The sequence below is a fragment of the Pyrus communis genome, chromosome 2, assembly GCF_963583255.1.
Source record: "Pyrus communis chromosome 2, drPyrComm1.1, whole genome shotgun sequence".
NCBI lineage: Eukaryota > Viridiplantae > Streptophyta > Magnoliopsida > Rosales > Rosaceae > Pyrus > Pyrus communis.
In genome coordinates, this window is record NC_084804.1 from 2,087,413 (window position 1) to 2,310,547 (window position 223,135).

The 223,135-nt window shown below is 37.5% G+C and overlaps 32 protein-coding genes, 3 non-coding genes and 3 pseudogenes across 43 annotated transcripts; 14 read left to right on the plus strand and 24 right to left on the minus strand.

Moving 5' to 3' along the window:
• Window positions 1-3,088: 3,088 nt before the first annotated feature.
• On the minus strand, window positions 3,089-7,113 carry LOC137726242 (G-type lectin S-receptor-like serine/threonine-protein kinase At1g61490; annotated as a pseudogene).
• A 4,254-nt stretch (window positions 7,114-11,367) lies between these two features.
• Window positions 11,368-15,453, minus strand: LOC137725132 (G-type lectin S-receptor-like serine/threonine-protein kinase B120). The gene is made up of 6 exons (XM_068463721.1): window positions 13,832-15,453; window positions 13,132-13,242; window positions 12,546-12,995; window positions 12,209-12,446; window positions 11,974-12,121; window positions 11,368-11,870 (listed from the first exon to the last, which is right to left on the minus strand). The coding sequence occupies exons 1-6, from the start codon at window positions 15,159-15,161 to the stop codon at window positions 11,550-11,552; spliced, it is 2,598 nt and encodes an 865-aa protein (XP_068319822.1). The 5' UTR covers window positions 15,162-15,453; the 3' UTR covers window positions 11,368-11,549.
• Window positions 15,454-19,241: 3,788 nt separating this feature from the next.
• LOC137725138 (calcium-binding protein KRP1-like) lies at window positions 19,242-19,841 on the plus strand. The gene has a single exon (XM_068463727.1). It carries the CDS (start codon window positions 19,317-19,319, stop codon window positions 19,653-19,655), a length of 339 nt encoding a protein of 112 aa, XP_068319828.1. The 5' UTR covers window positions 19,242-19,316; the 3' UTR covers window positions 19,656-19,841.
• Window positions 19,842-22,491: 2,650 nt separating this feature from the next.
• On the plus strand, window positions 22,492-29,837 carry LOC137721741 (calcium-binding protein KIC-like). The gene is made up of 2 exons (XM_068460766.1): window positions 22,492-22,636; window positions 29,533-29,837. Exons 1-2 carry the CDS (start codon window positions 22,492-22,494, stop codon window positions 29,835-29,837), a joined length of 450 nt encoding a protein of 149 aa, XP_068316867.1.
• A 2,268-nt stretch (window positions 29,838-32,105) lies between these two features.
• On the plus strand, window positions 32,106-32,769 carry LOC137725137 (B-box domain protein 31-like). Its single transcript, XM_068463726.1, has one exon. The coding sequence runs from the start codon at window positions 32,217-32,219 to the stop codon at window positions 32,640-32,642; it is 426 nt and encodes a 141-aa protein (XP_068319827.1). The 5' UTR covers window positions 32,106-32,216; the 3' UTR covers window positions 32,643-32,769.
• A 1,684-nt stretch (window positions 32,770-34,453) lies between these two features.
• Window positions 34,454-37,471, minus strand: LOC137725136 (universal stress protein PHOS32-like). The gene is made up of 2 exons (XM_068463725.1): window positions 36,660-37,471; window positions 34,454-34,715 (listed from the first exon to the last, which is right to left on the minus strand). Exons 1-2 carry the CDS (start codon window positions 37,345-37,347, stop codon window positions 34,696-34,698), a joined length of 708 nt encoding a protein of 235 aa, XP_068319826.1. The 5' UTR covers window positions 37,348-37,471; the 3' UTR covers window positions 34,454-34,695.
• A 793-nt stretch (window positions 37,472-38,264) lies between these two features.
• Window positions 38,265-40,875, plus strand: LOC137725134 (E3 ubiquitin-protein ligase CSU1-like). Its single transcript, XM_068463723.1, has 2 exons — window positions 38,265-38,672; window positions 39,993-40,875. The coding sequence occupies exons 1-2, from the start codon at window positions 38,434-38,436 to the stop codon at window positions 40,663-40,665; spliced, it is 912 nt and encodes a 303-aa protein (XP_068319824.1). The 5' UTR covers window positions 38,265-38,433; the 3' UTR covers window positions 40,666-40,875.
• Window positions 40,876-44,391: 3,516 nt separating this feature from the next.
• On the plus strand, window positions 44,392-46,763 carry LOC137725135 (protein PLANT CADMIUM RESISTANCE 12-like). The gene is made up of 5 exons (XM_068463724.1): window positions 44,392-44,868; window positions 45,177-45,240; window positions 45,422-45,586; window positions 45,993-46,058; window positions 46,186-46,763. The coding sequence occupies exons 1-5, from the start codon at window positions 44,576-44,578 to the stop codon at window positions 46,342-46,344; spliced, it is 747 nt and encodes a 248-aa protein (XP_068319825.1). The 5' UTR covers window positions 44,392-44,575; the 3' UTR covers window positions 46,345-46,763.
• Window positions 46,764-48,473: 1,710 nt separating this feature from the next.
• LOC137725133 (G-type lectin S-receptor-like serine/threonine-protein kinase RKS1) lies at window positions 48,474-51,850 on the minus strand. Its single transcript, XM_068463722.1, has 7 exons — window positions 50,530-51,850; window positions 50,281-50,418; window positions 49,932-50,059; window positions 49,599-49,809; window positions 49,246-49,483; window positions 49,001-49,151; window positions 48,474-48,918 (listed from the first exon to the last, which is right to left on the minus strand). Exons 1-7 carry the CDS (start codon window positions 51,767-51,769, stop codon window positions 48,613-48,615), a joined length of 2,412 nt encoding a protein of 803 aa, XP_068319823.1. The 5' UTR covers window positions 51,770-51,850; the 3' UTR covers window positions 48,474-48,612.
• Window positions 51,851-62,108: 10,258 nt separating this feature from the next.
• LOC137726608 (G-type lectin S-receptor-like serine/threonine-protein kinase RKS1) lies at window positions 62,109-65,943 on the minus strand. Its single transcript, XM_068465545.1, has 7 exons — window positions 64,176-65,943; window positions 63,927-64,064; window positions 63,578-63,705; window positions 63,245-63,455; window positions 62,900-63,137; window positions 62,655-62,805; window positions 62,109-62,572 (listed from the first exon to the last, which is right to left on the minus strand). The coding sequence occupies exons 1-7, from the start codon at window positions 65,407-65,409 to the stop codon at window positions 62,267-62,269; spliced, it is 2,406 nt and encodes an 801-aa protein (XP_068321646.1). The 5' UTR covers window positions 65,410-65,943; the 3' UTR covers window positions 62,109-62,266.
• A 158-nt stretch (window positions 65,944-66,101) lies between these two features.
• Window positions 66,102-71,595, minus strand: LOC137721751 (cysteine-rich receptor-like protein kinase 10; annotated as a pseudogene).
• A 2,163-nt stretch (window positions 71,596-73,758) lies between these two features.
• LOC137723286 (transcription factor MYB4-like) lies at window positions 73,759-74,945 on the plus strand. The gene is made up of 3 exons (XM_068462445.1): window positions 73,759-74,008; window positions 74,192-74,321; window positions 74,495-74,945. The coding sequence occupies exons 1-3, from the start codon at window positions 73,870-73,872 to the stop codon at window positions 74,943-74,945; spliced, it is 720 nt and encodes a 239-aa protein (XP_068318546.1). The 5' UTR covers window positions 73,759-73,869.
• Window positions 74,946-75,228: 283 nt separating this feature from the next.
• Window positions 75,229-75,302, minus strand: TRNAT-AGU (transfer RNA threonine (anticodon AGU)). Its single transcript has one exon. It is a non-coding gene; the product is annotated as a tRNA-Thr (tRNA).
• A 603-nt stretch (window positions 75,303-75,905) lies between these two features.
• TRNAT-AGU (transfer RNA threonine (anticodon AGU)) lies at window positions 75,906-75,979 on the minus strand. Its single transcript has one exon. It is a non-coding gene; the product is annotated as a tRNA-Thr (tRNA).
• A 131-nt stretch (window positions 75,980-76,110) lies between these two features.
• Window positions 76,111-80,259, plus strand: LOC137726909 (uncharacterized). The gene is made up of 2 exons (XM_068465859.1): window positions 76,111-77,026; window positions 77,678-80,259. The coding sequence occupies exon 2, from the start codon at window positions 77,749-77,751 to the stop codon at window positions 80,017-80,019; it is 2,271 nt and encodes a 756-aa protein (XP_068321960.1). The 5' UTR covers window positions 76,111-77,026; window positions 77,678-77,748; the 3' UTR covers window positions 80,020-80,259.
• A 796-nt stretch (window positions 80,260-81,055) lies between these two features.
• Window positions 81,056-82,940, minus strand: LOC137724369 (putative cyclin-D6-1). The gene is made up of 6 exons (XM_068463115.1): window positions 82,629-82,940; window positions 82,361-82,447; window positions 82,176-82,271; window positions 81,798-81,999; window positions 81,472-81,602; window positions 81,056-81,377 (listed from the first exon to the last, which is right to left on the minus strand). The coding sequence occupies exons 1-6, from the start codon at window positions 82,938-82,940 to the stop codon at window positions 81,096-81,098; spliced, it is 1,110 nt and encodes a 369-aa protein (XP_068319216.1). The 3' UTR covers window positions 81,056-81,095.
• Window positions 82,941-90,581: 7,641 nt separating this feature from the next.
• On the minus strand, window positions 90,582-92,548 carry LOC137726680 (RAF-like serine/threonine-protein kinase PRAF). Its single transcript, XM_068465620.1, has 2 exons — window positions 92,105-92,548; window positions 90,582-92,013 (listed from the first exon to the last, which is right to left on the minus strand). The coding sequence occupies exons 1-2, from the start codon at window positions 92,349-92,351 to the stop codon at window positions 90,932-90,934; spliced, it is 1,329 nt and encodes a 442-aa protein (XP_068321721.1). The 5' UTR covers window positions 92,352-92,548; the 3' UTR covers window positions 90,582-90,931.
• Window positions 92,549-100,164: 7,616 nt separating this feature from the next.
• On the plus strand, window positions 100,165-103,411 carry LOC137726769 (equilibrative nucleotide transporter 3-like). 2 transcript variants are annotated; one of them, XM_068465731.1, is made up of 11 exons: window positions 100,165-100,255; window positions 100,485-100,545; window positions 100,719-100,769; window positions 101,061-101,165; window positions 101,393-101,548; window positions 101,631-101,774; window positions 101,847-101,952; window positions 102,204-102,379; window positions 102,469-102,632; window positions 102,733-102,991; window positions 103,082-103,411. In XM_068465731.1, the coding sequence occupies exons 3-11, from the start codon at window positions 100,728-100,730 to the stop codon at window positions 103,190-103,192; spliced, it is 1,263 nt and encodes a 420-aa protein (XP_068321832.1). In that variant the 5' UTR covers window positions 100,165-100,255; window positions 100,485-100,545; window positions 100,719-100,727; the 3' UTR covers window positions 103,193-103,411. The 2 variants fall into 2 exon arrangements, with proteins under 2 accessions (XP_068321832.1, XP_068321833.1); XM_068465732.1 differs by lacking the exon at window positions 100,165-100,255 and having other exon boundaries at window positions 100,318-100,545.
• A 4,816-nt stretch (window positions 103,412-108,227) lies between these two features.
• Window positions 108,228-114,827, plus strand: LOC137725341 (lysine-specific demethylase JMJ28-like). Of its 3 annotated transcripts, XM_068463990.1 has the most exons (14): window positions 108,230-109,185; window positions 109,266-109,414; window positions 109,855-109,960; window positions 110,053-110,184; window positions 110,274-110,338; window positions 110,436-111,186; window positions 111,334-111,663; window positions 112,082-112,612; window positions 112,697-112,769; window positions 112,848-112,933; window positions 113,116-113,235; window positions 113,316-113,621; window positions 113,882-114,302; window positions 114,392-114,827. In XM_068463990.1, exons 1-12 carry the CDS (start codon window positions 108,511-108,513, stop codon window positions 113,385-113,387), a joined length of 3,090 nt encoding a protein of 1,029 aa, XP_068320091.1. In that variant the 5' UTR covers window positions 108,230-108,510; the 3' UTR covers window positions 113,388-113,621; window positions 113,882-114,302; window positions 114,392-114,827. The 3 variants fall into 3 exon arrangements, with proteins under 3 accessions (XP_068320092.1, XP_068320091.1, XP_068320090.1); XM_068463991.1 differs by lacking the exon at window positions 114,392-114,827 and having other exon boundaries at window positions 108,228-109,185; window positions 113,302-113,621; window positions 113,882-114,346; XM_068463989.1 differs by lacking the exon at window positions 114,392-114,827 and having other exon boundaries at window positions 113,882-114,346.
• Window positions 114,828-114,835: 8 nt separating this feature from the next.
• Window positions 114,836-118,732, minus strand: LOC137725342 (uncharacterized). Its single transcript, XM_068463993.1, has 5 exons — window positions 118,499-118,732; window positions 116,870-118,208; window positions 116,116-116,385; window positions 115,636-115,791; window positions 114,836-115,454 (listed from the first exon to the last, which is right to left on the minus strand). Exons 1-5 carry the CDS (start codon window positions 118,504-118,506, stop codon window positions 115,335-115,337), a joined length of 1,893 nt encoding a protein of 630 aa, XP_068320094.1. The 5' UTR covers window positions 118,507-118,732; the 3' UTR covers window positions 114,836-115,334.
• An 8,085-nt stretch (window positions 118,733-126,817) lies between these two features.
• On the minus strand, window positions 126,818-128,431 carry LOC137726511 (transcription factor MYB102-like). Its single transcript, XM_068465445.1, has 3 exons — window positions 128,191-128,431; window positions 127,927-128,056; window positions 126,818-127,753 (listed from the first exon to the last, which is right to left on the minus strand). Exons 1-3 carry the CDS (start codon window positions 128,321-128,323, stop codon window positions 126,958-126,960), a joined length of 1,059 nt encoding a protein of 352 aa, XP_068321546.1. The 5' UTR covers window positions 128,324-128,431; the 3' UTR covers window positions 126,818-126,957.
• Window positions 128,432-137,490: 9,059 nt separating this feature from the next.
• LOC137726632 (putative 3'(2'),5'-bisphosphate nucleotidase, mitochondrial) lies at window positions 137,491-140,990 on the minus strand. The gene is made up of 7 exons (XM_068465571.1): window positions 140,268-140,990; window positions 139,940-140,151; window positions 139,712-139,771; window positions 138,561-138,946; window positions 138,185-138,263; window positions 138,054-138,104; window positions 137,491-137,824 (listed from the first exon to the last, which is right to left on the minus strand). The coding sequence occupies exons 1-7, from the start codon at window positions 140,608-140,610 to the stop codon at window positions 137,669-137,671; spliced, it is 1,287 nt and encodes a 428-aa protein (XP_068321672.1). The 5' UTR covers window positions 140,611-140,990; the 3' UTR covers window positions 137,491-137,668.
• A 998-nt stretch (window positions 140,991-141,988) lies between these two features.
• Window positions 141,989-142,963, plus strand: LOC137726633 (uncharacterized). Its single transcript, XM_068465572.1, has 2 exons — window positions 141,989-142,580; window positions 142,727-142,963. Exons 1-2 carry the CDS (start codon window positions 142,311-142,313, stop codon window positions 142,889-142,891), a joined length of 435 nt encoding a protein of 144 aa, XP_068321673.1. The 5' UTR covers window positions 141,989-142,310; the 3' UTR covers window positions 142,892-142,963.
• Window positions 142,964-144,604: 1,641 nt separating this feature from the next.
• Window positions 144,605-146,856, plus strand: LOC137724554 (vesicle-associated protein 4-2-like). Its single transcript, XM_068463318.1, has 7 exons — window positions 144,605-145,001; window positions 145,424-145,494; window positions 145,644-145,725; window positions 145,951-146,069; window positions 146,174-146,251; window positions 146,378-146,497; window positions 146,593-146,856. Exons 1-7 carry the CDS (start codon window positions 144,740-144,742, stop codon window positions 146,650-146,652), a joined length of 792 nt encoding a protein of 263 aa, XP_068319419.1. The 5' UTR covers window positions 144,605-144,739; the 3' UTR covers window positions 146,653-146,856.
• Window positions 146,857-149,925: 3,069 nt separating this feature from the next.
• LOC137725352 (sugar carrier protein C) lies at window positions 149,926-152,951 on the minus strand. Its single transcript, XM_068464009.1, has 4 exons — window positions 152,684-152,951; window positions 152,264-152,586; window positions 150,760-151,389; window positions 149,926-150,532 (listed from the first exon to the last, which is right to left on the minus strand). The coding sequence occupies exons 1-4, from the start codon at window positions 152,814-152,816 to the stop codon at window positions 150,059-150,061; spliced, it is 1,560 nt and encodes a 519-aa protein (XP_068320110.1). The 5' UTR covers window positions 152,817-152,951; the 3' UTR covers window positions 149,926-150,058.
• An 8,504-nt stretch (window positions 152,952-161,455) lies between these two features.
• Window positions 161,456-163,644, minus strand: LOC137726278 (vacuolar protein 8-like). The gene has a single exon (XM_068465181.1). It carries the CDS (start codon window positions 163,483-163,485, stop codon window positions 161,728-161,730), a length of 1,758 nt encoding a protein of 585 aa, XP_068321282.1. The 5' UTR covers window positions 163,486-163,644; the 3' UTR covers window positions 161,456-161,727.
• Window positions 163,645-170,549: 6,905 nt separating this feature from the next.
• On the plus strand, window positions 170,550-171,696 carry LOC137726136 (dynein light chain 1, cytoplasmic-like). The gene is made up of 2 exons (XM_068465014.1): window positions 170,550-171,109; window positions 171,209-171,696. Exons 1-2 carry the CDS (start codon window positions 170,972-170,974, stop codon window positions 171,398-171,400), a joined length of 330 nt encoding a protein of 109 aa, XP_068321115.1. The 5' UTR covers window positions 170,550-170,971; the 3' UTR covers window positions 171,401-171,696.
• A 63-nt stretch (window positions 171,697-171,759) lies between these two features.
• Window positions 171,760-174,925, minus strand: LOC137726135 (protein TRANSPORT INHIBITOR RESPONSE 1-like). Its single transcript, XM_068465013.1, has 4 exons — window positions 174,307-174,925; window positions 173,393-173,888; window positions 172,324-173,130; window positions 171,760-172,177 (listed from the first exon to the last, which is right to left on the minus strand). Exons 1-3 carry the CDS (start codon window positions 174,756-174,758, stop codon window positions 172,372-172,374), a joined length of 1,707 nt encoding a protein of 568 aa, XP_068321114.1. The 5' UTR covers window positions 174,759-174,925; the 3' UTR covers window positions 171,760-172,177; window positions 172,324-172,371.
• An 817-nt stretch (window positions 174,926-175,742) lies between these two features.
• On the minus strand, window positions 175,743-179,889 carry LOC137726630 (external alternative NAD(P)H-ubiquinone oxidoreductase B2, mitochondrial-like). Its single transcript, XM_068465570.1, has 10 exons — window positions 179,660-179,889; window positions 178,515-178,797; window positions 178,223-178,429; window positions 177,836-178,086; window positions 177,486-177,708; window positions 177,309-177,413; window positions 176,890-177,159; window positions 176,661-176,782; window positions 176,379-176,498; window positions 175,743-176,211 (listed from the first exon to the last, which is right to left on the minus strand). The coding sequence occupies exons 1-10, from the start codon at window positions 179,746-179,748 to the stop codon at window positions 176,121-176,123; spliced, it is 1,761 nt and encodes a 586-aa protein (XP_068321671.1). The 5' UTR covers window positions 179,749-179,889; the 3' UTR covers window positions 175,743-176,120.
• A 4,758-nt stretch (window positions 179,890-184,647) lies between these two features.
• Window positions 184,648-185,853, minus strand: LOC137727014 (uncharacterized). The gene has a single exon (XM_068465965.1). It carries the CDS (start codon window positions 185,672-185,674, stop codon window positions 184,826-184,828), a length of 849 nt encoding a protein of 282 aa, XP_068322066.1. The 5' UTR covers window positions 185,675-185,853; the 3' UTR covers window positions 184,648-184,825.
• A 2,818-nt stretch (window positions 185,854-188,671) lies between these two features.
• On the minus strand, window positions 188,672-191,277 carry LOC137723963 (uncharacterized; annotated as a pseudogene).
• A 2,415-nt stretch (window positions 191,278-193,692) lies between these two features.
• Window positions 193,693-195,177, minus strand: LOC137726864 (F-box protein At1g61340-like). 2 transcript variants are annotated; one of them, XM_068465819.1, is made up of 4 exons: window positions 195,059-195,177; window positions 194,591-194,890; window positions 194,427-194,501; window positions 193,693-194,332 (listed from the first exon to the last, which is right to left on the minus strand). In XM_068465819.1, exons 2-4 carry the CDS (start codon window positions 194,864-194,866, stop codon window positions 194,057-194,059), a joined length of 627 nt encoding a protein of 208 aa, XP_068321920.1. In that variant the 5' UTR covers window positions 194,867-194,890; window positions 195,059-195,177; the 3' UTR covers window positions 193,693-194,056. The 2 variants fall into 2 exon arrangements, with proteins under 2 accessions (XP_068321920.1, XP_068321919.1); XM_068465818.1 differs by lacking the exon at window positions 195,059-195,177 and having other exon boundaries at window positions 194,591-195,006.
• A 1,479-nt stretch (window positions 195,178-196,656) lies between these two features.
• On the minus strand, window positions 196,657-200,117 carry LOC137726612 (uncharacterized). Its single transcript, XM_068465548.1, has 14 exons — window positions 199,848-200,117; window positions 199,693-199,755; window positions 199,443-199,495; window positions 199,161-199,241; window positions 198,931-199,004; window positions 198,718-198,800; window positions 198,517-198,623; window positions 198,283-198,425; window positions 198,160-198,207; window positions 197,914-197,966; window positions 197,726-197,810; window positions 197,537-197,603; window positions 197,325-197,435; window positions 196,657-196,958 (listed from the first exon to the last, which is right to left on the minus strand). Exons 1-14 carry the CDS (start codon window positions 200,051-200,053, stop codon window positions 196,846-196,848), a joined length of 1,287 nt encoding a protein of 428 aa, XP_068321649.1. The 5' UTR covers window positions 200,054-200,117; the 3' UTR covers window positions 196,657-196,845.
• A 1,754-nt stretch (window positions 200,118-201,871) lies between these two features.
• On the plus strand, window positions 201,872-201,943 carry TRNAD-GUC (transfer RNA aspartic acid (anticodon GUC)). Its single transcript has one exon. It is a non-coding gene; the product is annotated as a tRNA-Asp (tRNA).
• Window positions 201,944-203,123: 1,180 nt separating this feature from the next.
• LOC137726287 (calmodulin-binding protein 60 B-like) lies at window positions 203,124-207,603 on the minus strand. Of its 4 annotated transcripts, none has more exons than XM_068465195.1 (9): window positions 207,448-207,603; window positions 206,964-207,118; window positions 206,650-206,725; window positions 206,162-206,220; window positions 205,538-206,031; window positions 205,292-205,452; window positions 205,010-205,213; window positions 204,442-204,673; window positions 203,124-204,240 (listed from the first exon to the last, which is right to left on the minus strand). In XM_068465195.1, the coding sequence occupies exons 2-9, from the start codon at window positions 207,074-207,076 to the stop codon at window positions 203,666-203,668; spliced, it is 1,914 nt and encodes a 637-aa protein (XP_068321296.1). In that variant the 5' UTR covers window positions 207,077-207,118; window positions 207,448-207,603; the 3' UTR covers window positions 203,124-203,665. The 4 variants fall into 4 exon arrangements, with proteins under 4 accessions (XP_068321296.1, XP_068321293.1, XP_068321295.1 ...); XM_068465192.1 differs by having other exon boundaries at window positions 205,538-206,034; XM_068465194.1 differs by lacking the exon at window positions 207,448-207,603 and adding an exon at window positions 207,236-207,423 and having other exon boundaries at window positions 205,538-206,034.
• Window positions 207,604-209,179: 1,576 nt separating this feature from the next.
• LOC137721651 (uncharacterized) lies at window positions 209,180-210,714 on the minus strand. 2 transcript variants are annotated; one of them, XM_068460683.1, is made up of 3 exons: window positions 210,580-210,714; window positions 210,337-210,442; window positions 209,180-210,208 (listed from the first exon to the last, which is right to left on the minus strand). In XM_068460683.1, the coding sequence occupies exons 1-3, from the start codon at window positions 210,699-210,701 to the stop codon at window positions 210,017-210,019; spliced, it is 420 nt and encodes a 139-aa protein (XP_068316784.1). In that variant the 5' UTR covers window positions 210,702-210,714; the 3' UTR covers window positions 209,180-210,016. The 2 variants fall into 2 exon arrangements, with proteins under 2 accessions (XP_068316784.1, XP_068316778.1); XM_068460677.1 differs by having other exon boundaries at window positions 209,180-210,213.
• A 2,211-nt stretch (window positions 210,715-212,925) lies between these two features.
• LOC137721811 (uncharacterized) lies at window positions 212,926-213,942 on the minus strand. The gene is made up of 2 exons (XM_068460824.1): window positions 213,373-213,942; window positions 212,926-213,276 (listed from the first exon to the last, which is right to left on the minus strand). The coding sequence occupies exons 1-2, from the start codon at window positions 213,940-213,942 to the stop codon at window positions 212,926-212,928; spliced, it is 921 nt and encodes a 306-aa protein (XP_068316925.1).
• Window positions 213,943-215,215: 1,273 nt separating this feature from the next.
• LOC137725863 (sphingosine kinase 1-like) lies at window positions 215,216-218,889 on the plus strand. Its single transcript, XM_068464686.1, has 10 exons — window positions 215,216-215,606; window positions 215,907-216,029; window positions 216,159-216,259; window positions 216,759-216,831; window positions 217,011-217,097; window positions 217,223-217,300; window positions 217,455-217,525; window positions 217,662-217,964; window positions 218,076-218,198; window positions 218,324-218,889. The coding sequence occupies exons 1-10, from the start codon at window positions 215,270-215,272 to the stop codon at window positions 218,513-218,515; spliced, it is 1,488 nt and encodes a 495-aa protein (XP_068320787.1). The 5' UTR covers window positions 215,216-215,269; the 3' UTR covers window positions 218,516-218,889.
• The last annotated feature ends 4,246 nt before the right edge of the window (window positions 218,890-223,135 follow it).

Consider the following 223,135-nt stretch of genomic DNA (forward strand, 5'->3'; position numbering starts at 1 on the left):
AATAGTGGTATCAATAATAATATCTCACGGCCCACATGCCAGCTCCTAAATCTCTGCACCCGTAGCCAGAGATTATTTGTCCAGGACCCTTGCCAGCTCCATGTCCCTCAACTCGAAGCCAGGGATTATTTCTTCCAGCCCACATGCCAGCACCAGATCCTCACCTCTGGCGGAATAGTGACCACTAGATACGCACAAAAACATTGAACATAATTTGTCCAAAACATAGGTACATATATCTCAAAATCATCTTCATAGTATAAAATCATACATCATTTATATATACTATAAAGAAGTGTGAAAAAATGTTCTAAATAGTATATCGTCATCCATCAGATACCCTATAAGAACATAGGTTCGATAGAAAATATGGTATTCCAAAATAAGCTCAATATAGCATGATAATCAATTTCTCATAAAACATTCACAAAACGTATTCAGTAAATCATGTATGCATTTCTACTAATAAAACGTGCATTTTAGAAGGAGTCCACTCACAGATACTTTGCTGTCAAAAAGCTACGCAAGCTAGCAAAGACGAAAGCGCCACAATAAATGCACCTAAGCACATAAATGATCCAATTAATAAAACTATACTCAAATGATTGAGTTTGGGAAAACGGACATCAGAAACAGATTTAGAACATCGAAATTAGCCCATAAGGGGTTTCGGACGAAACCCAAAAAAATCAACCCGAAAAGTCAACATTGACGTTAACCGATCAAAGTCAAAGTCAACGTTGACCGTTGATCAAGTCAACGCTGACCGTTGACTAAGTCAACGGTCAGACCAGTTCAAAGTCAACGGGTCTTGGTCGAGTTAACTGGTTTGGGACAACCTGGTTAGGCTTGGGTGGGAATCAGATTAGGCTTAAAGGTTTGGGTCCAATAGGTTTTAGGGTTTTAAGTTAATCAGGCCGAAGGCCCTAGTTGGATGGCCCAAAGGCCTTAATCCAAAGGGTTTAGGTTTTGGGCTTAAGGCCCAACCCAAGGATTTGGGTTTAAGAAAATAAGTAAAATAAAAGGGTTTTGGGTCAAAGGTTCTCTGGGCTGGAGGTCCGTTTCACATGGTCCGAAGGTCTTGGTTTCTAAAGGGGTTATAGGTTGGGTTTGGTTTTTAACAGGTTGGGCTGCCCAAAAAGGTTTGGGCTTGGAGGTTTAGGCCCAAAGGCCCCAAGTTCTTTGTTCCTCGTCAGGGAAGGAGGCTGGAGCCTCCCGAGCTCCGATCGCTAGCCAAACAACACCTAAACTTAATATCTAGATACCAAAATGGACTTTACAATGAGGGGAAGAGATCTAGTACCTTCGATTAGTCGTGGGGTGGCCAGAGGTGGCCGGATTTTAGCTCGCAAGCCACGGCTCACCAGGAACTGGGTTTTTCTTCCCTAGTTATTTATGTGCTGATTCATCGATCCACAAGCATATTCTAGGTTAGAATTAGGCCACAAGGACGAAAATGAAGTGCTTTCAAGTGTCCCAAGGCTTACCCAAATCGAAGGGATGAGAAACCTCGTCGAAGTTCGTGAACCGTGGCCTCTACCATGGTTAAGTTCCAAAGTCCTTGTCCAGGGTTAATGGTGACAGGGTCCATGTGGTGGTGCTGCCGTCGTGGTCGCCGTGTGGGTGTGGGTATAGCTTGGGAAGAGGGAGAGCACCGAGAAAGAGAGCTCTGAGAGAGAGGGATTGTACTGTGAGATAGAGAAAGAGCTCTGAGAAAGGTGTAAGGTGCACATGAAAGGGAAGAAAGAGAGGGAGAGAGACTTGGGTCCCGGGGTACAAAACTAAAACACGTGGACCCCACGGGCACACACATTAAGACCCAAAACAATTTTTAAAAACGGGGGTGGGGTTTTACAGTGACTCTAGAGGTACTAAATCAGTTATAAGTGGATATTTTAAGGGGATACAATACTTCTTGTGGAAGTCAACAACATGTTACAAAAATCAAAAACTGCAGTGTCTTTAGAATTCTTATACGATTATTTACTTTTTCTCCATGCTATTGTTAACCAAAAAGTAGATGGAATATCAAGTAAACATGTAGAAAGATTACGTGTCACCTCCCGTCTAGCATTGTAATCGTAACGAAGTTTGACGATATCAAATCCTGTCCATCTATACTGAATTTTGTATCCACATATCTCATAATTGAACTAAATATAGGTTGCACTGGCACTAGAAGACTTGCAATTTCACTCACCAGCAATACGATCGAACATTGAAATACTGTTTTGGGCTAAAATTCAGATGAAAGAAATTTCTCAATAGTATGTGGATGATTCACGTTGCAAGCATATTAGACTACTCGGTAAACTACAATTAATGCTGTCAAAGTCATGCGGAAGACTTTGATATAGATTTTGGCTCCTTCTGGACACACTTAACGTTCATTCTGAGAATGCTACCACTAGTTTTTCGCTCACATGGCGAACTGAGAGCAGTTGGATCTCCTGCAGACCAAAAATATCATATATATATATATATATATATATATATATATAAACACATACGTATATATACATACATATATATAGGCCCTTTAACAAGAGGGATCTCTATCTTTTTTTTTTTAAATGAGGACATCCTCTTGACCGTTGAATTGACTTTAATGAAATTATGTGGTTGAGATTAAATCACAGATCACACAATATCATTAAAGTTAAATCCAATAGTTAAAAGGGCGTCCCCATTCTTTTAGAAATATGGGAATCCCTCTTGTTAAAGGATCCTTATATATATCCATGAACGGTGAACGGAACAAGATACATTAAGTAGATCATTAAGGGTGCTACAGTGTGTTTGTACTGCTTCTTAAACGTTGTTTTCTAAGAATTAAAGTGCTTTTGTTCGTGATTTTTTTTGGTAGTTTCGAATTTTACATCTTGACAATTTTATTTTACTAGCCGAGATAAGCATCCGCCTTGATCAAAATCGTTACAGAAACAAGTTGAACAATCTGCATTGCAGGCAGTGTCATCTCTTTGTTTGTCGATTCATATCATGCTTGCCATTGCCATGCAAGTGTGATTTCCACATGCATGATCCATTCGTATTTATAGTGAAAAATATATAAGGTTCAGAAGAAGAATTCCTTAAAATGTTTCGATTATCTTTCAACTCAGTCTACCACTGTACTAATTAAATAGCAGATTTGCGGTCTACAAGATGCAGAAATTTTATACGTGCAGTAACCTTACTTGTCTTTACACGTTCAATCACCAAAATCCATTGCATTGTGATGTAGCAACGTTCTATTGCTCACCGACCTTCGATCACGGTTATGGTATCTTCATTTGCAGAGAAAATATTGTCATATTGAGGTTGAGGATCATAGACTGCGTTTCGGAAATTAGAAAATATAGGCTGCTTAGGTAGTGGAAGATCCGTCTCACTACTTAACGTGAAAACTATGTCCGGCATGGTTGGCCTATCTTCAGACTTGTCCTGTACGCAAAGAAGTCCGATATGCATGCATCTCCTTACTTCTGATGACGAAAATGAATCCGCCAATACTTCATCCAGCAGGTCCAGTCCCCTGCCTTCATTCCATAAGTGCCAAACCTGACAAAATTCATATTGTGAATGTTGCCTACAATTGTTAGAATCTGCTATATTTAGCACCTTAAAAAACACAAATCCACATGAAGATTTTGAGTGATTTGCTTACATAAGCTAAAAATCCGTGCTGTTCTTCGTTGTAATAGAAGCTAGTATTCTTTTTGCCGGCGATAATCTCCAATAGCAAGACACCAAAGCTATAGACATCAGATTTTTCAGAAAATATCCCACCCATGGCGTACTCGGGAGACATATAGCCACTGCACCAGCAATTCATTTGTATTAATAACTGAAAAAAAATGTCTTCTTTGTTTCTGGTCTTAATAAAAGTGCCAATAATAGGAAAATAATGCGCTTACAATGTTCCCACAATCTTGTGAGTATTTGCTAGTCTCTGTGTCGCTTCAACGATTCGTGCCAATCCAAAATCTGAAATTTTTGAATTCATATTCTCATCCAAGAGAATGTTACTAACCTTCAAATCTCTATGGATTACCTTCAAACGGGAATCGTGGTGGAGATAAAGAAGCCCTCTAGCAACTCCCTGAATAATATTGAAGCGTCTAGCCCAATCAAGCTCTGCTCTGCGCTTTGGATCTAATCAATATATCCATAAAAAGTGTAACCAATTATAGTAACAAAATCATAAGTATTGGGGGTTTACAAAGAGCTAAAGAATTGCCAATTATGGTAACAAAAGAACAATATGTAACAAAGAGAAATTTCATCCAAACATAAAAAGTGGCAGTGAAACTAACCGAATAGAAGAGTATCCAAGCTTCTGTTAGGCATGAACTCATAAATCAGTAACTTTTCATCGTCTTTGACGCAGCAGCCCATGATTCTAACAAGATTTTTGTGTTGGAGTTTGGAGATCAACAGCATCTCATTCTTGAACTCCTCTATGCCTTGTCCCGAGCTACTGGATAGTCGTTTTACTGCTTATTTCCTTTCCTTCTTGTAGCTTACCCTACAAATTAAACATTCGATTTATGTCTGTGTCTTGTAATTTTAGGCTTCTAGCCGGTGTTTAATACACTATATTCTCCTTTTGGAATTGAAATAAATAAATAAATAGCCACCTTGTAAACAGGGCCGAAACCTCCTTCCCCGAGTTTGTTCATGGTGCTGAAATTGTTTGTGGCATTTAATATGCTGTCAAAATCGTAGATGAATAGCTCCGATGGATCATGTTTTCTTATGTATTCTTGAAGATTGTCCCTTGAATTATCACTTGAATGATTCGACTGCATTAACTTTGTTTTTTCTTTCATGTTCCCTGTTTCGAAAATATAACAATCACAACAACTTCATCACAACAAGGTTATCAAGTAATGGATATCAATCAGGAAATATGTTCTTGTGAAGTTATGCATGGAAGTTATTGTTGGATAGTGGCCAAATTAGGCTAGGAAACAAAACAATATTGATGAGGGAACATCATGATGAGAATTATGTTTCCTTGTTTTATGGCTTGTTTTGTGGCTTGTTTTGTGGCTTACTTTGCTCCTTGTTTTGTGGCTTTTTCAAAGCCATAATTATTTGGCTAGGTATTAAAAGGAATGGATGGAGGAAGGGAAATCATCCAAGGAAGAGATGTAAAGCATCCAAAGAGATGGTGAGAGCATTTGGCTCTACCATGGGTAAGGGTGAGAGAAATCAAGAGAGCTAGAGTGAAAGATCTCTTGTGAAAGAACTCTTGGGGTAGAGTGAGGCTCTTGGGAAAATTCTGTGAGTGGGTGTACAAGGGATATGGGATTGGGTTATGTCGATTTAACTCATGTGTAACTTGTACTGTTTTTTTCTCATAGTGAAGAGCAATATCTCTCCGAGGACGTAGGCAGGTTTTTGCCGAACCTCGTAAATTTCTCGGTGTCTTTATTTCTTGTATTTTATTTTGTTCAACTGTGTGTGATTTTGGTGAGGTTGTAATCTGAATCTCGGTTCCGCACTAACGAACGGGCCAAGGCACAACAGTTATATACTAATTTGAATAATGCATCAGCTGCTATAACTCTATGTTATTCTCTTACCTGTTTTTTTACGGCGCAGTCTCTGAAAGCCGAACGCTATGGCACTCAAGATACTGATAAAACCAACAGCAGTGACGCTGGCAATTAGCTTTACTGGCTTTCCTTCATCTGAAAAAAAAAATGAATTTATAAATTGCAATGAATAAAGTATGAAACAGAAAATAAAAGATACTTCTAATTATAATTCTGCAGGAAATAATTCTCATTTGTCTACCTAATTCTCCGTGTGCTAGGCGAACATAAAGATCCATCCCGCCAGAGGCAAACTCTTGAATATCAATAAGGTCACTGGACCAGACCAAACACCCTATATTATTAACTTGCGCAAAAGCCTGACAAGAACAATTATTTAGGCATCGTATCTTGCACTCGTCAGCCTCCAGTTTTTCGATAAGCTCATGAAAATCTGGTAGCTTTAATCCCACCATCTTCCGAAACCCATCTTCTTTTCCTCCTGAAGCAAATGACCTGCTTGTGTTACTCTGATCACAAAACAATTCGGTGGTCCTCTCACACCCTCCAGTCCTGTTTCCGTTGCTCCATTCCTCATTTGATTTTGGTATAAACCCTTTCAAACACTCACAAGTTGGATTTGGAGATTCAGAACCTTTGCAGACACCGTAAACTCCACATGTTCCATAAATGTCACATGGATTCACCGGTGCCTCCCAGTCAAGCCACCAGTTGCTGCCATCCAAAAGCTCAAGACTCAGTACTCCGTCTGAAGAGATGCCAATATATGACAGCGTATTGTCAATAAACTTGTAAGAAAACGATTTTGTTCCCTGGTTCACATCATCATTTAGATTGAATCCACTTAGATATTGATTATTCATATCCGGTACCCCGATGAACCTGGATTTATCCCATGCCCCACTTCTCCAGTAGGGTTTCAATTCATTAGTCCAAATGAACACTTGTGATGGAACGTCCAGTGAAAGTCCAACCAAGAACAAGCCAGCTGATGGATCACTCTCACTTTTCCAGGCTTTCAGTAAACTGCGCTTTCCGGATTTACTATCCAATCCCAGCACCATACTTGGAAGAAGTGTGTCACTAGGATAATCAAAACTCTGCCACAATGGATCAGCTCCGACATCATTATCTTTTACGACAAGATTACCGCTGTCCAATAGCACTGCAGCTGAACCATTAGAAATATTCGTTGACCAAAGAGAATTCTGCTTCCCATCTACAAGCTCCAGATTCCCATTGCTGCTAATTGTCAAATTAGCCAAGGTATCTGAAGCTGCAAGAGGATCTTCTCTGTTGGCCACCCATACAACTTTCCGCGGAGATATGTTTGTGTGCCATATCCCCACGTACTTGTTAACCGAATCATTAGGACTGAAGAACCCCAATTCGAAAATGCGGTTGGGGGAGACAAGGGTTTGCGTCTGTGAAAATGGTTGTGATGGAGTTATTTCATAAACTTCAGCACAATGATGCTGTGACAGAAGCAAGCTGAAAAAAATTAGGACGAACATGGTGGAATCGAAAATACTACCAATGGTTTCGTTTCCAAACCCCATTTGAATTCTAATGCGTTTTATAGAAAAGGAAAGGTGAAGAGTATCCGTAAATTTCGTTGGGAGAAAATGACTTTACAACTTTGTTATGAGGAAAAGTCTACCATTGCTCTCAGTCATAGGCAGAAAACTTTGAAACATCAGATATAGTTCGTTGTAGATGTTTGAAATTTGACTGAAAACGTAGTCCTCTTATCTTTGCATGTACAATAGTACGAGAATATGTGGGTGACTGAAAACATTCCAAAGTACCGTTCCAATGTTACAGCTATGGATTAGAGAAGTAAATAGCGTGCACTTAGCATTTGAAACTTCATGTGTGTACTTACAAATGCAATAAGGCTCAAGTGTTAATTTGATCGAAAGCTACTTGGTGTGAAAACTACGTCCGGCATGGTTGGCCAATCTTCAGACTTGTCCTGCACGCAAAGGAGTCCGATGTGCATGCATCTCATTACTTCTGAGGACGAAGATGAATCCACCAATACTTCATCTAGCAAGTCCGGTCCCCTGCCTTCATTCCATAAGTGCCAAACCTGACAAAAGTCATGTTGTGAATGTTGCCTACAATTGTTAGAATCTGCTATATTTAGCATCTTAAAAACACAAATCCAAATGAAGATTTTGAGAGATTAGCTTACATGAGCTAAGAATCCGTGCTGTTCCTCGTTGCAATACCAGCCAGTATTCTTTTTGTAGGCGATAATCTCCAATAGCAAGATGCCAAAGCTATAGACATAAGATTTTTCAGAAAAATGCCAATAATAGGAAAAGAATGACGCTGACAGTGTTCCCACAACCTTGTGAGTATTTGCTAGACTCTGTGTCACTTCAACAATTCGTGCCAATCCAAAATCTGAAATTTTTTAGTTCATATTATAATAACCCGTTCCAATTTGTAATGTAAATTACAGGTTTGCCATCGGGTGGGTTTTGTTATTTAGGCCCAAACAATTGGGCTGTTCTATCACTAGCCCAAAAACCCGGCCCACGCACTCTTTTATTCCTTGTTTTCTCTCACACGTGACCCATAACTCCCTCCCTCTCATCTCTCCCGTTGAAGCTCTCTGTAACTCACCCTCACTCTCTCTAATTTCCCGAGCATCACCACTCACAACCACCATCTCTTACGGCTTGGTTCAACACAAAATCACCAGAAATAGTTTATGGGTTGCCTGAGGATCTCTGCAGTGGCTCTGCATGGATCATCTGCGCATGGCAGAGTTTCGAACTCACTGAACCGTGAGCTTCGAGCCTTCCCCGTCGGTTCCAGGTGAAATAGCTGCCTCATTTAGTGTTTAATCCAAGGTTTATGAGTGATGTGGGGATAATTTCGAGCTGACAAATTGAAGGATTTACAGAATTTAATCTCTGTCTTTGCTTTTCTAGTTTTCCGCTGAACTCAAGGCGAAATTCGAAGGGAATCGTTGTCGATTTAGTTGGACTCAAACTTCTTCTGATCTCAGGTACAATATGGCGAGGAAGAAGGTGAGTGGTTGGCTACAGAAATAAAGGATGTTTGGTTGTGTTTGGGAGATTTAACTAAGGACAGGTGTCGTTGTTTTATTGAGCCACACAAGTGAATGTGTATATTGGGTACTCGTACTCAAGTATTATCATTTTTTTCTCTTCTGATCCCAACTGTTTTTGTGATTTATTAATCCATTTCTCCTCTTTTTTTTTTTTTTTAATTTTTTAATTTTCTTTTTTAAGACTCCTACCGTACTTATCTTAAATTTTCACATTATCTATAAATATTGTATTACTTTTTATAAATAATGTAAATATTGTTTAATGCTTATTTTACGGTAAGTTAAATCTATCTAGGCTCTTGTCTAGATCTCGTCTAGGTGCGGAGTTGCTAGATCCCGGTCCTCTGTTTGACTAGCACCTAATATTTTTTATGATCTAATTCTAACCAATTTAAGTTTTTTACATTGGTTTTAATATTATTGCTTACAATCGTTTTGGTAGAAAAACTATTTTCTGCTATGAATATTGACTCAAAACTTTACATTTTTCAATGTGAAAACAACTGCTTCGATTGAACCTTGCAATCTTTTGAATTTCACCCCTCCCATTGACAAATCCTGGCTTGGCCACTGTCCCCAGGCTGAAGAAACACAGTTCGAAACTTTTGTCGTCTGAGATGAGGGTATCTCCATCTTTTAAAGATTGACCCTGTGAAATTGAACTGGATGCAGAGCAAATCAGAGCAAGAGAGCAGAGAATGCAGAGGAATGATATAATGTAAAATTTGGAACCTGGGTTTTTGCTAATGATGCCCATTTCATGAACTTTGAGAATTGCTTGCATTCATTAGCAGAAAAGGAAAGATATCTACAAGTAGAAACAAGGTTGTTTTTATTTTTATTACAAAGCAATATTTATTTGTCAATTAGTACTATGATTTCGTGCTATTTATTTTTATTTGTAAGTGAGAGGTTTTATGTTCAATTATAGTCAAAGACGAATTTGAACCACATTATTGCTAGCCCATTGTGAGGTTTAGTCCATTCTTTCACCGTTAGTGTAGATAATATCATTTGTTTAAAAATATATATATGGGAAGTGTTATTGGCACTTCAAAAATCTCATTCTACACTCCTCACAATTGTTTTTTTTTTTTTTTTTCAAATATAGAAAGTTTGGAGTGTAGAATGAGATTTTTGAAATGTTAATAACAATTCCCAAAAATATTACTATTTTAAATCAGGCTAAGAAGATGGGAAAGAGTTTGAACTCAAAGCATTCTGAGCTGAAGACAAAATCTTTACTAACAAGACAATCCACCACTTAAAAAAGTAGAAGGGCTTTAGGTGTGTAAAGTATTAGATCAAGGTAATGCAAATAGGCTTCAATGGCGGCCTCATGCTACTGGCTTAATCGAATATGAAAAAATATTCATGCTCATAAGCTCTTTTGTTATAAGTGCTTTTATTATGAATACGTTGAACCTTTGTATAAAAACACATGTTTCTTTTTACCCAAAAAAAAAACACATGTTTCTTCAACCATAATTAGTTAGAAGCTCTCACAAAACACTTTTAGTCTTTTTATAAGCAGTCTTAAACAATAGACTGTAGGCGAGGATTCTTTTTTTGGGGATTCTAAAGATCATGCGATTGTAACCGTTTATCGTACATCATGCGATCAAAAATCATTTCAAATTTTAAAATTTAAAATTAAATATAAATAGTATTTAACGAAAAATTGATCGGGCAATGTACGATGAATGATTACGATCGTAGGATCTCTAGAAAAAAGATCTGGCGGGTATCCTTTTCGCTTGTATTGGTCGTCCCAACACTAGGAATGTTCACTCTGTTGTAACTTGTATCCATGTTTTGTTGTACTATGACAAGAGGTGCCAACTATCAAATTCTTAATATATTAGGTATTCCAAAACAAAGAAACAAAATTAATTAATAAATGAGCATGTTCCAACTCATAGACACCATTGATTGCAATGTTGTTACTTCTTACATTTTATTCAGAAGATACCTACCTGGAGCCTTCTGGTGATTTACTGTAGAAGTATGTTTGTTTCTTTGCGATTGCATAGATGCCTCCTATGATTGATTGTTTATGTTCCGGATATGACAAATGATTTTGGGGTTTAGAAGAGTGAACCGGCGCTCGACCGCCGGAACTGTTAATTTAGTTGAAGTTGATCTCTTGACATATGTTTTTAGTAAAATAACCTCCTGAAATATTTGAAATTAGCCAATTAACTCTCACCCTCAAATTCGATAAAATTTTATTTACTTTGTTGTTAACACTGGCAAGTGATCAACACGTGATTCACTCTTGAGAGTAAAGTCGTACTAGTATTTGACGACAAAGTGGATGAAATTTCATCGAATTTGGGGGATTAATTGACGAATTTTAAATAATTTAGGAGGTTAATTTATCTCAAAAAAATAGTTTAAAGGTCGATTTCAACTAGAATAATAGTTCAACATACGGCAATTTACCCATATTGGAATATAGTGGATGGAGTGATTTCCACTCTTTTTTTAACCCTAACACTTAATTTTTGTCTTTTGATTCTTGAAAGGCCTTTTGTTCTTCTGCTACAATTTGAGAATGCTACCATTAGTTTGCCTTCATGGGCGATTGAGAGCCGTTGCTTTCTATGTAGATATTTTTTTTTTTTAGGGGTGTTTAGGAATTGTAACAGGAAAATGTTAAGGGAATCTGCAACATTAGTTCTGTGATTTTCGCATACGATTCCGACTGCAAAGTGAAGAAAGATCGAGTATGATAGTCATTAAAATCCAAAATATCAATGTCTACTAGAACTATGGTGTCTGAGTATTTACTTTTCCGCTCACAATCGTTTAACGAAAATTACAGGCTATACAAATATTGCAAATAACCCTCATAGGAGATGGAACAGCATAGAAACATGGAGCAAGATTACCGATCATCTCCCTTCCACCATTGTCATCGTTACATCATTCGAGGGTGCTATATCCTGGCCTTCTGTACTAAATTTTGTATCCACAACCACATGTCTCTTAATTGAGGTAAATATAGGTTCTACTGGCAACTGAAGATTTGCAGCTTCACTTTCCAGCATTAACACCACGGCCGACATGGTTGGTCTACTAGCTGCATGGTCTTGCACACACAGTAACCCCACATGTATGCATCTCGATACTTCATTTTCGTTCTGGGAACATGTTTCTGCGATGGAAGGATCAACGAGGTCCATTGCCCGATTCTCGTTCCAAAGATGCCATGCCTAAAAAACATTTCAAAAAAACCATATTCCATTGTTGTAGTTATTGGTTGGTGAAGGAATAGCTAGCATTTAGAATTTAAAACACCATGTATGAATAACTTACATATCCAATAAGGCTTAAGTGTTCGGTTGATCGCAAGCTAGTGTTCCTTCGGCCACTCACAATCTCTAGCAGCAATACACCAAAGCTATAAACATCTGACTTTACAGAAAACAGACCTTCCATTGCATATTCAGGTGACATATAACCGCTGCATCATGAATATTATGATCAGATTGATAATTCTAACACGAGATAAATAAGTTATATTGCATTAGTGTCAACAAGTTCTTCTTACTATGTGCCAACAACTCGGGCTGTATTTTCTTCTTTTTCATTACCCCCGAATATTCTTGCCATGCCGAAGTCTGAAATTTTGGGGATCATATCTTCATCCAGCAAAATGTTGCTAGCTTTTAGGTCTCGATGAATAATTCTAAGTCTTGAATCTCGATGGAGATAAACGAGCCCTCGTGCAATCCCTTCAATAATCGTGAAGCGTTTTCTCCAATCTAGTAGTGATCGGTTGGCTGGATCTGTCATTTTACCAAAAAGGCAACTACTAAGTGAAACAAACTTCAAATATGTAATGTTATCAGAAAAAAGAACACTTAATCGGCTGAAAGAGAACATACGGAAAAGAAAGAAATCCAAGCTTTTGTTTGGCATGTATTCATAAACCAGTAGCTTTTCTTCTCCTTCAATGCAGCAGCCCAATAGCCTCACGAGATTCCTGTGTTGTAACTTAGCAATCAGACTAATCTCATTCTTGAACTCCTCCAACCCTTGAGTAGACCTTCTCGAAAGTCTTTTTACAGCTATTTGTGGTAGCCCTGGAAGGCTACCCTTGTAGACAGTACCAAATCCCCCCTTCCCAAGCTTGTTTTCTTCAGAAAAGTTGTTCGTAGCAGCTGCTACAGAACTGAAATTGAACAGCGGTAATTCGGATCCATTTATTTGATTCCCTTCTGCAAAAACGTTAACTGATCCTGAAGTATCTGTTGAGAATTCTCCACTCTTTCCAGCATCGAGCATTGGTGTATCACTGCCCCTTAACCATGAAATTGAAGAACTTATGGGCAACACTAGATAACAAAAAGGAAGAAAAATAAGTCAGAAACAAAATGGAAGGGAGAATATATCATGGAACAACCACCAGTTTCCTTAACTAAAAAAATTTCCCCTCTCATTCACCAGAAGGATGGAAAATGTGCATCCTACCTTTCAGTTTTGCTTTAAACCTCCACAAAAGCAATAGGATGATGACTACGAACACTGCTCCCGCTACCGAAATCACTGCTATCACAACGGTGGATAATTTTTTCTTGTTACCTATATATAAAAGGAGATCCAATAAAAGATATTAGTGCAGTCTTCTGTGTTGCAACATTTCATGCAGTTAATACTTCATAGAGCAGTTTCCTGGCGCTTTTCCGTGCTATGCTCTATATTTTCAGTACTTTGAATATACAGCACAGAAACCATGTCTTCGTTTTCGGATGGATGACAAAAAAACAGATCAAGCGCTGCTAAAAGAAAAAACGCTGCAGAAGAGCTGGGCAGATAAAAATACAATTCAAACGGAATGGCTAAGAAGTAAAGGAGTTTTAGATTATCTTTTACGGACTTGATGCCACGGTCTTGCCTCGAGGCGAATTTAGAATTCAATGATCGACAAAAGACAGAAGGTTTGCATTTCCTGTGAAAATGCATCAGTTTACATTTTCCTCACAGCAATTAAGTTGAACAAAATTTATGGAAAATTAAGTGACTCCGATTCACCCTTTGATTTTTCATGTATGGAAAGAAAAAGCCAAAACCATAAACCTCAACAATGACAAAGAAGCACAAATGGATTTTAGGAAAAGAAATGAATGCAATAACACCAACAAGAAGAAGGACAATTGGATTTGAACTTTACCTAAATCCGAATGCGCAACACGAATTTGCAACGTGTTTCCTCCCAATGTAAATTGTTCGACGTCAATCAAGTCCCCGGTCCATATCATACAACCAATCCCTTCAACAAAGGCATATGCAGTACAAGAACAATTCTCAAGACATTTCTCCTCACAACTCTCCCCTGGACCTGCGTTAACCAAGTCCGCGAAATCTGGCAACTTGGCACCTCTTATCCCTACAAATCCATCTTTTTCATCACTTGCCGCCGTTCCATTAGTACTATTTCTCTGACACTGCAATAAGGTTTTCCTCAAACACCCCTCCGACCAATTTCCCTTCATCCATTGATCCGAGTCCCTAGGTTGGAATCCATGCATACAACTGCAAATCGAACCCGAATCATCGGATGCACTACACACCCCAAACTTTCCACATTTGTTGTAAAACTCACACTGGTTGGTCTTGTTAGGCTGAGATTCTATCACTTCCCACTGGTTCTTCTCTTCCACCCATGTCAGCTGCTCCTCGTACCCGTCCCACCTCATCCGAAACCTCAACTTCATCGAAGTGCTTGATAGTTTGTAAGTAAAATATGAGCTCCCATTCGCATTCTCATCACTAAGCCTAAAACCAGATTCATAATTCGTTGGCATAGTCGGAATTCCGATGAATATCTGCTTGTTCCAATGCCCGCTTCGCCACCGCCGTTCTGATCCTTCCCATACCACAAACTGCGGCGATCCTCGAGGATCAACGCCCATTGAGTAACCTCCGGCCGAAGGGTCACTTTCCGACTTCCACGAAGTCAAAAACCGATTCTCTCCGATCGCATCATTCACCTCAACTTTCATCCCAGGCAAAAAAGTGTCCGCTGCATGAGCAAAGCTCTCCCAGTACACCTCGCCGCTGCCGGAAAGAACAAGACTTCCTTCGTCACTAAGTGTGGCGGTCGTGTTAGTGGCGGTCGACGTGTTAGTGGCGGTTGAAGCGTTAGTAGACCAAACTGCGGTGCCATTTCCATCCAAAACAACCAGATTTCCATCGCTTCCAATTTTAAAAACTCCAGATTCACCAGAAATTGGGTTTTCTCTGTTTGCAACCCAGACCACTGACGGGTCTGAAATGTTGTAATACCGAATTCCGACGTACCGGAACGATGAATTCCCCGGACTGAAGAAACCCAGTACGAATTTTTGCCCATCTGAGATCAGCGTTTCTCCATCTTGTATAGACTGGCCCTGCGAAATCGAACTCGACGCAGAGCAAAACAGAGGAAGATAACAGCAGAAAACGAACACGAATGAGAAAATACAAATTCTGGAACCTGGGTTTTTGCTACCGATTCCCATTTGATGAACTCAGAGAATTGCAGGCAATCACTAGCAGCGAACAAAAAATCTAGAAGTAGAATGGAAGAAGCTGGGGTGCGTGGGTAAAGGCGGTAAAGGCAGCAAATGGCGGCGTCCTGCTGCTCATGTCTGATTCGGACACGCTTTTCTGACACTTAGCGAAATTATGGGACCAACTTGTATTTGAAAATTATATATATTTTGTCGTTGAGCCTTTGGCATCTGGATGTCTGCAGGAAGATTGCAATTGTTTGGTCGGGGCAGAGGACTTTAAGACTTACCGATTGATCGAGGAAATATCTGTTAGTTGAGGTCCGTGAGGACACAATTCAATTTCACATTGAATTCACACGCTTTAAGAGAGAAATTTTTCAACACGTTAATAGTTTTAGGGTTAAGAACTTAATGGTGCCAAGCCAACTACCAAGTTCACATTGGATTGACAGGTTAAGTATTGGTGCCAAGCCAACTACCAATTTTTTCGAGAATTGTTAAAGAGATTTTCTCAAAAAATGGACTTTTGTAGGCTCCTTACCATTTTATGTTTTTGACACAATGTTTTATAATGTTCACATAAAAATTAATGTTAAACTGTGAGATGACATAATGTCCATAGAAAATTTTACTTTTAAGAAAGTCCCCGTAACATTTCTTATTTCTTAATATTAGTGTAGATCCTATGTAGATATGGATTAAGATCTTATAAATCTAGGTCATTCTCTTTGTAATCCTAGTGAAATTAAACACTTGCACGGTTACACTAGAGAGTCTTATCTTCATCCATGTTAGTCATGGTGAAAGTGTTGCGTATGCCTCTGTGTTATTCATGGTTAGTCTATTAAATTTGACTTATCAAGTTTGTGACGACGGAATGAAGTTGTCCTAAGTAAATTTTAGAGCTTGACTTCCTTTTATATGAGTTACTTATCTTAGAAAGGTGATGATCGAGTTGTTTGTAAGAAAGGATTAAGTATTTTGGAGTGTGAGCTTAGCCATGGAAAACTCTCTTAAATTCAAAGGCTAAAGGCAAATGATCACCGAAGATGTCCTTATCCTGGAATGGACTGGTGAGGCTTCAAAAGCCTAACTAGAAGTGAAAATAAGAAAACTTATCTTCATAAGTTCCTATTTCTAAAGGAATGAAAAGTGATCTATTTTATAGCATTAAAAGCAACCACTATGTGAGGAAATTGGGGAGGGGTGGCTTGGTCATCTTCAGAGTTTGATATATACTTAAAAATACGGAAAATTTGATTTTTTTTTTAAAAGATAAAAAATGCTGTTGATTAGGTCACTAACCATCTCTTACAATGAGTAATGTTTAAGATGTTGAAAGATTAGAGACTTTCCAATAAACACCTTAAATATGGGAGAGTTTACCTAGTGTTAGCAAATTACATGGTAATTAAGTCCTCATATATGTTTGGAGGACTTAACATTGAAAAACAATTACTCTCAAACGAAAATAATTTCCATGCATGAATGAGTTTTGTGGTGGACATATGGTACGATATGTCAACCAAGTGAATCCATTTTTAAAGGTTTGACTAGCGGAAACCTAACATAATTGACTGGAGATCCCAAAGTCTAGGTTCAAAAAGGACAATAAAATTATGACAACTTTGGGTTTCACTATACTCTATACCCATGTGTCCCATGATGATAACAGTGTTGTCTGCCATTGAGATTAGGTTAAGATTTGCTTTTAATGGTTCCTATAGCCTGGAATACTTAGAAGTCCAAGTGGGCTATTGTAGGATCTTAACGGGAAGCCACGTATGACCTATCTTGATTGTGAAATGGGGTGTTCTTATGAGAATTTTTCTAAAGGGCTTAATTAATAGGAAAACTAACGAAAAGTCCAAAAAAAAAAACTTTCCCTTTAATGAAAAGCCATTTTTAAAGGTATAGTGAATAGTACCAGGGAAAGGTATAAATGTGGTTTTTCGTTAAAAGTGAACAGTACCGGAAGTGTTTTGTTAAACCTCCCTTAATTAATTCTCTAGAGCACTCATGAGAAACCAAGAATTGTCAAAGCTGGAATGAACACAAACCAGCAACCATGAGGTGTTTGAAAATGTATTGTGTAATTACTATTGCCTTGGTTTACACAAACAGCTGAGCAGCTTAAGACATCATGTTCACTGAAATAGCCAAGTAAATTTGATAGTAATTCACTATGGAAGGTTCAAAGCCAAAAGCTACCTATCCTGATGCTTTAGTTTTCCTATTGAATCTTTATCTAGTGTATGCATTGTGCTTTCCATTCACGTGGGGATTGTTGAAATTTTAGTTATTATTATATATTAAATTTATCAATTGTACGAAAATTAGAAATGGTGCCTTTTGGTAGAAATATGTGTCTCTCTAAACATGAAATTTAAATGAAGTTTTGCAGTTTTTACTATTTATGAATAGTCACATGCTTTGAAAAGAGGCATCTTTACTTCTATAAATAGGCAAGTCTTCTTGTAGTCATTTATAACTTTCCATCATTCATATAGTCATACATATAGTGCACTAGAGAGTGTCTCATTGAGTCTTTATGAAAGAGTATTCAACACAATGTGGTTCATTGGAACTTTGTGATTTGGAGATCTATTATTATAAGGACGTAATCGTTGTATCTTGAGAGATGAGAGCCGATCAATCATAAGTACCATTGTGGGGTGTAAACTTATCTTAAAAACAAAATATCTAACATTTGCCTCGACCGATTTTTTAGATTTTTTAAATCCATTTTCACGGTATTTTGTTTTCCCTTACGAGCATGCATCAAATTTAGTATTTAATTACATGAATTATTTCTTATTTTTCTGTGTGACTAAAATATAGCAATTAAATGATATTTTTCCAACTACATAGACGATACACAATAGGTTGCTTTTGGTCATAAATCAACACCGGCAAACATAATCCAGTAACTTTGTAATCACGTTAATATCCCAATTGCTACCCTAGAAAATCCACTGCATTCACATTTGACCAAACATATAATTTCTGGCAGTTTCTAGATCAACTGCAAGCATTGATATACTTTTCAACTATTCATAAAATGAAATCCCACACACTTCAATGACCGACCTATCTTTCATAATTATGTTAAACAAGGATAGCATTTTGAACACAACCAGTTAATCCAATCCAACTCATCCGCTAAAATTAATATTTGGATGGTTATTTAACTGGTCAGTTTATTAACAATTAGACTCGTTAATCACCTGTTACATTACAATCCCTTCAACTCTTACAGATCCTTGAGTCACAAGAGACTAAAACATGCTATGCAGTGAGCAACTCCGTTAGCTTGGCGTTTGAAATGAGTACGCAAGACATCAGTGATCTCATTGGAAAAAGACTTGGCACGTGGCACCCCCACCAGCCTTCGGACTAATTTGTGTCCAACGAACAACTCCATACGTGTTCCAATTTGAAAAAGAACAACTCGCTCAGACGAAGCCGACTGAGTTAATAGCCACATTTGGTCAAGGCCCAATCCAACTACGAATTCAAATTAAGTGCCAAAATTTGAAGCTCCAGCTCCACATATCAACGGCCGAAGCACTTTTTCGAAACGTTAACATTTGAAAAAAATAAAAATAAAAAATTTGGTTTTGGTTACATTTTAAAAACAAGAATTATATCACCACTTATTACTACAGTCTAGTTGTATTTCTCTTCACTTATAAATGAGAGGTCTTAGATTTGATTCTCGTCAAAGACGAGTTTGAACTACATTATTGTTAGCCATTATAAAGCTAAGCTCATCTTATTTCCAGTAATGTAAATAATATCGTTTGTTTTAAAAATAAATTTAAAAACAAGATTTATATCAATCAAATGGGCTAATTGACTTGATTAGCTAACTCAACAAAAAAAAAAATTGGCATTTTCGTAATTAAATTGTCCTCCAATTCGAGACAAAAGTTGAGTTCAGCTTTTCATTCCAACAGTAGCACCGGTAGCTTTCCATGCAACTTCGAGGAAGGGCTAATGAACCTTCTTATATGTCAAAATCAAACACTAAAGGCTCTGATCAAATTATGGCATTAGTTCCATTCATCAAAAGCGACCCTTTTGGAATTTTCCATATATATGTTCTATAAATAGTAGGTTACTAACCTAGCCATCTAATAATTTCGATAATCACCAACAATGGCGTCACGAAGTAGCAATGGAGTTGTGTTTGAAGATTTCTTCCCGACCATGGTGCAGAGATTGGGAGCAGAAGGGTTCATGAAGGAGCTGTGTAACGGGTTCCGGTTGCTAATGGACGAAAAGAAAGGCGTGATCACTTTCGAGAGCTTGAAGAGGAACTCGGCATTGCTAGGGTTGCATGGGATGAGTGATGAGGAGTTAAGGTGCATGCTGAGAGAAGGTGACTTGGATGGAGATGGGTGTTTGAATGAGATGGAGTTTTCTACTCTCATGGTTAGGTTAAGTCCTGATTTGATGCAGACTTCTAGAGAACTAGTGGAGGAAGCTCTGTTGTAATAGTAATCTCAAATTGCTAGCAGTTTCAGTCGCATTTAGTTTCTCTGTTTCTATTCCATGGCAGCTGGTTGGACTAGCTAGCTATTCTGTACTCTCTCTCTCTCTCTTTGTAATTTTGTGATTGTCGACAAAATTGCTTTTCTTCACTGCGTTCCGTGAAAGCTTATTCAATTGTTTTTCTCTAGATCTTGGTACGTTAAATTAACAATGCAACTATGCAAATGAACATCATTAAGCAAGAAGAAATTTGTACATATATACCAATCTTTTTTTTTTTTTTTTTTGGTACAAGAAATAGGTTATAGAAAATAAAAATAACTTTTACCTTTTAACCAACCAAAACAGGTCACAAATTGCAAATTAGCATCAAACTTAGTATCCATACGAGTCAAACTTGCTATGACCAGTCTATGACCTCATCCAACCAAATGGAAATCGAGTTCCCATAAATCAACTGGTCATGTGCTATATGCCAATCAATTAATTATGTGCCATGTATGTGTGTACAGAAAAAAACCTGAGTGAATATTAACACATGACGAGACATTTGTGATATGGACAAATATTTGCACATTTTTTTTCTTTTTGGCACACATCAATGATTATTTATTTGTTTTGATTCTCAATTCGTTTAATTTATAGATCAGAAATAAACAAAAGTAAGCAAGAGAGAAAAAAGTGTATGTTGAAGTCATATATATCTTCATAAGGTGATGAAGGGAGAGTTTTTTTTTTTTTTTTTTTTTTTTTTTTTTTTTTTTTTTTTTTTTTTTAAGTACATCGATACTTTTACACTAAGGGGAGTGAGAGTTCGGCTAAGCCACACAATGAGCAGCTTAATTTGGTATTGAATTCACCTTCTACGAGATTCGAACCTAAGACTTCTCACTTTCAAGTGAAGAGAAATATGACAAGATCGCAGTACTAAGTGACGATTAAGAGAGAGTTGAGAAACGTCAATTAGCTAGTAGAACTGGATATTTACATCTTCCCAAACTATAAATGAGTTGTAACTTTTTTTCTTTCTTTTTATTTTATAGTATGGACATTTTGGTAAATTGCTGTCGACCAAATATGTCGTTTAGGTACTTCAAAAGGAAAATGCTTTGCCAGTTTCCCATGACCATACCAAATTGTTGCTACTTTCTCATGCAACTTCGAGGAAGAAGTAGATATAGAAGAAGTCATGAAAGCTAGAATATATACATGCAACGACCTTCGTAGACAATCCCTGATCATTACGTACAATTGTCATTAAAGCAGCCGACTCTTTCCTCCCAAGACCTTTCTTCTTCAATCCTTCACCCCCGCATGTATATAACACCCTCTCCCTAGGTCATCTTTCCATAAACACATTACAATCGATCGAAGAATACCATATATATTACATTTATAGCAATTAATTTATAAATTAAACAATTAATGGCTTTAGGTGGCGCGGTTGCGTTTCAGGATTTCTTTCCATGGTAGAGAGATTGGGAGCAGAAGGGTTCACGAAGGAGCTGTCCAACGGGTTTCGGTTGTTAAAGGATGGAGAGAAAGGCGTGATCACATTCGAGAGCTTGAAGAGAAACTCTGCATTGTTGGGGTTGCATGGGATGACGAGGAGTTAAGGTGCATGCTGAGAGAAGGTGATTTGGATGGTGATGGGAGTTTGAATGAGATGGGATTTTGTGCTCTCATGTTTAGGTTGAGTCCTGTTTTGATGGAAACTTCTAAAGACTTCTTGGAGGAAGCTCTTGACTGTGACCTGTAGTTAGGATCTCTTAGTTTGTTATGTTGTATTAGGGCGTGTATACTATATTTTCATGACTATTGATGAGTCCATATTATACTATATATTTTACCCTAATCTTAGTTATAATTTATTGGTTATTTTGGTAGAATTTTGGATACTTTGCTTTATATTTTCAATTTAGGACATTCGACTTCTTCTGTAGCAAAATAGAATCAAACGGATGAATTTTGGAGTGACGTTCGTGTGTCTCTCAACTTGTTCGTATCAAAGTTTCATAATTTTCTACCCAGTGGTTTATTTATGGCAATGAAATAAAGGAGCAGCGTGCAGTGCTGTTAAAGTTGTTAACTACATTGCAAAAGATAAAGAATTGGTACAAAGGAAGAGGAAGATGAAAGAGAGAAACAAGAGAGATTGTATTGATTGATTGGAGAAAATGTATACAACTAAACTTAAGGAAATGATAGCTATACAATCCCTTATATAGCCATATATCCCAAGTACAATAATACCCTTCTAAATATATTAACAAACTCAACCACTAGAATAATGCGATGTGGCATTTCTGTTATATCAATTATTACTCTCCCCTCAAACTAAACTTGGAGTATCCAAGTGAAGTTTGAACTAGCCAGGTATTTGAGACTGATCTGGAACTACTAGGCCAAGATGTCTGCAATGCTTCAAGAACATTAGACTGTGCAATCCTTTTGTAAATACATCTGCAATTATTGTTTTGAAGCTAAACACTGCAGGAAATCCCAAACCCCTGTTTTTTGCAGTTTAGAGCAGTGTATAATAGTCTGGAGTTGTTGACATTAATGAATAGGAAAACTGTATTGTATTTTGACAACCCCGATATCTCGAAAATATAAAGTGATCCACAATTGAATGTTCAGTCCCACATTTTTTATACAAGTTTCACTTTTGATGCTGACAGTAACCATTTCAAATAAAGTTGATGATCCAACATTATAGCACTTTTAACTACACCAACTTTGGATTAACCTGACAGTAAGCTTGCTAGAACAAATACAAGTAACTCTCTGCATTTTACTACTGTTTGAAGCTAAACCGTAGTCCCATAAGGTTGATAGTATGGTAAGAGCTGCTGCATTTGCTGCTGGGGCACATGTTGCTTTTTCTTCGGATGCTGCATCACTTCTCAAGGCTGCTCAGGTAAAGAATGCTGCCCATATCATGCCTACAGTTGGTTCTTCTACCCAATCGGTTAAACCTGATGGTATGTCTACCTACTCAGAACTTCTTCCTAATGTACATAATTGCTAACCAAAAGATTACTGAGAGTTTTTGCAGCTTCTTGAAGAGTTGAGACACAAACCAAACCTCTGCTCACTCCATTATCATCACACAAGACTACAACTTTAACCGTTGGTGAAGCCATGATGAAAGACACAAGTACAATCCAGAATTCAAAACAGATAAATTCTTCTAGGCAGCAAGAGAATGACACTATTGACACAAATGCTAAGGCAACAAGAGAATGACACTATTGACAAATTCTAAAGCAACAAGAAAATGACACTCTTGACACAAATGCTAAGGCAACAAGAGAATGACACTCTTGACAAATTCTAAAGCAACAAGAGAATGATACTCTTGACAAATTCTATGGAATCAAAGAAAGAATGACACTTTCTTGAAATCTTGTTATCTAACCAAATCACTGAATGAAACAGTAGTTTATCTTAGATAATTCATCCAAAAAACAACAAAACAACTTGACAAATGTGACATCCCACATCGCCTAGGGGAGTGATCCTTAAATGTATATTCCCATATCTACCTAGCACGAGGCCTTTTAGGAGCTCACTGGCTTCGGGTTCCGTAGGAACTCCGAAGTTAAGTGAGAAGGGGGCTAAAGCAATCCCATGATGGGTGACCCACTGGGAAGTTGCTCGTGAGTTCCCAAAAACAAAACCGTGAGGGAAAGGTAAGCCCAAAGCGGACAATATCGTGCTACGGTAGTCGAGTCGGGCCCGGGAAGTGGTCCTCCCGGGTCGGGATATGACAATTTGGTATCAGAGCCTAACCCTGGTCGCGTGTGTGCCGACGAGGACGTCGGGCCCTTAAGAGGGGTGGATTGTGACATCCCACATCGCCTAGGGGAGTGATCCTTAAATGTATATTCTCATCCCTACCTAGCACGAGGCCTTTTGGGAGCTCACTGGCTTCAGGTTCCGTAGGAACTCCGAAGTTAAGTAAGAAGGGGACTAGAGCAATCCCATGATGGGTGACCCACTGGGAAGTTGCTCGTGAGTTCCCAAAAACAAAACCGTGAGGGAATGGTAAGCCCAAAGCGGACAATATCGTGCTACGGTAGTGGAGTCGGGCCCGGGAAGTGGTCCCCCCTAGGCCGGGCTCCCCACTTCCCGGGCCCGCTCCAGCACCGTAGCACGATATTGTCCGTTTTGGGCCCCGACCACGCCCTCACGGTTTTATTTTTGGGAACTCACACGAGAACTTCCCGATGGGTCACCCATCCTGGGAATGCTCTCGCGCGCTACTCGCTTAACTTCGGAGTTCCCATGGAACCCGAAGCCAGTGAGCTCCCAAAAGGCCTCGTGCTAGGTAGGGATGGGAATATACATTTAAGGATCACTCCCCTAGGCAATGTGGGATGTCACAATCCACCCCTCTTAAGGGCCCGACGTCCTCGTTGGCACACACGCGACCAAGGTTAAGCTCTGATACCAAATTATCATATCCCAGCCCGGGGGGGACCACTTCCCGGGCTCGACTCCACTACCGTAGCACGATATTGTCCGCTTTGGGATTACCATTCCTTCACAGTTTTGTTTTTGCAAACTCACGAGCAACTTCCCAGTAGGTCACCCATCATGGGATTGCTCTAGCCCCCTTCTCGCTTAACTTCGGAGTTCCTACGGAACCCGAAGCCAGTGAGTTCCCAAAATGCCTCGTGCTAGGTAGGGATGGGAATATACATTTAAGGATCACTCCCCTAGGCGATGTGGGATGTCACAACAAATATGTGTCTTCACCAACTTCACAAAACAACTTGAGTTATGCGTTTCTTCAAACATGTGGACTGCACAAAGTTGAGAAATTTTCTCCACAACAGAGAACAAAACATGGATCAAAGTGGCAGATATAGAACCCAGAAAGTTGATATGCGAACAACACTAAGAAGAGACCATAATCTGAATAACCCTTTCGTAGGAAAAAAAAAAAATCAAACCCATTAAATGTGTGCATTTTAGGATTTGACAAACCTTTACATGAAACCCAGAAAACCTAGAAAAGATTCATTCTAATTGTTCAAGAATTCAGAGAACAATGACTGAAAACATAACCTTTACATGAAACTTTTGAGTTGGGCAGTTCGACAAACACCTGGACTGCACACATGTCTAATCTTTCTTCCATACCAAAGAACAGAGAGAGAATCAGAACCTGAAGAGCTCCCAAGATTTGCAATCTTGAACAAACATACACCACCAAAGAATTTAGAAAGTGATTTGAGCAAACCACCAAATTTTCCCGAAAAATGTCTGCACTTCTATCAGTCTCCGCTTTCAGCTCTCTTTGCGGCTTTCAGGACTAGAACCCATCTCAGAAGCTCGTTTTTCTTCTCTAAGTCGACGGGTTTCTTATGGATGGTTATCGATTGGGGAACCGCCAAAGCTTCAATGCAGCATTTAAGAAGCTTAGACATCGTTATACAAATTGGACAGAGCCTGTAGAAACCCTATTTCCCATAAATCCAAACAACCCACTTCCATTCTTCAAGATTTCATCTTTGTTGTCTCCAATGACGACTTCTTTGTCTTCTTCCTCCAACCAAGATAACCAACAAATGCGAAATACTCAAAAAACAACAAGCTGATTGCATACACATTTAAACACCGACTTCTTTTTGTGTCAAGCACCGACTTTAGTTCTGTATTCCTTATGGTTAGACACCGACACCTACTGCTTAGTACCCGTTGGACTCCGCCACGTACGAACCATGGCCAACGCTGGTCTCGAAACCAATAGATCATAGTTCTTTATCTGCACTGCCAATATCGAGTGGCTCGACAGCATGCCTGTCGTCAACAAGGCCACTACACAACTCCCCCAAGAACGATTAAACCAACAAGAACACTCAACCAGAATAATCGCAACAATCGCAGAAAAATCAACCCAAGAACAATCGCGGAAGCACCGAAAAACTAATGGAAATTGAAGAGAAACTAAACTAGGGAAAAAAAAAACGTAAACTACTACAAAGAGAAACCACCAGAATCCATTGCGTGAGCCTGGTGACTCTGATACCATGTTAACTACATTGCAAAAGAAAAAGAATTGGTACAGAGGAAGAGGAAGATGATAAAGAGAAACAAGAAATATTGTATTGATTGATTGGAGAAAATGTATACAACTGAACTTAAGGAAATGATAGCTATACAATCCCTTATATAGCCATATATCTCAATTACAATAATACCCTTCTAACTGTATTAACAAACGCAATCACTAGAACAGTGCCATGTGGCATTTTTGTTATATCAGTTATTAAAAGTGACATATTAGGCTTATTTGGGCTTTTTGGCGTCCAAAATGATGTCTTTTGGGTTCGAGACCTTCTACAATTATGTTCGGGACATCTCAAGCTTTAATTCTAGTCATTTTGGGCCTGTTTTGGAGCCCTGAATATCAAAAAACGTGGCTTTTTTGAGGCCTTTGTATTATTCTACAACTTGTTCTAGGTAGGGTTTTATTTTGTAGTAGTATAAATAAGGCTTTTTAGCCATTAGTGTTGAGAGAAAAAGGAGGAGAAAGCAAGCACTCCTCTCGAGAGCTTTTCAAGTTTATTTTTAAGGTGTTTTCTATCCATATTTTTAATAATATTTTATTTTATGGTTGTTCGTAACTAGTTTTGTTTGCTAGGGCGAGACCACGAGCCTTAGCAAGAACATGTAGTTTCTTTTCAAGAATATGTAGTTTCTTTTCAATTTACTTATGATATTATGCATGCAAGTTTTGAATTATTAATCACCGTGTTGAAACTATTTAATTGTCTTGATGATTGGCCACCATTAGGATATTTAGAAAAGTAATTTGATGCAATTTCGATGGAGGGCTGTCCCTGAAATTGGCGTTGGCTTCTTGTGATTACTGTGTATAATTTCTTAGGATGAACGACACGTCTTAAGGGTTATATAGTTTTTCAAAAGGATTTCACAAAACTTAATGAGTCTTGCATGTTCACATTCGATCTGGACGCCGCGAACAGGTTGCATGTTAGATATACGTTCTATGTTGGAGGTTCCAAGTAGGGCATACTTTAGGAAAACCTAACATTCAAATATGCATGGGTAATTCATAAGTAATTGGAAGAACTATGTATAATTGTTAAGGTGACGGTGGAAACCTAGTGCTCAAATTTATTTTCAAAACTATTTTCTTTTGTTCTCTTTACATTGCCAATTTATTTAATTGTTTTTAATTAAATTCGTTTTTAATATTCTAGGTCATAAAATCAACCTCTTCCAAACTTTGTTTTTCAAATAATTAATTAAAATTTGGTATTTACATAAATTATTCATTCAATTCCTGTGGAGAACGACCTTACTTGAGCTGCTATACTACAATTACCTTGTACTCTTGCAAGTATTTAAAGTGTTTTTATCCTTACTTTTGCAAGTGGTAAAAATCCTTATCAACTATTATCTGTCATTTTCTGTAGTTTTTGAGCTTATTATTAAAATTATTCTTCTTTTACTACATATTTTAAAATTTCATATAATAATACATATTTTACTACATATTTTAGTACGCCAAATTATTTATATACTCATGTAAAATTTATTGAGTGTCAATTCTCAATAAATGATAGCTCATCATTGGTTTGTTATTAGGTTGTTAAAAAAAATTAGTTAGTCTGTTAGAAGTGTAAGAATAAAGTTTTAAGCTAGATATATGTGTGTATAAAAGCTCTGTAATTGTGAGGATACAAATCATTAAGCCTAAAATACAATTCATACATTTTACTCTTTCTCTCTTTCTCTCTCTCAAGTTCTTCATTTTCCTGCATTCCTTATTGCTCTTTGATTCTTTTCATTGGTTAGTTGTTAGGTTGTTAAAAAGATTAGTTAGTTTGTTAGAAGTGTAAGAATACAATTTTAAGCTATATATATGTGTGTATACAAGTTCTGTAATTGTGAGAATCCAATTCATCAAGTCTAAAATACAATTCATACATTTTACTTTTTTTTTCTCTCTCAAATTCTTTATTTTTCTGCATTTCTTATTGCTCTTTTGATTCTTTCTCAATGTAGTTAATAAAATTTAATGGACTCATAGCTGTAAGGCTGTACTCAATTTTGCAAGTGCTGCCTCTTTCTCCCTTGGAACGTACGTAACGTCGCATATCAATTTTCAAAGCAAAATTGATAGGCAATTTTGGGGACGTACTACGTGGAATTTTGCATACTCATACTTTCTTTTTTCGGCAGGTGAAACTTCAAAGATGTTGACAAATCCCAAATTAACTACTGCTCATTAGGCATCGTCTTGTTGTTTACTTTGGTTAGGTGAATGCACATGCGTGGAATGCTTTGAACTTTCGTGGTTGGTCCTGTAAATTACTTTTCGTATACGTGCATGTTTATATATGGACCCAATCCACATACTCTTCTACCATTTCAATTTGGTTGTGGGAAAAGAATTAAAAAGGGGTGTGCTATCCACACATCTTATGTTACTTCTTACATATTCTTTGTTAATTTCTATCCGTTGATTTTCTTCAATTCATCTGATCCGACGGGCAAAAATTAGAAGGGTGTGTGAATCACACCCCAATTAAAAAAGGTATTACTTGCAAAGAAACTAAAGAAAAAGAAAAATGAACTTAACTCCACACAATTGTTACATGATCATACTTTTAGTAAAAGGAAAACTAACGAAAAATCCAAAAAAATTATAGTTTTAATGAAAAATGAAATAAAGCTACAGTGAATGGTACCAGAAAAAGGTAAAAATGTGGTTTTTTTTGTTAAAAGTGAATAGTACCAGCAGTGTTTTGTTAAAACTCCATTTAATAAAAGACGCTCTTACCACACGATGAGTGCTACTACACAATTCAAGAAATTATTTGGCGTCTTTACGAAACAATAAAAAATAATTAAATTATAATTGGTGTCACTATCAAACTATTGACACATGACGTTACAACTCACTTATGTGACAACATATACATGTATTTATTTATCATTGTTATACCATACGTCTGTAAAATATTAGTTTTATTGTCAACTCATATTATAATACTTGACATCGGAAGATTATCACTCCCAAAAATTTTCCCTACACGACATATGTATTATCTATTTTTCATTTTAGTTTTGGCTAGATTTTTATAATATGTTTTTATCGCAATCTAAAATATGTTTTTATAATATGAGCGAACTTTTGTTGATATTATACGTTATTCTCCTTGTACTGTCGAAGTTTTCTATTAAAAAAAAAAGGTTGATATTACATGCTAAAAGTGAGAACATCAACTTTATAATCATTTACGCATATTATAATGCATGAAGTAATTACACTATTGGTATGTGATTCTAATTACCACCTAAATTAATGATATTATGTGGCAAAATTCTGTCTGCTAGCTGTCAGATGCTGATTTGGAAAGAGCGCATGCATGCCAAGTTTCATCTTTTCAGGAAAATGCTATTTAATTGCTTGCCATGCATGACTACCTGACCCTCTTTACTTTCTGGACCTTCCCATGTAATTTCGAGGAAAGAGAAGCCTCTCAGAAATGAAACATCCCACCAACTATAACGCAGAGCAAATTTCGATCATGCCGGCGTGTTATCTGTACAATTTAATTTGTTGTCATCCACGGCAGTCCCTTTCCTCGACATCTTCCTCATTTTCTCCATTAATTCACTCAATTTCCCTGATAATATATAAACCCCACGCTAGCTCACTTTTCCACACATAAAATATTTGAAAACCGACGCACAAAAACCCTAACTTTATTTTCTCCGGGAAACTATAGGATAATCTACGCTGAATTAAGCCCTAGCCTTTATTCGTTTCATCAAATTTTCACCTTGGAAATTAAATCAATGGCTTTTCGAAATGGGGTTATTGTGTTTGAAGATTTCTTTCCAGCCATGGTTGAGAAATTGGGAGCAGAAGGGTTTATGGAGGAGCTGTCGAAAGGGTTTCGGTTGTTGACGGATGGAGAGAAGGGAATGATCACATTTGAGAGCTTGAAGAAGAACTCGGGATTGCTTGGATTGCAAGGCATGAGCGATGAGGAGATCATGTGCATGCTCAAGGAAGGTGATTTGGACGGTGATGGCGCCTTGGATGAGATGGAGTTTTGCACCCTCATGTTCAGATTGAGCCCTGCCATGATGCAAAGTTCTCAAGAATTACTGGTGGTAGCTTTAGATATGTAATAAATTATAAAATGTAGGATCTCTCTTATGTGGGAATTTCAGTTTCTTTCATTTCTTTGTTCTTCTTGCTCATCTTAGTTTTGTAATTTCGGGTAGCTTATAATCATAAAACAGGTTACTCCTCTCTTTTCTTACTGCTGTTTTAGTTTCACTCTTCAAATTAGTTGTTTGCATGATTTGCATCCCTTGACTTCTTTGTTATATGGTTGTCATCACCTGGTTTCTCAATTAATCAATGTGATTTAAGTCAAATTTATAGGGAAAGGAACATGGTGGTTGATGATTTGGCAAAGATTGAGTTTTTCTTTGTACTTGAATTGTATTATGTTGGATACCCTCCTTCTTCAATTGTTGGTTTACTTCCGGATGATATTTTCAAGATTACTAGAACTCAGGCTGTTTGTGTAAGCCCCTCAAGTTGATTTCTTTCTTTGTTTAGCGGCTTGAGCTTTGAGCCCTCTTTGTAACAGCCAAAAAAAGAGAGAGAATGCTTTAGAATTTAAATGGGGTGTCCTAGGCATATAGTGGACCACAATATGGGACTCTTCCGAAATCGGAATTAGGAGGTTACGGGGCCTGGATGGGATTAGCCCGGGCCACTAAGTCCAAAATCACAATGTTAATCATTTGTTCCGTCTTATAAGATATATATATATATATATATATATATATATATATATATATATATATTTTTTATTTGAAACTTCTAGACGTGTAGTTAGCTACCAATTAGTTTAGCTAATAGTTAAGTTCTTTCAAAGGCTTAAAACATGCATGAAAGAATGAGATCAAACTCAGTTTGCATCCATTTTTGAGTTTGGGAAATGGTGGAAATAATATTAGTTGCAAATCTTTTATTGAAATTATTGAAAGAGGAGATTGAACATAAGACTCACAGTCAAGACATTGCTTGTAATTACCTGAGTTACAAGTCTCATGTGATTCTCCATCCGCCAACAAATTCAGCAAGTTGTGTCCTCTACACATGCATATACAGGAAGCTAGTAGGTTCACCTAGCCATCCCACAGATTTCACAGAACTACTTGGTTTATTGGGATTGAAAGGAAAGGGATCCGGATTTCTTTCACCAAATCCTATCAATCAATAAATTCAAACTTTTAAAATTTGATCCAATGACTAAAGTTATTATAACTTTTAAAGATGCTTCCTATTTTTAGCCACTGAATCAAATTTCAAAGATCTGAATTTGTTAATTAGTAAGATTTGATAGAAATGATCTGAAGAAGATCCCTTTCCGAATTGAAAAACGAAAATAAGAAAAGCAATGTGTGTGACAGCAACCCTTTGAAATTTATCCACAAAATAACCCAGTTCACTGGAATTTAGACACCTGTAGTGTCTAAATAAATAAAACTGAGACTTGAGAGGCTCGATCTTATCTTGCATCAATTTTGTTGTCAAAATTCAGAGCGCACTGGGTTCATGCACGACCAACCACAGATTTCTCCAATTGGACCCAGTGGGTGGACCTCTCTATGGGACCCCGCCCCAATCTACATTGCATGGTTGGTGCCGTTTGATGCTGCAAAAATTTAGGTTTTAGGGTAAAAAGAGTGCTGATTGAGTGCACATAATTCCCTCATTCATCATTAAACTCTCATTAGAAGTGTTAGGATTAGTCACACACCTGCATGGGGAAATTTGTACTTCTTGTTTGTGTGTGGGAGCGATTTTACCATTTCTCAACTAATTAGAGGTCATGAAAATTTTCTTTCATGCTATGTTTGGACAAGTCACTTTAGAGTATTAAAACAAATTTAAAGCTGCTTGCTAAAATGCCTCAAAATGAAAATGAGAGATTTTTCAGTGTGATAGTAATGTGGTCCGGTACACTAAATATCATGATATAAATGGTTGGATACTTGAAAAAAGAAATTCAATCATTTGTATTATGACACTTGGTGTACTAAGCCGAGTTTTCAGCATACTAAAAAATTCCTCCAAAAGAAGAGTACCAATAAACTACTAAAGCGTTAATTATAAAGTCCTACCAAATCACTAAGAACGCACTTTTATCTATCATTCTTCCGAACGCAACGTCAATGTTCTTACTTTTTTACCAGTAAAATTTCCAATACTTTTTATCTAGTATTCTTTGGCAGTTTAGTCAATAAACTTGCCTCGTAAACTTAGGGAGTGAGGATGATCGGTGCATCCTTCCCAGCTCAGAAGAAAAGAAAATAATTCTTCCCTTTTCTTTTTATTTTTTATTTTTATTTTTTTAAAAGGAAAAACCAGAGCTGGTTTTTAATACAAATAGCTGCAACTTGCCCTGCATCATATGTTTTCAGCTTCTTCCCTTACATATATTTATATACACACACAGAGCCACCAGGGGCTTAACAACATAGAGAGAGATGAAGAAGTGCGATCTGTGTGACTCTGCAGCACAAGTGTACTGCGATTCCGATCAAGCAAGCCTCTGCTGGGACTGCGACGTCAAAGTTCACGGTGCAAACTTTCTGGTGGCCAAGCATTCAAGAACTCTGCTCTGCCATGTCTGCCAATCTCCGACCCCCTGGATCGGCTCCGGTCTCAAGCTCTGCCCTACTGTTTCTGTTTGCGAGAGTTGTGTCAATAATAATGAAGGAAATCATCACGAAGACGACGACGATGAAGAAGAAGGGCAGGACGGTGCGGAAGAAGATGAAGAAAACCAAGTTGTTCCATGGTCGTGTAAGCCTCCTCCGCCCGTGTCTTCAACTTCTTCGAGCAGTAGGGAAGAACGATTAAGTGAAAGCGTGAACATTTCCAGATCAACAGCCAGAAGGGAACCCAGGTGACCAGATTAATTGACTAACTTCATTTCCATCGGTGCACAATTTGATCTGTTTTGTGCATAAACTTCTGCAAGTAGCCAACTTCATTTCCATCGGTGCACACTGGGGAATGATTTCCGTTATTCTTACATTCCGTACTTCCATTTCAACTTTCAATACTCTCTTAAGATTTTAAGTTTATCATTGAGTTTTCTCTTAATTATTCAATTTAATGGCAGAAAAAATAACTTTCGTACATCGTATTAGGGAGAATAACTTCCGTGAGAACGATTTCATTTGTGAGTATCTTAGGCTAATTACGAAGTGTCACGTTAAAAAGTTAATTCTCATAATAGTATGCGATGAACTTAGAACAAAGTCACAATAACATCTCTGATCCAAGAAAGTTTTTGTACATACTTGGGGTAATTGTGGGCGTGCTTAGCGGTTTATTTGGTTGAGCCTTGAATAACTTTACATAATACTTGAAAAATACTACCGTATCATCCAAATATATCCATGTATAACGTAATGAGTGAGACGCTCAACTCTTAGATATAATATAAATTGCATGAACCACAAGTATTCTAATTTTGAAAACTCTGTCATAAATTTCCAGCATCCTGGAACAAGAAAAAGAAAAATATGATTTGACCTTACAAGTGGACCAGTGCTTAACTTTAGCACCCTTAACTCCAATCCAATTTTACTGATATATTTTTTAATTGGGAAGGTTTGATCTAAGCAGGTTGTTACTAGATGTGAGAGAGGCATACAAAATTGCTTCCTGTTGAGTAATTTACTACACATGGAAGATTCTCTTTTGCAATTATTTACGTTTTCAATGACGTTATTTCGACCTATCAATGTTTATGATGTATACATAAAGCGATAATATTGTCAAATAGAAGCTTCTTGCGTGATAAATTTTAACAATATAGTATCTGTAAACTTAATCACAGGAGGGCGATGGGGCCAAATCATGGAACATGACCACGTGCGTACCATAAATCATGATTTAGCAATATAGTATTTTAATTGCAAGTTGATTAGTGATTATTAAGAAAGCTAATAAACAAAAATTAAGATGTAATGAAAAGAAATAAGGGATCAAGAAAGGGGCAGAGAGCGTCCTTGGGGATTTGTTTTGTGGTGAAAATCGAAATTCTTTGCTTCTACTTGCAGAGGGAGACAATGTGGTTGTGTGGTGAATCCATTTCAAAAGTTGAACACCTCAAGATGTGTGATATTTAGGGTTTATGTTGGATCGTCTCTTTTACGATTATGAGTAATTTTTTTGGTGCGACTGTTTTATGTTGGGGATGTCCACCACTCATGTTATAATACTACTTTTATATTCTAAATTATGACACATCAAGTAGGTTGTATACTTAAATTACGGGATGTTCACTCCGAACTTCTTTGTTCGGAATCCGCAAAACGAAAGATCCAGAACGTTCAAGAGAAAGAGAAGGAAATTTGGGCCGTTCAAGTTCTTAGGTTCTTGTGAAGTCGACCAGTGAGATGAGGGCTGTAGAATTGAAATTAAGTGGTCCGAATCTCTCACTCTACAAGCTCCAAACACAGAAATCCAGAATGAATCTCAATCCCTTAAATTATAAGATTTCAATTAATTAACACCACACGTCTGTCTTGACTTTACTTACATCACCAAAGTATGGGCCTAAATTTGCATTTCACCTTATGAAGCCCGCAAAAGGCCCAACAATTAGATATGGGTGGCCAGCTTTTAGTTTTTTATTTTATTTTATTTTTAATCAAAACTCATGCAACAAGATGAAAGTGCAGGCTTTGTACATGCAGAATGCTGAAAGGAAGAAGAAAGACACTCATCCATTATTCATCATCCCGGAGCATCATAAACCATGCGAATGCAGTAAAAAGGTGGTTAAAACAACGATCAGTAGATTCAGTACCCGCCAGACCGGAATAAAAGAAAGCAAAAACAGAGACTCAGTAGTACCGCCACACTTTTTCCATACAATGTGATTACACATGAACCGGGAGTATTTGATCAACATCATCTGAAAGCTCGTCCAGCATCTCCATCTGTTGTTCAGCGCGCCTTATCGGCATCTGCAAGGCATTAATTCGATGTCAATTTCCAACTGAATCGTTGAGAGAGAGGTAAACCATATAAAACTTACGAAAAAAGCTCTAACAAGATGAATACAAGATGAACTTATATACATAGTTCAAAACCATTGGCTCGAGAATAATTGCCAACAAATAAAGGATGGATGTCCAGATTATCATTGAACTCCAGAGTTGACTTAATCCTTCTGCACAAGACTTATGTTTGGTACTGAGCATGAAGAAACATTTGACCAGATAATTCAATACCACATGGACATTAGTATTCTGAAGAAACAACCTACTACATGGACTCATCCAGCCGAGCGACACAAGTGTGGAGTGCACATTCAATCATGATGCCTAAAGACCCTACAGTGCAAACGACCTAGCTATCTTGGAAGGAACCTTACAAGTGTCAGCACTTACAAAACACTTATCGTTGACTATTCATAACTAATTCTAGGGTTAACAGGACTCAAATCAAAGTATCATGCAAATAGGATTGTCACAATGCAAAGCATATGGCATGCCGGGTAAGACTCAATCACTCATCAAACACCAACCTAAAACCATCATGAACCCCTTTTTGTTCAGCGTTCTTAAATCCTCAGTTTCCACTAGAAGAAACTTCTAGTAAAGCAGGTTTCAGATAATCCAATGTATATCACCGACATAGCAGCACAAACAATTGAAGGAATGGTAGTAAAGGATCCACATTGAAAACACTAGCAAGGATATAACACATACAAGCCTACACGTAACATGACAGCACAACTAGTAGTTACAATCTGCCATTTTATTTGCCTGAATATTTTTAAAGAATGGTAGTAGGGAATTAGGGATCCATATAGAAAACATGAAGCACTAGCAAGAACGCTCCTACAAAAACCACTGGTTCCTCCTATTAATCCATGTGTTTGTTTTCGAGTATTGATTATTAGGAATGTTGGTTGTAAAACATTAGTTTGTTTCAAAAGTATAAACGCCGTGAAAAATACTGTTCGTGCAACCGACATATACTAACATTTAAGATACCAACAAAAAGGGAAAACACTCGCTTATTTGATGCCATGAAACATCAATTATAACCTTATCCTAGAGACTTCTATTCCTTCTACCATTATAACTCTTTCCAATAAAGAGACTTCTATTACTATTCCTTACAAGAAACACAATCAAATGAAAACTTGAGAATCCAAATACCTAACTGTTATATTTTACTAGAAGTCAAATGCATGTACTAATTGAAGCCCTTAAAGGTGAAATTGGTGCTAAAATTACACAATGAAGGCTGAAACAGCGTTAAACTCGATGTCTCAAAATCTAAAAGGGAATGTTAATGATGAAGCCATTATTTGCAATTTACATTTAAGAAACATCAAAGGCGACAAGCAAGTGGATCATGCCCTCGCCTCACATCCACCCACCCAGGTGTTTAGCTACTTCAACTTATCGCTCTCAGAGAATAAACTGCCTCCTACTTACGTGTATTACGTGCTAAACAAATATGTTACTTCAGAGAGAATGACGAAAAAAAGGAAACCGTCTAAATAACCCAACGCAAAGTAGAAGGCTTTTATGGCGGCTCTCGTTCTTGAACGCAATGTTTTTGGCAAAAGAGATAAAACGTTACAAAGGAAACACACAACTTTGCCAACGTTTGGATTTGCACTGGCTTAGATAGAGAATTGGACCACTTGAGTAAAACAAAATTCGGAAAGCAAGAATTCAAAGCAGGATTAACAACTAATCAGACATTAATCCGAAGCTAATACCAAGGACAAACGTTTAATCATCTCCAAACACAGATTCCCAATCAAATGCACAATCGCAGTACTAATACTAACTATGGAATTTGATGGATTTAAAAGCAGGATTAACAACAAATGCATGGTAATAATCAAGAATTAAAGAAAAATGGCAGAGAAAGCTCAAAGTTCAAACCTTTATGCAAAGCGTCATGAAACTCCGGCTCCTCCTCAGGCACGACGGGGCAGTCAAAGTTACCTTGCTTTACGGCGTCGTTTTCATCATCCTTGTCATCGGAGAACCTCACGACGATGACAGGGCAAACGCAGTGTTGCACGCAGTAGTCACTGACACTGCCGAGCCTGGCCTTGGAGGTCCGCTTAGAAGCCCCGAATCCCCGGCTGCCCATCACGACGGCGCTGAGGCCAAGCCTCTCAACCTCCAAACACAACCGCTCCTTCATGTCGTGGTCCTTGACTATGTGGATCTTGTATGGCGTCTTGGCCTCCTCGAGCGGCTTGGCGAGGTCGTTGGCCTTGGTGACGGTGAAATTGTCGAAATCGTCCTCGAGCTTCTGCTGGGACTCCTGGTCCTCGGGGATGGAGACGTCGGTGGCGCCCCAGTCGGCGCCGTAGAGGACGCTGGTGGGACGGACGTGGAGGAGGATGACGGCGTCTCCGGGGCGGAGGTAGTTCTGGACGGCCCATTTAACAGCGAAGGCGCTCTCGTCGCTGAGATCGACGGCGATCCCGATCCGGCGCTGGGCTCCGGAGGTGGGGGTCCCGCTGGGAGGGTAGCGCGGGGACGACGGTTGGACTACGATTGCCGCAGCGGACTGGCGATCTCCGGGTTCCGATAACGGGCTCTTTCTGGGAGAAGCCATGGGGATATAATCGGAATATTTGAGAAGAACGATGGTAAAAGGATTCAACGAGTGTCTATTTTTTTTCAGTAGACAGAGTGTCGAGGTCGCAAATATTTTAAGTGAATTTTGGGCAATTTTTGGGTACGCTTTCTGGCAAATTGGGTCAGGGCTGCCTCAACTTTTATTCTAGCCTCTGAGAATAAAAATTAATAGGAGTGATCTTTAATTTGTCTTGTTGTTTCTTTTTCGTCCAATTTTAAACTATACAACATCTTATAGGCTTTTTTTTTTTTTTTGTAATTTTATACAATGACTTACGATGTTGTATTAATTTTGTGTAATCGTCAGAAAGTTGTTAGGTTGATCACCAAATTATGAGATGTCAGTTGTATTTAGGGCCAGTTATTGTTTAATGTTTTCTCAATTTATCAAAACATGTAGTTATGATTCCTCAACTAAAAATTCATTATTATTGGTTTTTCAACCTTAATTCAACTGGAGAAACGGCCCCTCAACTTTAACTCAATTGGAGTAATGTTTCCTCAATTTTAACCAAATTGTAGTAATGATCCTTCCAACATAATTCATTTTGACAAAATTCTGACGAAGTTGACGACAAAGATCATAGCTACACGTTTTGATGAGTTGAGGAACCCCAATTGTAGCAATGGTCATTCCAACATTACTTATTTTGACACAATTCTAACGAAGTTGACGAAAATGACTATAACTACACATTTTGATAAGTTGAGAGACCAATGGTAATGAATTTTTAGTTGAAGGACTGTTGCTTCAATTTGATTAAAGTTGAGAGATTATTACTATAATTTACTTTAATATAGATCATAAACTGTTAGAAACACGTTAAATGAATTTAAAATTGAACGAAAACCTGAGTTGACAAGATACGGTTTTCATATAAAATAGCAATTTAAGCTAACGTGCACGACATTCGTTAAAATGGCGTTGCTAATGAAATTCCGAAATCCAAATCAGATTAAAAAGTATTTAGGGCTAGGTCTCCATCCCCAAAATTCCCAAATCGAAAATCCGAAAAATTAAAATCCACGATCAGAAGAGTAGATTTTAATCCAATTCGAAAAGATGCCGCAGAGGCACTCGAAGAACAACAACGACCTCGCTTTCTTCACCTACGACGAGAAGAAGAAGCTCGGCTATGGAACCCAGAGGGAGCGGCTCGGCAGGGACTCCATCAAGCCCTTCGACGCCTGCTGCCTCTGCCTCAAGCCCTTCATCGACCCCATGTGCTGCCAGAAAGGCCACGTCTTTTGCAAGGAATGCATTCTCGAGTGCTTGCTTTCTCAGAAGAAGGACATCCACAGGTGTGTATGCCACTTTTCTTCCTTTCTCGAACTCTCCTTTTTGCATAATTTCGATAGTTATCATCCAATTTGGTGTCTTTTATTTCTGTGAATCTGGCTGTATTGGGTTTCTTAAGTTTTGTGTTTTAGTGGGAGTCCTGTGATAAAACGAATTTGTATGTGGGAGAGTGAGATTTGGGGAGTCAGTGAGAGCTTTTGAGCAGAAGATTTAGGTTTCAGTATGATATGAATGTCACCGTGTACTCGAGAGCTTCGAGCTGTGAGGCCCCAGACTGCACTGAATCGCAGATTCGAAAGTGGGATTTTGCTTGGTGGTCATAATTCAATGCCATTTACAATTGTTGTGTCATTGGTATTGAATCCCTTCATAAACCATGTAGCTTTATAAGACATAAGTTATATGACCGTTTTTGGAGGTTGCCATAGGAGTGTCTCATTTGAATTACATTCTGCCCTTCTGTGCGTTATGTCTCTGTACTAGGTATTTTTAGGTGAAGAAGGTTTGTCCAAATATGCCTGAGTCTGTTTTGTTGTCACATCAGCACTTGATGTTCTTGTTATTATTTATTACTACTTCAATGTGGGTTTCTTCTACGGGATCAAAGAGATTCGGAGAAATACATTCTATGTTAATTGAAATAGTGAAAATGAAGGATCTATAGTTTTAGTTCCTTGAGATCCCCTCTTGACTAACATAATCCTTAAATAGCTCTTCTTTATATGCTCGGTTAGTGGCATAGTTTTATGTTCTCATTACTAAATGACATTGCTTTTAACTGGGGAGTCTGGTTCATCGGTTTAGTGGGAATTCCCTGGAGTCTAGTGGTTCTAGGATTCCTTGGGGGACTTCAGTGGACTATCAACCCGGTTATTTTTATAAGGAGCCGATTTTGGGACTGAAACTAATTTTGAGCATGTAAGCTTGGTTGTATCAAGCTCAATGTTCTGCTGGTTGTGAGCTTTGTAGTTGGCTGTTCTTGATTGTATTTTGGTTTCCATGAGGCATTCTATGGAAGATGTGAGCTTGGCCGAGCTTGATGCCTTTTGGTTGTATTTCCTTTCAGTAACTCTGGAGTAAAATTTCACCGAGGTGTAATCAATAGGGGTGGCAATCTGGTACCCGTTAGGTACCCATTTATTTTGTACCACCACTAACAAGGTGGTAATGGTGGTGTTGGTACTGGTGGTGGTGAAATAAACCTTGTTGGTAATGGTACCTAAATAAACGGGTATGCAATGGGCCATTCGCCACCCCTAAATATATCTTCAAATTTTATCATTTATGTGGTTTGTGCTTAAGGTGTTTCTTCCACTTGCCAGAAAGCTAGCTGCACATACTGCTCAGCAGAAGCAAGAAAAGAATGAGGAAGATGATCGGTTAATGCAGCAGAAAGCTAGAGAGCTTGAGGCTTTTGATCAGCAAAACCACGGTGCAATTCCACAATACAATGATAGAAACCAGAGCCAAGATAAGACTGGTTTCCACGGGGCAAACAGTGTGAAGGTCACTTCTTATGAAGAGGAGGCTCTTCGGACAATGAAAGCCTTTTGGCTGCCTTCTGCTACACCGGCAGCTCCTGTTAAAGTAGATGCTCCCTCTATGAGCACAGTCTGTCCAGAAGGAAATGAGAAACTAAAGCTGAAGTCCCTATTCTCTGTGTATTACACAGAAGACACTAACGAGAAGAAAACTTCATCTCTGGATAAGACATTTATCTGTCCGAGCTGCAAGGTTACCTTGACCAACACGCTGTCACTCGTGGCCCTTAGTTCATGCGGGCATGTGTTTTGTAAGAAATGTGCTGATAAGTTCATGGCTGTAGATAAGGTTTGCCTTGTTTGCAGCAAGGGATGCAAAGAAAGGAACTTGGTGAACTTGGCAAAAGGAGGAACAGGCTTTGCAGGGCACGATGATAATCTTGAAGCAAGAGACTTCAAGCATTTGGGGAGTGGTTCCGGATTAGGGTTGGTGAGACCCGCCGCGAAGACTTAACCTCGAAAGGATTTGGGGAGTGGTTCCAGATTAAGTTCATCCTCAAGAAAAGAAAAGAGAAGTTGCACCAAAGGTTCTTCTCTTTTGTTGTGGCTTTGATGATTTTGTAGGCGGTATGTGTAAGTTGATTTGTGCCTATGCATTGCTTGATCATGTTTTATTCTGCGTCAAGCTATAGTTATTGAACAATTAAACATGGATTACCATAAACTAAATCCTAGATAATTGATAATTGCTAAAACAGTGGGACCGCCTCACAAATGATGGGCCCGCGACATAAACTTTCTTACACCATGCTATCACTGTGATAGTATTTCAAACGTTATTACGTGCAATTATTACAATAACATTTTCATTGCATGGAAGTTCTTTAATCTATTACATAGACCAACCCTTGTAATAGGATGCTGACATTTTACTGGTGAGCTTTTTGCATGTGGGGTGTTCTAAGAGAAATTCTCAGTGTGTCGGAAACGTAGTCTGGTATACTAAGTGTTATAATACAAGTGGTTATAATTTTTTTTATAAATATTTCAGTGTATCGGATTTTATTTTCAGCATATTGAAAAATCTCTCGTGTTTTAGAGGAATGGAGAGAACACTTTATTTTTTTATATATATATTTTTTTTTTTTGGAAGCTGGAGAGAACACTTTATTGGAAACTATGGAATGGATCAAAAGCTCGTGCTTATCTAAAACAAAATCCACACAGCAATGAGCCAGCTGTATCGGTCCCCACGCACGCGATACATATCGGATCATTTAAAATATAGTCCAATCCGTTTGACCTTTAATTAAAGAATCCATAAATTAACTAACCCAATTATTAAACAAATGTGATTAAGCCAAGTGGGATTTATGCATGAAACGTTGCAAATACAGCTCACGCCCCGGTGGGCGTTGTTGACGAGAAATTTTTCAATGTGATCCAAATATGAGATGATACATCACTTGTTACTGTATAAATAGTGGAAGATAAGTGTTAGTGACATTCCAAAAATCTTATTCTACACTCCTCACAAGTGTATTTTTCTTTCTAAATATAAAAAGTTTAGAGTGTAGAATGAGAAATTTGGAGTGCTAATAACAATTCTCATAGTGGAATATATGTGTTAAAAAAATTAAACTTTTCACTATTTATATAATAACATATGATATATCACTCTTATTCCTATCACAATAAAAAAATTTCTCTTTGTCAACAAGCACTTACGGGCACCTAAGGCCTAGCCGTATTAATTGTTTTCTCACCCACCATTATCGCTCATTAGACTTATTTTTTATTCATCGTTTCAATCTATATTAATTTTATAATTTTCTTTTTGATAGAGTAAGATTGATTCGTTAATCTTAGAATATTATCCCCACTAATGACTTAACCTAATATCTTGAACCATAATTTAGCCTCATCCCTTTGTTTTTTAAATAATGTCTACCTAATTAAACGGCAACCCAATTTTATTCGGCCACTGTCGTTTGGCGTTGCATGATTTTCTCTTTCTGTCGATCAATTAATACGTATTTTAGACCATCATAACAATATTATCGTAAAATAACCTCAAAATAATTGGAATCTTGGATATCAATATTGTCGCTGTATACATGGGCAATAGTCTGGAGTACGGTAGATTTTTCGTGTAATATGAGATGTAGGGACAAAGTCAATAGGAAGAAGAAAGGGAAATGAGTTGTTTGTTCGAATCAACTATCTCTTAATCAATCTAATTCATAGTTTTTCGAGTGTTACATTTTGGTGCTAATCATTTGTTTCAATTGGTTGGAGAGGAAAAGTGTCTAAAGAGATTGGTGAGGATAGAACCGCACCATAGTACATATGTCACATCTCAATCTCGACTCCGTTGTAGCACAATATTGTCCATTTTGGGCCCCGACCATGCCCTCACTGTTTTGTTTCTGGGAACTCACACGAGAACTTCTTAGTGGGTCACCCATCCTGGGAATGCTCTCCCCTGAACTCACTTAACTTCGGAGTTCTGATAGAACCCGAAACTAGTGAGCTCCCAAAATGCCTCATGCTATATGGAGGTGGGCATATACATATAAGGCACATCACCCCTCTTCATTGGTCGACGTGAGATGTTACAATCCACCCCCCTTAAGGGTCCAACGTCCTCGTCGGCACACGTGCACCGAACAACAGAGTGGCTCTGATACCATTCTGTCATATCCCGACCTGGGCTCGACTTTACCGTAGCACGATATTGTTCGCTTTGGGCCCCAACTACGCCCTTACAGTTTTGTTTCTGGGAACTCACACGAGAACTTCCTAGTGGGTCACCCATCATGAGATTGATCTCGTCCGAACTCACTTAACTTCGGAGTTTCGATAGAATCTGAAACCAGTGAATTCCCAAAAGGCTTCGTGCTGTATGAGGTGAGCATGTACATATAAGGTATCGATGATCCTCTCCCCTAGGTGATGTGAGTTCCCAAAAACAAAAACGTGAAAGTGTGGTCGGGGCCCAAAGTAGACAATATCGTGCTACGGCAGAGTCGAGCCCGGGTCGGGATGTGACAATTATTGTTATATCTCACATCGTCCAGGGGAGAGAATCCTATATGCCTTATATGTACATACCCACCTCTTATAGCAAGAGACATTTTGGGAACTCACGGACTTCGGATTCTATCGGAACTCTGAAGTTAAGGGAGTTCGGGCGAGAGCAATTCCATGATGGGTGCCATCCACTGAGAAATTCTCGAGTGAGTTCCCAGATCGAGATGTGACAACATAAACGTTCATTACTTTTTGCTATTGCACTAAAGCGTTATCTGCCGTAATGGCATCGTTTGTTTACGAAAAAATGCGATATTAAATGGGATGAGGGTGGATTACCAAACAAAGACCAGTAAACTTGGCAGAAAAAAGAAAACAGACAGAAACAAATTAAAGAATAAAGAAGGCCGTTAATTAGGTGAATTAAGCGACTGGTGGTTCCTAAATCTCCTCCTAATATCTCTGTTTAACATGAAAACCGCAAAAGGCCGTTCATCAACCAAAAGGGTGCGGGGTCCACATCAAAATTAAAAGAAAAGGGAAAATAATTATTAGACAAAATTCTAGTAATGCCCTCTTAATTTAGAGATTGTCTCTAAATGCCCTCGAAAACGCTAAAATTTGTTTTTGGCAACCAAAAATTATTTTGTGACAAAAATAGGCTTAGCAAATGTTAAGTGGCGTCTTTTGTTTCAAAGAAGGGTGACCTTTGTAGGTAGATGAGTTTGAATCAGAATAGTTGTTTAACACTCTGATCTCTGATGTAAATGTTTTATTTTGAATTTACTCAAAGCCTTTACCTATTTTGATTTGCTTGTTAGACTGTTAATCTGTTTTGTCTTTTTTCAAATATTTTAGAGCATGCCATTTGACTCCAATCTTAGCCATGTCCAAAATTTTCATTAAATTAAAGGTTATTTTAATCCTTATTCAATTGATAAATAATAGAATATGTGACCAAATTTGACGATTTTGGACAAATTGATATGTTTTAAAAGATTCAGGGGTCCACAATCGAATTAAAAATTTGGGGCTGAATTGAAAGAATGTGATAAGTGAGAGGGGCCGTTGGTAAATTGATGCCTAATTATTACCTTACGCGCCAACAAAATCCCCACCCGCCTCGCCAACAGACAATCGTCGCTATCATCCCCACCTCCCCAATTACTCATAAACAAATAAATAATCCCCAAAAAGAAAACTTGAATATTATTTGTTTTGCTATTTAAATAAATAATTTCAGTTCATTCCTTCTTCTGAGAATCACCTTCATTGAATGCCCAAAAGCGAAGACGCACAAGGAGGAGGAGGAGGAGAGAGAGAGAAAACGGAGGAGCAGCGAGGAAGAAGGAGACCCTAGAGCTTGAGCTTCTGGTTTTGGGGTTCGGAAAATGGGGGATTTGGAGAAGCAAGAGACGGTGCTGCTGAAGAAGGCGGAGGAAACGGCGGAAGGGGAAGAAAATGAGAGGCTTTTGGAGGGAAGTGGAATGGCGGTCGTGGATTTCGACCTGCTCTGCTCGACGGTGGCGTTGCAGACCCAGGGCAAGCTGGCGGCCAAGCTCCAGAGCTTCCCCAGAGGAGAGGAAGGCGGAGACGCAGGGGACTTGGGTGGCGTCTTCAGGATGTGGGAAGGTGAAGTCCTCGATTGCTTCGATGACCGTCGTGTTGCTCTCGAATCCCTCTGGTCCGTGTCCCTCTCCCCCTCTTTTCCTGTTTGGATTCCCGGAAAATTCCTTTTCCCGAGAGAAAGTTTTAATCTTTGTTGTAAAGATGATTTCTTTTGCTTTGGTTTCTATATACTTTTCGAATCATCTTCGTTTCGTATTTGGTTGCTGAAGATACATATTTTCTGCCTGTCATTGAATTATACAGAAGTAGTCAAAGAAATTGATTGGGTCAATGTGTCCTTTACTTTTTTTGTTGAAAATTTGAATTGCTTGTTTAGTTTGACTAATCTTTGACTAATTTTTGCCGTGTATTTTGATGCTGCAGTTGCCCGTGCTATAGATTTGGGAAGAACATGAGACGAGCTGGTTTGGGTCCTTGTTCGTTACAGGTTTGTGATTCTATCTTTTTTGTGATTGTTTTGGTAGCTGTGGAAGTGAGAATATGAGGATGTTTTAGGTGTAACTGTTGAACAGCCTGTGTGCTTTCAGCTCGTTTGGATTCGAAGATTTGGTTTTCGGTAAAAAGGGCTGGTTTAGGTAGATGCTGAATTTCGGTATGTGATTTTGCAGGGAGCTCTTCATTTGATCCTTGTTGTTCTTGTCCTTCTCAACGGCATTGCCTTCATTGTCACCAAGAAGCACTGCTTTCTATATTTGGCAGTTGCTTTCACCATTTCACTAGGAACGTATTTGGGGTACTTCCGAACACAGATAAAGAAGAAATTTAACATCAGGGTAAGCCTTCTCTCTTTGTCTATCGTGGTGTTCGGTTTCTTACCAACCGTTAATATATGCTGTTACCTGACTTGGTGTTTCTCTTTGTTATATTAGTATTTTCCTGGTAACTATCTCTTACTAATTCCAGTTAACTATGTTCAAGTCTTATAACTTAAATGGTTATTCAATGGAGAAAAGCGACATTAGGTATAGAAAAATACTGAAACTGTGGGTGTGCTAGGGTAGATGGTTTGCTTTTCCCTCCTCGTGGAGAGGGTGCTGTTACTGCTATATGATCAATCATTGCAATTGTAATGAATTGTTTCGTGAATCTATGGTTATTCTAATCCATGCCTTCTAATCGTTTTTGTGGTTATACACAAATTACCCCAACATCGTTGCGGGCAATGCCTGTTATTTTCAGGGTAGTGATAATTCCTTGGATGATTGCATCTACCATCTTATCTGCCCGTGCTGTGCATTATGTCAGGTGATTATCCTTCGAGAACCTATGCCTATAATATGATTGTCAAAAGTAAAAGTAGACAGATCTTTTAATTCTGATTAATTATCTAATTTTTTGAAACTTATGGATGCTATTCTTACAATATGAGCAGGAATCCAGAACAATGGAGATGAACAATGTCCAAGATGGCACCTGGCATGGTCGGGGTGATACGATATGCATAGGTAGCCTTGGAGAAGGCGCAAAATCGTTCTTTGAGCTACAACCGCCGCCTATTGTCTCGATCAAATCCCCTGACCCCTGCAGCTGATAGAAAAGTAAAGATTCATGTGAATATCCACGAGTTAAATAAGCCGGGCATTTGCCATTCCAGAAAGTGGCCATAGCTATGATTGGAAGTCGGACTTTCCATTTGATATCTTCCGCTAGAAGGATTGTTATGCCTTGCCATCGGGAAGGAAAACATTTTATGTTCGGGATTGCTGCGGTCGCCATCGGGAAGTAGAACTGCTTTAGATTCCTGCTCCACCTTGTAATTGCTGTGTTTTCAGCTGTGGAAGGTGTAAATTATGTGATGAAGAAGATTTCAATGCCCAGGTGTAAAATTGTAATTGTACATATGATGTGCTGCTGGGGTTTCTTAGATTGATCCCCATTCTCTAGATTTGCTTCTTGTAATGCTGTTTAGGTTTTGAAATGTTTAATACAAGCGATATTGAGAAGAGCAAATTGAACGGTGAATGGATGAATGCTCTTTATCAACGGAGTGATGCTTCTGCTCTTAAAGGAGAGTCACGGGATGTGCACATGATAAGAGTTAACGTTAATTTAGATAAAATCTATGGAAAACTAAAGGTAGGAGGGAAATCGAAAACTAAGTAAAAGTTCATGAGGAAATCGACAGTTTACTCCAAATTCATGTATGATTAATTAATTAATGACTTGGAGAAATCATAATAATACCAGCATGTGGTACACAACCTATTTTGTCCTTTACTAAATTCTCCCTTTTTTTTTTTTAACATTTTATTTAAAAAAAAAAAGAAAAGATTACTGGTGGTTTCGCGACTGTAATCCATACTTTCGTGATTGGGAAGACTCACAGAGGTATTTCAACATCTCCTTAGCCATCATTGTACGATTCATCATTGTACGATTCATTAGGCCAAAAATCTAAAGGTAGGAGGGAAATCGAAAACTAAGTAAAAGTTCATGAGGAAATCGACAGTTTACTCCAAATTCATGTATGATTAATTAATTAATGACTTGGAGAAATCATAATAATACCTAAAAATCTAATTCAGAAAATGCCATGTGAAATACGACCTATCCGTTGAAATTCTAAATTCAATCCAAATAAATTAGAAATTAGTCCTCTATCAATGGCCACTAAAGTCCTACTACAAAATTTCCAGAATCTAAAAGCTAAGCTACAAAAGTGCTTCTGGTTTGGACATGGACAGACACATCGTGGACCAAATCGAAATGTTTCCAGCAGCAGAATTTCTACAACTCCGGAACTGTCGTTGATGGGGTTGTCACCGCTTTGGTTTTCTTTGTGCCTTTCTTGGTGTTTGCCTTTTGATAGGCATTCTTGTATCTGTTGGCTTCTCTGCCTTGGAATGAAGTTCCTAGTTTCCCAAAAAAAAAAAAAATAGTAATTAATAAGATGGGACAATATCGGTATTGTTGGAGTTGAGATTTTGGCTTATCTTTATAATAATTTGACATGGTATTAGAGTACGCAAGCAGATCCGTATTGTCACGTGCTGAGTGAATTCCAACTAATACTGTGACATTTTGTAATAAAATCTCATACATGTCGGACTATGGTAACTAAATTAAAAACAATATCGGTGTTGTTTGAAGTGAGAATTTGATCCGGCTGATGTTTATGTTTTTCTGTTGGAATTTGTGCGGCTTGTTTGAAGAGTTTACCCGGCACCTGGCAAGCACGACTCAAACCAAGGAAACTTTGGATGTTGACAGTCAAATCAGTTTCATCAGGGAATAATCTGTTGGAGTTTTTGCCTCAATTGTCCCACATCGGGAACACAAGTTCTCAGATAGGTGTGATTTTAATTAGTATATTAACTGATTTTAGTTTAGGATTAAGTTTTTAATTAATATTAAAAACGTTTTGATTAGGAGACCACTGTTGGAAAGAGTTGTAGTATTAGATGAATAATGTTATTCATATCATATTTTTATACCATATTTCTATACCATCTTAGGTGACATCTGATGTAAACAGCCACATCATTTGAAAAATTTGCAAAACCCAAGGAAATGAAGGAAAAAGACTCCTCGTATACTACAATCATCATTTAATTAACTAGTTTTTTTTTAATTATTAGTTTATTAAATAATGAACTAAATTTAAAAATCTAATTAATTCAAATAATATGATTGTCCGCATCAAATACCACCTAAGGTAGTATGAAAATGTGATGAAAAACATATTATGAATAACATTTGAAAATGTATAAAATAGCCTATATAGCTGAAGTCTCATTTCAACGTATACGATCCAGTTCCCGAAGGACCATGTTTTATCACAAAGGACATCAGAATTTAGTTATCGACCTTCGAATTTAGTTATTGTCACGTCGTTGATAGAACACGATCCTTTGGAAACGGACGGAACAGCAGCTTCGCCGGATGAATTTTTTCTCAAGGAAAATGCAGGCTGCTGAGGAGATGGAGCAGATGCTTCGCCGCTCAACATAAAAACAACAGCTGACATGGATGGTCTGTTCTTCGACTCTTCTTCGACACATAAGAGCCCGACTTGAATGCATCTCATGGTTTCGTCGGGCGTGTATGACTCCAGTGACGAATCCACAATTTCTAAGGCTCTGTCTTCACTCCACAACTGCCAAACCTGTAGTTGACAGTTCATTTTAAACACGTAAGGGATAAGTAAAGAAAAAGGGTTGTTTGTTTGCACAATTTGTGTTACTCACATGTCCTATTAAGTTTACGAAGTGATCCTCTTGATGGAAACTGTTGTTTTTCTTGCCGCTTACAATCTCCAATAATATGACCCCAAAACTAAAAACATCCGATTTGGTTGAAAATCTCCCAAACACTACATACTCCGGTGGCATATAGCCACTGTATTATGTATATGAAGAAAATAACACGTTACAGCCAAAGAATAGTAAGAGATGAAAGAGCTAATGGAAGGTGAGTTCATAGCAATTCTTACTATGTTCCGACAACTCTGTTGGTCCTATCCTGGAGTTGGTCCCCATGGAAGATTCTTGCCATGCCGAAATCTGAGATTTTAGGGTTCATCTCGGCGTCTAGAAGGACATTGCTGGTTTTTAGATCCCTGTGAATAATCCTGAGTCTTGAGTCCTGGTGAAGATACAAAACCCCACGAGCAACCCCATTGATGATTTCGAATCGCTTTTGCCAATCCAGCAAGGACTTTTTTGTGTGATCTGCATCAAGATATTTGGCTTTAATTGTGCAGATAAATGCAACATATTCGATTAAGATATGCTTCATTGTTTGAGAAATGGCGTGAACAAATGAATCTTTCCTCTATAGACATACCGAAAAGAAAGTAGTCCAAGCTTTTGTTCGGCAAGTATTCCAGGACTAACATCCTTTCTTCTCCCTTTATGCAACAGCCTAAAAGTTTCACGAGATTCCTGTGTTGAAGTCTCGCTATCAGCGCAACTTCATTTTTGAATTCTTCAACTCCTTGTCCTGAAGTTCTGGATAATCTTTTTACAGCAATATTCTGATTATTTCGTAATACACCCTGAAGTTTTTATTCAGTTTTATCATTAAGCTTCCACATAATCATCACTTATTTTATCAAGCCATTATGTTGTGATTATTCTTTAATCATGAAATTTGAAACTCTTCGAAAGTGGGACTAACCTTATAAACAGTGCCAAAACCACCTTGGCCAAGTTTTTGGACGGGAGAGAAGTTGTTCGTAGCTGCAATTATCGTTCTCAGATGGAAAAATTGCAATTCGGGATGTCTCCTAGTTTCTTCAAGCTCAACTGCTAACAATAAAAGAAATCATTGTCTGCATTTTCTTCTCACTGTTCTATCTTCATTGACAAACGATATAGAAATATAAGTTCTACATCAAGCTCGCGCATATGAATTCTATCTAATTGCAGTGCTTTGATGTGATTTGCAAACTGCACAAGCATTACAAGTGGAGTGCTTTTATTTGATGAAATTGTTCGAGAATTCAAAATCGCTGACTACTTCTTACCTTTTGAATTCCTCTTTTTCTTAATCCTCCAACAGGCCAACGCAACGATCAGTACCAATGCTAGAAGAACAGACAACATCAGAATAGCCAGCATACCTCTCCTTTTAAAAAAACCTTTCGAGTTTCTGGAATTTTCAGCTACACATAAGAGTGGGATAAAGGATTAAACAATAACAAAACCAGTAGTACAGTAAGTTCCACAAATTCCAAAAATTTATAATGCAACTTTTCCATGGCAAGAAGTGGTACCTAATTCGATTTTGTCCACGCGTACATGTAGATCTCGCCCTGCCTGTGTGTACACTAAAATGTCCAGCAACTCACCATACCATGTCAAGCAATCACTGCGCCCTTCAGATTCTATGACCATATATGCAGTGCAAGAACAATTGCTTAAGCACACCTGCTCACACTCTTTGACACTAATACCTTTTTCCAGCCGTGCTGCCTTCGTTGTGTCAGGATCTTTAACTCGTGCCACTTTCATGAACCCTTCTCCGTTCCTACACTTTGATACCGCAACTCGTTTACTCACACACCCGTCCGAACCATCTCTCATATTCCAATCATTGACAGACTTGGGTTCATACCCTGGTAGACAATCACATTCAAACAAAATGATATTGTCAGGGCTACATTTGCTGTTGGCACCGCACTCTCCATACAGGTCACACCGATATTTTGGCCCTGACCATAGTTCCTTCCATTCTCTATCCGCATTGTTCCACCTGAGGTGTTGCACTAACCCAGAATCCTTCAACACCACCCTTGTTGAAGTGCTATCGTTTTTAAGAAAGAAATAGATTTCGTCCTGATTACTGACAAAAGTACCCGGGTCCACTGGAGCAGATCGCCAATGCGGAGTCAAACCTTTATAAAAAATAAAAAATTCGGGGGTGGCAGTCTGATTGGAATAGAGCCTATTGGTGTATTCCCCAGTTCCAGGGTCATCTTGTGACTTCCAAGATGTTAAGACCCATTCTATCCCCAATTTCCAATTCACGCCTAGTTTCATACCCGGAAGGAGAGTATCTGTGGGATAATCAAAACTCTGCCACATAAATTTTTTGCTTTTATTATCCCGAAAAAGAACTAAATTTCCAGAATCTAAAATTTGAGCCCTGCAACTAGTGCTCGCAGTTTGAACCGTTACATTTGTAGACCACACAGGAATGTTCTGCATATTGTTAGAATAAAGAAGCAGTCTCCCATACCTGTCTATAGTAAGGACACCGGAGGTATCATTGATGGGGTCGTTTCTGTTTGCTACCCAAACCACTGCCTTTTGATCTTTTTGATCTTTTTGAACATACCAAATTCCGACGTACCTGGAGCTGGAGTTTCTGGGGCTGAAGAACCCTAATGCGAAGATGTTTTCTTTGGACACCAGAAGATCACCATCCTTTACATGTTGGTCCATTTCTATGGTGTCAATGGATGTGCAAAATGGGAAGAGGAGGGACACAATAAGCAAAGCTTTCAGTAACATTCTCTTGGCAGATGCATGTATCAAACCCTTGGCACAATCACAGCAACAGCCAGCGAGGGCAATAGAGAATTAGACGATCAGAGGCCCAAGCCATCGGACTTGACCGCACTTGTTTTCTGTGTACATTAATGATAGTGTTGACAGCTCTCCTGCTTCTTTGAATTTTACCCAACATGTGCGACTTTTCGTCAATCGGTATTTGGAACACGAAAACCACATTTCTAGTCAGCATTCTGGGATCCACTCAAGTCTTGTTGAATTGTTTTGGATGATTACCCCGATGTCCCCATATATTATGATAGATATGTGTTGACCGACATCTAAGGGTGATGAAGCCATTTTAAACATGCATACAAGTTATAACATAGAACGAACGTAAATAAAATATGTAAATTTGAATATAATGAAGTGTGTAATTGCAAGAACGAGTTTAAAGCATACAACTAATCAAGAAAAGTACGAAATGAATATTTTAAAATAAATTAGATGTCCTACACCAAGAAGACTCGATGATAACGATAGAACGAACCGTTAATATATGCTGTTACCTGAATTGGTGTTTCTCTTTGTTATATTAGTATTTGCCTCGTTACTATCTCTTAGTAATTCCAATTAACAGTGTTCATGTAACAATCCGTCCCGGAATTTACGAAAGAAAAAGGGTATTTTTGTATTTTCACTAAATTTGGAGGATACTTTCCTTTTTAAAATTGTTTTTGAGTCTTAAATGGTGTACCCAAGGGGCCCACCCCCTGATTATGTCCCCCCGAGCCTCTCATCTCTTTCTTCTCTCTCGGTTCTCTCTTCTCTCCTTTCCCCCGACCTCTCTCCCTCCCTCCGAGCAGAACACACCCACACACACACACACCAACAAACCCTCATCTCCCTTATCATCAAACACCACAACAACAGCAACATCACCATCATCACCACGTTAGCTCTCTCTTCCTCTTCGGCTATGTGGAACACAGAGAAACTCCGGCGAGTTCCTCGTCCTTCCATTTTGGGTAAGCCTCAAAACACTCCAAATGCTTCTCTTTTCATCCCTATAGTTCTTTTCTAACCCCGTGGTTGTGTTTTGGACGTCAAACCACGAAGAAACCACCTCGAAGACATTTCCCAGTTTTCCGGCGAACAACGCCCTTTTCGAGGCAATTTCCGGCCAAACCACGGCGATTTGGCTGGCGTGCAAGGTATCAATCTCTTCGTCTCGCTGAGTACTACAACTTTTTTTTTTTGTTTTACCCAATTTCATTGAATATTGAAGAAGTTATACTTATTTGAATCTTACCCAGTTTCCGGCGGACACCCGTGGCTTCCAGGCTGTTTTCCGGCCAACTCCGGCCACAATGACAGGAACCAAGGGTATATTTCGATTCCTTACCTTCGGGGCTTCAATTTGGTATATTGAATGACATGTTTTGGTTGAGTTTTGAGCTCCATCGGAGCTTGGGAATTCTCCGGCCGAAATCCGACCTTCTCCTTCCTTGGAATCCGGTGAACCACCAAACCCAAGGCCTTTGGGCCTTTCCTGCCAAGCCCAAAACCCTGGGCATCCCAACCCAACCCTTTTATTATTTATTTTTGTTTTGTTAATTTAAAGGCCTTTGGGCCGTTCCCTTTAGGGCCTTCGGCCCGTTAACCCTAAACCCATTAGACCCAAACCCGGATCCAACCCAAGTCCAAACCCTTTAACTCAATCCGAATCCAAGCCCAGACCCGTTTGACCTGCTGACCTGGACCCGGTCTGATCGTTGATCTGGTCAACGGTCAGCGCTGATCTGGTCAACGGTCAGCGTTAACTTTGACTTTGACCGTTGACTTTTTGGGTTTTCGTGCGGGACCCCTCCTAGGCTAATTTCGACGTCCTGAACCCGTTTCCGATGTCCGTTTTCCCAAATTCAGTCGTTTGAGTAGAGTTTGACTAAATGTACCATTTATGTGCTTAGGGGCGATTATGTGTGGCGTTTCTTTCTTCGCTAGATGGCGTGGCTTTTCAATGGCGAAGTAGTGTGAGTGGACCCCTTCTAAAAATGCATGTTTTGATAGTATAAATGCATACATGAAAAGCATGATTTGATGATTATGTTTTATGAACGTTTTACGAGATAACATGCTTAGGGGTGGGCATAAAAACCGCCAAACCGCAAAACCGCATCGAACCGTAAGAAAAAAAATCGAAAAAAACCGTGTTGACCGGAAAAGTCAACTTTGAGTGAAAAACCGAACCGAACCGTCAAAACCGGTTCCGGTTCCGGTTTCGAATGACCAAGAACCGGCCGAACCGAACCGAACCGTTTTATTAATAATAAATAAATTATATATACACACACATGTCATGGTATAATAGGTTGAAAAATAGGTTGAAAAATTGTGTACAGGAGCTGCTGCTTCTTGCTTGCTCTCTTAAGTCTGAAAACTTGCAATTTGTTTCATCATTTTTTTGTTTGTTGACTGATTGACCAGTGCATATGTATTTTAGTTGTCTCTTTTTGTTGACTTGGTGCCACTACCAAAGACATTTGCATTAAAAAAGATGTGTTGTATGCAACTTTATGTAATCAGTTTTAGAAGATGTATTTGAATGCATAATGATTTGGTGTTCAAATAATTTATTATTAGGAACCGTAAACCGGCAAGAACCGAATCGGAACCGGTGTAGACCGAACCGTAAGGTTCTAGTCATAAATTTAAGTGAAACCGCACCGAATCGAACCGTTAATATATTTCGGTTCCGGTTCCAATTTAGGGGTGGAACCGCACCGAACCGCACCGTGCCCACCCTTAAACATGCTTACTGAGGCTAGTTTGAATTATTACTATTTTTCCTATAACCCATGTTCTTATAAAATATCTGATGGATGACGATATGATATTTAGAACATGTTTAGAACACCTCTTTATAGTATAGATGATGCATGACTTTATACTATGAAGTTGATTTTCAATATATGTATGTTCACTGGTTTTGTACTTACCTAGTGGTCATTTCCGCTACGGGACGTAGGGATAGATCCGGTCCATCCCGGGCAACGGTTTGGTGTTGGTATAGGGCCTGAAGTGTGTTTTCCTCTGACTGTCTGCTCAGAGACGGGGAGCCGGCATGGGGCCTGAAGTGTATTTTCCTCTGACTATCTGCTCAGAGACGGGAAGCCGGCATGGGGCCTGAAGAGTTATCGGACATTCACTAGTGTTTATTATTTATGCAAATTATGATTTGAGACATTGTACGACATGCTAGGTTTCGGAAAACCTATGTTTATTATTATATTTGTGTTTTCATAAAACCTGGAGGTTAGTACGTTGATAACTGTTTTATTATATATATATATATATATATATATATATATCAACTTGGTCCACTCATGTTTGTTTTGCGCCCCCTTCAGGACTTAGAATCGAGGCATACAATCCCGACGTCCAAGCACTTCCGCATCGGCATCTTCGAGTCATCTCGGTGTAGGACCCACTCCTTTGTTTCATTCAATTTTATATTATTTTCTTTTAGTGTTCTAGATTAGAGGTGTGCTCTGAACACGATCCTTATTTGAATATTAATTATTCTTTTATATTTATAAGCCTTATTTACTCCTTGTTTTCAGCATTTGTACTCAATAAATGGCTTTCGTCACCCTCGGGTGTCGGCCAGCACGTGCCTATCCTGGTATTCGGGGAATATCGGGGTCGGGACGTGTCAGTTCAAGTCTAATAACTTAAATTGGTTACTCAAGGAAGAAAAGCAACACTAGGTAGAAAAATTCGGAAATTGTGGGTGTGCTAGGGTAGATGGTTTGCTTTTCCCTCCTCGTGGAGAGGGTGCTGTTACGGCTATATGATCGATCATTGCAATTGTAATGAATTGTTTCATGAATCTATGGTTATTCTAATCCATGCCTTCTAATCGTTTTCGTGGTTATACACAAATTACCCTAACATTTTTGCGGGCAATGCCTGTTATTTTCAGGGTAGTGATAGTTCCTTGGATGATTGCATCTACCATCTCATCTGCCCGTGCTGTGCATTAGTCAGGGATAATCCTTCGAGAACCTATGCTTATGATATGATTGTCAAAAGTAAATGAAGACAGGAGCTAATTTTGATTGTTTATCTGATTTTTTGAAACTTATGGATGGTATTTTTACAATATGAGCAGGAATCCAGAACATTGGAGATGAATAATGTCCAAGATGGCACCTGGCATGGTCGGGGTGATACGATATGCATAGGTAGCCTTGGAGAAGGTGCAAAATCGTTCTTTGAGCTACAACCGCCACCTATTGTCTCGATCAAATCCCCTGACCCCTGCAACTTATAGAAAAGTAAAGATTCATGTGAGTATCCACGAGTTAAATAAGCCGAGCATTTGCCATTCCAGAAAGTGGCTATAGCTATGATTGGAAGTCGGTCTTTCCATGTGATATCTTCCGCTGGAAGGATTGTTATGCCTTGCCATCGGGAAGGAAAACATGTTACATTCATGATTGCTGTGGTTGCCATCGGGAAGTAGAACTGCTTTAGATTCCTGCTCAACCTTGTAATTGCTTTGTTTTCAGCTGTGGAAGGTGTAAATTATGTGATCAAGATTTCATTGCCCAGGTGTAAAATTGTAATTGTACATATGATGTGCTGCTGGGGTTTTTTAGATGATCCCCACTCTCTAGATTTGCTTATTGTAATGTTGTTTAGGTTTGGAAATGTTTGTTTAATACAAGTGATATTAAGAAGAGCAAATTGAACGGTGAATGGATGAATGCTTTTGATCAACAGAGTGACGCTTCTGCTCTTAAAGGAGAGTCACGTGGTATGCACGTGATAAGAGTTAATTATTCAATTAGATGTTAATGTAAATGAACCATAACTATGCAACCCTATTCCTAATAGATTAACCCCAAAATAGCATATCCAAATTATAAGAAAGCCCATTGAAGCCACAATTGCAGAATTTACACAACCCATGTCACGCCCCAATCCCGACATACGTCCAGAATTGACACGTGACGTCACTAAAAATCCGTATCTATCATATCCCACCTCCGTGATATGGGCAAGCACAACCCAAAAATCAAATCGCATAGTTATTTTTCGTATGTTTTATGGCTGCATCTAACCTCTCCGTTAGACTGCCTACGTACCCTAAACAGGGATCAAGTCATTCGTAGTTCGTCACGCACAATAATTGACATATAACACAGTCCGATTAAGTCGAAAGGTATAACATTTCTCAATCAATCAATAGAACTTGACAAGCATGAAAATACTAGACTCAGGGTTACATAACAAACCCATTTGAAAAACATGATTTCCCCTCCAACTATATATAAATCATTATGTCGCAACATGATACCGCAAATTCACAACATATATCACTTCAAAGAACCAACGAAGCACAATACCATTCTCTAGCCACATTTATCAACAAGTCTAATCATAACAATAACCATGATATCCAACATAACAATCCCACATGACGATTAACCTTTCCACTTCATCCATCACGTAATTCATCACGTTTTCCACATAAAATCTCATTTCATAGTGTGTAACATAGTTAAGAATTAACAAAGTACAAATGATTCTCTAGAAATATTAATCAACTAAAATCCTCATGATAACCACACTCATATCCAACGTCATTCCACAATCCCGTCAATTAATAATGTCAACCATCACATCATCAATAACACATACAACACGTCGAAACACGTGGGCTAGAGTGACACAGTTCGACCGAAGACTACATCTTTGAAAAAGGGAAATTTTGGACCACCCAACGAAATCAAGGCATCAAAGGGGATTCCGGACCATCACTCAACGGGATCCAAATCAAGATATGATTTCGGACCATCACTCAACGGAATCCAAGCCGAACTCAGTTCCGGACCACACAACAGAACTGAACAGAAGTCCAAGAAACATAACAACGGCTCGAAGGAACAAAACATGATTCAAGTTACTCAATTCCCAAAAAATCAATGAAACAATCTCGAGCAACAAATCCATATCACAATGGTTTATCGGTCCATTACTAGACCTCACATCTCGCAAGCAATTCAATATGCATTACAATCATGTGTCATAACCATTTCCAATACCCAAGTTAAATCACATTTCACTTCATCATACCAATCACTATGCTTCCAACATTATATTCCGATCCATAGTTTGTAACATATCAAGGAATTACGAAGCACAATATTAATATTTAATTACGTTAATCAATCAGTGAGATAACATATCATTTCACGAATTTAATTAAAGAACTCTACATAATTCCCAATTTGGGTTAAGAATAATAACATGGTAATTCTAATTTATTTTCACAATATCTATTGTGGGTAATTCCCATCTACTCGAATTTAGGATTCTAAGATCACCTTACGGAATGAACAAGAGCAAGGATTCCGGACCACTCAACGAAATCCAGCAACATTGGGTTCCGGACCACTCAACGGAACCAAAATATCAAGCGGTTTCTCATAATCTACCCAGACCTGTCATATGTAAAGTCAATGCCAAATATTATGGAATTGGTGCACTGGCAAATCAGGCACCCAGACAAGCTGAGAGGCTCGAGTGAGGGACAATAAAATAAGCATGTGATACAATAATAAAACTAGCCATCAATCATAATTTATAAACCTTGAATATAAATCTTTCATAAGAAATCAATACCCTACTTTTGAAAACTCTGAGGGAGTCACCCAGACATCCAAAAGTTCATTTCAAACAACCATAACATCTCACACCCATATTCACATACACACAATGAAAGTAGAATTAGGGCGACACTGTTCATCCAAAGCCTACACCTTTGCAACCATCTCAAACTAAACTCAATGAACTAAAGTGGATACAATCCCGGACCATCACTCAATGGGATCGCGGAGTAGGAGGGATTCCGGACCATCACTCAACGGAACCCAAACCAAGATACGATTCCTGACCATCACTCAACGGAATCGCAGAGTGGAGTAGGAAGGATTCCGGACCATCACTCAACGGAATCCAAACCAGGATACGATTCCGGACCATCACTCAACGGAATCGCGGAGTACATTGCATAACCACCAATTAATGAAACAACAAATGAATCAAGTTGCTCAAGTTATAAAGGCTCCACGAAACAAGAAAAGAAATAATGAAACGAGCATTGACACATGTTTCAAAGCAACAAACCCCATGACAATGGGTTAACGGTCCACCACTAGCCCTCACCATCATCAAATCAAGCCAATCAAACAAAATAAACCATATTTCCAATATGCACGTCAAATCTCACTTCATATAACAACATCATTGGCTAAATATGAAAATTAACAATTTATAGGAAAAATGATTATAAAACCATTTCATATTCACATATATTAAAGTCACTCACATTTCATCATAACATACCATCTATGTACATCAAACACCTTTCGAATATGCACGTCAATTCACATACCACGATCATCATCAGTACACAAGCCAAATCATGTTTGATAAACATAGGTCTATGGCTAAATATATACAAATATATATATAATCATATTTCAATAGAATCACATTATAAGACCAAGTCAAATTCACCGATGATACCAATATAAGAAATCAAGGTAATAACCATATCACATATGTTCAAGTCACTCTCTAACCAATGTAGGCCCATTAGATTTCACTTAAGTCTCCCATAGTACTAATTTTATTATTTAGAACATTCCGAGACATGTTGACCATAAATCAATTCTCGGTCAACGATAGGGTCCACAACAATCCGCAAATCAGATTTACGATCCATAACTTCCCAGAGTCCACATTATGCTTCGAGGATAACATACTAAAGTTTCATTTTGATCCAATGGTCGAATTGTTGACAATCACACAAACAAGTGGCGGTCCAAATTGATCACCACACCAAGCAATTGAATCTTTGGAAACCAAGCTAGACATAGGTTCACATGGTCACTAGAAGGTATTTGAAACCTAGATAACACTTGTGAATGATCCCACGCACCGCCACACGCGGTGGAAGTCAAGATGGAGGGTTTACAAACCCCGAATTTCAACATTAACTAGATGAGCTCAAATTTACTTGGTAGCTAGAGCTCAACAAGGGAAACACTTTTCACAACTAGGCCGACGCTAAATTCTAACCGGAAACCGTCCAATTTCACCGGAGAAAACCGGATTTCTAGGGTTCTAAACACCCAACTCTAAAATGAATACGAAAGCACAAACTAAGCATACCCACTTGAAGATTATAAAGAGTAGATGAAGTTTCATACCTCACTCGAAGAAAATCGTTGCCGGAATCGCCGGAAAAATGATAAAACCGCCGGAAAAGTCGTGGACTTTGCGACCTCGAACTGCAAAGAGGGAAAATAAATGGGAAAATCTAACATCACAGAGATGTAGGGCTCGTCAAGAGCTTTCCATGGACACCAAAATCATCCAAAACGGAGCTCGGATGAAAAAGATACAAGCGGGTCAAGTTTGGTGGGTTTATGGGTCAAATTTCCCCCTAAAACGGGTTAGTGCAGTTTCCATCTCCCATTTTCTGAAAACACCCCCCCCCCCTTTTTCTGGAGGTTTCCTCCCATTTATAGCATTTTGGTAATATTACCAAAATGCCACCAACTTTAAACGATTCTAACTTTTCCGTTCGGACTCAGAAATAAGATCTGTTTACGCCTACGCGCTCATGGAATCCAACTCTACCTAACCAATTCAAGAGTTGACCGAAAAGGTCGAGAAAATTGGAAATGACTAAAGTAACCCTCACTTCGTTTTTCTCAAATTTAGAGAGATAAAGAACTAGTCCCAATCAAATCTTCGAAATACGTCAAGAATAAAATAAAATCATAATTTTAGGGACGGGATACCACAACCCATTTCATGAATAAAATGTGACCAATTAACCAACCAACAAAACTACTTGTTACAAATAACATCTTGTTGTTGCATCGAAACATATAAATGTTGACTAATCTAACTAACATTGAACTTGGTAAAATGAAATGGTTGAATAATTGAAAAATGAGATTATTTAGGAATAATCATTGAATGCTAAGATAATTTAGATGGAATTTATGAAAAATTAAAGGTATGAGAGAAATCAAAAACTAAGTGAAAATTCAGAAGGAAATTTGGCAGTTTACTTCAAAACCATGTATGATTAATTAATTAATGACTTGGAGAAATCATAATAATACCAGCATGTGGTACACAACCCATTTTGTCCTTTACTAAATTCTACCTTTTTTAAATTTCACCAGGTCAAAAATTCGAATTCATTACGTGCCGTGTTGAATATAGCCTATTTTTACACCGTTGAAATTTTGAATTCAATCCAAATAAATTAGAACTTAGTCCTCTATCAATGGCCACTAAAGTCGTACTACAAAATTTCCAGAATCTATAAGCTGAGCTACAGAAGTGCTTCTGGTTTGGACATGGACAGACACATTCGTGGACCAAATGGAAATGTTCCCAGAAGCAAAATTTCTACAACTCCAGAACTATCGTTGATGGGGAGAAATTTTTAGTTGTAACGTGAATATAAGTGGTACACCATGTGTTTTAATAGGAATGGTGAGAAATTTTATTTTTTAAGTTATTAATCTTTTAGCATATATATCCTACTATTTGTATAATGACACGTGATGTACTATTTCGTGTACCGGTCACACTGAAAAATCTCTCAATGATGGGGTTTTCTCTGTTTGCCACGCCACTCAAACAACTTTTTTTTTCAGGGAGTTGTTGGGCCTGAAGAATCCCAATTAGTACTGAAGTTTTTTTTGGGATAAAATCTCACACTAGGCTGATTGTGCTGATGGTAATTAACAAGTTGGGGATAATATCGGTATTGTTGGAAGTGAGACTTTGGCTCATCTTTATGATAATTTGACATGATATCAGAGCCAACGAGCAGGCCAGTACAGTCACGTGCTGATTTGATTCCAACCAATACTGTGACATTTTGTAATAAAACTTCACACATATCGGACTGTGTGGATGGTAACTAAATTAAAAACAATATCGATGTTATTAGAAGTGAGACTTTGACCTGACTCTTTTATAATTTGGCAGAAGAATTGTCGCTGATGTTTATGTTTTTGTTGGAATTTCTGCTGCTTGTTTGAAGCGTTTACCCGGCACCTGGCAAGCACGATTCAAACCAAGGAGACTTTGGATGTTGACAGTCAAATCAGTATCGTCAAAGAATAATCTGTTGGAGTTTAATGCCTCAATTGTCCCACATCGGGAACACAAGTTCTCCGATAGGTGTGATTTTAATTAGTATATTAACTGATTTTAGTTTCAGATTAAGTTTTTAATTAATATTAAAAATGTTTTGATTAGGAGACAAGCAGCTGGAAAGAGTCGTATTATTAGTTACATCCAAGAGGTATTTGAAAATGTATGAAATAGCCTGTATATCTGAAGTCTCATTTTAACATATATGATTCAGTTCCCGAAGGACCATGTTTTATCAGAGACGGCAACAGAATTTAGTTATCGACCTTCGAATTTAGTTATTGTCACGTCGTTGATAGAACACGATCCTTTGGAAACTGATGGAACTGTAGCATCGCCGCATGAATTTCTTCTCAAGGCAAATGCAGGCTGCTGAGGAGATGGAGCAGATGCTTCACCGCTCAACATAAAAACAACAGCTGACATGGATGGTCTGTTCTTCGACTCTTCTTCGACACACAAGAGCCCGACTTGAATGCATCTCATGGCTTCGTCGGGCGTGTATGACTCCAGCGACAAATCCACAATTTCTAAGGCTCTGTCTTCACTCCACAACTGCCAAACCTGTAGTTGATAGTTCATTTTAAACACGTGAGGGATGAGTAAATAAAAAGGGTTGGTTGTTTGCACAATTTGTGTTACTCACATGTCCGATTAAGTTTAGGAAGTGATCCTCTTGATGGAAACTGTTGTTTTTCTTACCGCTTACAATCTCCAATAATATGACCCCAAAACTAAAAACATCCGATTTGGTTGAAAATCTCCCAAACACTACATACTCCGGTGACATATAGCCACTGTATTATGCATATGAAGAAAATAAAACGTTACAGCCAAAGAATAGTAAGAGATGAAAGAGCTAATGGAAGGTGAGTTTATAGCAATTCTTACTATGTTCCGACAACTCTGTTGGTCATAAACTGGAGTTGGTCCCCCTGGAAGATTCTTGCCATGCCGAAATCTGAGATTTTAGGGTTCATTTCAGCGTCTAGAAGGACATTGCTGGTTTTTAGATCCCTGTGAATAATCCTAAGTCTTGAGTCCTGGTGAAGATACAAAACCCCACGAGCAACCCCATTGATGATTTCGAATCGCTTTTGCCAATCCAGCAAGGACTTTTTTGTGTGATCTGCATCAAGATATTTGGCTTTAATTGTGCAGATAAATGCAACATATTCAATTAAGATATGCTTCATTGTTTGCGTGAACAATTGAATCTTTCCTCTATAGACATACCGAAAAGCAAGTAGTCCAAGCTTTTGTTCGGCAAGAATTCCAGGACTAACATCCTTTCTTCTCCCTTTATGCAACAGCCTAAAAGTTTCACGAGATTCCTGTGTTGAAGTCTCGCTATCAGCGCAACTTCATTTTTGAATTCTTCAACTCCTTGTCCTGAAGTTCTGGATAATCTTTTTACAGCAATATTCTGATTATTTCGTAATACACCCTGAAGTTTTTATTCAGTTTTATCATTAAGCTTCCACATAATCATCACTTATTTTATCAAGCCATTATGTTGTGATTATTCTTTAATCATGAAATTTGTTACTCTTCGAAAGTGGGACTAACCTTATAAACAGTGCCGAAACCACCTTGGCCAAGTTTTTGGACGGGAGAGAAGTTGTTTGTAGCTGCAATTATCGTTCTCAGATGGAAAAATTGCAATTCGGGATGTCTCCTAGTTTCTTCAGTCTCAACTGCTAACAATAAAAGAAATCATTGTCTGCATTTTCTTCTCACTGTTCTACTTTCATTGACAAACGATATAGAAATATAAGTTTTACATCGAGCTCGCGCATATGGATTCTATCTAATTGCAGTGCTTTGATGTGATTTGCAAACTGCACAAGCATTACAAGTGGAGTGCTTTTATTTGATGAAACTGTTCGAGAATTCAAAATCGCTGACTACTTCGTACCTTTTGTCTTCCTCTTTTTCTTAATCCTCCAACAGGCCAACGAAACGATCAGTACCAATGCTAGAAGAACAGACAACATCAGAATAGCCAGCATACCCCTCCTTTTAAGAAAACCTTTCGAGTTTCGGGAATTTTCAGCTACACATAAGAGTGGGATAAAGGATTAAACAATAACAAAACCAGTAGTACAGTAAGTTCCACAAATTCCAAAAATTTATAATGCAACTTTTCCATGGCAAGAAGTGGTACCTAATTCGATTTTGTCCACACGTACATGTAGATCTCGCCCTGCCTGTGTGTACACTAAAATGTCCAGCAACTCACCATACCATGTCAAGCAATCACTGCGCCCTTCAGATTCTATGACCATATATGCAGTGCAAGAACAATTGCTTAAGCACACCTGCTTACACTCTTTGACACTAATGCCTTTTTCCAGCCGTGCTGCTTTCGTTGTGTCTGGATCTTTAACTTGTGGCACTTTCATGAACTCTTCTCCGTTCCTACACTTTGATACCGCAACTCGTTTACTCACACACCCGTCCGAACCATTTCTCATATTCCAATCATTGACAGACTTCGGTTCATACCCTGGCAGACACACACACCCAAAAAAATTGATATTGTCAGGGTTACATTTGCTGTTGGCACCGCACTCTCCATACAGGTCACACTGATATTTTGGCGCAGACCATAGTTCCTTCCATTCTCTATCCGCATTGTTCCACCTGAGGATTTGCAGTGACCCAGAATCCTTCAACACCGACCTTATTGAAGTGCTATCGTTTTTAAGAAAGAAATACATTTCGTCCTGATTACTTACAAAATTACGCGGGTCCACTGGATCAGATCGCCAATGCGGAGTCAAACCTTTATAAACAAAAAATTCGGGGGTGGCAGTGTGATTGGAATAGAGCCTTTCAGTGTATTCCCCAGTTCCAGGGTCCTCTTGTGACTTCCAAGATGTTAAGACCCATTCTATCCCCAATTTCCAATTCACGCCTAGTTTCATACCCGGAAGGAGAGTATCTGTGGGATAATCAAAACTCTGCCACATAAATTTTTTGCTTTTATTATCCCGAAAAAGAACTAAATTTCCAGAATCTAAAATTTGAGCCCTGCAACTAGTGCTCGCAGTTTGAACCGTTACATTTGTAGACCACACAGGAATGTTCTGCATATTGTTAGAATAAAGAAGTAGTCTCCCATACCTGTCTATAGTAAGGACACCGGAGGTATCATTGATGGGGTCGTTTCTGTTTGCTACCCAAACCACTGCCTTTTGATCTTTTTGATCTTTTTGAACATACCAAATTGCGACGTACCTGGAGCTGGAGTTTCTGGGGCTGAAGAACCCTAATGCGAAGATGTTTTCTTTGGACACCAGAAGATCACCATCCTTTACATGTTGGTCCATTTCTATGGTGTCAATGGATGTGCAAAATGGGAAGAGGGACACAAGAAGCAAAGCTTTCAATAACATTTTCTTGGCAGATGCATGTATCAAACCCTTGGCACAATCACAGCAACAGCGAGGGCAATAGAGAATTAGACGATCAGAGGATCAAGCCATCGGACTACCAAAGAATCCTACCCTCCCTTGGCTCAAAACGAACTTGACCGCACTTGTTTTTCTGTGTACATTAATGAAAGTGTTGACAGCTCAACTGTTTCTTTGAATTTTACCAACATGTGCTATTTTTCGTCAATCGGTATTTAAAAGACGAAAACCACATTTCTAAAGTCAGTATTCTGGGATCCACTCAAGTCTTGTTGAATTGTCTTGGATGATGTCCAACTAACTCGGTGACAGTTCTTTAATTGCCTATTTTTACTTGCATTTTGATTAATGATCGAGAAGTGATTTCCCGCATTCACGTTTTCCCCTCTGCATTTCTCTCTATTTGTTCTAGCCTTATGATTAAATAAATGAAAGGAGAATCGATAGACAAATACAAGGAGAGGAGCCAGGAGGAGAAACTAGGAGTGTGAAAATCACTACCCATACTATTCAAACTTCACGACTGCCAAAAATGGACCTCGTTCCCATTGATCTTAACTGTGACAAGCCATGCCAAGTGCGCAAAACGTCGGCAAAATGCATGCCAACAACGATGTTTTGGCATGCCACGATGATAGAGTTAGCGTGTCAAGACAAATAATGATATGCATCTTTTATTTGCACGTGTTCTTACCAACAAGAACACGTTCAATATATATATGAGCTGAATATTTACACAGCTTCTTACCGGTAAGAACATGTGCATTATCTGACCCTTTCGGAACGAGCTTCAAATAGCCTGCATCTTTAACAACTAACGAGCTTTCAAATGCAGTTATTGTTAAGTCGTTAATGGAACCTGACCCTTTCAGAATTAATGGATCCGCATCATCATCGCAAGAACTTTTTCTGAAGACAAATGCAGGCTGTTTAGGAGATGGAGGAGATGTTTCACCACACTCAACAAAAAAAGGCTGACATGGTTCGTCGGTCCTTCAAATCTTCTTCCACGCATAAGAAGCCAACTTGAATGCGTTGCGTTACTCATCCGACTGAAAGGACTCTACCGATGAATCCACAATTTTTAATGCTGTGTCTTCTCTCCAGAGCTACCAAACCTGCACACTACAAAAACATGGGCACTGCACACAATAAAATCTGTGCCATTTAAGGTCAAAGAGCACCAACACTGCACACGATAAATTATCTGTGCCATTTGAGGCCCAAGAGCACCAACAATTGTGCCCATAGACCAATAACAACAGTGCAGCAACTATATTTCTATTTGTGCCCTCTATAGGCGTTACCCTTGATCAAAGAGCACAATAAGGTATGCTGTGCTGAAAAATGTACGCACTAATAAAGGTCCTTTTGTGCCCAATTCTGACAAAGTTGTCAGATGACTGCTGCCACAACACATTTATTGTTATTGTGCCCAATACGCCAACTATTTTTAAAAAAAAAAAATTAAAAACTGAAATTACCTACAAATTGAGATTGAGGCTAAACAAAAAATTATTTTTTCATAAATTAAAAACAGCCCACAACCACAAGCATCTATAATATTACAATTTACAAAGATATTCACAACCATTATATATGAAGGGAAACTTTAATGAAAAGCTCTCAGTACTGTTCACTTGAACGAAAAACCACATTTTACACTAAAAAGTCAATTATAGTATTATTCACTTTACCATTTATTTTATCCTTATCGTTAAAACTCAAAGTTTTCAAGTCATTTTCATTAGTTTTCCTTATATAAAAACAACTAGAATTTTACATGTTCTATCCCCAACTCATGATTCGATCATTTCACCCCACACACTAAACTTCTCGAAGTGAAAATAGCGAGCAGAATTTGTTGTCCTGACTGATGTACATGTGCAACAACATACCTGCAGAATAAAAGGTATACACTAGCGACTATTACCAACTTAGTTATGATCATACTAACAAAACGAACTGTGCATTAGCGTTTTCTTCAATTCACATATCCATGAAACCATACCCCTCTGTATTCCCGAATCCTCAAAAATCTGCTCTGAGAATATGAGAGGTTGATTGAACTAAAACCTGAACTAACCATCTCTCTACCACCATAACCCATACGCCAAATTACATTGCACAAACAAATGATGCATGAAATCCCTTTCGTTTTAGTTACTAACATACTTCAGCAGAGAGAAAAACAGAAGCAGATACAATTAATTCATTGTGTGTGAAATAAATAAAAGTAATAAAAACATTTCGGGTAAGGCTTTAGCCAATTTTATGAAAATTGGAAAAGTGCCAACGAGCTAGCATTCAAAATCGTTACTGTTTGTTACCAATCAGTAAGTATGAATTCATTCTAATGCTTATGCTTTAACTTTTCAAGGAAGGCCCACTTGATGTATTAGACAATAGTGACGGAGTCAAAGGCCAGCACCAAATGTGTGATCAGATATTCAGTAGTTTAAACTCTTGGGGAAAGTACCTGTACAAAATATAGGCCAGAATGATGGACCCTTCAGATTCCCTGGAGAACCTTTCGAGGATCGAGTTGCCCGCTGTAGTAACTGGAAGGAACAGCTGAAAGCTCCTGCCTTCCTCTCCACTCCTCTCCAGGTTTCAATGTTACAGGTTTCTCAATAGCAGCAGCCTCCACACACAGCATATGCTTGTATTCATCATGTCCAAGGTCGGTCAAAGCCTTCGCCTTCTTATCCCAGGGATTCCATACAACTGAATGGGAAAAACAGAAAACTAATCACTCCAGTACAAAATACAATTCCAACGAACACTATGAGGGCAGGTATTTGACATTATAATTCTTCAATATCAACTTGTAAATTAATCAAATCGGAGAATAATATTTTAAAAGCACGAAGAAAGAACAAGAGTTCTCTCCACTAATCCTAGTTATCTCATGAGTCATATGATGCAGCAATTCGACCCATTGTGTTGTTAGTTATGTTAAGCCACAATACGCATCAGTCAAGACTCTGGAAATTTTCAAAATAAAGAAAATAAATTCAGGCAGCAATAACTTCATTATGAAATATTGAACATGTTAATTCTAACCGGCATCTGGAAGACCATCTTTGCGTATTACAAATGTTCTCTTCTTCTCATGATCCAGGATGGCAATCTTTGTAAGAGTGCTGAGATATATCTTCTCCACCTAATTATTATTAGGAAAATAAAGTGAACAGAAATGAACAAAATTAATAAATGCAACAAATTAAGAATGAATAGCAACTTAAGCTTATCTCTGACTCAAATGTTAAAGCATCACCTTGTTCAGTGCAACATTTCCTGTTCTGCGTGCTGTCAAGATAATCCAATGTTTCCAATCCTTCTACACGAACTTCGCTGAACACAGGCACAATGAAAAATTCAAAATTTCAATACCATCCAGAGCTGTCGCTTTCTTTCAACCGTATGTTACATGATATGGCATTAAAATTAAGAACAAGCACAATGATGCTGTAAACCCTGGTGGTATAATAATGACTGATGCAAAAGGCAGAGACAAAGGTTTTACATTTTTTTGAGAAGAAAAAAGGTTTTACATTTCCAACTGTCATATTGCACAAATTCGCAAATACTAAGATCTGATTAACGTTGAATTTTTAAGTGATCCTTCATTGAAGGATCTACCAATAATCTTATCATTTTAACATTTCGGATTAAGATTTATTGTCATCAATTAAAAGTGATTTAGTTTTACCCATGTTACGAGCTTGGTGGATTTTTGTCAGTGGCCTTTACTTTATCTTCGAAGTTTTTTCGCACGGAGGCGACCTAGTACATAACTTTAAGTAATTAACCATTTAGTAAAAAAAATGCAGCATAGACAGCCATAGATGAGATGTTTAAGCCTGTTATACTCCGGTGATTACTGAAGCAAAGGAAAAACAGTTCCCAAGGGGTAACAATTTCCAACCCCTACAAAATTGATATCCACCCTGTGCTAGTATGCTTGCATACGAGAGAAACAATCGGCTTCATCACCAGCTCGGGCCTCATCACCCGTCGACGCCACTGCTACTCCTCTCTTCGCCGTCCCGTACGCCGCTCTCATACCTGCAAAACACACAAAACCCGAACAAAATCATATGTTTCTTAGATCTGAAATTGAAGAAATTTGGCTATGAATTTGTAGAGACTAACTTGAGGATCGGAAAGAGGATGGGAAGAGGATTATGGAGGTATAATTTGACGGTCTTTGACTCTTTGGTGACAAGTGGAAGGCGGCGCTGTTGCCTGAAAGAGAAGGAGGAGAGAAAGGATACGAGAAGGAGAGTGAAGGGGAAGGAAGAGGGAGGAAGAAGGGGAGACAGAAGATTTAAGGCTAGTCTCATATTGTTGTGGTTTGAAAAAAAAAACTGTTTTTACTATGTTGTAAAAATAAGTTCATTTTTTTCTACTTTACGTTTTTAGCTTTTTTTTCATCTAAAATTGTAAAAATAAGTTATTTTTAAGTATTTACCAAATATCTTTTTTAGCTCTTTTTTTTTTTTTTTTTTTTGTACCCATCCAAACTAATACTAATAACCTTTTTTTTATCTTCAAGCTTTTCATTTTTTTTTTTTTTTTTGTTATTTTGCACAAAAGGCACAATACTTTTAATATGTGCCGTCTGAAATATAAAAGGTATATAGTGCAAATAATTCAAAATGTACATTTGATTTAAATATATACCAAATATTAGGGCAAAAAATTTATTACTAAACGTTTGGGCCAAAAAAATAACTTTTATTTAAATATATTTAATCATAGGACACAAAACCACGCACGTTACCATGAGGTTAGAGTTGTGCAGCCCATGATTTGTGACACTTGGGTGTGTAGCTCTTGGCGGACTGTCCTCAGTTAAAATCACTTTTGAAATTTGGAGTGGGAGATTCATGATGTCCTCAGTTAAAATCACTTTTGAAACTTGGGGTGAGTGATTCATGATGCTTTTCAATTGAACCAACATTTGACTTTGGGTTTCTTGGCTTGTCATTGAACAATTGATTAGATAATATTTTGGGCCTCATTAATTCTAGAAAAAATTGCAGGGGAAAGTTCGGAGATAGAAGAGAGGTTTGTAACAATGCTGACCCTTGAGAAACATACATGTTATTGGTAGCCTTTGTAAAGGCACAAAAGTCATTTTGTGTCACACATAATATATTTAATTAATAAAGGTTTCATTATTATAAATATGGACACATGCAATTGTGCTTATAAATCCTATTTATAGCACAAAAAGTCTTTTGTGCCTGTTCCTGTGCCCAATAATGTGTTTGTGTCCATTTTCTTTTACATTGGGCACAATATACGGTGCCCTTTATTGAATGTGCACTTTTCCCCTTTATTCTTGTTCAAAGACACACAAGCTCCTAATTTGTGTCCTTAATTTTGTACCCAAAGCCCATTTTTCTTGTAGTGGCAGTTTAACAGTGTCATTTTAAAGAGGGGAGGGATTAGTAGAAAGGGTAGATTTTTAGCAGAACTTGTGTTACTTACATGTTCTATCAAGTTTATGGAATGATCACTCTGACAAACATCGTTGTTTTTCTTGCCGCTTACAATCTCAAATAATATGATCCCCAAACTAAAGACATCCGATTTCGTTGAAAATCTCCCAAACATTGCGTACTCTGTGACATATCCACTGCATATGAACAAAAGAAAATGTCAAAGCTCAAAAATAGTATAAGGGATGTGAAAAGTGAATATATGGTGATTTATTTCATCAATGTGCGAATGCTAGTATGTTTCCTACTATGTTCCAACATCTCTGTTGGTCTTATGCTGCAGTTGATCCCCATTGAAAATTCTTGCCATACCGAAATCTGAAATTTTTGGGTTCATCTTAGCATCTAGAATAACATTGCTGGTTTTAGATCCCTGATCTCTATGAATAATTCTAAGTCTTGAGTCCTGATGAAGATACAGAATTCCACAAGCAACCCCGTTGATGATTCCAAAGTGTTTTTTCCAATCCAACAAGGACCTTTTTCTGTGATCTGCATCGACAGGTTTGGTTTTTGTGTAATCATAAACTTCAAATATATGCTTCATACTTTTAGACATACCAAAAAGAAAAGAGTCCAAGCTCTTGTTCGGCAAGTGTTCGAGGCTAACACCCTTTTTTCCCCCGTTATCCAACTGCCTAAAATTTTGGTTCATATTCTGGTAGGCATTCACACGCTAACATATTAATATTGTCACGGCTAGATCTGCTGTTAGCACCACACTGTCCATACTTGTCACACGGGTTTTATGGCGGCGCCCAGAGTTCCTCCCATTTATCACCACCATCATTCCATCTCATTTGTTGATATAAACCGTAATCCCTCAACACAGTTCTTATTACTGATGTGTTGTCGGTCAGTTACAAGGATATAATACTTCTCTTCGCTATTGCTCACGTAATTAGGCCATGGCCCGGGATCAGATCTCCAATGCTTAGTTAAACCTTGTACAAACATACTGTCGAATGGCGGTCTGGTTTGACGAAAGCGGAAAACTGTAGTCCCCATTTGAAGGGTAATCTTCTGATTTCCAAGATGTTAAGATCCATTCCAACCTTTTTTTCCAATTCAATCCAACTTTCATTCCTGGAAGTAAAGTGTCAGTTGGAGAAATTTTTTATTGTGACGGAAACACGGATGGCACATGTTTTTATGTAAGTGGTGGGAAATTTAATTTTTTAAGTTATTAACTTTTTAACACACATATCCCTTCATTTGTATAGTAGCACGTGATATATTATCTTGTGTGCCGGTCACACTGAAAAATCTCTCCAAAAGCTGAGCCACAGAAGTGCTTCTGGTTTGAACGGACGAAATAGAAATGTCCTGAAGAGCATAAAGAACTAAAGAAAGTTGATTGCAACCAGACTGTCTTTATTTTTCCCAATACAAGCTATATTGAGGAAGAGGAAATTGAACTCGAAACTTCGAGTGCATGGATGGATGTTCTCGATCAATGGAGCTATAAACCTCTTGCATTTGGCTGACTTTTCAAAGTGGATACTAGTCTTCTATACTGCATAATTACAAGAGATTTTTCAGTATACTTGAAATATGGGACAGAACACCGAATGTCATAATACAATTAAAGAGATTTTGAAAGAAGAAGAAGAAGAAAGAAATAAAAAATAAAAAATAAAAACTATCCACGAGGCTTGTGATACGCAACCAATTTTGTCTACTAAATTCTCCCATTTTTACTCCGTTGAAATTATGAATTCAATCCAAATAAGAAATTAGTCCTCTATCAATGGCCACTAAAGTCTTACTCAGATGATTAAAATTGTATTGCTGCTGAATTAATTAAAGAGAACTTTAACGAAAAGCTTCTGGTACTATTGACTTTAACGAAAAAAATCACATTTTTAAACTAAAAAGTCAATCATGGTATTATTCACTTTACCCTTTATTTTGTCCTTATTATTAAAACTCAAAGTTTTCAAACCATTTTCATTAGTTTTCCTTTAATTAAATCCTAATTTGATGTAAACCCTCGGACTTTAGACTAATCTATGGACTTCAAACTTCAAACTTGATGGACTGTGTTGTCATCTTGTGCAAAATGTATATGTAAAGATGCCTGAACAAGTTAAAAGCTCAACAATTTTGACTACTATTCCATCTAAAACTCAAGAAATATTACATTATCTTCAAAAATTGCAAAAGTTCATTGTATTCTACAGAGAAACCCAAGACAATTAAATGTGTCTGCTCAGTTACATTCAAATTCACTTCATCGTATCCTACAACAATTGAGAATATTGTATTATAAAACAAAATATGGCTCTCTTAATAAGTTATTTTTGCATACGTATCAAATGGCAATTTGAACGAACCTTGACGCATCGGAAATGTTGCTCCTTTGTGGTCAGAAGGTTGCGGGGTTCAAGTCATGAAAACAGCCTCTTTACAAAGCTAAGATAAAGTTACTTGCAATAAACATTATCTCCAATCCTCGCAAAGCGAGAAAAGGTTGCCGTTTTTATATCAATTTGCAATTTCAAAGTAAATACGAAACTTACGAAAAATGAGCTAAGAGTGTTGATTTATAATATAATTAAATAAATTAATCAAACTTTGGATGCCATCCTATTCCTATCAGCAGTGACTGAAAGCCATTAAAACAAATATTTAAGCCATAATATTTCTTTTAATATGACTGGTTGGACTTTGACAAGCCTCCTAATTATTAGGAAATTTAGACTTTGGGACGCGTTTTACATGAGATTTGATTTGTATACATTGATTACATAAATACTTTTATGCTTACTGCTTTCCCTCGATCTATACCATACTTTATTCTCGTCAGACGATTGCTAACAGTCAGCCCGGTGCAACATCATAAGCACGTTGGGTATGTAGATCATTGTAACCGTATACATATACGGGTACGTAGGCGGTTGAGAAGTCACTGAATCGGAGATGGAAGATGGCGAAAAGGACTCAGCGGTGTGAGAAGACGGTAGCTATGAAGAAAGGTCCATGGAGTCCTGAGGAGGATCAAAAGTTGGTAGTTTACATTCAGAGATATGGAATTTGGAATTGGAGTCAGATGCCTAAACCAGCTGGTAGGAAGCAAATTTGAAGTTTCTTTTTCTTTCTAGTCTATATTACGCGTATTTGAACAAAATTTTCATTGATCATTTGGGTACTCAGCTCGTTTGGGATTGCTTTTGGAAGGGTACAAAGCGCTTTCAGACAATCACAAGCGTTTTTAACGAATGACCTTTCTTCTTCTGCATTTGCTTTAGGTCTGGCTAGATCCGGGAAGAGTTGTAGACTTCGTTGGGTGAATTACTTAAGGCCGGATATTAAGCGTGGGAACTTCAGCAAAGACGAAGAGGAAACCATACTCGAGTTGCATCAAGCAATAGGAAACCGGTAAGGACTTAAATCTAACCAACATGAAGGAAAACATAATGGTTACCAAACGGGCCTTAAGCTTAAATTCATAGTTTAAAAAGGACTAGAAATCAATGTTATAATCAACTTCTGCAGCTTCATAATAAACTGACAAGTTTCCTAAAAGATTTTCTGTTTCGTTCTCTTTGTAGATGGTCTGCTATTGCAGCAAGACTTCCTGGAAGAACAGATAATGAGATTAAGAATCACTGGAACACCCACATGAAGAAACGCTTCAAGGCGGCAATTGAATCAGTACACGAAGAAGCAAAAGGATTCGGCGACAAAGAAGCCAGCAAGAACAAGTTATCTGAAACTGAACAGTTGTTTCTTGTTGATGAAGCTACAAGGGCATCATCATCAAAGATGGAGACAACTTCTTCAACTTCAGCTTCATCAAGATTATTCTGTCCCGTTTGGGAATTCGATGATCGAAAAGGCCAGATTGCAGAGCAAAGCATTTGTGCATCTGGTGTCACATTTGGTGACCTTCAAAGTTTGGATTCTCAGGTGTGGCAGCAAGAGCCTATATTTCCATGTGATTCCTACATTAATCATGCCACGAGTGATTACTGGGTCAGTTTAATCAATAAAACAGGATGAATTAGATTAATTAGGAGTGTTTAAACTTTGAATTAATGGGAATTGTAATGTCTTTGGCATTTGAATACTTCAGTATTACCGTCAACTATTTTTTCTTCTGCTCTGTATATATGCATGAATAAAAGATAAATCATCAAGAAGTTCGAATCCCTCTTTCCCTAGTTTAAATTAGATTAAATAGAATATTGCTTAAGAACAAGATACATTACAAACTTCAGTTTGTTATGTAGCCCAGCAAGCAACAGGACAAAAAAAAAAAAAAAGAGCAAAAATCATTAAAATTTGCTTTCATTGAGAGTTGAACTCAAGACCTCCCGCTTACTAAACGGGTGCTCTAACCAACTGAGCTATGAAAGCGTTGTCGCTTAATATGCACGGGAGTCAGGTATTTGATACAAAGCAAGTCGTCAAATATAACCACTGCCTTCTTTGAAGCAGAAGATTTCACTGTATGTTAAATCCCTTAAAGATTACGAGTCATGTGACACTCTACTGTCGGATCACTTGCTCTTCAACCTTCCTCCCAGTCTATGCCATCTGCGTCCTCCTCCGCTGTAGCATCGGCTTCGACATCACCTGTGTAGATAATTATGTATGAAGAACACAAGGTCTCTGATACACCATACATGTTCCTCTGATACACCATCTGGAGCTGCTGCAGTACTGCCACTGCCATCCATCTTCACCCCCATGTTTTGAAGGACGTCATCTCGAGAAGCGAGCTTGTCAATCTCAGGCAAAGTACCCCATCACACCTTTCACAGTGGAAGTAGCCATCTTCCAATTTATCTTTCAGTCTCAAACAATCTATATTTGACATGACCACTATGAGAAACTAGATTATGCACAAGGATCACTTAGTTACAAATAAATAAGCCGCATTGTTACTATACTGATTGGACACACACTTCAGAGTTCAGACCAGAAACGATGAAAAATGAAAATAAAAAAAAATTATTTTGCTTTCATTGAGAGTTGAACTCAAGACCTCCCGCTTACTAAACGGGTGCTCTAACCAACTGAGCTATGAAAGCTTCGTTGATACATTTCTGTTCGTCCACTATTTGTGGTACAATTCTGGGCTGGTCAGACCAGCTGGATTGAACACTAACAACAACAGTCCTACAAAAATGTCAGCAAATCCGACGAAAACATGACCTTTCTCTTATCCGGGATCATCACTGGAATCCCACCATTCCCAAAAAATCGAATTGCATTTTTCAATACAAAGCAAGCTATTTTACTAAAAGCAAAAAGCCTGGCTTTCAAGGATTTTGCTGGTTCTCTATACCAACAACAGGCAACAGTTTTCGTTCCTTGTGTTTTCCGACGTTTCCTGCAAATGGGGCCCCGAAAGGAAGAACCTTTTTGCACAGTAATGGCGGATGTGAGATGGGTTCGTGTACCCACCTCCTTTCCATTAGAGGAATCAGCAGAGAGAGAGAAAGATTGTGTTTGGATGCAGACACAACTGCAGAATGTTTTCGCCGTGGCAATGGCATCCAATTCTCAAAGGGTTTGAAGCAAGGCGGATTACTTTCAATGAATTGTCATTATTTATTTTCAAAAGAAGAAAAGAGAAAGCAAGGCTGTGAAAGTGTTAAATTACAGAATATAATCCTTCCTTCTTTTGTTGGAGTTCTCGCTATTATTCCTTTCTTGCGGGATTTCTCTCTTTTCAATTCCTGTTTTCTTATTCTTTTCCTTTCTAACAAGTCTGGATTTTGTAGTTAATCTTAATTAATTTCTGTTTTCTTAAGGTTTGACATTAGTTAGGTGACAATTACCCTTGAAAATCTTCCACCAGAAAAAACTTGATTCTGATTTTTTAATTTTACTTTGACAGCTCTACTGGGCTACCACATTGCTTCCCCAGCTTGTTTTGAGTGTTTCTTTTCTCCTGCTGGGCTGCTACTGCTAGTATTATTTAAGGCTTCAATGGAGTGAGTATCAAGCAAGACACTTCAGTTGATTCCTAGTAGTTAGCATGGCTGAGAAGTGAGTAGTATCATATCAGTAGTAGTAGACCAACAGGAAAACTAAGCAGACTTTCCGCTTCGAGTCCACAGAAAATCCTCCAGGTTTTTCTCTATTCTTGTTTATCTTCAATTTCGGCTTGTTGTTTGTGTTGGTTCACCGGCTGTTAATTTGGATTTTGCTGTCTTTGTTGCCAAATCGCAGTATTGTTGGGTGTAGTTAATGACAACTTGAACACATTACATATTAGGCTGATATACTTTCTACTGCAAACACCTTGTCATGCATGTTGGTCTCTTACTGTATAATGTGGCACGTGAGGGGTTATATCTTGGTTTCACCTGCTCATTGATAACTTGATTGTTTTTAGATAATAGTAGTCCTATCGAAACCAAGGAACTGGAACATAGGCTGCCTGCTACCACACCAAAATAGCTGAAATTAATATCCATAACTGAAAATCTTATATAAGCTTGTGTATGAATGCATTTCAGTTCCATTTTTGCTTGTTATAACTTATAATTGGAGGAGTTGCTAAGTGTCCGAAACACCCCCGTGTGCATATTCTTTTTCAGATCACCCCGTTTTCGGATGTGTCAAAGATTTTCTTCACTAAGATTGACCTTATTTCTTATGGTCATAGTTGATGGATTATTGCGTGAGATGTAATATTTGTTTGATGAGTCAATGTCTATATAGTAATATATGAGGTGGACAATTTCATATTTTTTCCTTTTGCTTAATTAATTTTGCAGAAGCTTTGAAATTGCTCATTTTCAGTGGCCTGCAAAAAAAAGGGAGCAAGTTGAAGAAAGCTAGCTGGGATATGACTTCCTCCATCAATCCTATTCCTATCTCCGTCAGGAAGCTATGGGAAGGGTGGAATCTACGGGGCTTTATCATCTTAAGCCTAACATTGCAGACCATGTTAATTCTTTGTGCACCCTTCAGAAAGCGAACGCCCAACTTGTTTTTAATCTTCCTAGTCTGGTCATCTTACTTGCTCGCTGACTGGGCTGCTAGCTTTGCAGTCGGGTTAATCTCAAACAGCCAAGGTGACGCTAAAGGTTCGGGAGATAACAACGAGGATCTCTTGGCATTTTGGGCTCCATTTCTTCTGTTACACCTTGGAGGTCCGGACACCATTACTGCATTTGCTCTTGAAGATAACACGCTGTGGCTAAGGCATTTTCTTGGCCTTGTATTCCAAGTTATAGCTGCAGTGTATGTCTTCATTCAATCGTTTCCCACCAACAAGCTCTGGCCCCCTACACTCCTCCTGTTTCTTGCAGGAACCATTAAGTATGCTGAGCGCACACGTGCTTTGTATTGTGCAAGCTTGGATAATTTCAAGGAATCCTTGATTAAAAAGCCTGATCCTGGACCAAATTATGCAAAGCTAATGGAGGAGTACTCTTCAAAAAAAGATGCCAAACTTCCAACTCGTATAGAACTCACAGCAGAACGTAGCAAAGAATCCAGGACGGTAACATATGTTGCAGAAGAAGGTGATATGCGGGATAATTTTGCAGTGGTGCGCCATGCTTATCACTTCTATGAAATCTTCAGGGGTCTTATTGTGGATCTCATTTTTAGTTTCCATGAAGGCTTCGAGAGTCGTGCATTTTTCCATGACAGATCCGCAGAAGAAACTTTTAGATTGATTGCAATTGAGCTCAACTTTATGTATGAAGCTCTCTTCACCAAGGCTGTTGTGGTGCATTCTAAGCTAGGATGCCTTTTCCGGGCTATATCCTTCACTGCGGTTTTCATAGCCCTTGTTTTCTTCTATAAACTAGAGAAAAAGGCTTTCCACAAGGTCGATGTTGGAATCACCTATACCCTGCTTTATGGTGCCCTATGCCTGGATTCAATAGCCATTTTCTTGGTTATTTTCTCTGAGTGGACTGTCACTGCTATGCACAAGTCTTGGCAAAAATCTTGGGTTGCCAAGATACTTGGAAAGTACCTCAGTTTGAAGAAACCAAGGTGGTCTACAGAGTCAACAACTTGCTTGGAGTGGTGTAGACAAATTCTATTTCGAAGGTGGTGCGAATCCATCTCTTCATTCAACTTCATTCACTACTCCCTCAAGGAGCATCGGAAACTGTCCTCTAACATTTTTGACTACTTTGGCATTGGTTACATTGCAATCATCGACCTCTTTGGCCTCAAGGATCTTCGAGATAAGATGAAATATCGGACAAGTAGGCCACTGACTGAAGGGTTATGGGAATTCATTTTTAAAGAGTTGAAAGCTAAATCTGTGCTCGCGGATGATCCCGAAACTGCCAAGAGAATATCTACAGCCAGAGGTGATTGGATTCTCCAGGATAGTGAGTGGAATGACGCCCAACATGCTACCTTGCTGTCTTACGTGGTTGATGTTGATTATGACCAGAGCATCCTACTGTGGCACATTGCCACTGAATTATGCTATAACTGTGAGGAGAAAGAAACTTCTCACTCCGAATCCAGTAAGAATGAAACTTCTCGCCATGAATCCAGTAAGAATGAAACTTCTCGCCACGAATCCAGTAAGAATGAAACTTCTCGCCGCGAATCCAGTAAGAATGAACCTTCTCGCCGTGAAATCAGTAAGACCCTGTCGGATTATATGTTGTATCTCTTAGTTATGCAGCCTAGTTTGACGTCTTCTGTAGCAGGAATCGGACAAATAAGATTCCGGGACACATGCGCAGAAGCGAAGAAATTCTTTAGCAGAAGGGAGCTGAGGAAAGGAGGGGAACAGGCTGAAGAGCTAGTTGCCTGCAAGAGTATGTTGGAGGTAAACACAGATGTTAAACCTGCTGATGTCAAAGGGGATAGAAGTAAATCAGTGTTGTTTGATGCGTGTATTTTAGCGAAGGGGTTGATTAAGATGGAGGATAAGAAATGGGATCTGATGAGTCGAGTATGGGTGGAATTGCTCTCGTATGCCGCATGTCATTGCAGAGCGAAGGATCATGCGCAATTGCTGAGTAAAGGAGGAGAGCTTGTCACTTTTGTTTGGTTACTCATGGCTCATTTCGGCATAGGGGAGCAGTTCCAGATAAACGAGGGTCATGCTAGAGCAAAACTCATTGTCGGAAAGTAAACCGGATGAATTGAATAAACCTGGTAGAATTTCGGCATGAGACATCTGTTTGTTATTGTATCCTTGTTTCGTTTGTTGCAGCTGCTAGCTAGAGTATGATTCCATAACCAAATTATATGCTTATGTCTCAAAAGTGTAGTTTTATTGCATCGAGTCTGAATAGCTCATTCTGTAACTAGATACTCTTACTCTTACTTTGTAAGATATCAAAATAGTTAAATAAAGGAGAACTCTAATTCGCCACAACTTATATCCAAACAAGCGTTGAGCCTATCAATCTCAGCCCAAAATATCTAACAAGATCAGCTGGTCAGAATAATTTGCTCAACTCTTTGCAACTAAGTTTGAAATCTCCTTCATTTAAATCTAGAATGGTTTAGAATATCGCTTAATCAAATGCATAAGAAGTAGTTGTACATTTAGCCGCGTTGTTAACCAAAGAAAAAACAACAACATAAGAAGCCATTCTATGTTCATTCAACCCTCTTCAATTCCCAACCACATTGATGGGGAAGTTAATATGTTTGATTTGAATATTGAGTACCAACGGTTGTATGATTGTGCCTGTTTTGTTAAATTGTGTGGGATTCACAAGCGGACTCTCTCTGTCCCACATGCCAAGCCTCATAGCTACTTTCCTATGTCGCTGTTTGAGCACAGACGATATATGGGCCAATGCCGATCAAATCGGACAAAGACGATACATAAATACTTCCAATCCGGTGTTTTTTTACACACAACCTTATTTATTATTATTAAATGAGTTTAAATTTTGAAATTTGGAACGGTAATAAATAGAGTATTGAACTTCATCATTACTTGAAGAGATTTTTAGTATGTCGGGAACGCAGCTCGGTTCACCAAGTGTGATTAACATCGAGTCGATGAGAGATTTTTTAGTGACACTAATTATATATAATTATGTGTTTATCTCTCTAATTATGTAACTAGTCCATAAAGATTATACAACTAAGGATAGAACGGTTTTTTTCTCAAACTGTATTTTTCTTGTGCGTCTAATCGGAAGATAGCTCAGGGCAATGATTACATTCGAGGCATAGAGACAACCAAACAAATCAGCACTGTTGAACATGATGAGAAAGCTTGAACATATTTTCACTGCAAAAAGTACCATTTAATCTACGCCTTTTGCTGTGTCTCTTCTCTGCTGCCATAGAAACAGAAGTATATGTCGTGGTGCTGGTGCTGTTGGCGGCGGTGCTGATGGTCTTCTCGCCTTCCGATCTAGTGAGGCGCCTTTCCAGAACGCTCACTGGGGTTCTTGTGCAGGACATAGTATCCAACCTTTCACTCTTTACCATTTCTTGCATAAAATTGAAGCATTTGAGCAAACTCTCCTGAAATAAAAATATAGTTAAAAACTTAAAATACTAATTAATCGTATCTTTGTTTAATTAAATTGGAAATCTGTAACGTTGATATTGTGCTTACTTTATTTACATTTTGGAAAGATGATAGGGAAACTTTTAAAAAAGGGAACTTCAATGGGAGCAGTTCATGGCATGCAGATAGGACAGCTGATGCTGCAATTATTGATGGCTTAAACCCTACAAATTTAATTTCTGCAATCAAATTCAAAACAAAAAAAGGTTATGAGTTATAATTAATAATCACGCATCAGTTTGGGCTAACGATTTTCACACTTCCTTTTTTTTTTTTTTAACTTGCACGCGAAGTGCAGAGTCTAAAAGAGGAGCGTTAAAATCACTAGCCTTAATCTATGAAGCGGAAGTACTTGAACAATTAACAAGTAGTACCAGTATGGGCATTGAAGATGATATCCGAAGCTCGATTTTTGAGAGCTTGTGTAAATGGCCGGTCGTTTAAGTCCAGCGAAGACAAGAAGAAATGCAGAAAAGAGAAAGGAGTTATCGATCTCATCCGCCAATCCAGAGTGTTGAGAATAAGAAGCTCCATTTTACGAACCGTTTGCACATCGAAGACGAAACCTTCCCCTCTCTGTTACATAAATAAGCATTTAAGCAAACCATTAGCTCTTCTGCTTCACAGTATATGTCTTCCTTAGTTTTTTTGAAAAAGCGATACTGTAAACTATTTTAGCTCTACGAGAAGGGGGATTTGAACTTAGGTGCAAGAGAGTGGCCACGCTGCAATGTGAAGGGCTATTAAGTTACCTGAAAATCAGAGGAGGAGAAGGGTGTGTTCTTCATCTTTGCAGCTAGAGATAGACAAGATACTTTCACAAGTCTTGAGACCCAAGGCTTTCCTTGCTGCAATTTGAATGGTGAATTATAAGCTAAGTAAGGACTTAAAATGTGACATTATCTTGGAATTTAAGAAACTAAACTTCTTTATTTACCGGAATATCCCGCTTCGATATGAACCGATCCAGGTAGTTAATGGCAAGGTAAGGTATGAAGGGGTCAAGGTTGCAAGAATACTGAAACTGATAAAAATTGTCACAAGCTTAGACCAATCTGAAGAAGTAGATTACTAGTAGAAACAAAAAGCCATCCTGAACTCCAAAAAAGTTATTATCCGCTCCCTTAACAAACGATAAATTATAAATGGGGAATTGCGGATTTTTTTTTTTTTTTTTAAGTGTCAATAACATCTTGTTTCTTTACCTGCAAAAACATAGAAATGGCTTCGAGGCGAAAAGTATAGTAGAAACCGGTGTGTTTTGAGCTGCTTGGGAAGTTTTGGGAGGGCATGTGGTCAGTTTCTGAGGCAAATAGATCTGGGATTGCATCGGAGTTGTGTTCTTGAAGATCAAACTCATAATCCATTTCTGCTTTTTGATTGATTTGGTTTTGAATTAGTGAAGAACTTGTTTGTGTTTGTAGGTTGTGAGGAGTGAATGAGGAGGTCAAGGAGAGGACGTTGGAGCAGAAATTTGAAGAGAGTAATAATGATGATGGAAAGGAGAAGCTTCGCATTCTGTGCTGATAAAGAAGCTGCTTTGCTGTGCCTGTGTGTGGTTAGTTAAGTCTTCACCTTCCCGCTCTCTCTCTCTCTCTCTCTCTCTCTCTCTCTCTCTCTCTCTCTCTCTCTCTCTCTCTCTCTCTCTCTGTCTCTGTGCAGCTCCATTAATTTATATGCATGTTGGTCCCTTTTACTCGTTCTCTTCTCGTTGTAAAAGTATTACGAAGAAAATAATTGTATCGCGTCAAAAAGTTAAGAAATTACATGTGTGTGAAATTGACGGAGACAAGTGATTTACTCATCGGGTTAAATTACTCATATTTTAAACTTGTAATTTTCTTCACATGTGAATGAGCATATATATGATGATGTCAGTAATTATTTTACGTTGAAAAATTAAGAAACCTTTGTATTAGGCTGATACCGCCCTTTTCAATTGATTTTCAGCTGGAAGTTCAACTTCTTTTAACAATATAACCGTACACCATCTGATATTAGGTCTCAGCGTAAGAGTTTAGTTAATCTATAGAGGCGGCAAAAAATGCTGAATAGTTTAGCAAGATAACATTTGTCCATAATCATGCTTGCTCACGTCCATTCGGATTAAGGGTATTCTTGGAAGTTCAAAAAACTGGGTCTTGCATTCTTTATTTCTTATCAAGACTTTTGGGACCTGTATATGTCAGAGAGAAAACAATCCCACTGACCCTTAACTCTGGATCTAACTAATCACTATTGACCTGAAAAAGACCATAATTTTAGATCATTTTTGTGGATTGCGATATACAGGTTGATGATTGAACTTTTTTTTAATGATTTTAAAAAGAGTTTAACCATCAACTGTACAAGAAATTTTTTACTGTGATTGAAACATAGGTGATACACCACGTATTTTTTATAAATGGTTAAAAAATTTATTTTTTAAGTTATTAACTTTTTAATACACATATTCTACCATTTATATAATAACACATGATATATCATCCAGTATGCGGATCACATTAAAAAATCTCTTCAACAGCACATCATGCTATTTACAAAAAAATGAGTTTAAAATTTGCATCACCTTAAAAAAACAAATCGTTAGAACGGCAGAAGTTAACGATGCTTATGCAAAGAAATATAAGAATGACAATTGTCAGTCCATAGACAAACAAAAATACTGACAGAGTTGAGTTAAACGAACATAGATCCTCTTCGAATCTGTGCAACCAGAGTTCAGGGATAAATGGATCCAGATCATTGAAATTTGATCCAACAGTTATAATTATTATAACTTTTAAAGGAACCCTCTATTTATAACCGTTGGATCAAATTTCAGTAGCCCGGATCCATTGATCCCCTGGTTCTGATTGCACATATCCGAAGATGATCTGTGTTAGAGTCAAACAACTTCTAAATCTAACATTCAGCTTGGAATTTCTTTTTATTCTGTTTAGGGGTAATTCAAAACCCTAAACTCATATTACTTATTTGTTGTTTTTTATTATTAAAAACATGAGAATAATCAACAAAAAAATGATATATCAGTGTATTCCTGTGACATGAGAGTTTTTCTCCTCTTTGTGTCACGAGTGGATGACCATAACTTATTTAGTAATATTTTACCTTAGCTACTTTGAGTACAATCAATTTCAAAAACCAATTGGACAATATAGTTGGGATTGAAATCGATTGGATAGTTTTGATTCAGTTGGAATGGTGATACATTCTTATGAGCAGAAGAGTGTGACAATTAGTGGTCCCTTTTGGTTGTTACAAAACATAGCAGATATATGCACCAAGATGTTAAGAGAGACGCAGACAGTTGTGGTATCTATCGTCCCATTTTCCGCGATAAAGGCCGGAACATTAAAAAGAGAAGGCTACTAAATCCATCGCTACGGACACAAAATGCAGAACTACTTGCAGTAGTACAGCACAGCCATACCATCTTTCTCCTCTCCTCACTTTTATCATGCTTCTGTTTTCAAGAATTTGATCTTACATAACATCATGCTCGCTCTTATTGCACTTCTTTTTCAATTTATAGTTTACTAAAGTATTATGATTTCGGCAGTTACCTAATTAAGTGTAAGCGTAGATAGTTATGGATGTGCAAAACTCATACAGGATTCGCATGCATCGGTCATTGACAATATTTATAAAAATATATGCATATAAGTATGAGTGTATTTTTTCTCATCGTCCTAAAATGAGGATGATGCTCACCACTACTTCCTCACTAATTGTTGTTAATTGATTTTAAGATACGAATTTCCAAATTTAAACTTACCTAACCGCTATCAATAAATCATACAATTTTAGTTTTGAAACCTAGTATATATTGTATAATTTTTCTATGCTAGATTAGGTTTTCTGGGAGCCATTTGAGTTTTCATGCAACTCTCATGTGATTCACGTGTATGCAATAAATGCCAAAATCGTATTCCCATTATTTAAAGTTGAAGCTTTCAAGTTTCAAAAATGGATCATTTGCAGATCCCTTTCACCTAATCCTCATCATCAAATAATATAGGCTTTTGAAATTTGATCTAATGGCTAAAATTATTATAATTTTTAAAGTGGACCTGTGTTTTTAGCCGTTGTATCAAATTTCAAGAATTCGAATTATTTGATAAGAAGGATTAGGTGGAAGGAATCTGTAAATGATCCTTTTCCTCAAGTTTCAACCAAAAAAAAGTTGAAGCTTTATGTGCAGTAACAATAGACTATCCGCATGTGGATAGATTTTTCAAGTTGTTAGGAATATAGCTCAGTACATTAAATGTAATAATACAATTGGTTGAAAACTTAAAAAAAAATTAAACAATTGTATTATGACACGTAGTATACTGAATCTTGTTCTCGGCAAATTAAAAAAATTCTCCAATATGTGAGGATAAAAATGTACATATACTTATTTTGTAAAACCAGAAAATCATCAGCTGAAGTGAGCCCCACCAAAAGGATTTAATGTGGTTCATAGAAATTTCCCAGTTGAAGTTGAACCCTACCGCTAAAATGTATCCAGAAATTTCCCCATGCATTATGCACATCAGTGATTTAGAACGATGAATTGTAAAACCTGGGCAGTGCCTTGTTTTATATATGTTTATGTACGCCTACCTCTGAAATTTCCTGAATATTCTTGGTCCCATTCCCATAGTGATATCATTATCAACAATCCTAGCTAGTTATGCATATAGTATAGACTTATCCTTTGAGGATGAGATTTACCATAAATAATTTATAATTGGAAACGCTCATTCTCTTAATCTTCATTTGAAGATTATTTTTACAAAAAATTATTCGAATCGGATACCATTTAATCATCTAAATGTATCGAAATAAATCAATAGTGGCATATTCATGATGAATCATTAATCTGCTTGATAAATTTGGATAACTAAACGATTTATAATTCAAATGATTTTTTGTAAGAATGATCTTCAAATGAAGACTAAGAGATTTAATAGTTCTGATTATAAAAATTTTATGATGAAGATACGTCATTTGCAAGTAGGAGAACAAGAAGGGAGAAATGCAAGCATTATCCTAAATTATTCCCAATTTCTTATGCATGTCACACATTGGCCTATTGTTTTAATTACTCCAGTAATTAATCAATTATAAATTCAACAGGAGATTAAGGAGATCTGAGAACTATTGGCATTCACACGTGCTTAATTAGAATCTGAAAATTATATTATACAAAAGCTGGGGAGCTGTCCATATACAAATTAACTTTTGAACACCTTGTTGCGTCCATTGAATAAGACATCATTCATTATATCAATACGATGAAGCGGAATTAGACCATGTCATGTGTTCATGTCAGTCATATAATACAAGAGCTGGATCTATATATATATATATATATAGAGAGAGAGAGAGAGAGAGAGATCTGTATGATATGCAGATTAGTGAACTAGAGCCTCTCACTTAAAGGGATAACAGCAGAGAAGTAGACCCGCATGAATAAGACGGAGGGCCTTTGTAAAGCTTCCAAAAATGGAGCATTCGTGATGACTGGTTTGCTTTGTCCCTAAAAACCCTAATATTATTGATTATTCTAATTAATCATCTTTCCTTTCGCATTAGGGTTCAGATCAGTTTTTAATCGTCTAGAAATGGTAATTAGTGGGGTGGTAGGGCACATAAGGGCCGACAGCTAGTCGTATGATTTAACGTGTACACATTGATTTATTTGATGTGAAACATGCATGCTCAGGATCCATGCAAGCAGGGTCCATATTTCTTCTCACGGGCTCGTAGGATAGACTCTTGTAATCTTTTTAATCAGACTATTGGCACATTCAAAATTTTTAATATTCTGTCAAATGGTGCTCATTTCAAGTTTGCAATTATGGCATTTAGAGAAATTTTCTATTTTAAACTGATCTCCTAAATTAGATTTGGCACATATTAGTGGTTTAATTTAATAATATTACACCCTAAATGTAGACATGTTATGCATCCAAATTATGAGTTATAACATGTGTGAAGGGTTTAGGCGTGTTCAAGATGGTTGTTCGTGATGGCTTTAATTTGTTCTAGCGTGTTCACGCGGTATTCAAAATTTAACTTTGAAAAGTGATTTCCTCTAGATTGTAACTGCTTTTGTGGACTCTTAATACGCCTTCAGTTAGACCTCTTGTTGAGGATTCCAAATTCATTGTTGACAATCACTCAAGGTTACTCTACCCATGTCGCCGACAAGTGAATGGTATCGCCCACAGTCTAGCGCATTTTGCTCTCACTGTGATAGTTCTTGTACATGGCTTGACCACCAGATCTCATTGCCGACCTCTTGCTAGAGTATTGCTTGAGCTAGTCTCTTCCTTTACCGGAAGGTTTTCTTGCATTTTGATGAAGCTAGCGTTTCTATCAAAAAGAAAATGTGTTGAATTGGTAATAACAAATAGACATGCACGGTCACATGAATCAAGTATTCTTGTCAATGATTCAAAAGCCTATATAACGATTTTGCATAACAAATGTAGGTTAAGTCAGTTAGTCAGGTAACGTGTATGCCACTTGAATGATTTGTTGGATTGATAAGATTAATAAATAAAGAGATGTGTTTAGTCATAGATAAAAGAACAAAGCAAGTATCATTATTGCTTGGATTAATTATATATATCGTAGTAGATGTTACGATTTTAATACCATAAGATGCAATGAAAAGATTTGATGAAAGGGATTGATCATGGAATATAGAGAAGGAAGGAGCCAAAGAGGTATTAATGGGGATGCACCTTTTGTAGCTGCTACCTTCCACCAATATTTCCTTTTCCTTTAAATGTATTGTTGTTTCTTTTGCTTTGCTAGTGAACTAGCTGAATGCCTTCTTCTATCTTTGGGCCACTGCCAGTGCCTCTGGCCCTCTGGCGACTGGGAAATGCAAACGACGCATTATTTTGTTTGTGTGTTCGGCAACTGGCATTGGTGCCAGAGAAAGAAGAAGCCAGCCTTACCTATAACTAAAACCTTTATTTTTTGTGAATACTAATTAATCGAAATCGCTTATCCCCAACTCTTAAGCTTTTTCCTTTTCCTTTTCTGTCTCACTCCCCCTCTGCGCTTTGGTCCTGGTGCCCTCTACCTCTACATCTACATCCATTCCATACATATATCATATCATCAAAAAATATATAATATTTTCATTGATTTTATAAATTGATTAAGATGCAGTTTATATCTAAACTACCTATTAATAAAACTTTGGTTGTCAACCAAAACTCTATAAAATTACTATTTTAACCCTCTAACCGAAATTAAACAAAAATAAAAAAAAATATGAGCAATTTAGTAATTACATAAACACAAAGTTTGCTGTTTTTTACAGCAACCTCAACCAATTAGTATAACATGTCCTATTTAAAAATTAAAATTAAATTTTTTTTTTTTAAAACTACTGTTCATCATTGCTCCAATTTTCATAACTGATATATATATATATTTTAAAACTAATCACACTTCATAATAAAATAAAATAAAATTATTCACAGTGTGGACATCTGCTAGTCCATGCATTCACGCTTTGCTCCCATGCAAATTATCATATCGTTTGTGGGCCTCCTCCACTTGGACAAAAATTGAAAGAAAGAAAGAAAATAAAAAAAGAAAATTAATAAAAATGGCTTGAAAACTTTAAGTTCTAACAAAAAAGATAAAATAAAGAGTAAAGTGAATAGTATTATGATTGATTTTTAGTGTACAAATGTGAAGTTTTTTTTATTAAAATTCCTTTTAAATCTTGCAAGGAGACAAAAAATGACAGATGTGATGCAGTGCAGATTTGGTGTATAAAATCTTGTTTGAAACATTTAAAAGATTTTGTGGGCTTTTGAGTTCAGCCTAAAGCCCAACCAAACCATTCCCAATGTTTGGCCCACCTTTCAACATATAGACAGTACTTCTTTAATTCCATGTATAACCCACAAAGGGGTGGATTGAGCCCTTGGCGTCAGTCCTCCTTTTTGGAGTACTTGTTTAAGAATCACCTGAAAAGTGCTTTTTTCAAAAAAGCAAAAAGCACTTTTAGTCATATGGGAAGCAATTTTAAACAAGTACGAAAGGTTCTTTTTTCAAAAAAGCAAAAAGCACTTTTAGCCATTTGGGAAGCAATTTTAAACAAGTACAAATGCATGCATTTCAAATCAACTGTTATGCGTTATAATATGATTAATATTGGTCTCTTATTTCCCCCCAATTATTCACTTAGGAACAATGTGGTAAATCTTTTGTATGTGAATATTGTGTACAACACTTTGTTATAATCTTTTGTATCTAAACAGAGTATCGACCAAATTTTTTGTATATAAATAGTATGCATACACATCAAGTATTATATTTTGTATATAAATAATACTATATACAAAATTTCCGTATGGTTGGCACTCGACTGAAACTAGTCAACTCCAAAAGTTCAAGCAATGAACTTTTCTTTTAGGTCCACAAAGAGAAAAAAACCCAACAGGATCCTCTCCGGATCCTTTTGGTGAATATTCTAAGGATTCGTAAATTGTTTTCGTTTATCGTATATTATGCAGTCAGTTTTTATCAGGTACTGTTTGTATTTAATTTTAAATAATTTCTGACTGCACGATGTACGATGAACGGATATGATTCACGGATTCTTAGGATCTCCATAAAAAGGATCCGACGAAGATCCGAATTTGAAAAAAACTACAGCGAATAGCTAAGGAAGTGATTTTCTAACTCTTGTTTTTCTCTTCAAGCATTATCTCTCTTTTATTTTTTTTTAATCGTAAGATTGAATATATCAAAATCGAATGAATATATAGAACCAAAAAATTAGTTGCATGAAAAAAAACGAGAGTATAAAATCATTATCAATTTTCTATATACCATTTATCTAATAAAAGATGGGCAGAAAATTGTAGACATAGAAGAAAGGAATGGGAAAGGAATCCTCTGGATTCATTCCACCTAATCTACCAAGTCTGGAGATTCGAATCATTGAAATTTGATCTAACGGCTAAAGTTATTATAACTTTTAAAATGGACATTTGTTTGTAACTGTTTGATCAAATTTCAATAACCTGAATCCCCGAACTTGATGAATTAGGAAGAAGGAATTTGGAGAAAATACCTTTCCAAAGGAATAAAGGGAAAGCATTTGAAAGCAAAAGTTATCAATTTTCTACATACCATATATCCAATGAAAAACAAAACAAGGTAAAAAATCACTTCACAGTTTTAACACAAATACCAATCACACAAACCAATCACAAAAACAATTCCAATCACAGTAACTAGATCTTTCTTTCGGAACCGGATCCCCTCCTGAGCATAGGGTGGGGATCCTCCTAACCGGATCATCTGGACCCTTGAAATTTGATCAAACGGTTACAAACAGGGGGTTCATTAAAAATTATAATTATTGTAGCCGTTTAATCAAATTTCAAGAACCCAGATGGTCCAGTCAGGAAGATCCCCACCCTATGCTCAGGAGGGATCCGGTTCCCTTTCTTTCTTCCTATGTTTCATGCATTGGTCAAGATGATGCATTCGGAGCCCGACCCTTATTCATCTCGGGTCCGGGTCCGGGTCCTTGCCATTCCTCCCCCGATTGCACCACCATACCTGGATTATACGGTGGAACCACCGCAGCATTCCTCACTCCATAAAACACCTGCTGCTGCTGCTGGCTCACTCCGTTGGAAACCACCCGAGCTGACACGTCACGCGGGTCCATTGCCGCCCCTGGCCTCAACCCTCCACCATATATTTGACCCATACCTGGTATTGGGTTATGGTACCCCACTGGAATCTGACTCCCTACTTGGTGGTATTGCTGATGGACATACTGACTCTGAATCGGAAACGGCTGGACCTGTACGGTTGTGGGTGGAACCTGACCCGGATAGTAGTAAACGGGTACTGGCTGAACCATATGCCCCTGGTAATTAGGATCCGACATATAATGCACCCCGGGGTTGCCCACGAACCCAGTTGCTTGCGACACGGGCAACTCAACCGTCTCGGAAAATCCCTCCGATTGATTCTCTTTCGTCTCGATGGCTTGATTGGAATCGGGTCGGGTTTTCACCGGTGGTAGACTGGGCATCGACGGCACGGATGGCACAGACGACGTCGAGCAGAAAGGGGAGGAAGTTACCGGGGCAGGTGAACCCGGATCCGAAACCGACACGTTGTCGTGCAATACGGGTCGGGCCTTCGGTTTGAACTCGCCGCCGCGAGAGTGAGTGTCGTCGGAATTGTCCAACCCGAATAAGTAGTCAGGCACTTCGGAGAAGATCGAAGAAGCTTCGGAGCGGTTCCGCTCGAGCATCGCGGAATTGGACGCGCCGCTGTTGAGGGCGTCGAGGAACCAGAGCTCACGCTTGGCGGAGCCGTCGAGGAGCGAGCTGATGCTGGAGGATCGCGAATTAATCGGATCGTCGCTGCCTTTGACGAAGAGAAAGAGGCGGAGCCGCGCCGACTTTGAGTTTTGATTCTGTGCGATGCGGTCGTACTCCTCCATCATGTTGTCGACGTCCTCGTCGGTGGTGACAGAGATCAACGAGTCGAGGTCCTCGTTCGGCAGCTGGTACTTCACCGTCACGTCACTCAACCCTGCCGCACGCAATCAAAACCCATCAATTAATAAAATTAATTAAGCAACAGAATTGCGATAATACGCCGTCGTTTCAACGAGTTTACTTGCCTGAGAGTTTAGAAAGCTTCGAGAGAAGGGCGGAGAAAGAGGTGGCGCGCTGGACGGCGACAATTCGGGTATCGCCTCCGACATAGCGAAGCTGATTGTCGTGCGGACGAGGCAAGATCTTGCCGCCGAAGCTGCACATGAACCGTACACGCGGGTTGAGATCGTGAGACGGGTGGTCCGAGCGCGGGGTCGAGGCGACCGAGTCGGTGGCGGCGGAGTCCAACTCGGAGGGGTGGAGTGACGCCATTATCCGACTGCTATATGAACTCCGCTGTCTGCAACGAAAAGTTGTGAAGGGGTTAGCTTTTGGTGTATCGGATTCAACGCCGAGGATTTTTCGAATTAAAAATATTTTATTGCTTTTGCTGATTGATCGGCGTGGAGTCCGAAATCGGGTTGAGACGATGAAGAATGTCTGGGAGTGGAAATAGAGAGAGGTTTGGATGTATGTGACGGCTAGGGGCGTCACAGATTCCCTGACCCGACCCTAGTTTTCAGTTGGGTTTTTGACCTGGGTCCCGCTTACTATAATTTCTCTGTTTTTTTACCTAATTTAGTTATAAAAAAAAAAAAAACTAATGAAAAATGTTTGAAAATTTTAAGTTTTAATTATAAGGATAAAATAAAAGGTAAAGTAAAATAGTTAATAGTACCATGATTGACTTTTTAGTGTAAAAATATGGTTTTTCGTTAAAGTAAATAGTAATGCGAGCTTTTCGTTAAAACTCTCTAAAAGAAATGATATAAAGAGACTTTTTCAAGGGGTGTGTTATTCACACGTACTATTTTATTTCTCACATATTTTTAAATTTTTGATCGTCGGACCGAATGAATTGAAGAAATCAAACAATAGAAATTAATTAGGAGTGTATGAGAAGTAAAAAAGTGTGCAAATAGCACAACCCTTTTTGAAGGTGAATCTTTCTCATTGACTTTGTCATCTCACAGTTTAATATTAATTATGTACAACATTGTAGAACATTATGCAAAAAACACGAGATGGTAGAAAGTTCCTATTTTTGAGAATCTCCTTTAGCATTTCCTTTTAGCAATTAGTCACTTAGTATTACGGTGTAGTGGTATTATTATTCGCTTACAAGTGAGGTTCAATTCTTATCAAATGTGAATTTAAACCACATTATTGGTGCTAATTCATTATGAGACTTAACCCATGCTTAGCTTACTCTCCACTCTTTTAATGTTAATATTGTTTGTTAAAAAAAAAATTGAGTATAAATTAATGTCACGCCATTACACAATCATTAACCACTTGGCATTGAAAAATGATATGTTCGGTTTTATTTTTCCTTATTTTTTAATGCTATTATTCTTTCTCTCATATTAGTTTGCAATTTCAAAATAAATAAGGTTGAGATGAGATGAGAGAGCGGATGGCGGAGTTGGATGAGCAAGGTGGAGACCGCAGAGGATGGAAACTCGGAGCGGGGAGGTGGTGGAAAAATGCTTTAAGAGGACCGGATACCCGGGCCAGGTGTCATTATCTCTTTGTCAGATGCAACGTGGCTGTTTGTCACCGTTTTGTCCCGGGATTTTTCTGGCCCCACCGGCTTGCTTCGCGGGTCCCCCTCGCCATCCGATCAAACTAACGACGATTCTCTTCGGATTCTTTTTACGAAGATTCCGAAAATTTTTAAATCGTGTCTGTTTATCGTACATCATACGATTATAAATTATTTTAAATATTAATAGTACCAGATAAAACTTGACCGCACGATGTACGATGAATGGACAGAATTTAAGGATCTTCATTCCAATCATAGGAGTGTTTGATGTTATCTAAAAATAAATTTCAACATGCCGGATAATAGAGTATTACACCATGTCTCATTATAAGTGATAAAATATTCAAATTATAATTTTCAGTACTTACATAATATCATGTAGTGTATCATTTCGTATTCAAACGCACTAAATAATTTCTTCAACCTTAACCTTGTGGGGTACTTGGACTCGAAGAACTAATATAAAACCGAGACGTCAACTAACCATGTAAGAAATTAATCGCGCAATACCAAATGAGAAACTTAAATTAGTGGGATATGATGAGTAATAGCCCCTTGACATATTAACAATGTCATTGACCACCCATATTACCATGGTCATCTACAGCTAATTCAAGCTATTTTGATAAATAATTTGATATTTATAAATATAATTTTTGGATGTGTCATTAACACACTTCACATAAATCACAATTTAAAATAAAACACATTACAAAAATATATTGTTGTCGTATTATCTTAATCAAAATCAATATTTTTTTTAAGAAGTACTTAATACCTTTTTTAACTAAGTAAAAATCGGGTGTTACTAAACGAACTCATGACCAATAATAAGATTGTAAGGTAATTTTCTTCTCTGTTCACGTTTGTTTATAGAAGAATTGAAATCAAATTATCCTCCTAAAAATGAGAGCAAAAATTGAGATATTATTTTATGTGGTTCAATACAAAGGGAAAAGGTCAAAGTGAATAAATGGGGTATTAATTTATAGAATATGAGTCGTTGTCTCTGATCAAGTTGGGAATAATTAAGGGGACGTTTATGGTAGTATCTAAGTTGGGCGGTGGCATTGGCAAACAAACCTTTTTGAGACAGAGACATTGCAACCTACATTAGTTAGCTCTCTTATATTAGCAAGCACGGGAGATTTTTACATGTAATCGAAGATGTATCTCGATCATATTATAAAACCAAATCGATTTGTATGACAAAAAAAAAGATGTGTTGACCAAAAACCGGCCAAATCCAGTTTGAAACCAAACTGAATCGGTTTGATCGGTTTCAATTTTATCTCTACATAATGGATCCAAACTAAATTGAACTGAACTGTATTATTAATTTTCATTTTTTAAGAATTTATTAAGCTTTTTTATGTAAGTGTTTAGCCCAAATATAAGTTCCAAACATAAGCCCAAATAAAATTACACTTACAAACCAAGCCCAAAATCTACTCAAAGTTTAAAACATTTGGGCACCCTCTTGGTTAAAATGTGCTTGGTGTTTTTTTTTCTTCTTCTTTTTTTTTTTTTTTTGTTTTAAAAAATGGGTTTGATCTTAAAAGGCAAGGATTTGTAAGAAATCGGTTTGAAATAGGAAACCGATAAAATCGAACCAGAACCCTTAGGTTCGTTAGAAACCAAACCGTACGATTTTAATGATTATTTTAGGTGGAACCAAACTAAATTCAAACTATAAAAATAGCCATTTCGATTTTGATTTAAGACATGAATCGTATCGAATTGGATCATATCCATCTTTGACCAGTCAAGATGGTTTTGAATTCATTTCAAATTGAAAAGACTACCAAGGGCCATAAGAATAGTGTAACGTAGGAATTACAATATGTTTCTATAAGATAATGAATCCTGATAGATTAGGGATTGCGATGCCTATCAATAATATGGATCCCATTAAAAGCCAATAATTTAGTATCCTAATTTAGAGGAATTCAATGCATGCTTGCCTCTGGTACTCGTCTGATCCCAACCTTTGATCTTTTTTCATCAATGGTTGAATTTCCATCGTGACGGTCGACCTTCGAATGTATTATTTTGTCAACTGACTCAAATAAAGCGTGCATGCTATTATTTGCGTGCCTCTTTATGATACACATATGGAGGACCAATTATTTGCCACTCTTGCAAAAAAGTTACGTAAGGTTTATTTATTTATTTAGTAATATTAAGGAAATTAAATTTAAAGATTAAATTTACAAACTAAATAATGTGTCACAAATAAGAGTAAACATATTTATTAACATGTAAGAAATAAATCAATTATCAATATTCATATCATTTAGTTTTTAAAACTTTATCTATAAATTTAATTTTCATAACATTACTCATATTTATTTGAATAACGGAGAATACTAGACAGGCTCATTAAATACAAATTATATTTTGGATGTGTACGTATAAGTTATTGCGCTGACACGTCTTGGTGTTGTGCAGATGATTTCTTGTGTATTAAGCTTAAAAGTTCAAACCATTTTCGTACATGTCTTGGTTTATGTCTGCAGTTTACGAGATGGAGATTTTTCATGATACTCTAGAGCATTCACCACTTCAAATCTTTTAACCTTTGATATTTGGTTGAAAACACAACAACAATAACAACAAAACTTTATCCTTTTTGGTTATATGAATCCTAAAACGTCATTACGTTTGATTCTATATCACGTCTTCCATTAGATCCAAGTACTCCAAGTCTTTTCTTAAAGTCTCTTTTCAAGTCTTTCTAGGTCTTCCTCTATCCCTTCGGCCCTGAACTTCTGTCTCGTAATCACATTTTCTAACGGAGCGTTTGTAGGCCTTAATTTCACATGTCCAAACCATCTTAACTGATTTTCTCTTATTTTTCCTTCAATTTTAGCTACTCTTACTTTACCTCGAATATCATCATTCATAATCCTATCCTTTCTTGTGTGCCTACACATCCACTGAAGCATTCTCATCTCCGCTAAACTTATTTTATGTACGTGTTGATGCTTCACCGCCCAACATTCCGTATCATAAAACATTGTTGGCCTTATTGTCGTCCTATAAAAATTTTCCTTGAACTTAAGCTCAAGTTAGCTAACTAATTTGTTATATATTTATCTTTTTGTAAATGTGTTTTAGTCACACTTTCTCAGTAGTCTCATGAGTAGTATGTAGCTATGCATAATTGTGTCCAGAGAATGTAAATTATCAACTTGGATTTGCTTCAATAACATAACAATAGCCTTGGAATCCAGCTCAATACTCAAATCAATAATACCCTTGTCAAAAGTAAATTGTAAACCAAAATATAAACTTCATAAATTAGCATCACTAACCTGGCCTTCTTCCAAGTTAACAGCAAAGCCTACTAACCAATTGCAATTATGATATCTAAGGACGCCACCAACCCCAATTCGACTAGATATCGTCCTTCTACATAGGGGGGATCCCAAAAAGTGAAATTGGTATCTCGACAGGTTTAACGGAAAAATTACAAAAGCATTAATCCATTCAAGCCACATCTCTCAAACGATCGTTTTTTTATTTTTTTATTTTTTTGAACAAACGATATTATTACACTAAGGGGAGATGATGAATTTAGCCTCACAATAGGCTAGTAAGAATGTGGTTCAAATTCACCTTTGGCGAGAATCGAACCTAAAATCTTTCACTTATAAGTAAAGATGAATACCGATAGATAGATCATAGTATTAAGTGGCCACAACAATCACTTTTAGCTAGATCTATAGGCATGACAAAATTTACTAATTAACTCGTATTAAGTACGAAAAATTTACTAATTAGAATTACTGCAGATAAGTCAATTATGCTAATCAAATGGTGCATTAGACTCTTGAAAATGGTGCTATATTATTCAATGAGCCGTCGGCTGAAGAGCTATGATTTTATTAATTAGAAAAATTAGTATGATACTATATTTCCCAACAGGATTCTCTCCAGATTCTTTTGGTGAGGATCCTGTTGATCTGTGAATCATGTCCGTTTTTCGTAAATTGTACGTTCAGTTTTTGTCAAATACTGTTTATGTTTATTTTAGATTAAAATATTTAAAATAATTTCTGATCGACTCAATGTACGATAAACGGACACAATTTACAGATTTTCAAAATCCTCACAAAAATGATCTAGCGAGGATTTGGACTCCTATATTTCAGCGTTCATATTATCTGTCAGCCCGCGTTTGTACTATGGAAACGTAAAGCATATGGTATTTTACAATTTCTACTATTTTGACCTGTTTATTGACAAATATGATGTTACCACAAATATTTCAATAGTAAACGTACCTTTCAGATTTCTTAGCAATAAATACAAATTAGCAATTTGAATTGATTTCCTTGTATGTTTATTATCTTTTATAAAAAAATTATTCAAAAATTTAAATCACGTGTTTGTGTGTATATGAGACATCTATTTTGTTTTTTTTAATAAAATAATGCGGCATTGTGTAATAAAGTACAGTTGTTTGACGAAATAAAAGTCGCAAGTGCAGGCTCGGTCGGTGAAGTTTTTATTTTGTGTGTCGATCTATTAAGGCTTGAGTTTCGGTATTAGTAGATCTCGTTAGTTTGTAATTTGTAAATTCTTACATAAATTTATGCAAGTAGCGATTAAAAATTAGGTATCATACATAAGTTCTTGAAGTTGTAACCATGCCTCGATGCCAATGATGAAATACTATTCTTCTCTGAACTTTTAAATATCTTAAAGCCGCAAGCGACTAAAAATCTATAAGAACGCAAATTACAAGACATTTCGGGACAAATAAAATACAGGATCCTCAACCAAAACGGCATCAAACCGAATCCGTTTCACACTCCTCCCCAGAAATAGAAGTACAGGTAAGGTAACCCAAAAGTCTCTCACTTTCTCATTGAATCTAGTTTAGGTTTTTGCTTTAGAAGTCAATCTTTTGTACCATTTCCTCACCTAGTCAACTAGATACTTATCTACGCGGGAATAAAATCTATAATTTTATGTTATTAGTTTAAGATTCTACTAATGTACTAATGTATTTTAACCGTCTATTGCTAGAATATATTATTTCGCTTCACTAATTTGAGATACTGCATAGTGATCTCATCGATTATGTAAGCTGTTCTCGTCAATCACAATCAGAATCAAACTTTTTGGAAAAAAGAGAAACCCTTTACTTTTTTTTGGCTTTTAAATTCCACAGCTTGCTGTCATTCTTGCTTTCAGGTAACTTCGCACTTTGCAGTCCAATCCAACCCCATCCTCACAAAAACATAATCTCATAACCCTTTTTCTGTGCACATATGAATCTTAAGGTTCTTGGCTTTGTCATTTTAATCATTTTATATATTTTATAACTAAATAGTTTATCATTTTCCAAGCATCTTGATTAAAACCTGCAAAAATATCATAATAATATATATCTGTATATATATTTCTGGGACAGGCATTGTGCTTATATATATGCTTAAACAAGTCAAAACCCTCCATCCCAATTTTATCCTTTTAATTTTCTTTAAATTTTCTGGAAACAGAAGGGTATATACTGTTGAAAAGCCAGTTGCATATTCAAGTCAGCCTCAAGAATCTGAACAGGTAATTGCCAGAAAAACTGTATTTACTTGATGATTTCATTGATGCCTTTTAATCTGTTTCAAGTTGACCATTTAGAACAGTAGCCATTGGAGAAGTCATATGAGTCAAATTTGGATTGATTTCATTGTATTTTTATTATCTTTTACAAAAAATATTAAAAAATTTAAATCACGTGTTTGTGTGTATATGGGACATCTATTTTGTTTTTTTAATAAAATAATGCAGCATTGTATAATAAAGTACAACTGTTTGACGAAATAAAAGTCGCCAGTGTTGGTAAAGTTTTATTTTGTGTGTTGATCCATTGATGTTCGAGTTTTGGTACTAGTAGGTCTGGTTAGTTTGTAATCTATAAATTCTTACGTAAACTTATACAAGTGGTGATTGAAAATTAGGTATCACGTATAAGTTCTTGAAGTTGTGAGCATGTCTTGATGCTGATAGTGAAATACCAATCTTCCTTAAACTTTTAAATATCATAAAGCTGCAAGCGATCAGAAATCTAAAAGAATGCAAATTACAAGATATTTCGGGACAAATAAAATACAGAATCTTCAACCAAAACAGCACCAAACCAAATCCGTTTCACACTCCTCCCCAGAAATAGAAGTACAGGTAAGGTAACCCAAAAGTCTCTCACCTTCACATTGAATCTAGTGTAGGTTTTTACTTTAGAAGTCAATCTTTTGGACCATTTCATCGTCTAGTCAACTAGATACTTATCTACACGAGAATATAATCTATTATTTTGAGTTATTAGTTTAAGATTTTGTTACTCTATCTTAACCGTCAATCGCTAGAATATATTATTTCGCTTTATTAATTTGAGATACCACATAGTGATTTAATCCATTAAGCTGTTCTTGTCAATCACAACCAGAATCAAACTTTTTGGAAAAAAAGAGAAACCCTTTACTTTTTTTTTGCTTTTAAATTCCACAGCTTGCTGTCGTTCTTGCTGTCAGATTACTTTGCAGTCCAATCCAACCCCATCCTCACAAAAACATAATCTCATATCCCTTATCCCTTTTTCTGTGCACATATGAATCTTAAGGTTGTTGGCTTTGTCATTTTGATCATTTTATATATTTTATTACTCAATAGTTTATCATTTTCCATGCATCTTGATTAAAGCCTGCAATAATATCATAATATATATAATATATATCTGTATATATTTTTCTGGTACAGGCATTGTGCGTATATATATGCTTAAACAAGTCAAAACCCTCATCCCAATTTTGTCCTTCTAATTTTTTTTTTTTAAAATTTTCTGGAAACAGAAGGGTATATACTGTTGAAAAGCCAGTTGCATATTCAAGTCAGCCTCAAGAATCTGAACAGGTAATTGCCAGAAAAACTGTATTTACTTAATGATTTCTGCCTTTTAATCTGTTTCAAGTTGACCATTTAGAACAGTACCCATTGGTGAAGTCATTTGAGTCAAATTTACAGTGTATGCAGGAAGATTGTTGAATTATATGAAGTGTCTAACTTTGTGTGTTTCTGCAACGTAGGAAGCAGCCATGACTGAGGAAAATGGAACCAGGGCTCCCATAAAGCTTGAGGTTTGTGCCCAAAGCATTGAACTTTGTTTCCTCAAATTGATTTAGGCATTGAGATTTCTGTTGAGAGTATGAATTCCACATCGGGATATTACAGCCTTCTCTAATAGTTTTAAAGACCTTGGGCCTCCCCACCCATGGCCAATTGGTTTTGCGATTATGATATCAGAGCAGACTATCCACGTGACCGTTGGATGCTCACCTTCTATTGCTCTTGAGGTTTTTCGTATTTTTGGAACTCTTTTCTATTTGAAAAGTGATATCTGATACGTTTTGAATTGTTGCAACAAGCAGGGACAGTATAAAGCTATAGCAGTTTGTTGGTTCCTGGGGCTGGGATCCCTTGTTGCTTGGAGCAGTATGCTCAGTATAAGTGATTACTACTATAACTTGTTTCCGGTAAGCGTTACGAATGATCTTTTGAGATTAAATGAATAATCTTTTTCATTTTATGCATTTGGGTGAGTCTAAGTACTTGTTCGGAATATGTAATCCAGTTATAATTTGTAAACTAATTAGGCTTGTAGTTGCAGGGCTACGAAAAGGTTGTGCACTTTACATATTATTTTCACTTTTAATTGTTTGCAAAGAAAGTGGGAAGCTCTGATGAAAATTTCTTTTTGTAGACTTACCATCCTTCGCGGGTTCTTACCATTGTTTATCAACCATTTGCACTTGTAACAATGGCAACACTAGCATACCATGAAGCAAAGGTTGACACCAGGAAGCGGAATTTAATTGGATACGCTCTCTTCTTCCTTGCTACCTTGATGCTTATAATTGTAAGTAAAGCATTTGCTCTATTGTGTGGCATGTTTTCTGTTGCTTTCGATAGATTAACTTCACTTTCAACTTTGTAAATAGGTGGATGTCGCCACATCTGCAGGCGGAGGAATTGGACCTTATATTGGTATATGCACATGCGTTGGTGTATTTGGGGTTGCAGATGCCCATGTTCAAGGTGGAATGGTTGGAGACCTTTCGTTTATGCGCCCGGAATTCATCCAGGTTGGTCTCCTTTCACAGTTCTTTAATGTTTGTGATGACTTCTGTTTGTAATATAATGTTCTGTTTCTGCAGTCCTTCTTTGCTGGCTTGGCTGCATCAGGCGCTCTAACCTCCGGCTTGAGGCTGATAACAAAAGCTGCCTTTGAGAAGTCACATGATGGTCTTCGCAAGGGGACGAGTATGTGAATTTCCTTTACCTATAGACAGTTCGGGTGATTGATGTATATTCATATGCCTCTTCTTGTATTGTGGTTGTATGTGTCAAAACCGAGGAGTTGCGTAACTTCTTTAAATATGTCCAGAACAAATTAGGTGGCTCAGCAGATTCTCTATTAAGCTGCTTTCTGAAGCTAGAATAACAATACATTCTGATCGACAATTTCAATTCTTCGGTCGATGACAATGTTTTGTGTAATTGATCTTTTGCAGTGTTGTTCTTGACAATTTCCACATTCATCGAGTTTCTCTGTATTCTTCTATATGCAATTTACTTCCCGAGATTGCCTATAGTGAAGTACTACCGCTCAAAGGCAGCTTCTGAAGGCTCTAAAACTGTAACCGCTGATCTTGCTGCTGCTGGAATCCAAACGCAAGAAGACATAGAAGTATTGAACCTTTCTCTAAAATCTGATGATGCATATAGTCTAACAGCATGTTCTTGAGGATACTAACAAGCTTTGTAAAATTATCGCAGGTCTCAAACGATGCCAAAGTTGTTCCAACTCGATTGAGCACTATGCAAATATTCAAGCAGAACATAGATTTTTGCCTTGACTTGTTTCTGATATATGTGCTGACATTATCAATCTTCCCTGGTTTCATATTTGAAAATACCGGAAAGCATCAGTTGGGGTCATGGTAAGTTTCGATTCCTTTCATATTTTAAATGCTTGTTCTCTAAGCATGGCCTCGTAATCTCATTTACTCTGGTGCGGTTGCCTGTTGTGAACTCTCTCAGGTATCCGCTTGTTCTGATTGCAATGTACAATGTGTTGGATTTGATATCACGATACATACCTCTCATAAAATGCCTGAAGATAGAGTCCAGAAAGGGCCTCCTGATTGCAATCCTATCGCGTTTCCTCTTCGTTCCAGCGTACTACTTCACCGGAAAGTACGCTGACCAAGGGTGGATGATCTTGCTGACATCAATCTTAGGATTAACAAATGGTTATCTAACTGTCTGTGTCATGACAGTGGCACCCAAAGGCTACAATGTACGTAAACTGTTCAGAATATAACTTAATTTTTTGCGGTTTCTAATGAAAACGAATCAAAACTAATTTCTTGGGTTGTTTGGTTTGCAGGGACCTGAGCAAAATGCCTTGGGAAATATACTTGTTCTGTGTCTTTTGGGCGGCATATTTGCGGGGGTTTGCCTTGACTGGTTGTGGCTAATTGGTAAAGGCACATTCTAAGGAGCAAAAGTGTGGGATTGAAGAAATAAACTTGCTCATTTGAATGCTAACGCACTTCCGATGGATTGAAGAATGATTAGGAACTGCGAACTGCAACGTGTAAATGATTCGTTTGGGGTTTGTAGTTTGATGCACTGTTTAAAAACCCATAGCATTTCATGTCATTGATTTGTAGCACTTTTATTCATACTTGAATGAAGATAGATATATTTTGAGTGACATATTGAAGAGTCTATTAAGCCTGAAGCAGCTAAACCTTATACACATATTTTCGTTGACCAAGTCGACGGTGGACTAATTAATTACCTTTAAAACTTGGTTTAAGCATCATAAAGCAAAGATTATACAAAACAAATGCTGAACATGACTTGCAGTTAATTAGTGAAGAAAACCCTGCTCCTAAATACAGAGCTTCCTTTTCATTTCCCCCCTAACCTTCATTACTCTAATTGGGGGAGAGATTCTACTGCGTAGATAGGGCATAACGCTCTATGCACGCAATGAGAATAGAAAGAGAATATACCTCCTATTATACTCAAGATTTTTTTTATCGGTGTAGCTAGTTTGTACGGAGGGAAAACTATAGGCAGCTGATTAGATCATCTAAATCACAGTTGACCAAAGTCAAACACTGCATAACATGCTATGCTTTCTCAATATTGAATTTAGATTCTCTCCGGATCTCTATGTTCGGAGATGTCAGACGCCGTTCAAGAGATTGGTTCTGTGTGAGATGGGCTAGTGGATTGGACTAATGAGGGCCTCATGATTTAAATTGAGTAATCCAAATTTTCTGATCCGTCGACTCCAGACACAAAGATCTCGAAATGATTTGAATTCCTCTATATCTCCTCAACACTTAGTTTTTTCATTTTTGTCCTCTCATTTCCTGAAATCTCCAATAATCAAATTTAAACATTCTTACTTTTCGGAGTTCCACTAGTTTTGTGGATACAATACAGTTAACTTTGTCCTTAAATATATACAGTTAATTTTGCAGTTTTAATCCCTTCGGATAAAATAAGTGTTTTTTACTGTTAGCATTTTAATAGTATCACTTTAATCTCTTCTGAGGGCGCGCAGCCAGTTCCAATATCATCACTTACCATTTTAACGGTTAATCTCATCACTTACCATTTTCACTATATTATTACGGAACTGGCTGCGAAGAGGCCTTGAGTTGGTGTTGGAAAATGGTTGGAGTGACGTGTGGCTCGAAGGAGACGCGAAGACATTGCTTCAGATTATCGCGCAGAGGACGCAGATTAGTCAAATAAACTTGATCATACCAGAGATGAAACACTGCGTCCTGACTCATATTATAGAGAAGGCAACAGGGCCGCTGATAAGTTTGCAAAAATGGGGCATTGTTATGGAAAGCCTCAAATGCGGCAGCACATTCCTCCCGATGAAGTGTTATACATCATGCAAGAAGATGCCGAGGGTAAGATCATTTTTCATAAAAGATAAGAATTTAATGCATGCATCCTTCATCCGTATATATTTGTGCTGGCTGGGATAGTGCTATATTGATGCATAAGATGCTCATTTTTTGAGTTCTTTGGTCTGGATCGTTGCAATTAATTCTTATATATATGTACAGAAACAAGGATTAGTTGATATCATTAATCACTTAAGCTTGTAATTTATGAAACTTTGTAAATGAAATATTAGGGCTTTAGAAAGGCTGGGGTGCCTCCAACACCGTGTCTGTGATTGTTTACATTTGCTCATCATTTTCCAATGGGTGTGATGCTAACATTCATCTTCTAACTATCATACAAAGAGAAACGACTTCCGCACTCTCATTTCTCCCTTTTTTTCTAGCGTTTGAATTGAACAAATTAAAATAGAATTAACGCATATTAAAAAAAGAAAATAAAAAAGAGAAGCAGTGCAAAAATAGAAAACGAGAGTTTGAAAATAGTTGCACTATAAGAATAAGGAATCTGGTTTGGAATTTAGGGTCGTTGCCATGTAATTTCAAAGAATATGTTTTGCCCTATATATAACTGGTAGGTAGGATTTGGAAATATGCATCTGAGTTTCAAAGTTGGACCTTCCCATTAATTATGCGAATTATGCTATACGCATAATAACTTTTTAAATTAAATTTATAAACTATATGATGTGTCACTAATAAAAAAATACGTTAATCAACATTCAAATAATAATTCAATCATCAACAACCGCGTCATTTGGTTTACAAAATTTAGTTTTAAAAGTTCGCTCCATAGCATTGACCTTTACATGCTGAACCTAATCTCTCTTAATAAAATCACCTAACAATCATGATGATTTCAAGAAAATAACAGATCTCGAGAGAGGGGTTTGGGGTTAATTTAGGTGGAGATGTAGTGTAGTACAGTACCCTAGTCAGCAGTACAAATCTGGAGCAGCAATAGTTTTGAGCTGGTAGTACAAGGTCAAGAGATGGAACGTGACTTTGTGTACTGCATCTTCAAATTGCTAGTTGCTACAGCCAATTATATAAAGGAAAAGACTAGTCTCAAAGGAGGCATCAATTGTATGTTGCATATGGAGCTCAGATCAATCATGCATTTGATCAGGAAGTTCAGCACTGGACGAACCAGATTGAAGAAACATCATTGAGTGCAGCGTTGATGAAAGTCCGTATTCCTTACGAATCTTCATTAGGCATCGGAAACTTTCGTCAGCGCTGCACCCAATTATGTTTCTATCCATTTTGGCAAAGTGCTCATCTATTATTTCAATTTTCAACAATATTATGGCAACTAGGTCTTGATCTTCAACGCTTGGGAAGCTAGTAAGTCCTGGAAATGCTGTGGAAAAATCTCTAGTACGTAATATATGTATGTATATGTTTGTGCGTGTATAATATTATATATATATATATATATATATAATTTTGTTCAACGCTTGATCTTCAATTAGCCTGCAGGCTTTTCTGAGATTGGAAATGTTTTTCATTTCTCTCCTCAATCAGCAAAATGCTAAATTATTTTGTTCTTAATTTCTTTGAATTTGACTTTTAAGGAGAGAGTAGGAAATTAGGGATTGACTACTGTTATAATATATTTATGACTATTTGGTCTATATATTCAATTTTTTCATTGGAGCAAAGCATGAACGCTTTGACTTTTTCTCAGTTTTTTTTTTTTGTGTGTGTTCTTTCAGCCTCCCAATTGTTTGGGGGAAAATGAGGAGTACCAATTTTGTAAGCACTTCCTAATTTGGTAAAATAATGACATTTACAACGGAATATATTAGATATTTTTTTTTATTTTATATTTTCCAAAGAGTAATGCTACATACACCAAACTAGCACAAGCCTAAAGCGGAGACATTAACCAATGTTAGCCTTTAGGAAAATTTGGAGCAGCCAAAGTCTAGCTGGTACTACAAATCCCGGTTGGTTTTCAGTCAGAAATTGTCGAAAAATGCCGGTTCCGGTGAAATGGGAACAGCCCAAAATTGGATGGACCATGTTGAACTTAGTTTGATGGATCTTCAAAACGCAAAACAGCAAAAGCTAGCATTGGAGGGGTCTTTAGGAACCACAAGGCAGAATTCTTGCTAGGGTTTGCTGAAGCCATTGGAGAAGCCAACAGCACCATTGCTGAGTTGGTAGCCCTAAAAAGAGGCCTCGAGTTGGTGTTAGAAAATGGCTTTCGAGGCGTGTAGCTTGAAGGAAATATCAAGGGATTGCTTGATATTATTGTGAAGAAAAAGAAGGAAAGATTATAGATGTGCGGAAGTTCAAAGGCTAGACGCGGATAAATTTGCTCAAATTGGACATCAGCTAGAGGAGCCTAGGATTTGGTGGAACATTACACCTGATGAACTTGTAGCCATTGTGCATGAAGATGCAGAAGGCAAGATTATCATCCGCAGATGATGACGCATAGAGATCAATTCTTCATTTATATAATGTTGACGTGATGAAAAACATATTTACTAGTTATATCATCGTAAATTGTCTGAATCTCAAGACGATGATCGAACCAATTGTGAATATTACTTCACACAAATTTATATATCAATTTGCATTTTTCAAAAGAAAGAAAAAAAGATAATTTAATTAAGTCATTATTCTGTTCTAAATTAGGTTTAAATGACCTATATAATTAACTAGAAAGCTATATACAGGATGCTACTTGGAAATAGCAATATCTTGGAAATGGTACATTGCAGGCTTTCTTTTCTTTGTTATCAACTATAATTCTTCCAAATGACCATAAAAGTGAGTAAAAAGAGAGCTACGATGCAAAGCTGCAATTTTTTTTTTTTGACAATGATACTCTAAATTGCTCTTTTGGAAGGTTGACATAAAATGTGAGCTACGATGTGATACGGAAATATGACACGACACGACATAGAATTATAAGAGAATACCACTATGTCCGTGCATTGTAAAAAAAGAGCAACCGTAAGTGCAAAAAACGAGAACACAGTACCTTAATAAACTGATTTAATCCACATTTATATGCAAAGCTGGTTCATAACTTAAATTTTGAACTAGCAATTAACTGAGATATACGTACCCAGTATGTTTTATTAATCATGTTGTTGTTTCTCATGATTGCTCATGAAAGTGAAGAAGTTTACATGCTGCACAGTATCATGTCAGACAAGGCAAAACCAGAAAACGATTTCAATAAGCAGAGAATCGGTTGCATCAATCAAAACTGCGTAAAAACTACCAAAAATTTGCAAATACAAAATGTAATGAGACTCAAACAACAACAACGAAACTTTATCTCATTAAGCGAGGTTGGCTCTATTTTAGAACATTATTGCTTTCGATTTCACATCAAATTTTCCATCACCTCCAAATACTTGTAATGTGAGATTCAGAAAATAAAATAAAAAGAATTTGCACCCAAATTTACTAACTGTCACCGAACCAGCTTCATATCAAACCAAATTCACACTAATAACAGTAATAAAAAATAAGAAGTAAAAATCTTTTTCGAAAATATGATGATCCAGTGCAGCAGCAGAATTGCAGGGTTGGAATTGAGAGTCCTGTGATTGGTGCCATATTCATTTGAATCATGATTTCTTGAATCTGACCAGATTCAAGATTTTCGAGACCAAATTGGACTCCTTCTTCCCCTCTAATTACGGAATCTGCCCCTGTAAACTCAATCTTTCAGATTAAGCTCCATCTGTTTCTCCCAATAAATACAAAACCAAATAAAATCCGCAGAACCCTAAAAGTTAACCCCTTTCCTTTCTCAAAAGCCCCTGGCTTTGTCTCTCTTTTTCTTAGACGGGAGCGTTTTCCCGAGAAAATTCGATATTTTCTGGGAAAATCAGATCAATTTTGTGGAATGGGCGAGGAGGGTGCGCTGCCGGACCATCTGCGGTGCAGCCGGACCGACGGCCGGCAATGGCGGTGCAAGCGGAGGGTCATGGACGACATGAAGCTCTGTGAGATTCACTATCTGCAAGGCCGTCACCGACAGTTCAGAGAGAAAGTCCCCGAGTCACTCAAACTCCAGAGGACGCCCAAAAACGCGGGGAAGAAAGATCAAAACTGCAGCGGAAACGGCGGCGGAGTCAAAATTAGGGCACGGAAAGTGGAGAATTTGGTGAAGCTGCTGAAGCGGAAGCGATCCGACGAGGCGGTGAAGAATTGCAAGAAGAAGAAGAAGAGGAAGGTGAAGTTGAAGAAGAGCGAGTTGAATTTGGAGCTCATACGGATGGTGCTGAGGCGGGAGGTCGAGAAGCGGAACCAGACGACGACGAAGAAGAAGGTTGTGGAGGAGAGTGAGGAGGATGATGGCGATGACGATGACGGCCGTGGTGGTCTCACCAGAGACTTGCCTAATGGCCGAATGGCAATCTCTTCGTCTTCGTCGCAGTCGCCGAGGCTTCGTTCCGGCAATGCAGGTTCCAATTCGTCTTCTGATGGGAAGGTCGGGGCTGATTTGAACCCGGTTACAACTCGGCGGCGGTGCTTTCGGTCCAAAAACATCGAGCCAATGCCTGCTGGCACATTGCAGGTGAGCTGAATGACTGAAAGAAACAATTTTGATCATATGGTTTTTTTAGTGGTTTTTGAAATTCTATTATTTTCGTTTAGTTTCTGCCATATAACGTGGGGAAGTTGAGGAAGGGGAAGAGGAAAAAGTGCCATTGGTGTCGAAAAAGCGGGAGCGGTGTTTCTTCCGGTCTAATTAAGTGTTCGAGTTGCCAGAAGCACTTCTTTTGCTTGAATTGCATCAAAGAAAGGTTTGTTCTGTGTTTTGTGTTTTGTGGATTATATCGTTTTTCATTTCTTTTTCAGTTACCTCGTCAAATGGATTCGGTTGTCATCAGTTAAAATAATGGCCTTGAATACTGAAATGTACTATTTCACCACTATCTTTCGTTTGGACCGAGAGAATGAATTTTTTAATAAAACTTTATAAAGAACTTGAATTGCCGTCACACGAGAGAATTCACCCTTGTCTGCGTACTCAGAAGCCATGCGTGTGTAGAATATTCTGCATCCTACACGATGAAAAAGTTAGTAGAGACTCAGAGAGAATCAAATTCTCTCGGCCCAAGGTGATTGGTAGAAATAGACCACATTGAAATAATATCCTTATGCCCTTCAGCTGTATGCTATGGTTCATCTCCTTGTTATATCTGACAGGGCTTGATGAATCTTGGTTCTTAAAACAATTTAGGTACTTTGATACACAAGATGAAGTCAAAATGGCATGCCCAGTTTGTCGAGGAACTTGCCCTTGTAAGGAATGTTCTGAAAATCAAACAAAAGACGCTGAAAGTAAGGTCTGACATTAAAGTTAGCTCATTTGTGAACTTGGTTGTGCTTCGTATGAAGTTGGATGCTAACGATTCAAACCATGCACTCTTTTTTTCAGGATTATTTGGGGGTTAAGAATAAAGTTGAAGTAATACTACAGTTCCATTACCTGATCTGTATGCTTCTTCCTGTGTTAAAACAAATAAACCAAGACCAGAAAGTTGAGCTAGAAGCAGAGGCAAAAATGAGAGGTAGTGTGTAATTCTACTCAGAATGTTGCTCTTTGCGCCAACTTTGTGGTCATAACTGGAAAAAACTATTTTTTCTTTGTAATACCAGGGGGAAAAGCTATCTGAAGTTCATATCAAGCAGGCTGAATATAGCTGCAATGAACAACACTACTGGTATGTTCTATAATTCTGCAATGTTTTAACAGTTTGATTGAGATTTATGTAATGTTCTTGCATTGATTCCCTGGTGCATCATTGACTTTTGGAACAGCAATAAATGCAAAGCTTCGATAGTGGATCTCCATAGAAGCTGCCCAAATTGTTCCTATAACCTCTGTCTAAGTTGTTGTCAAGATCTGTTAAGTGGGAGCCTTTTTGGTGGTATAAACACATCTCTCCTAAGGCACTCCAATAAAAAGAAAACTTGCGTCTCTGGTAAGAAGCAACTTGTAAAGAAGCCAATAACCACCCATAACCAAAGTGTCCATAGTTTGTACCTTTCTTCTTCTGCATCAGTACCTAGCTTGAAAGCTTGTGATGCTGTTAATGGTATATCTTGCCCGGCTAAGGAGTTTGGAGGTTGTGGTGACAGCCTCCTTGATTTGAGATGTGTTTTTCCGTTAAGTTGGATCAAAGATCTAGAAGTAAGTGCAGAAGAAATAGTTTGCAGCTATGAATTTCCAGAAACTGCTGACATGTCTTTGTGCTGCCCACTATGTTTGGGCGTGGACCAGAAAGTTGATGGGCTTCAACAGTTGCAAGAAGCTTCTGTGAGAGAGAACTCAAACGATAACTACTTATTCTACCCCACGCCTGTGAACACAAATGGTGATAATGTTGAGCACTTTCAGAAACACTGGAGTAAGGGTCACCCTGTAATAGTGCGTGACGTACTTCAAGCTACATCAGATTTGAGTTGGGATCCAGTGTCCATGTTCTGCACTTATCTTGAGAGGAGCATTGCTAGATATGAAAACAACACAAATTCACATGAAGCTATCCACTGCTTGGATTGGTGCGAGGTCAGTGAAGTTGTACCGTTGATAGAATTGTTCTCTTTTAATTCACGATTGTCTACACCTAATCCCATTCTCTAAAGTTTCCAAGTACACATAATTATCCTACCATCCGGCCTTCTTTCTTTTAAAAGAAAAAATATAATATGGCAGGTGGAACTTGGAATCAGGCAGTATTTCATGGGTTCGTTGAGGGGGCAGGCCCAGAGAAATGTATGGAATGAGACACTGAAGTTGAAGGGTTGGCTTTCTTCGCAGTTGTTTCAGGAACAGTTTCCTGCTCATTATGCTGAAATAATACGAGCTCTACCACTTCAAGAATACATGAATCCCATGTCTGGTCTTTTAAATCTTGCTGCAAGGATCCCACAAGAAATCCCAAAACCCGATCTAGGTCCATATGTTTATATATCATATGGCTGCACTGAGCAACTTGTACAAGCTAATGCAGTGATAAAGCTATGTTATGACTCATACGATGTGGTATGCCTTGTAATTATCCCTTTTACTTTGCTGTCAAGTGATTTCTTGTTTCTTTTGATGTTGTGCTGCAATGACAAAATTAGGAACCATATCAAATCAATTGTTGAAGAAACTGTAACTGCTTTCTGTGCATATTATTTGAATTTATAGATTGATACCTAAGAAGTCTCACCACACCTGAACAACTTCACCAAGCATTAATCTAAATCTTGGTCAATGAAATTGTAATTTTTAAACTGGCTTAGTACAAATTTAGGTGGAAGAACATGGAGAAACCCATAAGCTGTTTGCTAAAGCTTCACGTTTTTTATTTTTTGTTAAAGATTAGTTTTGCTTCGGTAACAATGTAAATGTAACATATATATTTTCAAGTCTTGGTGTTCCATTTCATTTATTTTGTTGATTCTTTTTACCCCAGGTTAACATTTTGGCACATGCATCAGATGTCCCTATCTCTGATGAACAAGTTTCTAAAATAAGAAAGTTACTGAAAAAGCACAAGGCTCAAAATCAGAGGGAGGTTTCTAGGGTTGCTTCTGAACAATCTGTGGCAAAAAAAGTCAATGGAGAACCATTATTATATGGTGAAACCATGAAAGAAGCAGGGCTACATAATGTGATTGGAGAGGAGATGCATTTACGCAAAAGAATTGCTAGAGAGGCTTGCTTCTCCACTCATGAAGCATGCGCAGATGCTGAAGGATCTGATTCTGATTCTGATTCTGAAGCCACATTAAGTAGCTCTGGGATGCTTCATGATGCTGAAACATCTAAAGATACAAAGTGTGAGGTTCTGCTCGACAGCTGCAATAGCTATGAAAAGCAAACCTTGGACGAGTGTTGTGGTGCCCAATGGGATGTTTTTCGCAGACAAGATGTTCCGAAACTTACAGAATATCTCAGAAGGCACTCTAATGAATTCACCCATAAATTTGACTTTCATAAGCATGTAAGCCCAAAACCTGTAGCTACTGTATTTGAGTAGATCAGGTTAAACTCTTATCTTACTTTTTGATGTCCACACTTACCGCAGGTTGTTCACCCCATCCTTGATCAGAGTTTCTTTCTAGACTCGAGTCACAAATTAAGGCTCAAGGAGGAATTTGGTAAGTGTAATTCGTGTCATTTCCATCATTGGTTGAATTATGAATAACTGAAGTTAACGCGCCACTCGTTGTCACCAGAAATTGAGCCTTGGACTTTTGAGCAACACATTGGAGAAGCTGTTATCATCCCTGCTGGATGCCCATATCAGATTAGGAATTCCAAGGTGTGTAACACTGTTATGATCTAGCATTTAGAAAACCTTTTGAATCTTTTGTATTTTACTACTTTTGAGTTTTTGGAATGATTACCAAGAATTTGTACAGGACTTGCACTTGTTATGCTGATAAGTTTATTGTTTCCGCCAATTGTCACAATATTGTACATTCTGTTTCTTTTGACATACAGTCTTGTGTACATGTGGTGCTGGACTTTGTATCACCTGAAAATGTTGCCGAGTGCATCCAGTTGACTGATGAAGTCCGTCTACTTCCAGCAGACCATAAAGCAAAAGTTGACAAGCTAGAGGTGAACTTTTATCGATTTTTGTACCAATGTCATATTTTCTCCATAATATGCATAAAACTTGATCAGTGATAGAAATGCAGGTGAAGAGAATGGCCCTTTATAGTATTAGTTCAGCAATCAAAGAAATACGTGAGCTTACTTGTGCAATGTAAGCACCCCTGCTGAGAAAGACATTTATCTCCTCTGCGCTTCCCACATTTAGCACCTGCAGAATTTTCAGAAAAAGGGAAAGAAAAATGGAGATTCTTCCTTGGACATGTCAAGATGTTGCATGACAGTTGGGATTTTAAACGATTGTCCAGTATCCACTGCCTGTTAGTAAATGCTGCGTTGCTCATGCTCTAGGTGCCCAAATTGTTGGACTCTATCCATACTCCCAATTAAAGGTATATAACTCATACTTTCCTATTAAATCATACTGCTATCATTGACTGGTATATGGAATGACGATGCATGTGTTGTGTGTGTGTGTAAACCTTTGTTCAGCCTCTCATTCTCTCCGTTCTTAAACATTTCATGGTGCTCTAGTGCTGTAGCAAAGTGTGCAAACTTTTACACTGCTTTTAGAAAATATAGTTATCTGTTTTGTTCACTGCCATGAAGAATACTGTAGGATTGTCTGAGCACTAACCATGTTCCCTTACAGGTAATGGCTAGATGATCACGGCTATATCTTCTAGGAACATCTGGAAACTGCGTCAACTGTAGTTTGTGAAGAGACTGCCTTGATTCGTTTAGATTCTATTGTATAGAGAAGTGTATATACATTCTTCGTTTGTTGCGGTCTTGACAAAAGGAGCGAAGTGTTACCGTTCCCTCGTAGCAGAGAGAATAAGAAATAGAAGGAATGGGAGCATTGATCTTACTTCAGATGGGAAATGTTTCTCGAAGCCCTACTTCATCTGATTATATGCTGGTACAATTCCATTTCATGTAAAAACACGACATATAACCGTGATGTTTTCCTATTGTTTTAGGGGCATAGAACATTTGAGTCCGAGTCGCTGCTGAATGCTTTTCGGATGGCACAAGAACTAGCTACCCAAAACTAACCTTTTTTAGCGTAGGTATTGCAACTTTTTTCTGAAATAATGTACACAAGTTTTAATATCCTCGTCTTGTTGTTGGCTAATATTGGATTGCTGATCGATTCCAGATCTTTTTATTGTTTCTTTTCCTAAAAAAGAAACCAGTTGGTGGCCTAACCACGACACTTCACTTTTTCGAGGAACTCACAGAGGTATTTCAGCCTCGCTCTGGCTACCATCGTCAGCTTACCCCTGGCATTTCTGATCTTTTTAGTTTGATTAGCAAATTTGCGAGCGGAAGTTGGCAGGCGTTATTATCTTTTGAGAGAAAAGAGTAGATTCTGGTTTTGAGCGGATGCTCGCTCCAGTTGAAAGCGTTGGTTTTCGTCCGCTTAGATCACCTGCATCCTTCCACCTTCCTACTGCAACACAGAGATTTGAGAAATGCTAAGAAGACTCAAAAGTGGGAGTCTCTGTGGACTTCCTGCTTCCTCATGTTTTTTGCACAATATTTTATAATGTTAACACGAGAATTAACCTGAGACCGTGAGCTGTCAAGAGTCAACGGAGAGTCAATTTAAGAGTCTCCTTTGCATTTCTCTATAGATTTTAGCCAACAACACGCTCGTAAATTCCTGTATTTTCTGGGTCGATCGAGAGGAGAGTAACTTCAACTCTTGTAATGTCATAGAAAGAAAAAGAGAATGATAACTGGTGTCAATAAGTTTTTATACAAAGAACAAATGTGTAAAAATTAATAAAATTGGAAGCTGTACAGGAAGGAAACGTAGTACAAAGATTGAAAGAATGGTTCTTCACTTTATTTCTTTTCTTTTCCCTCTACTGTTTTTGCTTGGTGTTTCTCAGGCTGCAAAAAGGGGAAACGCTTTTCTGCGATAACAAGCTACACAAAGGATTCAACCTTCAAAATTCTACTGCAATTTATCAACAAAATAAATTTGAATGAAATTAAAGATCAAAGCAGTCGCGTCCATTCTCTTGGGACGGGTGTATTTCGGGTTTTAGAACTGTCAAAATTGTTTTGTAATTGTACCACTGACAAAGACCACCTTATGGAGCCATTAGTCCCTCAATTGTGTAAGAAAGGGACTTTGCCCAGTCAGCTTTGAGAAGTAGCGTTTGCAATGTGTCCATCACGTTGTATGCAGGATCGAGTTTCCGCTGCCATCCCTGCAAAACACAATTGGTGAGATATGTAGAGCAGTTATTCACGAGCAACTGCCTCTAAGCAAGTTAAATTTACCGATGAGATCACTCAAATAATGATTACAGAATGTAACAACAGGTTTCATTTCATAAGAGAATAGCGATGCTTCAGCTGTGGTGGATATATAAAGGAAAACGAAATTACCTCAAGAACCAAAGTTGTTACCATGACAGTACAGACATTTCCATCAACATTGACTCTATGACGCCTAACTTTCTCCAGTAACTGCTGCATACACTCAGCAGGATGGACCAGATCACCTTCTGGAGTTCCCCAGAAAGCGAACGACTCCTCCACTTCCTGTTAGAACAATAGTAGATTTGAGGGAAACTTGTAACACAAGCATATCAAGTTCGTAATAACATTTAAGAACTGCATTTTTCTACAACCTTAACACACGAATAAACGAAACAAGGAGTGAAATAGTACACATATCACATCTTGCAACTGTGCTTAATAGAATTCACACTTCCAAGACAAGAAATTAATACCAGGAAAGTTTGATTCAACAAGATTTCTAAACATGAAATTAATAAACTTCCAAGTTCCAATTGAAAAATCAAATCATGCAACCTTATCAAAATCATTCCTACGAATAAATAATAAGTTGCCTGACAATTTTACCTCAATGAAAGCCTTTGGGTTAGGGCATTTCTGTTGCTTAGATAGTCTGAGGGTGCACTCAGCAGCAGTGCGCCCATCACGAAGAGCAACCGCCTTGAAAAATTCCACTAAATTTACTCTATCATGTTTAGAGAGTTCAGCAGTCATGCCTACATCAAGGAAAATGACATGAGGCTTTGATTTGAAGAGTCTATTCCTAGAAGACTTGTTCTTAGGCACCCGGACAAGGATATTTCCAGGATGCATGTCTGCATGAATAAAGTTGTCCACCTGAAAGAAGAAATTCTGATAACTTAGAACGTACTGAAAAGTACCAAAGACCAGAACATCTGAGTTCTCACTAACAATCAAACCACAACAAATCAAGCTTATAACCAAGTATACTCTCTCTCTCTCTCAACCTACTTGACCACTTTAGAGGGGAGATGTTGGAAGACATACCAACAAAGAAAAAACAATCGACCATGTTCCAATATGCTAAACAAAAAACAAAATAAAAAGTTACACAGTGCATAATAGCAAGCTAGCCTCAGAGATAGTAGCCGCTTCCCCTGTAGTCATCTGCTCGTTCATGCATATGAAAACTATACCTTTTTTATTTTATTTTTAAGTATCTGACAATCTTTAGCTATATCAAACAGCAGAAATCACTAATTTAACATACAACAAGGTGCGCATGAGGTTTAAACACAATGAAATCACCATAGCTAAAGCAGAAATACATTGCAAGAAACATCAAGGGTGTGAATGTTACCAGGAGCATCTTCAAAAGTGCATGTGTCCCGATGTGAGCAAGTGCAGATTTAATCCGTTCATGCCCTTCAAGATCATCAACATAGTGTGACACGCATTCCCCTTGTTCATAAGTTTCCACCAGAACAGCAGGATGCACAAGTGGATACAAAGGCTTCGGGAAAGAGACATCCTTCCATCTACGGAAATTATAAATAAAGCGGCTCAAATGGGCAGCTTCCCTTGCAAGGTCAACTTGAGACATCATAAAAACTGCAAACTGCTGCACACTTTCATCCAATCTCCACCACTTTAAGGCAGGAATGAACTTTGAAATTTTTGCGACCAGATTGATTATAACAAAATCTCTCCTAATTGATTCACCAACACCAGGGTGTCTAACCTTTACTGCAACTACTATGGGCTTCGCCCGTTGACCAGGGTACCTAAATCTTAAAGTAGCTCGATGCACTTGAGCAATACTTCCAGATGCTACTGGTTTCTCCTCAAAATTGTCAAAAATCTCAGGCAGCTTGCGGCCAAACGCTCGTTCAATAGTTTTCTTTGTGTAGGCAAAGCTATGTTCAGGAGCTTTGGTGTGAAGCTCAGAGAGCTTGGTGCATAGATCTCTCGGGAAGAGATCAGGCCGTGTAGCTGCCCATTGACCCCATTTGATGAAAGCTGGACCTGCCAATTCCAATGTTCGGAGAACAACATGAAGCCACAACTTCCTAAACTCAGGTCCAAAGCAGTCAGCAAATGCAGCCATCACTATGCTGGGTGTGAACAAGATTCCTAAGGTAACTGCTCTTAATACCAAGATTGTACCTTCTAAAACTGCAAATGCTAATGAGGTCATAAAAGCGTGTCCATCCTGTGCACGCATGTACAAAGTATTTGATGGTGGGTGGTATTCCGTTTCTGCCAAAGACCTTTGTGACCATGCTAGCTTCCCACTTGTGAAGGCAAAAATACCAGGAAGCAACAGGTTAGAGCGGGTTACAGCCAAGCTGAAAGCTTGTGCAAAATTATTTATATGCGAGAATCCACGACCACTATAGGAAAACCTTTCAGAGAGCCTTTTCCAAACAAGTTGGGCACGGTGTCTCACTGCACTCCTTGCGGGAATGACACCAAAACTCCTGGAACAATTACTTCGGTAAAAATTCTTCGTATTATTGTACAATGAAAATGAGGCATTCCCTCTTGTAGGAAATGTATAGTCCCTGTATAATCTGTATTGGGGAAGGCGGAGGCTAACTCCAACAATTGTCCCATACTTGTCCGCTTCCTGCCAATTCTGTTTCGGGCTATTAACAACCGTATTCGCAACTTTCCTAAAACTTCTAAACGTCAAAAATCTGCATTCCAAATACCAAACCCAAATAAAATCAGCATACTAACATTCCAATTCACAAACATATCAAAAAATCGCTTCATTACTCAGGAAAAATAAGCAGTCCATTCCCATTTGCAACATTGATTCATACATTCAAAGGAACAGAGAAAATGATGAACCAGCACCCAATTTTCCAATGTTTCTACACAAATCAAAGGCAATTGCTTTCTCATCACGGAAAGAAATCGTCACAAAAACCCAAACCATAGCTGAAACAAAAAGCAGAGAAAACAGAGAGGAAGGGCGACCGACCTCGACATGGCGATCGGAACGGAGGGAAACTGGAAGAAGCTAAAGTGCGCTGATGGAGAAGGAGGAGGAGGTATAAGGTTGCTTTAACCAGCATCTTTTTCTCATGGGACTAGAGCCTTTAGGCAGCGTCCTTGTTCATGCTCGACAAGCTTTCGACTTTTCGTGGGGAATAGGTCGGTGAGATTTAGGGTTTCGGACAACGTATACAAGCAGCAGTCGGATCAAAGCGTTTTGGCTTGGAGGAGGTGGAGGAAGAAGAAGAAGAGGGCGGATGGTTAATTGGGTCGTTGTTGGGCCCGGTATCGTGGGCCTCACGCAATGTTACCTTTCCGAGCTGCCGACCTTTTGGGATATTTTGTCACTTTTAATAATTATTTTATCACCCGAAGATGTGGGAAAGAGTCTTAATTCATGTAATAATTATTTATTTAATCTACTAACGCTAAAAAAAAAAGAGACTCGAAATCTAAAGGATTCGATGTCTGGATGTACAAATATATGAATTATAAGATATTTTTATAACAATATAAGGATAAGGTTAAAACATAAAACAACAAATATAACAATAAATAACAGGTACAAATATTAAATCGAGGTATGTATTCTGTGATAACTCTCAACAATCTTCCCTCTATTTTTGTGCCCTTAGTTGGCTTAGTATTTCCGGTAATTGTAATAGCTTCTTTATCTCTTTATGTTAAAAAAAAACAAGATTTTTGAGATACAACAAGAACAAATCTTTAAAATAAAAAATTAATAATAAAATTTATCCTTTAAAATTGCAAATCCGCATGTTCATAAACGTTTTTGTTGAAAATATTTTATAAGAATCATATCAAATTTTCAAATAAAGATATAGGTGCTTGCTTTATTAACATGATTTATGAAAGTAACGAAGTGTTTTTTCAAAAAAGTATTATGACTCAGAAATGCTTTTAAGTTTTTATTATCAAATACAATCAGAATCAGAAGTGTTTAACTTGACGTAAAACTTACTAAAGAAATTAGATGTGGATTCGATCCGATTAAAAAGTAAAACCCGTTCAGAAAAAACGAAGGGCGGAGATTAAATGATATGCGTGTTCGGCTCATAGCCTCGAAAGTGTTGCCTACGTAGCAAATGGAAGTCCACAAACAGCGATATAAAATAAATCTTAATAAAATTAATAACAATGTCTATGGAAGTCACGGGTCTCCGGTCTCCGTATTTGTTAGCTTATATCAGAAAATGTTTTGGGGGGGGGGGGGGGGGGGGGGGTGGGGAAGGGGAATCAGCAGAGAAGTTGCGAGTATTTATTAAATATAGTCAAAAATTTACTTTTAATTTTAAAAATATAATTTTTTATAAAAATTTTAAATATATGCAAAATTTTAACTAAATAGATACAAATACTTTCAAATTTAACAATCAAATAAATTAAAGGTTTTTTAGCCAAAATGATTCGTGATATTGACATAACTTCTTAATCTGGTTCTTAACAATTAATGATAATCAATAGTAGTGTTCTTAAATTTGTCTATCGTGAATCATTTTAGTCTTTATTTGAATTTGTCCATCGTAATCATTTTAGTTTTTTTTTTGTAAAAAAATCTGTCAATTGCTCTGTTAGTGTGATGATATGGCACCACGTGAGTCTCACAAATACAATCTTATAACGACATGCAAATTAACTTTAAAAACTATTTTTATATTTAAAACTAAAAATGATATTAGTGAGAAAAAATGCGTTGAAGACATGATTGAAATTCTGCTGCTTTCACTTGCAGTAACTGTAGCGGCACTCAATGTCGGTGATGAGGGAGTTGGAGGGGATAGGGTCGTGCTGGTGGAGTGTAGAAGTGAAGGTGAAGTTGGACCAGAGCTTGGGGTGACAGTAGCTAAAAAGCCTTTAATTTATTTAATTGTTTAATTTGAGGGTATTCGTGTCTATTTAAGTGAAATTTTGAATATATTTGAAAGTTTTTATAAAAGTGACATGACATTTTTGAAATTAAAAGTTAATTTTTGGCTATATTTGATAAATACTCGAAGTTGCTGGTTGGAGAGTAAACTAAGAATTTACACCTTGTGTCGTTCAAATACAATGGTTGGGGATGTTTGTGGAGAACACCCAATCATTTCATTTGAACAACATCAGGTATAAGTTAGTGGAACGAAGGATTCAATGAACAAACACGCGATTTTGAATGGAAGGATGTCTTGCAAGCATTAGAAATGCCGAATCTGTAATTTATCCAACAGAATCGAATTCGTCGGTCTTACTAGCTGTGGTCGAAGGAGCATAATGGATATACATACACCAGCACCCATCAAGCAAAATCACTCTCACAGAGGAACATTTGGAAAGATACGGAATATATATGTAATTTGAAGCCCAAGGTTTAAATACCTATAAACAGGCTAATTAGCCCAACAATGCAAAAGGGGAAAAAGGGATACAAAATTGTTCAACATTTTGTACTCCACAATAACAAACACTATCAATTGAGCAACCACCACAAGGTGATCCAGTGATTGTAGATGAATTTTAAGTTCGTATTTCACATAGCATGTCCTAGGTTCGATTCCTGATGCTAGTAAATCTCACAATGGTGACTAGGGGAAGCTACAATGCATCTGTGAGTCTTCTTGAACCCTGAAAAAGTGAACTACAATAGCAAAACTATCAGCTGATCACCTCTTAAAAAAAAAAACACCATCGATTGCAACATCATAGTATTTTCTTCCTCATTTCATCCTAAATAATCGGACATAAAGATGTTCTAAAAAACTTTGATACCTTGAGCATACTATTTGGGTTTATCAAATTGATTGAAGTCATGTCATAACTATAAATGATCTATAAACCTACCTCTTTGATAAAAGAAAAGTTTGCTACGTTACATATCTTGCCACCAAACTGTAGAGACACACATCAATCAAAACAAACAAAATTTTAGTTAGCGGAAACTTTGATAACTTAAGCATCCTATTTGGGTCAAGTCATGTCTTAATCCATCGTTCTTCTAGTGTCCGTTTGATGGCCCCTAAAGTTTGAACGCTTTAAAAAAAAATTGAAAAATGAAAACAAAATAATTATCAAATGACTCCTAAATAAATGAATGATCGAGCTAATGGTTTCGTCACATGCAACTAGATAGTTTGGATTGCATTCCCCCTCCCCCCAAGGTTAGGACCTCGTCCCCTCCCCCTCCCAAACACACACACCAAAAATATAAAAATGGAAGGTTAGGACGTCGTAATCTACTAATCTGCAACCGGCACTGACACTTGACCGTTGAGAAACGAAGTTAATATAATATATTTCACCATTAAAAAAGAGATGAATATTCTGCTTGTGTTTATTAGGGTTCATGTGTGAACCCAGGCTCAATGCATCGCCATCCTACACCTTAACTTGAAAGCCGCTTGAATTAAAAAAAGAGATGAAGCTTTCTGCTTGCGTCTATCAGGGTTCAATGTGAACCAAGGCTCAATAAAATCAACATCCTACACCTTAACTTGAAAACGGCTTGAATTCTGACCAATTCAAATAATATTAGGAACCATATATATAATTAAAAGGCAGCCTTATGGGTGGATGACCTTCGTTTTCTCTCATATGATCCATCGCGAAGGCCTTGCTAGCTTTTGCCAAAATTGGTGACGACAATGCATATAAGATACAATTAGGGTTTAAGGGAGAAAGAACATCAAACGTACAAAGGGAAGCTTTATTGAGTTACCAAAAAAAAAAAAAAATTGCTCCTAGTCAAGGGGTTAAATCATAGAAAAATTAATAAAAAAAGTTTGAAAACTTTGATTTTTAACAATAAGGACAAAATAAAAGGTAAAATAAATAGTACCATGATTAACTTTTTAGTGTAAAAATATGATTTTTCGTTAAAGTGAACAGTACCAGAAAATCCACCCTCACGGGAGGGGGCCCCTCTTCTCTCTCTCTCTCTTTAAAATCAGAGCCTGAAATCTATAAACCTGCAAAACAAGAAAATAGGAAAGCAAGGACCGCTGACAGAGGGGGTTCATGCCACACCAAGGCTGAGGAATTACAATCCCATGATAGCAAAAGCTATCTTCACCTACATTCTCTTCTCGGTAAATGTTAGATCACCTTGTTCCTCTTTGACCTCTTTGTACACAATAATTTACTTATTTGGCACGAATTTGTGAGATGACTATTGTTGCTTTCACATTGCATATTATATACAGAGTATAATTGGCTAAACCTTTTATAATTTTAAAGAAAAACTAACGAAAATAGCTTAAAAATTTTGAGTTTTAATAAAGGGTAAAGTAAATAGTACCAGGATTGACTTTTTAATGTTAAAATATGATTTTTCGTTAAAATGAACAATACTAAGAACTTTTCGTTAAAGTTGTCTAATTTTAATCCAAATCCGAATATTTGAATTTCTTTGATTACATCGGTTTCCGTCCTATCATTACTTGGTCTACATATCAAGTCACACATATTCCAAAGTTCCAAACCCTAATGTCAAGACACTCACACTCATCCACAAATGTTTTAATTCTTAATTAAATTGGTAAGGATCGTAGATTGCTCAGTGAAATGAATTGAAAACGGCTTCTTGCTAAGTCGCTGACATTGATGGATGTTAATTAATATTTAAAACAAAAAAGATTGAATTTCCCTCCAACTATATCCCAAAGCTCTCTTAATTTGACTGAAATAGTCTTATATCTATGTAGCATTAATTCGATTATGACGAGAAGATGTGATATATGTTCCAAAAACCCAAATTTCATCATCCCGCCGAAAGGCACATGATGAAGAAGAAAACTTCCATAGACATTTTGAATGTCATTGTGCAATTACTCCACTTGCATAATTTTATTGCAAGTCTCAAATGTAGGTGAACATTTTGCGTATAGGAGAAATCCTAAAATGTATGTTGAAAATTATATTTTTCATGCCACTAAGATTTTGAAGTTTGAACATATTGGAGAAAGTTGCCTTCAGAATTTGACAACTTCCTATTGTGAAAAGCGAAAACTCATAGTTTTTTTAGTCGTGATTTGATGGACACAGAGATTATAATTATTATGTTAAAATTTGCATCTATAGCTGCAACAGAAACTCTACATGTCTACGCCTTCAAAAGACAACTCATTCATTGTCAAAGATGCCATCACACCTCAATGGAAAATATGTCACGTAGACAAGACCCCTTTTCTTTTCTTTTTTTCTTTTTTTTCCCCTTTTGGAAAAGAGGACAGCCGATGTTTCATCAGAGCAGTTCATTGGTAGATGTATCCTTCCTGAGTGTTCGAAAGATTTATAAAGATATTTTAATCTTTTTCTAATCATTATCATGTGATTTACTAACGTAAAAAATTAAACATAAAACATCTTATGTAGACAAGATTCAATTTGAATCTTATTATTCTCAACATGCATGATTTCAATCTTTGTGCAAATTTTATCCGTCAAAGTGTATAATTAGTGCATTGTCAATTTTTCATCTCAACAAGGTTCGAATTCAAAAGAAAACTCAGGTGCTGAAAGACATGCCCCACTTTAGGAGTTTGCTTATTCAAAAGGTTCGAAGGGCTTTTTCTTTGGGCGGTCGAGGTGAAAGTGAGAGATATGGAAAAGGGTCTCTCTGACTCTATCAATTGGTCAAAGACCAGCCGGATTGCACCTTGTATTCTACAAATGATTTATACAGAGTAATTTTATATATAAACTTTTTGAAAATTTAGTTTTACATATCAGACAAGTTGGAGACACGTGTCAGTTTGGCAGCTCATACATCATAATCAGCTGCCTAATTTGCCTTGACGTCTAAATGATGCACGGCTTACATGCATGAAGGGGTTAAATCCCTTTTACTCCCCAGTTGTTGGATAAAATGAATTGAAAATGATTAAATGACAATAATTAATAAGAAATATGAGAAAAGTAAAAAGAGATGTGTTAATACGCCATCCTTGACCTAATTGAGATTCAATAATTATGAGATCCATAATTGACCGTCTAATAAGGTGATTTCGCTTCGACCTCTCCATCAGCAGTCTCTGCCTTTGGATTGAAGAACCTCTGGATTTCATTGTAGATGCTTTACTTGAGGATTGTATAACCGAGCAATGATTGCTCTTCTTTTGTACTTTTTTCCCTATCAATGAAATCTTCTACCACTTTGACTTGAAAAAAAAAAAAAAAAAAAAAGGGTTCAGGAATTCGGTTGAGAAAATATTTCGAATTCGTATATGAATGGTCAGTAACTATAATTATGCCACAAGGTAATTTCTCTGCACGTATGCACATTTGTGTTTGTGTCAAAGTGTCAATGCCTTGGGGAGGAAGAACTGAAGCTAAAATATTAAGGTTTACTGAATTTACGTGACTTGAAGTCTTGGACAATTGTATAATTAATTAGTACCAAGGGCTTCGAGAGTCTTGTAAACCTTTTACTCCCTTTCATTTCATTTTATACTCTCTTTGGATTAACTTGTAAGAGAGTCCATGCCATGCAAGTCTCGGACACAAGTCATGCATCAAATGATAAAACCAGTGGAGACAAATGATTTGGTGAAAAATGTGTATAATCTCCCTCTCATCTATATGAAACAACAGTTTTGATGAATTTTTAAGTATGACAATCACACCGCCACGTAAGTTAACTAATCCAAATTTTATCGTATTAATCGATGACATAATTGATATTTCACAGACCTAAAGTATATAATATTGATAAATAAAAACATAATTAAATACATAATGTGAGTACATTCGAAAAAATATGGTATCAAGGTTACACCAAACAAAAAAAGAAAAAGGGTGTGGTCATCTCATTAAGGCTAAACCAAGATTAAAAGTGAATCATGCATGGTGATCATGAGCTGTCCATTGATTCTGGGAAAATTATTGCATGACAAAAGTCCCCAACATATTATTGTCAATGGAAATTTGATGTCGATATCTGAATTTTGGACAGTCAAATTTCCAAAGTGTTTGAAGTATAATATGCACATGGAAAGAACAGCAAAGCGACCCCACTTAAGCTAATCAATAATTAATCATCATCAGCCCCACAAATTCTTATTGAAATTATTTTATAGTAGAAACAAATTTGTAGTCAAAAGCCTCACCACCATACGCTTTCCTTGTTGTTCTTCTTCCTCCTTCCGCCACTGCCCACAACGCCCACACTACCACTTCATAGGTTGTAAACTTTTAACTTGATAGGACCACTGATTTATCCAACCGTGGTCAACCGAACCGGTCCAACCCCAAGCTCATTTATGGGACCCACCTCTGCATTATCGAGTCCACGTGTCCTAGATGCTGACGCAGTTAATATTAGGTCGTAATGTTGATACTGCATGCACAACAGCAGCTAGCATACAGATATCATACAGCAATTCTGCATAGCATGGAGATGGACATCAGATAAAAGATGACAAAGCCGGCACAAGAACCACGACATGATTTTTCAATAAAGCTAGGGTTTCCCCTTACGTGGTCCCCGTAACGTAATAACACTCACCGCTCAGAGGACGACACGTACTTTCCCCGTTTTGTCAAACTCGCATATTTCTATAACCTCATGCAAACTATTACTTTATTAGCACGTCAAAACGACACTCCGCCATACAGGTGGCCCAGACAGGTGTTGATCTCACGTATTCCGTCTGATCCCTCCGGCCGTGTCGCCGGAACCTTGGACTCACTGTCGGGAACCAAGAAACCAAATCATTGAGCTTTTGTTTCTCTTTGATCATTGTTACTACGTGCAAGTTTCCCTTTTTGCCTTTCCTGAGTTTCCTCTTGGCTAGATGTAAATAATATATGTTTTTGTGGCTCCATTTTTAATATATTTGTTAATTTGTGCGAAAGATTTTTCAGTTTGCGTAAAATATGGACATGTCATTATACAATTGAAAACATTTGAAAAAAAAAAAAAATCATCTAATTGTATAATAACATGTGGTATTACACCTCATATTTCAGACACACTGAAAAATCTTCATTTGTGCAAGGAAAAGAAGAAGAAAAGTTGTTTTGCTGCGACATATTTATTAAAATGTCATGCTTCTTGTGAGTCTACCAACTATTATGTACTAATTAATTGATTAATTATAATCAACGGCCAGATGAAAAGATCCTATTCGATTATTGTATGTATTTGGTTTCAGTCTTCGTTGATAAACAAGCATCAATTTGTCCAAGTATTTGACGTGAATTTAGAATAAAATAAGCATATTACCAAAAATATAAAATAGTACTTGATAAGATAAACTACTAATTAAGGAGATAATTATGGAAACTTTCCATTTAAAGAAGAAAAGGGACATGAAGAACTTGGAGAGATTCCGGATACTGTAAAATTACCAAAACTAATGCACTGATTAATTCTTAGCAAATTCTACACGTATCAACAGCTTGATCAATCCCAATGATCAGTAAGAAACTTACAAGTAATAGTAAATAATATCACATGAATTCATTAACACCCAAGATGTCTGGGATCCCAAACTTTAACATGTTGCTACAGTAGCTTTCACGTTCGTCCTCTGTGCCGCTGTTGAAATACGTTGTCGAATTCGAATTCAAAGTCGTCGGGCTTGAAGAAGGCGTCGAGAAAACTGAAGTGAAGCTGAAGTTCTGGTTGCTGTTGTTGGAGTGAAAATTTGAAGTCTCCGGCGAAAGGTCCAAAACAGTTTGATGCTGTTCAGACCCAAAGTATGCAAAACTTGGTAACTCAACATACTCTTCCGTAAAATTTGAAGTCCCCACATTACTTTGCCACTCATTGAGTTGAGAGTTTTGTGACCTAAAATCACTTAGGCTTGATGGGTACTCTACATTGGGCTGCTGCTGCATGAGTTGTGAAACTTCATTAGGGTATGGAACGTTGTCTTGAACTGGTTGTTGAGGTTGGATTTGGGGGTTGCAGATTTGGTGGTAATCATTTTCTTGAGCATTTTGAAGAACGAAATTTTGGTTACTATTGTTTTCTCTACGGGATTGGATTAGAGAAGTGGCTAGCCTTAGTAGCTCAGGGTTGAGTCCAATTGGTTGGCCAAGCAACCTTGAAAAGTTGTTCATTTGATGGTGGTGATGAGATGAGTTGTAGAGAATGGATGAGAAGTCGAGAAGATCAAGACGGGGACTGTGGGTGACAGGATCAATTCCCATTCGGAGAAGCCTCTTCCTAATGTGGGTGTTCCAGTAGTTCTTGATTTCGTTGTCGGTTCTTCCGGGCAAACGAGCGGCAATAGCAGACCATCTATTCATGAAAATGAATTAATTAATTGTTTTGACAAAAAAATTTAATTAATTAATTAATTGTTGAATTCTGAAGTATAGAATGCTAATTATTATGCTACTATTGAACAATGAAGTTCAAGTTGCAACATATTATATGAATAGAAAAGTTAAAAAGGAGGCTAGCTAGCTTACTTGTTGCCCAATATGCTATGGAGTTGAATAATTGTCTCCTCCTCTTCGAATGAAAACCGACCTCGTTTGATGTCCGGTCGGAGATAGTTTGTCCACCGGAGACGGCAGCTCTTCCCGCATCTTTGTAGCCCTACACAGAATTGAAAGTAACAAAACTTAGTTAAACCCCGTTACGGATTATTTGAACCATATATGTACAAAACAAGTTAATAAAATAAATAAATTAAACATGAAGCCTCGTATATACAATATATGACTAATTACCTGCATTCTTTGGGAGGGTTCTCCAGTTGCCATAACCATGTTTCTGAATATAATCCATGAGTTTCTGATCCTCCTCCGGCGTCCACGGGCCTTTCTTGAGGCCATTTTTGTCACAGCAAGGTGTTCTTCCCATGGTGTTCAAGTTTTTGTTTGAAATAGCTCTCTGGCTTTGCTTTTAAAATCCTAGTGCACCAGTACCCACAAGCTTAAATATATACTAGCTTAAAAGTACTGTGTGCTCAACTGTTCATGTACGTTAATTGAGAAACATGGGTCAAATTTATGAAGGGTTTAGTGTGAGAGAGAGAGAGAGAGAGAGAAGAATGGATCGATGCAGATTAGATTGTAGGGTCTGTATAATAGACGTTGGTGTATAAATAGGAAAGCCAGTGACGGCAATGAAATGAAATGAAAAAAAAGGAGGAAGTCAAACGGATTCGGTGCCGTCCTGTTTATCAACATGGGTACGTGTCCTTCTTTCAGAAGCTCAACATATTGTCATCATCAAGATTCAATAAGTTTTCAACTCCAATCCCTCTCTCCCTTATTAATCTGATATTTTAGTTTAGATTTGTCTGTATTTATATATGTAAAATAATTTTGTACCTACCCATCATCCATGACCATGCATAGCATGCATGATAAAATATTTTAATTAATTAATTGATGAATAATAATTCTATTTCTATTTACAGAAAAAAAAAATTGTTATATAAATCATATTTTTACATGACATTTATAAATCATGTAATTTCTGACCAATAAGAAATAAGTACGCTAATCAAACACTTAAGTAGTAGTTTAATCATCAACAAACGCGTCGTATAATTATAAAATACAGTTTAAGTAGATGATCCCTCTAGCGTTACAGAGATCATGTGCGATCACTTGGGTCTGTATGTTATTATTTGTAATTATTAATTTATTGGATTTTACTTCTAGCGTTATCGTTTTCCAGCGGGATTGTGTAGTGTTTCTGTGGGTCGTGGCTTTCTGCATTCATATCACGGAAGGGGCTTTCAGCTGTCATCGACATAAGAAGATAATGCAAGTATTGGTGCCACGTACCCCTCCTCTTGTGACTTGTGAGCTGACCAATATATTGTCCTTACTGGAACTTGACATTCATGGCGTCGTGTCTTCTTTGTCCCTCCTGCATGGCTCGAGCCAAGACATATATCACGAGCCATGGAGGTAGGTATAATAAAAAATTTAAAGCTAACTCAATTATTGTGTTTAATTATATAAATTAAGACAAGACTTATTATTAGAGAAGCAAATTGGGGCACATAGATTGGCGATGTGTGACTTAAATCGCGAGCAAGATGTTGCTTGGTTTGAAGAATCACCCGATATCATAGACTTAGGACATCTCTCGTTTGTAATTTTTTGGTGTGGGCATATTTTTCATTCGACAGGTTTAAAAGTCTTGATAAAGTTTTAACGCTGTCCCTCTATGCACCTTATTTTCTTTGTATGTGTTCTAATTCTTTACCTTCAATCAATAGCATGCTTTTGGTCGAAAATTATATAAAATTAAGATTGATTAGTACTAAGATAAGTTAAAACAACTATAAAGATTTGTGATATATATAATATAATATATTGGTATCTCTTGCATAAAATGATGTCGTGGTAATTTCGTGTAAGTAGTTAGTAGAGGGCATGGCAGATTTCAACGTTTTTGAGAAATTTGTTTCTTCTGTAAATTTGTTCTACGGACGTTGCCAACCAAGTAGGCAGTCAGTCCATGGGAGATCTTTTTTTTTTTTTTTCCAACGAGCAACGATAGTTTGATATTTCATTAATCATCTCAAAATAATACATAGATACCAATTGGGTGCAATACTTCAGTGACCAAGAAAATGATCTATAGTTGAATTTGCACAAACAAGACAATAATAGTATGTAAAACCCCTAAACATATACCATATGTACTAGAACTTTGCACATCACCCCTACAAATCTATCACAAAGTGATAGATATAACATATTTGTATTGGCGAATTCCAAACGGTCACGACCGAATAGTGCGGCCATATAAAGTCATCACAGAAGCGAGACCACATAAAGTCATCATTAGTAGACGAGATCACATAACTCATCGCTCAAAACGAAAAACTAAATTCAGCAATCGTTGCAGTGAGGCTACAACACATACTAGGCAAGACAATAGAACTACACAAAACAAAACTAAACTACTCTAAGAAAGGAACCGCAAGACGGCACAATCCGATGAACGGATAGGACAACTCAGGCAAAAACAACCACTGTGACACTGCACAAACTGGAGATTCTTTTAAATACGTGAGATTTAGGAGAAGCATTTATGTGAAGGCGGCAATAATCGAGTTTGGTGTTTGATGAAATATGGGAGCATTTATTATACACATAACAAAGGTTATCCAGATTTTAATATAATTTTGTAAAAATAACAATATTGAACAAAAAAAAGGTAGTGAGGTAGTCACATGTTGGACACTAGCTAGTTCAAAAGACAAGAAATTAAGGCCAACCCTATAAGTAGTAGATAGCACATTTTTTTAATAACTTACTGAATTACGAGTTTTGACCCTCCTTTCTTTGTTGTTTAGATGAATTAATGTAAATTATATTATTGTTTGTAAAAAAAAAATAAAAAGACAAGAAGACCAACTCACAGGAAACAATTTAAAAAAAAATAAAAAATTTGATGTTTAAGTTTGGTTGTTTGATTTTCTGGATCTACTTCACTTGGTGTGCAAAGGCTGTGGCGGTAATTAAGTGATGCGATAGCCCATGTGCATCCTACTCCTTGTCCCACCATGAATTGAGATTTTTTATTAACATGATCTTCGTGTAATACGAGATTTAACGGTTTTATTGATCTGTTTAATCTTACAATTCCCAACGAGCTTGAATGAGTGCTTGAAGTGTACTAATTGCTTTCCAATTATTGTAAGTTTTTAAATCCAATGTACAAGGATTTCTTGGGGATTGAGTTATTCATGATGTGTATTTCTAATGCCCTATATTCAACATTGTACTTTTCGTAAAAAAAGTTTGATTTTGCAGTCTATATAAAATAAAAATAGTTTTGACTTTACCATTGCTTACCATGTTCCACTCTCACTCTCAAACATTTGGCTATCACGTCACGTAAAACGTCAAGAACTCAACTTCATTGACTTGAGGGGAACTGGTTGAGCAATAATTGTGTATGGTGTGCTTATGAAATTCCCGAATGGATTATTATTAGGCTAATTATAGAAAGTGACTATACAACCCTTATTATGTTCAGAAGATTTAACTTAAATGTTACGTTGAACCAGTTCCAATACAAATTTGTATATGTTTTACAAGGATATATATTTGTCTGACAAACCCCTCGTTAACATGACAGAGATAATTAACACTAGGTCAAGAATTAATTGACTATAAAAGTTGAATAGCACGATTAGATATCAAACTTATAAAAAATAGATATCATTTTCGCAATAATGTGAACTGCATAATAGAAATAATTACCACTAGATCGAAAATTAATTGAAGGCTTGCTAGCCAACATAGTCACTAGATCGAAAATTTATTGAAGGCTTGCTAGCCAACATAGTCTCTTAGATTGTCATAACTCTTCACTTTGGTCCCTGATTGTCCACCGTCAACCATCTTGGTCCTTTTGTGAAAGTTATCCGTTAAATTGAAGAAACCACCAGTTCAATGAAAGGTGTTGATTTAAAACAAACACCCCCAATTTAATGAAGATTTCTAAAAAAATGACCAAAAAATGATTGATGATGGACAATCTTACGAACCACTTCTACCGATTTTAAATTTTATAGATTAAAGTGAGGAGTTATGTCAATATTCAAAATCATTTTAGATAAAAAAGGCTTAATTGAATATGTATAAACCACTCAAACCTATAGGTGACAATAAAATGATTATTATCTTCACCATTGAACCCACACTATTTGTCTAGCTTGATTATGTATCTATCAAGAAGAAACATGATTTATATTATTTAAGAAAGGGATTTCATAGGTTGACCAATCACAGCCATATATAGCGAAGGTCCCACATGAATGAATAGAAGGAGACTGAATAAAATACACAAACATTTTCGATTTTTTTTTCTTATTTAAGATGGACTGTATCACTATACCATTACTTTACAGATATCGTTCAGCACTTCAGCTAGCTCGAAGCCGTCCCTAACAGCTTAAACAAAATTCCACGTAACTCACATGCATAATCTCTATCTTTTTCTTGCCAAATATGTTAGGTTAAATAACTCATAGCAATATATATATATATATATGGAGAGAGAGAGAGAGAGAGAGAGAGAGAGAGAGATAAAAAATAAAATGCATGCATAGCATGCATGATGATCTCTGGTGTACGAATTGAGCAAAATTTGAGACTTTGAGTAGTTTAATCATCCGATAGATTACGTGGAATGAAACTGGAAACTTTGCTTGTTACGTGTCTTAGCGCAAGACGTTAGTTCCTAAAGGGGGACCATTTAGAAGCAAGTCCTAATTACAATTAATCATCGGACCATCATTAGCCTGCCACTTAAGATAATCCGACGTCTATTATTTACTCTCCAATAGTCATTCCCAACAACAAAACAAAATAGGTCCCTCCTTTTATGACGTATGAAAGTCTAATCTGTACTTTATTAAATTTAATTTCTCTGTTAAGTTTAATACATTATTTAATAGCTTAATCGGGGAACCGATGAATGTGTTAATGCGATGAGCTAGGGTTTCTTCTGTTAAAATCTGTTAATCTGGAAGCATTTCGGTCATCCAACCAGCAGTTCTAGTGCCACCGCATTTAGTCAACTTAAAAAACCCATTAAACTAATCTTTGAGTTTTTAAACTTCTGCTATTACTAACTCTTAATTGGACATGTGTCTACTGGATCCTTACTGTTCACTTCTTATTGGTTTCAACATCTTAGGGAATAATGTTAGGAAGACCAATATTTTAGACCAAATTTTATAAACCATATGATGTGGTTGTTGATTATTGAATTATTACTTAAGTATTAATTAATATGCTTATTTTCTATTGATGACATATTATATGGTTTACAAATGTAATTTAAAAAGTTAATTTATTTAGCATTAACTTTAGTTTAAATTAAGAGTAATGTTAGGTAGATCAAAATTTTAGGCCTAATTTACAAACGATGTGATGTGTCACTAATAAGAAATAAGCACATCAATCAACACTTAAGTAATAATTCAATATTTGACAACCGCATAATATAACTGATAAAATTTGATCTAAATAGTTAGTCTCCTTAGCATTACTCTTGAATTAAACTAAAATGCTGTTCATGTCGTTAAAAAAACCATCTCTTATTCACCCTTAGGATATAGGAACAATGTACGGTCAAATATTATTTTAGTCGTCTACTAAGGTCTGCACTTTAATCTTTTCAAGGAAACGCTTATAATCTCTAAGCCAATCACACACCTTTGCTTGCATGCCCTTCTTACCCATTATTTTTTTATTGTACGTTTGTGTTATTTTCAAACCCCAAATCTAGCTAGATTTATACTTAATTTATATAGTAGTCATCCAAAGGACAAGAGAGATGTCGATTGTAACCGTGGTAGGTCTACTCCTCTATTCAAAGGGTGATACAAATATATATATGCTGGGTAGATATGAAGAATAGTTGGATTAAGACTTAGTCTATGTGGAGACAACAGGTGACCTAGTGTGGGTATATGTAATTAAGTAGAGCATTACAAAGTAACTGGATGCATGGAGCTTAAGCTTAGTATTGGTTAGAGATTCATCGTCACCTTATGTTGAAGTCAAATTTAGCACACTCTAAATTCTTAGATTAATAAAAAAAATAATAATGCTAAGGAGACTAAATTTCTAAATCAAATTTTATAAACCAAATGACATGAAAGTTGATGATTGGATTATTACTTAAGTTTTTAACACCATGCTTATTTTTTATTGGTGACACATCATTTAGTTTGCAAATTTAGTCTACAAATTTGATCTACTTAGCATTACTCTTTGTTAATAAGATCTCATCCCAAACATGCGGGTAACAAAACTCACCTTCAAAGTTCTAAAATGCACTAGATGCTAATCGAGCGGTGGGCAGGGACCTAGCGCCTAGGTGTCTAGGGGGGGGCCTCGGCGGTTTTTTTTAATCTTCTAAATTTTATTATATAACATATAGTTATACTTTAAAAAATACATAATTGTATTAAGATACATAAATTGTAAACTAAAATGACATATAGATTATAAAGTATTAACATACTGAAAACATGGAAACTTAGACGGTTCTCGGTGGGTGCCTAGGTGGGTTTAGGCAGACGACTAGGCGGGTCTAGACGTCATTTCTTAATTTTCAAACTTTTAGAATTAATCGGGATGATGGCCAACTGCCTAGGCTAGGTAGAGATTTTAGAACAGTGCTCACCTTCAAACATTAAAACAATGAGTGAAAAATGGATTAGAATTTAACTAGGTCAAATGTTTGATTCTTTTGTATTGTAACAAAGAAAACAAGACTATGGTAGTGTGCGATAAACATACGCAACTGTAGACTCAGCATAGTTTGAGGTTAAACTGTCTCCATGTTTGGCGTCACGGAGACAACACCAAGTAATTAAGTACTCAAAGTTGCTTAATTATTATGACTAATTGTTGATTACTACTCCAGCATCAGTACTTAAAATACTAAGCTCTGATGCTTACATATAGAATAATACCAAAACCTGTAATTAGTGGTCTAAAATCTTAGGGTTTTGCTTTGTACAATCATGTAACCCAAAGTAGTTGCCAATACGTGTAATGTTGACTGGATCCCCAAAATACAGAAATCTGGTAGAAATTTTTTTTTCAAATAGTTGTACAACAAACGTTGAATAATGATTAACGAGTAATTAATTATTTGCTGCCATGCAATTTCGTTGACAGAGTTCATATAAATTAAAGTATCCTGAGATACGAGATCCCAAGCGTTGCACTGTCACTGTTACTACTTATAAAGCTACATATAAAATATGAACGATTAGGATACAATATTATCTCTCACTTTTTCTTTTCTTCCTTACAAAGTGAGAGATAACATTATCAGTGTTTTTTTTCCTTATTTACCACAATCATAATCAGTTTTTTTTTTTTTTTTTTTTTTTTTTTGCTCGAAAATAATTATCAGTGTTTAAAATAACCGATACTAGTAGAAATATCGATATGTAAATTTGTGAAAATATTGACGGATATCTATTTCATTCAATGGAAATGATAGAAGTTGCTAAAAAACATGAAAATCCAAAATGAAATTTTAGGGAAGGTACATGACAGTTTGTCAATATTTAACCAAGATATCTTAATATTGACGAAATTTGTCGATTTTAGGTGAAATTTTAGAGTTTCTCCATTGGGGGCTCCTTTCCATATCTTTCTCCAATTCCTCTGATATTTCTACGGAAATATCGATCTTATAAAAAAAAATTTAAAACACAACAAAAGATCAAACTCATTACAATTATTATACATTGTTACTGTTGTTTTTATGAGTTCAATTTGAGACGTTCCCCAGTTAAGTCGAGGCTAGTTAGTAAAATATCCAAAACTTTTAAATTTCTTTCTTCTTATATTTACATATGTGTTTTGTTTCTTTATTGGTACGTAGTCCCTCTTCAATCGAGAGGATTCAAGAGGTTTCTGTAGAAAGGGATTCATTAATTCGGAGCTAGATTAGTGTTCAACGTGAGCAATCTGTGGGGACACGTAGGGCATGTTGATGGGTTGATGGAGGCCTCTAGAAAGGATTTGGATCCTCGCGGGATCACCTTTTTGGGAATCTTAGGGATCAACGAACATGGACCATTGATCAAAAATCGTGCAGTCACAATTAAATGTTTTTTATATTTTTAAAAGTAAAGCATCATTATTTTGCGTAAAAAATATAAAAAATGAAAAAATTGTGGCCGCACTATTTTTTATCAACGGTTCGTGTTCGTTGATCCCTAAGATTCCCAAGGAGGGGATCCGGTGAGGATCCAAATCCCTCTGGAAAATGGCAACGAGATGAACACCATTCACGAGATCGGGGACGTGTCAAAAGGGCAGTGGTTTAAAGCGGAAATGCCCATGTATGGAGAGATTTTTCAGTGTGACCTGCACATGAGGTAGTACACCACATGTCATTATAAAAATCGTGGGATATGTGTGTTAAAAAGTTAATAACTTAAAAAATAAAATTTCCCACCATTTACAACAAAACATGTGGTGTACCACCCGTGTTCCCGTCATAATAAAAAAATTCTCCCATGTATGAGTATTGATCTTCACTTGTGTGGAATTGGATCCGCTCTGGACCTTAGTGGCCGGAGTCTAGGGATCAATTCATCTGGGCCGCACAAATTGAATCCAACGGTCTCCGTTAACTTATTTTCCTGGCCCACCACACAAAACCAACGGCTTTAATTTCTTTTACACACCAATCAACGACTCAGATGATTTGATCCCTAGGCTTCGGACACTAAGGTCTAGAGTGGATCCAATTCCCACTTGTGTGACTTTCTATGTTCATGAACCAATGGTCTCACGACACATTGATATGCTGCGTTTGAATTCATCCACAAGAGTTTTGAGAAATCAGTTGTTCAAGAAATATTTCAATTTACTAGAACACATACCAATACATTAAATATCGTAATATTAATAGTTGGAATTTTATATTATTTTTGAAGATAATTGGAGTAATGGTTTTTCAGCTTTAGCTCAATTAGAGCTTTAGTCCCTAGACTAAAAATTTGTGATATTGGTCCCTAACTTGTAATAATGTGGAGCAATGGTTCTCTTGGCTCCATTAGGACTTCCATCCATATTTTGCCCATTTAAACCCTTTATTGTAGATGGAGGTTCTTACAGAGTTAGCGAAAATAACCATTAATTTACATTATAACAAGTTCATGGACTAATACTCACGGATTTTTAGTACAAGGACCAAAGCTCCAATTAGCCCAAAGTTCAGGGACTATTGCTTTACCGATTTTTTATTAATTATTACCACTTATATTATGATACTTGGTGTACTGGCCAGGTTCTCGGCACACTTAAAAATTTCTCAAACGAGAGCCATAAATCAGTACAATGTTAATTGATGTAGAATTGACTGTAAAATAATCAGTAACAAATCAACAACTGAGTCAACTGACGCTATCATTTAGTAATCAAGAATAAAACGTAGTTAAAAAGTGGTGCAAAGTCAGAAAAACAGTTCACATGCGAGCATAACAAAGACACTCCAATAAATTAGGACAGTTCAGTCAAAGTTTGGTTATTACATTGCCTCGTTAAGAATCTGGTATCCCATACAATGTGTATGAAGAATCAATATATCATATGAAATTCCAAAGAATGATTTTCATTCCCATTTTTCAAACAAATTATTACAATCGTACATTGAAACAACAAAGAAATACCGACGGTGAAATAATGATCACCGGGAAACAGTTGACGAACTGGAAGATATCATCTCTAAAAGCCGGTTATGCAAGGTGCCATTAGTCGCAAGGATTCCACGGGAAGGGTATATATTCCTCCGTCCAACTTCATCTGCTGCTAGATTAAGTTCATCTCCCTTCCAGTCAGTCACCTGTTTTTACACGAGATAATTTTTTAAAACGGAACAAGTTTGTCATTCCATGTATATAGAGCACTCAATAAAAAAGTTGCACAAGTTCTAAAAGAAAAGCTTGTCTGCAATTTTTATCGTTTTCTGTTTCTAAATCTCCGTTAGTTAATCTCATTGCAGTTTTGTATCAATCCAACCGTAGAGCTTTGCAGCAAATTCATGCTTGAGAAAGAGCCATAGAAGAATATACCTTTCCCCCTGCTTCGTGCACACATATAATACCAACAACGTGATCCCAAGCCTATAAATTGTGATGAGTTGAAGTTAGTCATACTGGTGTAGTTTCTGTAGTCTATTGACAACTGGAATGCAATGCAATACCTTGGTAACTCTGTGAACTTTCACACACTGCATATGAAGAGATACCACGCCCGAAGCCACCATCATATACTTGGATAAACTGCAGGCCGAAAAGAAGAAAGGTATAAATCCAGTTAAGTATTGACGATGAAGATTAACGTGATTCGTAATATACATATTTGCAAAATAGGGACCGTTAACTTTATTCTAATACGTCAAGCTACACAACATAAAAAGAAACTTTTTCTATTGCAAACTTGAGAATCCAGGACTATCCTAGGAAAGAGTTGCATTTAGTGATAAAGTCGTGAAAACTCTACATTCTGTAAAAACTATGTCAAACTATCTGAAAGGTTCTACTTTTTAGGAGCAGCTGTCTAGTAGGCAAACAACAAACCTTCCACAACAAGATTTTACAAGAAGAATTTCTCCCCCGTCAATGCTGTCAGCATTAGTTGATCTGAATAAAGATGATAGCGGAAATGACTCCCATACATCACTATCTGGGATAGAAAATCGTGCCTCTTCCACAATACAAGACCCATCAACAAAGCATTGAGTCCAAGAATAAGGCATTTTGGCTGTGGAATTTAGTACAGATGATAAACGTTTTGTCCATGTTCCACAGCCTGTATGAGCAACCATAATAATCCCTGATCCAGGTGGAGTGATATTTTCTTCCTGTACTTCAGAGGTGGATTTATTGGATATATCATTCTTCCAGTTTGGGCACCCCATGACACCCAATACAAGCTCCCCGTCAACAACAAGTGCCAAGCCAACCTGAAAATTTGAGCCATTTAATAGGCAACTCTTATAGTAGAAAGCAATTCAGTAAAACAGGAACGAATATCTAGAAAAAACATAGCTTGAATCATTTCTTTCCGCAACACATGAAAGTGCTATTACTACGTTCATTTAACACCGTAGGCCTGCCTTTGTTAGATAAGAAAGCAACATAACAACCAGAGTTACTTGAAAGGATATCCTTTAACATTGCTTTTCAATCTGACCACTAAGATATTAAGTAATCTCAGAGTCCTCCACCATACAAAAACTAGAATTAAATAGATTTCTAAGAAGATAACTGGGTATAATATATCTGAAGTTCCTATTTAATTGGGTTAAGGTTCCCTCTTTTTATCTTTGCTTCTTAGTTGGTACTTGCGTAGTGTAGATTTCGCGTCTTGTGCATATATCTGAATCTATTCACAACCAAAATACACAATTTTGTGTCGATTTCTTGCATTCTCTTTGGAAGCACAAACTATTGAGTAAGTATAATTTCATTAGTGTCGACTTAACAGCACTTGACAAGCTTAGATATAAATATAGTAATAGGCATCATTTAACATCACATATGACACAATTATATAACTACGACTTGACGATCGATGAACACAAATTTACTGTAAAACATCCATGCTGTATTCCATAGCAAAGTCAACTACAGGTGCCATCATATTCAAAACTTACTGTAATGACCAAATATCCGAAAAGCGAAAGATAGAAACTCAATGCAACTTTTTCTAAGTTAGTAAGACATACCACATATAACGCCGGATTTCCCTTCACGAATCCTTTTGTGCCATCAATGGGGTCAAGTACCTGCATTACATTTCTCAATTCAGTACAATGCAGCAAAGTAAAAATCCAACTGCGACCACCATGAATTAAAGCATGATAACCAAATAGCAAAAGGGTCACATACAAAGCTGCACATCTTGGTAACGTTTAATTCAATCATACAATGCAAATGCAAATCCGAAAACGAACCCAATACGTGGCGGGCTGAGCTCCGAAAGCAAAACCCTCCGGACCACCTCTGTCAATGGCTTCCAATACTTCATCAGTCGTCCATGAGTTCTCTCCACAACTAGATTTGTCAAGCACCGCATTGAGCACTGGCTCCACCAGTTTATTCGAACGAACAAACGCCGAGTCTTCTTCCGCCACCAATGGAATCAAAGGGAATCGTTTCCCAAGCTCTGCAACCACCACAAGGTCCACACCAGCTCCATTTACAGAACTCGAAAACTAAATACAAATAATAAAAGGACTTGCTTTAAAAAAATAGAATTAAAGGACCAATTAGCAATTTTACCCAAACTGACGAGAGCCTGGACTCCAAAATCCGCCACCGTCACCGGAGTCTGGTCGGTCTTTTCAACGACCCGCCGTTGAAGCACCGACGACTGGATGTCAACGCAGAGCGCGCAAGCTCTCTCCACGGCATCGACGGCAGCTTCCAGCTCTCGATAGTAGTTGGCCTTTTCAGTTCCGAACGGCAAACTCGACCTCACGCGGAAGCGCCGCCGGCGGAGTGCCGAATCGGGCCGAGTGAATCGGACGGTCGAAAAATGGCGGGCTGACTGCACAAAAATCATGGCGAATTTTAACCGCCGGCTGTAAATGAGTCGTTGAAAACTCGTTGGTGGAGACTGCATTGAGACAGTGGGCTAGAAATCGGGCCTTGTAAGTTCTGTTTTAGTAAAAAATATTGGGCCGAGCTGAAATTTCATAGGCCCAAAATCTTATGTTAGCAGCCCAGCCCAATTATGAGACTACAAAGTTTGGAAAAATCCGGAAGACAAACATGCGCAAATCCTACGTAGATATTCTTGTCCTTATCCAAAACATTTGGGCTCATCCACAGACACGTGTCCGTCGCACAATGAATCAGGCCCAGCAACCCCCAATTTTCCATCGCAAAGTCCGCTGTGATAGAGACATCGCAGCCGTCTGTTGGCCACATCTTAGCCGTCAACAAACCACAGATTTCCAAAACCCGGGATTCATCTTCTACTTTCTCTCTCTATAAATGCAAGTAAATTATTGAACTCCCTGTTAATTTGGTTTGCAACTGCAACCCCTTTGATCTTCTGAAAAATTTGTGATCTGGGTTATGAGCTTGAGGTACGCGAGCAGAGTGGTGCACCAGGCAGCTCTGAGGGTGATGCAGGGGATCAAAGACCAGGCTCCGAAGTGTGGCGATTCGACCGTTAAGTCCGCGAGGGATTCGAACCAGGCGTGGCGGTTATCGGCGTCGCTGGATTCGGGTGGCGGTTTGAAGGGGGCCGGAAAGAGTAGTGAGAGGGTTAAGGAAGCGGAGGAGTCGCTCAGGACAGTGATGTTCTTGAGCTGTTGGGCTCCCAATTGATGATCTCTGCATGCGTTTTATTTTTGTAAAATTTTTTAGAGGCGAAATGTGTGAGTTGATTTTGTGTAGGTTATATATAGGTGTATGTATGTATGATGTTTGTATGTTATGTGTGTTATAATGTTAATGTATGTACATGAATTCTTCGGATCCAGAGCTTGATTTATTTTTTTCTGGATTTGTATATAGATCTTACTTTTGCATAGTAGCACATAACGCTTTTAGAATTTAAAAGTATTTTTTAAATGCTTTTAATTACTTTAAAAGTATTTCTAAACGAGCGATCAATATATACATGAAAATTAATCCTGTATCTCATTTAATTTTAATCCAATGGCTTCCATCCCAATGAATGACATGGACGAAAAGTTCATATATTTCATTGGGGAGGTGAGAAGTGGTTTTCATACATTTTTTTTAGGTTTACATGTTAAGAAAGATGTGTGAAAATTAATTTCCATTTGATTAACTTTGGCCTCGTTTACTCTCTAAAATTGGATTATATTTAAGGTATAAGCTACAATAAATGTAGAATCTAATGATTTTTAAGAAATTAATCATTCTAATCGTATCATTTGAGTTTGTATGAATAAAAGGTGGTGCTGCTGTTATCCACAAATTTATTTTTACCTCTCACATATCTTATTAATTTATCCCCATCGAATCTAATGAATCGAAGAAAATTAATGAATAAGAGTTAGCAAAAGTCTGTGCAAGCGAAAATACTCAATGGGCTTATTTATAAAAGGGAGATGTCAACTATGTTCACTTTGACCCAGTCCAAACCTATAGTCCATTCGTGCCACATGATCCAGTTAAGCTCAATCTACCTGGCAATCCAAATCCCAAAATCTCCCTCTCTCTCTCTCTCTCTCTCTCTCTCTTCAGCCTCCACCACAAATAATAAACCTTGACAACAAAACCGATAAGCTTTTTCTTCTTCTCTCTCGTTTGCCACCGCAACCACATTTACTCTTCGTCGGAAACATGTTCTCAGTGAAGCCTTGTAATAGCCGTTGCAACTCACCATTCCTCTCCGACTCACGTCGTCTTCAAAACCTAGCAAAACAGCAAAGTACCGTTTTCACCCCATGCAGGGTATTGTCTCCTCATGAAAGAAGACTTGGCGTGAGGGCAAGTAGTGGAAAAGGAGAAGAAGAGAAGAAAGAAAGACGACCTTTCTTAACCCTAGAAGAAGCTGGTCTGGTAGAAATCTCCGGTCTCAGCACTCACGAAAGATTTCTATGTCGTTTAACGGTACTATTTTCTTTTGTTACATTTTCCACTTCTTTATGTTCCGCAACGATTTTCACATTTCACTTTGATAAATCTGTACGTTAAATTTAACGTTTTAAAAGTTTATGGTCAAATCTCGTAGATAACAAGTTTAATTGTGCACGTAGATATCGTCGTTGAATTTGCTGAGAGTGATATCAGAACAAGAAGGATGCGAAATTGAGGAGCTAAATGCTGGGAAGGTATGTGACTGGTTTGTGAAGGATAAGTTGAAAAGAGAGCAGAACTTGGACTCTGCTGTCCTCCAGTGGGATGATTCTGAGCTATTTTAATTATTTAAGTACTTAATTATTTGATTAACTTGTAAGATGGTATATTTATAATATTTGATACCATGAGCCAAAGATTTTGTGAAACGATATTCAGTTTTTGATTCAACTCTTTCGACTGAATTAGGGGTGGGATATTGTAGATCATGACTCATTGTATTGATGTGCAAAAAAATATTACAACATAGGTCGAGTTATATTAACCTCTATTTTGGTATAATCTTACACTTGTAACAATTGGAAATTACATTTAGATATTGCATGTTATAATCGTAGAGATGATTCCAGATTAATTAAGTCTAATCTTACACACACCCCAATGGACGAGTTGGATCGGACTTTGGAACAAAGGAGCCCATGACGAGGCTAATAAGGAGCATTAGTGAGCAACATTTTCAAGGACAACGTGATAATCGAGGTTGATGTGACGTTTACGAGTATGATGAACCGGATTAGCATCATGATAAGTGGCACTCAAATTATCACAATGTCGTTAAATAGGAATATACAAGGGAACACGAAGCTCATCAAGAAGGAAGCAAACCCAAGTGGTCTCTAGCACACCTATGAGCAAGGGAGCGATACTCAAACTCAACACTAGAGCGAGAACGGTTCTAAACTACAATTGATTTGGCTTCGTTCAATTTTATTTTTATGCAAACGACTAAAACAAACCGAACTATATCATGTATAATGCTTCTGTCACGCTTTGGACATTGGGGAGCAAAATGTATTTAGCTTATTTTGATACCATAGAATCAATCACGGTTTTTGTTTTAGTTATATTTTGAATGAGTTGTGCTATCTACACTTTTTTTTTATCGTCCACACATTATTTTCAATTTCCAGCTTTCAGATTGAATTTGAATAATGCATTGTTCAACGCGTATTTGGTATGGAATGTATGACCTTTGAGTCTTATATTATTATTTGTTTTGGGATTGAGTGGGTGGAATGTTACTGCTAATGCATTGCATTCTATGTATTTTAATTGGACACGTCTCGCCTCCGATTTGGCCTTGATTGACCGCAATCTTAGTACAAAATAAATAAAATCACTAAAAAATAGAAAAATTAATCATATATTCAGAGTCCAAATTATTGTTATGTCTTCTTAGAAGAAAATAGTGAAAACTGTTTTGATTTGGGAGAACAATTTGTATAGTACTGGTAGTACAAATAAATGTTTTTGTATTATTTGCATGGAGCATAACGTAGTAGTGTATACTTGTTATACAAATTATGCTTATAACATGGCTAGGTGAAGGTGATCGCATCGCGATAGTTTTACTCATGTTCACAACCCATATTGGATTTAACTATGCATTCAAGAATTTTGTTAAACAACTAAGAATTCGATGAATACAACAATTCCACTAAGAGAGTCACAAGATGAGGTTTTTTAGTGGGACCGTTCGATCATGTTCTTCATATGATAACTCACAAGACAATATAACACGGATAAAATGATTTATCAATGATCATTACTGTAACGGGGTCTCAAATCTGAAATTAACAACTGTAAATACGTGACATTAGGTTTGTCTCCACTCAGCACCTAGTTTACACAAAGTCAACTCAACAACCATTCACGTCAACCCATTGGTTCCCTCTCGCACAAAGCTAAAAAGCATTCTATGCTGTGTGCGACGTCGTTTTAATCGCGTTGAAGTAGAAAAAGTACCGGAGGAGGAGGAGGGGCAGGAAGGACGCCACAAAGGTAAGCACAAAAAGGTTGGACGTGAACTCAATCGGTCAAATCCAATTGAATCCTCTCCGTCGGTTCCGATTTGCTGCGCCGAGACTTACAGACAAACGACGCCGTTTCGCCTCTGTCTAATGCTCTGAGAGATGGCCGTCCCTGACCAAAAGTCGTCGTCTTCGTCCGACGGAAAAGTCTGGGGCTTCTTCAAGCGGCCGTTTCGGACGTCGAAGAACGCCGCCGTTATGACGTCGTCCTCGTCGTCGCACAACGCTCCCCCCCAGCATAGTAACGCTCACGGCGATGGATCGAATCCAAACGCCGCGAATTCGGTGTCGTCCGTCGCCAGGTCGCTGCTTCCGACTCGCCGTAGACTCAAGCTCGATCCCCACAATAAACTCTATTTTCCTTGTACGTCTCTGTCTAATTATCCATTTTATTGATTTAATTTAATTAGTTTTATTCTATATTTGGTATTTTAAGATTTAATTGCGTTTACCTGAAATAGCTGTGTGTAGATTGTGATTAATTGTTGTGATTTATAGATTTGCTTTTAAATTTTAGATTTTGTTGCTGATTTTAGGATCAAGGAAACTGTAAAAATGCATTTGCAAGTTGCAATTCGTGTTATGATGCTAATCACGTCGGTAATCCGGTGATTAATATTGTTTTTATGGATGAAATCGATGATTTTCGTGATGGTGTCGCGATTTTTCGAATGAGTTAGTGGCTATAGAGGGAAATCAAATTGGTTTGCTGATTTATTTCGGTACTGGGTTTGTTGCTTGATGATTTATTTTCTTATTTATGTGTATGGACTCTGTTTCTTGAAGGTGAACCCGGGAAGCAGGTTAGGAGTGCCATTAGAATTAAAAACACCAGCAAGTCCTTTGTAGCATTCAAGGTACCGTCTCATGTTTACGGTTTTACTTCTGTTCTGTGGTTTTTCGGAATTTTTGTAATTTGAGAATGTTTGGTGAAGGATAATGTGGTTGACGTTGTTAGAGTTTCTTATCTTGATTGATTTTTTTCTAACTAGTTTTCTTGCTTCAGTTCCAAACAACTGCACCGAAAAGTTGTTTCATGCGTCCTCCAGGAGCCATTCTTAGTCCTGGCGAGAGTCTTATAGCGACTGGTAATGGTTTCTGTATAACTTTGTGCGATTCAGTTCATTTCCCTTTATTTTATAGTGTTGGAAATGGTATTGCCCTTTTGTACGGTCTTCTGTTCTTCGTTAATGGAATTATGTCTCTTATAAAATTAGAAGTACCATCGTTTTTATTTGGATGGTTTCTTCTCAAGCTTTAACTTGTTATGGCCTTTTAACAAGTTTTTTTGTTATTTTGGTTTGTTACGGTAGTATTCAAGTTTGTTGAGGTTCCCGAGAACAATGAAAAACTAGTGGATCAAAAGAGCAGAGTTAAGTTTAAAATCATGAGCTTGAAGGTGAAGGGACCAATGGAGTATGTACCTGAGCTGGTACGTAAATAGCACGCAACCCTTAAATGCTATCTCGAGTTATAAATTTCTAATTTAGTAGCTGGTCTTATAAATGTGTTCACTGGTAAATTTCTTGGTAACAGTTTGATGAGCAAAAGGAGCAAGTGGCCGTAGAGCAGATACTACGGGTTGTCTTTCTAGATCCAGAGCGTTCTACTCCTGTAAGTGTGGTTGACATGAAATTAACTTGAGGTCAATATTTGTGTTTGTAAATGTATATCACGGACCTGCATTGCTTTCTCTTCACATTTATGTTAAGAGATTAATACTTTTTTGTTTCTTCGAAGGCTATGGAAAAACTGAAGCGTCAGTTAGCTGATGCTGATGCTGCGCTTGAGGCGAGCAAGCAACCTGCGGAAGATGCTGGTCCAAAGATTATCGGAGAAGGACTTGTCATAGATGAATGGGTGAGTACATTGTTCTGTTGTCACACGAAAATTGCTTGTGCAGCGAATACCTTCTTATGCGCTTCATTCATTTTCGCCCTTTGTGTCTTGTTTAGAAGGAGAGGAGGGAAAGATATCTTGCTCGGCAGCAAGGTGAAGGCGTGGACTCTGCATGAGCATTTGTTTCGCGCGGCTTTTTCTGATTTGAGTGCGAATCAACAGTCTACTTCGGTGTATCATTTGTAACCATCGTTTATTTTTATATTTCGGTCATGTGAAGAACGTTGTATTGAAAATGAAAAGAAAAAAAAAAAGGACGAGGACGAGGACAGTCCAATGTTATATACATTGATGTAAAAAAAAAACATCTTGAAGTTGTCTCTTGTAATTTTCGCGAAATATTTTCAGCATTGATTTTCGCAAAATGTTTTACGTGAGCATTCAGGAATAATTTGTGAAAAAAATATAAAAAATACAATTTGAAGTGGAGTCTCTTACAATTCTTGTGAAAGATTTACTTATAAATCTCTCGAAGGCGTAGTACAAGTAGTTGAGATTACTCATGGTAACACTGATTTACCAAAAACAAGATACATATGGTAGCGCTTTACGTTTGGCCGCACTATACGTTTATGGCGAAGAAGCTTTGAAGACCGTCAAATTCATAAAATAGCAGGGTAGTGTTAATCACGTTCATTTTTACTTTTTGCTCACTCCTCTCAATTTTTCGGCTGTTAGATCGAATGAATTGAATAAGACTAATAACAAAAAATTAACAAGGTGTGTCGGAGTTAAAAATATATATGTGAATAGCGCTATGCTAAAAACAAGAAAGGAGGATTTTTTACCCTCCTATTCTCATCTTCTTCCATCCCCTCCTCTCACATATTGTTTTTTGTCTTATTATCTCTATAAAAAAAAATCAGTATAAGATGTTGACGTAACTTAACTGTGACCGTTCAAATAGGAGGGGATGGAAGGGTAGAGAGATTAGGAGCGTAGAGAATCATGCTTTAAAAACAAGACATCAAGGGCCACTGGTAACAATAGAAACCACGGCTTCCTACAAATGGTTTTTAAGTTTTTAGGGTTATCCAAAACCACGAAGCCCCATTCCTTCCAATACGGTGTGCCAAGCTCCCTCTATATAATCTCACTACTTTAGTACATACCCAGTTCCAACCAACAAAAAAAAGAAGGATAAACAATCGAGTTCGTTGAATGAGCAAATACATCATGAGTTATCGGTTAGACGTGAGCGCATGCACCGTGGGAGGCTGTTGTGAAATAGAAGTGCCACTAAGCCGTAACGCCAAGAGCAAGCACGAGCAGATCAGTCGAAAGTTCTTGTCATCGTGCAATAGTAATCCGGCGAGTGGAGGTGGTGAAACTGGATGTGGTACAAGAACGCAGGCCCAGGCTGAAGAGTCCCTTCGCAAAGTCATGTACTTAAATTGTTGGGCACAAATCTAACAACTTTGGACTTGGACAGGAAAAATCGTATCAGAAAGTTCGATTATATTGTACCATTTACATATATATGCTTTAACTATTTTGTTATGCAAAAATACTATTTTTACCATATTTTTTGTATTACATTTTGTATTATTTTTCTAATAAGATAAAATTCACATGCGTTATCTATATGCCGCACGTCTCAAACAGAAGGTGGGTTATGTCGCATGCTAACCGGTTGAATTCAAATAAAATGTTTACTAACTGTCGGAAATTGGAATGGGAATGCTATTAACACTTTAAAAATCTCATTTTACACTCCTCACAAATGTATTTTTCTTTCTAAATATAAAAAGTTTGGAGTGTAAAATAAGATTTTTCCCATTGGAATACTAATTAGTTTAATTACTTAAGTACCCCTGTACAAATTCAACTTTACTTTTAATCATTAAAAAATTGCAAGGATAATTTTGGTAGAAAAAGTTATGCTGATTCATTTTCCTAGCCCTTCCTCCTGTAAGTAAATTAAGTAATCGCATTCCTTACAAATCTTAATGGAAATCCATTAGCCTACCAAGGGTGAGATTGGGTCAGCTGTGCTTTTAGCCTGGATGCAAAATTTAATGGGAAAAGGTTAGAATTTACGACTCTTTTGAAAGTACTTTTAAAATAATTAAAAACGTTTTTTGGTGAAATTAAAATTTGGATCCCAAAAGCACCTTAAGTGCTTTTTAGAAGAAGCATTGAAACTACTTTTTCAAGAAACACTTGGATTTTTACCAAGGATTAGTTTAAAAAACATTTTCAGTTATTTAAAAAACACTTTCAAAAGAGTCTTATATCTCCAAAAAGCAAAAAGCCTTTGAGAATTTCTTCTTCTACAAAAGTGCTTTTGAAACATGGATATATAGTTAGCATATGATACCGAAGTTTCTATCCAATTCTATCCAAAAACATATCCATTTAAAAATCCGAGTCATGCGATTCTTCTTTTTATTCATCGCAATGCCGTGACCAAATTGACAAACACCTCCTACACACCTCTCCTTTTGTTGCTACAAGATTTTGGCATGTGACATGTAATTCGTACAAGATTTATCCGTTTGGATTCACGTTCAAGCTTTGTGAAAATACCGAAAGTTTCTTGCAATCCCATCATTACACTGCAGAAAGAAAGAAAAATGGTAACACTAAAACCATGTGTGCGGCATTTGATTCCCACCCCCAACCCCCCACTTGAAATAAAGTTATGAGAGTGATGGCAACTTCATTTGGTTGTTGAATTCAGCTCCCCTGCCATCCCATAAACGTCCTTCTCAATTTACACACAAATGATTGTTGGGGTGAGCTCAAGCCAACAGGTTTCATCCCTTGCGAGGATTGGGAGGAGAACGTCTATCGTACACAGTCTTATTCTTGCTTTGCAGAGAGATTGTTTTTAGAACTCGAACCCATGATCTTTTGGTCACAAATGAACAACATTTCTGTTACGCTAAGGCTTACCATAAGAGTTGTTACTTAGGTCATTTAAAACATTTATACAAGCAATTACTTACAAAGTCATTTTCCAAAACACGAGAAAAACTCTCATGTCGCATTTTCATTAATTTATAGTATTGAGAACTATATGCAACTACTATATTAAATGGAGAAAACTCATTATTACTCGAAATTTTAAAATCTCAAGTTCAACTTGCAAATAAAAGTTCTCAGGTTAACTTTTATCGTCAGCAAGTTCAATCCTATGATTAGTTTGTTGTGCGACTTAGCTTAAATTCCGACGAATATATCAAACATTAAAAATAAAATAAATAAATCTTACTCAAGATGGTCCCAACCACCAATCTGAAAAATGAAAAAGCAAAAGAGATGTGAGGTTGGTTATAGTCGTGTGCTCGTCTTACGTCTCAAGTGACCTCATATTTTGAATGAAAACATTAAGTTCAAATCTTATTTTTCATTGTTTAAAACTTTAACTGATTGAATAAAAGTAATTTATAGCAAAAATAAAATTGGACACAAATGGACAACAATTTTATATTAACCTTGCCGATGGGAACAATAATATTCACTGCTACCAAAAATAAAACTTGAAATTAAATGAGGCATATTTGCCCATAACTTAAATTACACAGTTTTGACAGTTTGAGCTGCCTTGCCCATCTCATAACCTCCTCCATCTTCCTCGCTGACGAATCTCTTCCAGTACCAATGTGTCCTCCATACTTGTCCCATCTCTTCGATCGGAATCCCCTTTGTCTCCGGCAAGAAGTAGTAGACGAAGATTGACATCACAAACACAAAGAATGCAAAGAAAAGGAAGAGCCCGAACTTCAAGTGGCAGAGCATTGTCAAGAAGATTTGAGCCACGATGAAGGTGAAGATCATGTTGACTGCAACGTTGACGCTCTGCGCGGCTGATCGGATTTCCAATGGGAAGATTTCACTGGGGACTAGCCATCCGAGGGGACCCCACGACCACGCGAATCCTGCAACATATGTGCAGATGAACATCACGACCACAATTGCATACCACTTTGGCAGTTCTCCAGGGTTCCCATCCACTCCAAACTTTGCTGCAATACAAGCTGTCACAACTGCCTGCAATTTGATAAACAACATTGATTAAATCATCAGAAATTCTCTATGCATGACGTCCATTTGTTAACGAGGGGACTGATATGTATCATTCAAATGTGTCGATAACATGTCAAAATACGTTTTGTTAGTGACTATGATATCGATGCATTGCCAATGACATATTGACAATCCGCTGTTTAATAAAAAAAGGGGAGTTCGTTCCATAGCGGAAGTAATTAAAATAGTACCTGGCAAATCAGCATTTGAGCTCCACCCTCAAGGAAAAGGAACCTTCTTCCCCACTTGTCAACGCCATAGATTGAAACCATAGTTGCAATTACATTAACACTGCCGGTGATCACAGCCGACATGAGCGAGGCATCAGCTCCAAACCCGATTGTGTTGAACAAAACCGGCGCGTAGAACATGATCACATTGATGCCAGTGAGCTGCTGAAAGAAGGGAATGACGATTGCAACGCAGAGGTGAGGTCTGTACTTCTTCCTCAGCAGGTTTCTCCACGGGTCCTCGATTTTGTTCGCCGCTTCACTAGCTGCTACCAGGTCACTGAATTCCTCCCTAACATCATCAACGCCGCGAATGCGTTGGAGCTTGGCCTTGGCTTCGTCATGTTGACCGCGCTCAATCATGGAGTTGGGAGTGTCTGGCAGGACAAGTGAGCCGATTGTGATGATAAGGGCGGGGACCATCGCGCCACCCAAGCTCAACCTCCATCCCCAGCCACCCTTTATCTTGGCAAAGAAGTAGTTCAGCACATTGGCCACAAGAATACCAACAGTGATTGATAGCTGGAAGCCAATGTTAAGAGCTCCCCTGAATCTGTAGGGCGCCATCTCAGACAAGTAGAGTGGCACCGACTGTAATCACAAAAGAAACATAAAAATTAATTAGTCTAATTTGCAGAGGGTGATTCAAACTCTAGCGCACATAGGCAAACTAGTTGCCCCGGCCAACTGACCTAACCCTCGTCAACGAGATTTGCATTTGGATAATGACAATTAACTTTGCAAACAATTTGATTAAAGTGAACAAAACGGTCACGGTCCAGGCCACACATGGTTTTAACATTTGTATGAATTATTTTTATATTAGGAAGCAAAGAAAGTGACTATTTGTATTAAATTTAGGAATAAACGCATGCCTAAAAAGGGTGCACTGGAACTTTGTGAAAAGTAATTGCTGAAGACAAAGTTTCAGTTTTTCCAATTAAATTTCGCACACATGCCACACCCCTTGTTTGGTTGCTGAGAAAACGGAATAAAAAAAGCAAATTTTCTCTCCTACATTTTCTCAGCAGCCAAACAGTGTATATACCAAAAGCAGAGGAACAGAAAAAATTCATAAAGGCTTGAAATTTTAAATCCAATATTTGAACCAGAAACTGTTTTGTACTATAAACCCAATTTTGTCATGTTCCAAGTAATTTCAAATCAGATCTAAAGAAAATATTGGGTTTCGAGGCCTAAACAAAGCCTAATGATTTCCGTGCTCCTGTTTTTTTTCGATTAAAAAAAAAAAAAAGTGTGAAAATCATTTTCCGAAACAAAAAGGGGAATAGTATCTCTTTTGGCTTTTATTTTTGTTTGTTTTTCGGACAGCACATTTATTGATTGGACAATAATCAATCATAATGTAAAGTACCTAAATTTCCCGACCTGATTAGGGAAATGATTTCCGCACATTCCGTCTAAAGAGATGGATCATAATCAAAACTGTGTAGCAGTAGTCTACCTGATTGGAGAATCCGATGCCGAAACCGAGCAACATACGGCCGAGAATCAACATCCAGACTGCTTTGGCAGCGCCATTGATGATAGCACCGGCGCAGAACAGCAGACCGCCGAACAACATGGAAAGTTTCCGGCCAAACTTACGCGTCACGGTGGCGGCCACAATCGAGGATATGAGAGCAGCCAAGTACAGCGACGATGTGAACATGGTCAACGTTTGACTATCATACTGACAGTACTGGTTCGTCGTCTTGTCCTTCTCCTTCTTGTGGTACACCGACGGAAAGAACTTCTTCAGGAACGAGTCCATGGACGTTACCCCACCTGATCATGAACGAAAATGACATAAATATCATTAAAAAAAAATTTAGAAACTTTCTGACACTGGAATTAAAACTGTGATCTGGTAAATTTTAAGTACCGGAAATGCCGATATCGTAGCCAAAAATCAGACCACCCATGGCGGCGACGACACAGGTGACAAGAACATAAGGAGTGAGATTTCCGACGTAGGCCTTGCCGTTCCCGCCGGCGGGGATACCAACAGCAGGCATTGTTAGGGTTCTTGGGAAACTCAAATGCTAAGAGGTTTGATCAGAGAGAGATGGCAAAGGGGTTTTAGAGAGAGAGGGAGATTTGGACTAGAGAGAGAGAGTGAGTGAGGACGAAGGCCAAAGAGGAACAAGATGAGAGCTTTTGGGCAAGCAGGAGCTGGTGTATATAAAGAGAAAAATGTTATTCAATTTCTTAATTTACAGAGAACTGCTGAGCTGTCAAAAAATAATAAACAAAATAGATATTTTTTTTATTTTCGCTTATTAACTAATTTGTCGTTGAAACTGTTATTTAGTCTCAATTTATTTTATAAAATTGATTTGTCCCATTTTGTCTCCTAAAATTGTCAAATTTATCTCACTTAATCTTAGTTCACTCAATTTTTGTCTATTTCATCAAATAAATGTTAAATGAAAGAGTAGAACGAATATTTTATTTTTGACACAACTCTTAGCCTCCAATTTGTCTGCTTAAACAATCGTAATTTCATTTTCGATAACTCTAATTCAAACTCTCGTCTGTCTCTCTTGCAAATTGGTGTGGAGTTATAGTTGTAGTCATTTGTTTCTGTTTTAGGGTTAGGGTTTCTAGGTTTATGTTTTGACACTATCAATTTGATGTCGATCAAGTATGTCTAATTTTTCTATCAAATTTACCATTTGTTTTCGTCTATGGGTAAAAACTAACAGAAAATTTGAAAACTTTAACGCTAAGGGTTATATTGAAACAAATTAAAAGATTAGGGGGGATTATAATCAAATTCAAAAAATTTGCAAGTTTTCTCTAAATGTAAACCCATGTTTTGTCCAACAATTAAAATTTCAACTTGAACAAATTGAGAAAATGACCAGAGAAGGTTTGGTGGGTAAAAAATACAGGCAGGGCATTCAACCATATGGGACTTCACCATTTAATGTTTTCTTACCTTTTTAACAGCAAACTTCACTTGACCATAAAATAGTAACTTATAAGGATAAGGGTCGGGGACAGTGATACTGTGACGAGAGATTTTTCAATGTGCCAGAAATATGGTACAAAACACGATGCGTAATAATACAATTGATTGTAAACTTGAAGAAAAAAATTTAACCGTATTATCATACTTAATATGCCGAACAATGTTCTCGGCGGACTGAAAAATTTCTTCACTATGTTACACATCGGATATTACTCAGCAAAAATATTCCCCAAAGGTATCGGATTAGAATGTAAATTTTTTTTATTTTTTTTGTTGAGCAGTCAAAAGTTGTAATATCATTCTTGTTCTCTCTCTTCCCAACTACAACCTTTGCGTGGTTGGCTTGTTCCGGATAGTGTTTGGATACTTGGTTCAAACTTTGGATAGGATTGGATTAATTAGTGCTTTGGTGGCATCTTTTTTGGTCGACTATACTCAGTAATCACGGGACTGTATTAAAGTTGGAGAGTACGTGACTAAAAAGGCCTTTACAATTACAGAAAACCAGAAAAAGTAGTCCCGTCGGTCGAGTGCGATGCCAAGGACAAACACACGAGAATAATACGAGTTCCTAATCCGGGGTGGCGGTATTGTAATAACAAGTAATACTGGGGCTATAATTGGGATTAGACCAAAGGGTGTGTTATTGGTTGTCGTTCCTCAAGTCCCGGAAAATATATCGGTCACTTAAAGCTGCTGTAGACCCACTTTCTTTTTTCATGCAATTCGTACTCTCAAATAAGTCGGGTGTCTTACTAATCTGAGTAATTTGAAGTGTGCTTAAGGTGACTTCACCGTCCCGTATGATGGTGAACAAATTTCAACACCAATGCTCTCACTTAGATTTATGTTTCACTACCAATCAATTAATTTGGGGAACTTTAATGAAAAGTTTCAGGTACGGTTCATTTTAAAGAAAAACCACATTTTTATACTAAAAAGTCAATTCTGATACTATTCATTTTACCCTTTATTTTGTTATTTTCGTTAAAACTCAAAGTTTTCAAGCTCTCTTTCATTAGTTTTCCTATTAATTTAATGTCATGTTTAGTTATAAACTTACGTTATTAGAATCGGCGATAAATTGGTACTTTGAAATACTGTTATAGTAACGAGATGCAATTTACTATTAAGGCGAACTAGCAAGGTCGACCATTCGAAACTTTTGTTTAATATTATGCTCGATGAGGGAGTGAGATAGGTGAGAGTTTTAAGATATACCAAGAGTTAACTATCACGTGACCAAAACTTCTCCAATGGATTAAGGACTGATTGTGTTTTTGATACGCGTTTTCCAACAATTTTGGAAACTAATCCCACGTTAAGAACGTAGGACTAACTTTGCTATGTTAGTCAAGTGATTAAATATAGAAAACGACATCTTAATGAGATCACATCGTATTATCTTCAAATAGTAAAAACAAGAGATTTTAGCGAGATGCAATTTGATATAAACTCACTCAAATTAAAGGGATTGGCTACGATATATACGTACATGTGTTGAACACAATTACCATTTAACGGTTAAATATAATTAATGTGAATATATGTATTTAATATGACCACTACCTGATTATTGAGATGATGATTGTGATAAATACATATAAGTATGGTAGTTAAATTGCAATTTAAGTCAGCAATTTGTAAAGTTAAATTTTAAGTCCTTATGCTGCCTCATAAAAGACAATGTAATGAATTCAAATAAAGGAAAACTAATGAAAATAGCTTGAAAACTTTGAGTTTTAATAATAAGGACAAAACAAAGGGTAAAATAAATAGTACCAGGATTGATTTTTAGTGTAAAAATATGATTTTTCGTTAAAATGAACAACACTGCGGACTTTTCATTAAAACTCCCTTCAAATAAAGCAAAAGCGACTAAATATAAAGAGGAAAAGAAAATTGAATAATCTCTTTTACTTATTCCCTGGCCCCTTACTCTTCTATCTGAGAAACTTCTCTATATTTCTTGTATGGTCTCTTTTTACCTTTTTATTTAGGGGAAGTTTGCTTTCAGTTTCATGCACTTTTCTGTAAGAATTGTTGGGTCCAAAATCCAAATACATCATATGTAGACACACCTATAAAACCAAACTTGAATCAACCAAACCACCACGTTAATTATTTCATGAAAATCCTACAAATTCAGTGGCGGAAGCTTAAACAGCAAGATTTTGCTCATAGTCTATGATTATACACTACTTGTTTTAAAGACATGAATGTTCGTCAAGTCATCCTTCAATCTGAAATCTTCCCCGCTACATATACGTCATCATACTTATAGTATAGAAGAAAGTAATGAATAGATATATGTTTTATAACCAGAAATATGTCTATTTATATCTCCAACGCACCTAATGAGTACAATAAACACAAACACAAGAGAAGGTATGTATACACCAAGAGGTGAACTTGCAAGTGTTCAACTTGTGCTTGGCTTTTGTACCGTTGTAGGGTTTCCAAGCTGAAACGAAAAAAAAAAAAAGGAAAATTAAGAAGCAAAAATACCCTTCTAGGGTTTCATTTTTCAAACAAGGTTGGCTTGACTTTGACCAGTACAAAAACAACGTCAGGCGACGGATGTGGGAACCCACTGCAGTTGAAAACTTGCAAGTTTGGCCGTCCAGTCATCTGATGGTGAGATTCTCATCATCAGCGCCGCTGCATTCCGCTCTCTCCAAATTATGCAAAAGCTTTTGAAAAGCTGTGATGATTCACACGTGCCAGGGTCATGACTTCAAATGTGCAAGAAATCTTGCACAGTGATCGTTTGTCGTATACGAGTAGAGCCGCTGACGATTATTACTTGGTCTCAATATATTGTAGAATAATACTTAATTACTCAAATGACGAATATGAGCTCATACTTAAGTCTTCGTTTTTTATTCATAAACATTTGTGTTTATGATCAAAGTTGTCCACATTATAAATCACATTATAAAAATTATGTATGCAAAATTTCAATTAAAATTAAGATTGTTTAGTCATCAAATTATTAAGAACAAATAGACGGAAATAGTAAAAGTATTATGATCCATCTATATATTTACTACAGTTGATCGACTTAGTGACCTTGGTTTTAATTCATTTTTTTTTTGCAGAGATGATCTTTATAAAATTATTTGTATTATAAACAGTTCCGATTATAAACACAAAACTTTGTGAATTAGGCACAAAGAATTTTGATTAAGAGCTCCTACTCATTTTTGAGTAGCCAAACATTGCTCTATATTGTCATCACTTTTAAGTTTTAACAAACATTGAGAGAATTAGGATTTCCAACTTACTGTCTATCCTTCAAATCCTCTTTCCTTTCTTCTTCTCTCACTTTTTTCTTTGTCTTTCTTTCTTTACAAAAAAACTAATAAAAGATATTATCGTGACTTAATCGTAAGCGTTCAAATAAACTAAAGCTAGAGGGAAGGAAAAATGAGAAAGAAGAGAGTCTGGATCCGAAACTTTTCTATGAGATTAAGGAATAGCTTATGACTCACCTCCACAAAATAAGTAGATTAATCCTAAAAATTAGTTAATTAATTAGATTTCATATATAGTTGTAGCAACTGTATCAACGGCTAGCACGAGGAGCCACACTAGATTGTTACTTTGTCTAAACATCTCTTCAGTTTTAGCTTTTCTTTAATCTTCATTCTCTCTTCCCTTTCTTTTCTTTTCTTTATACCAAATATTTTAGCATGAATATCAACATTTAACTATAAAAAGCATTTGGCATGTAGAAATATTGATCTTTTAATTATAAATTATACGTTATACTGTACGCTATATATATAGACACACACACAACCAACAGACATGGGAGAGCCTAATCTTCTAAACTCTCCATGTCCAATTGGCCATGCATTTATCTCTTTTCTTTTCTCGCTCAACGTGCATGCAATTTTCCCCATCTTATTTAAACATGATAAGATAGATAAATATGGAGTCGACAGTCGAGTGTTTTGCTTTGAAGTCAGCTTCCAGAAATACCAGAAAGGAATAAATTCTGAAAAAAATTATATTCAAAGTCAACCAATATGGCATGAGATATTGAGACCGTCACATTAATTTATTTAGTTATGTAGTTTGAACTTGGTAGCTGTAACGTAGAACATGGACCCAACGGACCAAAAGTTTGAGAATATGACAAGACAGTCTCAATATGATTTGTATGTACCAATTTGTTAGTTAATGATACGCATTAGTCTCGTCGATTCCTTTAAACGTACGCTGTTATGCATTAGAAGATTTGTATGTACCAATTTGTTAGTTGATGATATGCATTAGTCTCGTCGATTCCTTTTAAACGTATGGTGCTATGCATGAGAAGTTTTTTTTAGCGTAATTGTCAAACTGTCATACAATATTACTAGTTCATTTGCATCATATAACATAAAATCATGATACATCAATTATATCATGCATCTATTTAATTATAATATTATGTAACTGTATGGCCTGTCATATTAAAATCTCCTCGTTATGAATGAACATATCAAGGTTGTTACAAGATAGTCGTGCACATTTATCGTTCTCCTCCATGCCTTTTGACTAGAGGATGGACCTATCAGTACAACCAGCACGAGAGTTGAAATTTGGTTGCACCCAAAGCCACTTAATTTGTTCTCTTTTGTTTAAAAACCCCCAAGTAGCAAGTAAAACTATCTCCAAAGGAGATGTCAAATTTTAAACATAAAATTTAAATTTGAAGTCTGATGTGGCATTCTAATATTTTTATAAATTTTATTCTCCATCCGATATGTTAAATTTAAACTATTATTTATTTTTTATAATTATTTTTAAAACAAAAAAATAATTAATAATGGAGAAAAGTATTTATTCATAACTAGAACTAGATTAAAACCCTAGACGATAGTGTTGAGGTTTTGCAGCCGTGCATCTCTCTACCACCCATCATTCTCAGATCTCGTCTCCCTCACCTCTCTACCACCCATAATACAAATGATAAAGTGTTGAGGTTTTGCAGCCGCAGTGCTGCTGTTGCCGTTGCTGCTCCAAGTGTCGGTGGGGCTCTGCCCCAGCTGCCGCTGCTCTTGCAGCATAACAGAAGAAGGAAGAACCCAAGGAAGAGAGTGATGACGATATGGGATTCAACTTGTTTGATTAGGAGCTCCTTCCAGCAAGATGTAATCCAATCTTCAGTTTGATGGTTTTTAGTAATTTGAGATTAGTTTTCTTTTTGGCTGATATGCAGTGGTGATGGAGAAATTGTCAAGACTCCTGGCGTTCTGCGGAACAAATCCTGATTTAAATAATTAAGCTGCTGTCAAATTTGACAGCATCTTCTCTTGCTACCATTCCATGTCATGCCACATAGGAATTGACACATCGGTTGGAAAACACTTGCATTGTCTTTTATTACTGTTATTGCTGATGTGATCATTTTGACATTTCCTTTAGAGATGCTTTAAAGTAGCATATAATTAAGATCAAAAGTTTAGCTTAATTAATAACGTGATTAGAACTGGATAATCTAATTAATCCTGCTTCCCCTTTTCCAAGAACAGTTATAAGATAATTTTTTTGCAAGGATCAAAAGCCCATTGAATTAATTAACTCAAGCGAATTATAAAGATTTGCATATTTTAAACAAATTTTTATAATGTACAGAGAGCGAGAGACATAGACAGAGGCATGAAGACAATGTTAACTCCAGAGGACTGTAAATACAAATATATATAGATATATATATATATATATAATACTTGAAAAATATTTTTTGTGTACCGGTTTCCGATGAATTTATAATGTAAAAGTTATTGTATGCGCACTAATTCTTTCGTGGAATTTATGTGTCATTATAAATTGTAAAATTGTTGATTAGAAAGTAATTTCTGCAAAAGCATGTACTTTCAAGTTTTTTTCCCTGAACGTAGTGAAAAAAACATTTTAAATAGTTAAAAAACATGTTTAATCATTATCGAAACAATTTCAAACGAATTCTACAACATGATTACCATACCATCTTACGTTTCCACATTTCTTTCGTAAAACAATTCGAATCGTCTTCTCCAAAGGCAAACTATTATTTTAAGCCCCATATATTATTCTTCGGAAAAAGGCCCATAGATTCAAGGGAAAACTAATAAAAATGGTTTGAATACTTTGAGTTTTAACAAAAATGACAAAATAAAAGATAAAATGAATAATACTAAGATTAACTTTTTAATATAAAAATATGATTTTTCGTTAAAGTTCCCTATATTCAATCATCCATTTTCAACTTCGGCCATTGGGCTTACGACTTGCGTGTTTACTTTGGGCTTCTCTAATCTCTGTCAAAGCTCAAACAGCCCAAACCTGGGCCCTTGGAGGATGTTAACTTACATCTCGCTCTAATTTCCTCCACACCAATCTTTGTTTGCTTGTATTATTTGCTTCTGAGACAGGAAAACACATTACCCTGGTGAACTTCGCATGCATTTGATATAATGAATTTTAACGTGAGCGATATTGGTGAAGGAGAAACTCCGACATAAAATTTTAATTTCATAGATAACTGTTCTTAACCAATTGAACTATAAAACGCTTTGCACGATTAAACGAATAAGATGAAACTTACAAGTCCTCTTCATTAAGTTGGACTACTAGTTGTCCAAGTCCATGTACCCTACTACAATATTTCCTAATACACAACCCCCTTTCTATCTAACAAATAATTAGCAATTTTTTTCCTTCCACCAAGACTTGATAAAACACTTAAAAGGACAGACGTTTTGAGAAAATCTAATTTGTAATTAACTCGACTCCCTTTGATTCTATTTATCGACTGATTGATTACTTTGGATATAGGGTCACCCTCTAATTAAAGCTTTGAGCTCTTAAAATCAGAGGCTTAAGGCCTAAAATTGAAACAAGTAGCTAGTTCTAAGCTAGAATTCTAAAGTTAAAATTTTGATTTGTGATTCTACAGCCTAAAGCAATCAACTACGTCAAAAAATGAGATCAAAACCGAGCAAAATTAAAGTTTAACATAACGAATGTCTTCTAACAAGAAATTGACAGAAGAGACAATGGCATACATAGGACAAGCAAATCCAGCAGGAAACTTGATCTATCACTATCTTTTGTGTCCACAGAGGGTAAATGAAGTAGACCATGGCAGCCTTGCCTCTACTCTTCACATGCCCCTTTGGGAGTTCATGGCTTTCCCATGTGCTCCTTCCTAATAATACACAACCTAAATATTATATAACCCTTTTTATGCATCCCCATCTCACTTAAACTAAATGCAGTTGCAATTGCATTCTCGTCATTCATTCATTCTTTGGCACATTGCTGCCACTACATGCATCAACAATATCTTAAACAAATATATTGTGGTAGCAAAGTTGGACGTAGTCGAGTTGGTTAGCGCAGAGTCGAATCTCCCTCCTTGTAATTTATATTAAATTAGAACTATCGCTCGAATAAAAGAAGGCTTTTTAATCAAAATGGTCCATGAGATTGTCATAACTCTACACTTTTGGTCCCTGAGAATTAAAATCGATAGAACTAGTCGATGAGATTGTCCATCGTCAATTTTTTTTGTCATTCTTTGAAAAATCTTCATTAAATTGAAGAAACCACCAAATTAAGGGGATGGGTTGGTTTGACAAAAATAGCCTGAAGGACCAAATTATTGAGGGTGAACAATCACAGTGACGGCTTCTATCGATTTTAAATCTCAGAGACCAAAATGAAGAGTTATGTCAATCTTATGAACCGTTCCGAATCAAGATGAATTTGGACAATCTTATGTATACAATCTTGACAAGAAGATGATGTGAAAGAGGATAATAAAGATGAAATTTGGAGTTCCAACTTGGGCTTGACAAACAAGTAAAAACTTGGAAAAACCCTTTTATGCAGATATACAAGTTATGAACAAAAATTGCAAACAAAAATTAAATGAAAATTATATAAAGACAAAAACCCTACATTTGATTCAAGAATCAACGCCAGATTCCACTCAACATGCTACGAAATCTGTTTGTGGATAACTTCTTGACAAGCTTCTTGGCATCCGAAACTTGATCTTCTGCAAGTTTTTCGATGTTTTTCAAGTAAACCGAATGCGCAATCTTCCTCCTCCCACCGTTGCAGCTCGTCAGCGACATCAAAATGGAGAACAAGGGCTTCGTGTTGCCCGAATTTACTTGCTCCGGATCGAACCGCTGCAAAAGGAGGCGCATGTTGCGATCATCCTGCACGAATCGTTTTCTATTTTTCGGGACTGAGACCATGTTCGACAGCGCCTCAGCCGCCATTTCTCGAACCTCAAACGACTTTGAATCGAGGAAATTGACCAGCTCCGTCATGAAATTTGCATCCCCCATTGCCTTATTGGCCTCCTCTGATTTCCCACACATCCTGATCGCCACTTTTAGCGCTAGTTCTTGAATCGAAACCTCCCCATTTCGTAGGAAGAACATGAGCTGATCAACAAAACCGTACTTGATCAGAACACTAATCGAACTCGCTTTCCAAAAAGACAAATTCTCTATTGCCCTCAATGCCGTCTCCCTCACTTTACAAGAACAAGCCACCGATCGAGGCTCCAAAACGCGAACCAACGCTCGAATTCCGCCCTCTTTCGCCACCATAATCCGAATTGCCTCGTCCCCAGAAGCAATGTTTTGCAGAAACTCAATCGAATTGATCTGCAAGACTTCGTCTTTCGACCTTGTGAGCCTGATAAACGTCGAAATTACACCTCCTTCAACCATGAATCTCTTGATTTCTTCAACGCCAACAAGATTTTTGAGTGCCCCGCAAGCAGGACCAACCAATTCTGATCTGATTTCGCCGCCATCGCCGCCGGAACATAACTTAAGCAGAGCCGTGACTCCGCCGTGAGCTGAAATAGACCACCCATTATCCGAATTTTCGGTTAATCTCTGTAAGCTCTTTGCAGCTTCTTCTTTCCCAACCTCACTCCCACACTCCAAAACCCGAATCAACGGCGCGATAATCCCTGCTTCGATCAGAACAACCTTGTACGAACGAAACCCAGAAATAACAGAAACAATCTTTGCAGCCAACTCTTGGATTTCAACCTCATGCGAAAAATCAAGAAAACTAATCAGTAAATGCACAATCACGCTATGTTCAACGACGACTTTAACATACTTGTCGTCTTCCACGACAGCCTCGTGCAGATTAAGCAACGCCAGTCGTTTCATCTCCGCGTCGCCAATCTTCATCCTCGTCATCAAGTCTCTGACGTAGAACCTCATGTCCTCTCTGCAAGCTCCGTTGCCGGGCCTCGAAACGACGATCGCGAACCGCCGTGTCAAAACGCCAGCGTTGTAAACCGCCGATAGGTTTCTTGCGTGAAGATCGAGTCTTGCGGAAAGCATGTCCAAGTCGCTCTGCATCAGGAGCTTCCCGCTGTACGAAAGATCGACGCAGCGACGAGCGAGGTCGTGACACTCGTTGACCGTCTTCCATGTATTCGACACAATGCCTGAGACAGCAGGGTTTTCGCTGGCCTCGCAGTTTTGTACGGCCACTAGGCCGGAGTTCAAATCTTCGAGCTTGGTCCTTATCGTTTTCCATTTCGCTGCAAAGATTTTTATGGAATAAGAAAGCGAAATCAGAGATGCAATGGACTCGATAATTCGCCGGAGACTTGATTCACCGGAGGAAGATTCCGACGAGTTTTGGCTCTGCTCTGTTTCTTTGGCTCCCTGCTTCTCTTCTTCCCCCATTGTTGCTCTCACTGGTTTTGGAATCAACCCATCTGGAAATAGCGAAGTGACCGGATCCCGGCGAGATGGGTACGAATATTCCGGCAAATTTGATCGGAATTGGAAACGGAATGGAATCTAGTTGACGATCTTACCGTGAACAGACAGAGAGGCTCTGACTTCTCCCATCTTTCTCCTGGTTCTGTACTTATCCCCCGTTTGGCAGCTGATCCATTGAATTGGACTTTAGTGCGAAATTACATGATTGACCTTATGGGCGGGTGTGTAAGTGGAATACGAGTGGGGGATTTAAGAGGGGCAAATTTGTAAGTACAATGGGGATAAGAAATCTGTTGGAAGTTGGCGCTTATTCAAAGGAGGTGGTAGTAAATCATTGTATTTTATCTAACACAATTTAAATATGTTTTTAGGGGCTATTCAGCCACTATTGGTGGTTAAAACTTTTAAGCAATGCTTACATTATGCATATGGATGGATTTGTTTAATTATTTATTCTAGAAGAGTTTTGGCTTATTTTAGCTATGTTTTCTGAAACTCCATTTCAATCTCATTTTACATCTTAAAACTCAAAAATCATCATTTTACTCTTTGAAACTCGATTTCAATATCACTTTGTCTCATGAAGCTCAAAAGATGTCACTTTACTCTTTGAAACTCGATTTTTATCTCATTTTACTCTCTAAAACTCAAAACTCGCAATTTTACTCCTTAAAATTCAAAAGTTGCTCTATATTGCCTTATATTTGTTTTTTTAGAATAAGTGGGATCATCATCGAGTTCCAGGGAGCAAAGAGCAGCTTTTGAGTTTCAAAGGGAAAAGTGGAACTGAAATCGAACCATAGAGCAAAGTAACGACTTTAAGTTTCATAAGAGAAAGTAAGATCAAAATCGAGTTTTAGAAGAGTAGTGAAAACTAAGTCTTCATAGTAAAAGCATTTAAATATGGGAACTTTAATGAAAAGCTCCCGGTACTGTTTACTTTAACGAAAAATCATATTTTTACACTAAAAAGTCAATGATGGTACTATTCACTTTACCCTTCATTTTGTCATTATCGTTAAAGCTCAAAGTTTTCAAGTCATTTTCATTAGTTTTTCTTTTAAATATACTAAGGTGCAACCATTTAACCATCATAATTCACAACACTCAATTGTCAAATTTTCTCTTTTATCATCTAATTATTGGAGCAACCTTTGAATATTTTGTGACTGGGTATTAGAAGCAAACACGTTTGAATACTTGTTGAAATTTTAGAAGCAAACACCTCGCATGTTCTTCTTCAAGTTTAATTGTAAAGTACTAAAGTGCTGGAATAAGCGTTTTTCCTTGAGTGTCCAAAAAAATTCTAAACAAACACTAGGTTGTTTAGAGCGTTCGCAACTTACATTTTTGAAAAATGAAAAAGAGAAAAGCCCGCTAGATTTTATCTTTTTATTACCTTTCTAACTTGTAATATTACTCCGAATCTTTTAGTATCACTAGTTTATACTTTCACTTGGCAGCTATAGCAAAAAGGAAATATTCTTTGTTTTATTTCTTTTTTGGGTAATATTCTAAAGATGTATTTTTTGTCAAAAGAGCATAAGCATACCATAGACAAAGAAAAATATATAAAATGATCACCTTGTAAAATGACTACAAGATGTGACAGTTCAAACTTTGAGATAATATGGAATCAATGCTTTTAACAAAAATTTCATCTTTTATTTTATTTTTTTTATTTTTTTTTATGGAAAGAAAAAAAGAAAAAAAAAAGAATGTTTGGGTTGAGTTCACGAGTAGGAATTGAGATCTTCTCTAAATCTCATACTACAGAATTTGCAAACCGAGTAATTTAGAGGTAAATTAGTGAGATAAGCTAATAAGAACTGTAAAATTTAAATTAAACAGTCCTAATTGTTGGATCAGTTGTCCTTGAAATGTGATGGATCCCACGAGTAGGAGAAGTGTTATGGTAAGAAATTTCCGTGGTTGGACCTTTATCAACTTTTAACTTTATACACTTTTTTAAGTAGTAATGGAGAAATTAATTCTGATCACCTACTAAAAATTTATTGATTAGGACAACTATATTTATTTTGTGGCAGAGTAGGGCAAGCATGAGCAAAACAAGAGACAGACTAAGCTGTACGTATATAAATACTTTGTAAGAAACTTAACTGGAATTCTTATGGACCACCCTTAAAATAACGAGAATCTTGTAGGGTAACGATCTTATCGTCATAATATGTTCTTAGTCCAATTATCATAGTACAAGTGGACGATAAAATTAACCAATTTGTTGCTATATTTCATAATCTTATGATATATTATCAGTAAATATATTCACGTATTATAACATCACGTAGCAGTCTGCACTAAAAATCTTCGGAGCACTATTTGATTAGGTGAAAAGGTGAAAAGGAAAAAAGTAGGTTAGGTTTGAAAACTCTTAGCATGGGGATAGATGACAATGCCTTCCCACCGCACCCCACCCCACCATGTGAAGACCTTTGTTGGAAGCCTCGAGGAAGGGGCTTCTTAATTTCTTTACAAATTTTTGAAAAGAAAGATGCTTCTGTTCTATTCTATAACCCCTTTGCACTGAAAAATAATGAGAGGAGCTTACAAAAAAAGCCAAAAGCTGCTTTTTTCAAGAAAATGCGAAAAGCAAAGCGTGAAAGGTATTGAGCATGCTTACATAATAAATTATGGGATAAGATTTTTGGAAGCATTTATCATGGTTGTTCATGGAAAGGGAAAAATGGGAGACCTGTGTTGCACTTGCCAGATAAAACCCTAGCTAGAAGATGACAAGTAAGAGGAAAACAAAAATCAATGACCCATGATGTGATTAGGCGTCTAAGTACAGGACAAAAAACTTGTTTTTATATTCGACTAGTTACGGATTATTTTTATCTTATTTTGTGATGATACTAAGATTGGGATTCTTTCCGGATTCCTTTCATCCGGATCGTTCGGATCCCTTAATTCTAAAGCTGGAGAGAGAGATGAAACAGAGGGAAGAAGATGAACAAGGAAGAAGATAGAAGAAGATGAACACGAGAAGAGGAAGGTGAAAGTGAACAGACAATTAATTCCTGGCCGTTCGATTTTTTATTGAATAGACAGAATTGGAAGATTCCGATGGAAAGGATCCAGAGAGGATTCTATTCCATGATAGTCACTATGATTATTTGCAACAAAAGTTTAAGAATATGATTTGGTTTTAATTAATCATGGTTCTTTCTTTGATCAAGTTGTTTTATGTGGGGTAATGATATAGGCATAAACCCCTTTTTGGGTCTCCAATCTTTTGAACTTTCTATTCTTCTTAGGCCACCATGCTTCCACATTGAATCTATCGAAAAAGGAGCAATAATCAGCTGCAGATTTTGGCCCTTCAGCATAATTGAATCTGCACATGGTCATCACAACTTAAGCCACACTGCTAGGACCCCATATGTTACAATGTTACATGGCATATTACAATTCCTATTCATCTCTACCAAGTATGCTACTTTCTTAATTTTAATCGTTGTTTATCTACTGTCGAGAAAATTTCTATATCAGTAAAGGTGGAGGGATTTTGAGACTCTTTTGACATTAGGAGAGAAATAACTCTAAAGAAGTTATGGCTTGTTTTTGTTTATTTATATAAAAAAAGACTTCTACTCATAAACATCTTTATTTTATTTTATTTTATTTTATATATATATATATATATATAATGTTTTTATTAGAAACGCATTGAAATAAGCACCTAGCAACTGCTTCATGGCCAACCTGCAACTACGTTTCTAGTTATCAAAAAATACTTTTAGCTCTTTCAAAAGGAGTTTCAACATCAGTTTAGTTGGTATCTTAAGCATGCATAACCCTAGTACGTATGTGGGTTGTGTTATGTAGCCAGCTAGGTCGGTGGCATAAGATTCTAGATAGAGGGTAAGCTAATATGTTGGTTGTTTAATGGTGATAAAGTGTTAGGTAGAAATGCCATGTGGATTGCATAAGCTCGAAAGTGATTGCTTTGCATTGTTGGGACACCTTTGAGTATGGAACAAGTGAAATCCAATACGACTAGCTAGTAGGCTAGAAGCACAGTCGAAATATATACCTTAGCTTTGAAGAGAAAAGTACATAAAAACAATATGGCAATATCATCAGATCTCATCCATCTACTCCATTGCAATGCTGGTGATGATCAACTAGCTAGCTAGCTTTGGTGACTCATAAGACAATAATTTGTGTCCTCCCCAGACTTTAGTGTCTGGGGCCTAAGGACCAAAAAATTCGAACTCTTGGTTTGTGTAAAAGAGAAATCGGAGCTCCTGGTTTGTGTGAAGTGAATTTACGGAATGAGTTAATGGGGACTGTCGTATTCAGTTTGACTAGTTTAAATATGCATAATCTTTAGGCTCCAGACAGTGAGATCCAAAGTAAATTTCTGTCCATAAGATAAAACACATTGCTTTGATAAAGTTAAACCGATTTGGTGATTGTAAACCCTAATTCCCACGTAGGAAACAACAAACCGTAATTCCCATAGGAAAGAAATGTGTTCCACGAAACCCTAAGTCTCTAGCCATTATCTTCTTGCATCCAAAAGCACTCCGAATTTAACCCTAATTAGGATACACAATGCATGGAACCGCGATCGAATCGAGCACCGATTCGAAAATGTTTACGTGGTACTGTACTCAAGTGTTTAAACATGTTGGTGTTAGGTGTTAATCACCTCTTTCGTTTTCTTGAAAGAAGCCCTATGCTTTTGTAGACTCGGACGTTCTACATCTTACGTTCCAAGAAAATGATGTGCGACTTAGTGATCATGCATGGGACCATGCAGCATTGCCTAAAAGATTCATATATGTGTTTGTGTGTGTATATATGTATTTATGGTTATAATTAGTTGCTCAAAATTTGAATGGGACTGCAGACCAGAATTTACTTTTATTATATAATGAAAGGGTGATACTAGATTAGGTGAATCGAACTATACATAAGGTTTAATCGCTAACTATAATAGTAACCTTACTCTCTGAACCTGCACAAGGTGGTTAGAAAGAACCAAGACCTCGGAATGAGCCATCAACTACAAAATATGCTACTTTATTCTTGCTTAGAGCGATTAGAAAGGACTAAAACCTCTAATAGAATACAAAAGTTTGAACTTTAACAGACGTTTCAAATTATTTTTTACAGAAGCAAACATTATTATCCATGAACTTCATTTGTGTGTATTTTTTATGCATCTAATCAAATCTTTGTGGCAATTATAATTTTCAAGACATGATACATCACAACAATAGACCTGTTACCAAACCATATTTACCACCTCTAAGTTATTATAATTAGACTTTTGTGATGAATTCTTAGTCATGAGCTGCCCCACAAAATCTAAGTATGGCACTGTTAATTATTAAAGAATCTGATTTCCTTCCAAACTTCCCAAAAAAAACACCGAGTGAATTAGCATTTGATGAAAACTATAATTCCCTTAATTTGTTTCGTCATGGCCATCCTGGATTTGAGTTTGCTAATTTGCTAAACACCCCTAGAAGGAGAAAGATCGGAATCGACACTTGGGCCGGAACTCATAAGGCCATTTTCAACTAAAGGGTCCAGAGGGCCAGAGGGTCGAAAATAGCCTGAAAACCGTCTCCAATCGAGAGATAGGCCAGAGGGCTGTGGAATTTAAGAGGGCCCCACAGAATCGGAGAAGGCTGGAGGACTGGCTGCATGCAGCCAGCTCGGGGCTGGCCAGAAAAATCATCTTTCATGTCGGTTATAACCGACAAGAATGCTTAAGAAAAAAATTCAAATGCAACGGCTAGCTGATGTCAGCTAGCCGTTGCATTTGAATATATTTTTTTTACAGTTCTATTTTTTTTTTTATTTACAAAATTTTTCCTATAGCTTCTATTTTTCATTTTTTTTTAATTCTATTTTTTTTTTCCTTTAACTTTTATTTTACAAAATTTGTTTCATATTTTTTTTTTTAAATTCCATTTTTTCCTATAACTTCTATTTCACAAAATTTGTTTTATTTTATTTTAAATTCTATTTTTATCCTATAACTTCTATGTTTCATATTGGGGTTGTTCCTTAGTTGGCTGATACACCATGGTCGCAGCCATGGCTGCTGCTCTGTTTTGTTTGTTGCGCCTTACTTGAACTTCTTCATCAGACTCCTCATCTTCTCGTCTCATTTGCGCCCATCTTGCTTCCAATTTGGAATTGGATGAGGACCCCCAGTTGGAATCCGAAGAGGATCCAAAGTTGGAATTCATTGCAAACTTGAATTGAAAAAGATTGAATTGAAAGAGATTGAATTGAAATAGATTGAATTCAAAGTTGTGTGAATTATAGCCCAATATCCATCCTATTTATAGCAAAAGAAAATTTCAAATTCAACGGCTAGCTGACGTCAGCATGATGTTAGCTACTAACGGCTAGCTGACGTCACTTAGCGGTTGAATTTGAATTTAAGTTGTAGTTTTTAAATAATAAATTATATTTGACCCTTTGACCCTCGGTTGGAGATGGCCTAAGGGACGATTGATCGTCAGGACGACATATTCTTAGCCATTCGTAATTTATGTCTTTGTACATTTCCATCACTCTCTTCACGTGAAATCACGTTCTGGGATATATATATTTATAGTTCGCTTTTTGAAACTAACAACAAATCTGCATGAAGTGGCTGCACATCTAAAAGCCCAGTTACATCATATATGCCTTAATTGATAATTAGAGGCTGAAGACTTGCTATTGATGTTTGGAGGAACGGAATCCAGGACCTATCGTAATCCTGAAACCAAATCTAGAACCTATCCTAAACCCAACTCATTTCCGCTAAATTTAGTGATGATTTTTTAGGCTGACACTTCTCTAGTAAAAGGGCCAATTGTTTTTTCAATAAAGTGCATATAGAGGCCTTTGATCCAGAACAACACAAGTGGATAATTGCTGTATTTTTATCATCAACCCGAACCAATGACAAGCTATAGGTTCTTGGATCAACAAAAAAAGGAAAAAAAAAGAAAAGAAAACAAGAGTGTAGGCAAATAGACAACTGACCATCAACCTCAGAACACCATCCTTGAATTTCACAGAAGTATCTTATTTGTACAACCATAAACGTCCTGCATCTCCGAGATAATGTGGACCCCGAATTGAAAACTGCCCCTCGCTACGGCAGACTTGAGCAATTGATCGAACAAGATGCGAGATCCTGTACACAAGAAACGCATCTTCTTCCATGCCCCATCATCCATGACACAATCAGCTTGTCTGTTTCCTGATCACCTGGCTTTATTCCTTTGCATTATTCTTTGATGACCATACGCGGCATGGAGAGTACCACATAGAAATGTGAAGTTCCCGTTTCGATATAATTCGCTTCACTACAGCCTTTGCCTTCATTCTAAACTGCCTTATACATCTGCAGCTCTTTCGCGATTTCCCAACTGCAACGGCAGTTCCAGGCAGGTTTTCTGGAGCCATGTTGGAAGGCAAAGCCGTCGTCAATGAGACTGATATGCTTCAAACAATGCAGCAAGACGCTTTCCAGTTAGCTGCAAGGGCTCTCGATAACTTCGATGTCACTGAACCCACTGAGATTGCCCAATTCATAAAGAAGGTCACCTCTCTTTCCTGGATTATCCTCAGCATTGAATCCTCAACAAATCATTTGAAATTCACGCGTTTATTTTTGCCTTCTTTGCTTGTTTCCATGCAGGAATTTGATGACACGTACGGGCTGGGGTGGCAGTGCATCGTAGGAACAGATTTTGGTTCGTTTGTGACACACAGCCAAGGCTGCTTCATCTATTTCTTCGTCGGTAGCCTTGCATTCTTGCTTTTCAGGGGAACAACCAATCTCGCTGTGGAGACAAATAACATCCTGCCGCTGGAGGCCGTGACGGCATAAGCTCTGCTTCATAAAACTTTGCTTCCTTTTCGTTCTCCTCGAATTTGTATATCAAAAAAATGAATAAATGAACAAATTCCAAGAACTGTAGAGGATATAACGGAGTCTTCTGCAGCCATGAGGCACGGCAACAGACCCAGATTCAGTCACCCGACGGATAATATTATCACCGTCGGGATCAGAAGGGAAAACACGAAGTTCCTCAAGCAAAGGACTGTTAAAACATATAGGAACTTCAAGGTTCTGTCATCTTGGTGTTGCCGTCTTATGCAAGTCATTCTCGAAAAATTACAATTTATTTGTTTTCATTATCTTTTTTTTTCTCAAGAATTATTGTTACTAGTATTCAGGGTTATAAATAATTATACTTAAAAATCATATTGACTTATGAACGAGAAATCAATCCCCACATATTCCAGTAGCAAAGGATTACGAATGTCGTATGTTATTTTTCGAAACATTGTGGTGAGTGAGACTAACTAATCCACAACTCCGATACAAGTATGAAGGATGTGAGACTAGCTAATCCCTAACTCCGATAGAAGTATGAAGGAAAATCTACTGCTTCTGCATGTAATTCCTCGACGAACGAGTTGAACCCAAAAGCAAAACTTCTTTCTTATTGTCAATGACTTATTTCTACACGCGACCATTCTTGAAGAGCCAATCTCGTTTAATCCTTCTTTGCTTAACTTTGTGAATGGTCAGTGCCTCAAATTCTACTTCAATCCCTCACCTAAAAACGTCTCAGCCATGACTGCATACATCACAAATTCCCTGTTGCACCAGCTGAAATGTTAAAAAGAAAAGAAAAACCAAAATTTGTGTACATAGAACGATTCAAATTTCAACTCAAAAGCTGTTTACGAGTTTGTGTGTGTGTGTGTGTGTGAGAGAGAGAGAGAGAGAGAGAGAGAGAGTACCATGTATTTTGTAAGGTTCAAAGAGTGAGCACAAAAGCTGTTCAGTCTTCAGAAGGTGAGAACAAAAGCAGGGGCATCCTTTCTTGGCCCGGCAATAGAACGGTAAACATAGACTTTATCAGCCTGACTGTCATCACCAATTTCATCATCCTTCATCACCTCAACATTCAACCTCGGCACCTTACTTGCCAATGACCGACAGGCATTCATTGTCACAAGGCAGGCTGACATCCAAAGTGACCTCATAGATTCATATTTCTCTAAACCTGAGAGCAAAGCTGCGTCCCCAAACGGGCAGTCCCGTATCTCAAGTTTCTTGAGCTTGGGGCAACCATTCATCACGTACTGCATCCCCTGATCACTGTCTCCAGCGAAGGCTACTGAAAGGTATTCCAAATTCTTGGCATATTTCCCAATGTATTCAAATGTAAGGTCAGTCAGTAAACCTGAAACCGAAAGCCTTTCGAGTTTAGTGCAAGTCTTCACCACCGCACCAAAAGCCTCATCCATAGGCTCACCCGTCAGGTGATCTGGTTTTGCCGGGGTCATTATGCAGAGACGGAAGTGGGTTATATCAGGGCAGTTTTGTGCAACAGTTGCTACAGCGGCATTAGTCATCTGCCAACAAAAGTAGAGGACATAGCGGAGTCTTGGACAGCCATTGGACACAGCAACAAACCCAGATCCAGTCACCCCATCAACAATATCATCTCCATCGGGAGAAGAAGGGAAAACACGGAGTTCCTCAAGCAAAGGACAGTTTGATCCAACAGCCTCCAACCCTTGGTCTTCCACTGTGTCCAGCACCTGCAGAAAAAATTTGATATTAAGAGTTAGCACCTACAGTCAACATGTCCCATGTCATTGTTGTGATCAACAAACAGCGATTTCAAAATGCTATTACCTCAATAGATTAGCTTTCTCAAAATGAAGAAACTATTATGTCATTGTTGTGATCAACCAATAACGATTTCAAAACCGCTATTGTTTTTCTCGTCTAACTTTATCAGATTAGCTTTCTCAAAATGAAGAACTGTTATATATAAAAAGAAAGAAATGGGGCATTTACCCAAAGGCGCCGGAGATGTGGACAATAAGGAACAAGTTTAGCAAGGTCCCAACTTTGCAAAGTTGCTGCATAGCTCAAATTCAGGAAAGTAAGATTCGTACAGACAGGATACAGAACCGGGAGATAAAGAGCTGTTGCTTGCCATAAACCAGAGACTGCATATAAATTCTTGCAATTGCTAAACACTCTTTCGAGTTCTGAATGCTGAGAGGGTGTGAGCTCTTGCCAGAACGAGCCGGTGCCTAGCTCCAGAAGTTGAGGAGCATGAGTGAGAAGACTTCGTAGTTGGTCCAAGGTTACAGTTTTATTAACCTTTAACACCTTCAGTGATTTGCACCTACTTACAAGACTCTCAAGAGCATCGAAGTCGACATCGGAATTCAGGCAGGAAAAGTTTAGTATTTCCATTGACGTGAAGGTTTCAGGGAAGCAGCTTAACCAGTCTCCACTTTTATCATCGATGTCGTTTTCCTGTATGTCGAGCTCAGTCAAATTCCTGTAAAACCAAATTAGGATGGGATTTAGGTGTTTTCCTCAACAAGTGAAGTTCAGCATAAGCAGTAAAGCATATAGATCAAACAGGCAGATTTTGGGGAGATAGAACGTCATCGGACTACCAGTCTTAGATCTCGGGCATGTTTCGATTGCTTCCTTCTAGAAAAATGTTTCTAAGTATGTTATCACGTAAAACTTGGGGGGTTCTAGATCATAAACGCACTTTCTGAAAAAAGACCCACCATGTCATTGTTCGAAGAGTGCTTTTTCGGAAAGCACTTTGATTTTTAATAAAGGTTTCATTGTCTTCCTAATAAAAGTACTCCTAGTATAAGACTTTCTAAGCAGTAGTGAAAGCGATCTCACAAACCAATCGAAAAAGCACTTAAAAACCAAATCAAAATGAAAAAGACACTTACTTGCAGTCAGTGGCAATGGCTTCAAGGCCATCGGTGCTGAACCCGTCACAGCTGAGCAGCGACAGAGCTTTGAACCCAGCAAAAGAAGCAGCCAAGAACTCAAGGCTCTCATCACTCACCGTCATCCTCTTCAGCCTCAGCTCCTCGAGCTGCGGGTATTCAGCAGCGAACACCTCCAGCCACTGCCGAACGTCGCCGCCCCAATTCGGAGGCACCAGATTGAAGTCCGAGAACCGCGGCCTCCCCTTCAGGGTCACGCTTCGGATGTTGGGAAACCGCCGGGTCACGATCTCCGGCGACACGGAGTAGCAGTTTCCAATGAAGACGTGGCGGCGAGAATGGCGCTCCACGTCGTACCAGTCCTTGCAGACCAGCGAGACGGAGCTCCGGTCCTTGGGTGACGTGACCAGGTTCAGCACCTGCACCAGAACCTTCTTTCTTTGGGAATCCATGCAAGGGAGAGGGAGGTCTAAGTGTGGTGGAAGCTGTGAGAAATGGTGTGGAAATCCGGATGTGAGAGGAGAAGAAAAGGTAGGAGCGAGAGTGATGAACGAGAGGTTGATGTAGCGAAGAAGGAGAGAGAAGATCAAGAGAGTGGAGCATTATACCAGTGGCAGTAGCACCGCAGAGGAAATATAACTAAACCTTTGGTTAATTTTTAATCACGGTAATTAGAGGACTTTCGAAGCAACAAAAATATTATTGTTACGGTATTTCTACTCGTTTTATTTGCGTCTCCAACATTTTTTAAAACCTTGTTAATAATTGACTTAAAATACTTTTATCGTCACCGTAATATTTCGAGCTAGTTTAAGTTGCGTTGCTTTAAACACCAATTAACCTAGTGTAGGTAGATTCTCCTTCCTTAAACATCATTCGCGGTGTCATGTCGAAAGTGGAGTGGAGACTTATCTTGAGCTCCCACTATGTCCCCCAGAGCTTAAACAAACCCATGTTCTTCCAACGGCCTTCTTTGCTGGGTGTCCATATAAAATATCGGTGTCTGTTGTTTGTCGGCAACGTTTCACGTGGCGGCACTGCGAGAGAAATAAGCCACAAGCTCCGCACTTTGTTGTTAATGCGTCACCAAATGGATCTTATATCTTGGTTCAGCTTACATTGCACATAGCACCAAGTTTAGTGCTAAGCACAACACATTTTGAGTGGGCCAGTAACAAAAAGCACCTATTAGTGTCAGTTGATAAGCTTAATTCATTGAACGTAAGGGTGAAATCAAGAGTGTTTACATAAGTGGGCAGTGGTTTTTGTTGGATGATGTAGGTAGGGACGGACTTACATTGGGACCAAGGTGAGCTCAGGACCACCATCAAAGGAGGTCTCATAATCACCATCAATGTGATCTCAGGACCACCTAGAGTCTGAAAACTATGCAAGTGAATATTATCCGACGACCCTCTGAATGTTTGGTGAAAATTCCTATTGTGCCTATTAAGTGTTTGATGTAATGTATGCTAGGTATCTCTCAACAGGTTACGTTGTCAGTGCTTGACAAATCCTTTTGTTATCACTCGTCATAGTGTTTCAGCATATGTCGAAAACTATTGACATGAGTGCAATATGGTTTAAATAACGACAACAACCCCACCAAATGTTCGACTAAATTCTTATTTTATTAAAAAAACAGTACTGGTGAAACCATCTAAATCCACGAGAGACTGATAGGAAGTTACAACGGAGGAAGATCTGCTGCTGCTGCTTCAAGTAATTAATTCCTCGACGAATGATTTGAATTCGAAAACAGAAATTCTTAAATGTGCGTCCAAGTGTTTGTGAATTAATCGTCAGACGCCGTCTCAATTCAAATGCGACGAGTCCCTCCCAAAGATGAAACGCCTACCCCAGTCGGATACCACCAGTGCTCTGTTGCGCCAGCTCACTTGTTTGCTGAAACATTGTTCAAACGCAAATGCGTTACGAATGAAATCAATATTTTGATTTTTCTATGGTACAAACACGTATTAAATCGCTAACGCGCGATAATGTAACAGGACCCTAAAATATGTGTTTGTAACTTTGTATTGGAATATTTGAAATGGTAAAGTAAATAATACCTTGCATAAACAGAATACCAAAGCCACTGGGAGCTGTGGCCAATCGAAACCCAATCTCCGGGAAGCTGAGCTGCTGTCTGCTCTCCTCCCAACGGAGCAAACTGACCTAGATGCTTGTACCTTTACACAAGAATGAATCATTCTATATGTTAACAACTGACCAAGACATCGCTAAAAATATAGCGCCCGTTTGATAATCATCTCGTTTTTTGTTTAATTATCAAAGAAAGAAGGCACTATATTTCTAGCATAAGAATCGTAATGCATGGCTTTGAACTGTACCTAAAGGGATGGAACCGATGGCGACCTTCTCCACGGAACCTGAGAGGACCTTCAGGACTTTTCTCACACTGTTCCATACGATTGAAACATTTGGCAAGGTAGACACCTTGTTGAGCAGCAACCTGGAATGCGTGGCATTTAAGAGGCAAATAAGACATACAATATGTGGAGAAGACGTGCCTTTGATAACATTACTAATGTCGAAATGTTCGTAAACCAAACCAAGTACCTGTCCTGTGGCTGGAAGATTTTTCATCTGGGAATCCACTTTGGAAAGAGCGGTCTTGAAATGTTCGATATTCAGCTCCGCGTTTCCCTTTGAAACATCCGCTGTTTCCTTCAGAAGGTCAACCATATTCTTCATCTGTTTGCTCTTCAAATATAGCTCCACTTGAGGATACCTTTCACAGATATCCTTAATCACTTCTTGATACTCCTTGATTGTTAGTGTTCCTGAATTATCCTTGTCCGCCTTGCGGAATATGGCAGCAATATCCTCCTGAAAAGCAAACAGGCATTAAAAAAAAAAAACTAGACATATTGGTGGAAGATTTAAACAAAGAATTGATCCAAGTTATAGCAAACAGAGAATCAACAACTGGTTTATCGTATTGATTTAACGGAGAAACAAGTCAAAAGTGCAGTTACCATGACTTTGCGCTGATTTATTGTCGCACAATCACCAATTGCATACACCTTGTCACAGCCCTCCACTCGCAGCCACTCATCAGTTGCCAAAGCTCGTCGATTGGCCTGATATTCAATTGAACTTCATAAGGCTTCTAGAGAGAGAAGTCAACAGCATCAATGAGAAGAGAAACACACCTGACCAACTTGAGCCATGAAATCCTTTATGAAGGGACGCGTTCCAATACCAGTTGACCAGAGTGCCATTCCGTAAGGCATGGCAGAAACTTCCCCGCCATTTTTCAGTTCTTTGGTAAAGATTTCTTTATCTGTTACTTTCACAACCATGGATCCTGTTTTCAGATCAATACCGTCTCTTTGAAATTTTTCTTCAGCAAAAGCTGTGATTCTTTTGTCAAACCTGCAAAAACACGAGAAGAATTCAATGATAATGAAGAAATAACTAACAGATATTGCTACATTCAATAACAAAATACTAGTTCCAAACAAATAAATAACAAAGGTTTAGATGTCAGTTCTTTACTAACATATTCAGAATATGATCTCCAGCTTCGAGAAGTGTAATTTTAACTAGTTCCTTGACCCCGGGATACAATTTGACCAAATCCTCATTGACATAATCATGAAGTTCTGCAGCAAATTCCACACCAGTTGGACCACCTCCAACAACAGCAAAATGAAGAATTCGCTTCTTCTCCTCATCGCTTACAGTTGGAAGGCTTGCTCTTTCAAAGCAGTCAATAACAGTTTTTCGAATTTTTTGAGCATCTTCTACTTCCTGCATGTAGAAGTAAATTTCCCGAGATTAATAAAACAAAGATGCATACATTCAACTAATCAAAACTCGATTCACAAGAGAAAATTTACAAGAATGTATTCTATTAGTACAAGTGCAGGGTTTACAAGAAAACTACCTTCAAAAAGTGGCAGTTCTCCATCACACCAGGAGTATTGAATGTGTTAACATTGGCTCCCACAGCTACAATAAGGTAGTCATAATCCACAACGAACTCTTCTTGGCCGTTCAAATTGTTTTCCAGATTAGATCGGCAATAGATTTTCTTGTTTTGCGCGTCGATCTTGAGGCACGCGGCTTCACTGAATTGAACATCTACATTTTTCTGTACAAAAAAAAATAAATTATTCCAGTTAAATAATAAGTGATGGCAGCGAGAGATTCCGAAAACCCAAAGCAACAAGTATTACCTTTCTAACAATGTTTCGAATTGGTTCAACAATGCTGCGAGCTTCCACTGTCCCACAGGTAACACTTGGTAGCAGAGGGGTGAAGGCAAAGTAATTCCGAGGTGATATGACCTGAACCTCGTAGTTGGGATTTTTCAGATTCCTTAAGAAACTAGTTCCAGCCCAGCCAGTTCCAAGTACGACGATCTTCTTTTTCTTATTTTCCCCTTGATCTATGCCAGGCGCGCTGCTGATCAGTTTTGGCTCAGAGTTTGCCTCAGCGTAAGCCACATAGCCGCCACCACTGCCACAAGACAAAACAAAAACATAATCAAATCATGTACCATATAAGATGCGAGCATACCAATAACAAAATCCAGTATTGAAACAAGTAAAAACGCGTAGTTTCAATCTAAACTTCCTAAATATGGGGCAAAATTGGATGAATCCCTGCACCTCGATTTTTTGATAGCCACGGAACCACCAACGAATTGGCTTTGGTTCATAGCTTGAACTAACAGACCATAGCATCACCATTTTAAGTCAATGAAACAGTGTTAATCATGTACAAATAAAATGCTATATACGTGCATGTTTTGAGTCGCGCCAAAATTGCCACCATAAGACATGAACTAATGCACCAAAGCATCCTTTTAATGGATGAATCTGTGCATACTAATTCTGTTATATCAACAGAGGCGCCACTTTGGCGGCGGTTCATGAAACTCAATGTTTCAGATCGACGAAGTCCAATTTCCTCACAATTTCTTTAACTTACAGACTCAATTTTCCACATATATGAAATGAGTCCAAGAGACTTCCAATTTTAACTTACAGATTCAATGAGATCTGATCGACTACAGAGACTTCCAAAAAAATTGGAGACAAAAAAAGAAAAACAGTGCACATATTTTTCAGCATGCAATAAAACAGAGCAAATATTTTCCAATTAAAAAGCAATGATCGATGGAAATTAACAGAAAATAAAACAATCTAATAGAGCATAACATAGAGAAAAAAACTGAAAAAAAAAAATCTAAATTTAGCAGTTTCGCTCATATTTTCAAATAAATACACAACAATCGAACTGAATAGGCACAGATGAAGCGGATTGAACATGCAGAAGACGAAAGAGATGGACTCAGAGAGAGAGAGAGAGAGTAAACCTGACGGCGACGACGACGAGCATTTTGGAAGCCTTAGGATAGTCATGAAACGCTTTAGAAACTCGGTCGAAGAGAGCGAAACCTCGCATTTTCGGCGGTTTCAAGCCTTTCGGCGCTCAGATCCGCAGCCGAAAAAGCACAAAATGTAGAGAGAGAAGCAGAAGGAGGCGGCGGCGGAGGAGGAAGAAGGGCAAGTTACAGAGAGATATTTAGAGAGAGAAACGCGGCTTATATATTGTAGGAATGCATGAGAGGAAAAAAGTGGAAGGCGTTTATATATGGGAAGAAATTAAAAGACTCCGGAGAGGTTGGAGGCGACGGTTTCCAGCCTTGCTGGCGACTTGGAGCGCAAGGCAAAAACCCATGCCACGTGTGACGCGAATGCGAATCGAATCAAAACGGAGCGGTTCGTTTGTAGGAGTTGGACACGTCTGCGGTGGTGGGCACGGACACCTCGAGGCTGCGCAGCTGTAATTTAGCATGCGGCCCCAGAATTCGCGGAGTAACACCAAATCTTTGACCTTTTTTTCTTTTTTATTGGTGCATACTAAATCTTGACTTTATTTATTTCGAGAAAATTTTTTATTTTTATTTTTGAAATAGAAAGAGGAAGGAAGAGAGTGATAGAGAATGTGGAAGTGTGAAGTTGTTTTTTTTTTTTTTTAATTAAAGATATGTTATGATTACATGCAGATGAGGCTTTGAAAAAAAAAACAATAAAATTTGGTTCTTTGAAATTACATCTCTGCCCCATATTTTTTATTCTTGTTATGCTTTAATTGGAGGGTTAAACTAGTAATTTTATAGAGTTTTGGTTGACAATGAGTGTTTTATTAATTAGTAGAGATTTGATTTAGTGAAGTTATATTATTTTGTCCAACATAATTCTCTCCGGATCCTTTTGGTGATGATTAGTGAATTGTGTATATTCATTATATATCGCGCAGATATTTTTTATCAAGTACTATTTATATTTATTTTTAAATAAAAATATTTAAAATAATTTATAATTGTACGATATAAAATGAACTGACACGATTCACGAATTCTCGAGATCTTCACAGAGGCTCCGGCGAGGATCGGACTTTTATTTTGTGGCCTTTATTAGACTAAATCTCGTGGAATAGACCGAAGACATTTTGACCGGTTTTAGGAATATGCATTGTTGTTTTCTGACACGTCGAGTATTTGACTTGTTACGTAAGCAAATAAGAGCACTTGGAAGGAAATTATTATTCTTCTTTTAAAACGAAGCTTCCTCGAGCATCGCTCGAGTAGCGTTGTTGCGTTGGAGTTCATTTAGGAAGAACATTGAAGATGCTCTAAACTCTACAAAATAATTATGATTTTGAAAATAAAATTGACAAAATCTTTAATATGTTCAAAAGTCAGCTCCGTTTCAAAATGTAAAAGTAAACTTTCTTTGATCAGAAAAAAGAAGTAATATTTTTGTAAGGAAAACTAATAAAAATGGTTTGAAAACTTTGAGTTTTAACGATAAAAACAAAATAAAGAGTAAAGTGAGTGGTATCATGATTGACTTTTTAGTGTAAAATTGTGGTTTTTCGTTAAAGTGAACAGTACCAAGAGCTTTTCGTTAAAATTCCCATTTTTATATACTTATTGTTAACCCCTTCCATTCCAAGATGTAAAAAAGGTAATTAGTTATATATATATAGAGAGAGAGAGAGAGAGAGAGAGAGAGATATATATATATATATTATTTTTTTAGCCTCACAATAAACTAGCAATAATGATGTTCAAATTCACATTTGACAAAAATCAAACCTAATACCTCTCATTTACTTAAAGAGGAATTTCAGTTAGAGTTAGATTTGGTACAAACACCTCCTTTTTATATTCTTTTAGAATCCTTCACTTTTTATGTGTTTTACTCTTTGGCTCGCGTATTTTTTAAGACACTCTTTCTTTCTTTCTTTTTCGGCCGTATACATGTTTGATCTGGCAGCTGTGGTATTGAAAGAGGACGGTACAAGCAAGATTACGATGCTTGCTTACAAACACTAAAATAATATGTCAAATGAGCATAAAGTTTTGGAAATTTTTTGGGACTCGTTGGTTGTTCAACCCAAATTTGCATGTGATAGTTTGATGTGTCAAAAGGCATGTGACCTGCCAACCTTTATATAAGATACTCGTACATGTCAAAAGCATGAAGAATATGCCTTCATCAAACCATTCATTTTTCCTTGATGATTCTCCTTGCCATACCAAATAAGCCGGACCAACTTCATAATATAACGTCACGTTTGGTGTCTGGAATCGAGGAGGGGGACTTCTATCAGGTGGATGTAGTCACATCTCGTGTCAATGATAGAGTATCACATTTTAGATTCTTGTTACACGATCTTATATTATTGACACAAGACGTCACAGTAACGGTGTATTCGTGTTATACAAGTTTTTCTTCTAGAATTTGGTTTAAATATAAATGCCTACTAGATTCAACCCAATTCTAGACACCAAACAAGACTTAGAGAATTGAATTTAAAATTTTCGGTCCCATTAAAGATGACCTAATTGATATGAATTATCCAATATTAATAATTCATATGCATCTACCCTTTCTTGTACAACTAGGCTTCACCATTATGCCAATTTAAGCTGAACAAGAAACTGGACTATAGCCCATCAGAAGCCCACTTTCTATTTGAAGAGGCCCAACTAGATCATTTGGAACCAACTTACATGTATTAGTAACCAACTTACGTTTTATAATCTGATTACGTAGTTTGGTTATATATTGTTGCAGTATCTTTGTAACAGATAATGCTAAGAGACCAAATTATTAAATTAAATTTGTAAACCGAATTATATGTCACTAGTAAGAAATAAGTACGTTAAACGACACTTAATTAATAATCAAATCTTCTACAAACACATCATTTCGTTCAATTAACACATTATGATTTAGTAAATATTAATTTCGTTATTAAATATTTGATGTATAAAATGATTTAATGAATGGATCTTGTGGAGTATAAAAATTAATGCTAAACGTTGATGATGTTGGCTGATCTTTGATATCTTTCATAAGTACCATTGAATTCTCATTTGTTTTGATTGATATCAAAACTTTCCAACTTTCTCACAAAATGCAACTCACACAATGCAACTTCTGTATTCACAAGGGAATGGATTCGGTGAATAATAAATATACATATACATATATATTTAATACTATTATATTATATACTATTCGGTTTGGATTCGGAGACAGATACGGATGAGTGACTCCTATAAGTTAAAACCAAATCCAAAACCATAACTGAATAATATTCATAGTTTTTTCCCATATCCAAATTCAATCCATTCGGACGGTTATCCACGAATATCGGGTTTAACAGTTACAATTGTCATCCATAGGCATGTTAGACATTCCAACCAACGATAAAAACTTGTGTGGGGCTTTACTTGCCACGGAACTTTGCTAAGTCACAGTACAATCCAATCAAAATTCACCACGTGACAAGTTTTTAAATATTATCTTTTATTATTTTTCTTTAATATTTAAAACTCTCATAATTATGTTTCCTATTAATTGATATACACCATGAGATTAATTTAAGATTTCATTTTTCCTCAAATCTCCTCTATCTCCCCCTTTTTCTTCCCAATTTTCTCTGCCGGCTACTTCCCCACCCTGTGCCTTTCCTTCCTTCATAAGAATAATGGTGAAAAAATTAAACTATCTTCTCCATCTATACTGAAATGAAAATATGATATATATCCTAACACAGACTTGATGTTGAACAAAATTCGTCTGTTCCTTTTTTTCTATACATATCCTAACACAGACTTGATGTTTAACAAAATTTGTCTGTTCTTTTTTTTTTTTTTTTTTTTTCCCCTCTTCTCTTTCTCTCTCATTTTTCTTCCTTAGTTTTCTTTGCCGTGTGCAGTCTTCTACCCCCTCTTTATTTCCTTTCTTCATAAGAATACGGGGCAAAAACAAAGTCATCTTCTCCGACTATCATGAAATGAAAAAAAAAAAAAAAAAAAGGGAAAATCCAAACACGTACTTTTTTTTTTTCATTGGCCAATAGCTCGTTCTGTTTTATATATCTCTGAGTTGTGATTTGCGTATTTATGTTTCTCCTCTAAAGGATTAGAATATTTTGTAGCAAACTCTAAATACAATCTTGCATACTCACTCCATACTATCGAGTTTATCTTTTCACAATTTATTGGTTATCCTTCACTTTATTTTGGTTGAAGTACAACTATTTTGGTTGATAATCCATCTTTAACATGATGGTAGAAGTGGACGGCAAAACAAACGTACTAGAGGGAAAATTTAGGAAGAAAAAGGGTTTGGGGGGGAGGGGGTGGGGAAAGAAAAAAAATATACATCATTGGATTGTAGTGTCACTCAGCAAAATCCAGTGGCAAATAAAGCCCCACACAAGTTTTTCTCTCAACGAACATCTCAAAACACTCCAATTTTCACAATCTCAAAAAAAAATAAATAAATAAATAAAAATTTCCCTACAGATATGGACATAGTTAAATTAACTAAAATGATATGCTCAATTTTTCATTTTTTTTTTTTTAACACAATATTATCTACATTGAGGGAAAGGAGATGAGCTTAACCTTGCAATGAGCTATCAATATTATTTACATTAAGGGAAATGAGGTGAGCTTAACCTTGCAATGAGCTATCAATAATATACTACTAGACCGTAGTATTAAGTATCAACGATATAAGTGATTTTTGAATTTATCTACCGTAAATTATTTTAATCATTTCGCGAAAAATATGTGAACATTATTATTAAACGGCCACATCAACTACTACATGACTACCATTTTAAGGGTATTTTTTTAAACCAACTCATCTACTTAACGAGTGTATGACAGATTTTTCACGAAAGAACTTAAATATTTACGTTGGACAAAGTTAATTAAGATTAAAATAATAGTTATGTCAATCTCATGACTCTTTCTGTTTAAAAGCCTTTAAATTAATTTGATGTTGATTACTGTGCATAAAACAAGAAAACATAATCCATCTTTTTTTTTTTTTTTTTTTTTTTTTGGAACAAAAAACATATCCATCTTGTATTGATATTAATCTCATTACCAATCCAACACTAGCTGAACCTAAGCTCGCCTTCAAACTGCCATTTGTCGTCGCAAAATTCATTGTTTTCTCGTCGGAGATATATCAATCTCTATCAAATTCTCTTCATCGTGATCGTGATCAACCCGAAAATCCAATTCGCCTCTCTTTGAATTGCCGTCCAGAGCAATCTCGATCAGCCCTTCTCTATCATCCTCCCACCGGAAACACATCGCATCCGGCGAGTCCCACACTCCGGGCACCGAAAACCCACCATCCGACGAGCTATCCGAGTCCGACTCCGGGTAACACAGCGACAACGAAGGGTGCTTCACAAGACCCAGAACTTGGTTTCCATCCTTTCGATTCGAGTCCGGATCGTTTCCATTCGGATCCACCTCATCTTCTTCACCTTCGTACTCTTCATAAATGACCTCCAGTGGCGCCTTCACGTTCCACTCGACGAACAAGTCTTCGAAGCACGGCTTCGGGTCGAAACCCGCTTCACTTTCGGAGTCTGTTTCAGATTGGTAGTCCAAAAATCTTTGATCTTGGTCCTCTTGCAAACTTGGGATTTGTTCTTGGACTCCATTGCAGTTTCCCCTGTTTTCTTCACTTTCGAGCAGAGAGCGATTGGTTTCCTTTTCTTTTAGCTCATCGCCTTCCGTTTCGATTCTCTGAACTGCGCCGAGGCGGAGAATCGAGAGGAGGAGAAATCCGGTGATGATCAGGACCGGCGAGAAAATGATCTGGAGGAAATGGTTGGGGAAGTAGAGGAGGATCAGAGCGCAGAGAGCGACAATGCTGGAAAACAGAGGGCTTGAGGAAATTGAAGCACAAAAGTTGGTCATGGTTTCGGAAAGTAGTAAGTTTGGAATGGAAGTTATGGAATTGGATTCCCAGATGATGAGACTCGCATTTTCTTCCATGAAAATATGTGGTCTTTCTTTATCAAGAGAAAGCAAAAACAAATTCCATTGGAGGTGGAAGAAGATAAAAAAGACTGAGGGAGGAGGAGGAGAGATGGATTGAGAGTGTCGGCTTTGGAAGAGGATTGGGTTGTGGGGTTTTAGAGTTTTAGAGTTTTTTTTTTTTTTTTTCTTTCCAAAAAGTGTAACGTTAGAGAGATCAACTATTTAAATTAAATTTCGTAAATTATATAACATGGTTGTTCATAATCGGATTTACTATTTAAGTGTTAATTAACGTGATTATTTTCTATTAGTGATACATCACACGGTTTGCTAATTTGATCTAAATAATTGGCCTATCTAACATTACTGTTTTGGGAAAGGAACGTGAATAGGAGGAAGAGTTTCATATATCGTAGATAGAAGTCTTGCATTATGTCGATTTTAATTTACCATAAAGTTTGGATTCAAATGTTATGTTGGAGTAAAATATAAGGTTTTTCTTTTCGAATACGTCAAAAAGCTAAAACATAATTTCAATCGAAAGTGAAGTTCATGTCAACAACAAAAGATGATATTCAAGCAAAATAATTTTTTTTTAAATATCCAACTACTTATATTATAATACTTAATGTATCAAGCTGTATTTCTGGTACATTAAAAAATATTTCCCTAGGAGAGGAGATGAAGTGTCATTCTAACATGTAAGTGGTAGCTTGATATGCATTTACCAAGGTGACCTTTATCCCATAAAATCTAAGGGTTAGAGATCAACATTAAAAGATGTATATAATTATTTGCATTCATGAATTTAATCTGTCACGTTCACTTAATCAGTTCAGAAGGTCACCACCAATCATCCGATACATCAAACTAGTCCTTTTCCATTTTAACTATAATTGTATTTCCATCGTATCATTTTTACATTACAAAATAATACGACGAATTTATTGATATAATAACAAGTATTGTTATTTTATTCAACGCTATATTCAAAGTTCATAAAATATCAATCATCTCGTCTAAATACTAATGACAAGTAATGGGGATGTGATGTGCCTTAAAACTAATGACAGTGCTTTGAAAGATAGGAAACCGATTCAATGCCATCCTCAAGTTATGGCCAAATGACATTGCATGTCGCTTTCTTGGCCTTAAAGTTAAATCAAAGGGGGTGTTCGTTAGATGCCATAAAGGCTGAAGCAACTTATATTGCACTGCTTGCCATCCCAATTATATGATTGGAAACCAAAGTACCATAAATTCTAATAAAATTCGTAAAGGAAACTATAATTGGTATTTCAAAACAATCGTCGTGCTCTCTCTCCAACTGAAGAGTGCAATAACTTTTTTTTGAAATACAGAGTTAGTTAACAGACTGACCGCTCTACCAATGCGCTAAAGAGTGACAATCGACTTAAGGATGCTTGATTCTCGTTCAAAATTATGTGAGGGTTAACACTTAGCTGATTAGTGGATAGATTTTTCAATGTGCCAAAAACACGGCCTGGTACACCAAGTAATAATACAGTTGGTTGGAAACTTGAAAAAAAATAATTTTTAACTAATTGTAATTTGATACTTGGTGTACCAGAACGTGTTTCACGCACACTAAAACACAATGAATTCTAACAAATTTGTTAATGAAACTATTATTGATATTTCAAAACAATCGTCAGGCACTCCTTCCAACTGAAGAATGCATATGACTTTTCTGAAATGGAGAGTTAGTTAACACCCGACTGTTTTACCAATGTGCTAAAGAGTGACAACGGAACTAAGAATTCCGACTCTCGTTCACAGAAATATGTGAGGGTTAACACATTGCCAATTAGTGGAGAGATTGCGTAATAAATACAATTGGTTGGAAAATTTAAAAAATTAATTTTTAACTAATTGTATTATGACACTTAGTTAGTCGTGTTTTTAACACATTAAAAACGATGTTAAGGTGGTATGGTAATGGGAATCCACTTTGGTTAGTATGCATGTGCAACTGCTGGTAAAGTACTGGTGTACCCAAAATTTTTATAGTGCTGCAAAGGCTAATTGGAAAAGACAGGAGAGAATGGAGACTTCTTTTTTCGTGTTCTATAACATCTAGGTTTGATTTGACCTGAAACTTGTCAACCACTAAATCCTAACTTGACTTGGAAGAAAATAATGCAGGCGTTGTGATTGGAAGTGAAACGACATTAATATCAACCAATCAAGAGAGTTTTTAGTGTCCGAATATATGGTGGAACATCACATGTTATTATACAATTAAAGGAATTATTGGGGGAAAAAAAAAATCTCGAATTGTATAATAACATGTGGTGTACCATTCAATATCCCGAGTACAATGAAGAACCTCTCCAACTTTTACCAAAAAAAAAAAAAGAACCTCTCCAACCAAAGGATGCTCCTCAGCTCTGATATTGTATGCATGTATGGGGGATTAATGGAGATACATGATATAATTGAGTGAAACAATATATGAGAGAGATGCTTACATAGTTCACGCTTGAAAATTCAATGGTTATTTTTTTACATTATAAACGATATTGTAAAGAAGATGAATATTTAAATTCGAAACACAATCCACCACTTGCATTGAGTATTACTTTGTTCTTGAGTTCTTTAACCCAAAGCAATAATTCTTTCTCTTAATCATTCTATGTGCTTCAAGATTGGAAACCCGATGTATTTCAAAATTTTAGAACTTTGGAATTTCCAAGTAGGTTCCAATTTTTCAATACTTTGAAAAAAAAATTTGGATTTGAGAATTTCAAGCCTTCAAAGTCGAAAATTACCGGATCATAACAGGGTGAAATCAAAATTTCAATCCAATTTGCACACCTATCTAAATTCTAAACTCTAAACCAAGCTTTTAGATGCTTGAGTGTTCTTTTCAATGTCGATCACTTCTAGCTAGTTCGATGGGAAAATGAAACGACAGTGGAGCTGCTTCTGGTTGTGGCAGACAACGAATATAACGAGACCAATTCAAAGGTTGAAATCCAAATGATCACATGGTTTGGGACCCTTCAATTTCAAGACCAAAACAACCGCATCAGCTTTTGGCGATTCTTATTAACCACACCACTCACAAACACTTTTTGGTTGTCACAAAGCGCTTTTAGCACTTCCGCAAGCAGTGCCGGGCACAACTTAATTTTACTTGAGCATCATTATGATATCATAACGTGATTTTACGTTAATTGTTGATGAAAGAACCAAAATGCAGTCAGAGTCATATACAACCTAGAGTTGAAAATCCCTCCCTCGAAATCTTACAAGCTATCATGCTTTGCAAGAAGCAGCAGTTCATGAAACCCAATCTACCTTCTAGTTCTTCCTGTTTTGTGAATAGTCTGTCCGGAGGGGTAGCCTAAGGCGTCAAGAAGGTGTCAAGATGATGACCGTCAAATCTTTATAGCAGTCAGTAGTAGTACCCCGGCCTAGGAGGGTAATGGCCTCCATGATATGAAGTGTTAACAGGAGGAACATGTCCATACTGAGGACCAGGAGCTGGAGTTCCATATGGTAAGCCTGAATCACAGCCAATCACACAATGAGCATAGTATAAAGCATCTAAAGATACACGTAACGATAATTTACAATGAAGTTACCTCCATGTGCAGGTGGGGAAGGATTGGGAAGAAATGTAGGTGCTATTGGAGCCCAGGGAGCAGCACTTCTGGGATCTCCAGCACCACCAAGATGTCCGTAAGCATTGCCTGTGAAAGAAGTTGTTGCACTGCCTACTGGATAAGCTCCACTGGTACTACTACCGTAGGGGTTAGTGGGGGCACCTGGTCGTCCATAACTCTGGTAATGATCTGTAACTCCCCTAGGAACACCACTGTAACTGCCCGAGTAGCCATAATAAGTTCCAGAAGGGTTAACAGCCCTTGGAGTAGGCGAAGGAATAGGATATGGCTGCACCACGGTCATCCTAGGTGCAGACGGAGGAATTGGCGGCACAAGACTTTGCCCATAATTTGGTGAGAACGTAGGAACAGAGCTTCCAATAGAATACATATTAGAGTTATTGCTTGCGAGTGACCGCTTCATCTCATCCAAATATCTCTGTGACTCTTCTCTGTTGAGTTCTACAAACATAGCCTTATAGAAGAAAACAAGAATTATCCACAACACAAATAGTACAATCAAAGTGTGCTGTTTGTCAGTAATTTACCTCGTCGAAGTACTCATCTGAACCACGCATATCCTTGCTGACAGGAAAAACAAAACTGGCTGCCAAAAATATAACACGCCTCTTAAATACAACAACATGATAAACATTAGAAGAACAAAGATGGTGGAGGATCCATTACCTAACATATTATTTACTACTTCAACAGGGACCTCCTTTCCCATTTCTTCCATTCTTTTCTTGGAACGAACACTCAGCACTTCGGGGCTTGGGAACACCACAACAGCAATCTGGAATTGAAATTAAAACACAAAATTACCCATATGGTTAAGTAAGCTGAATACAAATCTTTCCATATAAATTTACATGGACACGTAGCTTACCTTCCGGAAGAAAACAAATGGCTTAAGTTTACGTTTACGAGCACTCTTGTATACATTTGTCTGATCAATTATGTAATTGCGAGGTGTGGTGGCTGCTCTGGATAAAAGGACATTAAAAATATCAGTCGCTCGATTCATCAGGAGATCAAATCGTTCCCCATAATTGTTCTTGCGCAAAAGCCCTGGCACCTGCACACAGTTTCACACTCTGGAATTAAATACTGGTCGATAAAACAAACACCACTAGAAGCTCTCTAGTGAGTGCACTAGAATGGCGAAAACAAAATAAAACATGAACATTAAACAATCGCACACACCTTCATTTGATCGAGAATTAAATTTGTCCCAAGCAAAATATAACGCTTCTCAGGATGCTGCTTCACCCATTTCTCCGCCCAAGTAGTCTTTCCAGATGCAGGCAAACCCACCATCATAACCACTTCACAAGCCCTCGGGTCCGAAAAAGCAGGTCCCATCACTGCATTTCCATCCTCAAGTGCACATGCCCAAGGCTTAAAACCCTCTTCAGCAACAAGTCCATCTTCAACACTGAACTGCAACTCCACGACCACATTTTTCAACAAAACATGAGGGAAAAACCCCCGACTCCCCAACCGCATCATCCCCTCTCGAAATTCCGAGTCGGCGTAGATGCTGCTGATCAGGTTTAGTATCCTCCATGTCCACCGATTGAAAAGACACGATCTTGCAGCCGAAACAATACTTCCCTCCATTAATCCCCACATTCGCTCGAGCTCCGGACCAGCAATAAGCAAAGCCCTGATCGCAAAGTGCAGATCCTCGACGGTCATTGCCCTCGATTACAAAATCTTGCCACCAAAAAAAATAAAAAAACCAATTCAATTTATCAATCGCAGCAATTAAATTTTTAGGGTTTAGCGTAACGACAGATGAAAATTCAAATTCAAAATACCTAGGGCATAGTCGGCGCGATTGAGCACTATGCGCTGCTTCCGGTTTAGGGGTTCTGAAGACGACGAGCAGGACGAAACGTCGTCGCCGGCGACCCTGGCCTTCTTCAGGGCCTCCTGCGGTTCGTCTTCACTGGGAGAAGCTTCGCGTTTCGCTGAGGCCATTAGAGAGAGTACAGAAAAGAAACGGTAGAGATAAAACGCGCGAAACGAAGACCGTTATGTCAGATTTTTGGCTAATTGGCGTTGTATTTATAGGTGTATTTGTATTTTGGGTTGAATAATGGCGGTGGAAATTTGCTGGGCCTAAGATTTGAAACCGACTTAAAGTTTTGGGCTTTGTAAAATGGGCTGCATATATGCGCCTTCCATATGTATTTGTATCGCGGACTTCTTTCTTTCTTTTCTTTTTTTCTAATTAGTTTTTTTTTCTTGGTTCGATATTCTTTTTAGGTGATAATGGTAATCGATAGGCCTGTAAACAAGTTGGGTTTACTGGATTTGGGTTGGGTTTGACCCGACCCGTTAATTTAACGGGTCACTTGAACCAACCTGTTAAGGTAACGAGTTACCCAAACCCAACCCGTTAATTTAATAAGTTACTCGTTTCACCCATTTCACCCGTTAACATATATATATATATATATATATATATATATATATATATTTTTAACATTTCATCCAAATTAAATACATCCCCATTTTGTATAGTAGAAGTCGACTTTCTATCAATTTTATACGTTCATAATCTGAGGGGTTGGCGTTTTCAGGAAAAGAACCGTTTCGCCAATCATCAACATCTCTAGGACCAAGGTTTGGAGAAGCAGCAGCCGTAGTCAGATAGGCAACCAAAATAATCAAATGACTATTAGCCCTCGGAAAAATCCTCTCATAGGCTTCGAGATTAAGAACATCCCTCCCATCAGTATAAGACTTCATCCACAAGGGTTCATTGGTCTGCAAAAGCCTAAGCAACTCTTCCATGGCATTTGCATCAATGTCAGTTAGTCATGAGGGAGTTATCCATGTCCAAAACCCATTAGGCTGGTAAGGTAAATTGGGCATGGAAGATGAAGCATTCCCAGGTAGAAGATCAAGATCAAGCGAAGGTCCTGCCATCCCATGACCCCCAAAACTTGCCATTGATAAGTCCAAAGACGAAATATGAATAGGTTGAACTGCAATACAATATTGCCAATACTAGACACTATATCTAACTACAAATGAACGAAAGAGTGAAAATTTGAAATTACACAAGTCCTCAATAACGGATGGTTAACGGGTTTCGCGAGTTGACCCAAAATAACCTGTTAAATAACGAGTTGACCCATTAATGATCCGATCCGTTTAGCACTCACCCAAATACTAATTTTAACGGGTCGGGTTGAAAATGCCAGGTCTAGTTACGAATATTATCACTACTCGAAGTTTAAATATCTATTTCCCTCCTTTCCTCCTTGCTCACAAATATTATACTTTTTTTCCTTTAACTATAAAAACAAAATAATGTTTGTACAAACCCATGGAGCAACTAAATAAGGGTCAACCCGAACTTATCTATGATCAACCCAACTTAAAACCCGATTAGCTGGTTAGAATTGCATCAAAACCATCCTAACTCTATTTGCCATCAACCTGATCATTTATTGAGTTGAGTTAGATTGACGTTGTACCAACTCATGTAAACCCAAACGCCTAATTTGTAACCCAAAATTGCTTAAAACATTATTGATCAAATTCACATTTTAAAAACTACGTTTAAATTTGAGATGAGAATTGAATAACAAAGTGACAGAGTTGAATAACAAGGCGACTCTGTTTAATTTAACGTCACTTGCTCAACTTAAATTTTCTTACAACGCACTGAATCATTTTAATGTCCTATTTAGTCATAAGTCTACGCTACGAGACTTTCAACCTACAGTATTATTGTGTGACTCATTTAGCACGTCATTGCACACGTTGAAGCTTCCCTTCTTTTTTGCTCATATTCGGATGCTTTTCTTACGAACTCTAAAAGGGAAATGCAAGTCATAGCAATTAAAACAAGATATTTTATCGGAAAGCGTTATGAAGACATTTGAACCAAACCAGCCTTACTTTCATTGGAAGAATGATTTAATTAGAACAGCTAAAATTAGGCAATGTCCACATACACTCCGTACAGCCGATATAGTAAATTCCCGGTTCCCACCAATTGCTCTAAACAACATCCGCCCACTGATGATGTCCCAATTCCCAAAATTTGATTATGCCGCCGTCATTCATATTTTAAAAACTACATTTAATCTGATCATCAAAAATTAAAATAAATATATAAAGCGTAATTAAGTGTAGAGAATAGTCCAACCTTTTATAAACTTATACGAGATCCCTTCTTCAATTAATGTGAAACTTATTCTCAACCCACTTTCCTCACGTGTGACGAATTTTCAAACCTATCATGTGAACAACACAACAGAATAACGTGAAATATATGTGTTCGTTTGACTTCACGTGGAACAATATATTCTGATACAATAAAAAAAAAAAATTGAAGTTGCACCGTAAAACCAATATTTATGAAATAAGAAAAAACAATTACATGAAAACATCATTTCATTTCATAAAAAACACAAATGTTGTACACATTCTACATTCATTATCCGAGTGGGAAGGGCACAAGATTAGCCCTTAACAAACAACTTGTGAATAGTGGAATCTCTCTCTCTCTCTCTCTCTCTCTCTCTCTCTCTCTCTCTCTCTCTCTTCAAAACATGTACAAAAAGAGATGAACAAGCAAGTTTATGGTCTTCAATGATAGCTTTGAAGAAACTGCTTGCGACAATATATTTCTCTGTTATGCACATACTCTGCAGCTTTCGATCTTTACCTAAACGACGAAAACTATGAAATCACAAGTATGAGTTTGTATTTACAGTACCCACATTGCATATTTGCAGACTCACTCATCGTCTTCCTCCATGAACAGCCCTTTTCGAGTCCCCTGCTCCTCCTCCTCCTCCTCCTCGTCCCACGAGCCAAACAAGTTCACAGACAACCCAGCTAGCTTCTTCTCGTTAGGCAACTTCCTGTGCATCTGCCTCCACTGTTTCGGAGCATTCGGTGCTTCAATCTCGTCCAGGCAGCAGTTGGAATCTGAGAAATCGATGGCGGTTCGGAAAGCAGGGGTTTTCGAAGGCGTGCTGTAAGCGAAATGACATTGCTTAGCAATCAGAGTCTGCAATCGCACAGTAGGAAAGATCAAAATCAATGCCAGTTGCTAAAACAAATAAAAATCAATTACTCAAGTAAATTGAACTGATTAAACTCACCACTTCTCTAATTGCTTTCGATACATGGAAAAGCCGCTTCAAATCATCGTGATCGACTCCACACACAATCTTCAACTGCAATGCACAAAAACAGTAACATGATTAGCAACGAATTAAATCGAAATCGATTTTGCAATCGAAAAAATTGAGAATTTGGGGCTAACCAGAATCTCCTGAGGCAAAGCTTCTAGAGCGGAGGAGGCGGCAGTTTCCGACTCCCAAATCATCTCCCCACTCCGCTGCTTCTTCAATGGAGTCTTGGGATACAAATCAGCCGGCGAATCCTCCTCGCCATTGTTAGAAATCCCAATCCTCTTCCTCCCCAAAGCTCGCGTGTACTTCACAAACCCTAACTCCATCGTCCCCTCCGCCTCCGCCGTCACTCCGCCGGCGCCGCGCTTAGATGTCAAGCAACTCTTGCACTTCCTTCCCAACGCCATTTTGCCCCAATCAATCAGTAATCCCTAAATCCAAAAACAAAAATCGAGTCAGACAACAAACAACAGTAAAAAAACAAAAAAAACAAAAAAACAAGAAAAAAGCAGAATCTATTGAAACCAGATTCTGAAAGTTTCTGAAAATTTCTAAAATCTAGAGAAAGTGAAAATCCAAAAGCACAGAGGGTAAGAAACCTTGTGTTAGATTAAACCCTAGATTCGAGCCTTGTTCACACTCTCTCTTTCTCTATCTAGACTTTCTCTCTCTTCTATGTGTTTTTGCCGTGGAATGGAAACAGAGAAACCGATTTTTCCACCAGTAGAAGGAGGCTTTTGGATTTTATACACGGAGCGAAAAGATTATTTTTTTATTATTTTTTTAAAAAAGCGAAAACTGGTAAATTCTACGCGGTTCGCGGAATCGACTCGAACTTTCTGTGAAAAGTATCTCGGGTTCCTGTAATTTATCCTTTTGGGCAGTTAAAAAAAATTGAAAAAATAGGAGGGTAAGCAAAACTAGCCGTTGAGCGGACACGCGGCGGAGGGAGAGCGCAGGTAGGAAGCTGCACCGGTGCCGCCGGGGGTGATGACATGGCGATGTGGTCGGTCCGAGTCGGCTGTGTCGGTAGCTTTCTTAGCACGTTGGGTTGGGGTTAAAATAAAGTGACAGTCTCATGATCTCATCTGGTGGTGGAGTTTTCTTGACTCGTTTGTGGCGTGACATGTGTGTGTATGATGTCGATGGACAGTGAGGATTTTATGTTTTTCTAACTTATGACTGGTGGTGGGCCTCGTTTGACTGAGGATTATAGATCTGTTGGCTGACGGCTGTTGCATTAGCAGCAGCAACACGTACACGTCAAAACCGTGGACGCGTCAAATACGAAAAGCATGTTTGGTTATTAGTTGCAACTTGCAGGAAGTTCATACTTATCCCTTGACTTAGGATTTTGTTTTTAACCCAATATTTTCCTTTACGAACATTCGTAGATGGATCATGGTGTCGCTTGACCAAGACTTTAATGAATTTTGTCGTTTCGTATCGTTTTAACTGGTTATGCAAAAAATGATCATTTCTAATGGTAAAGTACGATAAATGATTTTTTTTTAGATTTTTAACGAATGACATCATATCAACCTAACTTGTTAATAGGTAAATCAGGAATTTGTTATTTTCATATCATTTTCTATCGAGTTAAGAACTCCTTTAGATAAAAAGAAATGCATATGAATTTAGAAATAATTAGTTTTTAAATCGCAATCATTGTGTCATGAGGAGTGTTTGAGTTAGAAGTAACTAGCAAGACTTGAGGAGGCCAAAAAAGTCGGGAGCTAGCAAAAAAGCATGTCATTTTCCGTCGAAGACAAAAAGAGCCACAAGGGAACAACAATTAGTCTGCTTACATTTCGTAAATTTGAGAAATCAGAAACTAGATTTGAGGTCGGTGTTCCATTGAGTTGTTACCGGGCAGCTTAGTGGTTAGGGACAAATTTTATATCCATATTCCATAAAGCATGTTCTAATTCAATTTCTGACGCTTGTAAATCATATGATGATAGCCAAGAGAGATGGAAATGTCAGTATGTAGATTGTCGTAGCAAAATCACCAGCTAATTCTTTTTTTTTTAAGAAAAAAAACTGTATCACATAACAAAAGTATGTATTAGATAAATAAATAAATAAAAACTTATTTTTTGAAACGCTCACTGAAACTTACTTCAATCTCACTTTTCTCATGAAATTAGAAGACGAAACAAAATGTAAAAAAATTGAGGATTTGTAAAACGCGTCGTTTCCCGTATACCATCAAAATTGAGCTCAAATATTTGGGTTGTACTTTTACAAGTCGATGCATTAAGTCATTTCCTATTGACTGATCTTGTTCATAACCTTCTAATTCAATTAATGTACAACAATTAGGCAAATGATGCACACATCTCCATCGATCTTTCCATAACGAAGTCTCGCCATGGCTGTTTGTCTAGGGATGCTGGTCGAGGTTGTGGCTGTTATAATCATCGCCGTCCATTGCACCATCATTCTCCACCATTGAAGCAACAGAGAAGCTCCACACGGAAGCACAATTTTCGTCACCTGCATATCACGGGACAATTAACCTTCTATTAGTACCGTGAATCACTGACCCTTTCTTATGTTATCCAGTGAAAATTATGCACGCAGCTCAGATAAACCGGCTTAGGAGCTAATGACAAACTTCATTCTTTTAACAAGTGATATCATGTAGCTTCATGCCATCTAAAGGGCCTGAGAAGATTGGGGGACATAACACCACGACAAGATCAACGGAAAAAGGACAAGATGTAGATTGGGAAAAAAAAGAGTGGAGAAAATGACACGAACAGAAACAAACATGATTTATGTAGGAGACTAAAATTGGAAGGATATACAATGTGATTTGTCAGAAGTATCTCCGAAAACCATTAGGGTTATAGGATGTACCACTCAGATGCAATTCGTCATTGCCATCATCAGGATCAACAAATCTTCGATGCCCTGAAGAAGTGGTAGCCATTGGCAGAAAGGGATGAAAGGAGAATCCGTTAACAGTATCTGTGTGGCGTATAGAACAGAAGAATGAGTCAGCAAAGAAGAGACTAAGGTATATTGCAGCAGCACTTTTAACGTTTTTTATAGGATATGAAATGAATTACCCAATGCCGCTTGGAAGCCTGATACCCATTGTCCAGTTTGCAGATCATAGATATGCACAACACCATCCTAAAACACATATGCACGATTAAATAATTGTTTCATTACATTCGAAGCAGGGTTTGGAGTTTTGACTTGGTTTGTGGCTTCATATTTGGACATTGAAACATAATTCAAAGGTAAGATGGTACCTGACCACCTGTACAAAGATGGCGTCCAAGTGGCTCAATATCAAACAAAATCCGTTGGTTGGTATCTTCCGATGACCTATATAACCTGATTCCATGGCCAAATAAAGTAGCATGACCAGAAGAGACCTCCAATGTACAAAAGACTAGATAGTTTTCTAAATTAGAGAAGGAAAGAAAAAATATCTTACTTGTACACAACATCAACCACTTTGCGTATATCCCAGCATAATATATAAGGATCCTTCAAGCATAATATATAAGAAGCCAAAGTCAATCACATTTAGAATCGAAAGCAAGAGCACAAATGCAAATATGACACACACACACATATATATATAACTGGTTTACTGTATATCCATTAAATAACCGAATACCAGAAAAAATTAAAAATAAAAGACAAACCAAAAACGATGGAGCATGTAAAAGCATTTTACCTTTCTGCCTCCAGTATATAAATAATTTCCATCCTTTGAAAACTGGACCTGAAAGCAAAAGCTTCAATTCATCTGTTGAAGTTATGATCGAAGTGAAATGAACAATAAGAAACGATAACTTACATGCGTAATCCCGCCTTCATGGCCATGCAATACATACAAGGGTTCCATATTATCTTCTCTATATATTGCAGCAGTCTTGCTATAAGAACCTATAGCAAGCATTCCACTATGGGTTGGACAAAAAGTCATTGCGGACATAATACCTGTCCACAATAAAAATGTTGAGAAACATTGAGCACTTGCACATCTTCTTAATTTATCATCAGAATTCAGAGATAAACTGATAACATGTACCTGTTTGGCCTTCTTTGTTTCCTTGAAGGGTCGAATATTGTTCAAAATCCCTACCAGGGTTGTGTAAATCAAACACCCGAACAGATTTGTTGTATCCAGCAAAAATCCTACAAAACAACTGAAGTCACATAAAAACAAAGTAGAAAACATGCAATTGAATAATATAAGCTTTGAAAAGGAAAGGAAAAGAACATTGCTTACTTTGTTCCAGTAGGATTAAAGGCAATTGAAAAAGCAGCTGTGATTTCATCCACGGCATCATAAGCACGATAAGTGCAACGTAGCTGCAGTTTCAGCCCAAGACCAATGGTGTAATACGATATACAAACATTAACCCAAAAAATACATATAAGAGCTGTGTATAGTGTACACATGGGAAAAGAGTGATCTAGATTTGCAATAATGAGCCAGCACCTGTCCAGAAGAAGCATCCCAAAGATGAATTGGATGGTCACGAGATGTAGTTGCAAAAACGCAGGTAATTGAGTCTGCAACGTCGTAGAAAATTCCAAATCAAGCTTTAGCTTACAGAATCATATCAGCCACTCTAAAGTAAATATCCTGAATATCAAGTTCAGGTTCTCATCGTCACAATAAAGAATAAACTTAACAAATTGTCCCTCTTAGAAGAGTTACAAAAGTACCTGAAGCCGACATGTACGGGTACCAACAGAAGTCGTATACAGACTCTCCCTCGTTCACAACAAGGTTTGCAGCGTACGAATCTGCAGCTCAAGAGTACAAACATGTAAAGACTAAAAAGATGATTACTCTTACATGCAAATACAAAATCAATCACACATAGCTCATCCCCGAAAAATTTCGCTCAAACAATACCAAACAAAAACTTTCAGTAACAAGTCTTCTTTTGGCAGATTGGCATACAATAAACTCCAAAGCAAATATATTTCGGGGCGAGATCTTACCTTCATCAGCAGCTACAGAACACTCATTAGCATTCTCACTCCCATAATCTGGTCTGATAAAAACGAAGCAAGAGTAGAGTTAGCAAACACCACCACCAGCGATTTGCGAAAAGCTTGGTTTTTGACATGCATTTTGAGTACTGAAGGTCAGAAACAAAATCCCCAAATTGTAACCCAAATCAAATGACAGTGCTTTACTCAAAAACCCATACAAAAATAACACAAAATCCGTCAATCAATGAGAACTTACAATGCGAAAACACGAAGCGTGTTGTCCTCGGAACTGGTAAGAAAGCACGACCCATCCGGCGACCTACGCCAAAAAAAATAAAACCCCAAATAAAAAGACAACAAATTTATGAAAAAAAAATGATGGGAAAGTAAGGGGGATGCAAAAGGAATTACCATTTGACGCCCTTGAGAAAGTTGTTCGGAATTGGGGAAGTTCGGAACTGGTGGCGGAAATGGAAGGCTCTGTGCGGATGAACATCGAACCGAATCGCCGGCCAAGAGTAGTCTTCTTGCTGTTGATGGGTTGGGTTTTCTGTAATTTCTGTATCTGGAGAGGGCGAAATGGGTTGGTACTGCTGCCGCTCTTCTTCTTCGGCCATCGTTCAAGCTATTGAGGCTTGCTGATCAGCTATGAGTGAGAGCTTGCTGGGTTTGGGTATTACCGCCAAAAATAGGGAATGCTGCTTCGGGTTTTTTTTTTTTTTTTTTTTGGAGTACATCCAATTCGTCGAGATTTGAACCTAAAACATCTCCAGAGGAATACTACCAAATAGTAGTAGCAATGCTCCTTCAATTTTAAGCAATAGAATTTACCTTGAGGGCACGTTTATGTAACCGTAATCAAAATAGAGGAATTGAATTGAAGAGAAGTCAGAATCATATTCCTAGTGAAGCTGTTTACTTAAATATTCTGGAATCGGAATAAAAATAAAACGAAATTCATATAAATTGTTTATCAATTCACCTTAATCGAAATGAAAATGAATATAATTACTAAAATACCCTTAATCTAAATAATAGAAAAATTCATAACTTTTTAATACAATTTCACACACACATAAATACATATATAGTTTTATTGAAATACTAACAATTCCTGTTGGAAAATATTGGTTGGCTGGCACCGTTGGAAAATATTGATGCATTTTTTTTACACTGAAATAGGTCTCCTAACAGCTTTCTGGAACCCACGGTTCTCCACATCATCATTTTTTTCTATTTTTTTTCAGTTCCTTTTCACTTCATTCTCTCCATCCGTTCAGCATTGTCTCGCTCGTCGTCGTCAATACGATGGCGTCCCAAGTGGGAACCTGGGTCGGGTGCCTTACTGATGGACCAATCATTTAATAGAAAAGCCGAACAGGTGGTGTGATGATGTCGGCTCATCCGGTGGTGGGTCTTCGTCGACTTTTGTCGATAAAACAACTAATAGAACGTCCTTTCTCTCTCTCTCTCTCTGTCTCTCCAGCTATTTCTCATTCTCTCCGTCTAAGCTTCAACTTTCTAGATTCGACGAACGACATATTGTTGAAGGGTAGCATCAAAGCTTCCATAAATGCAGTAGCATACCCAGTTTCATGCAGGTTCAAAAGATTTGAGGGGCAGAATCTTGACCTTTAGTGGCAATTTCAGACGAGCGGATGGGCGGTCCCTCTGTAGCTTCGCCAGTGGGTGATAGGTCTTGGCAGTCTAGGAGGTGGTGCGGGGGTCTGCGTTGGTTAAGGGTGGGGATGGGTGTGTGCTTTGGGTGGCTTAATCGTGGGAGGCAGATGGGAGAGGCAGGGCAATTTAGATAGAGAAGTTTGATTCCAGCTGTTGGCTTTCTTCTGAAATTCATTTACCACCTTCAAGTCAGTATTTGGATTTCGGGGATATCAGGAGTTCGATTATTGATCTTGGGTGGAGTCCACTAATTTTTTCATTCCCAAAATTTGGTAAAAGCTGGAATCACTTAGAGAATAATTCAATTCCCTTTCTTCTACCTCCATTCCGATTTGGTAAACATGCCATGAATTCTTTCTCATTTTTATGGGCCAAAGTGTAATATTATATACTCTTTATCTATTTTGGGCAACTTTCCACTTTAATGTATGTCACGTTGATTGTCCGCGATATATAAAGTGACTGTTTCCGTTCGATAACTTTTTCGTACATTTTTACTTTTAAAATTTTGTTATTTTATTATGGTTACATTTCAGTGACGTAGTAAGCTAATGAGACATTATTTTTTAAATGCAACAATAAGTAAACTACAAGATTTAAATCGCAACATAACACCTATAGGTCCAAAGTGATATACTCCATATAAATTACAGGGACCCAAGTGATACAGGCAGCATAAGTTTTGGGCATGAATGAGCTACAAAAAGTATTAAGTAACAGTGATAATGAATATTTCATCAGCAACCAGCAACTCAGTCGTTGTAGTATAGTGGTAAGTATTCCCGCCTGTCACGCGGGTGACCCGGGTTCGATCCCCGGCAACGGCGTGTTATTTTTGTTTTTATTCAAATCTCCCACTCTATCTATCTCTCTCTCTCTCTCTCTCTCAGAGCACTGCTTCAGTTCAGTCACCATCTCCCTCTTCCAAAAGGCCGGCGTTTTTGCTCCCATTCATTCGGGTGTTAGCAGCAGGGTTTTATTGCAAAGCTCTGCGCTTGCAGATTTCGCCATGGAAACCGACGAGGCCCAGCGAGTTCTTCCCTTTCAGCTTCAGTTCGATAAGCCAGTTGCTTCTCAGGTTTTTCTCTCACATTACATTTTCCGCAATCAAATCCCTCAAAATATATTAATTTTACAAGGGAAAAAAAATGATCTTTGAATTCTCAAAAAATTGCAGAATGAAACCCTGATCTTTCCCTAAGAAACATATTGTTCTTGCTAATTAGTCAGTTAAGTTGCAAGCTCGTCAGTGTGAAATTTGTGAATCGATGACTTGCGCAAATCTTCGAAATTGTTGATGCCAACAATTAGGACTCGTACATGATACGAAGTTAAAACTTATGATGCGAATATGGACCTCTTCTGATTATTCTTCGTTCATGCTTTTCGAATTCGTCTTATTTCCTGAATGCGAGGTAGAATGGGAAGTTGTGCGAGCGCATTATTCATTTATTTTTTTGAAAGAGTTGAATATCCTAAGGCACTTCTTTTCTTTTATTTATTGTCAAACGATATATTTGTTAGATTAGCCGCCAACGGAGTTTAAACTCACGCCGTCATGCAATGGCTCAACACCTTTCCACCACTGTGGTAAAGGGCCACTTGATGCCTCTTTGTCGTGCGTTTTCTCTTCCCAAGCTGCTCTTCAGTATATGATACTTTCCGAAATGTGTACATTTAGGTCGTTGTTGTTCACCTGGAAATGGAGAATGAGAAGGTGTTTTCGCTGCAAGAAAACGTGTTTTGGTCTACATTCTGGACGAAGACGAAGATGAAGTCTCAGATGCAGAGTGACTGCATTGTAATTTACTCCCGGAACAAATATGTTTTGTTCTGGCCAAATAATACGTTTTACATTTGTTTCTTAGCATGCATCGTAATTTTGATCCCCTGTTGCGAAGTTCGAAATTTAAATTTTGTAAATACAGACGGAGAGAACTGAAAAATGACTCGTTTACGTATTCTAAAATTAACAATGTGTCGTAAAAAGACTTGTAGCTCAATCGGTTATAATTGTTAAGGTCCAATGTTTGAAGCTCTGATGGCACATAGAATTTAAATCAACATAAAACCTCTTATTAAGAACATAATACAAGGTCAGCACACTAGCAAAGAAGTGTAGAATTCACATCCCCTTGTCCAGTTGCATTTCGTGGAAACGTAAACATGAAAACACCTTTGTAAAAAACTCCCCGCCGGAATCTTGCTAGTCTCGTAGGCCTTGAGTTGAAACAGCTCAACTCGTCTTGGTTTCGGAACTTGCAAGCAAGAATGTTGTAACAACACCCTTTGCAGTAAAACAAACCGGCAAAAGCGAGGTGTCGACAGAAAACACAAGCTTACTGCACATGAACTATACAAGCGAGTGGTCCCAAGATGTCCAAGGCTTATATTCCAAGAAACATCATGAGCTCTCGAACTTGAGGTTTTACCCACCAACCATAGTCCTCTCAGTTAGAAGCTGCGGCGTGACAGGAATAAGGTAGGCAGGGGGAAGCGAAGGCTAGAGACACCAAAAGTGGATCAGCTTTGCCTCGTACAAGTCATATTTATGAATCATCCAACTCAACAAGCTGTGCCCGTCTCTCAGCAGCCTTCTTTCTGATGAATATGCCCCATCTAAGGGCTGCCTTGAGCTTGAGCCAGCCAACAACAGCTTTCCCAGACGAACGGCTCTGATCATCAACACTGTAGTTCACTTGTGGAGTGGGCATGTATGGTGACGGATATGGATAATTGTCTTCAGTGAGGTTCATGGAGGCATGACCATAACCGTGGCCTTGACCCTGACCCTGACCGCCCATGTTAAAGATACGAAGTAGATGCTGCATATCTTCATTTTCGAGAATCTCGTGGCTCCTCGTACGAATTTCTTCCTCTGGGAAGAGGTCCTCGGCTCCCCTATAAGATGGATTGGATGTACCAATATTCTGGAACCCAGATGTGGACGACTGTGGTGGACCAAGGGCAAGCATGTTTTCATTTCCTTGAAACTGAGCCTGGTGTGAAGTGATAGGCTGCTGATTTTGTAGAGGGAATGACAAGCCATCGAGCTGAATGGGAGCACTGAGATTTAGATTCTGTGACTGTACCGAGAATCTGTTAGCCATGCCGTCAGTATAACCTAGAGAGAAAAAGAGCATTTACACACTTTAGCAACGGATGTTTATCCAAAACACACAAGCCACTTATGAAAGTCACAAATTTTCATGCAAGCACCGAAAATTCTTATTTGTGTATAATGACCCCCGGGCTTTGGTCCATTAGGCTGAAGATTAAATTTTGTTAGAAAGTCATTGGATAATTATTTTGTCACAAGATATACCTCCCACATTTAGGCCAGAATCCATAGTAGGCGGTTCTGAAGAAACTGAAGCTGGCAGGCTAGGTAGAGTGAACTGCTGATCAAATGAGTTTGGATAATCCTGCGAGGCTATTGGGACCTCAGGTAGAGAAACATCGGGACTCTTCTGCTGTTTAAGAAGAGACTTTCCATCGTACTCCATAACATGCATCCAGTTCTCATATGCCTTTGTTACCAAACCATCCACGTAGACCTGTAAGAAACACAAAAATTCACAAATCAACCACTTTGAGGGGTCATGACTCATTACTACTTTGTATCATTTTAGATACATTCACCAGGGATGTAACCTGTTCAGTCGAAAGAGTGTTGTTTACAGATAAAATAGCAAATGCATATGGACTGGATTCTTAAGTGCGAAAGGGTAGCCAATATGGACAAAATGAATCCTATCTCATTAAGTTTACAAGCTTTACAACATTTGACAAGTAGCATCTCTCAACCACAAGACGGAACACGAAATTATAAAACATAGCAAATCCAGGCACTATAAAAGATACATGAAAAATGGAAAAGAGAAGTCATATACCTTCTGATCGTCTGAGAGAGAATCAGCTGAGTAAAATTGTTCATTGGTAATTAGGCCACTCAACTCGTAGATATTGTTAAAAACAACACCAACGTTCCTTGCATCCTCAGGATAGTAGACATAGAGTTTCCCGCCAAGAAGACAAGTTTTTGCATGCTGTATGAGTACATCCCACATCTTATTCGACATGCCACTTCCAAGAATCTATCACAAATGGGCATAAAAATATTAGGAATTGCATTTTCGAAATATGAACTTGACAAACAAATTCCAAAATCTTACATTCCGCAATCTCTGCGAGTCTCTAACCACAAGTCGCAGGAAGTCTTCAACTGTAACAATTCCAGCTTTATTCAGTCTCTTGTGGAATGAGCCATCTTTTCCAATTTTCTCCAATCTCCAGACCTCATCATTTAACGCAGGAGGGTAGTGTTTCTTGTATACTGTAAAAACCAAAAGAAAACTTGCCATGTTTATTTTTTTTCAACTAACAAAGGAAATGTTAAACAACACTAATTATTAACTCACATTCCCCACGGTGATCCTTAACAGTAAAGGCATCTGTTTTTGCTTCGCGTATACGAATGTTGTCGCAATAGCCAGAGGCAACTTTCAGTCCTAGCCTAAACTTCCTGCTCCTAATCCAGCTAGAATTATCGGTAAATGTCAATTCCCCTAGTGTTCCTACACCTTCCTTCAGTGTCACTTGCAGATCACCAGTAAGAAGTGGCCTCTTTCCTTCACGCTCTTTTACTACATGGCTCTCAAATTCTTCTTCAGTCCAGTTCTCATCATCCTCGTTGTTAAAATCACCTTCAAGCACAACAATGTCAAGTTTCACTGCTGACTCCGGGCCTGATGTCACAACATTCTTTGTATTTGCATCAATCAAGACAATAGGGATTGCAGAACCCCACTCCCCTTCTACTTTTCCACCAGTAAAAAGAGGAAGGGACAAGCTGGACCTAAAGTGCAGCTGCAAGTTTCTTCCATCGGGCCCTTCAATTTGTTTAGGAGAAGACCTGCTATTTTTAAACCCATTATAAGAACAAAACTACTGGCATGCAGCACTGATTAAACGAAGAAAAAAAAAGAAGGAAACAACCAAGGATCAGAACCCGTTAAAAAATAAGGGATGAAAAGGGTTGATACCTTCCAGTAAGTTTCGCAGGGCCTAATTTTGCTAAAGCACGCTCCACCTCTTCACTAACCTGTTCAGCAAAATAAGTAAGAAACATCAACCAATGCTTCAAACACCGTATGCACATATCAAAGGATTAAATCCTCTTCACTAGGCATGCATTAAAATTTGTCAAGCGGTTACAAAGTCATACACACCAATACTTTATCAAGAGCCCTTATGACCCTTATGACTTATAGTAGGCATTCAGCTTGCCTTCAACACATACACTTGTTGACAGCTGAGTCGTTGACACAAACGAAATGCCTCTTTTCTATGTCCGATGTTTAGGTCAGATAAATTTGCCACTAAACAACGCTTCACCATTTTTGTATGTGCATGACGTAATGAAAAATAACATACAGCAGCCAAATAAAATACAATTAAAAGTCATCTAAACCTCTTCTATCCAGTGACGGATTAGAAAACAAAAAGTCCACAAGAAATTAGAATGTCTTACAACTCTGCGTAGAATCGGCTCCAGTGACGAGCAAAGCTTCTGCAGACTATCCACCTTGAGAGCTTCAACAATTACACTGCATTAAGTTGAACATTCTCAATAAACAACATTCAAATTCATCGTTCATAAGACATTCAATTCATTATCCGTTCAAGACTTCAAGTGACGCGCTTTCTCAAATAAACACAACATTTGAAAATATTTCATGCCCAATTATACATTTCAGCTGAATTACAAACAGAATACATTAAAACAGTTAACAAATCAGTTGTAATTACATCAAAATCCAAGTTTTTACAGAAAGAAAAAGTCACCTGGCGAGAGCAGGCCGTTTCCTATCCGGCTGGCCTTCTTCAGCTGAAGACGAATCCAAACTTCGCTTCTCCCTCGCCATGCTATTCGATCTCTCCATGTACCTCGTCTGCATCTTCTTTCACCGTCCTCAAAAACTTAGCCTCCTGTTTGGTTGCTAAGAAAGTGAAAGGAAAAAGAAAAAAACAATCACACAAAAACTTCCAAATCACTCAGAGCTAACTTTCACCTTGACTTGAAGATTCAACATTCAAAATTTCAAAATTCCACACACCAGTAAACAAAGAAAAGTCAACAGAACGACTCGGATTTCAAATCCTCAATTTTCTTCTGTTTTCCGAGCAACCAAACAACAAAAACCGATCCAAAAACACAAGTCGTTCTCCGCTTTATTCCATGTGCGGTACGTGTGGAATCGAATTCTCGGATAAGGAAAAAAGGAAAAGTAAGAAAAAGCGAGCGGGAAAAAGTGAGAAAAAAATGAACCTGAGAAATATTTGAGAGAGGAATCCGAGAAGTTTCCGCGAAGGGTCGGCGAATTTTCTCGCTCGCTAGCGTCTCTGAAACAATTAAGGAGAGAAAGAGAGGCCTTTTTGTCTCTGTGCTGCGGATGCAGCCACTCACTCGTGCTTTTGTATTTCCTTTCTCTTTCTTTTTTAATTTTCTCGCATTTTCTCTCGATCCAAACAGTGGCGAATCTCTTGCTGCCGCCTGGTCGGTGGCTGAGATCTTTTGCGGGAGGCCATCGGCGGATCGGGACCGTTGGAGCGGTTGAACTTTGGGAATCTTTTGAATTTTTTATGGATTGGCCCACGTGAGTCTTTGGGTGGACTTGTGTGTTTGTTAGGATCCGGGGATCTGTGCGTTTCGGTGATCGTAGCCGTCCGATTTATGATTTTTACGCAGGGGCTCTGAAGAATCTCAGACATTTTACTTAAGGTATCAGACTTCAATTTTACTTCCTGCAAACTGATAAGACCAAAGCCCAAATTTTCTGTGACAATATCCACAACTACAGTGGTCATCAGGTCCGATCCGGAAAATTTGGGACCTTAGGCGAGCTATCGCTAAATACATGAAAAAATTCATTCCTACATCAAATATTATTAAAAATTAATATTAAAAAATATATATATATATACAAACATTACTTAAATATTATTCGTCTCACGTTTTTTAGAAACAAATGTACTAATTAAGTTTACATAATCTATTTTTCAACCAATTCAGACTGAAAGAGGAGTCCATACCCAATACGCCAAATTCCAACCATTTTTTTAATTGTTACAATGTTATTTATTACGTTCAGTAAATGAATGAAAAGTTGGATCACAAAGGCTGCATCTTACGGTTGGGAAAAATACTAGAGGGAAGAGGATAATTTTCGTATACGTGTAAAACTGTAGTTACATATAGATAAGGGGGCAAAAGCATAAAAAATAAAAAAATTTATACACACACATATAAAACCTTGCATAAGAGTAAATTTAAAAAAATTTATTAAATTTGAATTGTAAAAATTTATACACACACATATAAAACCTTGCATAAGAGTAATTAAGACTTAAACAAAGATGCCTAGATAAGGGCTAAAAGACGACGAGCAAAAATAAATAAATAATAAATTACACAAAAATATCTTGACTATGGATCGAATTATAATCTTATACCATATATTTTAAATATTGTGATGTCATATCTTAATCTATGAATTCATTGCAATATCAGATCTCCGTTAAATTTTCTATCAATTGGTTGTTAAATAATGACGTAGCAAAAGCAGAACTCACTCATTTGCCACTAGAATAAAAAGTTAATTATTTATTTTTTTAACAAAATTTTTTTTAATTATTGATAAATTATTTATTTATTTTTAATAATTAAAGTTAATTGAAAAAATTAAATAATTTTTTATAATGAAATTAATTAAAAATAAGAGAACTTTAACGAAAATCTTCGGTACTATTCACTTTAACGAAAAATCACATTTTTAAACTAAAAAGTCAATTCTGTATTATTCATTTTACCATTTATTTTATTTTTATCGTTAAAACTCAAAACTTTCAAATATTTTTTATTTGTTTTCCTTAAAAATAATCTCTCTCCCTTCTCCCAGATTGTCGATCTTCTCCCTAGATTTCTGTTCGTCTCCTTCATCACTCCCTCCCTAGACATTGCAATGTTTAAAATATAAAGTATAAGATTATGATTCGACCCACAGTTAAGAGGTAATTTTGTGTAATTTTACCAAAAAAAAAAAAATTACGTAGAAGAGGATAATGTAAAACATCCCATTTCAATAAAAGGTCTAATACAACGACTCCAAATGCAGCTTACAACTACAAGCATGATTCTGACAGCCAAAGACTCCAAATGTACCGAAATGGAACTTCCAGTCAGCCGGCCGATCTCACGCACTTGATGATTCTACACAGGAAAGACAAGCTGATCCCACAGCCTCGCGAAAGGGAACTCCGGTGGCTAGCGCTTGTTCTTGGTCGGTTTTATTCCCTTCCTTTTATCTCTTTTACGCTGCAGCTTGGGCCGTGATTTGCGCTTTGCAGCTTTTTTTGGAGGTTTCGTCTTCCTCACAGGTACATTGTGCTGTTTAGAAGCTCCATCTGATTCGGATACTGCTGCCTACGTCTTTTCGTCTCGACCACTTTCCTCCTCTCGAAAAATCTCATGTGTTGTCACAGTGACTTTCTTCTCACCATTGTCATAAGTTGTTGTACCTTAAAGCAATACCAAAGGTTAAACTTAAACTCAAATTCTGATTAAGCATGAGCTGAAGCAATACAGTATAATGAACTGAATCCACACCTACTCGTATAAAATCCAAGGGTGGATTCACCGATAAGTTCGTATATGTTTTCACAACTACGTACCAGAACCCCGCAACCCTAGCAAAACGGGGAGCATTGTTGGCTAGGGTCGCCCACTGTAAAGAAAACATAACTCCCCTCTTGCATATATGATTACCAAGGGTTTTGTGATCGGTCAGAAGTGATGTGATTATATAGCAATTAAGAAACATTAATACAGTGCCTTGATGCTAACTGATCGGTGTCTCACTAACCAGAGAACCAACCAATGAAAAGTAAACATTATGGTGTGATCGACAGCAGGGGTTAGCAGCACCAGAGGTCTCACTAATCTCATCATCCTCGTGCTCCTCAACACCCTCATCAACCTCATCAGCTGCTGTATCGGTGGCTTGGGCAATCCCACCACTAAGAACCAGTTCCTTTTCTAGTCTCCATGCAACAAAAGCAACCAAAGGTAAGACAGTGAAAACTTAGATTTGTTTGATCACCAAAAACCAACAGGCAAAAGAGGCAATCAAACGGTCCAAAAACAGCCACAAATTCCAACCTGTTTGCGCAGCTCGAGACGCTTCCGCCGCCGCGCCTCCCCTTGCTTCTTCTCAGCTTCCTTTCTCCTCTTCTTCTTCCTCTTGTGAAACCCAGACACGAAATCGCTCCACGAATCCAAAACAAGAAAACATCAAAACCCAAAAATTCAAAAAAACCCAATTCAAAAAATGCGAAAAGAAGCAAACTTCAGAGCTTAGATTTCATCACTGAGCAAATTTTGTGATGGCGGGTTTTTTACTACCTGAGGTCTTTCTCGTTAAACGTGACGGCGAGAGCCTTGTTTTTCAAAGCCCTCTTCTTTATATAACGGCTTCGGGGATTTACGGACGGAATCGCTGCCTCTTCGACCTTTCCCGCCGCCATTGCACAATCGGCACTCACTGCGCCGAAGTGTTTGCGTTTGTGGTTCAAGAGGCCGGTTCGCGTTGGTTTACTTCAGTAGATTCGGCTCGGCCCGAAATTTTGGATTTGAATATCCAGCCCAAAATGGATTTGTATGTTTACATTATGCTATGGACCGTAAAGCCCGAAGACATTTTTTTCCACTACGGACAAAACATTGTTAATATTTGGAAGTGCTACCGCATTCGTGCCTTCTCACCCTTTATTTAGCTTGATCAAATTTCTTGAATCCCGATCCTCCCAGGATTCTCTTTGTAAAGATTCTAAAATTTCGTAAATTATATTCATTTATTGTACATCATGCGGTCAAAAATCATTTTAAATATTTTTATTTAAAATAAACACAGACAATATTTGATAAAAACTGACTGCATGATGTACGACGAACGGACACGATTCACAAATCCACAGGATCCTTACAAAAAAAATCCGAAAAAGATCCTGTTGGAAATTTCTTTACAAGGATTGGGACTCGAGGAAGAAGCACCAGCTAACTCCGTGCCAACAGCTGCTGCAAGCACTAGCGGAGACAAGGGAGGTGCATTGGGATCCCTTGACCCCAATAAGTTTCTAAATTTTGTCTTGTGAAAAAATATTTGACCCCTATAGCACCAGCAACAGATGAATTATGGCCAAATTTAGTGGGCCATTTGCTTTTTTTTGTTCCATCCTTCTAATGCTTTTGGTTTCCATTCCTCTAATGCTCTCCTAAAGCTGCTTCATTTATGCTATGAGCAATCACTCATACTAGTACTACTTTCAGTAGCTTTTGGGAGATGAATTTGTTATGTATTTTCGTCTTCTCTATTTGTTTTTTGTTTGAGTGAGAACTATCAGTGTTTGTGTAATTTGAGTTTGAAAATTAAACACTCTATTGTCTATTTGTAATCTCCATTTTGATATATTTGAAAGTTATTTTTAAATAAAAGTATGATCGATTTTCTAAAACTGTTTTTTGACCCTATCGTTGTAAATTCCTAACTCCGCCATTGACGGCAAGTGCCCTTAGGAATGAATAGGTGTAAAAGCCACCTAGGCAATGAATCGAGTTGAAAGTGAAAGATTAGTAATTTAAAATTTCTTAACATAGCCACTACACATTTGACTCACTGGTGTTGGGTGTATATCTTTTTGAGAATCCCTGTGTTATATTTTACTTTACAGAAACAGAAAAAGTGATTCGAATTCATTTTACTTAAACAAATACTTTTTGCATAGGGGTATGATATCCACACACTCTGTTTTACTTTTTCCACACTTTTTTAGTTTTCAATCGTCATGTCATATGAATTGAAGAAGATTAACGGACATAAATTAACAAAGGGTGTATGAGAGGTAAAAAGGGATGTGTGGATAGCACACCCCTTTGCATATTAAGAGAATATGATGTTAAAATGAGGACATACATATTTGGATAATTACACATACATCCCCTCGTATTTATTCATGTATGCTTCACAAATACTGTGGCTTATATGTGTGTGTGTGTGTGTGTGTGTGTGTCTGTGTGTATTTCTTTCTCTCTTTCTCTCCCATAATGTTCAATCCGATATAGAAACAACCATTGAATCCACTATCTCTCTCCTGTAATTGTTAATTTTTTTTTTCTAATTACTATAAAAGTATTTTACTTTTGGAAAATTAACTAAAGGAGTAAATTCGTCATTTAGACCATCTCCAACAATGGGCTAAATGCCAAATTTCCCCCCCAAACCATCTCCAACCCATGCTAAAACATTGGGCTAAATGCCAAATGTTAAAGTTGGGCCAAATACCCCCCAGATTCCCCCCCCCCGCGCGACTGGACTTGCTGGCCCAAAGGCCAGTCTCTGCCTGTTCACTCGCCAACGCGCCCCACGCGGAGCGCTTGCGGTCCGTTCCCGACAGGGTGGGCCCTACTGTCAGCGGGTTGTCGGCCACCCAGATCACCTCCAACGACGGAGTGTGTCATGACATTGAGGAGCTTGAATTCTATTTAAACGTCTCGTATACTCACTCAAGGTGACCCTATCCTGTCGGGTCTCATATGTGGTTGGAGCGAGATATTCAACATCTCTTGCAATAGCTCTTGCATGTGTTGGTTGGTCATCATCCACATCTTCGTCTGAATCTTCTTCAATTTCAATGTACTCATCTTCCACAATCATGTTGTGCAAAATTATGCACGTCATCATGATTGAATGCCTCATCGAGCTTGTAGAATCCCGAACGCTCTCTCCACATTCTTCCCGTAAGACTCTTGCCTCTGCGAATATAATTTCTTCTTTGCACTATCGGGATGAGAAAAATTTTTGACAAAAGTAGACCAACTAGGATGAATACCATCAGTTAGGTAGTAACCTAGCTCATACCTATTACCATTTACCTTGTACCGAAATTCTGGTGCCCATCCATTGACAACATCATCGAATAAAGGAGAATACCAAAGAACGTTGATATCGTTGTTTGATCCAGGAACGCCGAAGAAAGCATGCCAAATCCATGTGGCGTAAGATGCCACAGCCTCGAGCACGATGGTTGGCTTGTCATGACGACCCTTGAATTGGTCAGCCCAAGCAGTAGGACAATTCTTCCACTCCCAATGCATACAATCGAGACTTCCTATTATGCCAGGGAAGCCTCTTTTTTATGCCTTGCGTAGAAGCCTCTTCAAGTCTGCACGATTTGGGTTGCGGAGGTATGTGGCTCCATATATGCCTTCAATTGCCTTACAGAAGTGCTTCAGGTTCTCAATAGCAGTACTTTCTGCAAGTCGGCAATACTCGTCAGTTGAGTCTGCAGAGCATCCATTAGCTAGCATGCGAAAAACAGATGTGAGCTTCTGATAAGGTGATAGACCTTGTCGGGCTGTGGCATCTACCCTCTGTTCAAAGTAGTGGTCATGATTGACAACTGCATTCAAGATGCTTTCAAAAAGCTCTCTCCTCATCCGACACCGCCTTCGAAAATCATGAGCAGGAAATCTCGGACGCTCGATGAAATAATCTTTCATCATTCTATCATGACACTCTTCTCTATCACGCTGCACATATGAACGCCCCGTGACAGAACCACGATGGCTAGATTCGCCATCGTGCTCATATTGCATAAACGAGTTGATAAGTTCAACTTCAACATTGAACAATTCTGCATCCTCAATCTCCATCCTTGCTTGGTATTGTGCCATCTGCATTGTCATACTACGCCTTCTTCTATCACCCATTGATGAGATATTGAGGATTTTTAGGAAACAAAAACTCTTTGAAAGTTGAAATATTGGTGAATATAGAGGATGATTGAAGGTTGAAATGTTGTGTGATCAACAAATATTGGACATATGTTTATATAGAGGATGATTTCTGAAAGTTTGGTGTTGAATGGTTGGTGAAAGTTGAAAGTCTCGTGTTGAATAGTTGGTGAAAGTTGAAAGTTTGGTGTTCAACGGTTGGTGAATTGAAAATTTGGTGTTGAAAGGTTGGTGAATTGAAAGTTAGTCCAGGGTTGAAAGATTGGTAAAAGTTGACGGCTTGCTTTGTGGGAAATTTAGTGATTTTTCAATATTTATCGGAATTTAAATTTTTTTAGATTCAAATGTTCATAAAATTAATTTACGACAATCTACATATTTATTTAAAAAAAAAAAAATTAATTTAAGAAAAAAAAATAGCCTAAGTTCATTTTTTAATAATCCCGGCCTAAAATTTTAGGCCAGAACGGTTGGAGTAGAAAAGTTGTTTCTAGGCTAAAAGCTAAATTTTCCGAGCTAAAATATTTGACTTTTAGCCCAACCATTGGAGATGGTCTTAGGGTTGTGTGAAAATAAATTAAACTTTATGGAGTATATGTGTAATTAATCCTATAAATGACATTTACCTTGAAACCCTTAAACTACAAACCAATTCAAATTTGCAAAGTATTCCAAATGGAAGAGAAATTTAGGGGGTATGATTCTCTCTCCTCTAAATTCCCCTTCTTTCCGTCCCCTCCTCTCTCATTTTCATTTTTGTTTTTTTTCTCTCTGTAAAGAAGTCAACATAAAATGTTAACGTAACTTAAATATAACCGTTCAAATAAAATAGGAAAAAAAATATAAGAAAATTTGAAGTGAAAAGAATCCAACTCCGAAATTTAGAAACAAGGACTCCCAAATTAAAGAAAATATACCCGACCAAAATGACGTAATGTCAAAATTTAAGAAGCGAGTCAGTATTAGACAACTCTACTCGACCATATCCAAGGACAAGTCACAACTCGTTCATATCGTACACAACAATTGGTTATAAACATTGGGCCCAACGCCTCTTTTCTACATCTTTTGTGGTACCCACAAAAGCTCAGTGATGCTTTGCTTGCAACTAATTTCAGTTTTTTTCTGGTTTTTCGGTAATTTTAATTTGCAACCGATTTCGGTTTCACATTAAACCCGGTTCGCTTCGTCCAACCGAACCCGTTTCTCCGCCAACCAACACATAAGAATCCACTTCAGACATTTCAGGCCCCCAAACCAGAACCCCTCAACCACTCCGGAAGACGTGAACCACTATCCAAACATGGACCGACCCGGACCCGAGTCTGCTCCCCCGCAACCCCTACTCTCCGACCGGGTCCTCATAAGCGGTGTCGTCACACCCGTGGCTCTATTCTCCGACGGAGTGCTCCGGTGGTCGGAGAGAAGTCAACGGAGCTTGATCGTCGAGAAGGAGGTCCTGGGGTTCGCGGCGGAAGGTCCGAAGATTAGGATAAGAGCTTTTGTGGAAGGCGGAGCTGGAATCTGCTGTGGCGCGAACAGAGGAGCTGTGGCGAGGAAGGACTTGGTGTTCGAGCCTCTCTCTGAGGACTCGCACAGGCTCTGGTGCCAGAAGCTCGGGGATTACATCGATTCTCTCGGTAATTTTCATGTGCTTGTAAGTTGTAATCGGCTTGTGTCGTGTTTGGTTGATAGGAAAATGCCGGAAAATGAAACGAATATTTGGAAAAAGTTGACTTTTCACTTCAGGGTGTTTGACCGTTGCGAGATTATTTTGAATTTCCGTTGTTCTCGTTCTAATTTCTTAGCTCAAGCTCGTTTTACTCTAATGTTCACTTAAGCGAGATTAATTATTGAAAATAACATGAATTTATGGTTTATTGTTACTTTCTTGCATATATAGTGATAATATAGGTGGTAATTTATCCTCTTTTGCACAGGACGGCCAAAGAAGCTGTTTGTTTTTGTGAATCCGTTTGGTGGTAGCAAATCTGCTTCAAAGATTTATGTTGATCACGTAAAACCTCTTTTCGAGGATGCCGATATCCAATTTACGCTGCAAGGTTAGGAATTTCCTTCAATGTTTTGCTTATTAGTTAATAGTTGATGTGTGGTACTGAATTTTGGATCTGTGAATCGCGGGTCGAGTTAGTGTTTCCCTTTTCGTAATTGGTTTTCTATTGAATTTTCAGAAACTCAATATCAACTACATGCGAAGGAAGTTGTGAAAACACTAGATCTTTCAAAGTATGATGGCATTGTTTGTGTTAGTGGGGACGGAATTTTGGTTGAGGTCGGTTTCCAATGATCAGTGACCATGTGCATATGATTTCGTTGCAGCTATAAGAAACATGAGCAATGCAATATTGTGATTGACCACATGACTCTGTCGAGGAATCAAATTACTTACACTGACGAACTTTGTTTTATTTCTCTTTTCCCTCAAATGAAGTTAGATTTTGTTTGGTAAACGTAGTGTTATGTTTTTTGAGCAAATGTTAAGCTGTGATGGTTTTTAACTGAATTAAGTAGTGTTATTAGACTGTAAAACAAATATAATCTCATGAAGAGTCTGCTTTTATTTAGGGAATTGTTTTTAGCACTCCAAAAATCTCATTCTACACTCCAAACTTTCTATATTAGGAAAGAAAATACACTTTTGAGGAGTAGAATGAGATTTTTGGAGTGCCAATAACACTTCCCTTTTTTTATAGTACATTATTTGTCTTCAGAATTATGTGCTTGTATTAAGCTTATGATTTTCTTCTTACAAGCATTGCACTTTTTAGTAGGTAGTAAATGGACTCCTAGAGAGAGAGGATTGGGACGCTGCAATAAAGATTCCTCTGGGAGTAGTTCCTGCAGGTTCCGTACTCTTTATTTCTCAATTTTCTTTATATTTAACAAAACATTTCTCTGATAATTAGGTTGATCATTCATGTTATAAAAGGTGAGGGCAAACTTTGCAAGTTTGCTTCAAACAGACAGTTATTAGTCTGTTTTTTGTTTTTAAAGTTAATTTCTGACGAGATTCTCTTCATTAGGTACTGGAAATGGAATGGCAAAATCTCTTTTGGATTCTGTTGGTGAACCTTGTACACCGTCTAATGCTGTCCTCGCCATTATTCGAGGTATATATGCTGTCTGTCTATCGTTATACTGTGCTCAAAACATTACGATTGCGCCCTTTCTCTTCCTGTGTTGGTAATTCTTTTGATTAATGAGTTTTTCTTCTTTATGGTTTATTTACGGTCAGGGCATAAGCGTTCACTGGATGTAGCTACCATCTGCCAGGGGAGGATGAAATTCTTCAGTGTATTGATGCTTGCATGGGGTAATTCAAAAGTATCAACCCACTGAATAGTGGAATTAATACTTAAGTGAAGTAGAATTTCTAATCGTACCGGCAGAATTCCTATCAGAATTTCTGGGTCTGGCTGCAACTGAAAAATGTAATATGTTACTAATAAAGCTTCATCTGCTTTCAGGTTTAGTGGCAGATGTTGACATTGAGTCTGAGAAATATAGGTGGATGGGAAGTGCTCGACTAGATTTCTATGTAAGTTTACACCTCTGTTTGTTGTGGTCTAGTTTACTGGATTACTTCGTTGCTAATGCAGATGTTCATGTTTAATTAATCTGATGTTGGGATGGTATTGAATGGCAAGACACTAATAATTGTCTATGTATTTTAGGCTGTTCAACGGATTGTGTATTTGAGGCAGTATAATGGATCTATCTCCTTTGTGCCTGCACCTGGCTTTGAAGCTTACGGAGAGCCTACTAGTTACAGTAATCCCAGTGAACCTACTAACCAACACAATGCAGGTGCTCCAAATCAAGAGGAGCTGATTAGCATTCGACAACATGGCTATCCAGGGCCTGATATTAACTTGGCTAGCATGGACTGGAGAACTATTAGCGGACCGTTTGTTTCCATCTGGCTTCACAATGTGCCTTGGGGTGGTGAAGACACAAAGGCAGCTCCCGATGCCAAGGTTGGGCAGTAAAATTGCGTAGCATCTATTTCAGATACTTCTCCACTTATACTGTTTTGGGATATTTATTTAAAACTTGAATAATTCACATGTATTTGTGCCCCCTTGCAGTTCTCGGATGGTTATATAGACGTGATAATGATGAGGGCCTGTCCAAAACTATCATTGCTCTCATTGATGTCTGGGTTGAGCACAGGAAGCCATATTAAATCACCATATGTCTTGTACTTCAAGGTCAGCCAAATCAACCTATCGAACATTTACTTTGGTTTAAGATTTTGTCTACCTTTTGGTAAATAAGAAGCTTTAATAACTTTTCGCTTCTGTTTATGTTATTATTATCTTGCGACATTCTGCAGGTGAAAGCATTTATTTTGCAACCCGGTCCTCTCACCAAGGACCCAAGTCAGGAGGGGATAATCGACTCAGATGGCGAGGTCCTGGCTAGAGGCAAAGGAGCATACAAATGTGACCAGAAGACATTGATGGTCTACGATAAACTTCAAGTAACTGTGGATCAAGGTTTAGCTACTCTGTTTTCCCCCGTATAGGATGAACTATTTTTTATCTCAAATTCGATTTTGGTAACAGACAGAAATTCCGAGCAGAAAAAATTTGTCATCCAACCCATACGTCTAAAAATCCGCAAGGAGTATACAAGGGATTTAGATCGATGAGGCATATTCTCAGCAGCTTGCTTGCTGAGAAGTTATTTTGCAATAGCCACTGATTGCTGTCGATGTAGCGTGCAGTTTATCCTTCACTCTTTTTGCTTTGATTTTTCGATTTCTTTTGTTTCGAAGCAGATTTGTAGTGCAGGAACGTATAGGCCGCTGTGGTCGATACAGAGACTATTTGTATTCGACTAGTGTAATACATGTATACATTTGTTCATCTTAATAAAAATCTGAAGCCCATGTGTGAATGCAGATTGCTGTTTCACTTTGCTTGTGAGATAATGAGGTACAAATTTCTTCGTTGTCTGTGGTATGCTAAATATTTGGATTTTTAATTTCTTTTTCTGAATGCATGAAAATGGCTTTTTGCACATAATTGGGGGAAGAACTTGGGTAGGGCTGCCTGGCAGCGCTCTCAAATGAGAGATTTTATCGTGTAATCGGTTGTGTATTTATGTCTTTTTATCTGTCTCGTCACGTTGCACACAAGATTTCTCAGGGTAAACCAGTTTGAGAACGGGGAGCTAGGGACCAAAATGCAAGGAGGTTCCACACTTTTTATGACTTGATCGAATGGTCCAATTGGTCAGGCTGTTTGGCGGAAGATTTTCCGACAATTTAGATACCTAAACTTGAGATTTGCTCATTGAATCCTTGACGTAATCTTTAATACAACAGATGGACATATCCCTAGGCCAAACAGTGGTTTAATTTTACCAAATAATCCAAGTCAACATGCAAGATAATTCAGATCTGTATTTCACACAGTATATTTTGTGTTTAATTCTTAACGCTGGCAGCCAAAAAAAAAAAAAACCTAAAATGTCTTTGTAAATTCTTAACGTTCGAATAAGTACATTATTATGACAAAGTCATAAACCGTTTAAACAAAGCATGAATAAGAATATTTGAATAACTATAATAAATGCAAGATGTGACAAGGATGGCAGGAAATGCGTCATTCTGTCATACATAATTATATCAGCCATAAGTTCATCATGTCGATGTCTTCACTTAGAAACGAGTCATGTGATCCAAATCATTCCAAAGAAATGCTAGACGGTGGATTGTCCCTCCTTCTATTTTTATATTTTTCCTATACTCATTTGTGATAGGTGATCACGGTTAAGTCACATAAATATTTTATATTAATTTTTTATAAAAATAATAAAATAAAAAGTAATAGGAATATAAAATATTTATGTGACTTAACCGTGACCACACAAACAAGAGGACATGGAGAGAGTATGAAAATGGGAGGACAGACAACCCACCTCCGAAATACTAAGGCAACTCTTTCGAAAAATAGGAATTTTCATGAATTTTTTGTTATTTTATAATTTAATATTATTTTTTGTATTAATATAATAAATTATTATATAAAAACATAAGATGATTGATAGTGAGTTCATATAGAGTCACACGCAAATGAAATTTGTAACCCATGTTAGAGGTTAGGTTACATAACCCACCAAATTTTGAGTTTTAGTCCATCCCGTCTAATCTCATCCAACTTATATTTAGCACCATCAAGCATGAGACTTGGACTCATACCTATTTTAATTGGCTATAATCTATCACATTCAGTCCATCAAACGAGCCCTTAGATTTGATATTTATGGTTATTAATTAACCCGCGCATTGTGCATGCAACAGTGTGTCAAGGAAAATTGATGATTTCTCTTGAACGAAGAGATTCTCGTTATAACATATAATGTTGTCTTTATTCATTTATGTTTTAACACAATTTATTTATTCATAATAGATGGTGAGTTTGCTTGATTGGGGTCACGGGCATGTTGAAATTCTCGATAGCCTATTCGGCCCTAAATAAGTGGATAACCATGATTTGTCATCAGTTATCCTCTTTTTATATAAAAAAAAATTGTAAAACACGTACCAACCAAGTCATCCAACTCATATATTATTACATACAGTGTTATCTTATTAAACATAACTATTTCATTATATTCCATTTTCGTAAAACGCACTGATTTTGGCAAGACCAACGTGTATAGTGTATGCATTCCATCCATGGCATGTAATATACATATATACATACCTTGCAAAACAAGGAGCGTTCCCACATATGCATATATCTCAAGATTTGTAATATCCATACACTCATTTTTACCTTCTACGCACTGTTTATTAATTTTTGTTATTTTATATTCTTTAATTCATTCGATTTAATGATCGAAAAATAAAAAAGTATGTGCAAAATAAAAAGAGGTGTGGATACTGAATAGCACTACCCTATCTCAATCATCATCTTGCTTTTGAGTTTGTAGTTTTCTTACCAAACACGTACAATCCTAAAACCTGCACATACAGACACCACCAACAAGCAGTCGACCTCTTTTATTCAGCCTATCTCCTCTTTATTTTATTATTATATTTTCTTCAATTTGTACGCATCGATTAATGGGTTTGACAAATGATCCAGCTTAAGCCAAAAGCAGTACTATATATATAATCATATATATGTATATGCATTTGGTATTATCTGTTGCATGTTTCATATATATATATATATATATATATATAATATTTGTTAATGAACAAAATCGGTGAAGATTTTGGAACAACGTAAAGTGTTAAGTTTGTGACCTTTGCTCGATTGCTTCGATCACTAGTGAGGATAAATATGTAAAGAGATAGAGATAGAGAAGCAAACACAAGATGTATGTGGTTCACCCTAAGTTTAACTACGTTCACGGAATAGAGAAGTTCTCATTAATAGTGAAGGGTTTACACATATACATAAGTTCAAGCATAATCATCATTAGTGAGTTCTAATGACTAGTTTAAGTACAGTAATGATATTATGAATTAACTGTAGGAGAATGGTCCTTTTTTATAGTTGAGGAGAGTTTCCAGCTTTCGTATGCGGTCGATGTGGGACTCCATGAGCTTTATTCTGACGTTGACATGTGTTGTGCTGTGATTGACCTCCTGGTTTGAGGAAAACTCTTGTGCTTCAGCAAGAGTGCCTCAACATGAACCCTCAATGGGTCTTTGAAAGTATGACATTGACCGTTACTTAATAGTTTCGGGATTGATCAAGTATGATACAAACAATATTTAAGTTTTCACATAGTGGATTATGACATGCAAACTGATCCGAAAAGCTTCTTATCTCTTTCACACATGCAAGAAAACATGTGGCTATCCGACAGTGCCCGATCAGTAAATTGCAGAACTTAATTGTTATGCTTACTCTTACTCCTAGGAACAAGAAAACATAACATTGTTTTGATTGTTAGATGTGGCCAAAGACTCTTTGCTAACCTCTAATATTGACTCACACATACACACACACACACATATATATATATATATATATAAGCTTAATATATACTGATCACGATGTAATATACATATATATATATATAAGCTTAATATATACTGATCACGATGTAATATACATACATATATATATATATATATATAAGCTTAATATATACTGATCACGATGTAATCGATACATGTTTCACTCACGCCGTACGTTGCCAATCTATTCAACTTGTAATATAATCATAAGACAATGTTTGTCAGTCTCGAATTGAATGATTTTCTACACATATAATTTTGATAAAAAGAATGAACAATTCCAATTACAAAGTTAGTACGTAAATTACAAGCTAACACTTTTGCAAAAGTAAACAACAATCATTTTTCACATATATTAAATTAAAAATAAATATGACTCCTTACGTGTAAAAGGCTGAAAACCTTCTTATTCCAAACAAAAATATCATAAAGAGTAAAAACAAAAGTGAGAGACACTGTAGCCAAAGAAACCAAAAACCTTAACCCACCAAGAAGGAAGAAACGCAGTCGTTTAAAGTGGGAAATGGAAGACGACGTCAAACCAACAAGCCCGCAGAAGTGGGCGTTACGTGATTGCATGACCTTTTGCGGGGCCATGCACAAGATTATTCCCCACACCACACACACCATCTAAGCGACCGAAATTCTCTACCCCCCGCGCGCAAGTACATAAACCTCCCAACTCGCTCTCCCACTAGTCCAAGCAAGTCAATATGCACCGAAATTACCGATGTACCCTTGTGTCGTTAGCTCAGGTGGCCATCCACGCCTGGGGCTTGTCAGATAAAATGGAATTTTTGGGTCAATGCCCGCGACGAGACTGACATCCGAGAAACGACGACGGCAAAACGACCGACGTGATTTCAAATCCTCTTGTAACCTTCAAAATTTTATTTTGTTTTTATAACATGGATAATACGTATATATCTTCTCTTATACTTGAATTCGAATACGGATTAATCTTGCTAAATTGAACATTAGTGTTTCATCCTTTGCACTCGAGTTCGACCACATATTTTGTCAAATAGCTTGCCTCAATGTACATTTTGTGCTTTAATTCAGTTTCACTAAGTAGAAAAATATTCATTGTAAGTTTGGAAAAATAGTTAAATATAATAATGCGTCAACCATATTTAACTTACGAGTCATTTGTTTGATGGT

Coding starts and splice junctions, on each gene's coding strand:
- LOC137721811 (XM_068460824.1), bottom strand. CDS start 213,942: ATGGGTGATAGAAGAAGGCGTAGTATGACAATGCAGATGGCACAATAC. Junction 213,277..213,372: donor TGAAGAGGCTTCTACGCAAG/GCATAAAAAAGA, acceptor GACCAATTCAAG/GGTCGTCATGACAAGCCAAC.
- LOC137725342 (XM_068463993.1), bottom strand. Junction 116,386..116,869: donor CACTTTTGAAGATGCTCCTG/GTAACATTCACA, acceptor TTCTTCTTTCAG/GTGGACAACTTTATTCATGC. Junction 115,792..116,115: donor ACCCAAAGGCTTTCATTGAG/GTAAAATTGTCA, acceptor TTGTTCTAACAG/GAAGTGGAGGAGTCGTTCGC.
- LOC137726612 (XM_068465548.1), bottom strand. CDS start 200,053: ATGGCCGAAGAAGAAGAGCGGCAGCAGTACCAACCCATTTCGCCCTCT. Junction 199,496..199,692: donor ACGCTTCGTGTTTTCGCATT/GTAAGTTCTCAT, acceptor CGTTTTTATCAG/ACCAGATTATGGGAGTGAGA. Junction 199,242..199,442: donor TTCTGTAGCTGCTGATGAAG/GTAAGATCTCGC, acceptor CTTGAGCTGCAG/ATTCGTACGCTGCAAACCTT.
- LOC137726278 (XM_068465181.1), bottom strand. CDS start 163,485: ATGGGGGAAGAAGAGAAGCAGGGAGCCAAAGAAACAGAGCAGAGCCAA.
- LOC137725352 (XM_068464009.1), bottom strand. CDS start 152,816: ATGCCTGCTGTTGGTATCCCCGCCGGCGGGAACGGCAAGGCCTACGTC. Junction 152,587..152,683: donor CTACGATATCGGCATTTCCG/GTACTTAAAATT, acceptor GTTCATGATCAG/GTGGGGTAACGTCCATGGAC. Junction 151,390..152,263: donor GCATCGGATTCTCCAATCAG/GTAGACTACTGC, acceptor TTGTGATTACAG/TCGGTGCCACTCTACTTGTC.
- LOC137724554 (XM_068463318.1), top strand. CDS start 144,740: ATGGCCGTCCCTGACCAAAAGTCGTCGTCTTCGTCCGACGGAAAAGTC. Junction 145,726..145,950: donor CGAGAGTCTTATAGCGACTG/GTAATGGTTTCT, acceptor TTGTTACGGTAG/TATTCAAGTTTGTTGAGGTT. Junction 146,498..146,592: donor GACTTGTCATAGATGAATGG/GTGAGTACATTG, acceptor TGTCTTGTTTAG/AAGGAGAGGAGGGAAAGATA.
- LOC137726769 (XM_068465731.1), top strand. CDS start 100,728: ATGACTGAGGAAAATGGAACCAGGGCTCCCATAAAGCTTGAG. Junction 100,770..101,060: donor GGGCTCCCATAAAGCTTGAG/GTTTGTGCCCAA, acceptor TGCAACAAGCAG/GGACAGTATAAAGCTATAGC. Junction 102,633..102,732: donor AAGCATCAGTTGGGGTCATG/GTAAGTTTCGAT, acceptor GAACTCTCTCAG/GTATCCGCTTGTTCTGATTG.
- LOC137726632 (XM_068465571.1), bottom strand. CDS start 140,610: ATGCAGTCTCCACCAACGAGTTTTCAACGACTCATTTACAGCCGGCGG. Junction 138,947..139,711: donor GAAATCCGGCGTTATATGTG/GTATGTCTTACT, acceptor TCAAATTTTCAG/GTTGGCTTGGCACTTGTTGT. Junction 137,825..138,053: donor TGCACGAAGCAGGGGGAAAG/GTATATTCTTCT, acceptor GTGTAAAAACAG/GTGACTGACTGGAAGGGAGA.
- LOC137726630 (XM_068465570.1), bottom strand. CDS start 179,748: ATGCGAGGTTTCGCTCTCTTCGACCGAGTTTCTAAAGCGTTTCATGAC. Junction 177,160..177,308: donor TAAATCAGCGCAAAGTCATG/GTAACTGCACTT, acceptor TTTGCTTTTCAG/GAGGATATTGCTGCCATATT. Junction 176,783..176,889: donor ATCTTCCAGCCACAGGACAG/GTACTTGGTTTG, acceptor CACGCATTCCAG/GTTGCTGCTCAACAAGGTGT.
- LOC137725133 (XM_068463722.1), bottom strand. CDS start 51,769: ATGTTACTGAAAGCTTTGCTTATTGTGTCCCTCCTCTTCCCATTTTGC. Junction 49,810..49,931: donor GTTTTGGCACTGTTTATAAG/GTTAGTCCCACT, acceptor TAAAAACTTCAG/GGTGTATTACGAAATAATCA. Junction 48,919..49,000: donor TCGTAAACTTAATAGGACAT/GTGAGTAACACA, acceptor TGTCAACTACAG/GTTTGGCAGTTGTGGAGTGA.
- LOC137726135 (XM_068465013.1), bottom strand. CDS start 174,758: ATGGATTCCCAAAGAAAGAAGGTTCTGGTGCAGGTGCTGAACCTGGTC. Junction 173,889..174,306: donor GCCATTGCCACTGACTGCAA/GTAAGTGTCTTT, acceptor TTGGTTTTACAG/GAATTTGACTGAGCTCGACA. Junction 173,131..173,392: donor CACATCTCCGGCGCCTTTGG/GTAAATGCCCCA, acceptor TTTTTTCTGCAG/GTGCTGGACACAGTGGAAGA.
- LOC137726608 (XM_068465545.1), bottom strand. CDS start 65,409: ATGTTATTGAAAGCTTTGCTTCTTGTGTCCCTCTTCCCATTTTGCACA. Junction 63,456..63,577: donor GTTTCGGCACTGTTTATAAG/GTTAGTCCCACT, acceptor TAAAAACTTCAG/GGTGTATTACGAAATAATCA. Junction 62,573..62,654: donor TCCTAAACTTAATCGGACAT/GTGAGTAACACA, acceptor TATCAACTACAG/GTTTGGCAGTTGTGGAGTGA.
- LOC137725135 (XM_068463724.1), top strand. CDS start 44,576: ATGGGGGATTTGGAGAAGCAAGAGACGGTGCTGCTGAAGAAGGCGGAG. Junction 44,869..45,176: donor GTTGCTCTCGAATCCCTCTG/GTCCGTGTCCCT, acceptor TTGATGCTGCAG/TTGCCCGTGCTATAGATTTG. Junction 45,241..45,421: donor TGGGTCCTTGTTCGTTACAG/GTTTGTGATTCT, acceptor GTGATTTTGCAG/GGAGCTCTTCATTTGATCCT.
- LOC137724369 (XM_068463115.1), bottom strand. CDS start 82,940: ATGCGAAGCTTCTCCTTTCCATCATCATTATTACTCTCTTCAAATTTC. Junction 82,448..82,628: donor CCATTTCTATGTTTTTGCAG/GTAAAGAAACAA, acceptor AATTTTTATCAG/TTTCAGTATTCTTGCAACCT. Junction 81,378..81,471: donor CTTTCCAAAATGTAAATAAA/GTAAGCACAATA, acceptor TTTTTATTTCAG/GAGAGTTTGCTCAAATGCTT.
- LOC137725136 (XM_068463725.1), bottom strand. CDS start 37,347: ATGGCTTCTCCCAGAAAGAGCCCGTTATCGGAACCCGGAGATCGCCAG. Junction 34,716..36,659: donor TCATGACGCTTTGCATAAAG/GTTTGAACTTTG, acceptor AATGCCTTGCAG/ATGCCGATAAGGCGCGCTGA.
- LOC137725341 (XM_068463990.1), top strand. CDS start 108,511: ATGGGCGAGGAGGGTGCGCTGCCGGACCATCTGCGGTGCAGCCGGACC. Junction 109,186..109,265: donor TGCCTGCTGGCACATTGCAG/GTGAGCTGAATG, acceptor ATTTTCGTTTAG/TTTCTGCCATATAACGTGGG. Junction 110,339..110,435: donor TGCAATGAACAACACTACTG/GTATGTTCTATA, acceptor CTTTTGGAACAG/CAATAAATGCAAAGCTTCGA.
- LOC137726136 (XM_068465014.1), top strand. CDS start 170,972: ATGTTGGAAGGCAAAGCCGTCGTCAATGAGACTGATATGCTTCAAACA. Junction 171,110..171,208: donor TTGCCCAATTCATAAAGAAG/GTCACCTCTCTT, acceptor GTTTCCATGCAG/GAATTTGATGACACGTACGG.
- LOC137726680 (XM_068465620.1), bottom strand. CDS start 92,351: ATGGCGTCACTCCACCCCTCCGAGTTGGACTCCGCCGCCACCGACTCG. Junction 92,014..92,104: donor GAAGCTTTCTAAACTCTCAG/GCAAGTAAACTC, acceptor TGCGTGCGGCAG/GGTTGAGTGACGTGACGGTG.
- LOC137725132 (XM_068463721.1), bottom strand. CDS start 15,161: ATGGGAATCGGTAGCAAAAACCCAGGTTCCAGAATTTGTATTTTCTCA. Junction 12,996..13,131: donor GTTTAAAGCAAAACTGAAAG/GTAGGATGCACA, acceptor TTTGTTATCTAG/TGTTGCCCATAAGTTCTTCA. Junction 12,122..12,208: donor GCCCGAGTTGTTGGCACATA/GTAAGAAGAACT, acceptor TTCATGATGCAG/CGGTTATATGTCACCTGAAT.
- LOC137726511 (XM_068465445.1), bottom strand. CDS start 128,323: ATGGGAAGAACACCTTGCTGTGACAAAAATGGCCTCAAGAAAGGCCCG. Junction 128,057..128,190: donor AACCCTCCCAAAGAATGCAG/GTAATTAGTCAT, acceptor AATTCTGTGTAG/GGCTACAAAGATGCGGGAAG. Junction 127,754..127,926: donor CATAGCATATTGGGCAACAA/GTAAGCTAGCTA, acceptor TTTCATGAATAG/ATGGTCTGCTATTGCCGCTC.
- LOC137726909 (XM_068465859.1), top strand. CDS start 77,749: ATGACTTCCTCCATCAATCCTATTCCTATCTCCGTCAGGAAGCTATGG.
- LOC137726633 (XM_068465572.1), top strand. CDS start 142,311: ATGTTCTCAGTGAAGCCTTGTAATAGCCGTTGCAACTCACCATTCCTC. Junction 142,581..142,726: donor GATTTCTATGTCGTTTAACG/GTACTATTTTCT, acceptor TTGTGCACGTAG/ATATCGTCGTTGAATTTGCT.
- LOC137725863 (XM_068464686.1), top strand. CDS start 215,270: ATGGACCGACCCGGACCCGAGTCTGCTCCCCCGCAACCCCTACTCTCC. Junction 215,607..215,906: donor GGATTACATCGATTCTCTCG/GTAATTTTCATG, acceptor TCTTTTGCACAG/GACGGCCAAAGAAGCTGTTT. Junction 217,098..217,222: donor TGTCCTCGCCATTATTCGAG/GTATATATGCTG, acceptor ATTTACGGTCAG/GGCATAAGCGTTCACTGGAT.
- LOC137723286 (XM_068462445.1), top strand. CDS start 73,870: ATGGCGAAAAGGACTCAGCGGTGTGAGAAGACGGTAGCTATGAAGAAA. Junction 74,009..74,191: donor TCAGATGCCTAAACCAGCTG/GTAGGAAGCAAA, acceptor CATTTGCTTTAG/GTCTGGCTAGATCCGGGAAG. Junction 74,322..74,494: donor CATCAAGCAATAGGAAACCG/GTAAGGACTTAA, acceptor TTCTCTTTGTAG/ATGGTCTGCTATTGCAGCAA.
- LOC137721651 (XM_068460677.1), bottom strand. CDS start 210,701: ATGGCGGCGGGAAAGGTCGAAGAGGCAGCGATTCCGTCCGTAAATCCC. Junction 210,443..210,579: donor TTTAACGAGAAAGACCTCAG/GTAGTAAAAAAC, acceptor GGATTCGTGGAG/CGATTTCGTGTCTGGGTTTC. Junction 210,214..210,336: donor GTCTCGAGCTGCGCAAACAG/GTTGGAATTTGT, acceptor CATGGAGACTAG/AAAAGGAACTGGTTCTTAGT.
- LOC137725138 (XM_068463727.1), top strand. CDS start 19,317: ATGGCGTCACGAAGTAGCAATGGAGTTGTGTTTGAAGATTTCTTCCCG.
- LOC137727014 (XM_068465965.1), bottom strand. CDS start 185,674: ATGGAAGAAAATGCGAGTCTCATCATCTGGGAATCCAATTCCATAACT.
- LOC137726864 (XM_068465819.1), bottom strand. CDS start 194,866: ATGGCGTTGGGAAGGAAGTGCAAGAGTTGCTTGACATCTAAGCGCGGC. Junction 194,502..194,590: donor CTTTGCCTCAGGAGATTCTG/GTTAGCCCCAAA, acceptor TGTGCATTGCAG/TTGAAGATTGTGTGTGGAGT. Junction 194,333..194,426: donor CGAAAGCAATTAGAGAAGTG/GTGAGTTTAATC, acceptor GTGCGATTGCAG/ACTCTGATTGCTAAGCAATG.
- LOC137725134 (XM_068463723.1), top strand. CDS start 38,434: ATGCCGCAGAGGCACTCGAAGAACAACAACGACCTCGCTTTCTTCACC. Junction 38,673..39,992: donor CAGAAGAAGGACATCCACAG/GTGTGTATGCCA, acceptor TCCACTTGCCAG/AAAGCTAGCTGCACATACTG.
- LOC137721741 (XM_068460766.1), top strand. CDS start 22,492: ATGGTAAGAGCTGCTGCATTTGCTGCTGGGGCACATGTTGCTTTTTCT. Junction 22,637..29,532: donor CCAATCGGTTAAACCTGATG/GTATGTCTACCT, acceptor TTGTGTTTGAAG/ATTTCTTTCCAGCCATGGTT.
- LOC137726287 (XM_068465192.1), bottom strand. CDS start 207,076: ATGCAGACGAGGTACATGGAGAGATCGAATAGCATGGCGAGGGAGAAG. Junction 206,035..206,161: donor CCTGCGAAACTTACTGGAAG/GTATCAACCCTT, acceptor GTTTAAAAATAG/CAGGTCTTCTCCTAAACAAA. Junction 204,241..204,441: donor TTCTGGCCTAAATGTGGGAG/GTATATCTTGTG, acceptor TTTTCTCTCTAG/GTTATACTGACGGCATGGCT.
- LOC137725137 (XM_068463726.1), top strand. CDS start 32,217: ATGAAGAAGTGCGATCTGTGTGACTCTGCAGCACAAGTGTACTGCGAT.